Genomic DNA, 269,417 nt, shown 5'->3' with positions numbered 1-269,417 from the left:
TTTAACTGCAAAGCAGATAATGCTATTAGAAATTGAAATAAAGTAGAAAAACTTACTTTTTGGCATACAAATTACTTTTTTTCTTATTAAATTGTCCGTGTTTGACAAAATGTGCTGATTTTTCACATGTGATAGAAGAACTGAATTGGGCATGTACAGGATGAATCACATCATCCTGTACATCATCCTGTACCGGCCCACCGGGCTTGTCATTTTTCGTTTTTATGGGCCGATGGGGTTTTATTTCTTTCTTTTTTTTTACGATATAAATGAATTGTGGTGGATTGGCCAGTTGGTCATGATCAACTCTGGGCTTGACCAGTTACAGCAAAGGAGGTTGAACTTTACAGTTGAGGTGAAAAGGAACGCGATTTCATAACTATTTCAGCTAGAAAGTTGCTAATTCAATCATGAAACTGATCAATGATCAGCTGATCGGCTTTTCTCTCTGCGCCAGAAAGAGGGAACCAGCAGATGTCGCGCTAAACAACAGCAGCACGTTTAAGCTTGATCAGCTGTCGGTAGAATTTATTTAATGTTCATTTCTAGTATCAGCTGATGTTTGTTGGAGCCACAGCTGTAAAGCTGCTGGTCATGATATCGGTTTGGATATGTGGTAAGGGGGAAACATGAAGATGAAACCAGGAGATGTCCTTACTGAATCATCAGAGCTGAACAGGTGATGGAGAAACAGGTTTACATTTTAGGTGACATGAATGAGTTGAAGGGAAGTTGAAGGGAAGAAATGAACCGTTTCTGAGAGCCAAATAACACCAGGATCCATACTTTTCTTTCTTATTCTCATTTAAAATGTCTAGCTTTTAAGAAATATTTATCTGAATCTTACAACCAAAGTTTTCATCTTATGTAAAATGTATAGAAATACATTATTGTATTCAGTAAATATTAAGTCTAGTAAATATTCCAAACATTTTACATTTGACCTGCAGAATTTGGTACAGCGTCTACACTGCATAAAGTTTACAAAACGTCCAATTAAAAATAAAGACCTCATTTGAAGTCATTACTAGAAGGAGTATTGAAACTCTAAAAGCAGCATCAGACAGCAAATTCAACTAGAAAGTGCATTTCCTGGAGTAAACACACTGGGATTATTACAAGCTGCTGTTTGCTAGAAGCAGTAGTGGGTTTCCAGCCTTTAAGCATACTGAAGTAGAAGAACATGAAAGTTTTGCAGAATGAAAACAAATGCAACTGTTTATCAAGAACAGAAAAATTGACAAAATTTTAAATTTACGTTTTCTCCTAAAACATTATGAAATATTGTTGGGTCACTGAAGGTCTCTAATGCACTGGACACCTGACCTTGGTTTAAAATAGATAATGCATTCAAGAGTTATTGCAATTCGGATGAAATTGGCTCACCTGCAAAACTGTGTTATTCAGTTATATAAAAACAGTAACTTATATTGTTTATAAATGTAAGAATCGAGATAATCACACTTATCTAAATATGGTATATGTCAAGAATACATTGTATACACTGTAGAATAGGAAATAAAGTTTTGTGAATATTTTCATATTTAAAAGTGGACATGGACTATCATTGTCTGCAGAATTGAACAAATCCTTTGACCAAACAGTTAGTCTTCCTGGAGTTAGTCAGCTAATGTTAGCTGACTAACTCCAGGAAGACAGGGTGTCGTTGTGTTTTTTGGTTTGTCCATTTGTTTGTGTCTTTTTTCTCTTTAAATCAATGTGTTCCCACAATGTCTAATTTATGTCGTCACATAGAATAGAATAGAATAGAATAGAATTCAACTTTATTGTCATTGCACATGCACAGGTACAGGGCAACGAAATGCAGTTTGCATCCATCCAGAAGTGCTTTAGTGATATAGATATATTACAATATATATTAGCAATAATATAGATATGTGAGTATATTACAGAAATGGGTCTATTATGGTATGTTATAATGTACACGGTATGAAGTATGTTGTGAATATTCTATAACTATAAGTATGTACAGGCTGTAGTGAGTACAAGCTATGTACAGGATATGAACAGGATATAAATATGAAAAACTATACAGAATATGAAATAAATAACTTTACAGAATCTGGGATATACAGCTATACAGAAATGGGAACTATGCAAGTTGTAAACAGTTGTAGGATTAAAGATTATCGAATGTACAGAATGATTATTTACACAGAGCTATACAGTAGTGCAGTTAAGATAAGTGAGGGTGTAGATAGTTTCTACAGAGGCTATATAAAGTGCTAGTGGTTGTGAGTGGTGGTTCAGTCCATGTTATTATTGTGTTTGAGGGTACAGTTGTCCATTGTGGGTGTGTGTATGTTCAGTCCATGAGTTTAACGTGGGTCAGATGTCAGGAGGCAGAGTTCAGGAGTCTGACAGCTGTGGGGAAGAAGCTGTTCCGGTACCTGGTGGTCTTAGTCCGGAGGCTCCTGTGGCGCCTCCCAGAGGGCAGGAGGGTGAAGAGTCCATGTGATGGGTGACTGGGGTCTTTGATGATTTTCCCAGCCCTTTTCAGACACCGCTTCCTGTAGATGTCTTTTATGGCAGGAAGTGGTGCTCCGGCGATGCGCTGGGCAGTTTTCACGACCCTCTGCAACGCCTTCCGGTCCGAGGCAGAGCAGTTCCCGTACCAGACTGTTATACAGTTGGTCAGGATGCTCTCGATGGTGCAGCGATAGAAGTTCACCAGGATGTCTGAGGACAGGTGGTTCTTCCTCAGAGTCCTCAAGAAGAAGAGGCGCTGGTGAGCCTTCTTGACCAGCTTGGAGCAGTTGGTCGTCCAGGTGAGATCCTCGGAGATGTGGACTCCCAGGAACTTGAAGCTGCTCACACGCTCCACAGCCGTCCCCTTAATGTGGATGGGTGGATGTGGGTCAGCATTCCTCCTGTAGTCCACGATGAGCTCCTTGGTCTTCTCGGTGTTAAGCAGCAGGTTGTTTCTGTCGCACCACTCAGCCAGACGATCCACCTCCTCCCTGTAGGCGGCCTCATCGTTGTCACTGATGAGGCCAATCACCGTGGTGTCATCTGCAAACTTAATGATGGTGTTGGAACCATCAGCAGGTCTGCAGTCGTGGGTGAAGAGGGAGTAGAGGAAAGGGCTCATCACACAGCCTTGTGGTACACCGGTGTTCATTGTGATGGTAGATGAGCAGCGGTTATCCAGCCGGACATGTTGGGGGCGGTTGGTCAGGAAGTCCAGTAACCATTTGCAGATGAGGGAACTGATACCCAGGTCTGTCAGTTTCCTGATGAGTTGTGAGGGGTGGATTGTATTGAATGCTGAACTGAAGTCTATAAACAGCATTCTGGCGTAGGTGTTGTTGTTGTCCAGGTGTGAGAGGACAGAGTGCATTGCGATGGAGACTGCATCCTCTGTGCTCCTGTTCCGGCGGTATGCGAATTGGTGGGGGTCCAGGGTGGGGGGGAGACAGGATTTGAAGTGTGCTAGGACCAGTCGCTCTAAGCACTTAGTGATGATGGGGGTGAGTGCTACTGGGCGGTAATCATTGAGGCAAGATGGGTTGGAGTTTTTGGGTATCGGGACGATGGAGGTGGATTTGAAGCAGGCCGGTACCACAGCGTGGGCCAAGGACAGATTGAATATGTCTGTGAGCACTCCTGCAAGCTCCCCAGAACACGCTCTGAGAACACGCCCGGGGATGCCATCAGGGCCTGCAGCCTTGTGGACATTGATCCTGCTCAGCACCGCTCCTACATCGGTGGGGGAGAGAGTCATAGGTTGGTGGTCTGGCGTCATGTCTGCTTTGGTTGTGGTTGTGGGGTTCCCTCGCTCAAAACGAGCATAAAAGTTGTTGAGCTCGTTGAGGAAGGAGACATCAGAGGATGCGGGGGAGGGTTTGGTGGTCCTGTAGTCTGTGATGGTCTGGAGTCCTTGCCACATGCGTCGGGGGTTGGAGTTGGAGAAGTGTTCTTCTACCTTCTTTTTGTAATGGTGTTTGGCTTTTTTGATGCCCTTCTTTAGATTAGCCCTGGCTGTACTGTAGGCGTGTGCACATCATAGTTAATGCAAAATATACCAATAAACCAGTTCTTAAATAAAAACTAAAATAAGACTAGTGCTTTTTTGACAGGTGACTGGGTTCTGCACCATGTTATATTTATTTGTGTTTGTTTATTTGTTCTTTCTATTTTCTGTAGGTGAATCTGGCAACACTGAATATACAATAAATAATAGGGTAAACATTTAATTTAGCAAATATATGAAAGATCTGTAATAATCAGTGTATCAAGAAAAAAAATAAAGTACTAGTATTTGACGAGTACATAATAAAAGGCCTAACTATCACTGTCAGTGAAAACTACCTGGAACTCCAGTAGTGGTTGCTACTAGCAACAGGATTTTTCACTTATACTGATTTTCTGAATGAATGATTACTAGTAACATTACAGGTGCACCAACTTTAATTTTTCTTTGAGCCTTGAAAATGTGTCTTAGCCATTCTCAGTATATGTCACTGTGCGACCTGTTTTCGACCCTATTGCAGCAGCAGTGTTGTCATGTTGATGAACTATTTCAGCACATAGCAAACATGCTCAAGATGAATAATTTATCAGGATGTGAACATGATTACTGCCAATACTAAAGCACAGTTACAAATACGTACATTCAAAGAAAAACAAAGCAAAACAAAAAAAACAGTTTTTGAGCATCCCATCTTATTGGACTGTCATGGGAAACAATGGAACAATACAGATATTAAAAGACGTCTGTGTTCATTGACTAGCATCTGCTTTTGCTTCTTGTGTCATTATACCAACTGCCATTCTTAATAGTGACTTTTTACTTTTTCTTTACTCTTCTTGCAATTGGAATACTGAGCTGTCATATTTATAGGCTCTGCTGCAAGTCCCATAATTAAAAACATGCAGATAAAGAGAGTGAGAATAAACTGTCTCACTTCTCACAGTACAAATGCAAACTGTACCTAGAGAGCTAGTCTAGAGTAGAGCAGACAACCAATTATAAAGCTAGCCTCAATAAAGGCTGAAATGTTGAAACAAATGAAATAAGATAAGATAAGATAAGATAACCTTTATTAGTCCCACACGTGGGAAATTTGTTTTGTCACAGCAGGAAGTGGACAGTGCAAAAGTTATGACGCAAAAATTAGAATACAATAAGAATAAATACAGTACACAGCTGTACAGAATAGAATAAAATAATATACTATATACAGTAGAATAAAATAGAATAAAAATATACAATAAGATAAAAATAGAATACGAATGCTATATACAACTGAGTAAAAATACAACGATGCCAGAAAAGATTATTGCACTTAGTGTTATTGCACATGTGTGGATGTGTGTGTTTGTTCAGTTAAAGTCTTTGTTGTGGAGTCTGACAGCAGTGGGGAGGAAAGACCTGCGAAATCTCTCCGTCCCACACCGTGGGTGCCGCAGTCTCCCACTGAAGGAGCTGCTCAGTGCTGTCACAGTCTGCTGCATGGGGTGGGAGACGTTGTCCAAATAAATAGACATTAGATATGCTCAGAAAAAAAGTTATTTTGTTTTATTGCAAAGTATAATATTGCATTAAAACATGTCCTTGCTAAAATGTTAGAAATGCTGTTTAAACGATCTGAAAAGTACTGGACCAACATTATATGACTAATAGCAGCATGTGAATTTCCTTAAATATATAGTTTGTGTGTGTATTTCTGTTTTGTGGGGCTGTTTAAATGTTTTGCAGGCTCCTGAGTTCACAACGAGGGAAATCTCAGCGCTACAGTGTGAAGCTGAAAAACACATTTAGGTCCATAAGCTTATAGATAGCATTAAATAGCATTGCCTGTTTAGTGGTTCTATAGAGTTGTTGTCTGCACATTTGACCAACAAGCAAAAGATCCCTCGTTTGATGCTAGGAGATGACACAAATCACTTTGGACTTGTGTGAGGAAGGCTATGTGTATAAGAAAAATAGAAACCTGTCATATCAATCGTGCAGAGCTGAGATGAAGCATTTTAGGAATTATACATCTAATTTAATCTATCTAATTTTCATACATAGTCCGCCATTCTATGTTAGTTTGTCCAAAAGTAATTCGACAAATGAAAATAATTGAAAAAATATCAATTATTATTTTTTAATTTGGGGTGAAAATCCTTTGCAGTCAATGACTGTCTGAAGTCTATAATCCATGGATATCACCAAATGCTACATTTATTCCCTTAAGAAGCTCTATACGGCCTTTTCTGCAGCCACCTTCACTTGCTGCTTGTTTGTGGGTCTTTCTGCCTTCGGGTTTATATTTAATAACAAAAAAAGCATGCTCTATCAGGCTGCAATCAGGTGACTGACTTGGTGACTTTGCTAATGTGAAGCCCCGACCGATCAGTTTTTTGCTGCATTTGCCTGAATCTGAGAAGAGTATAGCCCTGTACACTTAAGCATTCATCCTACTACTTCTATCAGCAGTCACATCATCAATAAGCATTAGGGGTCTGACTTCACTGGCAGCCTTACATGCCCATGCAATAATATTACTTCCACCATATTTGACAAATGATGTGGTATGTTTTGGATCATGAGCTTTTTCTTTCCATCTCCATACTTTTCTCTTCCTATCATTTTGATAAAAGTTTCTCTTGGTTTCATCTGTGCAAAGATTTATTTCAGAACTGTACATGCTCTTTAAGATTGTGTTCTTGAATGTAACCAATGGTTTCCACCTTGTTAATACACCTCTCCTCTTCTGCAGGTTCTTGATTTGGACAGATATTTTCACAGCCAAGGAATGAATTCTGTGATTGTCCACTTTGTTGTCTTCAATGATCTTCCTGGCCTTTTGGTGTATCTGACTGGCTGGTGCAATACTTCTTTTTAACAATGCGCCAGATTGTTGATTTTGCTGCTTCTAAAGGTTTTTTCTCTTTAATAGGTTTGTTATGTTCTTTCAGTCTAATGATGGCCCCTGCCACTTCATCACCAGCAGCATCAACTGCTGCAAGTTCAGCAGTTGGAATCAACTCCAGATCTTTTATCTGCTTAATATGTCAAAGAATAATGAGGGAACTAGACTCACCAGGCCGTTTAACTGCTTGTCCAATTACTTTTGAGTCTGTAAAAATTGGTGCCTGTGCATAAGAATGTCTATAATTCCCAAAATTGTTAATGTTGTTTATTGAACCCCTTAAATTAAAGCTGAAAGTCTGCACTTCAATGACATATTGATCGTTTTAATTAAAATCTACTGTGGTAGTGTACAGAGGCAAAAATTGTGTCATTTTAAAAAATTATTTAAGGACCTAATTGCACTTTATTTCTCATGTATTTTGGAGCTGAAATAACAATAATAACAGCCACACAGGATCGTTTTAGACAAAAGCATGCTTGGCAGCATTTTAAGACAAATACTTTTTTCTTTTTCTTTTTTCTTTTTAGAATGAAACTGCTTCCATGCACAACGCAAGTTCTTAAAGGAATTAGTGGAAGTCCTTGACAGGCTGATATTGCACCTTGATTTTTACACATCCACCACCTTTGGGATGAAGTGAACTGTAGACTGGTACCAAATATCACCAACCTCACTCATGCTCTTATGGATTAAATATGAACAAATCCTCACAGCCTGAGTTTAAAATCTTGTGGAAAGCCTTCTCAGAGAGAATGTGAGGCTGTTTTGAGAGCATGTTAATTGTTTCTAGAATGAAAAGCAGTCACATACATATATACAGCATATACAAACACAGGTGTGTGTGGGGGTGCATATGCATTTGTCTGTGTGTGTGATGTTCTTGGGTTAATTTGTTTTTCCATTTGTGTCTCAGGAAATGTAATTGCTGCTTGGATTATGCTCAAAGCAATGTTTTACCACTGAAAGAATTGCTATGCTGTCGCACAAAGCACAGGACTTTCACAGCATATACAAGGTCTGAGTTATAAAAACAACTTCTTTTTTCTGTCCACTGTTTTTTTTTTCAATGTTTAGTCAAGACTGAAACCACATTGACTTGCATAAGAAAATAAATAAATTATTTAACTTCATTTAGCAGATTCACTCAGTGTAAGTATTTTGCACCTTGGCAGATGCATTCGTTGATTGCAGTGGTATTATATTCATTTTTTACATATGTATAATTATATACATATGTAAAAAAAAAATACACTGACTAGCATGGTGTTTTTTTAAATTGTACAATATTTTGTAATTTATTTTAAAATAACATCACTATTAGAATTTTAAAAACACTTTGCGTTTGTAAATGTAGTTTAAGGTAAAGGCCATGTCTTGTTCTAGGTTATTCCATTGTAAGAGAGCTTGTACACTCTTGAGATTCCTTCCCAGGGGTTTCAGCCCCGCCCCCCACCCCCACCCCTCATGCCTTGCCTTAGGTGACCTCAACAGTTGACATGATGGTAAGGTGGGGCAATGTCATCACCAGGGACAAGGTGTGAGCAGTATATACTGCTCAACAGGACGCATGTACTGTAGCTTATTAGTCTCAGTCTTTTCTAAGATAAGATAAGATAAAACTTTATTAATCCCTCGGGTGGGTTCCTCTGGGAAATTCAGTTTCCAAAAAAAGCACAGCACCGACAGAAGTTACAGAGTTACAGAATATTATATATATATATATACACATATATAAATACAAAGACATATATAGATAAAATATACAAAGGGGATAAATAGAATAAATAGGAATAAAATAAAAATAAAAATACAAGTGAATTGCACATTTCAAGTATGAAGTCTATTGCACCGTTGACTATGATATATGATTCTATGATATATTTCCAGCATAATGACTTAAGTAATCTATTTGACTTAAGTTGATTTACCTATAATTTATAAAGCTGACAAGTGGTTCTAATGGATGAAATCTTTCAGAGTCCATTTAATTAATATTTGATTCCAGTGCATTTTATTCATTTAAGTGACAAATGTAATGATGTATCGCTATTTGAAGTCGATGCAAAAATATATATTTGGATAGTACATATTTTATTTATTTAGTATTTTTTATTCATCAAAATGCCATAGTTACTTGAATATCTCAATATCTTAGAATGAAAAGCTGGATAACCATGTATCACCCTCCACCTCTACTGGCTAATATGAGTAAAAGGTGGTCCTACAATTACATTTATAATCCTGTCTGTGTGTAATGATACTGCTTATCATTACTGCTTATCAAAAGTTTGGTTATCAAGGGGAATTCATAGACAGTGAGCAGCATTTCTCTGGCTGAAAATAATTTGTTGATGTCAGACGACCAGTTCTCAAGGTAAAAGAGAGTTCAGCCTGGCACTAGCAAAGTAAACCTCAGATTATAATAAAATAACACTGAAGGATATCACTCGCCAAAACCTGTCTTCTCACACAAATCTTAGTACATTAACAAATTAAATGTTCCAGGAAGGAACCAACATTATAGTTCAAACATTATGCCCTAACAATTTTAAACTGGTGAATTAAAAACAAAGAAACGTTTCTGTGCGGTTGCTAAAAAGGAGAAAATAAGCAAACGCCTTTTTTTAACCAAGATTTTATCACATTTCTGGTCAAACATCTTGGATTTTAGAATACAAGTCTATCAAAAAGGAATGGTGGTGTGCAAAGCAGACCTGAGAAGAAGACCTACAGATGTACACAAATATGATGTCAAGTGAGTAACACTGTTAACCCATTTGAGCTGGATGAGTAAACAGGCACAAGTATTTGTTAATGCTTTCCAATTATTTTGTAATTATTTTTACAGCTTGTTGTGCTGCCCCGTGTGGCTAAATAATCATTTTGTGCAAGTTTAAGAATGTATTCATTTTAAGTTTCCAATGCAAGAACATTTTTCTCATTTATTTAGTTGCATTCTATTACTGTGTTTCAAGTTTCCCTGTTCCGATCAGCTTTTTTGTAATCAACATTTTACATCCTCACCGTGTACTGTATGAAACTAAAACACTTTATACTGTAACACACTTTGTCTTCTGCCTGAAGCATTAAAGACAACTCCATTAGAGACCTATTTGGATGCAATTCTTTGCATTGCTTGTGTTGAATTTAAAACTCAACTATAATACTCGTATGAAAAAACTCATGAATAAATGGAGGATCACATTTAATTTGGTGTTTTACAAAAGTGCCAACACTGTCATTGCAAACTACTGGAGCAAAAAGAATTGGTTGTGCAGAGTTGTTCGGGCTGAGAGTGCAAACATGGTATAAGAGTCTGGTGGGCATTCATAATTTCCAAAGTTTAAACTGTCTCCTGTAGGGCCAGAGGCTGAGTCTTATCGGGGATGACACGACTTTTACTCTCTGGATCCCCCGACTGCTCACTGTTATTAACTCTAATGCTTAACATTTTTTTTACTCACTATTGAGAGGAAAACCCACCAGTTATGCTGCATAGTGGTTACAAAGCATGGATATTTGCAACAAGGGTATATGTTCATACCCATTACACGATCACTCGTCATCACAGCAGATCTGATGGAAGTGCTGTGATAGAAGTGAGCATTGTGAGGGGGCAACTTATGGCTGCAGTGTTTCACGCTGCTTTCTCCCTCCCTTGTGGGACAGAAGCTTAAAGCTTGAATCAAAGGATCTTCCCCCTGCGTCCCGGCTCTTCTGTGCTGCTCTCCCTCTCTGTTGGGTGGCTTTCACCACAATGAGATGGAAATGTGACACAGTTAGGTGGGACTCCTGCCTGGGCCTGTACTGAGGAGTAGAGGTGTGTGTGACATATTTCCAGCGACTCCTAGCTGCTCCCAGAACAGCTGCTGAGGACTGTTATGACAGCTTTCCACTGAGAGCACAGGAATCCATCTTCTCTCCACGACACTTCTATTCCAGTTCAGTCACTCTCATTTTTCCTTTTTCCACAGTTTTTGCAATGCTGTCATTCAAGCAACCTAGATTAGGTTTGGGGTGAGCTGAAAAAGTGGCGGAAAACATTACTTTTCTTTTCTTTCCTGTTTTTTTCTTTTTTTTGAATAACACTTGGCAGGTGTAATTACTCAGTTCTGCAAAACGCATTTCCTGAATGCTCACGCTACCTAATGACAGATATTAGAAAAGCATCCTTTGATCTTGTATTGTCTCTAACCATCCTTTCATGAGACTTTTGACAGCGTTATCAAATCAGAGATAATGCCTTTGGACAAATCAGGGATCAGATGGAGACATAAAAGGCAAAACAAAACTCTGTTTCCTTGTTTCTTTTTAGTTCGTGCCATCGTACAGTATTTAATTTAATATACTGGGTTAAAAATACATATTTTGTACTTTCTATGAACTCTAGAAAGGTAGAGAGGCATGCAGATGAGTTCCAAATGGTTCACCTACGCTGAATAATTTCAAAACAGGCACCTGTTTATCCTGGCTTTGCTCTGCAATACCAGCAGGAAACCAGAAGGAGACACGTTTTCTGAACAGCAGCTTATGCATAAAGCTCTGCTGCCAGACACAAAATGTAAAAGTAAAAATTAAAATCCTCAAAAAAAGTCTAGAAAACAAAGAGAATAGGATTTTGCCTGTGTTGCCTGTGAGTCATTCAGAGGCGGCAAAGCAAATTTTTAGTTCTTTTAATAATCTCTCTGAAACAGATGCCATTCATGTTCCGCGGATATTGTCTAGCTGTGGGTTAAAGGCTGTAATATTCATGGGATGTTGCTTATATATGAGTGCAGATGAGCGAAGAAGTAGGCAGCAAAGCAGTGAACCGCAGGGCAGTGAGGCAGGCTCACAGCCAGAGAGTGAACAGAGTGAAGATTTGTTTTCAATCAGGGGAAGAAACTTGACTCAAAAGTTTGACATGGCAACCAGTGGCATACACACACAAACCATATTAATGTACTGCAGTTTTATATGAGTCCATTTTAGAACCATAGCAATGAGGAGCAACGTCGGAGGGGTAATGAAAAAAAAAGTTGTGACCATTATAAGTAAGTCAAAAGCAATTACACTAATCATGCAAAAGGTTTCCACTTGCCTAATATTGTGTTGGCTCCCCTTTGCTGCCAAAGCAGCCCTGACCACTCGAGACATGGACTCCACCAGACCTCTGATGGTGTGCTGTGGTATCTGGCACCAAAATGTTGGTAAAAGAGCCTTTAAGTGCTATAAGTTGTGAGGTGTGGCCTCCAAGGATCAGACTAGTTTGTCCAGCACATCCCACAGATGCACCACTGGATTGAAATCTGGAGAAATTTCAGGATGGAGAACACCGGAAACTTGCTGTACCCCTCAAACCATTCCTGAAACTTTTTTGCTTTGTGCAGGATACAGTTATCCCATTGAAAAAGGGCATGGGGATATCTTTCAATGAACATGGTCTGGTTCACCATCACTCCTTCCTTGGACCGTGTTTGATAGATACTGACCACTGCAAACTGGGAATACCCCACAAGAACAGTTTTGGAGATGCTCTAGCTTCTAGCCATCATAATTTTCCCTCGTCAGACTCCCTTAAATTCTTGCCCTTGCCCATTTTTCCTGCTTATATCTCGACAACTTTGAAAACTAGATGTTCACTTGCTCCCTAATAAATCCCACCCACTAATAAATGCCTCGATGAAAAGATAATTAGTATTATTTACAGTGCATTTTGGTCCCATCCTGCAACAGATTGGACAAAAAAAGCAATATTGTGTTTTAAAAGTCAACTTAAAACTATCAACAGTAAATAAGAGCAAGGTTGAGCAATAAAACAACTGCACAGCTTCCTAGGAGCGTGTTATTGTTTAATACTGGAATGTTAATATATTTAGCCTGCTAATATCTAGATATTTCTCTTGCTAACAAATTTTATGGCGCTCCTCAGAACCTCTTCCCAACCTTTTCTTGTTCCTTATATAAATTAGACAGCACCCAATTCAATTTTATTGCTTGGCGGAAACGAATTCCCCATAACTCTGCAAATAAAACAGAACAAGTCTTGTTCAGTCGTCTTGTATTATTAAATATACAGTAATATAAAAAAACGTTTTTACTGTTAGAGCTGGAGTGAGAAGACTTTTGTTTTATCCTCAGGGGATAGTGAACAACAATAAAATAGAAATAATGTTAATGTGTTATAATGCTCTAAAACCTTCTTGTAAAAGCTTTACATAAATGCATTATGCTAAAGTTTCATTTGTCTACTTGTCGATTTGGTTACTTGTTGTTACCGTAATGGATTGTATAAGGGGGGAGAAACTTCAGTGAAGGCGCATATGTGTCCCAGGTTTACGTGCTACACTGCTAGTTACGTTTATTGAATGTAATCTATAAATCCTGCTTAAATACAGATGGCAAGAGCTGTGACTGCTGATTGTAGCACATATTTTCATGTGACACATAGTAGCATGCATATAAATGATTGTAGCTTGTGCAGTGGAAAGAATCCGGTGAGTATGCATGGAAATGTGGCTTGTGGTGAATTTTGCTGGACAGAAAGCACTCTCTCGCTGCTGGATAAAGAAAGATAAAGGTTACACTGGAGAGCAATTTGTGCTGTGCAGAGAACCAAATTAAAATGTGGTTTTGGGTGACCTTGCGGTCAGGTGAGCATGAGGCAATACTTAGGCAGCTGATTCTAAATACTGCTCGAGCAGGGGCAGATCAGACTCTGTCTAAAGCCTTTCTAAGCTCCAAACTCTCAAATCACCACTTCTCAACCAGCAGACCACAGTGCGTGGCCTCTCTGGCTCTTTTTGGCTTATGTGTATGTATTTCTGCCACTTTGTTCTGAGCTTTTATGCCTCACACCATTAGCAAGCCACCTCATTCTCCCCCTTTCTTTCTCACCCTCTCCCACTGTTTCCTGCACACGCCAGCAGGATTTAGATACCCTATGTATTATGGATGGGAAAAATAAACAGAATGCGCCAGCCATTTATATGACACACTTGTGAGATCACAGGACAGGAGCGATTAGAGTGGTCAAATAAAGCTTCAGTGGGGGATGGAAGAAAGAGGGAAAAAATACTGAGATAGAGCCTGTCTTTTAAATCTTCTTCATTTTTTCTGACGCTTCCCTCCGCATGTCGTCTAGTAACCAATTACATTAAGCCACCACTCCCATTCGTACTGGAGGTCTATTAAAGTGGGCCTTAATGTAATAGAGGACTTATGTATGTGTTGTTGAGATAATTATTCCTCTCATTGAGGGCGATTGCACCTTCATCAAGCACAGCCAGGCTCGAAGGACCTCCCTATGCACAAGTATATTAAAACAGCAGCACATATGACGCTGTCATGCTCTACACCATTATGCTTAAGAGAATAATCCTATCCAGAATTAGAAGGGGTAACTTTACTATTGAGTGGTCTCCAATCTAATGAGTCTGCTAGTCTGTAATATTTAAAAATCATTTAGGCTGTCGATTATGTTGGCTTGGCTTCTCTCCTTGAGGCAGTGTAAGACAGGTGTAAAAATAATGTAGACGCGCATACTCCATCAGCAGAAATGACTCTAATTAGAGCTGCAAGCAGAGATGATAAAGCTCTTGCACATGGCATAGCACAATGTGATATAAAAGGGTTTAAATCAGGACATTTAAATATTACACCAGAACCTGTTTAAGACTTGTATACACTTAAAAACAACTTAAATTGGGCCCTTTTTAAATTTTTTTTTTTACATTTTGTTGGTTATATCACTTGCAGAGAACAAAACGCAAACTTTTTGTTGTCCATAGTACATTCACATTACAACAATGTTTACAATGCTAAACAATAACATTTTGCTTAGGTGCAATTCAGGATTTTAGCATCGATCTGCATGCTGGCGATTGGGGGTGTTATGGAAATCTTTTTTTTTTCTGTGCTCAAAGTTTCCGGTTTGGTTATGTTGGATAAATCACATTTGTAGATTCTAGTTGCCTCACTCTCTCTTTTTCTGTTGGGCAATGAGAGACATTTGGAAACAAGCTGTTACATATTCTGTGCACAGATTATGATTTCAATTTTTTTTTTCACATTTTTCATTTTATTAAAATGAAGCTACAAAAAATAATAGACACTCTTAAACTCAATGGATTTAGGCATGTAGACCTGCTGAAGTTCAAACCGAGTATCAGAATGTAGAAGAAAGGTGACTTGGAACATGAAACGATTGTTGATTCCAGTTGAGCCGATGGGAGGATTTCAACAACTGATAATTTACTGGGACTTTCCCACACAACCATCTCTAGTTAGTTATATCCAGTAGGCAGCCACTCCTGTCAGCTATAAACAGGAAATGGAGGTTACATTGGAAAAACATTTTTCTGGTCTGATGAATCCCAATTTCTGCTGCAACATTCAAATGGTAGGGTATGGTAGGGATATTTTCCTTAGGAGCCCTCAGTAGCACCTGAACATCATTTAAGCACTACAGCCTACATGAGTATTGTTGCTGACCATGTTCATCCTTGTATGACCACACCCATCTCCTGATAGCCATTTCCAGCAGGATAAAGTGCCATGTATTTCGGTAGTTTGTTTATTTAGGACAGTGCATGTTAATGAACATAAATGTAAAAAAATTTTTACATGAATGTAAACATACCAGATTATAGCCAAGGGCTAATTTCCATCTGTTGTTGAACATGGCAGTGACTTCCCTTTACTCAAAGCCTCCACAGTCACCAGATCTCAATCCAACACAACACTTTTGGGATTTGATGGAACAGGAGATTCACATCATGGATGTGCAGTGGACAAATCTCTAACAACTTACTGAAGCTATCATGGGAATACAGACCAAAAGCTCTGAACACTGTTTCCAGTAACATGTTAAATTTATGCCATGAAGAATTAAGGCAGTTTTAAAAGCAAAAGGGCGTCCAACTGGGTGAGGTGTAACAAAAAAAAAGTTTCTGGTGAGTAAATATTGAAATATTGTTCGCAATCTCACTACATATTGAATATTTAGTGAGATTCTGGATAAGACACTGGTCATAAATACTGTGAAAGCAGAGCATTTATGACCAGTGTCATTATTACAATTTGTTTAGCTTCCAATTCTCTGGATTTTTTTATCAGTATTGTTTTTAGCAAACAAAACACTTGTTGTATTGTATCATGTTCTATGAAGAAATGTAGCTTATGCTGGACTTTCTCTTTCCTTATGTTTATGGATTACGAGAGCTCGAGTTGTCTCATTACATGAATGCACGTAAACATGAAGCTGAACAAGGCTGTAGTTGCAGGAAAATATGTCATAGCTTTATATCCAGCATATAGTTGGCTTGTAGTAAAAAAACACAGATCATGGAAATTTGGGAAGAAAAAAAAAAGTTTGTCAGATTTGTACTTTTTCACCCTGTTGCTAAAGCTTAGTTGGAAAGTTTGCCAGGTCAGCCTACTGCTGCCTAAGGTAATCTATTATGAACAGCAGATGCAATATAATTATAGAAGTCTCAGCACTTCATTTGTTAGCCTTGATACTGTACACAGTTCAGCCAGCAATATTTTTTTTTAAATAATTTGTAGTGACACACCATCAAAAACAGCAAAGAGACTGACAAATTAAACAGAGCACCTCTACAAGAGGCACACAAAAACACCTTTCATATCATGTTCAAAAGTTCATAATATCAAAGGGCATTGGCTGATGATAAGATACCCAGGAAATGTGAAGGCCTGCAGAGAAAATTACACCTATCCCAACAGCAATATCTTGGCCAAAATGAAAGTGATAAGTGTGTAACCTAGGTGGAAATAAAGCTATGAATATATCAGTGTGTTGGGGTGCAATTTTTCTGATTGTCCAAGTGAATCTAAAGCTTGTGCTTCCACCATTATTGATATATATAGAAAAAGACACGTATGACCTCGATTTGCTAGATATGGGTACAGTGTGATGGATCAGACAAGACAAAACAACAATCAGTAAGATGCCACTGCTGCTGCTGCAAAGTCTATACTCTTTGTGAAAGTCTGCAGCTCCTCTGTATCTCAGTAGACACTTCATCTGGTATCACAGACTCTGTTGTCACTTTACTGGTTTGCCGAAAAGGAAATTCGACTGCTGTTCCATCCTAGAGTATCAGACAGGAATCACACTGTGTTTAAAAAAATACAAAATGTTCTAGTTTGTGCGTTTGAGTGTGTGTGCCCTTCATACAGTAAATATGAACAAAACCTGGAAATAGCCAGGTAATTTGCCATCATCATGTTGAAAATTTAAAACACTTCTTCCACAACCCCACTGCTTTCACCAGTTTAATTTCACATCACACTCGTGAAGGGACCAAAAGAAGTACAAGTGGACAAATTGCCTATTTTCTTCTGTATCTCACCTACTTATGCCCTCCAATTATACGAAGGATCAAGATTATCCTGCACACAAATGTTCATTTTGACTGAGACACGGAACCATTTTTATAAGTACCAAGTGCAGTGTTTCCTGTCAGCGGTATGACAAATAGCACTCAGGGGTCTTCAGATGCACCAACTTTCCAAAGTTGGATAAAGATGAATTCAAGTTCTCATTTATGCATAATTCATTATCATTATTCTTTCTATCCTGTCAGTCGGCAATGTGTTTGAGTTCAAGGGCAAAGATGAAATGATAGTACAAAGGGGTTGGATAACTCAGTGGTAAAATGGCATTATATCTCTTCCTTAATGTTTAATCAACGCTGTCACTGAGCCCACACAAGGCTCAGTCAGACTACTCAATTTCAATGACTCTGCCGTGTGTGTGTGTTTGTGTCAGCGCACAGAATTGTGTATGTGACCAGCTTAGAAGCTAACATTCTTTCTGAAATGTCCTAGAAACTTTTCCTGCCATCACTGTGTTTCCAGTGCAGAATGAGAGCTGAAAATCACCAATTAAAATGTCAATGCTAAAACCAGCAGTCAGGACAATGACAGACTTTCATCACACTGATGCAGTGTGCTCCACATACATATTTCATAATTGCTTTACCAGTTAAATTAATGAATTTCCTCCTTTCATCTAAAGCAACTTCGACCAAACCTGGTCATCACATTAATGTGACTGTGAAACTGGACCAGTGAAAACTTTCATTATTACAATTGGCTGAAAACACTGCATCCTTCTATTAAGAACTGCTTGCCACTTTCAGAGGCTTTTAATTGTGTGCAGCAGAGGCTAACAAAATCTTGTGAAATAAGAAGATGAACAAGATCTCAGAGCTTTTCAAGCAAAACCTTTTAAAAATGTTGTTTACACCCATTTATCATAGTAAACACCACAGCTCACTGACAGCTTTGTTTTTATCCTTCTTCTAGTTTTGGCTTAAACTTCAATAATTTTCAAAAATAACAAGCCTGCAACAGGAAATTCACTCTTTATTTTGAAACTGGAACAGAAATGGTTAACTATGCTCTGGAAAAAAGTCAGGACGTTGATTTTTTTTTTTCACAGATGTAGATGGAACAATAATAACGATGACGTGATTAGATTTAGATTTTAGATTATTGCGGTACAATACTCCATACACCAGGAGTTGACAGCAAATTTGATGCCATCGCATTTGATTTTGCGCTATTTTGCATTAGTAGTTAAGTTGCAACTGTTGGCAACAGTGCAGGGTATAAAGAGTAGCTGCATAGTGGTAGAGATTGGGTTGGAAGGGATTTTTTTTCCACTGCTTCTTAGTCACATTGCATGGATGCTTCCATCCAGAATCCCTGGGATCAAGACTGAATGAGAGTTGCAATGGTTGGTTGGTTGGTTTGCAGAGCACTGAACAAAAGGCGTTCATAAGGTGGTTGAGAAAACTGACACCGCGCCTCATCTGGAAGACTTCAGTCTTGTTCATGTCATCCTTCAGCATGATCGAGAACTCAGAACAATGCAAAAACATAGTAATAAAAATTGCAATATGTACTCACATTTGTGTTTGTGGTGGGATGTTACAACTGAGGAGGAACATGAAGGGAGTGACGTAAGCTAACTACGCTCTGAGATGAAGACAGATGTGAGAAGACAGTCGGGACAGACGAGGAGAGGAAGGAGAGAGGTTAGATTTAAAGGGAAGGACTGCTCAGTGATGTTTGATAAACTTCAAATTTAAAGTTTACATGTGATGTTAGAATTTTAATTATATATTGGACAGATTATGTGTTTTGATAAATTCTGTATTCTGTAATTCCTGATCACAGTCTGAACACAAAGGAAATCTACTGAAGCTCACATTAGAAATTACTGCTTGAGTTGTTAGTATTTTCCCAATACTGAGCCACAACAGCAGATCTTATATTCTTTCACTGCTTGTATCCTATATAACATATTCAAACTAAGTACATTCCTTGGAGTTAGAATTTAGATTCGAATAATATTTGTATTCATATGTACTAAAATGCTATTATTATGATAATATAGCAGAAGATTCAGTTATTTTTGCACAAAAAGTATTAGTAGAATTGGCCTCCAAGGAGCTACTTTTATTTTCTTACTCTGAGTACATTTCAGAGCCTGTACTTTTTCACTTTTACTTGAGTGAAAAAGCTGCTTCAGCACTTCAGCTTTTAGCGGAGTATTTTTTTTTTTAAACCCAGGTATCTGTACTTCTACTTAATACAGAAAGTCTGCACTGGTACTTTTACCACCTCTGATCACCCACATAGTGTAAATCTTCTATATGCATAGTTTCTTTACTCAGAAAGGACTTGTTCAGGGGATTCCACTTCTATAACTGGCTGCCCCTCCACATAGGCCAACCCAGGCAATAGTCATTGGTAATGACTGCACCAGTCAAGACTGCTAGTCCCTTGGACCTGGACCTTTAAGCAAGACACAAAAAAATGATGTATGAATCAAACCCGGTTACCAAAGGCCACAATTTATTCAATTTATTTGTTGTGTACTGCTGGAGAAGCTTTTTTATTGGTTTAAAACTACATTTGGGGTGGTGACCTAGCATTGAAATCACAATGGAACCACAGAAAATGCAAAACTTGTCACATGACAATGCATCCACCATTATCAAAGTGTTTCATCCTTTATGTTTGAACTTATTGTCTTATACGTGATAGTTTTTACCAACCAAAGATGTTCTGGATTTTGGCTCTTGAATTTTGTTTACTCTTGTATATGAAGACAATCAAGATGTAGTATGCTGTGAGCTCAATTCTTTCAATATAGAGGTTGTTGCTGTCTCCAAAATCAGACTGTGCCAGTGGTGATTTGGCCATCTCCTTACCCAATTTAGCTTTTATACTCAGATCAATAATAATAATAAAAAATAATAAGAAGAGGACTGGTAAACTGCAAATATCAGGATATTTTACATTAGAATCTAGTAGTGTGCAATATTGCAAATTTTAGTATCGATCCTGGAATGTAAATGTGCCTGTTTATAAAGCACTATAAAACACAATTAAAGTTCAGGATGGGCCACCTGCGGAACTTAGAGGATAGAAACAAAGTATCCATCCTGTCACAATAGTATCAATCCAATAACAATACCAGCATTGGTATCGATACTATCAATTACTGGATCGATCTGCCAGCCTCTAGTAGAATCCATCCCCACATCTTTCATTTAGTTTGGCAGCTTGTTAAGAAGTTTTGTAAGGCTAGTTGGTGAACTCATTGCTGGCAAATCCCATTCAGATACAATACCACTCTCTTCTCTCTGTGTTTACTTCAACTTGGAGAACTATTTTATTTTTTTTATAAAAAGTTGTTGAAATGGTAAAAGCTTGCTAGCGGAACATATCACATATGCAAATGCACCATCAGCTTCTTTCTTATAAATGATGAATGATCTTCACTTATTTAGTACTTTTTAAGTTCTTCACAGCTCTTTACAGTGTAACTCTCATTACACACTAACAGCAGCAGAGTGGCCATGCCTGTAGTTAGAAGTAACTTGAGGTTAAGTGCCTTGTCCTCACAACAAACCCACTCTACCACCTGAACCACATTACATAATAACTGTCTGCAAACCACTGTCTGTCGAATAGTTTGTATTCCAGCAGACGAAGGTCAAACAAAAGTGAATGGTTAGATTGGCAATAATTTTAAAAGCTTCCTCCATTTTCACCCACCGTCCCCTTAAAGGTCAACATTTTTTAAATGAGTGACACAGCAGAAACTTACCTTGCTTATCCAAATTTACCAATGTAGAACCTGATGCAAAATAATTTGCATTAGTTTAAATCTTCCCCATTGAGCACATCCAATGTCTGAGTGGACTTCATTAGAATTAACTGAAATTGTAGTTCCCTGTTTGATCATGCCCCAAGCCAATCACCTTAAAGCTAAAAAAAGACCTAACATCAGGAACATCAAGAACACATTGTCTCTCCCAAATTATTACAAATTGTTACATAATGATGCTTGGACTCCTTCCTGTCACATTTAAACTCACCTTTAGCTCATTTCTGACACGCAGGATAACAGATGAGAAAGAATAAAAACTGATACAAATCTGCATTTAGAGAGAGGTGTAACTCCTATTTGGGACCAATATTCTTACACTATATACATACATATGATATACCTGTGTACCACTGACAGAAGCGTAAACTTTCATCATATTCGACAAAATATTATTCCAATTCAAGAAAAACACCATTACGCCTGTCTTCAATCATATACACAGTCCAGAAACTGATAAACACTTTGAAATAAAAAGGGTTGGGCCAGCCTTGAAAAACACGAGTTATTTATTCTGCTTCCTTTGTGCTTTGGAGTCCTTTGCAGTGCTGTAGCAGCAAGGAAGACAGTCTAGCTTTGGTCAGAATAAAAGCTGTTATGGTAAACTGGTGAAATGTCAGCAATGCCAGCTCTTCTTGAAAGACAGAACTTCACAGCCACAACAAAAGGCTCCGCGGCGTTCGCTGACTGACTGTGTGCTATATACTGACTCTGCAGGTACTCTAGACCCATGTGACACCACACAAGCAACACCACTATACAACACCCTATAAATTTTACATTGAATTTACATTTCATGAGACACTGAAATTCATCTATCTGCATTATGCACAATAGCAATCTCGCCCAGTGTGCTACAAAATAAACAATAGAGTGTCTTTACATTGTTTGTTAAATTTACCTGTATTTGTGTTAACTCAGTAATAACATGATTTATTTTAGTTTGTGATTTCCATTTACTGTTTGATGTACACAGTAATATATCTAATATATAATTTTGGCTATGTACAGTGCATGATTAATAAGAGCACCAAATAATAATCTCATTTACTCAGCTAAAAATAATATTTAGATCTCTGGAGATCTGCCAGGGATGCAAAACTGCTGCTTCTGCTGTTTGATTATGTTGTGTTTTTACATTTTATTAGCTGTCCTAATCAATATTTTTATATTAACAAATTGTTCATTAAAAAATGAAATATCTAGCTTGAACTCTGTCTTTGGAGGTTCAGTAACAGTCTTTCGGTTCATCGCCACGCTCTCTCTCATCAAACCCATTCCTAGCTCAGCAGCTGCAGGTAGCTCTTTTCAGAAATAAACCCAGTGTGCGCTACTTGTACATCCCTGAACAGCAGAGAATGTTTGCTTCTCATTGGGGGAGCTTTTAGCAGCTAAAGAGGTGGATATTTCCCTGAGGAGTTGTTGGTGAGCAAACCAGAAGTATAAGCAGAATAAATATTGGGCTTAGAGCCATCAGGTGTCAACTGATCTGAACAAACTCAAATGTGCTGCTCAGCAATGGGGTCAGTTCAGCTATGAAATGGGTCCCATTCCAAAAAGAATTGTAATGTCACGTTTGTCGAAGAGAAAATGATATTTTCACTGTTTGTGACACACATATTTGATTACTTATAACAGTTAAATACTTGATTTCTCAAAACTGAACCCTTGTTGAATTTGTGGTATCACTAAAAACATTTTAAAAGGTCTGCAAACACAAGTGTAAACGAGTAAGACAAGCTAAAAAAAAATCACATTCTTTCTTTTCACAGTTGACTAATTCTTTTCATTTTCAACCTGAGAAAACAAAGTTTATTGAAAATATAATATTTTCAGTCAGCCAGTATCATTACGTTGTTGGGGCAGATTCAATTTTCTTTATCTTTGATGTTGAAGTCGATTTATACTTCGCATCGTCTTGTAATCATGAGCACGTCAGTGTATCTCTCAAGTGAATAAAGCCAGTACTGGCCCAAAGCTTATTTGAATGCGTGGTGTCCCTCTGTTGCAGACTTTTAAGATTTCCAAATAGGAAGTCATTACCTTTGACGAGAAAATATCACTATCATTTTCTTTTCAAAGCAGTCCCCTGAATGCAAAACAAACAAGCCACAGCGTCACGATACACACGGCGTCATGGGAAGAGAAGATTATGTTCTCTTGACAAGTCTTATTTAGACGTGTGCACTAGAACACATTAGGCTCTTTATTTACTCCCTCTCAAGACATTACAAACACTTTGTGGCCCAGAGTGCCTGCTGGATCTATGCAGTGTTGATGCACGGTTTGAAATTCTGTGCTGGAAGTGTGTCCAATTTTCATTTCAAATTACATAATTGGCGATTTGAGGATACACGTGTAAACAACATTATCTTTGGGTTTTTTTAAGTGCATGTGACCATTAATTCCACATCACAGCCTCTTAAAATGATCAAAAAAAATATCACTGATTATAAGATGTTAGATTTGCCAGATTAATCGTGCATGAAAATCTCCCACGCTCTTCAAAAGGGTGGGAGGAAGGAGAGACGGGAGGGGTTTAAACCAGGCAGATCCCATACTGCTTCTGTTTAATGTCATGTAAAGTACATCCATCTGAGTGGAAGCAAATAATCTACTACTACAAGAAGCGCCTCTGGCAGCAGACCACTCTCCTGGTAACAGATAGCACTGGAGTGTTCAATCAGCAGTCAGGAGTGTAGCAGGAGTAAAATCCTTTCCTGTGGTGTCTAATAGCATAAGTCCTACCAACACCAACATGGGAGGGAGTCGGGGGCAAAGGTGATTCCGCCTCCCGTGTTATCAGAACCGCAGTGACAGATCTCCAGCAGATGCGTGCCCGGAATATAAAAATAGACTGGATTTAATGATTGTGGCACACTTCCAAAATTGTGTCTCTCTCTGTGTCTATGAACTGTGAAAGTTATCAGACTGAGCGAGAGGTGTTCTCTCCTGCACCCCAAGTCAATTTATGTCTCAAGTCAGGGCCTTTACAGATCAAGCTGTTTGATCCGGCTCGGCTGGCTCTGGCGTCTGCTCCTGAGCAGCTCTGGCCTATTGACCAAGACAGCTGTATCGCCCCCACCGGCCCGCTTTAACCTCCTAAGACCCGAACTCTTCCACGGCATGTATTTTTAATTTCTCTTTGATATTTGGTCACATTGGGGCCCGATGAATGTAAAAACAAAGGATTGCCAGATTTTTCTTTAATCTTATTTTTGTTTTTAAGAAAAATATGAGGATATTGGTTTAAAATCTTGATAGCACAGTAGCAGTATAATGTCCTCGTAAATGGATATCAGGCCCTTGTAGAGCAAAATTGAGTATTTTGGTCTAAATAACCCAAAATGTGATGCCCACATATGTGGACGCCAGGTCCCAGGAGGTTAAAATTTCCAGTTTGGGAAAAAGCTTCATCTCTGGAAATAAGAACATGTCAACAGTGATTCATGTCAAAAAAGCAATTGTCCCCGTGTACCTGATGAGCTTGTGTGTTTGTGAGACTGCAAGTTGAAACTGAAAGTTTTTTCTATGTGTGTGACTTAAATTCTGCCTCATGTTGTTACCGAAACACTGATATATACTAAGTTTTGTATTGTTTTTGTATTGTTGTGTTTACCAAAGCTTTAGCTCACTTAAATATCCAAGAAACTATATTGTCTCTAATGATATAAATATAAATATAATCACATGTTACCTCAGGTTAACTTAACTTACCAGCAAGGGAAAAAAAAGTCAACTCAATTAGTTTCAGTTTGTATTTATACAGCACCAAATCACAACAACAGTCTCCTCAAGATGCTTTATGTTGTAAGGTAAAGACGATATGATGATAAAGGAGTAAAATCCCAACAATGATACAACCCCCTATGAGCAAGCACTTGGCAACAGTGGGAAGGAAAAACTCCCTTTTAACAGGAAGGAATCTCCAGTAAAACCATGCTCAGTTCAGGACAGACATCTACTACACCTGATTTGGGGTGAGGGGAGGGAGACAGGACAATAGACAACCTGTGGAAGATATAAAGTGCAATGCAATGATTTTTGAGGATGTACGTCAAGCTGTTGTTAATCTGTACAAATACTTCTTAGAGTCATTTTAAACTTGATTATGCTGATGGAATAACAAAAACTTATAGTGTACTAGTTGCAAAGTGAAATTATAATTATCAAAATTGCAGGGAATGTAACAAAAACAGAGGACAGCTTAGATGCTTATATGGGAATGACATGAGTTTTATTGCTGCTGCTTTATAGATGGCCAAATTTAGATGCTAAAGAAACTGAATTTTTAGAAATTGTGCTTTTTTCAAATTGATGTATTGTAGCAGAAAGCCAATAATATGCTGACAGCAGACTAGAAGTCTTTGAAAGTTTGAGAATGGATAACAAGAGATTTCAGCGTAATTTGTTTGGATCGATATGAATGACAGAATTCAAACAGTCAAACAAGGAATCTGAGATGAGAAACATGCCTTTATCTATTTGATATAATTGCCTTCCAAGATTAAAAGTAGTGTACTTTGTCTTGTATTTTCATCTATTTGTTCATTCCCTTGCCTTCCCCAGCTGCACTTAGGCCTACAAACTGTACTCCCTCATTTTTTGTACAGAAGCCAAGATTGCTGATCCCACTGCAGTTTTTTTAGGCAGACCTTTTGGCTTTGTGACAGAAGGGAAAGCACTGGTGGAATTAACAACGGCTCAGATAAATTAGGCTATGACGGTAAACCAGCCTCCACAATAGCAGGACCTCCCCTAAGCCATCATTAATACACATGTCAAAATCTGGCGTGAAACAAGTCTGAAGTAGCGGCTCAGGAGCAGCCTTTGAAGAAGCAAAGCATTCTGGTTATTGTAGGATTTCTCTCCTTCTGCTGATAGTGACCACCCCAATTCTTTTTGGCCCTGTTCTTGCCTTTTTTTTCCAGTTACTTTTTTAAAAACTTTCTATACTCACAGTCTAGTTTTATGACATACACAAACAGTGACATTACTCTGTAAGGAAGAAACACCTTCCACAGAAACCTTCAGTGCGGCTCAGATTAGATGGGAATTTGGATTGAAGATAATGAGTTACGCCAATCATGATTCTCTGTGATGGACAAAACAACAACAACAAAATAACAGTTATAATATGATTGCTGTAGTTGTTATTATAGCATAATTATGGCAATTACATGTCATCTGCCTTGCATTACTTCAATTTAGCACTACGATGAATCTGCGTTGTTTTTAGCTTGCTAATTGCTTTTGTAACAATATATCGTTCCCGTGCGTGGGTACAGCAGTCACAATGTCAAGACAACAAGTGGTAACAAATTCAAGTAACTCGGTCTTTCAAAAGTGAAAGTAGTACTTCGAACACGGACATCAAGTGAAATGAGTTTCAGAAGGTTGAATCTGTTTTGCTGCTGCAGACAGAAGATGAGAGAAAATTTGTTTTTGTATGCATTTTCGTGCTTTAGTGATGCATCGCAGGAGGCCTTGGCATAGATTGAACTTAACATGAATTCCTGATGATCAAAGGGATGAAAGCTAAAGTGAAAGCTCCTGTGCTTTAATACACCGTTTGAACATTCACAACATTTCCAGTAAATTAGCATATTGTTTGGTCATTTGAATAATCAGACAATGACCTGGTAAATAGATCTTTTGTTATGCTGTTACTTCAGTGCTTGGAACTAATGTGGAAACTTTTAGTGTCACTACTGTTTTGGGTGAGGACACTACACGGTTGTCTTATGGATACTTTTGAAAGTCACTTTCTTGAATACCTAGTCCACATTTAGATCAAATAGAGAGAAAAAAATTTTAATGAGTCTCTAAATGTAACTAATGATGAAGGTCTCCTAACATCTGCATGGGTTTATTAATGTACTGACCCAGATTACTCAACAAAATAGACTTTGTATCAAATCTTAACTGTACAGGTGTAAGTTTGTCATTTTTGAGCACAGCATAAATACGGCATTGGCATTTTTTTTCTTTAAATGGTCATATCTATAATAATAATATTAACAATAATATGCAGTTTCTCTGCTCTTCTCTTTGTATGATGCCAGTGGAGGGTTTGGCACACAGCGCCTACCTGCTCTTCAAACCTCTTAGCTACAAGGGGGAGCCAGTGAGAATATTGATGAAGAAGAAGTTGGCTTTAACCTCCTAAGATCCGAACTCTTCCACGGCATGCATTTTCATTTCTTATTGATATTTGGTCACATTGGGGCCCGATGAATGTAAAAGCAAAGAATTACCCGATTTTTTTTAACCTTTTTTTGTTTTTAAGAAAAATATGAGGATATTGGTTTAAAATTTTGATAAAACAGTAGCAGTATAATGTCCTCGTAAGTGGATATCAGGCCCTTGTAGAGCAAAATTGAGTATTTTGGTCTAAATAACCCAAAATGTGATGTCCACATATGTGGACGCCAGGTCCTAGGAGATTAAGGGAGAATAGGCTTAGTATAATTGTGAAATAATCACGCAAACCTACTCTAATTAATTATAAGATTGAATAAATTGTGAAGCTGGAAATAAGCAGAATAGGTAACCTCTAAAGCTGCAGTAAACTGGTAGCTGGCTAATGGTTCAATCACTCTAGAGTAAAAACAGGATGGCAAACTCCTTCATGGAAGAATGGAAAAATGGTGCTTGCCCAGTTATTACATTGTACTTTATTTATTTATTTATCTTAACTTTCAGTGGTTCCGCCGACCCCTTTTCATAGCGATTGCACAGATTTCTTTGAGGGAGGCAACCTGTCTCAAAACAACTGTGGTCCACCTTGGATCACTCTTAGACAAACTGGCAAAGGTTTTCAAAAAACATTTTTATATAAATGCAAAGAGATTGCCAACAAATTGCGATCCCTATTCTCGCTTTGCAATAGGGAACTTGACTCAACAGACTGTTGCTATATATAAGTTTCTGGAGTGGCTTTATACAGTTAAAATGATGTCCTGCAGCAATTACATCTCTACTTTTGGAGAAATTTGAAATTTCTGTTTCAAATTTATGGGATTCTGAATGTTATTGGGTAACGTGGGTCTCTGTGTATGTAGATGGAAGCAGATTTGTGATTTTGACTGATTTGTCATAGTTAATCACCATAATATCACATATTATCAGGTTACTTTTTGCCCAATCCACGGTCATTGTCGCACATTTCTATTGCACTGTTGCGTCTGCACTGTCTTGTGTCTGTATCGTTCTGTTCTGTCTGGTGTTGCACTGCCTTTGTTTTGGTATTTTTTTGCAATTTTTGCACCCTTTTTAAGTAGTGCTGTGTTGATTGTCTGTTATATGTATGTATGTATGTATGTATGTATGTATGTATGTATGTAGCACCATGGTCACACACTGTGTACTGTACCACTGCATGTGCTTGAAATGACAATAAAGCCACTTGACTTGGTTGACTTGACTTGATAATTTTAACATAAAATGGCCTCATTCGATCATAAAGTGATAGTAAACTGATATCAGACTGACTCCACATTGTTGCTATTATATTCCCATTTTAAGCACCAAAGTTGCTTTGAAGACAGTAATGCGGGTGGTTGCAGACCTGATCACTGTTTTCAAAGCAACAATTTCAAAGGCAGTGAGAGTTCATAGTAACCAGTCACAATATTTTTTGGCTGTGTCACAGTCTCGAGCCACTGTTTTCCCTAGTGTGACTGCAGATTGATAGGATTCACTGCTTCTGAAGTGAGTCATTGAACTGAACCATTTTAACTGGAACATTTTTGATAGAGTAACCTGACAAATTATATGGGTCTCTGTGCTGTTAAACTTACTATTACATCATCTAAAAAGTGCTCCCGTGTCGGCAAATGAAATTCTAGTATATTATTTGTATCTTACTTATCACTAATTAGCAGGTATCTGTGTCCATGGAAGCAGCTCGATACCCGTGGTTGCTGGCATTAGCTGATAACTTAACACTTCACCCTCACGTCTAAATAACGTGCGCTGTGGTTGTAGAAAAAAGACAACACAAGCCTTCAAATGAGAGGCTGCACAAACACCCGAAGAGGTGAAGTGGAAAAGTAAGATTTTAGTTGAACAGCACAAATATAAATTAACCATGCATCCCAGGTAATGAAGCCGTCATTATTCATAATATCTCCGGGTATATAGAGGTAGGAGACTATGTTAAATAATTCTTTAGGAAAAAAAACTTTTCCAAGTATCTCACCTCTCCATATTTAACACAGTTAGATCATGCTGGAGGAAAGCCTACAGTAGGCTACGTTTGGAGTATATATGACGAGAATGAAATTGTATAAGAAATAGAGGCAATACTCATCTGCCTAGTGATTGCAGGGCAGACTGACATTTTGATTTCTTTCCTGCAAGTTTGATGTTAATGATTTTGCTTTGGATGGGGGACCTTCATAGTGTCTGAGCCATATGAGTGCAATTTCCATCCTGGGGATGAAAGCACATCGATTGCCCTCTGATGGTTTTTATGGGGGGCTGCTTTCATCCAGACTGAGACATTATTGAACTGCGCTCACCATTAATGCAGGGCTGATTCTGTGTAACTATATCAACAGGAGTCCGGCAAACATTCATTATGCTATACTTGTATGATGTAGCTACTATACTCCTGCACAAGTGTTTTTGAGCCCCTATGCAAATATCAAAGTGAAGTGGGATAATTTCATTTTCCCACAATGGAACACAGACCTCATATGATCCAGTGAATAAAGACTACAGGAAGTCGGGCAGCCACCCACCCATGATAGGCATAAAAATGAGCTTTTTATTCTCTGTAATTGATTAATATTGCAATTAGACTTTGCAGCCAGCAAACCCTTCTGCATTCACATTAGGGAATTTTATCCCTGCTGGTGTGCAATAGGGAGGATGCTGCTGGAAGCCTTTCTGCCTTTATGAATCCCTCTCTCAGTGTCTGCTTGGATTAAGGAATCATCCACAGCTGCTTCTACTGCACTGATGGGGTTTATGCTCGGGTTAAACGCTGAAATGTGCTCAAGTGATTCACTTATAGTCCAAACCTTACTGAACTGACCCACAAAGACACAGAGGAATGCAGCTGTCTAAATGAATACGTCTAGACAAAAGCTACTTGTGAATATATCACACACATGCCATAAATCTGCCTCTGTTTGGTTAGTATTGCTACAGCGGCTCCCAAATAGATTCAGGGGTTATTTTCATTTAAGATTATGTTTAGATGAAGCACAAAGGCACATTTTTCCCTTATTTTAGATCTACTATCTATATCAGTTATAGTTCAAGGTACCTCATTAAAAGCATCAAATCACTATTCTAAAACAGTAAAATACAACTAGCTAGCTAGAATTATGGATTCAGTGTACTAGTTACTGTTTGACCATCGCCTTCATTAATTTGTGTTTATATGAGATAACATGAGGTGGTATAAAATATATAAATTTTTTAATTTAACTCTTAAGTGTGTAATGTGTGTTTGTTGCTTTGAAATCACAATCTAGCCATTTTTAACCACCTTGCTACTATTATAAACAGTTTTACTAAAGTTTGCACCCTCAAGATGAAAAATCCCAATGTTCCTACTATCTAAACCAGTGAAAGGTGATATTAAGTACCCAACACCAGACTGCACTGTCTGCATATTTACTTGCAGGGAAGGTATTGACCTCTGCTCTTTTTACTTAATTTACTGACAAATTATGGAGCATAGAGGCCTCACCTTTGCACTCTAAATTAGCACAGCAGGAGGTGAGCTAAAGGGCATAACTGTGCTATAAACATAAAACCATATGCATGTCAAAGAGGTCCAATTAGGTCCTTCCTCAGTGTGTGGCTGTATGCAAAATGGGCCCAGCTGTTGCAGAAAGTATACAACTCTTTCCTAAATAATGACCAGGAATCAGATGTCAACACTGCCACAAAAACAATGCAGCACATTATCCCCAGTGCTGTTTCCTCTTGTTGATCTGAGACCTGCTTATCCCCTCGCTCCTTCACCTAATGGTCTTGAGTTAAGGAAGCAAAACTCATTGTTGGTCCAACCTGCACAAGTAACACAAAAGCCATGTTACACACACCCACCCACAGGACACTTGCATCTCATCCAATTTGCAGTTTTGTTATTTAGCCTGCTCACTCCTCTCTTTTTCTTTCTCTTTTTCTTCCTCAACTAAGACTCACAATCCCTTCAGATCTCAAGAGGCTTAATCAGTGTCTGTGTCAGACTACTTCACGGCAGCCTTTGGCCGCAACGGATATTATCCATCTTTCCCTTCTAACAAATCTGTCAGTCCACTCAACGGGAAATGAAACTTCTCCTTTCTACAGGCATGCAAACTGTTTGTCTGAGGCAACGCCCAAAAAAAGAAAAAAAGATTTAAAAGGAGCAAAACATGAATTCAACATGAAATACTCAACGGTGAGAGCTCAGAGGTGATGTGACAGTGCCAAAGCTTTCACAAGAAGGAATATCAGGAATAAAATATTGGTTTCAAATTCACAATATATGCAAAGGGGTAACCAACCAGGGGAAAGCTTGCTTTGATTTGACTCAATTTGCATAAACCCTCCCAACTATGCTTTTAATAAGTGATCTTCACCCAGGGAGTTGCCGGTGCATAACAGATTAGCATATTCCAGACAACATAACCACCGGTTGGTTTAGGGGAAAAAAGAAGAAGAAAGAAAACAAAAAAGAGAAAGAGAGAAGGAAAAGGAAAAGGAAAAAACTGGTACGAGGGCAAATCGGAGGAATAGCAAGAGGGAATGAGGGGGGGCAATGTACCAAACAGACTTGTTTGCTTTGGATTTCATTTTCAGTAATACAGCAATAAACAGCTACTGCTAGAGAAATAACCACCTCTTATGACTCCCCTGCTAATTTGCTAATGGCTGGGTTGATTCATAGTGCCCCCTAGTGGTTCAAAAGAAGTTGGCTTCTGTTATGCTGAGGGAGATGGTTGATTAGGAAACTAAATGTATGCAACAGTAGAGATTAATAGTTGCTGAGGGGAGAAATTGACTGGGGAGGAGGAGGAATATTAGAAAACATACAGCCAAAATTCAACCTGATATTAAAATAAGACTTTATTCCTTTTAGGAGCAAATATCTATAGATTTTAAAATATGTTTTAAATGCTGCAATATTTGAATAATACACTGAAACGGTCTGTTGCATATATGATGAATGAGGGACGTTTCTGAAGAGGACCTCTGAGGGAACAGACTGCTACGTGATCATTTCTTTACACACTAGAGGGGGCTAGATCATTGGGAGCAAGTCGCATTAAATATGAGCTGATTGTGATTACAGAAAGTGTTGTGGTTATGTTTTTCAGCCACATTTTTACACAGCCTCTCGTTCTGTGACCTGCAGAGAGACAAATTTGCAATTATTCCTGGTCATACAGAATAGATCAACAGCTACATCAGTGTGAACTGAATATGATAAAAATGGGGTCAAGTTAATCCTCCTCCCATCATATTACCCTTGAGAATGGGCTGACATTGACTGTTGGCTGAAATAATGACAAAATAAAAGATGTAGCGCAGTGGGTCCACACTTCAGTGGCTGGGATAAGCTGGAAAGCCAGTTAATTTGCTGCAACTTTAATTTGCATGTATTTGAAAAGACAGAAACTAATTGGTATTAGATAGTTGTGTGTTGATAGAGGAGGACTGTCAGAATATTGGCAGGAATGGGAACACAGGGTCCATTGTTTAATTGCCTTCCAGAGGGAACAAAATCTCATTAAGTGACACAACAAAAATTGAGTTAATGATAAATTCCAGTCTAAAAAGACAACAGCGGGACATCATTTTCTGATTTTGAATACATATTTTATAAGAGATCCAAAGGAAAAACAGTTCCAGCATGAGATGCTGATATCATTCCTGTTGTGATGAGTTTACTAAGCTCGCATGATTGTGTTGCAGTTTCTTTCACAGATGTGTTTCGTTCAAGACGCTTGTCATGCACACACCAATCATGAATTACTTCGTATCAAAACAGAATATTTAATGCATGCAGAATACCCACCATAGTTCTTGTATAAAGACACGGGAACCAATGCATTTATGTTGAAGCCATAGCTGGACGGTGAAATGCATCTCTGCAGTGTGAAATGCACTTTGTGCTGCTTCCCAATTTTCCAGTGACAGAATTGACAAAGCTAAGCAACAGGGAGTAAGATGGGTGAGAATTTGTTTTGCAATATTTTACAATTACCAATTTGCTGAACTTGATATATCCCAAAACTAACCCTTTTAAGCAAGCTTTGAGAAAGAGAGATACAGATAGGTATACCTGATCAAATGTTCGTTGGTGCAAATATCATGCATGTCATAGCAGCAATACAGTGCATTTAGCCATGTAGACAAGGTCAAAAGAATCTACTGAAGTTCAAACTGACCATCAGATTGGGAAAGAAAGGTGATTTAAGTGACGCTTAGCATGGTATGTTTGTTGGGATAAGACAGGCTGAGCTGAGTACTTAAGAAACTACAACTGATCTACAGGGATTTTCTATGGTTTACAGACAAATCCAAAATAGAGAAAATATCCATGGAGTGGTAGTTTTCTGGGTGCTGAATGTTGTTGCTGCCCATCTTTTGATGGGCAAACTGCTTCAATCAGGGGAACACACCATGTCTCAGAGTTCAAATTATATCACTGTACTCAAATGGCCTCCAGAGTCACTGGATCTCAATTCAATAGAGAATATAATAGAACGAGAGATTCACATCATTAATGAGCAGCCAACAAATCTGCAGCAACTGTGTGATGCTATCATGTCAGTATGGACTGAAATCTCTGAGGAATGTTTCCAAAACCTGGTTGAATCTATACCACAAAGATTTAAAGCAGTTTTGAAGGCAAAGCAGTTCAACTTGATACTAAGAAGGCGTACGTAATGAAGTGACCAGTGTATGAGCACTGATACGCCAAAGCTAGCTCGAGTTATTTGGTAGTCGTCAGTGGAGAAGAATTGAATCAGTTTTGACAAGCACAACAGGCTCGCACAAGCATCAAGCAACAAGTATTTGTGAAGTCTTTGCAACCCGCAACATGTAAAACAACTGCTATATTTGTATATTTACTTGTTTCGCAATGTTTTGAAATGTACGAGCCTAAAAGAAATAGATAAATGAAATAAAACTGCAGTGGAAGATTTTGCCACTCGAGGTTTCCATGTACTGCATGTATGTGATGGTCAGCAGTTTATTCAGATCTTTCAAGGATACTGACCAGTTTCCTTGACAACAGAGTGCAACATCTCAGCCATTTTCTTGTCTGTGTCCTTGGTGATCAAGCCTAACACTAATTAGGATGATTTATGGGTTAAAAAAAACATTGGATCCATTTTCCTGAAAGACAGAGGCAATACCTCGCTTCCTTTTTTTCCACTGACCTTCACCGTGCCTGCTTTGGGGCTGTATTCTGGATACTGTCAGTTGTTTTAAACAGATGCCTGTTGTTGATTTTGATTTATTTACCCCTCCTCCATCCTCATACTCTTGAAGAGTCTACAGGCCCTGTGCTGGGGGGAGGCTGGATGTGTATGCAAGGCTTTGCATGTGTGGAGATGATGTCAGCTTTATACAGTATGAGTAAAGACAGATGTGTTGAAGACAGACTGTGTCATGAGTACAGGCACAGTCAAGGGAAACGTGCTGTGCTGCACAAAAGACTGCTTGCTTTACATCTACACACTAAGCATTGTGCAAATGATGGTTTTGGCTCAAAATCTGAAGGATTTTATACATTTCATGTCATAGCGGCATCATTAAATGAAAAAAAAATTGCAGTGTCCTGATTTCACTCTCAGAAAATGATACTTGTTTGCAGCTTTAGTTCATAAGCTAAGAAGAACTAAAAGAAAATATACCACACTCTTGCTCAATTCAATAAACTCGCCTCATTTTGCCTCTCTACGTCCATTTTTGCTCTGCTATGTTTGCCAGTGTCAGCAAAATGTCAGATATTGCTATGAGAGTGTCTTTCTTTATATTTCTTCATAATGTAAAATCAAAACAAAGTAAATATGGCAGCAGAAACAATTCAGAAACAAGGGAGTGTTCATTTTCAGTGCTTTACACTCCCATGGTGTGGGTGATGAGATTTGACAACAGAAACAGCCCCACATGTGCCCACAAGAGTGTAAAGAACATGATATCAAGTTTTTCCAGTTACATCCCGCCCCCTCAAGGCTTGCGAGAAGAGCCTGGGAAAATGTCATTTCGTCATCTTAAGTGAATGTACACTCACCAACCATTTCATCAGTTATATGTTGCTAGCACTGGGTTTGACCTACTTTTGCTTTCAGAAGTGCCTTAATTGTTTTTGATAATGATTCAACAAGGTGCTGGAAACATTGCTCAGAGATTTTGGTCCATATTGCCATGAAGCGCAACACAGTTGCATTGCACAACCATAATGGAAATCTCCTGGTCCATTACATCCCATAATGTTCTACTGGATTTAGATCTGGAGTGCCAAATGAGTAAAATGAATCTATTGCCATGTCCTGATGCATGCTCAGTCATCCAGATGAACAAAAACAAGTTTTGGGGAATCCATTGTCATGTCCAGGAAACCAGTTTGAGCTGATTTGAGTTTTAAAATGTGGTCATAATAATGAACATGGTCTGCAACAATACTCAGGAAGGCTGGAAGAAAGGCATTTACACAATCCTCAGTTGATAATAAGGGGACCAAAAACACCAAGGAAATATCCCCCACACCCACTGCACCAGTACCAGCCTAAATCATTGATGAAAGGTAGGATGGATCTGTGCGTTCATGTTCGTGTGCTAAATTCTGACCCCACCATCCAAATGTTGGAGCAGAAATCAAGACTCAGCAGACCAGGCAACATTATTCCAATCTTCAGTTGCCCAGTTTTGGTGATCCCGTGCAAACACTAGCCTCAGTTTTCTGTTTTTAGCTGACACTTAGTCTTAAGTTACTGTAGCCCACCTGCTTTTAGATTTAACGTGTTGTGCGTTCATGGATACTGCTCCTGTTGAGACCCACAACAGTAAAAAGTGAATACATTTTTAAAATTTCTAATGTAGATTCCCAAGTTCTCAAAGTCACTAAATCAGGTTGAAAGTCTGTGAAATGTGTTTAAAATGTTGCACCAGATGCATTTCCATATGAGTCCATGCTCAGCGAAAGCGTGCAAAGCAGACACCATGTGGGATCCTGATGGAGAAAGCAGGGCTCAGGTGCAAAACTATAAGTCATTTATGAAAGGAGCAAAGGGTAGCCATCCACAATAAGCTTGTGTTTGAATATATCTCTCAGTGTAATTATATATTTACTGAAAGGCTGGAACAAGCTGATGCTGTCAGCCAAGCAAGTAAAAAAAGATGATTTTAATAAACTCCAGAAAAAAAAAGTTAAGGGTTAATCCCCCTCAGCAAAAAATTACATAATATCTCTGTGATCCACATAAGCATTATAAATATGTGTTGCTTCCTACTACATGTAATATATATATAGCATGTTATTTATTATGAGTCAAGTGGAAGTTTGCCTCTCTGAGAGATCTAAGATACAGCAATACTGTGTGGGGTTAAAAATATGCAGCTACTCTTAAAACTACAAGAAGTCTTATTGTAAACAGGCTCGGGCTCTGATTTGCCTTTGGTATCTGCTGGAGATTCCTTTGATATTTTTATGATTCCTCTGAGTACAGATAATGTTATTGTGGCTTCTCATGACAGTTAGATGCTCCATAATATAGAAGAGTCTTATTAGTTGAAGCCTAACAACCCACATCAACCCAATCTCCTAAAGAGATGGGCACTGATAAGCAAAGTCCGCCCTGATAGCAAGATCCTAAAGGCTGGCTGAACAACAACTCAATGAGAGGAAGTTTTGACAAATATAGGCGCGGTCACAAGAGACTTCATATGAGGTTAATGTTTTGAAGTACTGTCATTTTTGGATAAAGACCAGATGGGAATAAACACACACACATACTGGCAGGCTGAATTTGCAACAAACTTTCAAATAACTGCAAGTACATATGCTTTAAAAAAAAAGAAAGAAAGAAAAAAGAGCTGGCATATGTTCATGAACAGGCAGGCACATACACGTTGCACATACTCGTGAAAGCCATCACGGTGAATGACAGCTTATACATTGGGTGCCGTTGAATGGAGGCCACAAAGTGACAGTGCGTAACTCCCATTGCTCAGCCAAGTATAAAGAGATTTGATGGAGCATCTGTTTGGAGAGTGCTGAAACAACAGGCGGAACAAGAGTGGAAAGCTGGACCAGACAGTCTGCACATTGTCACGCGGCTTCAAATTATAACCCATAATAGACACAACAATGGAAAATCACGTTTACATAAACAGAAGACTTACAAAATTAAAATCAACACATCATGCAATATGAATGGGCTTCCTTAATACATCTTATATTATTAACTAACGTTGAAAAGATCTGCAACAGCTGTTACAGATGTGAAGGTCGGGTTGTGTGTGTGTGCGAGAGTGTGTGGGGAAGGGAGGGGAAGAAGGTAAAGAAATGAAAGGTAATTTGTATCAGGAGGAGCAGAACTGTCATTCAGTTGTAACGTGGCCTTCACCTTGTTGTCAGCTTAATATGATTGTGTGTCACCGCAAATGACAGAGCATCTGTTTGTGGCACACAAGAATCAATACTCGGGAGCGAAGTGTCATTTATCTTGTTACGCACTGACTTTGAAAATAAAAAGCCCCATTTCATCCTGAATGTGAAGAAAAGGGTAATTACACAAAGGAGCACTCATAATTATTAGCTCAATCTTAAATTATTCTTAAAGATATTCACCTCCATGAAGAAACACCATTTTTTTAAAGTTGGAGGAAAAGCATTAATTATCTAGAATGTGTTTTAATTCTAAGCATATGTTTTTATATGGTAGTTTTCAAAAAGCTGTTATTGATCTCTAATGTGTTTTTAATTAAGCTGCTAAATAGAAAATAAACACAGTAAAACAGCAAAAAGTGAAATCATTTATTTTAAAATATCGAGAAGTAGAAGCATAACCACTGCTTGAGCCAAGAAGCTTGTGAGGTGCACAGAAACATCATCAAAAACTCAAACTTCACATGTCAAGAAGGACAAAAGGAGCTCCACAAAAAGTGAAGAATTTTGAGTTGAGAAATAAATTGCTTTTGACACGTTCTTCTTTTTCTTACACCCAAAATTTTTATTTGCAATGATTCAGGACACTTAACATTTCTACAAAGCACTTTCTATTACAGCTCAATGTAGTAACAGTGGGCCATCAAGGTAGTAACGTGGAAATGGCACTATTACTATTACTTAATTACACAAGTAAATGTCAAGTAATATTGATTTAGTTATCTTGAATCACCAGTGCTTAATGTGTAATATTGCACTGAAATGTATGTATTTCAGTAGCAACTGGGGGTAAAAAATGTGGAAACAAACATATCCCTTCAAGGCAAAATCAACTAATGAAGTAATATATTGTCAACAATATGATAATCAGCAATATAATGATGGTAGCTCTGCATGTAGGTAAAAATGTCAATATTACAGTTAATTCAGTGGCTTTTTACCCAGAACACTATGGTAGTCAGTGGCTGCAAAATGCAAACCTGTGTATTTCTAATTCTTTCTTACCTGGAAATATTTGATATTTTCTGTGTAATAACCAGCAATGAAGGCTACAAAATGTAAAACTCCCTATTCCTATTAATTTTATGTTAATATTAAATTAACTTATTACCCTAATATCACCACATTATTATTATTGAGCTGTAAAAGAAAATGTTACAGATTCCTAAATGTATAACAAAAGTGAAAGACTGATGTTAAAGAAGAAAATCAACCTTGTGACCTTTTCCAAAGCTCTGTGGGTATGTGAAAATGTTACTTCTCTAATGAGAGGAAAGAGGGTAGCTTCTGGACATCTGCCAATACATTTTCATTGTATAACGTATGCTAATCCTAGTTGTCTTGGTATGTATGCCAATAAGTTCCAGAAAGTGGGTGGAAAGAAGTTTAAACTTTGTATACTAGTTGCTTTATAAACCTGTCTGAAAGATGACATGGTTGTGCTCCTTGCTCCATTAGCCTCTCCGTCATTGCTCTCCCTCCTCGCTCTGTCTTGCAGTGATTTATGTAGGAGTGGAAAGACTGCAGTGTTGCAATTTGTGTCCTCTCTGTATGTCACCTGAGCGGTCCAACTATTTAAACGGTCTGTAAAATAAGACATCAGTGCAGCAATGAAACCTGTGCAGCATATTTTAAGATTGCTGCACCTACTCACATATGAATATTGATTTTATTCATATGAGGAATAAAACGTTCAAATCTTGATGATCCCCAAAAATTCCTGCCAAACAGAAAAGACATTCAATTTTAGTTTAAGTTGTTGCACAATGTGTTGCGCAACATTCAAGTGCTGCACATTGCAGAGTACTTGAAGATGATGGCATACAAATTCCTAAAGTTTTGTTTCTGCAATACTTATCTAACCCTCGATTAGATTTTTATTTTATTTGATCAATTTTTTTGCTAGGAGATTATTTTACGATGTCGTAGCCAATATTCAGGACAAAAGAAAATCACGCTCAGCATCTCGGTGTGAAACGCTCCTCTGCTCCACACTGAACATTAAAACAAGGGAGAAGCAAACCAGCATAGACTCTCAGGCTGGAGCTGAAATGAAACAGGTGCACATAAATTAGTTAAATAACAATTTACCTTATTCGTTTTTGGAGAAAATTGGAGAGAACTTTGCAATCTGCCATTTAGCCTTTAATTGTAGTTTCACTCTCTTCATCTATTTATAAATGTGGGGATGGAAGTAACATGCACATCACAAAAACATTACATTTTTATTACAGATATTTTACATACAGTCTTCACTTACTGCGCCTGCAGTCATAACTTCCAGTTAATTGTAACTCTACATGATTTGAAAAGTGTACCAAATTCACTGGTTGCGTCTGCATAAAATGAAAATTATGCTGATTGTGTCTTTATTCTGTCTACATCATGCTGTTGAAATACAGATACAAGTGCTTTCCACTTCGTGTGTGTGTATACTTGGGAAGACTAATAATTCAAATCATCTCTAATAATTTTTTATATGCTGATGATTTGTTGGTATTTATTAAAGTATAAACTGCTGACGCAAGTCTAGTGAGTCTGCGATGAGAAGTCTGAGGCTATGGTTTATTTCTCCACTGCAATTTAAGGCCCTTAAATAAAAGTGCAATTTTTATATAACACCAACGTCAGTTCAACTGCTTTTTATAAAGGTGTACTTGCTGCCACAAACCAGACACACTTTGAAGTTGTTTTCAGAATCAGAATCAGAATCAGAAAGGGTTTTATTGCCAAATGTTGAGCAGGTTTACAACATTAGGAAATTGCTGCGGTGCTTCAGTGCAAACATACTGTCATAAATTTCCTTTAAGGTATCACAACTGCTTTACTGTTTCAAAAAACAGTGAATAAATCTCTACACCAAGTTTGAGTGTTTGTCTGGCTAACTCAGCAAGCATTCATTTAAACTTGGTGGGTATAACACTGAGCAGTGTAAACCTTCATTTCTGGCTGATCTGATTTTAAAAACGATCCAGTCTGGTCATTACTTGCCTCCGTCTGCAAGGCACGTACATATGACAGGATCACTAAACATTATGAGATCCTGAGCCTGATGAAACAGGCTTTTCAGGTCTCCACAAGACGTTCAGCTTGTCACACCCTTCATTTCTCTCTCTGTTCCCATCTTGCTTGCAGCTTCTCTCGCTGTGTCTCTGTAACACACTCTGTGCCTTTCTCTCATTCATACACATATTTTTTGTGTCTTGGAGAAAGTTCGATTGCAGGAGTGGAGACAGGTGCCTCGAAACCTGAGCAGAGCTTCACCAGCTGTAACCACTTCTCCAATCAAACCTCCATCATGTTCTCAGCTGTGTTCTCGCCAGAGCGTAGACTTTTCTCATGCACAGCTTTAGTATAAGCAGATTCTCGCAACTCTTCCCTCAGTATACTGCTCAGTTTAATTCATGTTTTCTGTGTCCTCACTTCTCACAGATGAGTCAGCTCATTTGCAGACCTCCTGCCCCATCCGCCCCCTTTTGACTTCCTGGATTTCTTTCTCCCTGGCTCCCCTCGGTATTTCCCCCTGCCAGGTTCATCCCAGCATCGGGTCCACAGCAACCACCAGCTTTTTTCCACCCCAGCCTGAGTTTTTCTGTTAGTTGTTTTATTTTTTTTTAACTGTATGTAAAACTGTTCCTGCCTCTGCTTCTGTGCCAGCCTTTAGTTTTTACTTCCCTAGCTTTGGACACATTTGGCACTCCATAGTCGCCTTCTATGATGGTTTCAAGTATAAAGCAAATCAGATATTCTAACGACCAGCTTCCCAGAAGGAATTTGCGTAAATGTAGTGAGCTACATCATTATGAATTTATGGTGTAGTCTAACACCACCCTTGGGATTGTTTTGCACTCAGTAAATCAGTGTACAATGGCTAATTTACTGAGAGTATTCATCATCTCCAGAGGATTGATCCTAATATTATAACAGTGTTTCTTCTGAACCCATCACAAAATCCATCACACACAACAAGTAATAAAATCTAATGGGACAATTTCCATGAAATTTACAGAGTAAATTAGTGCCAAACTCGAATGATGAAACTTATTCTATTTGTTGACTCCATGTCTCTGAAAGGCTGTCTTTTCATGAGTGGAATGAACAAACCTGAGTTCTGTTTTAGTTTATTATTCTACAGAAAATTCCACAGTGAATTTCAGCTGTAAGTTGTCCAAGACTTGCACATATGCTTGTGCTTCAATAAAACAAGCCCAGAGCAGCAGTATAAAATCAATATCTTACACCTCATAAGCAAAGAGAGACAGACAGTATTTGTGTTGGGCCTTGTTTTGTCATTACATCATTATGAATTCATGTAAAGTGCTTTAATTATGCACAAGGCCAAAGCTTGAAGGACCACCTTAAATATTTATCGATTATAAATGCCGTAATTCATTATAAACCTTCTTTGTTCATGACTGGTTTACACTTTTACTTCAGTTAACATTCCAACATGTTTGCAGTCACCCTCTGCTCCAGTAATACTTTACAGGCTCTATATTAGTAAAGTTTAAACAGTTTATAATACAGTGCTAACAACTGTAAAACAACTGTAAACATCTGCACTGCACTACAGGGGTTTCAAGTGAAAAATGTGCTCTTTACAATATAGGTTTTGCCGTCATGTGAATTTGGCTTTCCCACAGGTTATATGACACTTTATTGTTATTACATAACCAAGCAATAATAGCAAGTAACTGAAGAAATGGTCCGTGAGAGTTTGCGCTACACTGAATTCCTCTGACTTGCTTCGTTACATTAAATGAAGCACAAAGTGAGCATATAGGAACATCTGTAGACTGGATGGTTCTTATTCTAACCACAGCTACAGCAGTGATCCCAGGATGTGGAAAAAAAATAGGTCTAATTAATTAATGATCTGACGCTGAGCTCCTCTATTATCTGTTACTGCAGAATTAGTTTCCATTTTAAAATGCATATTTTCTAGGTCAGTATATATTGTTTTGAGCAAAGCCATTTTTTCTTGCATTCTTTCTGATTTGTATGAAAAACTGTACTGAGCTGCATAATGGAAATATGATGAAAATCAGACCAGCCATAGTTTGAGCCATAGTGATCCTGGTTCTGTAATTATGAGGATTTTTTTTCTCTCCCTGAGGCTTGGATTTTATCCTCACTGGAGGAAGATCAATTGTAATCATTTGAACTCTCCATAGCAATGAAAGTGATGGAAAGCCTGCTTTCAGATGCTGTTTTCACAAGCTCCAATAAATGCTCCATGACGATCATATCTGGTTATTGATAATCACATGATAGCAAACATTCACGATCAGCAAAAAAAAAAGCAGAAAAATAACTCTGCAGCCTTATTTTCACAATATCTATCTATCTATCTATCTATCTATCTATCTATCTATCTATCTATCTATCTATCTATCTATCTATCTATCTATCTATCTATCTATCTATCTATCTATCTATCTATCTATCTATCTATCTATCTATCTGTGTATCTGTGTATCTGTGTATATGTGTGTGTATATATAAAACAAACACCCAGCACGCCCCTGCGGGCGGTTTATCCTTCAAGCTCGGGTCCTCTACCAGAGGCCTGGGAGCTTGAGGGTCCTGCGCAGTATCTTAGCTGTTCCCAGGACTGCGCTCTTCTGGACAGAGATCTCCGATGTTATTCCCGGGATCTGCTGGAGCCGCTCGCCTAGCTTGGGAGTCACCGCACCTAGTGCTCCGATTACCACGGGGACCACCGTTACCTTCACCCTCCACATCCTCTCGAGCTCTTCTCTGAGCCCTTGGTATTTCTCCAGCTTCTCGTGTTCCTTCTTCCTGATATTGCTGTCATTCGGAACCGCTACATCGATCACTACGGCCGTCTTCTTCTGTTTGTCTACCACCACTATGTCCGGTTGGTTAGCCACCACCATTTTGTCCGTCTGTATCTGGAAGTCCCACAGGATTTTAGCTCGGTCATTCTCCACCACCCTTGGGGGCATCTCCCATTTTGACCTCGGGACTTCCAGGTTATACTCGGCACAGATGTTCCTGTACACTATGCCGGCCACTTGGTTATGGCGTTCCATGTATGCCTTGCCTGCTAGCATCTTGCACCCTGCTGTTATGTGCTGGATTGTCTCTGGGGCATCTTTACACAGCCTGCACCTGGGGTCTTGCCTGGTGTGATAGACCCCAGCCTCTATGGATCTTGTGCTCAGAGCTTGTTCTTGTGCTGCCATGATTAGTGCCTCTGTGCTGTCTTTCAGTCCAGCTTTGTCCAGCCACTGGTAGGATTTCTGGATATCAGCCACCTCCTCTATCTGCCGGTGGTACATACCGTGCAGGGGCCTGTCCTTCCATGATGGTTCCTCGTCTCCCTCCTCTTTCTTGGGTTTCTGCTGCCTGAGGTATTCACTGAGCACTCGGTCAGTTGGGGCCATCTTCCCAATGTATTCTTGGATGTTATATATATATATATATAGGTCATGGGTCATGAACAGAAGGAGGCCTCTGCCAAAACAGAATCCTTTTTTGTTTTTTTTTTATCACCCTCTTACGACCATTGCATATAAACATGATTTTGATCTGATTAAATTATCCAGATGCTTTCTGTTGCCTTACTTCTGTTCCAGCTGCAAATGTCCCCAGCTATAATATATATTACAAAAACCAATCCCAAAAAGGAGGAGATAGAGACTCCTCCTTGTGGCTCAACTTCGCCTTCTTCCAAGTTGCATGAAGAATAACAGGGGTGTAACGAGGTCGCTTGAGCAAAACATGTAGTATAAATTTCAGCTTTATTATTTGACTGGCACATTTCAGGCTATGTCCTTTGATGACCCTGATGAAGGCCGCAGGCCAAAACACATTGGTCAAAGTAATAAAGCTGTTCATCATACTACAAGTGTTGCTGGAGCGCCAACCTTGCTTTTGACTCAGGCCAAGAATTCCCTCATAAGTGTTTAGAAAAAATGTTGAACTACTGATTAATTTAGAATGTGTAAATAGCCTATCTGACATTTATAAATGGATGATTAATTATTAAGTGATGTTTCAGAGAGCAGGAGCGTGTATTTTGGAGAAACAGAAAAATACATTTTTGGAGAAAAAAATGTACTCTCACACAATAACATGTCCTGTTATACTTAAGACATTAAAGAATAAAAAACAGACTGATTTAATTATCTTTCATTAAATGTGAAGATGGCAGGAAAATTGTGGGACTGTTAGGATTTTTTTATATAACCATTCATCCATTAAACAACCATTAAACACTTCCTCACTTCTCTGGAATAAAAACCTCATAAGTACCATTTTTAATTATCAGTATGATTTTAATATTAATCAACACAAAACCTGCTCATTGCAGACTCATCTGTGCATTCACATGTGGTATTTGCATTTGTTTCCACATTCAGTGAAATGGCAGCTCAGGTACCTTTATAATGTTACCTGTATGATCTCCCCAGCCCCTCTTTTCATCTCTGTTTTAATCTCAGTTAGAATCAGGGGATTCTAATTTGTTTTTGGTATTATTAGATTCTTTTCTTACATTGTCGGTACTTCCCTCAGTATATTGGTGCTTGCAAATCACAGGCACCAGCATATACGCTTGTAATGTGCTATATTGCCCTTTTCTTGTCTTATTTTTAACTAGAACTCACACTTTGATCACACATTCTTACAGCACTTTACCTGCCACACATACATGGCCAAGTTAGACTCACCCATTAAAATGACATGCATATTTTTGGACTGTGGAAGGAAGTAGTTGGAGAAACCTCACTCCAGGTACTCCACACAGAAAGATCCCAGGAACCTTCTTGCTGTGAGTAAACAGTGCTAACCACTTGATCGCCATGTCGCCCTATTTCAGATCAAAAGCAGACAAAAGCAGTATAATTTCTTATATATTTTGTGTGTTTGCAATCACTTCAGAAAAAGTGTCAAATTTCAGGTTAAAAGAATTACATTTGTGGTATTTTTCTGTGGTCAAATGTCAAAATGGATCAAATTCGACCTGGTATATCAAGTATCAGTTTGTGAGAGCTAAAACTGTGGAAAGCGATGTTGTTTTCTTAGTGTATTAATGCAATAATTACAGTGAAAAACACCACAAAACAAAAAAGGTAAGTTATGTTCTGTAGTTCTACAGGTATAGTATACCAGGTGTGTGCTGCTTTTCGAAAAAAGAGTGAAAAAAAACCACTGTTTTTAGGAGAGGCTCTGAATGCGCTTTGATGAATTTAATGCACAAAGACAGTCTGTTTAAAACTGAATGAAGATCATTGTCGCAAACTGGCTCAAAGGACCACAAAAGAGATTTACTTAAATAAAAGAGTATTTATTAACATTAATCATCCGAGACATGAACACCAAAGTGGGTTCGTGGAAGAGAGACAGTGAACAGTTCATCTGAGTTTTTATATCCTGGGAGCCCAGGTGGCTGTTATAGACCCTCCCATCTTAGCTTATTATTAGTAAGAGTAGGCCAATATTTACATGAGACCGGTTGAGTCATGGCACAAGATTTTAAACAATAGCAGACTAGTCTATAATTTTTGGTAACTGAGGTCTAAAGGAAACCAAATACATACAAACATGTTTTGAGTTATTTCACACTTTTTTGTTTACTACATAATTCCATGTGTGTTCATTCATAGTTCTGATGCCTTCAGTGAGAATCTACAATGTAAATGGTCATGATAATACAGAAAAACCATTAAATGAGAAGGTGCCACGAAACTGTTGACTACATTGACTATATAACCCACTTTTATATGGAAAATTGCTGTTTTTTGTTGTCAATAATATCTACTTTTTTAAGACAGATGGGTTTCTGGAACAATCCAGGACATGCATCTGCAATTACTGTTTTTCCTCTTTTGTCAACACGGTCTTGTCAGAATATGTCAGCAGGTGTTTAGCATTATGTGCTTTTAAAAATATGGTAATGTGGTCTGAATAAAAGAACAGTTCCTCAGCTCTGCCTTAAAAGTAGCCATCGCTCAAGTATTATAAATCAACTTATTTTTAAAGCTAGAATGAGCAGAAATTTGTTCAGCATTGGAGAAAAATTTCATAGAACCTTTCAGCATGTTGTAATTCAATTGGTTTGAAATTAAACTAGATTTCTGCACTTCATCTGGGCTTTGTTTTCAGGCTTTAGAAAATCTAGTCCGTGACGGGGGACTTTGGCTGATCACAAAGAGATTCTTTTCAAAGAAACAGTTCCTATTAACTTGTCTCCAAAATTCATATGCATATGCACATCTCTTCGGATGATGGAAAGACTGATTCAGTGGTGAAATATTCTTCAGAAAGAGTTCCTATTCCAGCATTGCCAACTGCAAAGTTATCAGAAAGAAAATCTAAATGAGAGGCTGACAACAAATGTAATAAATTATGTGCTGTAGAGCGTTTCAGAGATTGTGCAATCATCATTGCTCTGCTGTTCCAGTATGTACCTGTGGCCCTCTTTACTTCTGTGCTGTGGCTGCTCAGCTTGGTAAGTGAGGATCTGCTGTTAGTGACGTTAAGGTTGTGGAGACTATTTTGCAGAGCTGTGTTTTGCAATATTGCTCCACCTTGCAGTGTCTGTGAAGAACATTCATCTTAAAGCCAGATAAAAGTTTAATTTTGCAGCTATAAGTGAATGTCTTGACATTTAAATAGCCATGATTTAATGTCTGGATTTTGTTGTGCATTTCTTTATATGGGTGGCTGTAGCTCAGGTGGTAGAGCAGGTCATCTACTCATCGGAAGGTTGGTGGTTCGATTCTCGGCTTCCCCTAGTCTGCATGCCAAATATCCTTGGGCAAGATACTAACCCGGGCAAGATAATGCTCTCCGATGCATTCATCGGAGTATGAATGTGTGTGAATGTCAGTTGTGCTTGTGTGAATGGGTGTGAATGGGTGAATACACAAGTTGTGTAAAGCGCTTTGAGTGCTCAGAAGAGTGGAAAAGCGCTATATAAGAACTAGTCCATTTACCATATATATCTAAATATGTTGTTGTTGCTCTTCGTTAGGTAGTATGCATCTGTGGTCAGAAGTAAATACACTCATGGGCATGAATGCCATAGTAATTTGGGGCTTTTAATAATTTCTTTAACATCTTCTTTCTTCATAGTGGAATGATTGTACAGCATACATCTTTTTGGTATGTGAACAAATCTGAATATGTTATGGATTTTCTCAGATCCACACAGGGTCAAAATTATACACACAGGCTAAAATATATACATGTACACTAACTTAAATCTTTTAGGAAGTGGTGCTGAAGGTTCTACAGTGTCTTTTTACTGGGCAAGACCAAGGCCTATTAACTTTTCGTGACTGCTCATTATTGACTACAACTGTTACTTCTCTGTTTGCCGGCATAAAAAATGATTTGTTTGACAGGACTCTTTGGACTGACTACCACTCAGAACAACGGGAAAGTCCAAGGGACTCAGTGAAGAGCCGAGAAGAATTGTAGTTAGTGTTTATACAAATTTTGACAATCTCTTTGAACTATTTCTAAACCTACAGATTCCAAGTTCAACAGTTCAAACAGTTTGCCATGTCACCACTTTGCTAAGGTCCAGAAGAAGACCCAAACTGTCACCTTCAAATGAGAGGAAATTAATAAAGATGTTCTGGAGCAACCCAGAAACCGCTAAGGCTCCAGCCTGCCTTGTAGTGGAAACTGTTAGCACACCAGCATCAATTTCCACAGTGAACCAAGTTTATATGCAGTGAGAGGGCACAGACCAAATAGAAAGACCCTGTTCCAAAACTGACACCTTCAAGCTCAGCTGTCCACATAGACAAGTCAAATGCCTTTTTGGAGGAACTTTTTATGGTCAGGCGAAAAAAAGATTGAAGAAATTGGTTAGGATCTTCAGGAACTACACAGAAAGCAGTATGACAAGAGTTATGTGTGAAGGAGTGAAACTGAAGCTTTCAAACCTAAGAACACTGTACCAACTGTCAAGCATGGTGGTGGTAGCATCGTGCTCCAGGACAGTTTTGCTGCCAGGTACATGGCATACTGGACAGTGGATTGAATAATCAAGAACAAGTACTGTGCATAAAGCTGAATCTGAACTGGGAAACCAATTTAAATTTAAATCAACCAGTTCTGCCCAAAAAATTGTCATTAGCTCGTTGATGGCTACCAAAAGCATCTGATCAAGGTGCAACTTGTTAAAGAACATTCAAGTAAATATTAGTGGGGTATGTGTTTGAGCTTGTATTTATGGTTTTGACTCTGTGTGGAAAATCCTGCCAAAAATTTAAACTCCACCCAATTCTTGTTTTCTTAAAGTCATTAAAAGTGTGCTGTATAATCATTCTACTCTGGAAAAAGAACAGTTCAAAGAAATCATTAAAAGCCCCAAATTGCTCTAACAGTTGTGCCCATGATAAGTACATGTACACCTCTAACTGCAACTGTAGGTTAGATGAGATCTGCTGCAGTTGTCTTGGTGTATAACACCACAGGGAAAATCCAGAGGTTTTGCAAAGAAGTCCATCCCTCGGCTTGTCAGGGCTATTTTGGCAGCACAGTGTTAGGCAGGTGGTTCTAATGTTGTGGCTGACTGATGGAGAATAAAACTTTTTTGACGCAGCTCCCTTCTAAACCTTGTCAAATACTTACATGGCTGACTTGCATCCATTTATTCTGCCTGACATTGTTTGTAGTTTTATTTATTGAGCTTAGAGGAATTGAGGCTTTTTGGATTTGGGTTTGTTTGTTACTTCAGGGTTAGCTTAGGTGAAGTCTGTACACAGTTGGGACACACAGTTGTGCAGGTGTTGTGAAAATAACATTTTTCTTCCACAATGAAGAGGCTCATTTGGTTAGTTTTACTGTTACACGCACAGAGCAGCTTTCATTTGGTATCAGCTTATCAATGTGTATCAAGTGAATCCATATTGTCTTTTCATGGGGCAACCGTGGCTCAAGAGTTGGCAGTTCGTCTTATAATCGGAAGGTTGCCGGTTCGAGCCCCAGCTCTGACAGTCTCGGTTGTTGTGTCCTTGGGCAAGACACTTCACCCGTTGCCTACTGGTGGTGTTCAGAGGGCCTGGTGGCGCTAGTGTCCGGCAGCCTCGCCTCTGTCAGTGTGCTCCAGGGCAGCTGTGGCTACAATGTAGCTTGCCATCACCAGTGTGTGAATGGGTGGATGACTGAATGTAGTGTAAAGCGCTTTGGGGTCCTTAGGGACTAAGTAAAGTGCTATACAAATAAAGGCCATTTGCCAAAAAACTGTATGTACACAGTAAAAGTGACAAGATCTTACTTACTTCATCTATGATTTCGGTAAAAGCTTTACTTACGAGTCCATGGTCTTAGCTGCTTGTGGCTTATTTTGAAAATTTTCCCAGTGGAGACATCAGGAAGGATAAAGCAGGGTATGCTTTAGGATGGGCCAACTTACCTACTGTGTACAGCGTCCCTTGGTTTCTGAGTCAGATCCATCCTTCGCTTTTCACATCCGGTTTCAAAATACCAACACCAACACCATAGCAACTGCTGAAATGCTCTGCTTAAGACTTCAAAATGGGACTTCACTGAGAAAATATCCCTCTTGGTGTATGAGGTCAGCAGCAGGGCCTTTCTCTCATTAGAAATGGGATATTCACACATGCAGTACTTGTTCAGTGTTCAGTGTAGATTTTACGAAGAGTATAGTTCAAAGTCAACCACAGAAAACAGCATTAACTGTCATTATCCAATCACCTGTCAGAATCCAAGTGAAGCTATGACTAATACTGTGCAGTTTACTCCCTGCCAATTCTCAAACTGCAAGGAGAGAGGAAAAAATCTGATTTAAATTATTCCCTGAATACCTAATTATTTTCTGCAGCACCCTGGTGACATTGTCTGGTGTGACTGGGGGTCCCTTTAACGACAAAGCACATTCACTGAGAACAGCTGAAGGGATAATGACTGGACCTGCAGCGCAATTGTTTGACTACAAATACATATTATGGTGCACGAGCTGGTTTGAGAAATGCGTTGGCCATTTTGTTCTGCTTTGTGGCTGTAAATGACAGCTCCATTAGTAACCTCAGCAGTCTCAGATAAAAATGACATGTAACTAAATCACTATTTGATGGTTATTCAAATGTCACCGGAGTTTTGCGTGAGATGTGTGTGAATGCAGGAATACAATGAGGAGTGTGGAGGAGAATGAGGAGGGTGAGGAGTGTTTAGTCAAGTCAAAATAAAAGCAGTTCTCAGGTCAGAGCTCAGGTCATGGTCTAGTTAATATTTTCCATAATCAATATAACAATGGATAGTATTATTGTGAAATGTGCAAGGTTGAGCCACTGATTTTTTTGGAGCAGACAGAGAAACTGCCAATATTTAGAACAGCTAAGAAGCTCTAGCTGTTTTTGTTTTCTTTTTCTTTTTGTTAGTTTGTTTTTTGTGGTGAAAACAAGAGCTTTAAAGTGATTTTAAAAAAAAACAAAAAACAATATTTTCCACTTTCCATGTATGATATGTTTTCTTTTTAGATACAGTACTGTTCAAAAGTCCCATTTTTTTTTACATTTTGCATGGAAAATGGTACATAAGTGCAACAAATTATGGAAGCATGTGCAAATATATCTGCAAATACAGTAGAAACAGAGTTTGTACAACTCTAAAAACCCTCGAAGGTCAATCTTTATTCTTCAACACAGCCTGAATTCTCTTAGGCAAGCTTTCTTGTATTTTCTTCAACAAACTTTCAAAAGGACATTCCAAGCTCTTCTTTAGATGTTGGATCCCTTTTGTTCTGTTCTCTGTCAAGATGATCCCACACTGCTTGAATAATGTTGGGGTACAGGCAATCCATGACTGATAGTGTTCCATTGTGTGTTTGTTAGCTCCAGGTATGTTTTTACATTGGCAGCATGTTTGGGATCATTGTCAATCTGAAAAATGAAGACATTGCCAATCAGATGATTTCCAGATGGAATTGCATGGTGGATTAAAATCTGACAGTAATTTACCGTGTTCATAATTTTTCTCCATTTTGACTACTGGCTGAAATGCAGCCATGACAGCGCCTCTATCATGTTTTACAGATGGTAGACACTCACAGTCATACCTCTCTCCTGGCCTCCTCTGTGCATACTGAAGATGATTTGAACCAAAAAAAATTCCAATTTGGATTCATCACCTCCTCAAGACTGGCTGCCACTGATTTCCAGTCCAGTTCTTGTGTGATACTTCAGCCATTTCTTATTTCCTTAAGAATGGTATTTCACAGCCACCCTTCTACTGAGCCCATTGTCTTTTTGTGAACAGTAGACAGAGCAACTGAAGGTCTAGATGCATCTCTCAGGTCACGTGTGAGAGCTTTCCTAGATTTTTTCTCCTGATACTGCTCATTCACTATTATGTATGTAGACACAACACAGGCTCATCCTTTGAATTTGATGAAATTAGGTGAAAATGGTCATGAAAAAAGGAAAAAGAAAGTCTCGCTCCCTGGAAGCAAAATATGAAGAAATGAGGGTTGGCTCAAGACCTTTGCACTGTACTGTATAGCGTTTGAATGATGTGCTTTTACGTCGCTTTAACTCGCAGTTTATGCAACATCCTAAATTTTTGTACAGGTTTGTACATATGGTAATCCGACTGAGTGCTTCTACTCTCCAAACTTGCTGTTGCTGCTCATTTCCACATTCGTAATGTGAAGAGCTGTCACTGTGGACTGCTGTATTTGCTCACTCGAGGCAGCCCAATTTTACCGGTGTGTCTAGAGGAACCCTTACGCAGTCATGTCAAGATTATTGCTTGAGATCATGTTCGTGACCAGGCACCTTCCTGACTCAATAACACACTCATGAAGCTTAAAACACCTCATTTGACAACCTAGCAGGTGTTTTATGTCAAGTTTGTTCCCGGTGACTGCAGCTGCTCCTTTCTTTAAAAGAAATAATAACTTGTGCAGACAGAGAGCAAATGACTCCTGCTAAATGTTTTATGACACCACAGATGATCTCTAGAGTTGAGTACAATTAAAAATTTCATCCAACTACTGACTTTTTTCAGCTGTTTTTTCCAAATGACCTATTGTTACTTCTGTTGCATTGGCTGAACTCAAGCCACTGAGTTAAAAATTGTCTTCCTGAAAAAGAGAAAAAAAAACTGAGAGAAGAAACAATAACACCCTGTCCGTTTGATTTAAGTGTATAATGCAGGCTTACATGAGCAAATATTGATGTGGAAATTCTGTATTTATATGTTGCCATGCAGAGCACCACACGTGAGAGCAGTTCCCTTATAATCAGTAGGAGTAATACAGTCACATGGTATTTATTTCCAAATATAATATATTTAATAATCTCATCTGACCAGTTATGCAAAGCATTAAGAATAATAATATTATTTAACATCTGAACCAGTAAATCCAGCAAAATTCACTCTAATTGATTTGAGGCAACTCCTTGCATCTATCCTCATCCTGCCTATTAGTGACATGGAAAGAATTTAACCCAGGACTTGCGCTCTTTTCAAGCTCTTAAGACTACCATGACCTGCAGGACCGAGAACCTACACAGACATTTGACCCAGAAGTTTGATTAAAGATGTGCTATTGGACACTTATTTTATTATCCATAGACTGGTCACATGTAAACAGCAATTACACTTTGAAAGCCTATGATTCTGTGTAAAATGGGCTAAAGATGCTCTTGTGCTGCTGTTTAGAGTAGCTTTTAGATGATTAGTGTGGATTGTTATGCACACTTCTCAGTGATCTCATATATTGAGACGCTTGCTTCTCAGTGAGTTGATCCGTAGTCTCACAGGTCATAATCTCATAGATAATCCTTCAGTTACTCCGTCTTTGGATGACTTAACACCACTGAATGCCAGGCTAAAAAAACCCATTTAAAATAAAGAACACATAATGCTGTGATATAATGATAACAAACACAAAAGTGTGTTGGAAAAGTAAAAAGGACCACATGATATAATAAATATCACTGAAACACAGTTGAGTAATGCCGTAAAGTGAGGCAATGAACTATGGAAGAGAAACTAGGATCTTTTGTGTACCTATTTTCTTTGCAGAACAGCTGAATCTCTGTTTATCTGCACATTTTGGCAGCGCCTGTAGGTACACTGACAACTTCTTACAAACTGTGATTGTAATTCTAATAAATCTTTCTGCAGAACTTCTTTGCCAACAGAGAAAGGGATTCTGGTGCAATTAAATGAATGCTGTGATTGCCTTCTAGCTACACTTTAGTTTTAAAAAAGTCAGCTGGTATCTTTCCTATGTCAGTGTCACTTTGCAATGTTATGTGACAACCTATATTTCACCTCTAATACGTGCCTGCCGGGTGGGGTTCCTTTTCTCCCGACACCCCCCTGTTGAGGATCATATGATGCTCTTGTGTTGCTTTGTAATGTTTTGCATATGGCTCCCGGGCGAGGATCCAAACTCTGAGTTGAATGGTGTTTTTGTTCAACATGGATCATCCCAGAAGAGAGCAAGAGTGCAAGATGTCCGTGGAGGCCCAACGCCAGCACACCCCACCAGGCAGCTGCTGCCTGCCAGGCGCCCATCTACAAATAATCTACTGTGGGAGGAGGTGTCAGTCTGTTCTGTCAGGGTATACAGTGTGTATCCAATTCTGAGTGAATGGTTCAAAGCTATTGCACAAAGAACTAGGTAATAATAAAAATCTCAATAGTGTTTGTATTTAAGCAAACTGAGCCAGTTCTGAAATGTAAGCCACATTCTGTGACTTCCATGTAGGGATTACTGAACCTAGCAGGGACTTGCTCCGGGGTCCAAGAAAGAGAAGCAAAACAGTGTTCTTTTTTTTCTTTTGAAAATGACTACAAAGAGACATAGAGCAAACCACAGCATTTACACAACTACAAATGTAACAAACAGCTATAAATAAACACACAACTACTAGAATGGGTGCAAAGTAATTGCAAAAAAGAGACATGAAACCACAAAGAGACACAAGATAACTAAGAAAATGGATGCAATGTGCATTTCTGCAGATGTGAAATGTTGTAACACAACCACAAAGAGATGCAAAAGGGCTACAAGAGTTGAGGTACAAAGAACCATATTTTGGAGATATACAAAATTACACTTAAAACATCTAGAATAACTAATAAAAGACGCGAAACAACTACAAAAATATGCAAAATGTCTGCAAAAATAATGAACACTGATGCAAAAAAACAACAACCCTGCACATTGTGACTGCAAAGAAATACAAAACAACTACACCATGATCCAAAACAACTACAAAGAGTTGCAAGAAGAAATGACTGCAAGGGATGCAAGCGTCTACAAAATAGTTAGAAAAATGAATACAAAGAGCCAAAAAAAAAAAACTATTGCAGAATGACTTTAAAATCATGCATGATGGCTTATTAAAGATGCAAAACAACTACCAAATTATAAAAGTGGACAACAGAATTACAAAGACTTGGAGAAGAAAAGAATACAATAGAAGAGAAAGGCAACTTTACTGACATTTGGGAATGTAGCGTAAAGTGCTTTGGCGTCCATAGGGACTAAGTAAAGCGCTATACAAATATAGGCCATACAACAGTTAGTGCACATCAAAATAAAATTTCAGAGCATCTAAATCTAAAGGTGTGAATATATATGTATTTTTAAAACTAGAATATAGACACATAAGAATATAAGGGCAATATGTCTCTATACACTATTATTAGAAAGGAAAAGTGTACTAGAGGCATAAACAGGTGCAAAACTATTACAAAGAGATGCAAAGACTACAAATAGAAATACCCAACAACAACAAATATAGGTATGTAAAACAAAGGTGTATTCTAGCCATGCAAAGCTGCAACAAAGACATCTGCAAAAATATCATAGCTATATGTCAGTCTGTTTATTTATATAAGGTTGTGCCATTGCATTTATATGAGATGACTCACACATCACGGCACCGTAACAGGTTAGGTATGGGGTGCTACTTAGAGCTTACACAAATAACACACATTTCGGGGTTTTTTGTATTTTCTAAGTGATCTTTTGCAATTGCTAGGTATTTTGGCAACTTTCCATGGTGCATGATTAGCAGCATGCAGTTTTGAACTATTACCGTAGGACACAAACCATCACGTTTTATCATTTCACAGTGAACTGCACTTCTTCTTGTATTACAGAACAGCCAGTCAGTTTTTTTGACAGCCCAGTGATCAGGTGGCATGTCATACACCATTAAGCATGACTGCGATCGCTACGGGGTCCATGCTATAAATTCCTAAGTGTTCTGTTCACACATTTTGTTTTGATACTTTTAGTTTATCTCTGCTTTCTTTGACAAATAAAATTGTTTTGACCACTTTTCATAGAAAATGACGATGTAAAATGCTGCATGAAAAACCCCAAGTCATATGGCTTTACCCCCGTTGGAAATTGCTTACAGTCAAGTAAACCGCAATCAGTTTGTATAAACAACACAAGAATATAGCCCATGCTACTGAGCCAATACAGTGTCTCACAGGCCTGGCTGCTGATACAAGTTATATAAATGCTAAAGCGACAATAAGGCAGATCCTGAGAGGTGCCCGCTGGGAAACATGGCCAGCATGCCAACTCTGAATGTCTAGAGCCAGACACTTTGGAGATGTGTGTGCAACAAGCTCTTCCTTTACTTTAATTTGAAAAAGGTCAGTTATATTAACATTTTCAATGTGAGATCACCCCCTTTGATTTAACAGGTAGAAAGTCCAGTCATGATCTGGAAATTTGAAAATGTTGCACTGAATGAAAGTTGTTCTGAGATCTGCTTGCATGCATAAAAAAAACTTTTCCAGCTCAAAGATCAATCAAAGCTCTCAAATAAACCTAATATACTACATGGCCTCCCTGTTTCACAGCACCAGTATCGCATTGAGCCTCAAGCCAGGAGTGTCTTGCTCTGGTCATCATGGCAACTCCTCTGCCAAGACCCATCAGAAAGTGTCTTTATTTATCCTCATACACACTGCCAAGTAAATCTTGAAATGCTGCTCTGAGTACAGATGTTGGCATTAGAGGAACATAAACTCCTTAACCTGTTGTTGGAAGGAACTTCTTCCAGCTGTGTGACATATCTTTATGGCTGATCAAGTGGATTAATCCTCCAGAGGGATGCTTGAGGTCACAACTGGATTTTTATGCCAAAACAACTACAAAAATCAGACACTGTCAGAAAATATTCTTCCTTGGATTTTTTATTTTACCATCTATTGAATTCAGTGAGTTTCTCCATGGGAATGTAAATTGCCTACTTGGGGGGGGGGGGGGGGGGGAGGAAGATGAAAGGATAGTAGGGACAGCACACATGGTGGGCAACAAGTGGGGTGGAAAACCGAGCGCCACGTGCTTGATATACTGTGGTGCACCAGCAGTAGCCACTACACGAACTGTGGAACACGAGGACACAACATGGTTATGAAAATGATTAGAAATTTTACAGTTTAATAAAAAGTATTAAAAAACAAAAACAAAACAAGCTCTTTGTTGGATGAGTGATTCCTCGCAGTCGTACAATGTGAACAGAACACTGTACTGGAGATAACTGTGCTTTAAGTGTCTATATAATCTGGGAATATAATAACTATTTCTTGCTAGTTAACGCTCTTGAAGTCTGCTCTGGTGACTACAGCGTCAATAGTCCTGTGAAGCTCCACCTACACTACCACCTTTTATGTTAATTTCCGCGCGGACTGAAGTGAGCCACTGCGTGCTGGATCTGTTAGTTGCTGTGAGCTGCTGCTTGATGTCGATGAATCTTTGGATAGACACAACCTAACGCTGAATCACTGTCGGGACTCTTTTTCCCCCCCCTGTGCGTGTGTGAACAGTGTGGTGTCCATATAATGTCGCTGCTGAGGACGCGAGGCTGAATGTGAATACTGTGGATCCAGGTCGCAGTTAGAGGGAGAGGTGAACGCACCTTGCATCCAGCCATGGGAGGTCAGATCACCAGGAATACCTTTTACGGTAAGGGCATCTGGCGTCACCGGACAGGAGAGCGTGTGCCGATTGTTTATTATGCGCCACAACTGTAATATTATAAGAGGAGACGATATAAACGAGTTGTAGGCTTGGCTTGTGCAGCTTCAAGCCAGTGTGCATGAAAACTGTAGGCGTCCTGGGAGCCTAAAATAAAGGAGAAGTGAAATTACAGCCGCTTTGGCCAAGTTTAAGCACCATTTGTAAGTCACGACTGGTTTAGGATTAAAGACACTGGTGTTTTTTAAGTGTGAAAATCCTCTGCGACATATTAACCGACTTCCAGCAAAAGAAACCAAACAGGACAAACTGAACTGAGCTGGTTAGAGGATTAAATAGCCTTCAACTTTTTTTTTTTTACCCACCTGCTTGTTATTTTTATTTATTTATTTATCTCTGCCTTTAGTTGATGCCTAACACTTTTAGAGTCTCCTGCCTCTTTTTAATGAACCTGCGTGTCTGAAATTATAATAGTGAGCAGGTACAGGGTATCTTGTTTCCTCTGCTTTTTGCTTGTATTCTGTTTCACTTTTTAGGTGTACGTTCAGTGGTAAAAGTCATATAGAACCCCGTTTAGTTTTGAATGATTATTGGGAGTCTGACACTGATATAAGTACACACAACATGCATTTAGTAAAATTTCTTAAACCTGTTATTAAACTATGCTGAGCACTAAATGAATTTAAGATGACTGTGGTCTTTTGTTTTTTTTAAGCGTTTAACTCGTTAGTGCTGTTTTATTAAGATTAAGCATTTAAATTTAAAGTTGGCACAGTAAAAGTTCATGTATCAGGCATTAGGGTAGAGCTGAAGCAATACTTTGAATCGATTATTCAGTCTCCAGAAACATAATGCTTTTGGATATGTGATTGTTTCAGTTAATTCCCAAGTAAACCAAGTAGAAAGTTCTCTGGCTCTGGCCTCTCACATGTGATGGTTTGCAGATTTTCTGTGGCTTACTCATTTTAAATTTAATAACCTTGAGTATGAACTGATGGTTGACGGGCAGGGAATTTTGATGAGTTTACGCTCTTTTCTGTCATTTTATGGAAGAACATGAAGTGACTAATAAAGAAATATAACCATCAGGTAAATTGAATTATAAGAATCCCATTAATAGCGTCTTGTTGGGGGCCTAACTGATGCAGTTCTAGTGTTACACTATGTCTTTTGTGGGATGTAGTGTTTTGATTAGCTTTCAGTTGCTTTACATCAGCAAAGATTTGCCAGATGATTGAATGCTCTGTGGTTTTTGGTTCCTAGTTATTGTAAACAGTCCACATACAGTAAATGCCACAAGTCTGTGTGGCCTTATTTGATAGAAACCTGGCATTCTCTTGTATTTCTGATCATTTGTGACCATTATATTTCAGTGAACTCAAGTCAGATTAACTAAATTGGATAGAAATAATTTTATACCAGCACAAATGATCTTCCACTGTCTCTGGCTATAAATGTTTTAGGACAGCAACAGTTTTTGGGTTCATTTTTCTGTTCAGGTGGTACAATGAAGGTGATAACTTATATAGAGTTTACAGTCTTCCTTTTCACTTTTTATTCAGGTCTCCAACGCTGTCTATCAGCACCAACCTGCCCATCCTATTTTTCTAACTTTTACGTTCCATATCCATATTATAATATTTTTGGTTTCATCTCTCTTCCATATTGGTATTATCTTGCTTTAGTTTACAATTGCAGTTTGGTACTTTTTGATATACCAAGTGCTTTCTAGCACACCCAGATGAACCAGTTCATGTGATCCCTTTTCCAGTTTCAGTTGTAGGGTCCACTGGTGTGACACAATACAGGTGCAGACAGGGGCACAGCTAGAAGTTCTTGGCTGTCAGCCATGTGTTCAATCGGGGCCCTAAAAATGTAAACCTTAATAATCCCTGTCGCATTGCAGGGCCCACCTCCATCTTAAGGGCTCATGAATCATTCAACCTTCACTCCTCCCCGTTTGGTAAACCTTCATGACGACTCTGGCATGCATTGTTCTTACTTAAAAATTCTTTAGTTCGATGTTTTCAAATAGGAACACTGCATTTTTGGACGGTTTTGGACTGTTGCTGAGAAAATAAAAACAAGACATTTCAAGGTATCACCTTGAGCTGTGAAATTGTTTGACATGTTTTCATAATTTTCTAGAGCAAACAACTAATCCAGCCCAAAGTTTACATCATGTTACAGTCCAGTATACATCTTTAACACTGTGCATGTATACCTGTTAGCTCATGACAAATAAAATAGGCTTTCCTTTAGGTTTTTTAAATAAAGCAGTTTAAAAACAATGAATTGATCTAACATTGGAAACAAAACCCACTTAAACAGATTCAAGTGATGGTCCTGTCAAACCTGAAGTAGGCGCAGCCCTTTTACAGAGGCCTCATACAAAGCATCTTCTCTGGTAAGACGTTTAAAAACTTTTAAATCACAAATGTTTATCTCTTATTGAAACAACGCCAGCTATGACATATGTGGAAAAAGCTAAATGTGCCCTGGAGCTCTTTAGAATGCATTTGAGGGGCCACCATGCCTTGATACTAACGTCACACCACATTAGGGCCTCTGCTGAGGCGTCTTAGTAAGACCAAGCCTCAGGATAAAACACAGAGGAGCGTAGGAGGCCAGGTGACACTGGCCAGGGCCACTCATTGTCTCTGCACTGTTTGTCTTTTCCAATTAATGACAGCAGAGGCAGTCACATTGTGTGCGGTGGTGCATTAAGTAACATTATCCTTAAGTTGCTCATCTGACGTTTGTCATGGCACCTCTCTTTTATCGTGGCAGGGCTCTGGTCGGTGGTTACCCTGACGTCACCGTCGGGTTGCATGACTTTTTAAACACACTTCAGCAACCATTGTATCATCAGCACTTTTGGCTCTAATCAGTTGTCATCTACAGTAATTCAAATGTGGTATTTTTATTTATCCTTTTATTTACTTTTTTGACTTTCATAGTTTATATAGTCCTTTGAAAGTTGTAAACCCCTGACAGGATGTCTGGGTTGTGGAAATAAACCTTCAGCTGATTAAAAAAAAAAAAGAAAGTCTGTAGAATTCAATTTCACAGCAGCAGAAATGGTAGTAATATAGCAAAAATGAAAGAATATATTGGATTCTCTGGTTAGATGGTGGAGGATAAGAGACGCCACGGTCTGCAGGGCCAGTGAGGTGAGGTGTTGCTTCTGTTTTCAACCCTAACAGGAAATATTCTATTCTATTCTCAAGCCTGGTCTTTGATGGAGTACAATGCAGTGCTGTTTTGTTTTCCCCAAGACATCACGTCTGACACGACGTCATGGATGCAATATGGTTGAAGGGTTTGTTATGACTTCATTTAAGACCACTGTTGTGCACAGAGCACAATTAAGCATTGTTCAGCATTGACAAGAGCATGCAAAAAGCTTACTAAATACACTGTGCTGAGTACAGAACACTTGGCAGAGGCTCTCTGATTGTGATTTGAAGGGCAGGACTGGACAGAAATATGTGACAACGATTCCCATTTGACAGCATTTGTAATTATTTTTCAGGGTTGACTATGACAAGTTTTTTAGATTTTATTTTATTTTTTTAATATGAATCATGTCTTCATCTACTGCTCAAATCTCTGTCTCTGCCCTAAAATTAGAACGCTGTGATGTTCTATTAAACCTGGCCTCAGAAGTCACATGGCGACTCGTCTCCAATCCTGGCAGTCCTAACTGATTTGTCTCTGTGGTGCATTATATACCTCTTGACCTTCCAAGGTCAATTAAAGGAGAGCAAAAATAGCTGTCTTTCAGCAGTGGCTCACATTCTCCTCTTGCAGACAAACACAAGCTGCTCATACACAGTCTTCCAAGTTTAGGTGCGAAAATGCAACCAGTTCCCGAGGATGAAGAAGCGTTAATGAGGCTTAAATTATTTATTTTGTTCACACTTCGTGCTCGATGGTATTTTAAAACCCTGAAATGCTGCTGTAGACGAGGTCGGCGTTTTATGGAATAAAATCTGTATCAAACCGTGTCGTGAGATAAAAGTTATTTGTGTTATCAGTAGAATAAAAAGTTGGGTTTTGAGTGAGCCAAAGTTTGTGAGAAAACACCTCCTCCATTAAAACCACAGTGACCTTGGTGTGGTCCTTTTGAAGAGGAATGTAGGAAATGAGAATGGGGAGAGTGGATCCAAATGAGAGGGAGTCCGTGTGAATCATGATTATGAAGGCTTTGAGATTGGACGTTTGGGGGGAAAAAAAAAAAAGCTGGTTCTCTTTTATGAGTTACTGTAAGTGGGACAAGTTGTTCACATTTTCACATGGGAAAAAATCTAGAAACCCGGGTGCATGGTGTGACTCACTGTGTACCTGTGGAGTTTTTTTTTTTTTACCACTTCCTCTGACTTACAAATCACAATAAATGCCTCACATTTTGCACCACTGATTTTGTAGCGTCGCGTGTACGTGACTTTCAGACATAAAGACTTATGATAAGATTGATATATGCTCATTAAACCACGAGCCGTAACTGGAAATAACATGTTAACAGCCATTCCTCACTATTATTAGTGTAGCTTTGAATATACTGTATTGGCCAGCTGAACATACACGCATCAAGAACTCCCGTAAGATCCCAAAGGTCATTTTCTCCTTGGCTAATTGTGGTCTTATTTGTGTGTAAGTTGATCTTTTTTTTTTCTTTGTCCTCCGCCTCCTTCTGCTTCCTTTACCGCTTTCTGCTGATTATCAAACAAAAAGTTTTCCACAGAAAAAAAAAGAAAACCAAATGCAGCACAAATCAGATGATTATCTTGAAAGATGTAGAATAACAAAAGTGAGATTTCGGTGTTACCGGAAATGACCATTTACTGAAATGAGAGTGTTTTGCACAGACTTCTCGCAGCTGCATTGTTCTCCTAAATTACGGTGCCAGGAGAGCAGGTCTGTCTTTGTGCTGTTGGGTTTGTGTTTTTTTTTTTTGTTGTTGTTGTTGTTTTGTTTTGTTTTTTAAATCCAAGGACATTTAGCTTCTAATTTACAATACAGGTGCTATTACTGTGCTACCGTGAGAAGATGGAAACAGACTTATGCTTTAAATTGCTTAAATAAATGTAATTGCTTCTGTTTGTCTATCTGTCTGTCTCTTTGTTAGCAGTCTAGCATCCAAAGTTTTTAAGATTTCATTTTCAAATTTTTCGTGACGGTAGTTACCAACAAGAACTCAAGCTGATTTAGTTTTTGCGAAAATTGGGTCAAGGTCACACCAAATGTGAAAATCAGTCCAAACGTTATGTTACCCATGATTTCTTTTTATGGATCATCTTTAAACTCTACAACAATATACTAGGCCTTGGAGTACCAAAATTGGATAAGCATTTGACTTGACCGTCATTGTTGCAAGTTGACCTTGCAAAATATCATATATCATATATATGGGCATGGAAAAAGGGCATGGAGAGAGCTATACAACACGCTTTTTATTTTCTCAATACAACACTATACAACTATAGCCCTTGCCCTTTGGGGAAAGTTGGGTTCTCTGAGTGCTTTTGTTACCAAATTGGATAATTCAGGAGAATGAACCAGCCAGTGTGGTCCTGCAGTGGTACAGACAGCCTGATTCAATACTGCAGTCAAATGTAATCTAATATTTGGGTATTTTACTGTAAATTGCACCCCAAGAAAATTAACTCCCCCTCAACCCTTGACCAAAATAACCAACTCTTACGCTTCTCATTCTTCACATAGATTCCCTAAATGGACCGTTTCCAGCAGGACCTCACCGATATCACCACAAGCCCAAGCGCTGCCTTCCCATCCAGCCATGTGGAAATTTGTCCTCCTTCCCTCTGCTCTTCCACCCAAGCACCAAGGGCTCGCAGATCGTCATGGACATGTCTCAGAGAACTGTCAAGAGACAGGCCAGCTTCTGCAATGCCATCACCTTCAGCAACAGACCTATCGCTGTATATGAGCAGGTTCGACTGAAGGTAAACGATGCACTATTCGAATGTCATTTGTATTCACAGGGATAATTACTATTGGAGCCCCGGTATGCTACACACAGAAAATGACTGGGTTAAAAATTGACCTATTGCACAATGAGTCCAAAGTCCGACACCAGAACTAGAGCACAACTGGTTGTCATTTTCATAATTTCCTGTAACAAAAAAGTTACTTTACAAAACCATAGATTAGCACATCTTGTACTTTCTGATATTATTACAGTCAATTACTGAGAAGATCCAAATTGTGAGTGTGATGAAAAGTAGTCCTCTTTTATCTCTGTCCCTCTAATTCTGTTAGCATGTTTTCATTTTCTTCTCCCTGCCTGTCTGCCTCCCTTTCTTCATCCCAGCTCTTCACTCTCCTGTTTTCATTTTCTCTCTTTCCTCTCTGTGCTCTTGTGTGGGCCAAAGCGGCAGCAGCTTAGAACAAGTTTCCACTTCACCTATCAGGCCATCTATGTCTCGAATGTGAGAGAGTAGGGCAAGCACTGCCATGTGAGGAACACTGTTATCTGGCACAGTAAATGCAAAGTAAATAGTGCTTCGAAATAAGACAAAAATCGTTTGCAGGTGATAAACATACCGAGGTAACCAATCTTGAAAGTGATAAGTTGTTTTTTTAGCCCTGCTAGTGGTTTGGCACTATGATGGGAATGTTGTGCTGTCTGTTTGTTCAGACTGAAATATCTCAACTATTGGATAAATTGGCATGAAACTTACAGACATAGAAGCCCATCCGTCCATCTATTTTCTTAAGCACTCATCCAGCCAAACCAAATTAAATTCCTCAAGATAAGTAAAAATAACCTCAGTAACTCTATGTAAATGATTGATGTAGCCACATTTCAAAGCCTCGATGTTAGCTTTGCTTAGACAGGCTTCGCCATGCAGCGGGCCATATTATTTCGCAGATAGTTTCTTTCAAAATGCTCCAAGAGGCACAAACAGCACAAACATGGTTGAGAGGTCCACTTCAGTGAATTGAATTAGTGCAGGAGAGTTCAAGCAGACAACCATCGGCTACAGCTCCCTCTATGTCAGCATTGTGGACCACATGTGAGCGATAACGTTAATAAGGTTTATTTGCCCGCACAGGGAAATTCTTTTGCAATCACATTTCCATACACCAACATGGAGCAAACACATCTTTTTCAATACGTAGGGACACTTTCATTGCACCTTGAGGTTGTTTTGGCTAAACCACCTGGGCAGGCCATGTGTTGCCCATGTTTAGAAATTTGATGGCTTGAGGAATAGACAAGACATGGATGTTGCTTCTTGTTGTTCTGAAAAGTGAAGCCAAGGTGGAAGTGCCTCTGGTAGTACAAATTATTCCTGTAGTAAACAGCCTCCACTTTCCGGATGATTGTATTGGAACAAGTGCTAGTTTCAGAACAAACAGAATAAAACCTGAAGTAAATTTTGTAAATTATGAGTACACTCATGGGCCAATGACTTGCCAGTCACATGTGAGTATTGAGTAGCATGGTATCACTCACTTTCTCTGTAATGTCTTCCACGTGCTGCTGAGGCTTCACCATGAGACTTCACTAAACAATGGGTGATGTCACCATTGTTATATCCATCTTTCAAACACATTAACAGCCATAGTGGTTAATTTAAGCCTTACCAGTTTTAATTGGTATACTGGCTTGCAATTGGGACAGTGGTGTAATCATCAGCTGTTGGCATGCTAGAAGATAAGCTGTTGGACATGATTATCATCAGTTAGACATTTTTACCATGGTGACATTCTTAAACTCAAAGCGACACTGCACAACAAGTGCATATGTGTCTGTAGACTCTAGATATTTTTGGACAATATTTTAATCTTAATGCTCTTATAGTATATGCCTTTAATGCCCAGTACATGTTTCTGCCATTCTAATGGTTCCCATAGGCCATTTGTCATGGTGCTAACATGCTCCGATCTATCAGGCAAAACATTTTGGATTGTATCCATTTTCATAAAGAAGTCACATTTCACAATAATCTAGGACTAGCTGCTCTTGGCACTGACAAAACACAGTCATACCACTTTAAAGGTAATTGCAGCTATAATTATGACTGGGTGGAGGTAAAAAATTACCCAAATGCAAGCTTTGAATGTCATGAATTAATCACAGTGCAGTGCAGGTAGTATCACTGCAACTCAGCAGAAACTATGCCGGCCCAAATTTGGCTTTATTCTTTTTAGCTCATATTGTATCTTGCATATTTATCTTAATTAAATTATCTTCATTGATTTAAAATATGTTCTCTCCAGATCACTAAAAAGCAGTGCTGCTGGAGTGGTGCTCTACGTCTTGGTTTTACATCCAAAGACCCATCAAGGATCAATCCAGACACCCTGCCCAAGTATGCCTGCCCTGACCTGGTCTCCCAAAGTGGCTTCTGGGCAAAAGCACTTCCAGAGGAGCTCTCCAATGAGGGAAACGTCATCTCGTTTTGGGTAGATAAGAAGGGCCGGGTGTTCTATCGAATCAACGACTCCAGCCCCATACTGTTCTTCAGTGGGGTACATGTCTCAGAACCCCTCTGGGCTCTCATAGACGTCTATGGCCTCACTAGGGGGGTCCAACTGCTAGGTGAGTCATGCATTCAGAGGCAGGTCTACGTTTTATTATCTCAAATATTTTATTTACTCCCAAAAACCTTTAAAACTACTCATATTCCTGCCAGTTCTAAGTTTGATTTGTGCTCTATTTACAGCTGTTGTAATGATCTTGCATTAGCTCATGAGACCAATTAAGGAGGCTAAGCTGAAATGGTAAACATTATACTGTTAAACATCAGCTAGAAGTTATCTCACAGCACCTCTCTGCCTGGGTAGACACTTACAGAGTTGATAGCATTGCTGCAGACTCTGTGTTCTTGGTGTAATGCTTTGCCACTGGAAAAACACTCTGCATCTGCTGCTTTTTCATCAAGTGATTAAAAGGTGATGTTACATACAGCTGCACTGCTTTTCCCACACCGGCCAAATGGCTCAGTGGAAAAAGATGGTGGGAGATTAGGCAGATTGTATAGTTAGCATGGCCGTTAGTATCAAAGAAATTTCCCTGAAGGGAGAATTTCAAAATGTCTGAAATCTTTTCTTACAATTCTGCCGTGCTGCTTAAAGGGTCATTACATCAAAGAAATGTGAAGCAAACCGGTCCGTCCCAATTATTAACAGCAGTGTTTCATCAATCTAAACCATCTCAAGTGTGTTTGGATTGGTGATTGTGTTGTATTTATGAAACACATCATAACCAAGCCAGCTTTTGAAAACATTGCAAATGGACAAATTGGAATACTTGTGGTATCCTCAGTACTTATTTATAACCATTTCCAAGAACCGCACTGCCTCTCCCTCTAAACAAAAGAGGCTGTCAGCACCAGTAATAAAAATAGAAGAGGCTCCCATATTGTGTAGATAGTGCCATTTAACCTTATTTCTTGTGGTGTGGTTGACAGCGAGAAGCGTGCTATCTCGTGATGGGCTGTTTGGTATCCAGCGCCAGAGTGTAGCTATCTGGGGTTCACTGGCCTCATGGTGCTGACCAGCACATTGCTCTTGTTCTTTCACAAGAGCAATGTGGTGTGGTGTTCATCCCAACAGGATAGACGACAGTAGGGATGATGTCAGGTAATGAGATGTTTGGGGTGTTTTTCCAAGACAATCAAATCAGTGGAATGTCTCACTCTGTGGATCCAAGTCTGAGTTTGACTTCGTTTGACATGCAGACAACTTGCCTTCAACCCAAACTCGGATTCATATGTTTAAATGAAAGTCCCATTGGTATAATAAGAGAATTTTTCCGTTTTACAATTACAATTAAATCTGGGGTTTTCTGGAATGTGAGATCATACTTTACGCAATCTATGCCTGTGTATAATGTGAATGAGGCCAGCAGCCATAAATCCCACAGTTTCTACTCTAGTTTTTCCATATTGATCACTTTTATCCTCACATTGATGGCTTAAACCGAAAAGCCTCAGCCCTCAGTCAGCTAAAGGATCACTTGGCTATCAGCTTTCCTCTATAGCCTGAGAACGTCACTGCTCAAGAGCATGGTATATCTCAAAAGGCCAGTATTGTCTCAGGGGTTGGCTGCAGTTCAGCAAACACTTAGCCTGAAATATGGGCAGACACATCAAAGTCTGGTGTTGCAAACTGGCATGCAATTTCCTTTAACAGAAGGCTGCTTTTTGATTCTTAATGATGCTTAAAAGCTGAGCCAAATTTCACCTGTTGTGGGCTTACACAATCTGCCCAGGTGGGAATTATAGATCGCCAGCAGTTTTTTATTTTATTTTATTTTTTTTAACAGAAGACAAATTGTACGAGGAGCTGTGAATAGACTCCACGGAGTGTGGAGAAAGGCTTGGTTGGGTGACCTTGATTTGGCTTTTGAGATAAATGTGCAGGACAGTTTAAAAAGAAAAAAAGGCAGAATAAGATGCGATCAATTGTTTACTCATGATGATGATGATGATGATGATAATAATAATAATAATAATAATAATAATAATGTGCATCACTGATTAGATAATGTGCTTCAGGAGTGTTAAAGGGCTTCACCACTAAGTTTACATAGGACTACTTTAGTACAGAGGGAGTACTCCACTCCACTCAAATTTAGGACCGTTGCAAAATCGTTTCTACTCAGCCAAACAACTCACTCCAAGACATTTCAGTCAGAGGTTTCGCTGCAGGTGCCTGATGTGGCCTCAAGATGCTAATCTCCAGCACTGATGACGGCTGTTATGTTCACTTCTTCCCGAACATGAGATTTAATTTACATTATAAGCTGAGAGTCTTCATATCCAACCAATTCCTGATTCAAGTGACATCTTTGGAAGCAATTTATCAGATTTCATGCACCTCCCTCAGAGCCGCAGATGATTTCATCAAGATTTTCTCCCAAATGCATTTCCTAAGCACTGTAAACAGACTTTTATGTTTAAAAACCGAAGGCCGCATCAGAGACCGGAGCTTGATTCATTTGGAAAAATGTCAGCTTTTGGTATTTAGTTGGTATTTATTTACATTAATAGATATATGAGATTCAGCATATCAGAAGTCTGTTTTAGTCCATTTTTAAACATGTCTTCTTTGTTTCACTTTCAGCTTAAGAAAATCTATGGTATGATAACAGATTTCACTTCTCGTAACATTTTATGTCTATTCCTGTAAGCCGAACCAGTCTTGTCTTATTACCTCATTCCTCAGCTGACACGGTAGACACTGCCCTCCATTCACTTTGAGACACACATAGTGAGCTCGCTGTGATCTGATTTCATCCTTTATGTAAAAAGAATCCATGTCTTTAATATTTAATGGATTAATCATAATAATGTTCCTGCACACATCAGCATCACAACTGTTACTTCTGCAAAGTGCCACCTGAGTATTACTACCCTGTTAAAAGGTGATGGTTTGATTGTCTTTTCCTGCACAAATATTTTCTGTGATCCCTTCCAGGGTGAATATTTCTTAAAAATCTGAATTTATTCTGAACGCATGATGAAGTTTTATAATTATCCGAGTCATTTTTCAATAGATGTTTTTCATTCAGTGGCTGCAACCTCCCCTGAGGAGACGCAGTCAAAACTTTGTTGTTTTCTTTAGCCAGTGGCTTATCCGCATCAAACGCATGCTCTGCATCGTTCTCATACCTTTGTGTCCATTTGATCTTTTACAACCAAAACATGCTATATTAAGGGATTCAACCAAGCTGCTATCCGTCATCACCATTTCACTTGCGCTGCCTCTTAATGCGGTCTGCTGTCAAACAGCTTAACTGCTCTCAGGTCTTATTCTGATGTTCAAGGATCTTTTCCAGTGCAGTGTTGTTTCCACTCTTATCATGGGAGTGCAGTTCAGTAGCTAGCCACCCATGCAAGAAGCCAAAGGTGATCCTGAGATCAGTGAGACTGCTTGAAAGCTGAGATGGCGTTACGTAAGAGAGGAACCTAAATTAATCTGCTGAAATCAAACTGAGCCTCGGGGGTTGTCCAGACCAACAATGCTGCCCATGCAATTTAAGAAAGATCTGTTACATCACCACACTTGTCCTACTCACACAGCTATCAATAAAGACTAAAGTGCATTGCTTGGGCTTTGTACAGAACGGACTGTGCTGTTGAGGATGCACGACACTACCACTTTAGCCCTTAGTAAGATTGACAAAAGATTTCCTCAAGTGTATAATATGTCCCTAGCAGTATAACTGGTTTTAAAGCTCAGTTTTCTCAGCTGTGTTTTCATAAAAAGGTCTCTGTTTACTATGTTTCCCCTAGCAGTATAACCAAAAGCCTGGCTTTACGTAAACCTTTTTAATACCCCCCCCCCACTAATATGAAATCAAAAAGTGTTAGTTTCCTTTTCTTACTTGCTAACTTATAGGCAACTTGTCAAGCTACAGAAACCAGGTCATAAATATCTGAAAAGAAACACACAGGGAAATGGTACACCGTTTTGTGGTAAAAAAAAATGTAATGGGGGATCCGAATGCTCCCTTTGCACCTATATAGCTGCAGTCTTAGCAGAATCTGTTTGTTTATGGGACGTATCCCAAGAGACCACACAGCATCCTCGGTTTTGTACAGGTATGATGGATTTTTTCCAAGTTAGATAAGCCGACAGAGTCAAAGGCATCTTTTGATAGATGCAAGATGCTTTACTGGGGGTTTGTTTACTAGAGGTAGATGAGTCACTTAATCACTGACAGAATGGTAGTGATCCGTGAGGCCGGCATCAGCTAACATCATCTGCAACCTGTCCTCTAGTCATTAGAGAAGAATCCAAAATGACTGCCAGACTGTCAAGAGGCTGCGTACCTCTCAGGTGATTAAGAGGGAACTGTTGACATCAATCATTTCCATACACGGCATTGCGACACATTAGACTGTAGAGCTTCATGGTGGGGAAAACTCCTGCTATTTGCTTTTCATGCTTACTAGCGTCTTCAGGGACATCCCTAACATTTACACCTGATGAAACACAGGAACGGTTCCTTTTTTTTAAAATGCATGCTGCATAGAATATCCGTAGTAGTTGCAAGTATCCATGCATGGCTTTGGCAGCTTCACTTAACAGTGGAGAGAATGTTTTTTAAAGTTGTCCACAATAAGGATAAATCTGTATTGCTTTAGTCATTTCTTGTGTTTTCACCTGGTAGATCATTAGACTGTGCATTATACAGAGATCTGAACTATTTTATTGTGGACTGGGAATTGTGATCACTTAAAATTAGCACAAGTCACTCTCCTACTCCATAATAAAAAGATACCCAGTTTGCACTCTTTTTCCTGCCAGTCCAGATTAGTTTGGAGTGCAAATCTGACAACAACTGCAATCTTCATTTACCTTATGGCTGCTGCTACTGAAATGTTGGTTATCTTTATTATGATTCATCTTTCGACTATTTTAATTCCTAATTGTTTCAGTCTATAAAATGAGAAATTAGACATCACTATCCTTTAAATCAGCGCCATCAAACCAGCTATTTGCCAAAAGAGCTAATATTAATAAACATAAAGAACACAAAAAAGTTAGCATTGGCTGTATGTTTAAACAATTTTTAAGCTAGTTATTTTATTATAAAGTGACTCGGAGCTGACAAGCATGCACCTCCCTGTAATCATATAATTTATCCCTACTCGAGAAATATTGAAGATTAACACTGACGGGCCTCAAGTCCAAAGCAATAAACTCCACAGCTCTCATCATCATATTTTTCCATTTTAATGATGGAAGAGGTTTCACATCCAGCTTGTCTGGGTGCAGCTGCTGCTGTTGGCTGCCGCTGGAGCTGGTGAAGCTGTGGCTGAATTGGACCACACATACTGAAATATGCCAAGTCAAATATGGAAACATCAAGCACTAAACAGTTGTCAGAACAGTCTAACTTAGACAAGTTGGCTTACAGGGTTTAGATGATAGATGACTGCTAAATTCTTAGTCACACACACCTAAAGAATGGAGGGTGACCCTACCATAGTCCATGGAAAAATGTGTATTCCTCAAATCATTGGCAAGTGGTTGCCTCTTGTCACGCAGGCCTAGAGACCAGTTAGCAACCCCCTAGCACACTGGTCACTAAGGAACAATGTGTATTCTCCAACTGGTTAACAAGCGGTTGCTGGATGTTGCTGACATTTGCTAGCTGAAAGTGGTTCCAAAAAGTGTGGCATTAAAAACCCTGTTGCAATTGTTTTTGTTTCCTAGCAGAATGCCACAGTTGCCTTTAGTTTGCATGGAAGATGCCAGCTTATCTGCACCTTAGTAGAAAATGTATCATGTTGCTGAATCCTACACTTTTCCAAACGAGCAACTTTTACTGTAGTTACTTTAGTTGGCAAGTGTTTGCAGACAAGTTTCATGCAAACTGCAAGCGACCAGTTTGCTAGTGACAAAAGCGATCACCAGGATGTCTTAGTGCAGCACCATCTTTGCCACCAAATTTAACTAGTGACAGCCAGCAGGCTGGAACAACGACTCTTCAGTCTGAGAATACACATTTTTGTTGCAAGAGAGTCACAGACTAGTCTCTACATCTGTGTAATTGAGGCCTAAGCTTAAAGTTTACAACAGCGTCACTGTGCGTTAGTTTGGAGAAGATAAACATTCAGTAAATGTAAACATTAAGGACATTAAACATAGTAGTGTCTGTTATTTTTGGCAGTGCTGTGAAAACATGGAGTGTTATCAAAACATCTCCATGTTTTCCACGGATCAACCCTGGAAGGCTATCGAGGTAGCTCTTATTATTATTATTAAAACGGTGGACCGATTACTGAGAATTTGATTATATGAAACAATATCGACAAAATAATTGAGCAATTGCCTGTGAGACTGCAACCCAGATTCTTTAAATGATCACTTTATCAAATTTTCCCCAAGGGCCGCAGAGACTCTTAGTCCCATTTCAAATTTGTCGCTGAACAGATTTACAGTATTTCATCATGTGTCCATAGCAATTCTTTACTCTTGTTATTGTGTTACTTTCATGTTACTCAAATAAAAGCGAAACAGTTTGCAGTTGCCTTTGACTCATACCTGTTTTATCAAGAGAGATAAACTGCACACGATGAAAAGCTCGGTGCTGCACAAACATGTTTGACGAAACCTGATTGTGCTGTACTTTCCTTTCTTTGTGTCTATTTTTGTCTGTGCTCGCTCCGTATGCCACATACTTATGTTCACTTGCTACAGATCTCACCTATTGTTTCTCTTGTCAACACAGATTATGTGGCCTTTCACAAGGTTTGATTTGTGGATTAATATGTTATAAATATAGAGGCAGATCTGATAAGTGCAGTCGGAAACAAGTGCACGCAGGATTGGGTCAGTGGGGCTGATTTAAAAAAAGATTCAGTATCATAAAATGATGCCCAAAGTGGTTTCTGTAATAGCATACAAGTAAAACTTTTAATTCAGTTTTTATACTGTATCCAGTCATGATGTGGTCCTACCTTTTTCAAAGGGGCTTCATAAGGGAGCAGAACTAAACTCTTTGTTAATTTTGATTGATGAAGACACGCGATAGGCCTCAGGGTTCTTATTACCCTGAAGTACTGCAAATGGATGTTGTGCTAATACATTGGGTTTCTGGTCTGCTGCTTACAGCCAAATCCTCCAAAAACAATAAACTTGAAATTCAGCATGATAATAACAATATGCAAAGTCATCTGTCAAAAGTCAGTTTGCAGCCAAAGGCAAAAGGCAGACAGTGAGAGAGGAAAGCAAAAAGAAATGCTAAATGTCTCCATATTATAAACATTCGGTAAGTTCCTTGAGGTGAATTCTTTTGGCAGAATTAGACTGAAATCATGAATCATACTTCAGCTTGTCGCGCTTTTCTTTCTGTTTTCTTCAGCAGTTGCTGTCTGTGTGATGAAAACCTGAACAAATCGAACGAAAAGTGATCCTTTTTTTTCAAGGGACTGGACATTTAAACCTGATTACAGTCGCATTATGATTTCGCAAGGCTGTGGACGCCGTCCCAAGTTTTCCTGTTATGGAAATTGCTGAAGCTTAAAACTTACGTTCCGGTCAAGAGGACATTTAGGCCCATGTTAATACCTTTTTGGGTAAAACGATGCAAGGCTAGAGAGGCCTGTGCAAGATCTGAGGTAACCTTACTCATTCCTAACTAGGTACATTGTCTTTGCTTCTATGTCATAACCAGTTTGATACTGAGGTTGCTAGCTCTCGGGCAAGTGATAAATCTATCCATAATCCACCCGTCCTTTAAGTTTAAAAAGAAAAAAAAAGAATAAATAAATCAAAATTTGTGGTCGTAAAGGTCATAAAAATAGCAGAAATTGCTATATTTAAATTATTTTTCTGTACTGCTGTATTTGAAATACAAATTATTAAACTGCTAAACATAACAGTCTCAGAGTATAGTTGTAGTGTAACTTGATAGTACAGATCTTTGTACTTGAGTCACCCTTTTATTTCATAGCAGCCAAACAATTCCCATTTGCATGCATGTTTGCAGCCAACCTTGCAAAACTATTTATTAACTTAAAAAGCATTTTTGAGATACAGTGTGGAGATACAACGTCAGTTTGGAGAAAACAAGACTCTTGGACACAGTCGTGTCAAAAGGACAACCTTTACTCCTTCTATCTAAATTAAGAGGTCAAGTAGCAGCCAGTTCAAATGATTGATTTTGATTCACTGAATGCAAGTGTGACAAACTCCGTAAAAGCAAAACGTTTTGACAGGTTGCCGGTCTGGAGCATTCAAGTGTGTGTTCACTCTTTAGAGGATTGTTGCAGTGTGTTAAAGTCAAAGCAAATTCACCAAAGGTCAGCATGTGCAATGCTCTGAGGAATTCTAAAACCTTCAGCTCAGACTCTACAGGCCTCAGTTAGCATGTTAAATATTAAAGTTCATGCAAGTACAACCAGAAAAAGACTAATATATGAATAAGTATGGCTGAGACAGGAGGAAGCCTCTTCTCTTTAAAAAAACAACAACATGACCTCATCTAGATGCTGTAGTTAGATGAAATGCTGTAGTGGGACCTTAAGAGCGCTGTGTATAAAGTAATGGCCGCAAATCCAGTAAACTGAAGCAACATTGCGAAGAAGAGTTGGCCATAATTCCTCTATAATGATGTGACCGAATGATAGTCCTTAAGGAAACCGTTGCTTCAGTTTATTGCAGCTAAATGTTGTTCTATGGCTTATTGAGTCATGAGGTGTATGTACTTGTGAAAACTTTCTCTTTCATATGACTGCATGTTTTGGATGCTATGTAAATAAAGAGTTTATAGTACAGTGGCTTCAATCAGCACAAGGAAAGACCTGATAAATGACTAGCAAACAGAATCTGCAAATTCAAAGGAAGAATTGCCTTACTGTTCGTTTATTTTAGCATGCTGACTGAAAAAAAAAAAAAAAAAATCAAAAGCTACCACTGAAAGCGTTTCAACAGTTGCTGGTATTTGGTATAATTATAGTGAAGTGATTGGGTGCTTGCCAAGGGGCCTTGAAGAGCCTTTCAGCTTCTATAGCTGCATTCAGGAGTCAGAACAGAGACGAGCTGGTTTCACCGTCCCCAAGACACACAGTGCATGAGTGTTACGCAACATTATGGCCCATTAGCGCTTCCCATTTCTCATGACAGTTTTTGGTCGCTTATATTTCCACTATTTTAAAGCCACTGTTAAGTGATTGCATAAATGTGTCCATTCATCTCCAAGTAATTATTTTGTTAATGCTGCACACACACCCAGGAATGGCATGTTCAGCTTTTTGTTTTGTATTTTAATCACACATCCTCTCCTACAGGCCGGTGAGGTGTGAGTGGAGGACACAAGTGTACAGCTCCCTATAGCACTGTATTCTCTAAGTCACTTTTGAGTGTTTTTACTTGGATTATAACTAAGTAAATTAAATCTGCCAGACAGTCAGCTACAATTAAATAAGGGGCTTGATATAAACTAAAGGGCTGTATTTTGACCTAACATCTGCCAGAGTGTACACACTGGGATTAGAGTCCACTTATTTATGAGAGCTCTGTTTCTGGTGATCTCAGGGCTTGGAATTCACTTGATTTGTTGAACCAAAATAAATGCCGCTGGCCAGGCTATTATGCTTCAGCTGTGATTTAATCGGTGCAGATGGAATCGAACAGATTTTCAGGAAATCAAAATAGAAATCGTAATGGAGCCTGTCAGTTTTGGATCCAGGAAGCTGGACTGTACCGGGGGAAGCCTTTGGAGAGGAGGCTAATCACTTTCAGATGACCCGGTGAAGACGTGAAAGCGTGCTCTCTTTCCTGTGTGTCGATGTGTGCACAGATGTTCGCTTGATATTACTTTCACCAAAAACAATGAGATGAATCAATAATTGGAGAAATGTGTTTCAGATTGAGACACCTCATCAAGCAGTGGACGGTTGTCCAATGTGGAATTACCTAAGATGAGTAAGGCTGTGTAGAAGCACTGCATTACAGGCAGTTTCAGAAGGCTGACCCTAGAGGAAACTGTGCCCTTGAAGTGCTCAGCAGCGTCTTCATCTGCTGCCATTTCTCCCATCAGTGTGTGCCCTTTACTTTTCACTATCACAATCATAAATTCTAAAAACCAATTGCTTAACTTGGTCTCTCAACATATGTGGCTTTTGTTGCACATGGGGTCCTATCATGTATCACTGTTATAGCTTTTAGACCCTCTTGCTTCACGTACACTTTCCTTAGTGAGCTCAGTCTGGGGTTTTTGTTTTTTTTTTCTTTCTTTGATAAGCGGAAGCCCATCCCTTTCCTTTTTGGGACAGGCGCATAACCCTCGCCAAACACCTCTCTTATGACGGATGACTTCACTCAGTCATTGCAGACAGAGCCCTGGATAGCTCTGCAATGCATGCATACTTACGGCAAATCCCCAAACGCACACACATATATGCACACGCACACAGTCGGTGCTGCTGACCTTGTATAGAGGTTGCAGCTTCATAAAAAGACCAAAATACCTCTTAATCTTGTTCTACCAGCGCAAGGAAGAGGAAGAAATCTCCCTCGTCTATATAGTGCCACGCCACTGTCTGACTGAGAGGTGTCCATGACTAAAAGAGGCACAGCATTCCCCAAAAAAAAGAATGTACATAAAAACAGCTCTATTGCAATATGTGCATTTCTTGTGAGTTACACAAGATGCAGTTAGCTCTTAATATAAAGCATACTGTTTGTTTAGACTGTGTGTGAACTGTCTGCAGTTTGTTTGTTGTTAAACTGGCTTGTGTTTACAGTAAAACAGGATTTCGGTTTCGGTTACAGCCTCCCATTGCACATGAAATATCGTCTCCAGAAACAGGTTTTTCCAGGCAGTGTGAAGACATTTATGCCTGTGAATGTTGGGACTTGTTTGAATGTGTAACAACGCAAGAGGCAGAGGGATGTTTATCTATCTGTCGACTACTTTTTTTTTCTTTTTTTTTCCTACAGGTGTATATTTTGGCATGGATGTGTTCTTGCTTTCTCAAAGCCAAGAAATGTCCCCATAATGTGTAGCAGGAGTTGAGCTACACTGATTACTGATGTTTTCTCACAGCTACAATGATGGTATAAAGAGCCAGAGTCAAAGCGGTCAGCCGCTGACCCTGTAGTATCAGTCTGGTATGTGTTCCTCTTTTCAAATAGTGTTTTTTTCCTTCTCCTGGGACCAAGAAGCTGGAGCTGTTAAAAGGCCTCTTAATGCTACTGGGCCAATTGCAGCCATGCACTTAATCATTTCAGTATTGTTTTTTGTCCCAGATCCAAGAAGAAAAAATCCGAATTCAGACTATTCAAAAGCTTTAAGGACATGAACTTCGAAGTAGAACATAATTACCATTATGTTTAGGACATGTTATTAAAGAAACCACTGGAACACTGCCAGCTGTTACGACTCAAAAAATTGTTACTCTAAGCTGCAATGAATTTCTGTTGGTACCGTGCTTAATTTTCTCACATAATTCAGAAGACTGTGTGCGACATTTTAATGAGAGTGCAGATTGTAAGGAAGAGTTGGTTCTTCATCAACCAAAGGGCTTACAGTTACAAAAAGGTGTGTGTGCGGAAACTCACTGGTTTATGAATTTGCTTTGTTAGAACAGTTTTCATTTGTATCCAATACTTTTAGCTAACACCTTTAACCTATGGTCCTTGCTAGTACTGAGTTGAAACCCTTTTGCTGCCCTAAATGTTTGTGACGTAGATTTACAAAGTGCCGGAAACAGTTTTTTCAGAGATTTTGCTCTATGCTGACATGATAGCATCACACAGTTGCTGCACATCCGTGGTCTGAATCGCCGCAATCGCAAAGCTGCTTTATTTGGTGGCTTGGAGACTATGGAGGCCATTTGAGTTGAGTGAACTCATGTCATGTTCAAGAAATCAGTTTGAGATCATTTAAGCTTTGTTATCCTTCGTTATCCTGCTGGAAGCAGACTTCAGAAAATGGGTACACTCAGGCCATAAAGGGATGGAGGTGGTCAGCACTAATACTTGAAATGATGCTCATTTGGTACTAAGGGATCCAAAGCATGCCAAGAATCACCCACACATTCAAGGAAGGATAGTCCATGCCAAATTCTTACCCTCAGAGCAGAAACTGAGACACATCAGTCCAGGCAACATTTTCTCAATCTTCCTAGCAGCTTCAAGCATTCTGGCCATTCTCTTCTGACCTCTGGCATCAACAAGGCATTTTCTCCATCAGGACTGAGCTCACTGGGTATTTTCTCTTTTTTGGAACAGTCTCTGCAAGCCCTGGAGATGGTTTTATGAGAAGATCCCAGTAGATCTACAGTTTCTGAAATACTCAGACCAGCTCGTCTGGCACCAACAACCATGCTACATTCACAGACAGTTAAATCACCTTGCTTCCCCATTTTGATACTTGGTAAAAAGACATTGTTTTGCACATTTTATCAGACAGAAGATAAATGTGGTGTATTAGGTGTTTCAAGCTTCACCATGTATTACCCAAAGATTTTCATAGTTTGTCAAAAGTTTCATGAGTAAAAATCCTTCCCAGACTCTTTTCAGGCTAAACCCAGGAAGAGCTCATACATATTTAGTTGCCTCACGTCTTTGTCTTTCTTTGTTTGGTCTTCTTTTATCTTTTGTATATCTTTGAATGTTACTATTCCCCTCATAGCTTGGCTTGAGTGCTGCGCCAATCTCAGAAACCAAAACTGTGAACCACAGGAAGCTTTAATAGCAAGAATAGAAATTATCTCCTGTAAGTCGGCTAACTTTGCCTTGAAGATGATAAGGCGGCTAATAATAAGACTCTCGTGCCTGATCGTGCACGCTCTTGGCTGAGGTAGTAATGAATGTCAAGCACTTTATCAGAGGCTAGCCGGAGATGTGCCATCTTTGTTTGATAAAGGAGAGATGTTGAGGTCTGCCCTTTCATTCAAGTGCCTACCCTATTTTTTTTTTTTTTTTTTTTTTTTTTTTTGTCAGGTCGTCCCTTGCTGCGCTCTCCTTCTTCATCCACTTCTCAAAGGGAAAGCCCAAAGCAGATCGAGGCTGGGAGCCGTCATGTCACTCATCTCTCAGCCTGCCCTCTGCTTGCTCTCCTCAGATGTCCAATCAGCCTAATTTTAGCTTGTTTTAGATGGCCGTGTTAAATATGTCTCTGTGTCCCCAAGCGTGCCATGATGCAGATGATCTGTGTGCATGGAAAGCACACTCACGCTGTGTTTTCTTTTTTTTTTAAATGATGCTCCTGTGTGGTTTCTATTTAACAGTGAGCAGATTTAGCACAGGAAGGCCTATTTGTGAGGTGGGGTGGAGAGCATGGAGAGACATGTAATGCCGTTTTTAGGAGTCCCTTTACCTTTCAACGATTGGAAAAAAAGCTGATTTTAGCATCCAGACACATAGCTGAAAATGTCACCAGTAGACAGAGGTATATTAAGTTGCTGGTGCTGAGGCAGTTTGTTTTGTAAACACTTGTGGTAGCTATTTGGATGTATACATATGGTTTTACTCTCTGACAAAGACTATATATAAACTGGCTTCAGTAAATTTTTGGAAATATAATCTTTGCATTTAAAGGCTCGGAGGACTGGAGCTGTGGTAAGTCTCACTTGCACACTTGGAGTTATGGTAGAAAAAAAAATAGTGCACCCTTTATCAGTTCTAGGCTTTAACATATCAGGACATAGTTTAAGAAAATCATCTTTCTTTAGCAGCTATTAAAATTATTTAAATCTAGCCTTAGGTGTAAAATGACACCCAGCAGTTTCCACTGTTCCATCATTTATTTAACAAAAACTAAACCCAAATGCAGAAGCAGAGTGTGAAATATTAAATACACCCCGTGATTCAGTAGCTTGTACAACTTTTAGCAGTAACAGCTTAAAGTAATTGTTTTCTGAATGACCTTATTAGTCTCTCACATCATTGCGGAGAAATTTTGGCCCGGTCTTCTTTACGTTGCTTCAGTTCATTGAGGTTTGCAGGTATTTGTTTTATGCGCAGTTCTCTTAAGGTCCACCTACAGTTTCATTCTGGTTGAATTCAAGACTTTGACTGGGAAATCGCTTTTCTTTTTCAACCATTCTGTTGCAGATTTGCTGCTGTCCTTGAGATCATTGTTCTGTTGCATGGCCTAATTTGACAAGCTTTAGCTGTTGGACAGGTCATGAACTTCAACATGTAACTTGCTAACTAAGGCCTTTAGGGTCTAAGACGTAGCTTTTAGGTTTGTTGCACTGTACAATCTGACCTTTAGCAGAATTAGCTGGGATGTCCTAGAACGATTGATGGGTAGCAGTAATTGACTTTCTAAGATAAGTTTTCATCCTTGGCATTGTGTTAACATATACCTGAATATACTAGAGCAGCCAACTGCTAAATCTTCTGCTTTTATAGAGGTGCTCACACTTGCTGATGATCAGTTAATCAAGTGCATTTAATGAGCAGCACCTGGCTCCTACTTACCCTCCTAATTCCTACTTGAAGCAGTGAAAATGTCCGTAGTTTTTCACACGCTGTGTCTGCATGTTGGCTCAGTGTCTGTTGAATAAGTAATGGCACAAATCTCATGTCATGTGGTTCAGCAGAGGTTGCATTTACTTAATTTTAAGACGTGCGAGAGACCAGTGTATTTTCATCATGTTGTGATACATAAAACCTCAAAACTGAAAGAGGGTGTACTTTCTTTTTACCATGACTGTAAGAAACAAGCAAAAGAAACCACAGGACCCTGAGCTAGAGACAGCGAGACAGGGCCTCAAACACAGGACCTCTTTTTCCTTCAGTGTTACATAAAGCTGTTATGTCCTACTGTGATGGAGCCACTGGGCCTGCAGCTATAGCTTTCCCCCACTTAAAGTGCTGATATGTTTCGGGAACATATAAACATTGAAAAATTTTGTTCATACTTTTGAAGCCTTAGTGCAGAGAGAGCTTTAGAATGAATATGTTATAAAACAGAGAAGCCGGAAGCCACCATTTGTTTAGAGTGGCAGGTGTGATGAATAAACAGTGTATAGACTGAGGATATAAAACAAAATAGTGTTATACAAGGAAATATGCAGATTACTAAGTGGCTACATTAATTTCATTTAGTCCTCCTGACTCTGTTTTCTACTTGCAAAGACTGTAAATTGATTCATTTTTTGCAGCTGTAAAGCCAGAGTGCTAATAAAAATTATTAGAGAACAAATAAAGGCAGTGTGCATGAATTTAGATTTGAATGTGCTCTGTAAAAAAAAAAAAAAAAACCCCACCACAAACAAGTGATTACATAACATCGCTGTGTGTGTGTGTTCTTTTTTTCTTCTTCTTTTTTCCACAGACAGCGAGATGGTCCCACTGGATTGCCTGCGTCCTCGTTCTCTCGCTTCCGCCCACCAGACCGCCATTCAGCGAAGCAGTGGTGACCCTCGCCTCTCCGTCAGCCTGTGTGACCTGAGCCTGCAGCAGCAAGAGATGCATCTGGAGGAAGATGATGAGGATGAGGAGCAGCTACATCCCCTGAGCTCCTCCTCCTCCTGCCATGTGCCCCAAAACTCACAGAACTCACAGCAGTGCTCGCTTCTGCCCAGCCATTTGGACAATGATCTGCACTTTCACTCTGTGCACGGCATCCACGTAACCGTGCTGGATAAGCACACGGTGGCTCGGCTGGATCACCGCGGTGATGAAAGGACATTGGTGTTCACCAGCCGACCAATGCGCTGCTCAGAGACTGTATTTGTGAAGGTGAAAGCAGGTGTCTCGCGGCCCGGGTCGCTTTCTTATGGCGTGACATCCTGTGACCCCGCCACCCTGAGGCCCATTGATATGCCGTCTAACCCAGAGTCCCTGGTTGACCGCAAGGAATTCTGGGCTGTGCGTCGCGTAGCGATGCCACTCCACAGCGGCGATATCTTGGGCTTTGTGGTGAACGCAGAGGGGGAGGTTATGATGAGCCATAATGGCGTCAGTGCAGGGATGCAGCTGTGCGTCGATAACTCCAGGCCTCTCTGGATGTTCTTCGGTCTGCACGGCACCATCACACAACTCAGGATTTTAGGTAGATTCAGTTGATCTTTTCATGTTTTTATCTTTTCATTGTGTGTGTGTGTGTGTGTGTGTGTGTGTGTGTGTGTGTGTGTGTGTGAGAGAGAGATACCTAAAAATCTATTTTTATGTTCTTAAATCAAATTTGGATTAGAACAAATTCAGGAAAAACCTAAGCTATCACAAGAATGGACTCCATCACTGTTATTGCTCCCTCAGAAAACACTAAGATTTTTTTACCTAAGAGCTGCTTGCATTGAAGCCATGTTTAACTGTCGAGCCACAGCCCTTTTAGAAAATGAGTTTTTGGTAATTAGATTTCAGTCTTTTATTAGATTTCAGTTTTTCAAGATTTTTGTTCCTTTTTCCTCCTTCTGAATAATTAAATCTTCGTTCAAGGAAATCAGATGTGCTCACAGATCTTTGCAGGGTGTCAGTTGTAACTTTCCGTTCTTAACTGAGTGCGTGATCGTGGAATGACCTTTGGAAGCTGAATTCCCACTCAGTCAAGTCATGAAATAGTTTCTCCCTCCTCTGTTGTCTGGGGCTGCTCTCTGCCTTTTTATCAACTCATATATCGCTTTTGGAATTTACATCCAACCCCCACGATTTGCCCGTGAATGTTAACTTTGTACCGTCGGATGAACAGACCTCGTATCAGCTGGGTTTGATTCCAGCAGATTTCACACAGTGGTAACGTGACGTTACCTCAAGGTACTCTGAACTAAAAGTGTGGGTGTGCGTACACAGTTCAGGACTCAGAATGAAAAAAAGTAGGAACAGATAATTGCGCTCTCCAAAATAATTTCTTGGTTGGAAATGAAATGATATGGGTTATATGTAAATGCTGTAGTGATTATGACTGAGTAAAAACAGATTTCTTTTCAGGGAGCTTTGAGGAAATTGATTTGCCTTCAGGCTCTGTCCAAGAGCTACAGATCACTTGATTGTTCAACTCTTCAGAACATGTAATCAGTCTACTCTGTACATATTTGAATCTCTTTGGGAGAGTTTCAAAACAGGGTTTACTGTAGGTGGAAAATTGAAGGCCCTCGTGTCAGTAAAAGGTTATTTTTCTAGGTCATTTGACATTCAGCATCTGCCCTCATTTTGTGCAGAACGAGGTTAAGATTGAAATATTTATTTTGATTTCCTCAGTGGTAAGTCTCCTGCACTTTAAGGATTTTTATAAGCTGGAGCTTGGACATAGTTTATTTGCCTGTATTGGTAAAATATCACAGCAGGCAGGAATCATGAGTGAGTGCTTGTGATCTGTTTATCTTCATCGCAGATTAAGTCTTGATAGAGAACAGTTTTCTTACAGCTCAGAATTACACGATAGACATCTTTTCATAGAAAATCTAACATTTGAGATGAAAAAGAGGGTCAAAATACTCTGGTTGGTTAGTTTTTTTTTTTTCTATAATAATTCATCTGTGGATTCTCTGCTCTCTCTCCTTTCATGTAGTCAGTCAGACCAGGAACTGAAGAGGTTATTTCTGTCTTGCGTGGGCTCCCAGCAGTCAGCATTATGTATCAGGAGGGTGCCTGTGATCGCTCCTCATGATGCCCTCCATATGCATTATTAAAATGTAATTGCATGGAGAATTGCAATGCTGGGTTTTCCACCCACAGCCAGTTCCTGTCACACTGGTCCTCGAGTCGTCTCTGTACTTCCTCTTTTCCTTCTGCCTTTTTCTTCCTCTTTCTCCCTCCCATCCTGATTCTTTGGGGGTATGAGCATTCTTCGAGTCATTACCCACTCCAGCTGTGGGGAGTGCATTTGTGACGTCTCTGCTCACCCACTCGCAGCATCCCGCACGCCATGAGTTGCCATGGAAACATCTAGCCAGTGAGGCAAGTGACAGTTTGTCGTGGCTGGGTGTTGTCAAGCCCGTGAAGCGGAACAGATGGGAGACTGTTGCTCTCACGGTGGTCATTTTGTCCATGTTATCTCAGAAACAGTGATTTGATCTTTTCATGGGTCGGTCTAAGGGTCTACTCGTGTAATTACATGCTAATTTCAGTTGTAAATGTGATTAATACATATATGAGCTGTAATTTATTAATATTTTCAAGAAAGATTCGGCAGAGAATTATCACCTAACTCTGACCACAGAGCTTCCAGCTTCTTTCAGTTCATTTTTGTGGTTGTGCTCCCCACAGCAAGTAACCTCTTCTTAAATTAGGGTTTAAATGAACCATTTGTTATAAAGTTGTGATCTATAGTAATAGCATTAGTATTAAAAAATGTATTTTTTAATACTAATGCTACTTATTTTTTAGCACTCTGTTTTAGATGGCAGTTACTCAGAATTAGCTGCTGAACTGGCATATTTTAAAATTTGTGCCTTACATATTTATGTTAATTTTGATCAATCACAATATCAAAAAATGTAGTTGATGCAAGAAAACTCTGCAGGTATTCTTGCAGACAGCTCCAAAATCCTTCACCAGTAGGACAGGACAGCTTGTATCATGCCACTTGGTGTTGCTTGTGGAGCTTAATGCGTTGGCTATGAATAGACTGTACAGTCACCGGCCACTTTGTTAAGTACACCTGTTCAGCTGCTTGTGTATCAGCCAATCGCACATCAGCAACCAAACACATTCAGACATATAGACATGGTCGAGATAACCTGCTGAAATTCAAACTGAGCGTCAGAATTGAGAGAAAAGGTGATTTAAGTGACTTAATGTTATATAGATGTTTGCCCCAGATGGACTCTAGTGTTCACAAAAAAACTGTCCAGTCAGGAGCACTGTCTCTGGGCAAAACACACCAGAAGTTCACCAACACATTAACTCAGAGCTGCCACATAAGCGCTTAATGGAGTGCCGTTTAAATGCTACTGTATGCATACATCCTCTCACTTTAAAATATATAACTTTATGAATAAATAAACAGATGACTCTGAGAAGAGTGTGTCTCAGCAAAGTGCTGCGATCATCAGTCCCAGCGCTGACCTTAAATGCAAGTAAATTAGGGAACGTTTAAGCACGCATAACCAGAAGCAGTGTGTTCATGCAGGCTTTGCTCCATCTACTGATTTTTTTTCTTCTTTCTTTCACACAAACACACTGGTGGTTGCATGATTAAAAAGCTACTATGACTTGTTTACATAAGCTGAAACTGAACTGCAAGCGGTTCAAGTGGTCCAAGGAAAAGGCATCAGAGTTCAGTGCAGCAAATCGGGTCACGTAGCTACAGTTATGCAACAAACTGTATACATTTTACAAACCCTATTAACGTTTTCTTGGTTAGAAAAAAAAATCTCACAAAACACAGAGACGCTAACGTGATAGAACAGCTGCAGAAGTGAGAGAAACCAAAGCAAGTGAAGGACTGCATTGAGACACGCTTAAAGGAAGCAAACGGTTCATCAGTGTTATGATGGAGAAGTAGATGCAAGTGCATTATTCATATAATCCTGTAGATACATGTTGCTATTAGCTGTTTACTGCTAGTTCGTCACTTCTGCAGCTGTTGCTTCACGTTATTGTCGCCCCAAAAGAATTCCTATTTTGTTTTGTGAGTTATGTTCCACTTCTATTGTTTTGGGGGGGGGGGTTTGTGTGTGCTTTTGCAGCATTTTTCTATTTGCTGTCAAAACAGAATATCAAAATCTAGCAATCTTTCAGATGGCCAGCAGAAGGTCGCTTCTTTGGTTCCCAAATGAAATCTGATAGTACGAGAAAATGACCCTACTACTAATTTCATGATCTCATCAAATACTTTTCCAGTGAGTCTGTGGTCTCAATCACTAGATTCAGGTCTTCTTTAATACTACATGATGTTCATTTTCTAAATTATGGTCCCATTTAGAGTAAAATAGAAGACAAAGCAGGGTATGTTTTATGATTTGGCTGCCTTTCCTCCTCCACCTCCTTATGTCTTGCTTGTTTGTTTTCTTTTAAATGCTGGTATGACATCCATCGTTAATATAAAACCCATGGCTGCATTGCAGTAACTAGAGCTGACTCATAATTGATTGGATTTTGGGGTATGGTGGTAAAAAAGAATAATATTTAGTCAACCTTTAGCAAAATTTATGGGGACAAAAACACAGTTAAAAAATGAGTTTCCCTCACACCTGACACCAGGAAAACACGTTTAGCATGGCAGTGAGTTCACTGTACTAGCACATAAGCTAGTTGCTAAAAGAAAATATGCAGTACTGGATGAATGGAGGAGTTAAGTGGGGGGTAAAACAGGGCTAAAAGGAGAGCGAATATCAAACTTGGGTTTGGTGGAGGAATGCTAATGTTCATCCATAATTGCTTGATGTGTAAATAAACAAGTGTTGAAAGCCACTATACACATGCTCAACCACAAATACGTCTCCTGCACTGCCAGCACAACCAAAGACACACATACTCACGATCTCACAGCCAGCCATGAATGCATAATACAAGAGAAGACAGAAGGGTACATGAATAGACAAGAAGGTTATCCATTTGGCCTTATTGGAGTTCACCAACACATTAACTCAGAGCTGCCACATAAGCGCTTAATGGAGTACCGTTTAAATGCTACTGTATGCATACGTCCTCTCACTTTAAAATATATAATAACTTTAGGAATAAATAAACAGATGACTCTGAGAAGAGTGTGTCTCAGCAAAGTGCTGCGATCATCAGTCCCAGCGCTGACCTTAAATGCAAGCATCATGGAAATGGAAAAGGCATCAGAGTTCAGGGCAGCGAATAGGGGCACGTAGCTACAGTTACGCAACAAACTGTATACATTTTACAAACCCTATTAACGTTTTCCCTTCCTTTTTTTGTGAATTTACAGCGTTTTGCTTTTTTCCTGCATTTTCCCACCATCTGTGGTTCTTCGTTTTTTTTCTTGTTCTCCACTCCACATTGTATTGTAAGAAAATTTGGATAAGCAAATAGTGGAACTGAATGAAAACCACTGACATTAGATAATTTGACACATGGAAGCATGGTGGCGCCAAGTAAGTGACCAAACCAACTGTGTAGCAGTATTTCAATGTAAAACAACAATGCTACATCACTGCCAGGCAGACTTGATCAGATTTTGTCTTTCTATGAAATCGGGGTTGGTACGCTCTTCTGTGAGGAGAGATGAAGTGCCAGTATGACGCCAGAGCCTGTAGTTATCGGGTGCGGATGGGGACACATCACATGGGACGCACAAGAGAGCGTCTGTAGAGAGGGGTTTTTTTTGTACCCTACCCGGAGGTATTGTGGGCTCGTGAAGGAAGAAGGAAAAGTAGGGTGAGGGGAGATTACATCAATTCATAGGCTCCTGACTCACTCACACGCCTACACACACACTGTACACTCATAAGTCATCTTGGTGATAGAGAATATTTGACGTACGTGTAAGGGAGAGAATGACAGGCTGAGATAGCGACAGAGATGTAACAAGACATCAAACCTCCTACATTAGCTAATTATCAGCCCTGACTCTCAAAGATGCGGACGATTGAAAAGTGAAATGTTTAATCTTTGCATGTGAAACTTTGGCACTTTTGAATACTTCTATAAAGGTATCGTTTCCTCTCTATCCCCAGGCTCATCTCAGCACCCAGACCTGCGAGGCCCATCGGTGCCCAGCTCTCCATCATTTACACCAAACACACCCACAATGCTTTGCAGTGGCAACTCTGAGTCCAACCTCAACACTCCTTTGAATATCAACCTCAATTCAAGTCTCAACTCCAACTACCACACGCTTTTTTCCTCCTCAACAGGTTTGTCCAAGCGTTTTGGGTTTTTTTCTTTCCTTTCTTTGCGTATCTTTTCGGAGAAGTTTCGTGACATCTTTACAAGCCATGTCATGGTCTCCGATTCAAGTATTTCCACATGCCTTGTTTTTTCCAGATTTTCCATTGTGTTTATAAAAAGAAAATGTTTATGAAATTTACATTTATTAAAATGCAGAGGTGCAACAGAGCAGTGAAACAGCCAGCAGCACGCAAACGCTGACTGAACAGCACCAAGACGTCAAGTCGCGATGAGCACGTCAGTGCATGAAGCAAATATTTACCTTGGTGATGTGAAGCAGCGATCCTTGACATCACTACCGTCCCAAGCTGCCGGCAGTATGACAGCAAAACAGGAGTGATGATTGGAGTGCGCACTCAGTTATTCTTGCACAAAGTTGTCCTGAAGCTTCATTAGCAGGAAAAATAGGGGAATAGTGCTGACAGGTAAAATAAAAGATGCGTTGGATGTAGGGTACGTCGGATTGAGCAGAGCTGAATCTGTCTGGGTGAACTACCTGGAAGGTTTCTTCCGTTTTTCTGCCTCACCTTCAGACTCTCATATCTCTAATGGCTTTCTTTTGTCACCCCAGGTACAACCCCAAGCTCTCCATTCTCTAACCATCCAGAGTCCCCCACCTTCCCATCCTGTTCCAGCTCATGGAGTGATGAATGCACCATCTGCTATGAGAATGCAGTGGACACGGTCCTCTACGCCTGTGGGCACATGTGTCTCTGCTACGCCTGCGGTCTCAAACTCAAGAAGATGGCGAACGCGTGCTGCCCCATTTGCAGGAGGACAATCAAAGATATCATCAAGACCTACCGGAGCACGTAGGCTCGATAGGCGATGTCAGGTTCAGCTCGGCACATTGTCAAAGCCATGTGAGACTTTGTAAAGACACGGCACAAGCCTTGATCGTTTGCGTGTGCAGTCTGGCTCAGGTACTTTAAACTCCACCATTAAAGCGTTTTAATTATATCATGTCTAATGCACATCCTTAGCAAGCTAACAGTTGGTCCACTGAGATTCATCAGAGATCAATCCAAACGTACAGTGTGATCAACGGAGACACATTTTTGTGTAGTAACAGCACAACAACAACACACCTTGACCTACTTCCACTGAAGAGAAGAAGTAATCTGAAGAGGCATCTGTCCTACTTTGCCACAGTAGCTCATCAGTCTGCTGGTGATAGCATCACTGCTGGCTAGTTTTATGAGAATTAAAATTGTCCAGAGGAGTGGAGAAATAAATCGGTGGTTTCACCAGCTGCTCCATTGCAGTTTTTCAGGCCGCCTTGGTTAAAGTGTTTTTTTGGGGGGTTTTTAAGTAGAAGCTCATGGCAAGATCAGATCGCGGTGAGGAATGAGTAGAAAGACAGAGAAAGAATGTGGCGAGTGTGGTGTGTTTGTGGTGAAAGTGCTTCTCTAGCAATAAAACACAAAGAAATGTCTGACCCTACAGGGTGAAGAAAAGCCGGAAAGGGAGCTCTGTTGGGTTATAAATGAAGTGTTCTGCTGAATATCTCAGCACCTGCTGTGCTTCTGTGAATGTCAGCCAAAGCAAGATTGCGCAAAGGGTAAAAAAAGTGTGAATGTTGTCACCGCAGAAGGTCACGCTGGCGGTGAATGAGCATGTAAATCAGTGAGGAGGAGGAGGAAGGAGGCGAGAGGATGTTGTACGTTTGGGATGGAGACAGGGAAGAAAGAAGCGTCTTTGCTGCATGTCAGGGTAAAGAAAATGTTCACGCAGACGTACCAGATACAACTTTAGAAAGCCTGTAAAATGAGGGACTTGCGTGGATTGCATGTCCTGCTTCTTGGCAGCCGTTCACACCATCTCTGGCTGGTTGCTAAAGCCTGCTGGATGCTATAATTGCACAAACGTCATCCAAATAAACAGTGGTGGGCAGGGAAGCATTTTAAAATGCTGAAAGAGCACATGAAGATGATGAATCAACCTCTTCATCCCTGAAAGAATCAGGGAATACGAAATCCCACATAAGTTACAGATGGCTCCTCTTACTTCAGGTTACGCCCCTCTCTTTCATGCATCGAATCTCAACGTGAATAATTGCTTTCAGTTATGACATATTTATGTGTCCTTGAGCGGATTGGAAATTTAAAACAAATCGCAAGTTTGTCATCAGCGGCAAGGATGTAGCTTGTTATTGTGGGACATTTGTGTAAAAAATGTCATTTGCATATCAGTTTCTGAGTGCTGCTCTCCATCGATAAAAGCAAACTCCAAGGACACTTTCACTTGACTAATCTCTTGCATTATGTACTGCTTTGAAATGTTAAGAAACACAAGATATGTTCAGGTGTTACTCTGGCCTCGCTGAAACATTGCTCATCTTTAAAGTAGTAAGTGCTGATTTCTTTTCGAGCTTGTCGTCTTGTGGGGGAAAATTGGCAGTTACTGTGTGGATCATTTGAAGGACAGCTAAGTTTTCTAGTGTGCCTTTTAATAAAGAGAAGCTTGGACAAAGTTAGGCTCCTCACTGTGAAAACCTAGAGGGATGCCAAGGTCCTTTTTTATCTTGGAGCCACAGGTGGAAGCACAAAAAGATTGGAAGCAAACGCATCAATGTGCTTAATATCAGCGTGTGCTTTTTATTCACTGCTACTAATGAAATGTTTGTGTCACTACAGTGTACAATACTGGAAATTAGTTGTGAGCGTTGAGAGATGCTCACAGTGTACATTTCTACCTGGGTTCGTTTTCCTTCCTGACCAAATATTACCTAGCAGAAATCCAGCATTGCTGAACATTTGAAATGGATGAAACGGTATTGATGAGTGTAATATTAACTGTACATTATGAGGTTTATTTATTTTTCAGTGCTACAATAAGAAATTATCACTGTTTCTTTCGTATGTGTGGGTGTAGTGTCCAAAAAGTAAGAACATTGTTTATTTTATGGTTCGCAGACAAAGACAAAAGGAAACTTTTATTTCCCTGAAAGGCCCCTGCGGATGTGTCAGCTGATTTTCACTGAAAGAAATAGTTTGACATTTTGGGAAATGCTTATAATAAACTTTATTTATAAAGCACACTTAAAAACCAAGGGTATGCCAAGGTGCTTAACAAGTAAAATAGAGTATAGGAGGAGGATAATAGAAATAGGACCAAAGCAAGTACTAAATATGCAAGCAGATAACTGTCACTAATACATAGGAAAGCAACAGGTACAGAGCAAACAAGAATTTAAATGAGCATAAAAGTGCATGATATAAAATCATAAAAGAAATATTAACTAGAGGGAAAGGCAAGATTGAATAAGTGGGTTTTTAATCGTGATTTGAACAGTGCAATGGAATCAGATGCGCGGAGGTCGAGAGGAAGGGTATTCCACAGTACCGGGGCAGCCAGAGCAAACGCACGGTCACCCCGGGACTTCAGTCGAGATCTGGGTTGGGTCAGAAGTAGTTGAGTGGCAGATCTGAGCAGATCTGAGTGTTCTAGCAGGAGTATGTGGTTTGAGAAGTTCACTAAGATAACTTGGCGCTAATTTATATACATTTTGCGGTGAAGATTCAGATGAGATGATCCGTTACGCTCTCCAGTGGTTGCATGGTACGTACATTAAGTCAAGCACTCTATTTAACTACATTTTTGTATTTCGCTTGAGCATTTCCAGGATTTCAGAGAGAAACATTCGACTTTTGGGAATGTCATCTCAGTCTGTTGCTCTTCATGGAGCTAGAAAATCAAATATTACTTTCTCTAAAAGTTAGAGAAACTGAGAACCAGATGATAATGCTACTTCACGACTGATGGATATTTAAAAAAGCAACTGTTTGCTTACAAGTTTGCCACACCACGTCAAACCGTGGCCTACCTGAACAAACACCCCGAAGGCTTCGCTGTTTGCCTGCCAACTCGTCCCTGCCAAATAATAGTGCAGCCAAATCTGTCACACATCCTCTGGAAAAGTGGTGAATGGTGTAATTTGTACACTTTGATTGCAGCCGTGTGATATTTTTGGAGGTACTTGTTGCAGCTCACCCGACTCTGTAGAAAGGCATTTCCAGACAGATAAGAGAGTGGTATCACTCTATTCATCAGTTTCCCAAAAGGCCAAATAAGAGAAAATCAAATGTAAAGTTGGAATTGTTTAGCTTTACCTTTTGGTAATTTATATTTCTCCTAATTGAGCGTATTTAAACCGTGTTGTGGCCTGTGAGTAGTTCTGTTGATTCCGAGAGCTTCTTTTTTTCCCCCCAAACGTGACCAAACTAATCCGAATGAGGCAGTACGTGAAGATGGGCATTGTGTATTTTTGGACAAGAAAATTGTCTCTTTATTTTGGTTTTCTGGGCTACTTTGTGGTTTCTGAATTCGCTAATTATGTTCTGTTTGTTAAATAAAATTTAAATCACTGGCTTTCCTCTTTGTCTGTTATTTCCCGATGACTGTATAACATGACCAAAAAAAAAAAAGAAAAGAAAAGAGCACACAGAGCAATTCTTTCGATACAATAAAGAGTGAAAACTGACCATTTCCATTTAACTGCCGGGGTGCTTTCTGTTTTATGCACAGCAGGAAAAAAGAAGTCAATCTTGCACAGACGGGGAATGAAAGTGCATTAGCGCCATTACCTTTTCCCAAAATATACATTATACAAATGTTTCATTTGTGGGAGATTTACCTCTTGTACATGAAAATTCAAATTAGGCAATAGCTCGAGAACTAAAAAGGCGCCCAACACAAACATTCTCTGCAGTAGTATACTTGACTAACATCCCACCATATACTATATGAATAACAAAGGCAATGGCTTTTAGTAAACGGCTATAACTCACAGGGAAACTGTTTAGAGTTGTGGTATGTAGACCTGGACAGAGTGAACATCATCTGTTATTTACTACCCTGCAGGCCTGGCTCTAATGCAGCAAGGTTTTAAGCTGCACTCCAATAGGCACAAATACAGCCTGCGACGTTCGGACATGAAACAGGCAGCAGTGTGTTCAGAGGTGAGAGGGAAATACACAACCAGGGACTGTGAAAGTGACATGAATACAGTACATCTCGCTGGTGTCTGTGTACACACAGACTTTCCACTCAGACCTCTCAGTGAACCTGGCTGTGGGCCTTGTGAAGGCTTAAGGGCTTGCCAGACGTGTTTGAGCTGTGTTATGGTATCTCTTCTAGACAGCTGTTTGGTCAAACGCGCAAACTATCAACTTGTATTAATGTATTAAATTTGTATTCCAAGAAGGCAAGGCACTATCAATTTTGAATTTTAACTACACATCAGACAGTCTGAGTTTGTGTTTGTTCCTCTGCTGTAGCCGAGGCACTAAGCAGCTTTTGGTATTCAGTGTGATGTAAAAGTCTTTTCCTCAGTCAGATTGGTGGCATCGAGGGACAGACTCTAAAAAGTGTTATTTAAAAACTGCAATTTTTTTGTTTTAAAGTCCCTGATATCAAATGAGTCCTTTCAGCCTTACAGTAATTATTGAGCTGATGAAGGCACAGGTGAAGGTCACAGTGATGCAGTGCTTTGTCTGCACCAAGATGCTGAGTACTGCTGCCATCCAGTGGCCAGAAACATGTCCAGCATCTTATGCACCGGGCAGAAAACACAGACAGTATGATTTAAAAAGCTTTCAGTGCATTTTGAAAAAAACAAATATTTCATTCAAAAACTCAGTCAATACATGGCAAGTCCATTTTTTATAAATAGTAATGGCAGTAGGTTGACAAGAATCTCATTTTATAGAATCAATTTTGACCATTGGCCATAAATATAGATTCTAGTACCATTCTTTAATCATTACATATATATAGTTAATCAAATATTTTCTTTCCAGGTGCTATAAATCACATTTTCCATATTTCATCATCATAAACTATCAGCTAGTTTTCAGATACTTGTGGTGACACAATGAGGGACACATCGCTTTTAAATTTGAAGTCCCCGATGGTGTAATGCATTCCCTTCTTCTCCCTGTCTTACCCATGTGATTCATCATTTGCATTCACAAGTAAATGGCCTGTGTTTGTATATTTACTAGTCCCTAAGGACCCCTAAGCGCTTTACACATCCAGTCATCCACCCACACATTCACACACTGGTGATGGCAAGCTACAGTGTAGCCACAGACACCCTGGGGCGCACTGACAGAGGCGAGGTTGCCGGACACTGGCGCCACCGGGCCCTCTGACCACCACCAGTAGGCAACAGTGAAGTGTCTTGCCCAAGGACACAACGATCGAGACTGTCCAAGCCGGGGCTCGAACCGGCAACCTTCCGATTACAAGGCGACCTCCCAACTCTTGAGCCACGATTGCATGCATGTAAATAAACATGCATGCAATTGTGCACATTTAACTTGTTATAAAGATGATGAATGGACATCCACAATTAGTTCCAAGCCAATGACTGCACGAGTCTCAACAGTGGGATGGACATATTCCACATTAAATTTCTGTGGGCGGTAAATCTTATTACAATTCTGGAATCAAATCCGATATATATGAAATATGCAGAGTCTGACACTGGAAAACCACTCCAGTGTTTTGATTTGGTGTTTCTCTGATTGCAGCTGAAGGCGATCATATTATACGTCTCCAGACTGGTAACTTTAACGTTTGCTTTGCGAGTTGATGCTAAATTAAGTCGCTCAGCAACCGCAGAATGAAAGCCAATGTCAAACGTGCAGGTTCTCCTAAAGCAGTGCTGCTGTCAATTAGAAATGAATGGAATCCTAAGCAGCCCAGGATGATCTAATTTATTTGAATGAAATCATCTGGCTGGTAAAACACTTGAGCTGTATTAGAGCTATAGATATATGCAGATGTGGAATGAAACTAGATATAAACACATCCAATACTGAGATCTTTTACAAAGTTAAAGGTGGAAAGAGAACTGAGGGGTATCCTATTGCCAGTGATTATGGCTGGTAATGAATTTCATCATACTTTCTGTCAACTGTTAACAGGATTATACAAAAAAAACTACCCACCAGAATTTCATGAAACTTGGTGGAGAGCTGTATTAAGAGAAAAAAACTTTTGTGAGTGGGTGCCGAATCAAAATGCTTTTGTGAAACAAGGTATTGGCCTTGGGAGAGGATGTCCTCTTAGTGTGCCCTTCTAGCTCTCAATCTGCTCAGATGATAATGATCACATTCACTCACAATAAAGAAGTGCCCCTAAACACACCTGGAACGCAGACAGGAATAATCTCATTTTGGTTTATCACTTTTACAACAATATCAGTTTTTTAAATGTGTGAAAGATGACTCGTTATTTTTTCTTCCTTGATAGGTCCTAAAAAAATGAGACAGAAAATATTAAAAATGAAGCATTTTAGCAGCATTTAAGGAGTATCAGAATTCTATATGTACATCCCATTTTACATAATTAATGCTGTTCAATAATGCAGTTTTGTGAAAAAGACCGTTTTCAAAGAACTTTAGAACAGTTTTTAGCAGCAATAACTTGAAAGGATCCTTTTTATGTATGAGTTTAGCAATCTTTCAAAGTGCTGATGAACAAATTTGGCCCACCCTTCTTTAGTTCTTTGAAACATTTATATATGTCCCAGCATATAATTTTATTTAAATTCTGGTCTGGACTTTGAAAGGTCCACTGCAACATCTTGATTCTTTTCTTTTCTTTCCATTCTACAACAGAATGGCTGAAAAAAGTAAACTGTCCTGTTTATGACTCAATTTTGGCCAAGCTTGGCATCACATTTGACTCTAGAATACTTTGGTATTCAGAGGAGTTCACAATAGACTCAGGGATCAGGTGCCTGGGTCCTATGGCAGCAAAATAAACCAACTCATTTCCCCTCCACCACCATAATTGGCAATTGGTATGAGGTGTTTGTGTTGATATGTTTAGTTTCATCCGTCCAAAGAAAATAGTTCCATGCTGCCATGTTCTTTTTATATGTATGTTGGGAACCATGGAAGTAGGAAAACAGCAAGTACAGGTAAAATTTTAAAATTAAATTAAATTTAAAAAAACAGATGAAAGAACAAATGAATGTTCAAAAGTGCATTTATTAAAGTAATTCTTTTGGCACTTTAGTTATCATCACTGATCAAACAGTTAACATCAAACAAAAGTGAGAAGGTGAGCGTCCCCCCAAAAAAGGAATACTGTCAAATTTACTGCCCAGCAGAAATTCAAAATGTTATTATAATTAATAGAGCAGTTCATTTTAGAAAGGTTTAAATGACTTTTGCCTTTGTAATAATAAAACATGTATTAACATAATTATTAAGTAATGAATTTACAACATTTTCACTGAGCTTTTGCCTCTGAAATTAAAAAAAAAAGTTAAGGGAGCTCTGCTGTAACTGTTTTGAACTTTAAGGGAGAGAAAATGCTTGCAAATTATTTCATGAGGACAAAATTACATAATTAAATGGATAAAATATTTCACATGAAGGTGACATACAGTATAAAGAGATATAAAAAAAACATGCAGCACCAAAATTTTACTAACACAAAGCAGCTTTGGCAACAACAGAGATTTTCTTTAGGAAATACTGTAAAAAATAACAATTAAAAAAAGGTTTAATTTCAACAGCTCAAGGCATCGTCAGTATAATGAATCATTTCAAACATGCAGTAAGCTTTAAGTTCTTAAAATGTGTTTAATAAAATTATGTTAAAAACTAACAGAAAGGGGTTCGAGGAGCAGACACAAAATGACGTCTTATTTCAAGTTAAAGGTAACCACTGGAGAATATCGTTAACTCACTCTTCCACTCTCTGGTGTTGTCTTTGGTTGTAGTTAAGTCCCGATATATTGTTCCTGATGCAAAGTCTTAGGCACTCTATCATGTAGATTCATATTACCAGATGCATTGTTTCATTACAAAGTTAAAATTTGATGGGGGTGCTCGCTTTGGCAAAGGTACCGGAATTCAATCCGGATTTAATGTCCGGGAGTTAGCTTTTTTTTTTTTTTTTTTTTTACAAAATAAGTCTGTTAGAGTAGTCTTTACACGCATGTCCAGAGTTCTGCCAGCTCCATACACGAGTGCTAGTGCTTTTTCTCGAGGTAATTTGAGGGCACCCATCCTTTCCTTGGTCTGCCATTGTCCAGAACTTTGCAGTACCACCACCCATTGGGGTTTTTTTCAAGAACCTCCAGACTCGTCCCCTCAGGAAATCCCATCGTCTCCTCATCACCGGGGTAGTCTGCTATGGAGATGTAAACCTCTCTGAGGTTGTTATGGATGATGTGGGGCTTGGGTTTCACTGTAGATACAGGAAGGGCATTCTTCTGAGAGCTGACACCAAGGGATTCAGAGCTGCCAGTACCAGATCTGTTCCTGCTTGGCAGTGCTATGTTATTTGGTGCCAAACTGCGTGGCACAGTGCCAAAGGAGGCATTGCGCCGCACTGTGGGGCTGGCGCGTGGGTGATCTGTTGAGTTGAGAGACTCATTTCTCCTGAGAGAGCCAACAGGGCTGGGACCGTCTCTGATGGGGGCTGAGATGAAGACAGATTGCGGTCTGACAACCTGCTGCTGCTTGATGCTGTTCTGCTTGAACGCGCCAAACAAACCCGTAGGTTTGGAGAGACCACCTGGAGGCTTGGAGGGGATGGGTGGAGTGACCTTCTTTAGGTTTTGGTTAATATTATTCAATGCGCGCACCCTTTGTTCATTCTTCTCCAGACTGTTGGACTTGCTAAGGCTTCCAGGTTTAGTCGGAGTGCCATCGGATTCGGATCCTGCCGTGTCATCCTGTGGCCTGACAGGTTCCAGGTAATAAGTTGGAGCCCAACCCTCTGCATCTCCCCAGCGAATATACCACCAGCCACTTTCCTGCTTCTCCAGCACCTCCACCTCCACTCCACCAGGAAAGCTAAGCTCAGACTCTTGGACTTTCTCGTACGGGTCTGTGGTGCGGTACAGGCTACAACCTTCCAGGTCAGAGTCTCCTCGGCTGCCTTTAGAATAGATGGAGGAGAGATCTGATGTGCTCTGAGATGAGAAGGAGTCCTCAGAGGAGATAACTGAAGCAGTCTCCAAGTCCTCACCTTTAGCTTTGGTACCATTCTTCAGCTGTCCCGTTGGCCGTAATTGCCTTCTTAATGTGCTGATGTCCATCTTCTCTGCACTGGAACTCTTTGCTAGCTGTGGTTTGGGCCTCACCACTGGCCTTAGCTTAGAGGAAGATTTGGTGGATGAGGATGGCTTGCTTTCCTCCTGGTCTTTCTTAGGTCTAGATAGATCTGGGGTGGACTCAGTGGAGGCAGATTTTGGACTGGATGCCTCATCAGTTTTGGTTGAAAATGAGCTCCCATTCAAGTCAATCTTGAGCTTATTACCTGCAGGTTTCCGTCCACCAGATGTTGGGTGTGCAGTCTTGTCAGTTTGTGACAAGACATTTGTCTTGGAGGAATTGGAGTCCCTGCTGCACTGCCTCTCTGGGGTCTCCCTGAATGGTTGAAAGCCATCATTCTCATAGATACATTCTTCCTCACCTTCGGCCTCTCCCTCTGCCTCGTGGCCATCTTCAAATGACTCACCCATCTTGAAGGAGGCACTGTGGAGTGATGAGGCTGGTGAAGGCTTTGAAGACATGTGAGAGCCCTTCTCTGAGGAAGTGTCCTCATTCTTTCCATCAACCAAGGAACTTTCTCCTCTCAGAAACTCAAACTCAGACTCCAGGTCCAGATCGCCAATGGCAGGGACATCATATTCTGGCTCTTCATAGACAGGCTTACCAGGAGACACAGGAGATTCTGGGGCCTCAGACCCAGGGCTGCTGGGGGGTGCAGTCTCCACCGAGTCCTGTTTCTTGACAGGTGGAGCTGGAGGTGGAATTTTTGGGCGGCACAAAGTGCTTGTTCTACGATTCAGGTTGGGTTTTTTACGTTTGTCAATGTAGGAGCAGGGAGCCCACCCCTCCTTTTCTCCTATCTGGACATACCACCAGCCACCAGAGTTTTTCTCAATGACCTAAAACACATTTCCAAAGAAAAAAAAAGTATATTTTTGTCTTTATTTGAAGCCATTTTACACATTTTAATTTCAGAGGTGTTATTGAGCTATTGAGCAAGAGATATGTGACTGATGTTTGTGGTAATCTTGTGCCTTAAAATAAAGAGCGCTTACCTCAGCTTTTTGTCCTCCGTTGAAACTGATGCCATCAGATATACAGGACTGGAAATCTGCAATGGTGTAATACTCTGCTTCAACTGTAGGGGGCTCTGGAGGAGAGGGCAACTGAAATCCCTACATGAATACAAAATGGGTTCTATTAGATTTATTGTCAGTGATTAAAAAATTTCATTTCTAGTTTATATTCAAACCCCTACATATAAGACGCTAATAGTAGTTTTTTTCTCCACTTAATTTAAATGTATAATAATAATAAATAATACAGTGTTTCCAGCAGTACACATTATCCTCGACAGCAGCAGTCCCCAACCCCCGGGCCACGGACTGGTACCGGTCCGTGAGTCGTTTGGTAACAGAGTTGAGGCTCGGGTGTCAAATTTATGGTTTTCAGGGCTTTATATCGGTATTTTTTTATTGTTTTTATCGTTAACACGGTTTTCCTGGGTCTTTTCCCGTGTGTTATGAATAAATCTCCTTTTTTTGGTACCGGGACTGTTTTATTTTGTTGTATGGCTGGTCCGTGGCGCATAAAAGGTCGGGGTCCGCTGCTCTACAGAGTGCTTACATATTGAATCAGTGTCACTTTCATAAGGGTTGGAGTTTTTTGTTTGTTTGTTTGTTTGTTTTTATCAGAATGGGTACTTTTATCTTTAAAAATTAAAATATGCTGGTAGATGAACAGGACATTAAATTAAACAATGTGAATACTTCTTCAATTACACATTGTTGTATGTTGGTAAATGTCTGTATGAAGGAAAAGTCACGAGTAACAAAGTCCCGTGCACACTCATTACCTAGAGATGAATGCAGTAACATTTTCCCTGTGATGTGTCTTTTTAAGTAAAGATTTACCGGTTTGTTCTTCAACAATGATCAAAATCATTCATAATTGCTTACAAGTTGTATACATTTATTATTAACACCATTTTTTCACGCTTTCTGACCTTTATCAACCAAAAATAATAATTACATGTATAGAGGGATAGATGGATGACTGAAATATCATCACTCTTACCAGGGTTGCATCTCTCCGAGGAGGAGGTTTTTGCCTGAGAATGGGAGAACCTGTGAGAAAATAACAGAAAAATCACACATGGTTTGGTTACATTTAATGAATTTGCTTTACGTCAGTATATCATAGATTCAAAAGATATCTGCCCACATTTGAAAATATTCAAGTCACTATGACAAAAAATGTCAGGGGCATGACTAACCAATTTCTACCCGATGTGGGGCAATTCTGGCTATAGCGGGTGAAGCAGGCTCTGCTTTGCTGTTTCCATCCTGTGGGGCATTAACAGGGCTGGCGTCAGCGCAGGGGATTGGCAAGCTTATCTCCCTCCTGGCGACCTGTGGACTCTCTGGGACACCTTCAGTCTGCACATCCTTCTCACTTAAAGCTTTCTTGTTAAGGAGGTTGCTGATCTCCATGATGTTTCCTATGATCTCCACTGGGCCTGTCACAGTCTTCTTACGGGGAGAGAAGTCATCCTTCATCTTTTTGAGGTAAGACGCTGGAGCCCAGCCCTCCTTATCTTGGTACCTGTGAAGTAAGTTGGAGGAGAAAATGATAAAATTGTGTAGAATGAAAAAAAAAATGTCAGAAGCAAGTAAGGAGAGCTGTACTGTACCTGATAAACCACCAGCCTTCCAGATTCTTCTGAATCACCTCCACAGTGACACCTTTCTCAAAAGCAATTTCATCTTTCCCTTGGCTCGAGTAGGGCTGCACTGTTATGTACTTCTCTTCTGCAAAAGAGAATGAGTTCAGATTTTGACAGCAACGAGATCTCCGAAAACAAAATATTTAATGGAAACAAAAAACAAGACAGAAAACTGTATAATCTATAAATCTTTTTATAGACTTGTATTTTTATGACTACACTTCAGTAATGAGATGACACATTAAATTATGAAGCAATATATAATGATAGATTACCCTGAGATACACCAGACCTGTGAGATGAAACAGACTGGATGTGCTTTCAGGCAGATGTGTGAGTATGGCTCAAATGGCACGTGAGATTTGTCTATAAATTTTTCTTTATCAACCTAAGAAATAACTAAAGGACATAATTAATTCATGTCGTTAACGTACACAGATGTGCTGCAGTGTTAGCAACTGTTTAGCAATGTCTCACACAGCAATAAAACCCATTGTAACTTGGAATGTTTGCATCATTATCACTGGTAATGGATTATGAGTTTCAGTCTGATTCCCAGCACAAATAAGGAGCAGTGGGGCACCCTGGTGGTGCAGGATAGGTTCGCATTGCTTAAAATAGCACTAAATATACACAGTGATTATGCACACGTGATAGCAGTGCTTTCATGTAAGTGAAGGAATATATCTCTGTAAGAAGAATAATGCCCAAGTTCAGATAAAACAAATCCTAATAGCAATGCAGAGAAACAGTTTGTGGAAAGAGAAAATGAGGCACACAGAAAGGCCAACTTAAAAAAAACGAAACAAAAAAACAACTGACCTGCTTGATTTAACCCCTCAGATTGCATGAAGCTCCTATTAGCTCCAGCTAAATCTAAGAATATAGTTTTTATTTATTTATTGCAAAGCCCTTGAAGAAATATTCTGCTTGCAGCCAGTGTTGGCAAAATAATATTCTAAAATGCTTTATTGGCATGTGAACGTATATTTTAGTCTTGGTTCTGTATGAAAATAAGTGAAAGCAGATACACTAAGCGGGGCCATCTCAGCACAGAAGCCTCCTCTTTCAAACCTTCTGTTTTAGAGGGACAGCCAATCAGAAGAAAGTTTTTGCCCAAAGTGAGACGAAATGTTTCAGGCAGTGAAAAAGTGCAGTATAAATCACATAAGCATAATTATGAACTGTGAATCATGCAGCTCCACTCAAATAGAGCCAAGAATAAAAACCTTGTGGTCATTTTCAGCTCCACTGACAGAACGTAATTAGTTCTATAACATGACAATGGGAAACTACAGCACATGGGTCAAACTAGTGTCTTAAGGACTAGTGTCCTTGTCCTTTCGACAGGGAGTATCTCCTAACTCAGCACATAACAGAAAGCAGAGGCACCACGCTGATTTATGCATTCCCATGAGGCCGAGGGCCAGAGCCAAGTCATCATTTCCTGTCATTATGGCAATTCCTGTCTAAACACAGGGAACACAAGGAGAAGAGGTGTGCTCATAAAAAAAGAGAGGAGCACATAAAAAAAGTGCTGTTCTGTATGCCGTCTTCTCAGCTGGTTCACAGGAATCAACACTGTGGTAACAAATTATTCTGTTTTCCTTTTCTCCACCCATTTCCAAGGTTGTGTAGGCAGCTTAAATGGCTGTGGGATAGTAAGTCCTTTCAAACTCGTTGGGTACAGGATATTTTCTGAATGCTTTATTTTCCTTTTCCCTGGTTCTTCCGGCCACTTTGTGTTGGGGCTGCTAAATCGTTTGCCTCTTACCAACTTCTTTCAAACAGTCTTCAACAATATCCAATGAAGGGAAATTCTGAATCAGATGTTATAGTAACCACAACATGCATCGGTGTTATAAAGTGTTCATGTGGAGTCAGCAAAAAAACAAAACAAAACGCAAAGCTGAATTTCAGTCATGGGGTGGAAACTACTCTCTCTCCACTCTAGAGAGCAGCATGCACTGCCAAGTGCAAAGTTTGGGCTGAACTCAATAGCCTATCCGTGCTCCTCTGTCAGCCATCCAAATGCATCTCTTGTGAAGAAAACCCCTGGCTGCGGTAAGAATGTGCAAGTTTGCTCGCAAACTAAGTGGAAGATTAATAAGACTCTTTGTTTATCAGTCAATACTGGTTGCTATCTGCAGCAAACCAGGAGAGAAATGTCTGTTTGTACCACACTTTGACAGAACACACACTTATTACAGATCTACATACACGCTTCATTTGCTCATAAAACGTAAAATATGGCTCTAAACTGCAGCATAAGGCATTCCTAAGTCTATTACGCAACTACTTTCAGATGAGTGGGTAGTTTTTTGTTTTTTTTTCCTCTGTGATTTGGAGACGATTGGCTTTGGCATGCGGAGTATAATTTTAATAAAAACGCTTACGCGGAGCAATTTTGTAGCATAATTTGAGCTTAGCATCAATAATTAGTGTATATAAAGTTGCTGATTTCACCTTTGCTTTCCAGGCCCGTTTCATATTAACGTCAGTTAGTGGTTAGTTGTGGATTGTGGCTCGTGATAACTGCATTTGCTGGAGGACAATGCAGAATGCAAGCCTGAACAAATATGTGCATGTGATAAAAGTTGAGTCATGTGATAAGAGACAATAAATGAGATGGGGTGAGGACAACAGTAACAAAAAGAGAAGGGAGGGAAGGAAGGAGGGAGGCGATGCAGCATGTTTCTCAGTTCACCTCGGCTCTGCTGCCTGCTGATGACACCCCCCAACGTCCATCTCCGGTCCAGCCTCTTCAGATGAGCCTTGTGTCGCTTAGTAACTGACACACACACACACACACACGGCGACCAGATGACAAGGAAGGATCAAACAAACACGGAGACATGAAGAGCAAGCACAAATGTTACACAAACACACAACACACAAATGACATGGATCCATTATTAGCTACATGGAGGACACTAAAACACGACCACAACGCAAAACATGGTGGACAGTTAGCATGAGTGGATGGAGGTTACAAAAGAAATGTTAAAAACCAAGACATCTCCTCTGTGGCTTGTAATTAGCATGTTGTTATCACAGAGCCCCCCCCCCCCCCCCCCCCCCCCCATTAGGTTTGAGCATGTGGGATGCATATTGCCTTAAAGGAGCTGGTTAGAGATGTGTACCTAGAAGGGTCCATATTTCCTTGTATTTTAAATATAAGATGGCTAAAATGGAAATGATTCCAACAGTTCAGACATTAAACAAGATCCTTTTTATATAGAAATTTTAAAGAGACAGTAAAAACATTTGGTTATAAAAGATTTCAAGTCTGAATCATACACACAAAGCAGCTAAACTTTACACAAAGACTCAGCATCTAACCAGTTAATACATTTTATTTTACTTCTTTAATGTTCACAAAAACCAAAGTACATCAGTTTGCCATTTTACTGGTGGCTATATGCCAGTCTATTTTCCCCACCAGTTTCCTCAGAGGAAAGAAATAATTCGGCACAAAACGTCTTCATAAAGTCACACATTATTGTTCCACACCTTACTGTTTGCACATGCTAAACAAAGCAAAAATAATGTGTTTAGTGATACTGGTAGGCAGATATATTGGACTAAGGTAAATAGCTGCACTCCCAGAAATACATGACTATCATTTGTGTCAGTGCTGGCAGTATCATTATTTTCCTCTTATTTTCTACTACCAAAACAAGGAGGATGAGGGTTTGTTTACGCTTCCATCAGTGGGTAAACTCAAATCAGAAGATGTCTGAGCTTTCAACAACTATCATTATCAGAATCAGAAAACCAATTTTTGAAAAATATGTTGTTGTTTTCTTGGGGAGGGGTCAAAGTGACTATGTGGTTGTGCACAATCGGCTGAAGACCGCAGAACTGATAAAGAGTTGTTTTAAGAGGTTCATGCCATTTCTAAGACTCATGAGACACATAAACATTAATTACACTGACAGACTGTCCTTCCTAAACCCCCTACTGGTTAACTCAGTAAAGAGATAACTCCAAAAAAGGAGATAGGAGTGCATGGTTTGCATATAGCTATGCGCCTGTGTGTTATCCATTTGTTGTATTCTGAGAGGAGAAAAGGGCATTTTAACTTATTTAACATAATGCAAAACATTAATACTGACTAGCCTTGTGTGTTCACTCTCTTCTTCCACCACTGAGTCATAAGATATACAACACCGCAGGGATTCTGAGTCCCATTGTTACACCAGTTGTGCAGCAGCAAAAAGATGTTTGGCCAGAGTGCTGGAAAATCTTGATGTTTGTTTGGAAGTGTAATATGCAACTTAATTATTTCCGTACCTTCAGTTTTTTGGGTTTTCTCTAACACAATGTTGCATATATCTTAACAAATATCCTGCAGTTGCTGCAATACCTGCCAAAATGATCAAAGTTTGCGCATCTGACACTAATTGAGCTCTTCTGGCCTATGATTAAAGTGCTCTCTCCACTAACGTTGAAAATGCTTGGGGAGTGAGACAGCATTAGTCGCTCGTAGATGGCTTGATAACTGTATCTGAAAGGGCCATCAAGGCAGTTGGATGCTGTCTGCAGCTTCACACGTCAGTTTCACATTTCTGGCAAACCAAACTCTTCATAGGTGTGTATGTTACGACTGTTTTGGATCCTTCTCTGGCTCCAGTAAGCTCACGAAACTTAACATCCATCATCTTCAATGGTAAGCGGATATGAAATAGCGTGAGTCATGTCAGAGCTTTCTTTCTTTAACGATAACCATGATTTAAAGAGCATGACTCCAGAAATATTCATTTTTATTCAATGAAAACACACGCCTCTTTCATGAGCTACACTACACGGCGGGCGTATCACTTAATACTGCACTGTATCTTTCTTGTACAGTGCAGCACTGCACAGCACATCCTTTGAAACATTGAGGTCTGGTCTCTCTTGGCCCTCCTCCTTGATGTTTACCCAGGTCTGAATCTACACTCTGTTCTGATGTGCTTATGATGGCAAGCAGACAGAGTAACATGCTCACCCGGCCCAGCCTCAGTTGTTAGCGTAGACCAGCAGCGGTGAGGTTTTTTATTTTTATTTTGTCACGGATCAAAGACTGAGGATTGAGGGCAAAAGTGGTTTCTGTGTGTGGGTACAGTGGAGTGGGTGAGGTTGTGTTTACATGTGCAAACGTGTGTGGGTGGGCAAAGACTGAAGCGTTTGCAGTTACTTACCTTCCCCAACTTTAGAGGCACCCAGCTCCAAGTCATCCCGTGTGCCACTGTGAGAGTTGAGATAGGTAGCAGGGACCCAGCCCTGCTCCTCTGCAGTGCTGACAAACCACCAACCTATGGAAACATACAGAGGTTGTAAATTGCATTTCAAACAATGAATTGGATAGCAAGAAATCAGCGTAGCCTAAAGTTAACTTTAAGGAATTCAACAGTTTTCAGAGGTCTGCAATTGCTCTTGAACTTTCCTCATGAAGTTGAGCCTTTGATAAGACTTGCACCAGAAAAAGTAGACAGAATAAGCCTCCAGAAAGAGAGATGAAAGAAGAAGACAGATGCCATTTGTACATTCCCGTTAATCACTTCCTCTTTGTTTTACTCATTAAACCTCAGCTGGATAAAATATCTCCAATCACAGCTACAAATGAACACGAATATGATGCATTTTATTGTGTTGCCAACAGAAATCTATCACTAAGGGCAGGACCAAGAACATCAGAGGACACACTGCTTGGCTGTGGCTCAACCCATGACGAGGTCTTGTTTGACCTACGTTCCATCGGGATCAGTCATGAAATCAGTGGGCAGGAAACTGCTGAAGTGATCCTACAAGCCAAGATATCCATTTGCAGGGTTGCAGCTGATTTGACTTCATTCTCCTGGGTATGACAGCATTGCTATTACATCTTTATGACAGATGCCTCAGTTGGAGAGAAGCAAGTAAAAAATAATGCTCATTTTAAAAATGGATCCTAAAACTAGCAGTGGCATGCTATAAACTCCAGGTTTGCATCATATCTCCTAGCCAAAGCTGTGTTTTGAAAGTCAGTGATTACAGTCAGGGTGGCGCAATGGGAGGATGTTAATGATCAGCACTTCCAACTCACCTCACCGAACCTGATGATAATCTTGGTCATTTCCTTGGTCATTTTTATTTAATAGTTATTCCTGTGACAATGTGGGCTTTCTTTGGCTACTTTCAACAATGTTCCACAGTTCAAAGACATGCATGCTAGATTAGCTGTAGGTGCGAATGTGTGTGGTTGTGTTAGTCCTGTGATTGGCTGGTAAGGGTTTACCCTGCCACTCATCTAATGTAAGTTGGGAAAGGGTCTATCCCCTAGACAGATAAGCAGTTCAGAAAACAGATGCATTACAGTCCGAGATGCTGTAATCATAGGATTTCTATCCATGCAAGGTGTGTAGGATACATACATATATACTAGGGATGCAACAATACTCGTATCGATATTGAACCGTTCGATACAGTGCTTTCGGTTCGGTACGCATATGTATTGAACAATACAATTTTTTTATTTTATTTTATCAACTTTTCTTCTGATGATGCTGAGCTCAGTGGATCTGCATTCGACTACTCCGTCTAGGCTGTACTGTCGAGCGCAGATCCACTGAGCGCAGCGCAAGCTAGCAAGACAGAAGCTAAGCTCATTGCAACTTGGCAACTGCTTCAACGCTACCCAAAATTGAACCTCCCCCACCCTCATTCAGATCTGGCATTTGGAACTATCTTGGTTTTCATGTGAAGTATGACCCTGAAGGTAAGCGCGTCATGGAAAAAAGTATAACAGTATGTCGGATGTGCCATGCAATGCTCAATTGGTGGGAACTAGTGCGTTAGCGCAGTTAGCTTGTTAACATGTTGACGCCGTCCAGCCCCACGCACGGGGCGATCCATGGTAACTCGTTAACAGAGATTTGCCGTGTTATGATGTTAAAGTCATTTTTACGAGATTAACGCTGACAGCACTAGTGGGAACACAATGAATATGACTGCACATTTACCCCGACATCATCCTAGTGCAAAGACAAGTGGAAGCAGACAAAAACAACAAGCACGCATGCTACAAACTTTACCCGAGTCATTTAGACAGCCGTTAGCACATGATTCTCCTTATGGGGATCTGCTATGTTTCACATGCTGCTGAGAATATAGCCCAGAAGAAGCGTATAGTATAGCTTTTATTTTGGAAAGAGCCATTTCTCTGTAATAAACTCTCTGATCGAGAAAGATTTATTTATTTATTTTTTATTATTTTGTTGTTTCAGCAACATTAAATTTAAAAACTGTACTTTTGAGTTAAAATATATATTTATAATTTTAATAAATGACAAATTAAAAAGGTATGAACATTTTTTTGTATCGAAAAAATATCGAACCGTGACACCAAAGTATCGAACCGAACCGTGAATTTTGTATCCCTGTGTCATCCAAAGAGAAAACCTTGCATATCCAAAGCCAAAAGAGTTCAAAGTTGGTCCGGCTTGATTTTCTTTTCTTTCTTCTTTTTTCTCTGTGCCTGTTTCGACCTGAAATTTCTCCCTTTTAAACTGAGGTTTTTTTGCCTGCAATTGTCGCAGAGATTGCTGGACTGTTGGGTTTATCTCAAGAATGTTGCAGGATTCTTAGATGGCTGTTGTTGGGAAATGGTGTCATGTAAAATTACATTCAGACAGAGCTGACCATACTGGTCTCCAATTGCTTGAGCAAATCCAGTCCCAATCTTTGGGGACTGCGTATTTGATGTCACTTCAAGTGTTTGAATCCATCATTGTCCTTTTTGATGCAGGGCTCTTTTAAGGTGCTGCACCAGTGTTTCTTAGGTGGGTTATTTGTTCCACCTATTATTCTGCCTTTGTAAATTATTCCACACCAGATTGACTGAAGTTAAGTTTGGTGTTGCTGCAATCACAGAAGAGACCTGTGAAGCACTCAAGAACTCCTCAAGAATGCAAAACACATTTTATTATGCTAGAAACTAAAATGAATGCCATGGCAAGTAATTGTGTTTTTTAAGGCTCAATTTCTGTTACACTGTACAGCTATATCAAGTTTTATGCTTTTAAGAAAAAAGTAAACGTGATTTTTATTTATCATCTCCCCTCATACACTAAAGAGATCATTTGAAGTCTTTGCTAAACCAAACGTTTCCTCTCTGCATATTAAAACATTAAAAATACATATGTATATTTATATATTAGGACTGTGTCTCGCTTCTCAATGAGAGACTTGATTGACAAGGATGGAAAAAAAACTGTCACACACACTTTGTTGTGGTAACAGGAACCCAATATGGCTGACAGCTGTCTGGACAACCCATAAAGACAATGGCAGTGTTCCATTTCACAGCTGGTTCAAACCTCTCCTATACATTTTTTTTTATACAGATGGATCCATGCTTTCATGTTGTTTACATCAAATTCTGACCGTACAATCCAACTGGACTCATCACTCATGGCCCAGGCAATGTTGTTTCAGTCTTCTATTATTCAATTTTGGTGAGTCCATAGTGAGGCTGAAGTGAGTGGCAGCGGTGTGGTCATCTGCTGCTGTTGTAGTCGATCTGCTTCAAGATTCAACATGCTGGGCATCAGAGAAGCTCTTCTGCATAGCTTGGTTCTACCAAGTGATTATTTGAGTCACTGTTGTCTTCCTATCAGCTCAAAGCAATTTGGCCATTCTCCTCTGACTTCTGATTTTAGGTAAGATGTTTTTGACCAGATAACTGCTGCTCACTGGATATATTCTCTTTAAATCCTATAAATAGTTGTGTGGGAAGATCCCAGTAGATCTGTAGTTTATGAAATACTCAGAACAGCCCATCTGGCACATTCAAAACCACTTATATCACCTTTCTTCTCCATTCTGATGCACAGTTTGAACTTAATCTTAATCATGTCTACATACCAAAGTGCACTAAGCTTCTGCCATTTGACTGAATAGGTGAACAGGTGTACATAATGAAGTAGCAGTGAGTCACGCTGATACTAATACTTTTGTTTGTTTTGTTGTTTGTTCTTAATTCTATGTCATGAAAACTTAAAGAAAGTGTTTCACTCTTCATCCAATGCCATTTAAACATTGATATGACACATAAATAAATAAATATGGGCCTCTGACATTGATCACCTATGTTGGTGCATCCCTAGTTGTTATGATTACATAATCAATATCTGCTTGATGCTGGCAACTGCAAACTCTGATGACTTACATAAAGTGAATCGGATTGACTCCCTAGCCATATGACTTCGTCCACTAAATTAAACTGGAATTTAGAAAAACAACAGATGTCCTGTTGACAGACTAATACTTCCACTGGCTTTCTCTGCGGAAGCAATAACCGAGAAAATCTTTCCAAGCCTCTTGGTCACTTACACGTGCAATCTCTGTGATTCATATCAAGGGTGATTTATTTAATTGCTTAACTTGCCTAGCTATACAACAAAAACATGATGGGCTATGGGCCTGTTCTGCATAAAGTAAGGGTGGGTCTAGATAGGCGGATATTGGTTGGCTCTGAACACTGAGCTGGCCTGTGCTCAGGGATGTAACAATCCATGTAATGTGCTCACCAAAGCTTTGGCTTGAGCAAAAACCCCATGTCAATAAATCAGGCTGAGAAAGCAAACCACAAAAAAGCACAAAGTGGCATCTACAACATTGAGATGGACTTAATATGTTGATCCTATTTTGTGGAGTTGAAAGCTTGTTAGAAGATCACAAATTTCTACCGTATTTTAAACATAACTGCGGATTTCACTGTAATTAGTGTCAAAATAATGACAGGAAAATGTTGCAATACTTCATTAAGTCACTGAAAGCATTTAAATAAGTCTGATGTGCCGAGTTTAATGAACAGGGAAGGGCAAGATCAATTACATGAATTGCACATTAAACTAAATCAACCATTATACAGAAAGGTCAGCTTGGCAGGAGAAAAATCTCTATAATCTACTCAAAGGACGAAAAAAATCTTTACATTTGCAAACTGCCATGTTCACACGTACTTTGCAGCTGGGGAGAAATATCAGGTTCACTTTAGGGAAGTGACAACTGACAGCAACAAAAGCACCCACAAGGATAAAGTGTGTGAATGTACTTTAAATGTGACCGTTGGGCTGCAAGTCTGAATCTAAATATGGTGCAAAGACACGGCGTCAGTTTAAACGACCTGAGTGAATACACATTGTTACTGATGGCTTGGGTGGCTTTGTCTGTATTTTTCAACCATCCCTTTACATGGCAGGTGCTTAGGCTGAGTTCACTGAACCTCAAAGGCAGCAATAAAAGTAACCTTAAAATGAAAACACACATTACGTAAGTGCTGATTTCCTGGCCTTGGCAGGTTTATATCAGAGAGCTTGCAATTATACGAAATGTGGGGAAAGAAAAAACTGCTCCACATCTTTCATCGCATGCACTCATTCACTGCTCCGTAGCATTTGTGTATAGGCAACACAAAATTACACAAATACAGCTGTCAGGAACCATGTGGTGAAAAAACTCTATTAGATTTAAAAATGAAACCCACCTATAATTGATACATGTGTGTCATCTTATGATAATTCCTCTGGACTATTTTTTTCCATAGGGCTGGGAGGTGAATTTGATTCTAAGATTTTGGATAATATCAACATCATACTTGACAGGGTTATCATTTGTACACTCTTCCCAGTGACATAAACCTTTTACTGAGGTCATTACAAAAGAAGCAGCTGTTTTGTGAGTCTCCCGCTGCCAAGACAGCAATCTTGCAGAATTACATGGTGACTAAGATTTTGATGAAATCATACTGGTAAGTTTACGTGGTTTTCTGAATATGTTGACCTTCATTTTACCCCTGTATGACCTAGAACCCTCGGGAATTAAATTCTCAGACTACAGTGATTTTAATTACAGACGGTGAAGTTGAACAATGAGAAAGTTAAGGATAAGACTCAGTTGTTTAAAAGTGAAATTGCAGATAACAGAAATAAGATTCATAACAGAGTAACACGCAGTGTCTTCTTCACTTCTAATTATCTGTACAGATGTGGAAGAAATACATGAAAGAAGCATACCTCTTGTGTCTGGAAACTTCTATGTGAGGGTTTGGGCAGGTACACTTGCATGTGCATGTGCATGTGTCAGATTCTGATCCACCCACTGTCTAGGCTGCCACGGCACAGAGCTCAGACTTACATTGCAAAGCAACACCTTTGTTTTCATCTGTGCATCTTGTGTATCATTATCTCTTGGGTTTTTTTTGATCTGTCTGCATAACAACCTGCTTTCCTCCATGTCTCTATGCCTTGCTATAAAAAGCTAAAAACCCTGGAAAGCTACTGCAAAGTTTCAACCACAAACAAGAAAAACAAATATGTCCAAATGCTGACTTGCAATACACTTTGCTAAACATTATTCAATAATACGATTATAGCAATTTAGTCAACATCCAGAGTAAATCAAAAAGGTTTTAAAGCGTTTGAGCAGATTTGAGTTCTGTAACCCCCCACCACCATTTTAGGGTCAGCGTTTGCATAAGACAATAGCTAAAACCACAAGACTCTAGTGGGAATCTCATATAACACCATCGCACCATAGGATCGTGACCACAGACATCAACCTCAAATGTCACAGCCTCGGAAAGATGGAAACTGAATGGTTTGTCTTAACTACAGTGTTGTATTTTACTACAAGGACCAAGAAAAACTGAATGTTACGGAGAGAACAAGTTGTAATAACGTTTTTTTCCCGCAGCAGCCTGCTGAGGTATAAATAAGACTGCTCATATCAAGTTAAATGTCTGCTTGGTGCCAATAATGGCCTTGTTTGAACAAAAACAATGATCTAATTTAGACAGTCTAAAATACCCAAATTCTGTCTTTCACATATAAAGCTAAAGACAGCAGTTGGTTTGTGCTGGTTGACAAATCCTGACAAGCTGCACCGAAACCTACCTACAGTTAGCTTAATATTTTTTTTGGACAAAGAGAGTTTTTGTAGTTTTGCCTTTTTTCACTATCATACTAGGACCGCTGTCCCCCCAAGCAGGCAAGCCCTACTCCATTGCTATTTCATAACAAATGAGTCCCAAAGAGATGTGTGTGCAAGTGAGGGAGACCATCATTAGGCTAAAAAAAAGTCTACAAGAAAAATGGCAAAAATGTAGTGGTGGTTAAATCAACAATCTGATACATTCCTTAAAAAACTCAGCAACACTGGCCAACAAAGTGCATGATCACATTTTCATGGTTAATAAAAGCAATGTCACAACATCAAACCAAGTCAAGAATACTCAATCAAGAGACATTTCATGAATGTAACTGCAAAGTGTTTACAACAAGGTGCAAACCACAGTTACCCTCAAGAACAAGTCGGCCAGATCAGACATCGCCAGAAAACATCTCTGGACTGATGGAACCATGATTAACGTAATAGAATGATTGGAAGAGAAATGTAAGCTGAAAGCTTGAAACAGCTCACGATCCAAAGCATGACGCATCCCCTATTAAACATGGTGGAGGCAAGGTTACGGCATGGGCACTTTGCAGCCCCCAGTGGAACCGCGTCACTATTATTGACTGAAGATCTGATATACTACAGTGGCTACACATGCTACTCAAATGGTTAATGACCCAAAACTATACTGCAAAAGCAACCAAAGAGTTTCACAAGGCAAAGAAACTTGATATTTTTCAATGTCCGTCAGTCATCTGATCTCAACCCAGCACGGCAGTTACTGAAGACAAAACTGAAAGACCCCAAAACAACTAGCAACTAAAAGCGGTAGCAGTAAAGACCTAGCAAAAAATCTTTTTATTTCCTGGAATCTGCATTTCTATGCATTTGTTACTTTTTTATGTTTACATTTTAGTTTTGGTAAGGATTGAACACAGTAGGACTAACGTTAAATATACAGGTGCTGGTAGTTGGACTTTTTCTTACAGCTGGACAAAACCAGCTATCTGTTTTTCCATTTCCAGTCACTGTGCTAACATAAGCTAACCTGGTACTCATTGTAGATTAATACTGAACAGACATGGATGAGAGTGGTATCAACTTCCTCATCGCCAACAATAACTAAATAAACAATTTTTAAAGGGGGCACATTCTTTTAACTTTAAACAATATATTAAAAAATGTAAGATAAAGATGATGTCTCATTAATTTAGGTTAGATTATTTTATGTAAATACAGAAATTCAAGATGAAAATAGCTACAGAGAGACACATTTCTATATTATTTATGTAAACAGATGCTCCTTCCAGGCTGTCTTCATAGTCTCACTTAACCTACAGTATATATTATACCCCTTCAAGAGCAGATGCACAATGTAGACATACAATAAGCACAGACAGTATTTCTAAGCTCTTTCTCTCTCATACAGTATCTACCATCTGGAAACTCTATCAGTTTTAAGAGCCATGCTTCATTTTTACTGTAATCAACAACAGATTCGCAGCTGCAACAAAGTAACTAGATTTATGGAACTCTGCTCTTTTCCTAAGGTACAGGAAAAACCCATAAAACAACGCTACAATCTATGAATGCGATCAATCAAGTTTGATTCCTTAGCATTGGCATGTTTAATACAGTGTGACTGACACACTTGTTAATGACCAGATATCCGCAAAAATGTATAATTAACTTAAGCAGGCTCGACTTGATTAAAGTTGAAATCCACACTGTTTTGTGCAGTGGAATAACTCCTCACAAAAGAGTTCGACCACATCTTCCATGAACATGTGAAACACAGACTCAGCAGCATGAGTCGTTTTTTTTTTTTCATGGCCCGAAATGATGAGGAATGCAGGAGCTCAGCAGTCCTGCAGATACTCGACACCACTGTTGAGTAAAGCAGGAGAAAACCCCATTCATTTCCAGCTTCTGTATTTATTAACAGTAGATCATGTATCAAAGCACAAGGGAAAGGCATCCAGCCCAATACACACACTTCCAGTTTTCATAAAACACTGGATTTCAATTACCTCGGTGGCTCTGGTACAAGGAGGGGTGAGGGGCAAGAAATGGCACAAAACGACTTTTAAGAGCTAATGCTGACCTAAGGAACAACCTTCACTCCCTCCCAGTCTCTGAAAGGATCCCCTCATGGTCTGAACGAAGCTGTAACCCACAGCTTGTGTGCTCTCTATTCTCCACCGAGTTGGGAGACACAGCAGTCCTTGAGTGCCTGAACCCACCCCTTAAAATGCTGGTTTAACTCAATGGTCAATTCTTAAGTGAGAGGGAGACATACCTTTTTTGGCTCCAGACATAGATTTCTGTACACTATTATTAGAGCCATTACTGTAACTTAAATACCATCACCATGCCTGTTTTTTATCCCCATATGCCTCTGTGACAAGATGCAAGGAAATAATGCTATCTGAAAATATAGGCTAAGGTTAATTTCTAAAGATGGTCATTTTTACTTCCTACACTGGGCTGAAAGAATGTGAAGGATGAGGATTGCTCTGAGTGCATAATGTGTCTTCCATCTGCTGCTGCAACTTCGGCTTAAAAAAGACATTTAACAGTTGGCGAGTTTTCTGTATAATGTCTTTGGTGGTTCATTGACATGAATTATAGTGTTTTTCCTCTCTTGCACAAGGAAACATGTTCCTGCTGAAACTGCACATACCAAATTGGGAAACTTGGAGTTTGAGGATTAGCAGCAGGTCAACACTGACCTTCCAAGAAAGTTGGGATAGGGGAAATAAACGTCTGAAGATATTGTGTAATACTAAACTAAACTGGTGTTAGCTTTCACATCTAATTCAGTTAAGTGGAAAAATCATGAATTGGTGTATTACTCTATGTTAAATTACAACAAATTAACAGATTTAATCACAGGCATAAAATGTCATTTAAAGCAGTTAAGGAGATAAGGCTGAAAACTAGTTCTGAGGGTTTTAGGCGACAGCAGACTGACATAGTTGTGGAAACAAATGCTGCTCACCAGATTTCTTTTTTTTTCCTTTTGGTGTTTTTTTATGGAAGAACTTGCTTATTTAAGCAAACAGGAAACACAAAACACATTTGCTATTTATAGTATTAAAACTGGAAAACTCCAAAGACAGAGAGAAAGCACAGGAGATAGTTTTCAGTGAAAGAATTTACAGCATTACGAAACAAAGAAAAGTGGCCCTGAACTGTAGACTAGATGATGTCCTATATTAACTAATAATGACTTTCAGAACTGATCAGCTCAGTGACAAATGCTAAGAGAATTAGTTAAACAAAAAGTGATGAAAAGAAAAAAGTCTAAATGTGGAGATTACAGTTGTTTTTCTGAAGACAAATGGCCATGGTTGCTATACTTTGGGTTAGTAAAATCATACTTCAGAATCTGTTTTAGTAACGAGGAAGGATATGATTTCTCTTTTAGCACATAAACACAGTGTAGTGAAATTGTATAGTGACATTGTAAAGATGGTACAGAAAGCTGCATCTGGTCAGACAGAAAAACACACAAACTTGGAAAAGTGAATTTGTAGAAAATGAAATGGCTGGTAATGGACAGATGTAAGGTGAATTATTAATGTGAACCTGGAGGGTTAGCCTTGTATAATTTTGCAGATTGCTCTCTGTTTCTTGAGTCAACTCCAGATAAAGGAGATTTAGCTGATCTGAACACTGAGTCCCTGCTGAGGTTTACCCTGAGATCAGCTTACTTCCAGCCTAAAGACAGGAAGGACAGACAGTATTGTATTAATACGTTTTTTCCATGTGAAGGTTGAGCAGACATCCTGCCCATCTATCATGCCACGCTGAGGGCCAGACCCGTTTAATCTGTGTGTTCAGCCTTTGTGGGCTTTCAGTGAAGCCATCAAACATCACCTGCAGGAATACCCCTGTCACTTTCCAGTCTCTCTGTGAAGCTTTGTCAAACTTTGAATCATTCTTGCCAACAAGTGACTTTCGGAAAAAAATGTCTTGTCTTGTAAGTGAAAGTTAAGGTTTTGTCTGAAATTCCTCTAACCCCGCCCTGCCTATATAAGCCCGGTGAAGCAGCAGAGACACAAAACATACTGTACATAGGTGGTGCCAGGGGGTCTTTGGGGAGATGGAGGGATGCTGTAAGTCGATCTTTTCACAGCAGACAGACATTCCTGGAGTTCATGTGGCAAACCGTAATTCACAAATGCTAATCTACCCTTAGAAGAGAGACGTTAAAAGCTGATGGTATCCACATAGAGAAATTGTCAACACAGAACTGAGGGCAACACGCTTAGCACAATAATTATGATATTTCCAGAAGCGTCTGCAAATTATTTTTCCTTTCCTACGTCGCCCTTTAAAAGGCAAAGTTTAAACCGCTGAATACAGAGCAACTGAACTGACCAACAAGCCTGCTAGCTTAGCTTTGGTTAACATCTCTCCAATATAGTGTAAACTGAGGAGGCATCCTGGAGGATCCATTAAGCCATTATAATGAACCAACCTCTCTGAACCACTAACTTTGGCAGGAAATTGCTTTTTCCATTTTCTCTCCGAGTTTCTCCCTGCACTATTCTCTTCTCCTGAGCCAGCATCTCCCCCTGGCAAACTCTCATAAAAAAGACAAATAAAATAGCTGCACAAAGAGTGAGGACAAAAAATGATTAAACTTTAACAATCATTTTCTAAGAAAGCTTTTGTTTTCCTGCATCTGTGTTAGTAAATAGTATTATTCAAGAGAACTGAATCAGTGGGCCACCTTGCTGATTTACCACACACTGCACCCACTTCAAACACCCCAAAAAACAGCCGACAGTATAAACTACTGTACCAACTGAAACAACGACCACAACACAAACTATATCATCAAGCCAGGGCGACGGAAAATACTTGCTTGGCTTGGGATAGCAGGTTGGAAAAGTGGAGAAAGCGGAGCTCACTTATAGGGCTGACCTAGATTCAGTGCCCCGTCAGAGGCATACATTATCTAATCCAAGGTAAGGGAAAGTCGATAACTGCACTGGGCAGGAGTCACAGCCAATGTCTATGGTGCAGTAGCTTTAACAGCAGGACTTTGGTTGACGTTACTGGGTGAATGGCAGAAACAATACAAAGCTGCACTTTTCCATTTCTAGATCTGGCTCTATTATAAGCTCATGCTGTTGCACCTTTAGATGCTGATATAAAATTAGATGGCAAAGTTTTCTACTCACTGCATCCAAGACTCTACAGGGGGACTCATGCGGCTTTAAATCTGCCCAGATTGAAAATCCATACAGCCCTTTTATCATAACAAATACACCAGACACTTTTAGTACCTCTAACTCAGCAAATTCACTACATAGAGCTGTAATACACAGATCAATCTGTCAGAAGCTATTAAAGGGTTTGTACTTATACTGCAAGGGAATGGATGCTAAATCAAATGAACTCTGAAATCTTCTTAGCACACACCTGGTCTTGTTAGTGCTGGCAGAGGGACACAGAGTGATGTCACCCAGCCAAATGGAGCAGAGTTAGCCAGCTTCCACTGGAAAGGTGTTGATATTTCAGCCTAAACGCTAGCAGTGCTGCTGGAAACAGTCTCCACAGCAAATTGTAAGGAACGCGGGTTATACTTCTGTGATCTCTGTGGAAGTGTCAGTGTATAATAAAACTGTCAAATAGCCTTCAGATGTGTTTTCAAAAGCCTGCCGTCTACTATTTTGTTTTCTAGAAACTCATAAGAAATCCATCTAACCAGAGATGAATGAATGAGCTGAAGTGAAAGTGGCAGCAAAATATAGCCTGCTTCAGAGATGAGAGGCAAGCAAAGCAATAATAACATGAAACAAAGTTAGAGCAATAACACGGAAACCTGGAAATCATAAATCTGCAATGAGATGTGCATGAGTTTCACATGGATCAACAGTGCACAGTGGTCAGCTGAAAGACAAAAGTGAAGGGGCCCATAATAAAAACAGGACCATGCACTTGAAATTCATGGAGAAAAGCACTCGTATAAGGCCCCCAATAAAAGGACTTCAAGGTGGTGGAATATCCGCCTCACAGTGGCTCCCCATTGGGTTGAAATCCTACCGGAGCAGAGAATGAAAACAAATACATGAACCCAAAGGCAGGACACATGACACTTCAAAGTGATCCTACTCTGTGGACCTTTTTCCTTAAGGCCACTGTGGCAATCACACCCACAGTGGAACCTAAATCCAGTTGCCTTCCCTTCACTATTTCCTCCTCCATCTCTCTTTTGCCATCCTCCCGCTGAAGAACACATGAGTCTGATTACTGTTTTACTGTCTCAGCACACCATTAAAGCTGGACGTCAGACCCTGTTACCAGGTTTATTTCTCTCCAGTCCCTCCTCTGCTTCATGTGGCAAATTCAGACACGTGCTTAGACCTGGCATCGTTGATATTTGAGCATATTTAGGACACATGTTTAAATTTGTGATATTATTTGTAATCCATTTCATATGTATAAATTATATACTTCATTAGGTCCTACTGTCTTCTTCAACCTACGATAAAACAGTCCTGGGAGTACTACAGAATAATCACTGACTAACGTGAGACTGTGCTTTATGTTGGCATTAAAGATTCAGTATTGTCAAACTAAATTACATATACCCTAAATTTGTAATCTTGGCCCTGTCTGCTAGCTCTTCCAAGAGGTTAAACAGCTGACTAAGGACTCTCTGCAGCTGGCATTTGTAAATCCAGCATGTCTTGCTGGCTTTCCATTAAAGTGAGGTGGAATAATTAATATGAGTCTGGAAGACATTCCTCTTGCTAGAGGCAACATTCTGGCCCTCAGCCTAAACCAACAGTGGGAAAAAACAGGGCTGACTGCAGGCCAAAGCGAGCCTCCAGATGGGGGCTGAGCAACAGCTAGCAGGCTTCGGACAAAGAAGGTGAAAGAGTCGAGATACAGAAAAGGGCAGAGTGTTCGAGGAACTATATGACTGAATACTGAATGTTTGTGTTTTACATACACATAGCATGCGTGCTGTTTTTTCTTGCTCAATACTGTTGTGCATCTGTTTTGATTACTCACCACTCTCACTCTTTTCAATGACATCGACCACCTCGCCTGCTTGAAGACTGATTTCTGCAGGCTCTTGTTTTTCGTAATTGGCCACCACCACATACTGTTCCAGAAGCATGGGGTCCGAAGCATCCAGACCTGGGGTTGATGGAAAAAAACATGCTGTCAGCCAGCTGCCAGCCATAGGTCCACGAGAACGACTGTTGGGCACTCGTTGTGCCATAGGCCACTTTGTTTGTAGAGCTTAGCCAATCACAATATTCACGAGGTTCAGTGCATCTTCCCCAAAGTCTAGCCATAGAGCTGCATGTCCCTCCAGCCCAACATCAGGGGCAAAGGAGACAGTCTAGAAAAAAAGAACCTCCCACCAAGAAGTAAAGGATCAGACATTCAAGTGCAGAAAATCCATTCTGTTTTACTAAAGGGACTTTATCCGTTTTCTCCAACAAAGCTGACTCCCAGTCAGTAGATACACATAGACACATGAACACAGTGGAAAGGCTCGCAGCAACGGGAAAGCAAAAGGAGGTGTAGAAGTGACAGAAAAGTGAGCTAAAGCCAGCTGAGGACAGGACAGTAGAGTGGGAGAAAGAAATGGTTTCCCTTGGAAAATAAACCATCTGCTAAAAAGCCTCCTTCTCTTCAGTTGGGGCTGGAACTGGGGGAAGAGTAGGGGGGTTGTGTACGCCAATCATAAGAGTCGGCATAAGGGGCCTTAAATAGAACCAGATGAAGGGGCTGGAGCTGTGCTCAGAGGGATGGCCCTCTGTCTCCTTGAAACACTAGAGCTCTGACTACAGCGTGCAACCCAGCCAATGGAAATCTTCCTCTGTGTACTTAACTGAGTTAACCATATAAGCGCCAGCAGTGACTTAGATTTGTTGATTTGGTTTGCACTCGTTTCCTAACTGGGTCAACATCTCACCAGATTTTGGTTCATTAACTAACACCAGCACAGCTTTCTCAAGTAGCAAACATGTGTTTTCATTCGTGAAGGTATTTAAAGAAGGCATCGTACATAACCGACAACCCGCAACATTTTTTGGTTCCCGCTTTACATAACTGAGTCCGGCTGAAGCCTTAATCGGGAACAATCTCTGAAACAAGCATCCCTGAATGGACTAAAGCAGGTCTAACAAGTGTCAGCTGGAATCTAGTCACAAGCCAGCGACACTGAGCTCAAACATTAACAAGACCTTCTGTTGATCACCGAGTTCAAAGCTGTGTGGACACAGGAGGAGCTTCTGTGTGCACACTAGATTATATCTGTTTACTCTATTACTGCAGTTGCAACAGATGTTTACTTTAATGGTGGTTTAATATCAGCAAAATACCAACAAACTTCCTGGAGATCCTCATCTCTTCGTGGGCACACTGGTCCAACTTCTAACTAACTGCCATCAGTAGGGTTAGTTTAACAGAAACAGCCAAGCACATACAAATAAAAGCCTTTTTATGGGGTAATCACAGTTCCTGGAAAGAGCAACTCGGTTTGTATCCTGATGATGGAAAATAAGAAAAGTTCAGTGTGATAAATGGAAGATTTGAGCCTTAGATAAGGAATGATTGAGAAGGTTCGGATTAAGCTGCCATTTCTCTAAAGAGCTCACCTGGCTACAGTCCCGCAGACTAGAGATTAACATTTCTCTAAATCTGGATAACATTCAATTCAGGGACTGCACTTGAAATGTCAAGGAGCTAATAACTCACATAGATGAACTCAGCACCATTAGCATCTCACATGATGAAACTGCCAAAGAGTCTGACACTGGATTACTGTGGTCGGGCTGCGGTTTATGAAGCTTCACGTTATTTATGCAAGATGTTTTGTCAGACCACAAAATTGGGTGCAGAAACAATGGAAGGAATATTATATAAATATTGCCTTTTTAGTCTTCACTGTATAATATGACAGTAGTTACTTTGGTACAGCAGGCAGAGTTATTTATTTTGACACTATTAATAGAAAAGTGTTGTTAAATGGTTTGTTTTAACTCACAGGTCAATTAACTCTCTATGAGGATATGTGAGCAATTACTGCGTACTGGGTAAGTGAGTAATTTCAAGTCTATAATTTCGCCTGTATTTATGGAATATCTCCAACTATATATGTTTTCTATCATGTTTCATATCTGTCAAATATCACAAATTTTGTAGACTGGAGAAAATGTTAAAACATGAGGACAATTTAAATGTTTCCAGGCATCATCCCTGTGCTCGGTCTGTCCAGATTTTAAAATGTATTAGCATGCATAACTTTTACCAAGTGTAATTTAAAATAGCTTTAATAAACAGCAATGCCATAGACTCATTCTGTTGATTTAGCTACTGCTGGTTGTGAAATAAAACACTGACCTCTGTGGAACCCGCCTCCAAATATCTTCAAACTTGGACATTGTTTTATCAAAGAAAAAGAAAACAGAGGGCTCATTTGTCAACAATGCATTTTCAAGACAGATGAAAATAATACTCAGGTCATGAGCTCATAAAACTCTGTGTCAAAAGACGTAAATGTAACCTTCTTTAGCACACAATTAGCAGCTGCTGCGAGAAAACCGTAAATCTGTGACCTGAGTGACTAAAGACTCTGTCAGTAAAGTCAACAGGCCTGAAAAACAAAAGCTAATATTTCATCCTCTTTCAGGAAATGAAATGTTTTGCAACAGCAGGAAGACAGAGCAAGAAGAACATGTGTGTGGGGAAAAAAAAGCAGACTTGAACAGGATAAGCCTAATTTCGAAACAGTGTACGAAATGTGAATCATACAAACTGTGTACAAAACAGTGTTTCAGACAACACAGTGAAACATAGTGATCATAACAACTAAAATATATACATAGTATATGCAAAAGAAAGGCAGCTGCAGAGTGTATGAACACTACTCACAACAAACACTGCTGAAAAAGAAAATATATTTAAATGTTTTAATCAATAGCTAAAAGTAATCCTGCCCCTGTAGTATCTGTAATATCCTGAGAGCTCACCTGATCAGGTTTATATCTTTGTGAATGTGTATGTATAAGTGGAGGAAAGCAGAAAGAACAAACTTGTTCCTCTAAACAAAAAGCATAACCAACCCCAGAACCAACATACACTGCAGCATGGCTAACTATTTTTCATTAGGCTGAACTATTTTGCACAATAAATAGGCTACATTTAAAAAGTATCATTTCACTGTATTTATTTTAGTCTTTTAAAATGTGTGTCTACGTGCAGAAACATTATCTAACACGTTATGCATGTTATGCCATATTAACTTGTTAATGATTGTCACATTACTGTTAAGTTGCCCAGAATGTGCTTTATTTTCTGTTGTGTTAAATTAGAAGTGACACTGTGAGTGAACTTAATTGATTGGTTAGTGCGTCAGAAGAGCTACAAGTGTGAAAACTGTCTTGTTACCATAGACAGTACAAAACATGGACGTAGCATCCAGATCAGAAAAATGAAGCTAGCATGAAGTTTGTTAAATCCACCTTCTATCTGAAAGCCACCAGATGGCGATAGTTGTAGTTGAAAAAAAGGATTTCTGGTATTATATAAGTTTATGAAAAAAACAGTTGGCTCGACCTCTGTACACGTTTTATTTTTATGGGCGAGCCATCATTTACAAAATAACTCTATTTTGTAAACTTGGTTCATATAGTGTTTTAAAACTGAGGATTGTGTCTGGTACAGTGTGCACACTGTGCGATTTCCCTGTCAGACCTACTGCTGCTCGTCACAACCGGAAACGTCAATCTTGAGGCATCTTTTATGCTGTAAATGCTTTTTACATTAGGTCAAGTTTGACATAAAATCGTTCTTTTACTGAATATTTTTAAGTTACATCAGTTTAATTCCAAGGAAAGGGAGGCAAATGAATGCCAATTTATATAAACTAAGAGGAATTAAACTGGAAATGTATTTAATTTTTATTGACATTTATTTGTTTAAATAAAGTAAGCTAACTCCCAGTCCTATAGTTTTAGTTTAGTTAACTCATTCAGGTGTTACAGTTGGGAGGTGTGTGTATATGTATTTTCTTGTGTACCCTGCATGACCAGTGACGACCAAAAGCATTTATGAGCTTTGAAAAGTATTTCTTCTCGGCTTCCATCAGATATTAACCACTCGGTGTTTATCTCTCCTCTCTCCTATTTATACACGTGCTTCCTGCTCCCACCCTTCCACTCCCAAATGTCCCAACTCCATTCAACCCCCAACTCCACCCCCATTCTTCCGTCATCAGCTCCATCCAGGAATGATGACAGTTTGGAACTTTGCAATAATTCATCACCAACAGGAGGAAGCCAGAGAGTCTAGTCTACTCATTCTTTTTTTCCCTAAAAAACGGTTTTCAGGCTTTTCAAGCTTTTTGCTTGGTAACATGGTTGGCACAGGTCGTTATATTTTAGTGCCACATTTCTAACCCTGGGGTATCTTTGTAAGAGCAGAACCGTGTTGAGAAGATTTGGCAAAGTGCAGTGCCTTTGTTTGGCTCATCAGCAGCAGATGTGCAGCTGGATTAGAAAGGGACACAGAACTGCTGTTCAATGTAGTACAGATGTACTCATGTCATTGAATCAGTATGTGGCCCTAAGGGAAAAGAGGCAGACCACAAATAAATAGTACAGAAACATTCACCCAAATCATCTCAGTTAGACAGCCTTCACATTTCAGTTAGAAACTGCTGAATAGCTTCATCATCCTCACTTTTGCCTGCTGATTCTCGCAGTAAAGCGTAGCTCTGCAGTATAAAACTATTGGAGTTCCAAATATCTCATGATCCACTTGGAAAACACTGAAAGTCACGGTATGTTTATATTTGCTACACGGGTTTCTGCTTTTGAAAAAAATTGAATGAAAACTACAGAGCTGATGATCTGGAGGAATCAAACATATTTTTTGGGGGGGGGTTACTTCACTCTGTGTTGATGCCTTTTTTGGCACAAAGCTACATTTCTTGAAAAACAAGTGCACAAAAACAAGTGCTGATCATTGGAAAATATGAAATCACTGCCAGGCTGTGTATCATGTGAGCCGCATCTTTGTCCACATACGCATGATAACAACAGAACAGGGACCCACTCATAAAAACACTGCTCTACAGCACTACTAGAGGCAGTGTAAAACAACCCACAGTGCACCTTTAACTTCACTGGATGTTGCTGATATGAAAAAAAAGAGACTGGAATCAGATTCAAACCGCTAATTTAATGAGCGAGACTCCTCCACTTCATCAGGTTTTCCAGTAGAAAATCTGACGCCTGCACCACCGAACAAACAGAACGTAAGGAAAAAGAAACATAATGGATCCTCGGTTTTACTTACACAAAATCCTAATAAAAAATATGCATTTGCAATTTTTTTCCTCAACAGTATAGTCTTTGAAGAACTGTCACTAGTCATCTCTTATCAGAAACCGTGCATCCTGTACTGTATCTGTTCTGTGCTGCAGGGGCCAGAGTTCAGGAGAAACGGAAAAAAAATTCTACACCAAACCTAGAAATCTGTGCATGAAATGAGCTGTTATATGACAACAACTAATAAAAAAAAACATCTGTTTGATCGACATTTGATTTAAACCTTAACACATTTCATGTACTGCTTGACTCATAATTATGTACGACTGAACAAAAATGCCCAGTATTCAATAGCTTGTCATTGACAGGGAAGCTTGCTGAAGCAGCGTACGGCTGTTAAAGTGGTTTGGAAGTCCTCATTTGCCTTAATGATTTCCTATGCCAGTTTAAAAATCACATCCATCTGCAAACACAAACAAACACACGGCCCTCTTGACCCACCCACCATCTGACTTGTTACCAGATTCCTTCCAACACGCGCACGCGTACACCCATGCATACTACATGTAGTATGTAAACTCCCTCACAGACACAACCTCATCCACACATATGCACCCCCGTAGGTCCTGAGAGACCTGCAGCTCAAATAAAGACAGCAAGTCTGCACACATAAACACACTCACTGGGCCTTTGCGCAGCACTGACATGGTTTCCACTTGCCACGTAAACCTCCTCTCCTCTCCAGCTGCTTTTCACATGCACTACACCCTCGAGCGCGCCATTTCTTTCTTTCCTACTCAATTTCTATCTGTCTTCTGGTCAGCCAGCTCTCTTTCTGAACGCACATAAATACTAAATCTTTTAAGCTCCTGAACTTCGGCATCCTATGAGCACAGTAAGCAGCAGTTGATCCTGTTTCCTTTAGAGGTTCGCTTCTGACAGTGTGTCTCTTCACCTAACAGTGATTCATGCTGACCAGCTGAGTATCGGCAGTCAGCCCTGACAAATCCATTATATGCTAAAAAAAAATGGCATGGCTTTCTTTGAATCTCGTGTAGATTGTTGCAAGGCTATGATGCAGAATCAATCACTGCTTCGATCTTGCAGGGCTCCAGAAGCGTGAGTCATAAACAAGAAATGAGATGTGGGTCTGAATTTTACTGAAAACACATGACAGATGAGATCCCCAGTTTATATAACACAATTTCCTTTCACTACACTTCTTTTCACTACCCCCCATCTAGTATCAGCTCTACCAAAAAACACAAAAAGAGAAGAAGAACATTTTTTTAAATCCCAACACAGCAAATGATGACAGAACTGTCACGAAGCCAAAGATGATAACAAAACAAAAGTGAATGATCATCTGTGAGTGTGCTGTTCCTGTTTTCTTCTCTTCCCAGGTAAACAGCGTTCCAAATCAAACCTCTAATCGCTCAAAGTTTTGTGGTGAGGGGTTACATTCTCTGTTTTAGGCAGGGGATCAGTAAACTCTTAAGGGAAACCTGCAACGTGTAATTATGGAATACATAAGCTGCAGCTACAGCAGAAATTCACCACAGACTCACTGCACTTATCTGCTGTCCTGCTTTGAAAGAGAAATATCCATCTTTAACCACTAATGTCCAGCATGGGGACTATACTGGGGGGCTTCAAGATCAAGTATGGGGAGCTTAAAACAGTATGAATAACAAACCAGCATACGTACCAGATATAAAGTGTATTATTGTGCTTTGATTAATAAGACTTGAACCCAAAAAAATGTTTAAAATAAGAACAAATACATGCATATAATAAAGTCTGCAAAACAGATCAATTTTAGATCTAACTAAATTATTCAAAATAAAAAGGACAGCTACTACATGATAAAACTTTCCAGGCAACTGATATGAATATAACTGGAAGCCAATCTAATATCTTGCACAGACTGAATGCAGGCAACACGCACAGACACACACAGCTGAAATACGACAATTTTTTCCATTCCAGTATGTAGCTGGAATTCACTGTTACATAAAGCCTCAATACCGTGGAACGCATAATGAAATTAGGCTGGGGTCTTATTTCGTTTGGTGACAATTCCAGTGCAGCTTTTCCTCAGAGTGGATCACCCACAGAAAATTAACTTCCTAGGAGCTTTTATAGCCCAGCTATGCCGTATGTAACTGCGGCAGACTGCAGGAAGGGATTGCCAAAGCAACTTTACATCTGATTGCAGGACGAACGTGTAATTTGTAACGCGTGCGGGTATTCTGAGACTTCGAGCACGCAAGTGGATGCATGCACAAGAACTGGACAGCTGTTCACTAAAACTCCTCTCATGCTTTTCCTGCCACCTCCTACGCTCGTATCCCCATGCTCAGCTGAGTCACTCAGCACTCTAACACACAAAATATTAATGCAACGGCCTATTCTGGCAATGCAAATGCAGAGGCACAGACAGGTGGTCTCGCCCACATTACACTGTTTTCCTGACCATTTAATAATACCACAGGATTGTTTATGGCACCAGAGTCACACTCATGGCGGACAGTTTGGAAAAAAGAAAACAACACATAATTCACAGCAGCACAACCAGAAATGTACATGTTATTTATTTAATAGTTTTATTTCTAAACTGCCCCAAACAGTTATCTTCATAACCAGCTAATCTGCAACTTATTTTCTTGATTAATTGAGAGATTCAGATTGTTTAGTCTCCAGAGAGGCCTAAAACCAAATATAATCAATTTACTGTCACATGGGGCAATGAAAGGAAGCAAATTCTACAATTAAAGAAGCAGAAAAAAACATTTAGCATTGCTATCGAAGCTGAAAATATTAATATCATATATTTACTGATATATTAAAATCTTTATCGTCTTACTGAGGTCATCTATCTTCTTAAGCCCCCACAAGAGATATCAATTTTTTTCCATTATCAACAAACACTGATCTCATTTTCAGTTCTGCCTAAGACTCCTTAAGACTTTGACAGGTAGAATTGCAGGAGTTGCCTTTTCTTTTAAATTTAAAGCGGTACAACTTTTTTAAAACCCATGAAAATTAACATAAGGATATTTTCTTACCCGATTTACGTTTGCCAGAGCCTCCACAGTCTCTGCAAAAGAAACAACAGCAGAGCAACATGGTCAGAATGAGTGTGTAAGCAAGAAAGGCCGGAGCATTTATATGACTGGTTACAGCTGAATCTTTGCCCGGGACCATCCAAGTACAGTTGGCACACAAGTATCAGCCAAACCCTCGCTGAGAATGCATGAAGAACTTGACCCACTACCAGTGGGAGGGAGACAGGGTGGGATACGTATGAGTGAGTCGCACAATAAGTGTGTCAAGGACAGCAACAAAGGAACCCATCGGCCCTTTTAGCCAATGTGTGTATATTTCTGTTAAAAAGCCAGATATGTTGTACATGAGGGGAATGCAGCTGCCTCTATTTAACAGAACAGCGTTTATTGACTTTACAACAGTATCATATCCCTCTTTAAGTCCCATTCATCTTAAGATGTGAAAGCATCTTTCTGTTCCGAACTATGAACTGCAGAAAAAAACACTGAAAGGAAGCGAGCTAGTGTCAATGAACCTGCTCTGTGCTTTGACACTCATGAAGGTCACAGAGCAGCGACTATCCCTTCACTGCACCCACGCTTACTGCGCTGCTCTAAAAGCTGAGCTTAATCATCAGAGATGGGATATTTATGTTTACTTTGTCAAAATACTATATGCACTTTTCCCACTCAGTGTACTGCAACTTGTGAAAACACATGCAAAGTCTACCAAATAGAGTACCAAGCTGCAGGTAACAGCAATAGAAAATTTATGTGTTTAATTTACTCAAGTAAAGCGTTTTTTTCTCTCTTTTTTTAAATGCAGTGCATGCGCTGTTGAATTCGTTAAAATGCTTTCCTGAACTGTTTGTGGTTTCTTTATTTGTACACGTTCTCTCAAAAAAATGAGCGTTGATTTGTGACGGCCACCTCGTATTACAGCAGAACAGGTCATTAGCCTAATTTCCAATTGTCACCGTTGTTCTATTCAGCCTCTTTCACACTGACGGAAATTTGTCATTTAGAGACAGGCAATAAATAAATGATGAATAGTTTTTAATTAATTCATTATAGGTTTCTTGATTCAATTGGAGCACTCACGCTTCATTAATTGCATGCAGGCACACAAGTGATGGTACTTCACATAATTACTCCATTCAGTTTGATGGGAATTTGTTTATAAAGTGGAAATGCATAAACATTTCAGGCCAGACCATTTTAGGAAGTTCGGGCTAAGTGTTATGCCCTGGTTTAGTTAACTTGCAGAGAGAAAACACCGAGGAGAAGTTGAGTTTTGACACAGATGGAAGCAGACACCTGGCTCTATGGAGGGCCAGCAGCAGGACTGGAGCCACAGCCAGTTATGGATATGAGCACATGTTTGGATAAAACCTGTCCAACGTTTGCCAGGTTACAGTCTGTTCATCAATACTCAGTGTTTGATTGAACCAAGTTACCAAAAAAACCCTGCAATTTTCAAAGTAGATTATTTGACACTGCTGTACAAATAAGCTATTTCGCATTTGTTTTACATCTATATAATGAAATAATGTAAAATATATATATATATATTCGTGATAAAATAATATCGGCACAATTTCTCTTTTTCCCCGATGAATGAGCAAAGTAAACACAGATAATTTATGAGACAATTATAATAATGAATTGCTTATACATTAGATTGATTAAAAGATTAAATAATAGACTGACTAAACTGACACTGAAACAAAAAGGCCATGAACTGAATTTCGACGGCGTAAGAAAAATCATTAATCGTTCATCAGCAATATAAATGTCATATCTTTCGATAAGATTGATGAACAGAACAAAAAACAAAGTTAAACTTTTGTGCCAAGCCACATAAACAAAGCTGTGGATTAATTAAAAATGCATAGTCCAACTAACAATGGGAAACTTTAAAACCCCAACTTTATAAGGAAAACACATCTAGGGTCAGAGGTCAGAGGAGAATGGGCAGGCTGCTTTGAGCTCATAGGAAGACAACAGTCACTCAAGTAATCACTCGTCGCCACCAGTCTATGCAGAAGAGCATCTGTAAATGCAAAACCTTGAAGAAGAACAGGGGCAGAAAACTACACAGTGTGCAACTACTGTCTGCTAAGAACTCTAGACGGAGGCTACAATTCTCACAAAAATTGTACAATAGAAATGAGAAACATGTCGCCTGGTCTGATGAGTCTCAATTTCTGCTGCAACATTCAGATAGTAGGGTCAGAATTTAATGTAAATAGCATGTAAAAAGCATGTATCAGCGATTCACACTGTTCATAGTGATGTAGGTCCATTTTCTTTGCACACTTTGGGTGCCTTAGTTGCAGTTGAGAATCCTTTAAATGCTCTATCTCAGCATGCTGACCACGTTCATCTATACAATCTACCGATCTTCTGATGGCTGCTTCAAGCAGAATAACACAAAGCTCAAATGATCCCAAACTGACTCTTGAACCTGACAATGAGTTCACTGCACTCAAACTCCAGATCTCAATCCAGCAGAACACCTTTGGGATGTGGTGGAATAGGAGGCTCACAACTTGGATGTGTAGCCAACAAATCTGCAGCAACTGTGTGATGCTATCATTTCAAGGATGGCCAAAATCTAAGGAATATTTCCATCGCCTTGTTGATCCTGTGCCACAAAGAACTGAGGCAATTCTGAAGGCAAAAAGGGCTCCAACCCAGTACTAGGGAGATGTGGAAAGTGTGTGTTATTCCATTGGTTTCAGATTTTCCTATGTGTAAAATTGTTATAGATGTTAAATATTTCTTAATTATTTTAAAGATGTCTTCATTTGTTTTTATTTTGCCAAAATCTGCTTGGGCAGAGATGAAACTGAAGTAAGGCGGGGAAGAAAAGTGGAGATAAAGGAGACTCTTGACATGCCCTGCTTGCTTGTGACCTGTAGCACAGAGGTGGAGTAATATCTCTCCCAAGAGGAGACTGAGCACACAGTCCTGGCTTTGTGTACTTTCCTCTTATCACCAGTAAAATCTAATAGGTGAGAGGAAGGCAAGGGGAACGAAAATATGTCCAAACACTATTAAAAGTTTAAGACTGTGCTTGTGTATTTAGAGGTAAATTTCAACCTCTAAATACACAAGAAGCTGAAAAATAGTCTTTTCAAGCCATAAAGCTTTAGTTTCATCATTCAGACCAGGACGCACATACAGTGCAGGACACACGCACTAGCACTGAACACATCATTAAAAATTTAAACCCGTGAGAATCCATCTGAAGCTTGAGTTGGGAGTGACCATCTGTTTGCACATAACTGCAAACTCTTTGTAGGTGGGCCTATTACAAAAAAGGAATGTGTAAGATATTAGTGCTCGCATTTTTCATCCAAGCCAGAGGACTGAGGTATCTGCCTTTCTTCAGCACACAGACACTTCTGCACGACCTCGGATTAACCTCTGCAGGAGTAACCTCGAGCTCGAGTCAATGGGTCGACATCATTGAGCAGCAATCCATTACGATAGGGTTGTGATTTGCACATAATCTCTTACTACACCGTTTCTGTGCATATCCTGTAACAAAAAAAAAAAAAGGTGGTGAGGTTGACTCAAATCCTCACAAAGGCACACACACTGCTGCAGTCAACCTCATGCGTACTGGCCCCAATCTCCAGCAAAGCTTGGCTATGATCACACACTGATGTCAGGTTAAAAGAATGTTAGTTTGACTGTGTATCAACCACTAATTACTCTCCTTGTGGTGAAACAATGATGTCGAATTAAGACTTAAGCTGTAAAGAACAACTGCGTTTCATAACTTTTTAAAATCCTTTGCCTTTTGTTGTATTAATCATGTTCTGTATATGCAATCCCAATGTGAGGGCTCACCCTCCAGTTAAGTACAAAAAGCAAGCTGTCATGTGTGTTTTGGCTGAGATTAAGGTTAGGGTTTGGCATGTAACAACTATAATTAAGGTAAAGGAGGTTAGTCAGGACATTTTCTTCCCAAATTGCTTGTGTTTACATCCACATACATATATCAGGAAGAAAGGGGCCACCGATTTTCTACAAAAACATTATATGTTTTGAACTGATGCTGCAAAAGTGATAAGAATTTAAACAAAATTCAACTATTTCACTGTTGAAAATGATTAACCTCCTTCATCTGTCATATGCATAGAAGTGACTAAATGAAGTTAAAGTTAAGATGGAGGACTGACCTTCAAAGTCACACCTTATGGAGGCAATTTTGTTTCTTGCATCGCTGTTAGATTTTCTTTTCCTTTGCCAACAGAGCTTTTGCTCTGAATCATTGTGGATCATTAGTGTCATCTTGATTTTAATGATTTTGTAACTTCTGATACTAATTTCTCTTGGATATGATCGAAATTTGCAAATGTTCCAAAATTCTCATACAAGTAATACTTGGATAATCTGACTGATCTGAGTCATAACATCTTAATCCGAATTTGTTTAGAGCTTATGCATAATATAAGCTAAAATATAGTGTGTATGTGTAACATCACTACTGCAGGCTGCTATTGTATTGCATCCCATACATTAACACTGTGATTGTGTCCTCTTGGTGACTTCTTATATTAGAATAGGACCACTTGGTTCAAAAAGAGAAATTTAAAATCAAATATCACTCTCTCTTTATTTTTTATTAACATTTGTTTTGTTAATATTTTAAATGTATGTGATTCTTTTATATAAATGAAAGAACAAATACAACAGAACAGGTGGTGTATCTCGTCTCCTTTTTGTTTTTTTCCCTCTTGATTGAATCAGGATAGTTTCCAAGCTCCTTGGTTAACAAAAAGAAAAAAGAAAAGAAAAATGAGATGGCGTGGTGTAAACTTAATTTGTCTGTATGAAAGGTAAAATGTTATTTTAAATTGACATTATGGGCATATGTGCCTGTTAACTAGATTTAATTATACTTCACAACACTCCCGTAGATGCTGGCCTCAGAGGTGGGAGTCCTGAAAACATTTCCCCTCGGAGGTTAATAAACTGGAACTTTCTGCAGTCACACTGCACATACAGCCCATGGATAGTTTTCACTAAACAACAATAATACAGAGGCTGGCGGAGAATGTATTATCTCCAGCAAAACACCTTAAAGCTAACTGATGTCAAAATGAGTTAAATTGCTGTGTTTCAAACAGCAGAGACATCCACTTTCAACTCTGCATCACTGTAAAACACTGAAGTGTTCAAAGACCGATGACTAAAACTTTGAATTTTAATTTTATATTTAGCCACTGGCATTCATTCTCAAAAAGGAACTCTAACTTCAAAAGGTCTTCCGCATGTTTCTTATCACAACCTAATTTGGACTCCAGGATGTAAGATGATTTGTAAGACTACTAAAAAAAACAACAACATGTTTTTATTATACAAATTTATAACATCTGTCTCTCCAAATTTGTCTCAAAGCTTCTCTGAAAGTTCCCCTTTCTTATGAAATATACAGTGGCTCTCGGCCATTAACCGTCTGGAAATATTTTAAAAGAGGATATCATAATTTGAACGAATTGGGCGAAAGCACTGTAAGAATCCCTTTTGTTTAACTGCATTTCAACCACTCACTGAAAAATCATTTTTAGTGATTTCCTAACAATAAGAAATATTCAGATGTCTAAGAAGTATCAACATATTAGTTAATCCTTTTCGATGGCATTGTTAAAAAACCGAAGGCATAAACACAGGTGAGTTTTTTTCTCATTAAATCTGCCTTTTTTTCTAACTTTCCATATAGCCAAACACAGCTTTATAGATAGATCGATAGAGCAATAGATAGAGATATGTAGTGTCTTTTAGTGTCTTTACTCAAAAGATTGCAAGGCTTACTTCACCAATATACTACACATTTAATTATCAATATAAATCTAATAACCCAATCGAAAACTGAACGCAGACTGAGGCATGCATTTATGATGGATGAGGCACCATCTTTCATTCACCCAAATGCTATAGAAACGTCTTGTAATTTTTAACCAATCATGTGGCTCCCTCTTGTGACAAGCAAAACAGTACCTGTGTTTTTTTCCTGTGCAGTGACCACTGTTGAACATTAGATGGCAGTAGCATCAACAGGCTTGGACATGAGCAACAGTGCATCTCTATCTAGGCTGTTTGCAGGGCATGTTTGAAGGTGTGGAAGGAAATGTCATGACAGGACCAATTTTCTAGGTTGATTGGACGCATTTTTAATTGCTTTCATGACCTCTTTCATCTGTTTCATCGTGTTTCAGTGAGTGTGAGTGAAGCTCTATTAAATCTACAGCAAGGTTTTTCGTTTCACAAATAAACACTTCTAAAACCATTATTTGTAATTAAATAAATTAGCCGAACAGGACAGCAGAATGGTTCTTTTACATTTTTAACATATTAAATATTTAGAAAAACTATTTGTTTCACAGCTGGGTGTTAAATATCATAATTTTAGAGCATAAAAAGAACATGTTTTCTGTGAATTGCCCAGACCACCCCAGGAGTAAAAAAACAACTTGGGCAGCGGGTATTATACTTTAAGATATTAATTTAAGCTACGCTGGACTGTCTCTGAGATTAAGGGAGCCTCTCACTTTGAAGTGAGATTAACATGCAGGGGTATTAGAGGTTAGAGGTGATGGGCCCACATTGCTGATAAAAATATAATATCCCAGACATATGACTGAACATAAATCTAACGGAAAGAACAAAATGTAGACAATGAGTGATATTGCAGCCAGGCCGGATTTACTCCCACTCTGACTTTGAACTGAGTATGATAAATGGCTCGCCTGAGAGCCTTATCTGCCCTGAGACGTGAACTCCGACATGCTGTCGTTACACTGCTAATCCTTCCCCATTTGTTCTGGCATCAGGTGTCACCTCCAAGAAATCATTATTAATAAAAAGCAGGGCTTCTTGGAGCCAGATCAATCAATCATCCCTGACAAAGCAAAGCCTCTGGATCAGGATGGGTCAGCACGAATTAAAGGCAGCTGCTGAGCCACACACATTCAGTTTGCTTCCATATCCAATGTTCACATCCCACCAGAGGGCAATGTTTGGCATCTAACAGTTCATGCATACAATGCCAATGCTCAATAACAGCTTGTGATTTCTAGCACATAGTTATAGTTACTCACTCTGTGGGAGGGTTGAGGTCTTCTGACTTAGTCTCAAAGAACTGAAGGACCTCCTCACTTTGGGAAATGTGGGTGGGAAGTTTCATCAGAGCCTAGGAGAGAGAAGGGTGGGAGAAAGCTACTGATTCCAATAAAAACAATAAAAGGTCACACTAATGTGTGTCAGTTTGGACTGAGTAACTGGTTTATAACACTTAGTCACTACCCAGTCACATGAGAAAACCAGGCAGAGATGTGGAGGGTGTGCAGGGGAAGGAAGAAGGCTCTGAGCACAGAGAGAGAGGGTTAAAACAACGAGAAAAACACAGACCTCAGTTTGATTGAAATTAAAAAGACACCCTCATGTAATCTGTATTTTCAAGAAAGCTTTGTGCTTTCATTCATTCATTTCAGGTCCAATAAATGAGAAACTGCTGCCACACTTGGCAACACACCTGCCCCACATTCCCATCTGTGGGCTAATAAGCATAAGAGGATCAGGTAGCTATCTGCACTCATTGCTACAATTAAAGTCTGCTGATTCATTCTTAGTCTCTCTTTTGTTTTTACCCCTGCGTGCCCCCATTTCCCTCGTTTCCTTTATATGCTGCCTATTTACATTGGTGACAGGAAATGACAAGCACAGAGAGCAGTTGCTTTCCTGTTGAGGCTGGTGGAGGGGAGATAAATGTTGAGGCCTTGAAAAAAACTGTGGTAAATGTTCAGAGGGTAGAGCACTGACAGAGATAAAGCACTCTTCCAAACAACATATAAATTAAAAATGAGTAGTCTCTTCAATAAGAGATGCATTGTGCTGCACACAAGTTGAGAAAAATCCAGCTCTGGAAACAGTGAGGCATGCAGCTTTTGTCTTACTTTGCAGTAATTATCCAGGTGCTTCAGCCTTCTGACGGCTACATCTCTTATGTGACTGCGGCGAAATAAGACTTTACCTGAGGAAAAGCAGAGCACTGTCAGGTGTATATAACAAAAAACACAAAAATATTATGATTAAATGCTTAACAATCGTGCTATAATTTAGGCTTAGACATTTATAAAATCCCAGCATGATCCCTTTCCAGCTCAGCTGGTACTGACACTGAGATATAAAATTCCAACCAACATATGGAGAACTTCTCTGGAGCTGATTGCTCTCAACTAGTGGGACTAATGTGAGGCAATTGAATCCACTTTTTCGCTTTTTCCCATTTCCTAATTTCTAACTCTTATGAGACTGAGATTGCTAAGAGCATGAAGCCTACTAAATAGAAAAATAATGCAAACCATTTGGGGGTTTAAAGGAATACAGTTCACACCATGGTGGGCTTACAGCTTGTCTAACAAAGGATCTCTTCACTGCTCTCCTCTGCTCTGGCCCACAATGAGTTTATCAGATTAGACAAATCCCTTTCTGCTAGCCTCCTACTGAGATGGCCGACCACAAAATGATTTGGCCCGGATGGAGAATGGAAGCCAATAAAACAAAGCAATGTGGTAGGCGATGCTATGGAGTGTGTAGGAGGAACAACAAAATGTCTAATAAGACAACACTGACAGTGCCGAGTGTGTGCATACTGAGTTTAATCACCTGGCAAAAAAGGAATTATTCTCTTTTTGGGGTCTTTTTGGCCTCCATCAATTGGAAATTTGTCAAGGATTCGCATCTGCAAAAAAGAAAAAAAATTAAGAAATAAAAATGAAAATGTAACACGAACATTAATTGTGGAGCAAAACTTTTTTAAAATCCCCCTTTCGAATACAATAAAGACATGAAAGGCAAGCAATTATAATCATGCAAATGCTTGATGGCAAAAAAAAAAATCAAACAAACTGTCAATTATCTATCGCGAGTTTAAAGTGGAGTAATCTGTGATGAGATACAGGAAAAGGGGGTCTGAAAATTCTCCAGCAACAACTGACCATTTTGTAACAGTACATGAGTTCAACACAGAGTATAATTATATATCATCTGAAAAACCATTTAAAGTGCAAACCATTTCACTTTGATAGCTGGGGCAGCAGGCAAGGTTACATCACCCTCTTATTTGAAAAAACCCTCACAAGGAAGCCACTTAAGCAGCTTAAAAAGCCATCAGGGTGCATAACAGGCACTTTGATGTTGACACTTGATACATACAGTGGGGCAAAAAAGTATTTAGTCAGCCACCGATTGTGCAAGTTCCCCCACTTAAAATGATGACAGAGGTCAGTAATTTGCACCAGAGGTACACTTCAACTGTGAGAGACAGAATGTGAAAAAAAAATCCATGAATTCACATGGTAGGATTTGTAAAGAATTTATACGTAAATCAGGGTGGAAAATAAGTATTTGGTCACCTCAAACAAGGAAAATCTCTGGCTCTCACAGACCTGTAACGTCTTCTGTAAGAAGCTTTTCTGTCCCCCACTCGTTACCTGTATGAATGGCACCTGTTTGAACTCATCATCTGTATAAAAGACACCTGTCCACAGCCTCAAACAGTCAGACTCCAAACTCCGCCATGGCCAAGACCAAAGAGCTTTCGAAGGACACCAGGAAAAGTATTGTAGACCTGCACCAGACTGGGAAGAGTGAATCTACAATAGGCAAGCAGCTTGGTGTGAAAAAATCAACTGTGGGAGCAATCATCAGAAAATGGAAGACATACAAGACCACTGATAATCTCCCTCGATCTGGGGCTCCACGCAAGATCTCATCCCGTGGGGTCAAAATGATCATGAGAACGGTGAGCAAAGATCCCAGAACCACACGGGGGGACCTGGTGAATGACCTGCAGAGAGCTGGGACCAAAGTAACAAAGGTCACCATCAGTAACACACTACAACGGCAGGGAATCAAATCCCGCAGTGCCAGACGTGTTCCGCTGCTGAAGCCAGTGCATGTCCAGGCCCGTCTGAAGTTTGCCAGAGAGCACATGGATGATACAGCAGAGGATTGGGAGAATGTCATGTGGTCAGATGAAACCAAAGTAGAACCTTTTGGTATAAACTCAACTCGTCGTGTTTGGAGGAAGAAGAATACTGAGTTGCATCCCAAGAACACCATACCTACTGTGAAGCATGGGGGTGGAAACATCATGCTATGGGGCTGTTTTTCTGCCAAGGGGACAGGATGACTGATCCGTGTTAAGGACAGAATGAATGGGGCCATGTATCGTGAGATTTTGAGCCAAAACCTCCTTCCATCAGTGAGAACTTTGAAGATGAAACGAGGCTGGGTCTTCCAACATGACAATGATCCAAAACACACCGCCCGGGCAACAAAGGAGTGGCTCCGTAAGAAGCATTTGAAAGTCCTGGAGTGGCCTAGCCAGTCTCCAGACCTCAACCCCATAGAAAATCTGTGGCGGGAGTTGAAAGTCCGTGTTGCTCGGCGACAGCCCCAAAACATCACTGCTCTCGAGAAGATCTGCATGGAGGAATGGGCCAAAATACCAGCTACTGTGTGTGCAAACCTGGTAAAGACCTATAGTAAACGTTTGACCTCTGTTATTGCCAACAAAGGTTATGTTACAAAGTATTGAGTTGTATTTTTGTTATTGACCAAATACTTATTTTCCACCCTGATTTACGAATAAATTCTTTACAAATCCTACCATGTGGATTCATGGATTTTTTTTTCACATTCTGTCTCTCACAGTTGAAGTGTACCTCTGGTGCAAATTACTGACCTCTGTCATCATTTTAAGTGGGGGAACTTGCACAATCGGTGGCTGACTAAATACTTTTTTGCCCCACTGTATGTCTATTTACAGCATCAATCTCTCAAGAGATTAAGCAGGGAGCGAAACAGAGCTAAACAATGAAAAACAACTGTTTTACAGTGAAGATTTCCTTCTGAGGGTAGCTGTCCCTAACAGTTTCAACATGATTCTCCTTGGATACGCATATTTTGTATTTGGTGAAGTTTTGATGAGTGCTAAAAAACAAACAAACATGCATTGCATGTGTGTTACATACTACAAACAAGAGTAGGTATGTATTTTGCCGCAGAAGGACATGGTTTTTGTTATTTTGCCTGTTTACACTACCACAGTGAATTTTAAATTAACCAGTAAGTATGTGATTGAAGTGTAGGCATTTGGCTTTAATTCAAAGGGTTTCAATAAGAAGTTTACATTAAATATTTAAAAAACTGCAACGCTTTTTAAACCCAGTCCCAAATCTCCAGAGGCACAAAAAGGAATGTTTTTAAAACCTGGATGAAAATCTCCTGCCTGAAGTCTACCCCAGTCTACCCCAGTAAATGTGGGTTCTTCTTTATACTCTGCCAGGCTTTTTCTCCAGCCACCTGGAGTTCCTGTTTGTGGATATTTCCCTTTGGTTTTGCATTTACTGAAAAACATGTTCATCTGGGTTGAGATCGTATTACTGGCTGAATCTGGCCACTTTTGGGCTGCTTTTGCTTTTGCACCATATGGCTGAAACTGAGCACAGAGTATATCCCTGTACACTTCAGAATTCACCCTGCTGCTTCTATTGGCAGTCACATCATCAGTGAACGTAGTGGGAACCATATATGGCAATGTCTTATTTCTCCACCATTTTTGACAGATGATATCGTGAGCTGTTTCTTTCCTTCTCCATACTTTTGTCTTGCCATCATTTACTTTGGTACAAGTTAACCTTGGTTTCATGGGTCTAAAGCAGTGCAGGCTCTTTTATGTTTATTTTCTGGCAACGTCTAATCTGGCTCTCTTGTTCTTGAGCGTAACCAGTTGTTTACACCTTATTGTAAACATTCGTGAAGGCGTCTCTTGATTGCAGACTTTGCAGACAATGATACACCTACCATCTTGATTTCTTGACTTGGTTACATGTTCTAAAGTTGTTTTTCTAAACCATGGAAATAATTCTGTCAACATGCACTTTAGCTGTCCTCTATGGTCTTTCAGGCCTTTTGGTGCTGCTGAGTTGGCAGCTTTATTCATTCTTTAAATAATGCACCAGACTGTTGACTTGGCCACTCAAAGTTTTTGCCATCTTTCTGAAAGGTTTATTTTTGTTTTTCAGCCAAACGATGGGCTCCTTCACTTGCACCGACCTCATATTTTAAATTACAGTGGAAAGCCATAAATACAAAGCCCATAAATTCCTTTGCCTCCAAATAACAATGGAACAGGCCTCACTTGGCCAGGAAACTACTGGTCAGTCAACTGTCCAATTGCGTTTGAGCCTCTGGGTATAAAATGGGTGTACTAACCTTAACAGTTCTAAACAGTTAATGCAAAATGCATGTAAAAACCCTTGAATAAAAGAAAGCTGACTGTCTGAACTTTCATCGCATGCTGACTGCCTGATTTAAAAAATCCATTGTGATGTGGTACTTTCAAAAGGAAAATATATCTTTGTCAAACAAATGATAGACCTTAACTGTAGTATCGTCTTTGTATTCACACGAGAGCATCTTACAGTAACAGGTTTAAGATGTAGATGTAACCACGCCTTAATTTTTCCTCCCTTGCCTTGTTCCAGATGTGCTTTACCAGCAAATTCTGTGAGTATCAAGCTGAAGCACACTCAACTGGGAGGAGAAGGAAAGGTCTCAGTTTAAACTGAGCCAAAAAGAAACCAGGTGGACAAACAGAATCAGGCTTGGAGGTTAAAGTTGGATCCAGTCTGTCTGGGTCTGTGGGAGTTGTTTGTAGGACTTGTGCAGCAAGAGGTGGTTTGGTTTGATGTTGTGGTTCTTTCGTTTCCACTTTAATCTGCTGGCTTTGCTGAATCTAAAAATTTCTCCCAGGGTATAGCATGTTCCCCCCTCTCCCCCAAACTACAGACTGCTAACAAGAAATGTTTTCCTTTGAAATGGACAGTCATCATTATTGTGTTTTAAGGGCAAAGCAAAGTGCAGAGTATAAAGAATCGTCCTGGTTAACCACACCTGCACATAGCCATGGTAAAATTCCTAATCTTACGGTGATTACAGTCTAATGCCGAGAAGGCACGACATCAAATATGTATGTAAACCAGACTGTGTAGTTTAGGATGCTATGGCAATAACATAACTTTACAGGCTAGGCTGTAATTCCTCCAAATCCCAGTAGTTATAACAACCATATTGTTTATTTGATACACAAAGCTACACGCTCATCATGTTATCAGGCTTACAGCTGGATGTAGCTGTGTACTCCCTCTAATACAGGAGTGTTCACTCAACACTTGTAAGAAACTGCCTCAGCTTTTCATTTGGGAGTGAGGATGACATCACTACTGGAGATCTACGTGGCTACACTCACAGCTCCATGGGACAGTTTGGAACAAAAATCTGATTGAAAACACTCCTCATATTTTGTTTACCTTTAATTCAGAGGCTTTGGGGAGCAGAGATGGTGTAATTAATCTATATTTCTATCCCACGCTCTGCCCAGGAAACTGCAGTGTATTTAAGTTGTAGCGTTAACACTGGGGAATGTCTATCAGGCAACAGGTGCTATGATGTAATGACATGTCCTGTCTCTTTCCACACTGTTTGGTAATCAGTGTTGTGAATAAATACCAGAGGAAGGAACTGCAATAAAAAGTCAATCATCAAACATATCTTTATTTTGTCACAATGATGTGAATTATGGTGACTGGAAAAAAACAGAAATAGCTTCTGTAAACTGTAATGATAATCTCTTGAGCCATTTAAAAATAACTGAGCTCACAGGAGAAAGGAAGAAGAAACCGACACAGACACTGAGCTGTAACAGAAGACAAAGAAACTGTTCTGAGATAGGAATGTCTGAGTGGGAAAACAATCAGATTTCATTGCTGGGGTGTGTTTTGACATCTTCTTTGCAGTTGTCTACTGCAGCGAGATCGTGGTGCAACACCCTTTTGGATAGAGTAATAATAACAATTTACTACAGTCATATTAAATATTTCAAAGAAATCTAGAAATTCCTATGAAACACCCCATGATTAAGCAGCAATGACTTAAAGAAATCATTTTCTATGTGACAGTCTCTCACAAGATTCTGGAGGAATGGCCCACACTTCTTTACAACGTTGCTTCAGTTCATGCATAGTTCTCTTAAGGTCCTGCCACAACATTTTAAGGTTGAGGTCTGGACTTTTTCTGAACCACTGCAACACCTTGATTCTTTTCTTTTCCAACCATTCTCTTGCTGCTTGGCATCATTGTGCTATTGTGGGACCCAGTTTCAATAAAGCTTTGGCTATTGGACAGATCGTCTCACATTGTGGCTTCAAAACAAGCCCAAATAATCACCCTTCCCTCACCATGCTTGACAGTCATTTAAGGTGCTGATATGCTTTGTTTTGTTATCACGATCTCATCTGTCCACAGGACAGTGTTCAACAAGACTTACTGTTTGTTCGGATGCACATTTCCAAGACAAAACCAAAGCGCTCACATTCTTTAAAGCAAAAGAGTCTTTCTCCTGACAGTTCTTTGGAACAAGCCAAACTTGTTCATATGCATTCCTGTTTTAACTGCACTGTTGTAAACTTTAACATTTAAAATGCACTTGATGCCTATAGAGTCTCAGATGTACTTTATTTACCTCGGTGAATAGCTCTTTGATGGGCTGTTGTTATGACTGACTACACAGCAAGCTTTGATATTTGTTAGATAATTTCTTTAAAAATGCACCATAAACACCATAAAACAGTCCGATGGTTCTATTCAGTGACTGTAGCTGTCTGAAGGCTTCACTTCTGGTGAACTAAAGCCTTCAGACAGCTACAGGCTACCGTTGCTATTGCTGGCACTCAAAGCAACCACACCTTTAGTAGTTTTGTATTTAATGATAGGCCATAATACAATAAAAACAACTTTGTTCAAATGGTTGTCATGAATGGCAGATTACTAAAGGAATGAGGAAGAAACCAAAACTTTTTCGGCAATGTACATTACCGAGTCTTTGGAAACCGACTGCCTTTTGGCATGAGCCTATTTTTTATTGTTTGAGAATGTTTAGTTTCTTTTAGGAAATTAGTAAGGGTATTACAATAAAAACACATAACTTTTTTTAAGCAGTTAACTGATAGTGTGTCATAGTATTGTAGAAATCCAGAGTCTGAATAAGCATGTCTTTCAAAACCTCATCAGGCAAATTTTATTTACTTTAGTTATTTTCCAAAGTTCACAAAAAATTGTTTCAGTTAAGTTTAAGAAAAAAGTCTCGTTTTTATTTTGAGTTAACTGAAATGTTTTTTTTTTACATGTATTTTTAGTTTTGTAGTATAGTTTTGGTTAAACTATAAAAATGTTGTTCCACACCATCCGATTTTTCATCTGCAAGCTTGTAGTCATTTCATGTTGCTTCTTCTGGAGCAGGACTCGATGTTGCAGCAAGTTTACCCCATGATCAGCCGGTGCAATGCTCAGAGAAACTGCAAACCCAAGAGCTACAGTGGGGCAAAAAAGTATTTAGTCAGCCACCGATTGTGCAAGTTCCCCCACTTAAAATGATGACAGAGGTCAGTAATTTGCACCAGAGGTACACTTCAACTGTGAGAGACAGAATGTGAAAAAAAAATCCATGAATTCACATGGTAGGATTTGTAAAGAATTTATTCGTAAATTAGGGTGGAAAATAAGTATTTGGTCACCTCAAACAAGGAAAATCTCTGGCTCTCACAGACCTGTAACGTCTTCTGTAAGAAGCTTTTCTGTCCCCCACTCGTTACCTGTATGAATGGCACCTGTTTGAACTCATCATCTGTATAAAAGACACCTGTCCACAGCCTCAAACAGTCAGACTCCAAACTCCGCCATGGCCAAGACCAAAGAGCTTTCGAAGGACACCAGGAAAAGTATTGTAGACCTGCACCAGACTGGGAAGAGTGAATCTACAATAGGCAAGCAGCTTGGTGTGAAAAAATCAACTGTGGGAGCAATCATCAGAAAATGGAAGACATACAAGACCACTGATAATCTCCCTCGATCTGGGGCTCCACGCAAGATCTCATCCCGTGGGGTCAAAATGATCATGAGAACGGTGAGCAAAGATCCCAGAACCACACGGGGGGACCTGGTGAATGACCTGCAGAGAGCTGGGACCAAAGTAACAAAGGTCACCATCAGTAACACACTACAACGGCAGGGAATCAAATCCCGCAGTGCCAGACGTGTTCCGCTGCTGAAGCCAGTGCATGTCCAGGCCCGTCTGAAGTTTGCCAGAGAGCACATGGATGATACAGCAGAGGATTGGGAGAATGTCATGTGGTCAGATGAAACCAAAGTAGAACCTTTTGGTATAAACTCAACTCGTCGTGTTTGGAGGAAGAAGAATACTGAGTTGCATCCCAAGAACACCATACCTACTGTGAAGCATGGGGGTGGAAACATCATGCTATGGGGCTGTTTTTCTGCCAAGGGGACAGGTCGACTGATCCGTGTTAAGGACAGAATGAATGGGGCCATGTATCGTGAGATTTTGAGCCAAAACCTCCTTCCATCAGTGAGAACTTTGAAGATGAAACGAGGCTGGGTCTTCCAACATGACAATGATCCAAAACACACCGCCCGGGCAACAAAGGAGTGGCTCCGTAAGAAGCATTTGAAAGTCCTGGAGTGGCCTAGCCAGTCTCCAGACCTCAACCCCATAGAAAATCTGTGGCGGGAGTTGAAAGTCCGTGTTGCTCGGCGACAGCCCCAAAACATCACTGCTCTCGAGAAGATCTGCATGGAGGAATGGGCCAAAATACCAGCTACTGTGTGTGCAAACCTGGTAAAGACCTATAGTAAACGTTTGACCTCTGTTATTGCCAACAAAGGTTATGTTACAAAGTATTGAGTTGTATTTTTGTTATTGACCAAATACTTATTTTCCACCCTGATTTACGAATAAATTCTTTACAAATCCTACCATGTGGGTTCATGGATTTTTTTTTCACATTCTGTCTCTCACAGTTGAAGTGTACCTCTGGTGCAAGTTACTGACCTCTGTCATCATTTTAGGTGGGGGAACTTGCACAATCGGTGGCTGACTAAATACTTTTTTGCCCCACTGTATCTTATTTGCAATTTGCTATTAATTAGAAGGTCTATATCTGTGTGACTTATAAATCCAGTTTATAAATGCATGTCATTAATCAGGCTTGCTAATATAGCTCTAAAATACCAAATGGTGCATCCTTAATAATGCTTTATACCATATTATGGTGCCTTTGCCAATTCCACATCTTACTTTTGGTTCTCATTAACGTAGTTAATCTGGGTAATGTAGTTTGATCACATTTAGTTTATTTGTGTCTTAGGTGTCTCCTTGTCTTTTCCTACCAGGTGTTTCTCAGTTCTTGTCACTTCCTGCTTTTAGTATTACAACAAACAGGATAGGACTACATTAACAGCTGCTACACTTCCAGGTCTAATTTCAAGGAGAAATCTTCGTTATGTAGCTTAAAGAGAGAGAGAGAGGGGGGGGTGTTAAAACCAAGGTAAAAAAGATCTAACTCTTGTCATTATGCTACACTATTACAATGCTAAATTGTTGCTGCATCATTTTAAATAACCTTTAAATAAAGGCCGTTCTGAATGTGTGATACCAATGTTGGAGAAAAATAACCCTTCAAAGCTTTTAAAGTCCTGATTCATGTCAGGAATGTAGGACAGAGAAATTATAATGTAGACAGGGTAGAGCTCACTGCTGGCCTAGTCACTCAATCCCAAAATAATGACAACTAAGGGATTTTGGAGAGGTTTCTGTCCAAAAGGAAACCAGGCCAGCTTGCACACGCCACAATCCCCCCTGTGGAATGCTGTGACCCATGCGACCTATACGCTGTGGTTTAAGGGTGTGTGTGGAGGGGGAGACCACACTCGCTTGACACACTGACCAAATCTGCTCACGTCAAACATGTGCAGGTCAATAACATTTCCCTTTGACAACAGAAACAGTGCTTGATGAAATTCAGGCTCAGCAATCTTCTAGCGTAGAAACAAATGTCTCTAAACCAAGAAATCAATGTGCTTAACTCTGCACATGCATTACAAAGAGTGCACTTCACTTTACGTCAGCAGAAAAGACAAAGGGGGGAGGAATCAGATAAAAAAGGTGACGGGATCCTGGTAATTTATGATAACTGCTTCCCAAAGGAGCAGTTATGAACTATCTTAAGTGTGCTGGAGAGGTTTGAAACTTCAGCAGTGAGTGCATTTTTGGATGTCAAATTGGCAGTAAAAGAAAATACTTCATCTTTAAAAAGACAATCAGCCAAACAGCTTGTTGATGACAATGATTTGTATATAGCCAGCTTTAAATTACTAAAACGATTTTAGACACGGTATGAAAAATTGATTTAAAAGGCGTTTCTTGTTCTGTGACCTTATTTAGCTTTTCAACTTGAATTCATGGTTATCTGATGAGATCATGGTCACATTTGGCCCCCCTCTTTTCAGCTTCTTGCGAACACAAAACACGCAATTGTGCTACGAAAAGAGAGCAACTGTGAAGAGTTTGGAAAAGACTGTAGGTGTCAGTTGGCAGACACACAAACAAGCTCAAACTCATTTGAGAATTGAGTATTTGAAAATTCAGATGACAACGAAACCTTTATTGTTGCAAATTATTGCTTCTGAGGCATCCAATAGCTGTCTTATCTTATTATCTTATATCTTTAAAGTCAGGGTGACAAAATTGCTCTTTACCACAACCCCCAACCTACAGAAGCCTCCCTTTTGAATCGAATGCATTTTGGGACTGGCCTTACTGCATTACTTAAGCTGCATAGTCCTTTAGTATTCTTACTGACTTCAATTCTAAAAATGTATTAAGCAATCCATACTATATGCAACATATATACAGACAAATGCCCTAAACCTAACCATTCTGTATTGACAGCTGCAGACTGTTGTTCTTCATGATTACCACAACCAGACAAACATACCCTGGCAGCAGAGATCCATGCACAAGACTAATGTTTACAAAGACAGGCGAGGAGGTCTGTTTCAGTCAAACAGACCAGGGCAGACTTTTCCTGGCTATTAGCAAGAGACAAGAGAACAAAGGGTTTCCTACAGCCAGCCCACCAGAGCCAATGTGCTTTACTGCACTTTGAGAGGGCCATTGGAGAAGGTCCACAGACGGCCTTTTACAAGAAAAGGACTTAATGCACTCATTTAGGGTTTAACTCTAACTTTCTTTCTAAGAAACAAACTATAGTATACAAAAAGGCAGATACAACACCCATTTCCAAAACAAAACGTTGATGCTGTGTAGAATCTAAATGAAAACAGAGTGCAATGATTTCACAAAACTCATAAACCCTTATTTTATTTACAACAGGGCATAGAAAACATATAAACATTTTAAACTAAGACATTTTACAATTTCATTAAAAGAATGTTTTGGGGGTGCATTAATGCCTAAGAAAATGGGACCTTGCATAATTGGAAAGACACACCGGTTCTCAGTCCCCAAACATTTACAGACTTTGAGAAAAATACCAGTTTATAAGATTTGTAAATCACTGGATTTTTTTTTTTTTAATTTACATTTTACACAGCCTCCCAACATTTTTGGAATTGGGTTTGTATTTTACTGCTACAGGATCCTGTAGAAGAGCCTCAGAAGTTTGCCCCATACTGCATTCTGCATTCTGAGGTCATGTTTTTTCCTGCATCTGGTGACTGGATTTCCCCTATTTTCCTATTTCCATGCAGTCGCCTTAAATAAGACCTTCACTAAACAGGAGCTGAACAGAAAGACATTGACTGAAAGGTCAAACTGGCCTTGCGGAGTTTAATGTTGCAATACAACAACACATAAGACATATTAGAACCATTCTTAATACAAAACATTGAGCTTTTGGGCAACTGCCTGTGCAACTATGAATTAAATCTGTAAAATTATTTTGTAGTCGTTGCAGTGTAACGTACCTGTAGGTCAAAGAATTTGCTGTACCTTCTGTAGATGACATGGGAAGTGGAGTCTGAGTAAGTAACATTGATAAGGTACACCTGCAGAGAAAAGAACAAACAAAAGAAGCCCATTAGGAACAATATCACTTTGTCAGAGACATCATGGCACCGCTTTACCCCTTTCTGACTTTACTTCAAAGGATCATCAAAGGTCAAATAAATTCATTATGTTTCTCTTTGTCAGTCACACATTGGAAAGCCATCAGGGGGTCAATGAGGGGGCCAATAGATTTGAAGCATTGTGTCTCATTAAAAACATGCATATTGAATTACTCTTGTGTATTTAAGTGCAGCCGATTGATTGCAGCTGATTCAAATATTTCACAAGTACAAATATTGAATGCGGCGGTTTAATAAACGCTGTAAGCCTGTTATTTTCTTTGCTGTACATGAATATGAGACTCTCATTAGTTTTCATTTTTGAGTTTTACATTACCAGTGTCTCATGAGTCCACCGTTTGAAGGGGAAAAGTTGCTTCCGTTGTGTCAAGTTCTGCCAGTTCTACCACCACAAAAGATAACAAGGAAAGGAAGTGCTGACTCATGCTAAAGCGCAAACAGGAGTATCCTTTCCTTGGCACAAATCGGTCACTTACAAAATACTCCCAAAATAAATTTTTTATTTACCTCAACAATAAATAGCCCCAAAAACAACTGCGCTCACCCTGAGGTTCGGAAACAGATGGCTACACCTAATACATTTTCATCTAAACCCATGGCGCAGAGTGTTTATAAAAGCATCATTTACACATATGGTGGCAAGCTGCAAGGACATCAGTTACTAGTTTGAAATGAAGTCTTCTGCTTATTACAAAAGAGTTTTCCAGCAGCTCGCTAATTAGACACAGACAGCCCAAACTCTCTCATATTAGGCAAAAGCACGGTTCACTTCAGAAGCGGAGGGGTTGCAGAATATTATCAGAATATTAATTTGCCATCTGGAGAAGCTGGGACGGAATTAAACCACTAACCTTGCAATTAACAGATGAGTAGCCACAGCTGCCAAGCTAATATTTGATGTCACTTTTGGTAATTTACGGTGATCTCTACACAGTAGTGATATAATGTGTGACACTTTAAATGTCATGTTTCAGTTGTATTTATATTTATATTTATGTTTATTGTTATGTTATGTTATTCTGATTTTTAAAAAATAATAATAATAACAATAATAATATTTTTCTTCTGTTTCATGTATAATTGCTTACACACATGATTTCAGGAGAAATGTATAGCACCTGTGTAGTTTAGGAAAGAGAGCTTACACAAGAAACCACACATGACACTCACTAACTGAATGCACCATGCTATTTACTGAGGTATTCACACTTTGGCACAATCAAATGGCACACAGACTTGACTCTAGCTAGTTTTGTAATTTTCCATCAGTTTTCAATTGTTTCCAGAGTGGGTTTGTTCATTTCAGCTTAGCTTTGTTTTAATCAGTTTCAGTGTTTTAGCCTTTTTAATCATTATAATAGGGTGTTCTTTGTCAGGAGCTGACAAAGTAATTTGTAATACCAAATTACAACACAATCACATTTTGTAAAGGCTGTTGACTCACAGTCATGCAGACCTCCCAAGCCTTACTAAACAGATGCATCAAAGCCTCCTCAGGCTTGGTTAACTAATTTGACCAAAGACTAAAACTAAAGACATTTCATGTTTCTTCTTTTTCAACATGGAGGTTGAGTTAACTAGAAAAAACACTGCTTAAACCAGACCACATGCATTGGATATTTGCATTCTTCTTTCCGTGTTTAGCTGAGCTCAGAGCAATTGTGTAATTCTGTTGTTCACACACATTCACGAAGCTGTGAGAGTTTAAATACCTCGATTGGTAGTCACAGCTGATAAGCATGCACTTACTGTAAATGTGTAAGTATCTAGTTACCAGGAGTGTTAATATAGTAAACAGAGGATTTGACATCTCCTCTACCATAAGCACCCTTTGGAAGTATATGTAAACAAAGCTTAGTTGCTATGTACTCTTTGGCACCACTGCTACAACTGCCTGGAAGGAAGTCACACTTGGACAGTTGAGACAAAAGACAAAGGGCTGCTTCTTTCCTCTCTCAATACCGGATAAGCATTCCAGTTGCTTAGCTCATATATAATGAGATTCCCTCTGGGGGACTTCCCAGTCAAACCTCACCTCCGGCTTTAATCCCAAGAGAAAAGGTCTGTGCCCTGTCTTTAGCTGCCTTGGGGACCCTCCCTCAGCAGGAGATGGATGATTCAATTGATCCCAACTCTCAGGTTAATTAATCCAATTGGACCTGATGGGCTAATTGATTTTTTTTGCTGTCCCACTGAGACATGGTTCAACTGTTATGGCTCAACAGTTTGAGTGAGATAACATTAAGGCCAGAAAGTCCACAGCTTAAAAGCAGCTCTTAGAGGCTATAATAAAGAATCCTAACAGGCACAGAAGGAGTTTAACATCCTGACACATCCTGACAGAATTACATTAGCATGTAGGCATACTAATATTTTTTAAAGGAGCACTTGTATGCAGTTAGTTTTAATGTCAAGTATTTAACTATAAATAAAAGCACAGGAAAAAATGCACATTTTGAGTTTGTGAATGAAAAATCAAGGTCTAGGATTCATCGCTTTTCACAGCCATACTGTCAATACCTAAAATTTCTGGTAATTCAATGCAATTGTATTTATATAGCACAAAATCATACCAAAGGTGATGTGAGGTAAAGACCCTGCAGTAATACAAGGAAAATCTGCAAATTATCCATTTCCAAAAAACATTGTTCTTAACATTATTAAGCATTATACACTTTTAATTACACCCATATTAATTTTTGCCAAATATGGTCAGTGGACTGGTACTTATATAGTGGCTTTCTACTCAATTTTGGCAAGAGTCACACAATCACACACACATACATTCACACACCTGTGAAGTACTTTAACTAATATTCAAACAGACATTCACACAGTGGACATTCACGGAGTAGTATTTGGGGTTCGGTGTTATTTGTGTGAACTTGGTATTTAAAATATATATAAACAAAGATGTCCTGTAAAGATCACCTTTCAGTGACAAAACAAACATGCTGCACTTGCTGATGATAAGACTGTAATTACATTGTCATCCTAAAATGCAAACATAAAGATGAGTAAGACCTGTCCAGGGTGTACCCCGCCTCTCGCCCTATGACAGCTGGGATAGGCTCCAGCACCCCCCGCGACCCTGAAAAGGATAAGTGGAAGCGAATGGATGGATGGAAAGATGAGTAAGCACTTGGCAACTGTTAAAAAGAGACATGGCAGGCTCGGGGAGGGGCCAATTTTGGGCAAAGGTTTCTTCCTGTTAAAATGAATTCATTCAAATAATCATAATAACTCATAATAATAATAATAATAATAATAATAATAATTTCACACAACACTTTTATGTACGCCTAGCTGCTTTGCGTAACATATCCATACCACAGACTTTCACACACAGACACTGAGTGAAAGTATCAGGAGCTACTTCGGGTTTAGTATGTTTCCCAGGGATACTTGAACATGCATACTTGGAGGAGCCAGGGATCCTTTCCAATTGGTAGGTGACCCACGCTACTACTCAAGTCCAAACCAACAGCACCTGGTATTCTCAGGGAGTCTCCCATCGAAATCCTAACTAGGCCCAAACTTTCTTTTCTCCTGAGATCGGATGAGATCAGGTGTACTCAGAAAGGTATGGCTCTAAGCCATGTCTTAATGACTTTATCATATGAAGAGATATTTTGGACAGTTGAGACATTTCTTGCCTGATTATACTTCTATTCTCAGAGTTTCTCTCTTATCATGTTATGCTATCAAGAATATAAGCATGCGAGCATGTTCAACATGGACGGTCAACATATTATACCTATCACGAGAGGCCAGGCTCCAAGCAGACTAGTATAACACGAATGACAACTCAGCTGTCACAGACGGTCTCAAACCATCCATGTTAACAATAAGATGTAATGTGGGCTTAAGATTGTGACCTTGTAATTTACGTAACCTTTTTTCTGAGAAAGTGAAACTCATAGACTATTTCTACTACTAGTGAATCAAGAATATTCGTGTATTCAAGTGATGTAATTTTAAACTATGCTTCGGTTCTGCCAAAGATTTCTTCCTGTTAAAGGGGATTTTAAACAAGGGTTTTAAGGGATTTTTTTAACTGATCCACCCATAATACCAGTTCCAGTGTTATCAAAAATCGAATTTCCCAGAGGAACCCACCCGAGGGATTAATAAAGTTCTATCTTATCTTATCTTATCTTAAAAAGGAAAGGTTTAAGCCTGGTCTTAATAGTAGAGAGAGTATCTGTCTCCTGAATCTAAACTGGGGAGCTGGTTCCACATAAGAAAAGCCTGGAACCTAAAAGCTCTCCCTCCCAGTCTACTTTTAAATAATGTTGTCAGGAGAAGGATTTTACATTTGATTCTGCATTTAATGGGGAGCCAATAAAGAGAAGCTAATATGGGAGAAATATGGTCTCTTGTTCTAGTCCCTTTCAGTACTCACACCTCAGCACTCTGGATCAGCTGAAGGCTTTTTAGGAAGCTTTTAAAACAGCCTGTAACGAATTACAATAGTACAGCATAGAAGTAATACACGCTTTAACTACTAACTACTAATCCCAAACTACCAGGAACTGCAGTAATAAAATGGAAATTCAAATTTTAATTTGATGGGCCAACCCCACATTTTTCCCTTGTCACCACTTGTTGATAAGAGACCACAGCCAGTTTGACTGGGGTTTTTGCATAGCTTAGTCGCTAGAGCGTTAAGTCTCAGCGATGACGAGCAACACAACCTGAGAAGTTAAACAAGTTTGTGTGCCACAGTGACTCGTATTTCACACAGCTAACTCAGCTATCAGAGGAGACTTGGCCCTCACTTCGGTCAGACAAAATGATCAGGTAATCATTGACTTTTCTGTCATATGCCGTTTGTATAAAGACAATAATGTGCTTTAACCTCCTAGGACCTGGCGTTCACATATGTGGACATCACATTTTGGGTTATTTAGACCAAAATACTGAATTTTGCTTTGCTTTAGGAGGTTAATTTTGTTACAACTTGTATTGGTTTAGACAAGATAAGCTGAGATGATGTTTGAATGAGAACTTTTCTGTCATTCTAAGAAGTCCTGAAAAAGATTCTTAGCTTTCAAATACACTATCACTGAGAGACTCTATTCCTTTACAAGTTAACTATAAGAGGAAATAAAGATAAGTTATAAGTCAAACAATTCTAGCATTAAAGCTAGAATGATATAATACTAACGCTGTGTGTGTGTGTGTGTGTGTGTGTGTGTGTGTGTGTGTGTGTGTGTGTGTGTGTGTGTGTGTGTGTGTGTGTGTGTGTTGGGGGGGGGGGGTTAGGGTTCTGTAGCATTATGATTTATTATTCATTGAATTTGCATTTTATCACAGTTAATAGTTCGCTAGAAAACTTACTGTTTAGGAAATAACAGTGAAGAAAACAGGATGATCTGCTTCTTCTAGCGTTTCAGTGAAATGGAAGATTGTTTCTAGTGACAATATCCATTTCAGTCTTTGTCACACCTGTTCAAGGTGAAGAGTTCAGGTTATGTTCAAAATGCTGACTTTAAGTAATTTGATTATATGGACATTTTGCATGCAATTTTGTTACATAAGTATAATGTCAAAAGTAAATTTATTAGAATATGATCAAATTAAATGTACTTGATTGGTATATATTCAGTTTATTCCGAACTAATTTTAATGATATATTATTTTAGTAAAAACACCTTTGATTTGATACATTTCAGTTGATGAAAGTTTTGTTGAGGGCAAAGAATCATGTTTTTGATTGTGAATTTTCTGTAGCTAGTTTTATTATGCTTGTTTCCTTTGTCTACACTGAAGTCAGCAGCAGAATTAGCACATTGTTTTTATTAACTGATTTGGTCAGCTTTTAGGACTTTTAAGCACTTTTACTTTTTAATATACTTCTGTCATTTATGGTGTAACCTAAGAATGGTTACATTTAGTTAGACACAGTTTTAAATGTTTTATTATATAATTACAGAATATCCGGAGCTTTTTGAAAAATGTCAAATAAAATAAAAAATGTTTAATCCGATATAAACCATGACTCCAAAATCTGAATTCCTCCAAAGAAGTTTCAATAAGAGATCAATCCTAAAATGTAACACAACAAAATGTACTGTTCCTATATCAGTTATATTAAGCTATTATTTTTTATTAACCTCCTTATCAAAGAGGACTGCAGGTAGTTGGGGAAATCAAAGATTGAGTCACTCTGATTGACTCCAAGCCCTCTAGGACGAATTTTTGTCATTTTTGCAAATAACAGCTGTGTAATTTAAAGGCAGAAATATTATCAACAAGCTGCAATCAATCCAAGTCAGTCTGTGCCAGTGAGTGCAACTCCTCTGCAATACATCTCTTTGTAATAGTGGACTCGAGTCAGCTGGGCAGTAGCTGGTTAATTCTGGCTATACTCCTGTATAAAAGCAAGGTTGCCTGGTAGTTTGATAGTATGTCATCACTGGTAACATCAGTGATGTGCTTTTCAGAGGCCTACCTTCAAAGCGTCAAATCACAACAAAAGTTCCCTCAAGGTGCTTTACATTGTAAGGTAAAGACCTTACAATGTTACACAGAAAACAGAAAACCTCAAAATGAATATGACTCCCTACCAGTAGAGATTAATAATAACACATAATTAAATGCAGAGAGGTGTAAAAACACATAGTGAGTGAAAAAGGTGACTGAAGAAGAAACATTTAATGCTTCATGGGATGTTCATCTCCCAGCAGCCTAGACCTAGTGCAGCGTAACTAAGGGAGGATTCAGGATCACCTGATCCAATCCTACCTATATGCTTCATCAAAAAGGAAAGTTTTAAGCCTAAACTTAAAAGCAGAGAGGGTGTCTGTCTTCCAAATCCAAACTAGAAACTGGTTCCACAGAACCAGCCTGAGAGCAAAAAGCCCTAATGGGGTGATACGGTACTATAAGGTCATTAAATTAAGATGGGCCCTGATTATTCAAGAGCTTGTATGTGAGGAGTTGGATTTTCAATTCATTTCTGGTTCAACAGGGAGCCAAGTCAGAGAGACCACACTTCATTTTTAGTTAGTCATGCATTAGACACGGCCTATAGAAACTATGCTATGTATGTACGATATGATATGTTTGTAGTACCTGAATGTCTTAAGGCGTTATTTATTGATACATGCCTGATTGAAATTTCTGTTGAGTGACTATTTTTTTTTTTTCACTGTTTCCAGGGCCGGCCACATCGAAATTGTTATGCTCTTAGGATCACTTCTCTCTATTGTTTTTTTTCTTCAATATTATAGCGACACTGAAATGTTCCGCTCACCAAAACTTGTAAAAATGTATAACAATTCCTATAAATACTCATTCCCAAAATGTGAACAAAACATGGCTGCTGCCAGAATCTCAGGCTTCGATGGTTTCCCTGATATACTTAAAGACTTTCTTTACTATCGTCACTGTCGCTATTTTCCCATGATTCTGGACCTTCCTGACAAATGCGGAGGCATCGAAGAACCTGAAGACATCTTCCTTCTGCTTGTAATTAAAAGCTCCCCCATGCATTATGAACGACGTGAAGTGCTGCGAAAAACCTGGGCTCAAGAGAGGTCATACAAAGGTTTGCGGATTCGAAGGATTTTCATCCTTGGAACAATGGGTAATGACTTTGAGAAAGAGCGATTGAACAAACTCCTCAAAACAGAGCACCAGGAACACAATGACATCCTCCAATGGGACTTTCAAGATACATTTTTTAATCTCACTTTAAAGCAGGTTCTATTCCTCAAATGGATGAAAAGGAACTGTCAACAAGTTAATTTTTTGCTAAATGGTGATGATGACGTTTTTGCCAATACGGACAATATTGTGGACTACCTCCATGGTCGCCGTGAAAATAATGGAAGCCAGCATCTGTTTACTGGTTTTCTGATAAAGAATGGATTTCCTGTAAGATGGGACAGGAGCAAGTATTTTGTTCCATCTCAAGTATATGAAAAAAAGGTTTACCCCAACTATTGTGGTGGTGGGGGCTTTCTTTTGTCCAGCTTTACAGCTTTAATGATACATAGCTATTCCAATGCCATTCCACTTTTTCCTATTGATGACGTTTACATGGGAATGTGCCTGGAAAAAGCAAAACTGGCACCAGCACCTCATATCGGTATAAAGACATTCGGATGGTACATTCCCTCCAAAAAAATTGATCAATATGATCCTTGCTATTTTAAAGATTACCTCTTGGTACACCAATTCTTTCCTAATAATATGTACCTTATGTGGCATCAAATAAATGACCCTAATCTGAAATGTGGTGTCACAAATTCGACTAGGACGATCCAAACTTAAACTTACGGTTAGTGATATTGCATTTTATGACTTTAAGTCACAGCAATCATTGAATTATGTAAAAGTTTTAAACTGATATATCACATTTGCCCATATAGACAGTCAGCCAGACAGCCACTGTTACATGAGTGACATAATCACAAACAGTACATAAAAGATTCAGTACTGATTTTATTTCTGATTTGTTTTTTTGTTTTTTTTTTAACATGTGCGTTGTAAATAAATGTGAATTGAGTTGAGGTAAGTCTTCAGATTGGGAGGTAATCTCCAGCTTTTGAATATAGTCTAAGGGTCGAAAGTGTTTGTCATGTTTTCATATGTTGCAGGTAATCCACAAACACAGTTATGTTCACTGCGAGTAGGCCAAATTCAAGAAAGTGGGTTGGTGCTCGGGGGCACTAGTATTTGAAGTATTCATCTGAAGTATTAATTAATTACTTTTCCTGCTTTAACTGTGACTAGGGATGCACTATTATTTAACCAGTAATGACATTTGAGGTCAGAGTGAAAAAAATGCATTTATTGAAGGCAACTTGTGATTTTTATCTGTTTGTAACGTTAATGCAGTGTAGAATTGAAATACTTTTTAGTTATTTGTTTGTAGTTGTTTTGTTTAAAGTAGGGGTTTGTTTGTTTCAATGGGGCAAAATGTTTGTTAATGAATAACAAACACGAAATAAAAAGGAGACTACTTGTCAACCAAAACGTTATTGTAAAGAGTGATCTGTTCATCCATTAATATGATATATTTAAGTGAATTTGGGTAGTTGTTGTGTAGATATGTATGCTAAGTTTGGTGTTGTGTTAGTTCAAATCCATATTAACCCATTCTAGCCTCAACAAGAAGTAAGGCTCAAAACTTAAATTACAGGTTTGACATCTACAGCATACACATTTGCTTTGTAAATGAGCTCTCCTTTGAGGAAAAAAACATATCAGTTACCAATGGTCCCAGCTTAACAGAGTTTGAATAAAGTTAATCCCTGGGTTAGCTCGTTCTCATCTAACATTCAAACATGAAAACATCACTTTTTCTGCACTTTAGATTGTTAGGTGAACAATGAAAAGCAAAAAATCACTTGGGAAACAGGGCACCACAGTTAGTCTGCATGCCATATACACAATTAAAAGATTAAATATATATGTGTGTAAAAATATAGCTGCAAATCCCTGACTACTACTTTTGCTACGTCTATTTAGACGATGGCGCTGCTTAGGGTGCAGCCCAAGTCTTAGGATCCTCATCCAGCTGGCTGTCACGTATATGTGATTTCAGTTTGTTTGTGTTTTTAAGCCTCAGTGCATGCTGTCGGCTCTGTCAGACGTCAGACACAGTGACACTGTATTTTACAGGCAAAAATAAAATACTGGTGTTTTTCAGGCACGACAGTACAGCACTAAGCAAAAGCTTGCAAGAAGACTATTACTTTAAACATTTTTTAAAACACAATTACTTTAGTTTATTAAAATACCCAAATAAATCAAAGCATCTGATATTTTTTAAATGACCTGATATTAAATCACTGTTGTCAAGTATATACAAAATCAAATGTAATAGGTTGTATCTACATTTCAATCAAAGCCATGTGGTGACAAAAAATACAACGCCTCAGATCACCACAGTCATAAAGAGACATCTTCTGGGTACCATGAATGTCTCTATTTAAAAAATTAAATTAAATTTAAAAAAAAAAAAAAAAAAAAAGCACCAGGTCCGTTCAACAGCTGTTTGGTGAAAGTAATGGACCCTCAGAGCAACACTGGCGTCCACAGAGCTGCATAGCATGGGTTAAATTTCCACAGAGACAATACACAATAACTGCACTGGTGATCTACTTGAACAAGAACAGAACAGAGAGAGAGTATACAACTTACATAGTGCTTCGAAGGATTCCTTCTTTTCTGCACGTCCACAACATTTACGTCAAGGAAGGTGCGGAACTGCATCTTGACAAGCGAACAAGATTTGCACCAAACACAATACTACAGTTTGCACCAACGATGTTCACCCATGAAAACTTGGTTGCTTGTAGTAGAAGCGCAAGAAGAAGAAGAAAGAGTTGAGAGGAATGAAAAGAAATAACTTTCCTCTTTCAGGCTTTGGGTGCATCCATGAAATTACAGTGTCAGACGGCCTCGGAGCATCTGGACTCCTTGTGAAACATGACAACGCAATAAAACTGGCGTCTAATCAGACTTCTCCTCCTTCGGGAGGGGCTGCGCCGCTGCTGTTGCCAAAAAACGGGGGGCAGTCTGAGCAGTACAGCGATTTAATATGTAGGCTATGGGGCGGTCCTGCTTCAGCTGGCTGGACACACCACACGGGACCAAGGAGGTCACACTGTTTTCAAACAGGTTCTTGGATTTGTTGGTCATCCCTAAAGTGACTGATAGTTTGGGTGAAATGTGAATAGTGAAAAGACACATTTCCTCTCCATAAATGGGCGATGGGCTGAACTGCTGTATAAGATGAAACATCTGTAGTTTTCTTTAATGATTTTGAAACGCTTTTTTGCAACAATAAACGTCCCCGACATGTGCTGTCTCTTAACTTCAAGAAAACAGTCCGTGTGTCTGAGCAGGCACGGACATTGACCGTGTTCGCTACTTGCAAACAAACAGGCAATTTGTCTAGTTGGCTGACGCGTATATACTTGTCTAATTTGGCTATCGCTTCCAAGTTATACATTAGATTTCCGACAGCACCTAAAGCAGCCAGCATACCGTTGCTCCCTCCTTGTGGAGACACGAGGTAAAGCGCGAGGAGGAGGTAAAGAGAACAATTCATTATTATTCCCACATTGTGGCGCTGCAGAACATAAGTGGTCTGTTTGCGTTGTCCTCCTGTCTAGATAAATTTCCTTCCTGTTTGTGCCCTATCCTATAATAAATCTTTCCTTATAATTTATGACAGGTATACTGTTTATAACATCTAGTAACATAGTAACATACAAAAAAAACACAGACATAGATATTTTTGCACCACTTTTTGAAACTGAGTCATGCTGGAACATTTCTCAGTCTGCTCCACAGCTTCATTCCACATACAGTAATTCAAAACCTTTTTTGTGTCGTCCTAATATGCTGCTTTAAAAACAACAACAACAACAACAATAATAATAATAATAAACTGTTTTAAAACTACTTATTTTTACTTTGCACATTTCTGAAGTGACCATATTTAGTAACGCCTTTACATTCCCTCTAGAACAAAAAGGTTTTGTGTCATATGCGAATATTGCTAATGTTGACATATCAGATGTGTGTAACGTAATTTCTATAAATAATGACATTTGTATTCTTAATAGGCTCCCAACATAGACTGAAGTATATTATTTGAATGTTTTGCTCACTGTAGGCAAGTGAAATATTATAATTTTTTGGCTGTTATCAAATTCAGATTAGAGATGAATACTCTGCTATATATTTTAGGCTGTACCACAGCATTATTTCTAATGTAAGTATCAACCAGTTAAAATGCTTTTTTCGGGTTAACTGGTAACTCTATAAAAGTAGTCCACTTTTAATTTTACTGTAGTTTTTACTGTTTAGCTGTTAAAACCAGTGAGAAGTAAAAAAGTGAAAGACAATTTTATTTTACAGTGAAATCCAAAGATGAGTTGTGATGCACTGAGTTTTGTTGCTAAATGTGAAAACTAATGACTAATAAACTAATTAAACTAATATTACCAGGTATTCACAAAATGAAAAATAATAGAATTAGAATAGAATAGAATTCAACTTTATTGTCATTGCTCATGCACAGGTACAGGGCAACGAAATGCAGTTTGCATCCATCCAGAAGTGCTTTAGTGATATAGATATATTACAATATATACTAGCAATAATATAGATATGTAAGTATATTACAGAAATGGGTCTATTATGGTATGTTATAATGTACACGGTATGAAGTATGTTGTGAATAGTATGTACAGGCTGTAGTGAGTACAACTATGTACAAGATATGAACAGGATATAAATATGAAAAACTATACAGAATATGAAATAAATAACTTTACAGAAATCTGAGATATACAGTTATACAGAAATGGGAACTATGCAAGTTGTAAACAGTTGTAGGGTTAAAAAATAAATAAATAAATAAATATTTTTAAAGAAAAAAAGGGGGGGGGGGGGGGGGAAGAATTCTACCATTTTCTCCTCTTTATGCCAACAGGAGGACCACAACTGGCATGCGTGGTAGAGGCGAGGGGGCTGAGCCCGGCTGAGCGGAGCACGTCCTGCTGGGGAGGAAATAGCCGCTACCCAGCTGCGTCAAGCTAACTAGAAATAGACCTGCTGACAGCGGAAATCTATTTTTATCCTCCGACGTAAAAGCGTCCACTCTGTTGTTTTGCTCAAGTCGGACAATAAAACCAGTCTGTTTCTCGTACTCCAAAGTGAACCAGTGAAGCGGACCGGTTCGGTAAAATCACGTTGATACTGCGTTTACGCCACCTATCGTACATTGAAACGCCTAACCATCGAGGTTTAAATTCGGTCTTGTCACGCAGTACCGTCACACAATGTATTACTATAAAATGTGATTATAATCCTATATATTCTATCGTAATATACTTATATTTGATCTAACGTGAATAATGTATGTAAATTATAATTGGTTGTTTATTTAGATGCGGAATATATAGTGTACAAAGCCACAGCAAAAATACATCTTAGCTCAGAAAGGCAGATGTAATATGACATCCATGACCACCTAACTCCAAACGCTATAGACCCTTGTATAGTTATGACGTAGGCAGTCGAAGGTCTATTATAGATTTTCTTTTTGTCTTATAAGTTTAATATGTGAGGGGTTTTTAAAACCCTTTATTGTATTAGTCAACTAAGCTTTTCACCTGGCAGCCATTTTGGTCATTCCTACGGGAAGTTATTCTGGCAGTTATTTTGAAGCATCATCTAAATCAAATGGTATTTTTATTTTAGTAGTCAGTGGGACAGAAAAACTTTTAATGTGTAGTAGTTTTTTTTATGTCATTTAAAAGCTATGCTAACTGTATCACAAAACAAGTTTAGAAGTTTGTGGTTTTTTAACTTTTTTCTTTTCTGACATCAATAATTAAAACAAAATATCGCTACCATTTTTTTTTTGACGAAATTGAAAAAATAAAGCGAAATAATGTAAATAAAAAGGTCTGCGTAACAGTTGCGTTTTATTTTGAAAGACTTTAGCGGAAATATCGAGAGCTGCGATAGCAGCTTGATGCTAGTCCACTAACTTGTGTGTGGTCAGTCAACCTAAGCATGAGGTCCGTTGACTGCGTTTTCGTGTTGGTAACGTTATACGATTAAAGAAAATATTCTGTCGAAAGTGATGATATGGTAAATATTTTTTCCGCTTCGTTTAATTTTGTTCGCTCAAAACGGAAACACGAGCCTCTGCGGAACAGCTAACTCTTCTCTGTATCCCTCATCTCCTCCGACAGCGTCCTGTGAAGGCTGCTAGCTATGATGTGACTGTGATATCCGCCGTCGAGGGAAGTTATAATTGACATTATCATAGCTGAATGGCTAAAGCACCGGTCTGTCTGGCTTAATTTAACGCTTGAATGCTCTCATTTCGATAGCCTTTTGAGCTCCGCGTCGGAGGGAACCGCTATATTTTCTTGGCGGAAATAACCGAAGAGAGCGTACTCGCGGTGCTGTAGTTCACACCTAAAAAAGATGTCCTTCTTCAATTTTCGCAAGATCTTCAAACTAGGGCCGGATAAGAAAAAGAAGCAGTATGAGCATGTACACAGAGACGTCAATCCTGAGGAGATATGGGAAATTATTGGGGAACTGGGAGATGGAGCCTTTGGGAAAGTGTACAAGGTAAGTTGACGTGTTACGTTACATCCGCCTTTGGTTTCCTGCATTTCTTTATAGACTAGCTTCAGTTGTTTCTTCGCATGTTGCTGTCTCGAGGTCATAAGCTGTAAAGCTGACAGCGATGATTACAGCTCCTGTTTGGGTAACATATTCCAACCTCGGCCACCTAACCCTCAGCAAATAACATATTTGTTTCATATAAATCATGCAGGAATTGACTAACTGCTAATATCCTGTAAAGAAATGTGACCAGCAGCTGGGATCTTAAACTCAATTAGTTTTTGGATATTTTCTATTTAGCAGGCTTAGCACAGGCTTTGCGTCACTGCCGGAGTATAAACATGACTTTACCAGTGAGTTGCACTTGGGGTTGTTTAAAAACTGATAAAGGTGTGGTCCACATACAGAATCAATATGGCCTCACATGTGACATGTTGGATTATTTGGGCCTGTGACATGTCAGGACAACCACAATAAATAGTTTAAACTAATAAAATGACAGAGCAGGTGCACCCAGACTTTTAAAAAAAACACACACTTTATGCTAATTACTGTGACAGGTGCACAGCTGGGTTTAAATTAGGGCAGTGGTTTGTCACATCTGGTTTGTCTTCACTAACCCATATATATAGGAACTGTTACAACAATTTGATGACATAGAAGAGTACCTGTTTATTATTTTGTTTAGGTTTGTTTTCCTGCTGAGAAAGTCAGGTATGCCTTCCAATGTTGTAGTTTGTTGGTGTATAGTTATGCTACATGGAAAAATATTCAATGCTGTGTCCTCCAGCTGTAATCTCTGCTACTTTACTTACCTTTCCAGGTTATCTCTGCAGGAGTTTGCTCTAGGCTGAGAACACACTTTAGAAAAAGTTAGTGTTTGTGTACTTGTAGCACAAGTAGATTAACTTGGTTAACTTGTATTTTTTTAAACATAGTTTCTTTTAAATATTTTTCAATGTATATAACTGTTTTAGTAGATTAGTGAAAAATAGTTTCCACAACCTTCCGTGCCTTCATGCCTCTTTTTGTTTTGGCACTAATCCCTGTTAAAGAGCTTTCTTTCTCTCTCTCTCTCTCATTGTGAGCTACTTAATGCTGTTCCTTCCTGGTGCTCTTGTGTTCAAATAATGCAGCAAATGGCCCATAAATCTTAATTTGTCTTCACTTATTTCCTAGTCTTGTTAGCTGATTGGCTACACGAGATGAGAGCCAAGAAATACTTGAGTGCCTTCTCACACCAAAGTATACAAAATATACACCTGACTCCCAGTTATCACTTGTGTGAGCTCAGGTGAAGATATCTTTAATCAGGCCACATTAGTATGAAAGCGCACTGTGCTTTCATTTGCTACTTCACAGGCTTCTGGCAGCTAACTCCTTTGGGTGGGGTCGCAGAGTTTGCAAGCAACATGTGAATCAGCTGTTCAAGTGAGGTCAACCGGAAGAGAGAGAATTCTTAACTAGTAGATGAATGTATTACATGTTAAGTGTTTCATAGACACTTTTAGTACTGCAAACAAACTGCTTATATAATTCTTTCCATGCAATGAGTCATTTTTTAAAAATCTGATCTACCTATTCAAAGATAGACCTCTACAGGTGGTGCGATATGGGAGTTTTCATTTATCAGCTATTTATTCACATTAAAGGTTGGGTTTTTTCTGGCTCAGAATGGGCCTTCAGGGTGTTACTATACACGTAAGCATGATGGTCTGCAAACAAAAAGTCTATGTTACCTTATTTAACAGAGGTACATACATTTTTATTGTTACTGTTTTTGGCTGTTTTACAAACATAAATATATTTAAGCTTGAGTAAATTAAACTCCAGAGTTCAGATGAATTTTTTCTGACAGACGGAGATGTATTTATTTATTTAATAAAGTAAAAACTCTGCGTTCATGGATGTACATTTGAATAACCAGTGCTGAACTGTCAATGATTATTATTTACAAAGAACCACAAAGTTCGCTCTCCCTCCCTCTTAAACATGATTATAGCACTTCTGCGCTCTCATTTAATTCCTCAAAACAGATCAACATTAAGCATTTAGCACATTAAAACGTCATGTTCATGATGAGCAAAGGTCACAGGCTCTTCTTTAATGAGTCAAGTGACAGACAAATTATGGTGTCTCTCTTCACTGTAAAGCTAATATTGAATCTGCATGTAAGCGATGGCCTGTGCCTGACAGGCATCAGCCACTACAAAGGGAAAAAGAGGCAGGCAGTGTGTCAGGTCAGAAGAGTGTAAATATAGGGTCTGACACACTCTGCTGCAGTTGGTCTTTACACTCCCTCCCTTTTCTTTTTCCCTAACTCCCTGAGATTGTGTCTGTATCCATAAACATTAGGCCCTAGGCTGGCCTTAAAATAACTTCCCAGTGCTTTATTTCACAGGTTCAGTGATCATTTTTATTGGTCTCCTCGGTGCAGCTCTATCAGGAATGAGAATTTAGGGTTTGAGTTGTGCAATAAATGGCACAAACCTGTTAAATCATATACATATTTGGTATAATAATCACTGCAATGAGTGTGACAGAGTGAGATGAAAGAAAGAAAAGAGGGGAGGAAAAGGAGTGGAGGAAGTGAGCAAGCGTTGCAAGATCGGCCTGTGTTAGAGTAGCTCAGAATGACAGGATGTGTTGTAATTTTTTTTCTTTTTTTTATCAATGTTTGACAAAGAGTTGTCTTAAATCTCTGAAATGAGTTTCTTGAGATACAATCTTCTGTAAGCTGCGTAATTTATATTGCTCCAAATGACTTTTTTCTTAATGTTGATATTCTTCCATAATTCCTGTTGTGTACAAGTTACAAGTTGTTGCTCTGTAAAATTATGCTGAGCAACATTTGGCTTATAATTAGCATGATCCTTTCCCATTTTATACACTGTGTGCTGTAAGGATATACTCTACAATTTATCATTTTGTCAATGTTGCTTGCAGGCACAGAACAAGCAGAATGGGACCCTGGCTGCTGCTAAGGTTATCGACACAAAGACTGAGGATGAACTGGAGGATTACATGGTTGAGATTGACATTCTGGCCTCCTGCAACCATCATCACATTGTCAAACTGCTGGACGCTTTCTACTTTGAAAGCAAACTTTGGGTAAGTTCGTCAGTTTCGTGCTGGGAAGCAGTGAAGCATGGAGAGACAGAAATTCATTATAAGGCACCATTCGTTATGCTGTTTCTCACAGGACTTTCAGATCATTTGACTGATGGCTCATGACACTAAACTTTTCTTATTTCTTCAAGAGTTAGAATGGGTCATATGACAAGCAACAGAGGCTAATACACGACTAGGACTGCATGCTTCACTGGAGAGTACCTGACTGCTTAGAAGTAATAGGCCACATATAGTTGTTTTTTCTTTATTTATTTTTAGCTGGTTAGCTAGAAATCGACCTGATTTGTTACTGTGTTCAAAATTCTGCAAGTGAAGTCTTTGTATAAGGAAGTAAAGAAGTAATAGGCCACTACTGAGAAATGCATTATCATACTTTATACATCTTCCTATTTATAATGAGGGATTTATGTATTTAGTGGAATACTCCTCAATTTGGCCTTATTCCTATCTCCCTCAAATCATAACCAGTGTGCACAGTGTATTTTATAATGAGAAAGAACGTATAAATCTCTGAACACAGCCCCTCATCCTCATCCTGGTGTTTTACTGTGAGCACAGAGGTGCAGCTTTAATACATGGTCAGTAGATCTCATTGTGTGCAGTAAGAGGCCCCAGAGCAATTAGGTCCTAGCAGGGGGTGTCATGTGACTGTCCCTTGTGGACTGGCCACAACCATTGGAAGATAATGGAGCAGTTTTGGTGGCTGGAGAAAGTGCTTTTGAATAATTCAGAGCCGCATGCAGGTTGTCCCTCTGGCCTTTGAGTTCAAATAGCATGATGAATGTGTAACTGCCTACATTTAGCTTGTGCCGGGTGTTGAGTTAATGTATAATATGTTCATTAATTTTCTACAAAGGAAATCTGTTGCTAGAAAACAGATGTTTACTTTGACTTGTGTCTACAATCAGTGTACGTTTAGTTTAATACTCACCTGTAAACTACAAAAGAGATGGCATGAGAAAGTGTACTGCCAAATGGGAAGAACCACTTTGTTTCTTCCTTTTGTTTGAATCACTGAATAGAGGGTGGTGCTCTGTTTGTAGCTTCGATTGATTTTTGTATCATCTGATACCATGAGCTGCCAAGCAACATGCAGGCTAAGCCAATAATGATGAAGTACTGGTCGGGTACATTACATCAGCTCTTACAACTGAGGTCAGAACCTGTGCAGTTTTACATCCTAGCATAGGGGATTAGCATTAGTTTTATTTCGTTACCTCTCTGGAACCCAAAGAATCACTGCACTTTATGAAAATTATTGCATATTTGATGAGGTTACTGATATTTCATCTTAAAATATCAGCTTGAAACTTGTAATTGAGTAGTTAACTGGCACCTTTTTATGTTGATATTTGTTGTTAAAATATCCCCTATAAAATTACACAGTTTTATATTTAAAAGCATCTCCCCTCTTTGTTTTTTCTTCCCTTGGGGAAATTTCTTCCAAGCTAGAAACGTCCAATTAAAGGACACTTGCACCCAACGTTTTAGTGTATTCCCAAGCTTTTAACATGCGCATATGTGCATACTGTTTTGAAACAAACAAAGATGGCAATAATGGATGTCTTCCTCTTACTGTTGACAGAAGCACAGTACTGTGAAGAAATGCTTTAGGCTTAAAGGGAAACATTTTTCAATATTGTTGTTTCTATAAAGTATAAGTGTATAAATTAGTACATATTTAGACTAATGACAAACCCTCATTTACATATTAAAACCTATAAACCTTTATTTATAAACATATAAGCAAATGTTAAACATTTTAGAAATATTGTATTAAAAAATAATATTCATAATGCAAGTTAAGTATTTTAAATAACATGTCTTCTTAACTGGCATAGTATGGAGAGACTCATGTTCACTTCCTTTAAGTATTGCCCCTTGTACATAAAAATGTGCAAAGGGATTTTCTTCAGTATTAATGCAGCGGTTTAGTTTAAAGCGTGCGTGCTCATCCTAAACAAACATGTTCAAACTCTTCTGAAGTGTTTACCAAAATGAGGAAATCGTTTGTCACTAGGATCTGTGATGAAGCATACATAGTATGTGTAAAATATTTACATGCATTTTGCACTAAACATTTTTCTATACTTTTAAGAAACAATTTGTATTTTGTAGAAATTCCTATAATAGACTCATTCATCACAACCTCCTCTGTATAGTGGAAAAGGATCCCAGTCACTATCAAGTTCAAAGCTTGAACTTCTACAGATATTTCAGTTCAAGAAGGACTAAAAGACAGATGGATGTAGAATGGAAACCAAAAGACGTATAGCTCAGTATGGCTGATTGGCGTCTTGATCTCTACAGTATAATCAATCTTTTCAATAAACATCATGTTCCAGCTTTTGAAAGTCGCAAATTCCTTATTTAATCAAGTCGTGTGCTGCAAGGGTAGGTTAAACTGGGACTTTATTGTATTATATAAGTGTATTACTTAATGTTCTTTTGTTCTACCATTACAGATTCTGATAGAGTTCTGTGCAGGCGGTGCTGTCGATGCCATCATGCTGGGTAAGTCCCTCATTCACTAAAGCAAAAAAAAGAGTAACACTATGAAATTCTGCAGCTTTTCCTTTTCTCCATCCTCTAGTGCCAACTCTTTTATTCCATCCAGAAGCCTGTACCGAAGGATTTTTTTTTCCCCCCTCTACTAAGTTGGCAAAGCAATTCCAACTGTAATTATTGTAGCTCAGGTTTCAAGAAGCAGTTAAAGTACTTCTTGTTCATGCACTTCCTCTGTCTTGTTTTGAAGCCTAAAGAAACACAAAACCACTCATTTTAAAATGCAAATTGCATTGCAAAGAAGATGATAATGAATTCACTTCACTATTCAATGTTGATTCATTATGACTCGCCTAGATTTGTCTAGTCATATGTGCTTGCTGATGTAAAGGTGGAGATGACCCATTTTGTGTTTGTATTTGTGTATAACAAAGCCTACAGCAAAATATTCACTGGGAAAAATTGGGACTTTGGAATTTTCTCTGTGCATGTTTGTCCTTAGAGTTGGAGAGACCCCTGACTGAGCCCCAGATTCGTGTGGTGTGTAAGCAGACTTTGGAGGCCTTGGCTTACCTTCATGAGAGCAAGATCATCCACAGAGACTTGAAAGCTGGGAATATTCTCCTGTCCCTGGATGGAGATGTAAAACTGGGTAATTGTGTTTTTGTTTTTTTGTTTTTTTAACCATTTCTAACCATTTACTAACAAAAGGAGATATGAGAGGTTATTCCATTAAAAAAATACTAAAATCAACTAAATGTTCTCGCAGAATCAGGTTTTTGTTTTGTATTTTTTACAAAAAGCATGTTTAATAAAGTACATAGGTTTGGTTTGAATCTTTAAGTTCTGAAACCACATAACCTCTTAAGTACACGACTTACTTACTTGGGATGAATTAGTAACAAAACGGGGGGGGGGGGGGGTGTCTACTAAACTCACTTTAGTATTATATTCATTCTTTGATTTGTCCTTGGCTCTGTATTAAAACAGCCGTTGTAGATCTCTTTGTAGCTTGACTTTGGGGTTGGTGGTGACAGTGCAGCACTGTGGTTTGTTTACACATAAAAATGTAGTGAGTCATCATTTGGCATCGGGTTCAAAAACTTGGAGAACAAAGTGATGTGCTTGCTGTGTGTTTTTTTTTGTTTTTTGTTTTTTTTTAATATAATATTCTACCTATGTATGTGTTTTGGTGATGCATAATGTTTCAGAAGTAAGAGTATTCATGTTCATGTTGTTGCTGCAGCATCCATAGCTCCTGGCTGCCTGATGATTCATGTTCTGTAGGCAGAGGGTCATGACGGAGCCTGGCAAACAATAATTATCAAGCCAGTCACCAGGGACTTAATGATAGATCTCTTTTTCCCTCTAATGTGTGCATACTGTAAGTGTTGCAAGAAAAGAGAGCAGGCTGAAATAACTGCACAGGTAACACAACAATGATGGACCCTAAGAGCATTATGAAAGGGAATGTGAGGCTTTTCTGCTCACTTTGGGGATAAATATTATAAGTGTAAAGCACTCTCTACTGTGTTTTGTTTTGGTAGAAAATGCTATTTTATATTTTATATTCTAGTCTCACAGGGTGCCATTTTACAGTTTAGCTTAATTCATTGATGAAAAGAATCATGATTTATTTCTACTTTCAGCTGACTTTGGTGTGTCTGCTAAAAATACCAAGACATTACAGAGAAGAGATTCTTTCATCGGCACTCCATATTGGTGAGTCACACTGCCTGCTTACAAGAGGGCATTCACCTCTTAGTATTTGATAATTGTCTCAGACTGTACCACAGCTAAGATGACAGTGGGTTTTTTTGTTGTTGTTGTTGTTGTTGTTGTTGTTGTTTTAAATCATCAAAAAATGTGGGATAACAACTCATTTGAAAAAAATCTATGTATTAAACAAACTTCCTATTTTATATTCCTTTCCTCCTGGAAAATAAGAGCATTGACCCTTAAGCATTAGAAGATATGCTGAATGACCTCATTTACCTGCATTCCAAAATGTGGGTTATTGATTGGTGGCTCTTACTGACTGATTGAATTTCGCAGGATGGCTCCAGAGGTGGTAATGTGCGAAACTTCCAAAGACCGTCCATACGACTACAAGGCCGACATCTGGTCCCTTGGCGTAACGCTCATAGAACTGGCACAGATTGAACCGCCCAACCATGAGATGAATCCCATGAGAGTGCTACTGAAAATAGCCAAGTCCGAGCCGCCCACACTCATGAATCCCTCTCGCTGGTGAGATACTGTGCTGGTGATAACTGGGAAGGTGGTGCTGGATTGTTTCCGAATGGGAGATGAGGAAATGTTGAGGGTTTGCATGTGTGAAAGCATGATAAAATATTAATGTTAAAAGGATAACTACTACTGAATTACTACATTATATAAAGAAAAAAACGGGGTACTTACTCTGTTCTGGGACCAACAAATTCAGTCTTCTTTACCATTTAAAGGTCACCAGAATTCAGCGACTTTCTGCGCAAAGCACTTGACAAGAATGTGGACAATAGGTGGAGTACAGTACAGCTTCTGCAGGTGAGCTGCAGTTGCAAACTACTATAAAACTAAGTGATGCATAAATGTCCGTCAGATGTTAATGTGTCACACTTTAAATGATTTTGCAGGATAAAATTTTTTATCTAATGTTGATATCTTTTGTCTATATATGTAGCATCCTTTTGTCACCAGTGTAACTGACAGCAGACCTCTCAGAGAACTCATAGCTGAAGCCAAAGCCGAAGTCACAGAAGAGCTTGAGGACAGCAAAGAGGAGGAGGAAGAGGACGAACCTGATACACCTCTGGTATGTAGTTTTTTGGGGATATGTGTATAACAAGCATTATAGTATTTTACTTTTTTTATCATTTAGATGAACACTTGATGTTGATAGCTTCATTAAACTCATTGCGGTAAGCTTTATTATTGCTCACTGTGGACATATTGCAATTTCTGTTGGTTTAGGCTGGTCCCGGGCACAAGCGAGCACCTTCTGATGTCAGTGTGGCCAGCTCAGAAGATGACAAAGTTCCATCAACTCCCTCCACTCTTGAGGCTGTTAAAGAAAAGATGGAAGTTGAGCCTGCTGAGGACCAGACTAGTGATAAGTTATCTGATGAAGGACTTGGAACAAGTGAGGTAGACAAGACTGAGGAGGAGAAATTAAATGAGGTGTCTGATGCCAGTAATGAAGACCTGGCATCTGGACTAGTAGAGCCCAGCAAAGATGTCATCTCACATGACTCCACAGAGCCTAAACCAGAAGAGAGTCAAGGTGAAGAGACGTCTGCTGAGCAAGTAGTTTCACAGCCAGAAGAACCTGTAAATACAACAGACAACCAAGAACTTGTCACAGAAACAGAGGAGGAACAGAAGGAGACAGAAGAAAGGATAATGGGTGATGAAACTACCCAGGTAATGGAGGAAGAAAAAGAGCCAGAGCAGGGGAAGCAAGAGAAAGAAAAAGAAGCTGGTAAAGAAGAATCCAGAGAATCACAAGCAGAACCTGAAGATGCAGAAAAAACAGAATCCATTCCAAGAGATGAGCCAGAGGTAGAAAAAGAAAGCAAAGAATCCGAGGAGGAAACGACTGAACCCAAACTAACAGGGAACACAATGGAAGCCATGGCTAATGGCACAGATGAAAATGTAAACATTGAGAATATGGAATCAGATGGAAGACACACGTTTATAAATGAAGACACAAAATTAAGTGTGGATGAGTCATCTGCTGAGCCTATAGAAACAAAACCAGAAGAGAAGCCTATGGATGAGGCCCATGAGGAGTCACAGCAGCCTGAACAAGAGAGCCAGATCACAGAGGAAGCTGAGCTAAAGGAACAAGTACCAACTGAGTCTACAAATGGCATCTGTGATGAAGTTAAAGACACCCCTGAGGATTCAGTGGTCCCACCTAAAGATTCCTGTGTGAACGAAGAAGAAGAGAAAGCAACCCACGCAGATGAGAGCACTTCCCAAGATGCTGTCTCTGTCCAAGAGAGCGAAACGGATTCAGAAGCCAAGATGGAGCAAGGAAGCCCTGCTGTGATCAGGCCAGATGTGGAGAAGGATTCTGACTCTGGGAGCAGCTCTGCTGCTGATAGCAACAGCCTCGACCTCAATCTGTCTATCTCCAGCTTCCTGTCTAAGAGCAAAGAAGGGGGCTCTGTGTCCTTGCAGGTAATACAGTCTGTGCCACTATTACACCATCAGTTATTACATTATCAACACTACCCTGATTACTCGATCCTCTAAAGCAACCCTGCTTTTTGGTAGGAGTCAAAACGACAGAAGAAGACTCTTAAAAAGACACGCAAGTTCATGGTGGATGGTGTGGAGGTTAGTGTGACAACGTCTAAGATAGTGACTGATAACGACACCAGGAATGAGGAGATGAGGTTCCTGAGGTACGTCTGTATCTAATCTGCTTGACATACAGTTGTTCTAAATGTGTGACATGACCCATTTAACTCGCCTGCCTTAAATAGTGCTCACTCTTTTTACAACTCCCACAGCTTTTTACAAATGCCAGATGGGTTATCTCCCGTGATGAATGCCGCATTATATTACTGTCATTTCTCATGTTGCCTTGTAAAGACATGAGGCATGTTGCTGTTACTGTGTGTACAAGTGCTGTCTGACTACTGCACGACCCTCCTGTTAGTAATATATGACACAAATGTGAATCAAACATTTTAAAAAGATTCATCAAAGCACGAAAAGCCATAGAGTATGAATGAGTCACTAAAGTTGAAATAAACATTTAGATATATTTTTTTAAAAAGTCACTGATGTGCAACCATAAAATTCCATCCATGTTTTTGTGAAAAAAGTATTAGATTTTTTTTAATAAGTAAATATCATGCCCTTATATTGATATGTTCACTGCAGGCGGCAGGAGTTGAGAGAGCTTCGCCTCCTCCAGAAAGAGGAGCAAAGGGCCCAGCTGCAGCTGAGCGACAAGCTGCAGCAGCAGCGAGAGCAGATCTACAGGCGTTTTGAACAGGAAACTACTGTGAGTCACTCTGGTTGTACTGCACTAGTGTGATGGGCTTTTTTTCTTTCTTCTTTTTTTGGCATTTGGCTAGCTCCTTGAAAAACAAGCACCTTAATGTCAAATCTGGGCTAAATTTAATGCAAGTGTTTACATCAAATGTGCTGCCAGATTTTCCTTAACTGCTTAATTTTCACAATATTGGAAACTTTAATTTGCATTAAAAGCAAAATGAAAAAACGTACAAAAAAAACAAAGAGATTATGTAAAATCTAATATAAATAAATATTGTTTTGGAATAGTCAGGGTGACCCTAGTGCGTATCAATTCTGCAGGCTAAAAAGCGTCAATACGACCAAGAAGTGGAGAACCTTGAGAAGAAGCAGAAACAGACCATTGAGCGACTGGAACAGGATCACACCAGCCGGCTCCGAGACGAAGCCAAACGGATCAAAGCAGATCAAGACAAGGAGCTCTCAAAGTTCCAAAACATGCTGAAGAACCGCAAGAAAGAGGTATGACCCTGCATGTGTGTTTCTCTGTGGAAGTGGGCTGAGTAGTACTTAAATTTGGGAGCTTGTGATCCAGAGCAGCTGCATGTGATGTGTACTGCACAAGCCGTTTAATGGTGCATGTGTTTACAACTTAGCCGGTGGCTAACCTGGCTGTCTCATACTAATCCTATGGGAGTGGTGCGCCCTGCTGTATGTGTGCAAATGTTACCCAGACAGGCTGTGCTATCCTTCTCCTAGATGCTGCTCATTCATGTTGTTGTATCCATTATTCATCTGCCCAGAGGCTTCTGGTTGCAGCTTAAGAAATACTTTGCTCCTGGGGTGTGTTTGTTATTTTTAGAAAACTGTTTACAAAAAGTCAGGATAGTATCTTGACACGTTGATGTCTTAAGCTTTTGCTTGATGGTGCAGATGTTCTCATGCTTGGTCTTTATAAGTCTTTCCTGGCTCTTTCTGTGCTCTTTAGTAGCCTTTAAATGCTTCTCTGGGTGTGCCTTTTTATGTTCTTAAGGGCAGTAGTGCTTATTGCCATCTGTTGTGTACGATGATGCCTTGGTGGTTGCCATGCTCCTCCCAGTTTGATGCTTAGGCTACTTACTTGTTATTGCCATTCTACTTAATGCTGTTTTACAGGTTGGCTTGCGTTTGCTTTCTTGGTGTTTAGATGTAAAAATCCAAGAATTAGGCTATGGATAAGATGTGTTTTTTGCATTTTGTCATGTTGTAATCTTTATTGAAATGTACTGTTACTGTGTATTTAACTAACCATGTTTCTTGTATGAGTGTGTGAGGTTGCTTTGGTCATGGGATGGCCAGATTTGAAAGGTTTTTCCAAGTGGTGTTGGGCTTATTTGGGTCAAATAATAAATGCCTTTGGTCTGACTAACTGACATGGAATTGTCTTCAATAGTGCTGCAGTATTCTTTTGGAAATCTTAAGGTCAAGATGGATAAATAATCAACAGATTCATTATTAACAAAATTATAAGTCCTCTATAAATGGCAAATTGGAAGAAAACCATGTTGAACCTGCTTTATTACACTGTTAAATCTAGTTTGTAATTACAAAACAATTCCAACTCAGTTATTCTATTTTTTTCTTTTTCTTTTTTTCCCCCCACGAATCATCATGTTCATGGCTGCGAGACTTAATCGAATGCAAAGTAATGTAGGGCGAGCTGTTTTTGAGGCTAACATCTTCTGCCGTGCACAAGTCAAATTCTTTCTTTTAACATGACTCTAACTCATGGGGGTCAAGTCGACAGTTCAAAGAAACGTTAAATGCAGGAGGTGGAAATTAAGCATGTTGACTTTAAATCAGTTGGTGGCTGGATCCAGTATCTCTCCTCTCAGACTGGGCAGTGCATGACTCTTACTGTTGTTGGCCAGCTTTGTTAGATTTTCTGACTATAGAGATCAAACCGATTCTGCACATACACACTTTAGGCCATACAGGAAGTTGGACATTCACCCAAACACAAGAAAAAAGAGCTCATGAAACGCTTAAAGGAGGACCTCACACTCCTCAACACTGCAGAGGTAAAGCATCACCTTCTGTGTCTGGAGTATTATCTGTGTATGTAATTGCTCCCTATCTGCTATCTATCTACTACCTACTGAGCTGTATTGACTTTTGAATATATTCTCCTTCTTTATAAAAAAAATTTTCTAAGATTTTAATAATACCATGTACACGCTACAGTTAAATGGTTAGCTCTCACTGAATTTTGGCAAAACCAAATTTGTGCTTCAGGTAGAAGCTTTAAAAAAATAGCAATTCCCTTTATGTTACACATATATATGAAGATTTGTTCAGGAGAAATAAATTATAACATACAGTCACCAGTGAAGTTACATACAAGGTTTCTGACAAATTTTTTGCTTTCATGATTTCTATCCTATGATAAAGATTTAATTTTCCTACTTTGTCACACATAGCAGTGGAAGTGTTCTATTGGACTATATTAAAAAGATTTTTACAATATTCAGCCTTTTATTAAATAAAGGTAGGAGGAACAAAAAATTAAATTGCCTCAAAGGAAGCAACATCCACCTTTTACTGTTTTCCTCAGTAATGAAAAATATAATTGAACTTTGAGATTTCCAGCTGTCACCAAAAAATGAATATTAGAATCTTTATGGAAGTAAAATTTGTGGTGTGGCCACTGAACACATGTCAGTGTTAAAAATCAAATCGGGTTCTGAATATTTTTTATTTTTCCTCAGAAAATTAATCGACAAAACAAAAGAAACACAAATTTAATGTTTTAGATTTGCTTCAAATCTGAATACTTGTTTACCTCCATCTTCACTGATATGGAAAAATCATTTATTTTAACTGATGACTGCTCAAAACAAAAAATAATCATTATTAGATGCACTGTAAGGTTTTCTCCTTCGAAAAGTGTCCAAAATGTAATAACCATAACATGTAGTCTGCTACTCAATACTGCACATCCCACACCCGTCCATCAAGTACAAAACATCCCACATTGCAATTCTTCATCTTTGTTCCTGACACTACATATGTGGAATTTAATTATGTAATGCTACACTTGTCAGTGGTGATCATACAGTCTGTGGTGGTGATGATGATTCAGAAGTGTCAGATCTCATTTTACCAGCTACCTCAGGCACCATTCAGGCTCTCTTAACAAAGGAGCGACTGCAGACATAGCTTTTGTCTCCACAGTAAAGATCGTTACTGAAAGACCTTTTCAAAACTTGGTTTTCCTGTGCTCAGTCTGAGACACACAAACAAATGTCTTCTTTTCTTTGAAAGGTAAACCTTAATTTATTTTGTTTTAAATATTCTGTAAGTAGCATTGAAAGTAACAAAACTGCTTTTTTTACCAGCTGGATTTAACAAAAATGCTAAAATTCTGAGCCGCTTTGAAGCATGGCAAGACAAAGAGTTTTGACAACTAATTGATTGACTTCCTAACATTCATCCAGACCTCGCCACGAGCCTTAAACTCACCAACAATCCCAAAGTGGAAAACCCATTTTTAATGTAGGAAGGATCTGTGTGAGTGCTGAGTGAGTGTTGACGTGAGAGATCCTCAGGCTGCTGTGTGCTGTCTGTCCCTGATCAGGGCAAGTGCGCTGTGTGCTCTCCTCCACAGGCAGTGGCCCAGGTTATGATACAGTCTTTTCAGTTGTCCTCATGCGCACTCTTCAACGCTCAGATGCAGGATGTAAGTGCCCCCCCATCCCGCCCCGTATCTCTCCATCTCTGGCCCATACTTAGATGTGTGTGAAGTTACATGACAGGATAGTTTGTGATGGTTCAACACATGTAAGCATGGGCAACGTTGGGATTTTTTTCTTTTTTTTCCTTTTTGAGTGTTGTCATCACTGTGTTTGTGCAGTGGTTCTTTCTTCCTCTCTTGCTCAGTATTTTTCCTCCACCAGTTCACAAATGTTATACATCAAGTCTGTGTATTTTATATGGTATTTATCTTGTATTACACCGTTTGCTTAAGACTAGATTAAATCTGGGTTGCACCGCTGTGTGGCAGCTCTTGATGAATTCTGTCTGGATCCATGTTTGTCTTTGTCAGCCAATATAGACAGCCTGCCTTTCAGGGCAGATGAGTCACTCATTGTGTATAAGTGGATTATGAGATCACACTTGAACCATCTTAATTTGGATTCAACTGTATAATAACAGCGTTACCTTAGTTTTCTTATAATCAAGTGAGTTATATGATCAGTTTTACCTAATAATAGTTTTATAATCGCAATACAACTTACAGTTAACACTAGCTAGATAAAGTTAAATAAAATAAATAGAAGATTTGGCTTCTTATGCAATTAGTCATGCGTAATGTAGGCTGGTTTCTGGACGATGTGAATGTCACTGTAGATGTTGTCTTGCATAAAACTTTGCCACAGTATCTCTACTAAACTGTTAACTTTTCTCTCTTTCTTCACTTCCATTGTGGATCGTTGCCATCCATGAACTCTGAGTGTCTCTTTTGCTGAGTCCAGTTGATGATGTGACATCTTAGTGCTCTGTGTTGTACTGAATTTTGAAGTGAATGGCTAGATTACATTATTTTGCTTCAGGCAGATTCGATCATTAAGATGCAGTCTAACTGTGACACTGCTGTGCTTCCCCTCTCTACTTTTTGCTGTCTCTGAGTGATCTCCATGTCTTCCCCAGGCAGTTTCTCACTGCTCTTCTCTCCTCAGGAGCAAGAGTTCCTACAGAAGCAGCAGCAAGACTTGGATGGAGCTCTAAAGAAAATCATCCAGCAGCATAAAGTGGAGATTGCCACGATTGAGAGAGACTGCCTTAACCACAAACAGCAGTTTATGAGAGGTAGAAGACTCGACTCTGTTACTGCTCTGTTTTGGAGTTAATCTTTTTTAAGGGTAATTGTGTAATGTATGCCATAGGAATTAATTATTGAGCTACACAAATGATCACAGGGTATTTTAGGTTTACAGGGTCCTCGTGTTTACCAGTTGACTTGTAATTGTGTTGTAAATCTGGTGATCACTGATTCGAATTACGCTGCAGTGTTATATTCACACGAACACTGAGAACATAGTCAGAGATACCACATTTTGTGCCACTCTGTCTTAAGACTGCTGCTGTTTTAAACATGACAAAAAGGCAAACAACTTACCTCACGTATCCTGTGCAAGATTCAAGTGTCTCAAACCTCATTTTCATGCCAGACACAGACATGAAAGAAACCACAGCCTGAGATGTACTTTTATTTTTGAGTCAGCGTGTAGAGGAAGTTGATGTCAGCGATGCCTCCTTTGCTTGCCAAGTGTGTAAATTCTGACTGTGACATCCAGACGACTGAGACACTGTGTTTAAGGGGATGTGCTGCTGCCTATCCAATTTTGCCTTTTTGTTTGGTTTTCAGACCCCTGTTGGTAACCAGCAAACATGCATGCACATGTTTTTTTTTAGCCTTGTTTGTGCTCACATGTGTTTTGTAGCTCGAGAGGCAGCCATGTGGGAGCTGGAGGAGCGCCATCTGCAGGAAAAGCACCAACTGCTGAAGCAGCAGCTGAAAGACCAGTACTTCATGCAGAGACACCAGCTGTTGAAAAGGCATGAAAAGGTACAAGCACAGAGTGGAACTGTAAATGTAACTGTAAAATTTAAATAACCCCACTAAAACAAAACTGTGGGCATTCGTGTGTTTTATAGGAGATGGAGCAAATGCAGGGCTACAACCAGCGTCTGATAGAGGAGCTGAAGAACAAACAGACTCAAGAGAGGGTGCGTCTGCCCAAGATCCAACGGAGCGAGGCCAAGACCCGCATGGCTATGTTCAAGAAGAGTCTCCGCATCACCGCCACAGCATCCATCACCGCAGAGCAGGAGAGAGAGCGGATAAAACAGGTAGAGGCGCTGCGAGCTCGGGCTAGTGATGTTTGACCATTTTTAAAAGAAGTGACTGGACATCAGTTTTTGTTGGGGGTTTTTTCCTCCTCTTTCTCTCAGCAGTAATGTTTCACACTGGCTTAGACTCACACCTGGGCGCTGACCAATACAAACACAGTACCCTTTATTATTCCAGCCTGTTTGGATCTCAGACCAGAAACTTTCCAACTCACCATTTCACAATCCATACTGACGCCATCATTCTCAAGTTGCACTTTCAGTTTAGTTTTGTGGATGAAAGCTCAGTGAACGATCTTGGAGGAAATCTTAAATTTTAGTTTGTGCAAATAGTTTATTCGCTGACATTCTGAATGTTAATACGCAACATGCTTGTGTTGTTTTGTAGTCACGGTCAGTTTATTTGAAATAGACACTATGACCAAAGGCATAGAGAAAAAAAATGCATCATTTTTAGCAGTTCCTATGCCTTGTGTGAAAACCGCAAATCATGCTCACATCTGTCTGTTGTGTTTTTGTCTCCATGGTCCAGTTTGCTTTGCAGGAAGAAAAGAGACAAAAGGGCGAGAGACTGCACCAACACCAGAAACATGAGAACCAGATGAGAGATTTGCAGCTACAGTGTGACTCAAACATCAGGGAGCTGCAGCAGCTGCAGGTGGGGCTCAACGCGCTCACATTCACACTCTATCTTTTTATGTTTATCGTATATGTTTTAAACTACATTTCTATGGAGCTCCAGAGTATTGAGCAAAACACACATAACCACGTCATCCATCCATCCATCCTTCCATCCATCTTCTTAACAACTCATCTACCTTTAGGTTACAGGAAGCTTATTCCAGCTGTGATAGGGTGAAAGACTGGGTACTTCCTGTGTAGGCTGCAGTATAACCATATCAAGAATATATACAGTTTAAAAAATAATCATTTGTGACATTCAAATTCAACAGGATTCAGTAGTTTTTCTACATATTTCTTTTAATGCTAATGAAAAGTAAACATTAACAAGGCTACATTTGTAGCAGAGGCTATTTAAAACATGCAATCATAATTGTACTTGGTACTATTGTTTGAAATATTCTCACTAAATTCCATTAATATTTATGGCTTCCTTGTATATCTATCCTCTGTTTTTATTGCTTCGGTTAATCCATGCTCATGTTGCAAATGTTTATGTGCAGCCTGTAGAAAGAGTTTCTGGAGGCCGGCGGTATCGATTTCTATTAGGTGTTGCCGGTCACTTCACACTCTTACTATTGATCTTATTCTGATCACAGAGCTGAATTAAATGCTTTCTGGCAACAGTTAAATAATTAATATACTAATTATGACAAAAATGTCATTCTGGAAAAAAAAAAAGTTGAATCTAATTCATTTTTATCCAAAAGGTTAAAGGTCAGTTTCACTTTGAAACTGCAAATGCGCTGCAAAAACACTTAATTCAGCACCATAACTCTAGAGCAGGTAGATACTAATCTTTCTGCTATAGCAGATTGATTCTAATCTACTAAATACTTTCAGTCTTAACTACATTTGTTATGAGTCTGAACTCGAATGGAATCTGCAGCCTGTTTGCTATGAAGTAAAACTGCAGTGCAGTAGTTCTAGTTTAACATGATTATTAATTTATAAGGTTTTTTTTATCATTTATTTAATACTGCATATTTAATGTGCATTTTAAGTTTTTAATCTTTAATCCTTTAAGTTTTTGCTCTGCTGACTGAAAGTGACTGCAACAGATTCATAAATGAACAGTGACTTATGAAGATTATCAGAAAATAAGTAGAGGACAAATTAAAGATGTCAGACAGCATCTATTTTTAAAGGAATAAAAAGCAAGATATGTCGCAGTGTAGGGACGTATACAGGATTCATTAATCATGACAGCACCGTGTTAACACACATTTTCTTTCAGAATGAGAAATGCCACCTTCTGATTGAACATGAGACCCAAAAGCTGAAGGAGCTGGATGAGGAACACAGCCAAGAGATCAAGGAGTGGAGAGAGAAGCTAAGACCAAGGAAGAAGGTATGCTCATTATCCATGTTTGTGACTTTATTTCTTCCATTTTCTTTCTAGTGACGCCATGTTCAGGATCCACCTGTGCAGGCTGTCTCAACAGAATTTTTCATATTATCTTCAAACTGGTTGACTCTGTTTGTATGTGCTGCCCCCTGCAGGCGTTAGAGGAGGAGTTCACACGGAAGCTCCAGGAGCAGGAGGTCTTCTTCAAGATGAGTGGTGAATCTGAATGCCTTAATCCAACCACTCAGAGTCGAGTATCCAAATTTTATCCCATCCCAAACCTGAATAACTCTGGCTTGTAGCCTAATGTTCGTCCGTGCTGCAAAGCAGACTGCTGTCAAACTCTGCTCTCAAACTCGACTCCTCCAGAGTTTAAAAAGGAGTGGAGTTTGAAGGACGAGCCGAGGCGTCATTTCTCTGACCGCTAACTGAAAAACGTGAACACGTTTCACTACTTAAGTTCCACCATTCGCGAGCATGACGTGCCTACACACCGTTCCATTACTTAATTGGGTTTCCTCAGCTTGCTGGGAAGACTCAAAATGAATGATATGCACTTGTTTTGAGCATGTTCAGATTTTTAAAAGTCTGCGGTTGGTAGCTGAGGTCAGTCATGCTTTTCAGATTATTATCGTTAAGCTTAGCTCTGCTACAATATGAATAATCTCCAGTGCCTCGTGTTCTTTTTTTTCTCTGCGTTTAGGCCCTTCCCTGCATTTTCTGCAGCTTGCAGTAAATAAATTCCCACCTGAATGTTTTGCACTTAAAAAACTGGTTATCAATTCTGCTCATAATCACAAGATGTCATGAGATCAGTGTAATCGATTCACACAAGCTGGTTATCAAAGACTGCTCTGAGATTTAGTTTGGCTGCATGTAGTAGTAGACCTTGCTGAAGGGCGACGGAGTCAAAAGACAACCATGTATAGATGTAAGACTTTGTTATGTCTGTGTAGTCTTCTGTGCACAGTGTCTGATGTCTAACGGGAGTTAAAATGTTGGGATCGGGAGGCTGTGAGTTCAGATGAAAAATAATGTACTGTGTTGTAGGTGTGTACCTAGATATGAGGTTTAAATAAATACTGTGCTTGCCAGAAGCATTTCACCATCTTAAGAGATGAATGAACAAAAAATATATCTGTTGATTTAGCACATAATTTGATTTCAGTGCCGGTCAGCAAAACACAGAGGTGGCCTGTTGGGTTGGGGTTTTTTTGGGGTTTTTTGACGTTAACTAAATCAGTTCTCCCTTTGACTTTCAGCAGCAATCTCACAAACTAATGACGTCTTGTAAAGAATAATTACCGAAGGAATGTAAAGCTTTTGATTTGCACTGTATTGCCACATGAGCTAAAGAAAAAAATATGCAGTAGAAAATTTTGCCTCACCAAAGCCTAATCAAACTCCAAGCTGAATTGTTTCAACATATTGTTTTCCTTTTATTAAAATTACTTTTAGCTTCTTCTTTTTTTTTTCTTTTCCTTTTTTTCAAATATGCCCTTAGTATTTTACAGCCATGCCTAATCGAAGCCTGTATTCCTGGTATGCTGTAATCGCTCTTCATGGTGAACTTTTGCACTTGTTGAGAGCAGTCCTTTAACTGTACGAGTTTCAGTGTGTGAGGAGATGCCCTCTGCTGCGTTTTACGATAAAGTATTGATGGTTCACAACAAGAAATTACTGTAGTTTCATTTGCCACCATATAGCATCGATGCATGTTATAATTTCTGTATGCTTATATATAAACATTGATTTGATTTTTGTCATAAATGCTGGATTTTTATTGGAGTTTCTGGAGGCTGTCATGTGAATTACACCATTCGACCAATAGATTTCAAATATTTTTTTATTTTATGTTACAGCATTTTAATGTTTCATTCTATCACAATGAATATTCTTTAGTATATGCATTTTTTATGTCAGATGAAATGTATTTAATGTGTCTTTATATATGGACATTTTTTTTCTTGTAAATAAAATATTGACTGTTTATTCGGCAACTTGAGTTAATTTTATTTTTAGACAAATTTAGTAGTACAAATATCAAAACTCACAAGTCCAAAAATAGGTTTATTTTTCTATTGTTTTTCCTTCTTTTTTTTATATTGACAAAATGTCAATAGGTATAAATCATGTAAAAACATAATCTGGGAACATTTTATAACTTAATCTCTGCAACACTTAAAGGTATAAAGAAAAATATATCAAATTCAGTGCCCTTTCACACAAAAAATATACAATCCAATCCACTTCTTAGTGATCATCCAAGTCACTCTTTCAACCACGCCAACAATGTCTCTCTAACCCACAATTATCAGTTGTGCCTGCAGCAACATTAACTGTAACCCTCCCTCTGTCTGAGACTGTCAGGTTTACATAGTAATATATGTATGCATTTAAAGAGTAAGCTGTTGTAATTTGTATGCAACGAATGCTTATGGATACACTTATATAGCCCTCAATACAATATAATCCTCAAATGACAAAAATTTAAAAAAAAGAAAGAAAAAAAAAAAAAAAGGTACACCAGGCACTCAGTGTGGAAAAAGATGCAAAAAATATCAGCAACTGCTACTTGTTGCTTAAAAATATATTCTCGTAAACAAAGCTGCCCCAGGAAAAAGTCTGATTGCAAGCTTCTAATTAAACAGAGTAAACATTATACACCCACATAATTAAAACAAAATGAAGTATATGCCTGAAAAACCCTTAATGTCTACTGAAGCTGTTTTAAAGACACTGATGCATTTTTCTGGCTGCTTTTATTTTCTCAAACGGACTTTTCTACAGTTGGAAACAGCATTTTAGCTACTTAAATTGGTACAGTTAAAGACCTAAAAAAAAAACTGAGTGAAAATTAAATGAAATCTGTTATGATCCAGTAGTATGTTAGCCCTTTAACCGCTGCCAGCCTGACGGCGATGCTTCTGACGACGACCAACAAGTTTATTGCCTGCAGGGGATGAAAAAGAGTGTGTAGGAATGCACTGGTTCATATGTACGGTACTGTGCAAAACTGGCACCCCTCATTTCTTTATATTTTGCTAGGAAAATTGAAAATATGTGCAAACATGGAAATACAGTAAAAAAAAAAAAAGCATTTGGAAAATTCTAACATGTTTGGAAGTCAATATTTAGTACGACAACCTTTTACTCTTTAACACAGCCTAAACACTAGGGAAAGCTTTCTTGTTTTTTCTTTTAGTCTTCAGGAATAGTTCTCCAGGGTTCCCGAAGCACATTCAAAGACCTTTGGACGCTGGCTTCCTTTTGTTCCTGTCTGTCAGGATGATCCCACTACGCTCAAATAATGTTGAGGTCTAGACTCAGAGGAGATAGATCCATGATTCATTGTGTTCAGTTTTATTCTATTTCTATTCAGGTATGCTTTTACTGCAGTGACTGTGTGTTTAGGATCATTGTCATGATGAAAACTGTCCAGATGGTATTCCATAGCCTCAAAACCATTGTGTTTTCTAGATAGCTTATAGACACACTGTTGTACCTGTCACCTAAACTCCCCTGCACATATTGATAATAAGACCAGTCGCCACTGATTTTCAGTCCCGTTCTTGTGTCGTGTGGCACAAAGTTTCCCTTCAGATTCACTTTCAGATACTGTTCATCTTCTGTACATAGTTTTTAGACCTGCCACTTATCCAGTTTCCTCAAATTTTGTAAAGGTCACACTGCACACCAGGCTGAGATAGTCTGTATTTTTGGCTAAGATCTATTTGGGAATCACCTTGTTGGTTTAAAAACTAACTGCTGATAACTAAGAGCCTAAAAATATAAGTTGTCTGCTATGTGTAAACATGACAGTTGATAATTTTTTATGCCTGACTGATTCATAGGTCAGTGTTAAGTGGCTTATCACATAAAATAAATATTCCTCTAAAAATGGTCAGGAACAATGAGTGAACTGAAAAGAAGTGAAAAAGCAGCCAATGCTGAAAGAAAACCTTTGAAAAACCTACAGAAATCCTAGAGAACTGTTCCTCAACAAAAAATACAAGAAAGTCTGGCTCCTTAGAAGCAAAATGTCAAGAAATGAGCGTTGATTCAAGACTTTTGCACAGTATTGCATGTAATTGGTTGTTTTTCCTGTAGTTTGACATCATAATAGCTTACCTGCTTCCCTCTTCTGCACTCTGTGTGGAATTTGGACAGTATATGTCCCTGGTATTCCAGGTAAACCTGGAGGTCCAGGATCACCTGTAACCATACAAAACACTCTTGTTGTTTCTGCACTAAAATGTTACTCTACCTGTACGCACTGAATAAAATCTGTTTTGTGTACCTTTGTCTCCTTTGGGTCCTGGGTACCCTCTTTCCCCTTTTGGCCCAGGGCTTCCTGAAGGGCCGGGAATGGTGCCATAGACTGTGAAAGGACAGAAAACAGATTTGTTAGAGGTAAAACTGCACTGTCTAGCAACACTTCAGAAGTTGAGACAGTTCAAGTGGGTGGAAAATCATAAGTATATTTACCTCTGAAGAAGTCCATGAGATCAGCTGTGATATTGCCGTAAGCTGCAAAAACACGACTGTGACCAGGTGGTCCAGGTGGGCCAGGCGGGCCTGGCGGGCCTTGAATAGCTCGAACATTTGTGGTCAAAGAAGCCCCACCTGAATACCCTTGCAGCAGGCCCTGACCTGCAGAAAAGTAATTTAAAAAAAAGAAGGCACTGTAGTCATATAAGTTAATTTGCATATGTCTTTCATCGGCCTAAATGAGAAGTACTCAAATCCTCAAGGTCCCCGTACTGGGATTAGGCTCTGTGTATGTGTTATTAACATGCAACACGCTACCATTTTTCAATGGTTTGCCAAGCATAGAGCATTCACAGAAGAGGCTGCTCATAATGGATGCAGCACTGTTGTGCTTAATTTGGAGACAGAGACTTAATTCAAATTCTTCTAACTGAATCTGAATTCAGAGTTGTGATAATACCCTTCCTGATGCAACCCTGTGAGGGTTTTTTGTCTCCTCTCTGACTTGAACCAGGAATCTTACACTTGTTAGATGGATGCATTAACCAATGCACTATTGCTAATATCATAATATAATTGTTATGGTGCCATTTTTTTGCCAAAAAATGCAAAAAACCATACTGGCTAAAAAACAGGCCTTAAGAAACATTGAACGTCAGGTCTAGCATGTAGAATTCCCAGCAATATAGGAACTGTAATTCTAACAGCACATCTGCCACAAAGGTACAAAAACTGGTAGAGTAACTGGTAATCTACTTACTCTTGATGTAGTCTGTAACTTTTATGGCGACATTAGAGTAGTCCAGTGTCTCAGCAAGCTTGCTGACATCAATCTGTCTGATCTGTGGGTTGTTGTGAGAGTCACCCTGAGCGTAGGTCTGGCTCTGTGCGTAGGTCTGGAGGTAGCCTGGCTCTCCACGCTCTCCTTTCAGACCCCTTGGACCGGGAGGCCCTGGAGGTCCCGTGATGGTACGGCGAACACTGTCACCTGGAGAGAGAAAATGTGTCATATCTGCTCTCATCTGTGCTGCTGGGAATGTTTTTTCATATTTGTATCTGTGTGGGATGTCCAAAGCTTACTGGTTAGATACTGCTGAATTTCAGTGCGGATGCTCTCCCTGGGGAAGTTCCCACTGTAAGAAACTGATCCAGTGTAAGTGCCTGGTGGACCCTGTGGACCTGGAGGACCAGGAGGGCCAGGAAGACCTCTAAACCCAGAACCTGGCAGAGAATAGAGACCAAGATGAACAAAGCTGGCACAAACTGATTTTGGATTAAATAAGAAGATCCATCCATCCATCCATCCATTCACTTCCGCTTATCCTTTCCAGGGTCGCATGGGGCGCTGGAGCCTATCCAGCTGTCACAGGGCGAGAGGCGGGGTACACCCTGGACAGGTCGCCAGTCTGTCCAGGGTGTACACATAGAGACACAGACAACCATTCGCACTCACATTCACTCACAGATTGACCAATTAACCTATCCCCACTAACTGCATGTTTAAATAAGAAGATGAATAGAAAAAAGCAAAAACCGTCCAAATTAAATTTTACAAATTAAAAATTAATCTTGTATTAAACTCAAGATTAAAAGATATGATTGATATGAATTTCATAATAAGCCAGAACTGCATGTCTCATCCCACAAAAGACCGCTTCTTCTTCTTCTTCATTTGCATCTCTAAACCTGTCCTAATTTTTCAGTAATATATAATATGAATGTATTATAGAATTTGGATGTTCTAAATAATATGGTCAGCATACATAAAATAAACTGTGGTGAGCCAAATACTTGGTTTTAAATTATTTCTTTCTACTACTGTGCCAAGATGACATTACTCTGGCTTTATCTTGGCCTCAGATAAAGCGGTGGAGCACTGAATTCTGTTTGCGGAAGCCTGGTGAGGGGCAACCAATCGGGCGAAAATGGTCTTAAAGAGACAGGAGCTCAAACTTCTAATTTTTGTTCACAAATAACATTTCTTTGAGTACTAATTGAAATTTAATTCGAGGATGGATAACATTTCTGATACTTTTAAAATTATTTCCACTGGTGTAAAATTATTTAGTCGACCCTTAAACAGTTAGTATCCAAGTGATTTTTCATGGTTAGACATCGCTTCGTAAACACAAGACTATTGTCACTCTCTCTGTTAGACATACCCTGCAAGTAACGCTGGATTTCTTCCAAGCTGTAGCCACGACCTCCTGCCCCATACACAGTAGCAGTGGAGACTCCTGGCGGGCCCTGAGGGCCAGTAGGGCCGGGTAGCCCTGGAACACCCGGAGGACCAGGAGGGCCTTGTTGCACAGCAGATGCGATCCATGAACGGAAATCTGAATCTAAAAAAAGTTGAAGATATGAGGAAGAAGATGAGTGAGTAACTTTATAGAAACTTTGAATCCAGATCATTCTGTATGCAGGTTATTTTGGTTATCCAGATAAAACATGTTGGTGTCTGTTAATAAAAAGAGACAGACACTAATTAAATGCTCTTACTCTTTATTAGTGCAGAATAGTCAATAGTAGCGGTAGTGAAGCCAGACCCTGCTGGACCAGGAGGCCCTGCAACCCCAGGAGGACCACGTGGCCCAGGTGGACCTCTTGCAATCCCTCTCTCTATAAATAACATAAAACCCATTAGTTTAAGCCCAGTTGCTGTATCCATGTTTAGTGTTTTTAGGTAAGAATCTTTGCTAACCGTTCATGAAATTGAAGACATATGTAGCTATCTCCTCTACTCTATAACTGCCTGAAAGTCCTACTGATGTCCCTGGTGGTCCTGGTGGCCCTTGTGGCCCTGGTGGTCCTGTCAAATATCTCCTCACGTCATCTCCTGGACAGATCAGAGCAAAGACACAGTTTAGCTTGGTGCATCCAAGCTTAAAAAACAAAAAATGATGCATGATAGATGATGATGAAGAGACTGTAGAGGTGCTGTACTGAATGCAAGCTGGGTATGATACAGCTAAAATATATATTGTACTCACTCTGAAGCATAGCTATGAGACCGCTGACTGTCAGGGATCCAGAGGCAGGTCCAGGAGGACCAGGTGGTCCTGGAGGACCCTGAACACCCAAGCTGAACCCTGAGTCTGAACCTGAAATTACACAAAACATTTAGAGGTGGTTCTAGTTTACTGACTGTGTCTCTGAAATAAGTATTCATCTCTCTCACATAATTAAAAAATGCTTACGTCGTAGGTATGCAATGACACGAAGAGAGATGTCATCTATAGAGCCTGAGTAGGTTCCAGGGGGTCCTGGTGGTCCAGGTGGACCTGGAGGTCCAGGAATGGCAGATTGCCTGGCTCTACCTGAAATGGAACAAGTCAATACCATGTTCTGCCCTCTGAAAGTGATCTCCCTTTAGAAAGACTCTTACTTAAATAGTCACTGATGTACTGCCGCATCTCAGTAGAAGAAGCAAAGGAGCCCGGCAAGCCTGGAGGGCCAGCAGGACCTGGAGGACCAGGAGGACCTGACGTGACTGAGATTGAGCCTGGGGAAGAAAAAAAACCTGACAGTTAAAATCCTGTGGAGTACAAGTGGACTTTAAAGCCACTGTGAACTATTTCTGTTTTTAAGAAGAAGACACTCGTGACTTTGTCTATAATTGTAAACAGAAATGAGGACATGGTTCATGATTTTATCTACCTCTTGAAGCGCCTGGAATCCCAGGAGCTCCAGTGTCCCCTGGAAGATAAACAACAAATGTATTGTTGTTGCGTGACAAACTCACAGTTCATACAGCTAATATAACGCATCTCATCCACTGATTTAAGAGTGCTGTTAGCTTTACCTTTGAGTCCTTGAGGCCCTGGAGGCCCTGGTGGACCCGGTGGTCCTGGGAGCCCACGTCCTCCACCATATGTTGACACTGTAAGTCAGAATTGATACATAAACATCTGAAGTAACATGATACAGCATACTGTATTTTTTAATGTGCCAGCTCTCTAATTCAGACGTTGTGTTGTGTCAGCTTGTGCAATTGCCCCCTCTGAAGTTCATGTGTAAACATGGCTTAATTTAATTGTAATGTGATTATTTAGAAGTCCTGACCTCTCTCGTTGGTTCCTGGTGTTCCCGGGGTGCCGGGCACACCTGGCTGACCGGGTTCACCTGAGACACAAATGTCAATTATTTAAGAGTTATATAAGTTATATAAGCATATAAGCAGAGAGGCTTGGTATGAATGGATGCATGATTTTAAAAAAAGCCAAAATATAGACAAAAATTAAAGATAAAAATTATACCTTGGTATCCCCTGGGCCCTTGAAGACCTAAAACAAAGATAAAAAATTGTATGTTAAAGAGCTAATAGAGAGGCAGAGATCAGACCACTTCACAAAGACTAATCACCTGTTGATCCTTTAGCCCCGGGAGGCCCAGGAGGTCCTGGTGGTCCTGGATATAAGGCTGCTGTAAGAAGAACAGTGCTGAAGTCAGTGGCATTGCTCTGTTACTACTAATTAATAATAATAATAATAATAATAATAATAATAATAATAATAATAATAATAATAATGGATACTTTATTGATCCCCATGGGGAAATTACTTGTTTTTCTCTGCATTTGACCCATTCACTCAGTGAAGCAGTGGGCAGCTACATGTAAAACCCAAATCTAGATATAACAGAATTATGACTGTGGATCATACCACCAGCGCTGGATACAAAGCTGGAGTCCCCTTTGTCTCCTTTAGGTCCTGGTCTTCCATAACCTAGAAAGAACAAAATAAGAGTTTTTACATGAAGAATGGATCAGATTCACACGCAGTGACAACAGCGCTGAGACAGAAACTTGCCTGGCTGGCCTGGGGGCCCAGGTGGTCCTGGAGGTCCTTGTCTGGAATCTCCTAATAAAAAACATTTTCAAATGACTCAGTAGGTATTTTTCATTGTGTCAAACAAATCCCACACAACTTTTAAAGATGTTACCTGTTATTATGTCTATAATGTTATAGAACAACTGTATTGATTGACTAGTCTAGACTACAGTAAGTGTTCCTGGGGCTTTGGGCTCTTTAGACTTTATCCTCTCCTCTGTGCGCCTTAGAACAATGTGAAGATGTGCTGGAAACTTCTACTAAATATAAAATGTGTTATCTACCTGGACGTCCTGGAGGCCCAGGTGGACCCGGTGGGCCGGGTGGGCCAGACTGTGCCAAACCTCCATTTTCACGAAACAGCCCTGAAGCACAAACAAAAACAAGTTTATTAAAGAGAAGTGGCAAATACTGAATAATGGCTACTATCAAAGTAATGCTAACTCAAGTGGGGGACAGGTTAAAGTAAAAAATGTGATTCTGTAGTGGTAGTAAAACAGTTAAAAAAGTTAGCATTGGCCACCAAACTCTGATACAATATAGATAGATAGATAGATAGATAGATAGATAGATAGATAGATAGATAGATAGATAGATAGATAGATAGATAGATAGATAGATAGATAGATAGATAGATAGATAGATAGATAGATAGATAGATAGATAGATTCAAAAGTACTCACTGTCTGTTCTGCTTGAAGAAACCGTCTCACTCTTACTCAAGGATAGTTCTGATTCTCCCACGTCTCCCTTTTCTCCTCTGTCACCTTTAGGACCTGAAAAGGCAAACATTTAGGGTTTTAATCTGAATCTGAAAGGAAAATTCAAGTTGAGAACAAGAAAAACCACAATGACGTACCAGGTTGGCCAGGCAGACCAGCAGGGCCGATGGGACCTGAGGAGGTAAATTGAAGATAAAAAAAACAAAACATTAATGCTGGTACTATAATTCAGCGATGAAATGAATGTCCAACTATTTTTTTGGGCTATCAAGCGTCAGACCTGATAATCCTGGAGCCCCAGGGGGACCAGGAGGACCAGCAGGCCCAGGTGCTCCTGGGATGCCAACAGCAGTGGAGCCAGCTGCTAAATGTATGTGATTATCAGATGTCAAATTCTTGTCTTTATCAGGAGTCTGTTAAAATATACATTTCATGATGTTCTGTTACCTGCATTGATGATGCGTCCTGGTGCACCAGTGTCACCTTAAACAGACATGCAGATCTCACGTTAAGGTGTTAAAGTCATAATCAACAGCACAAAAAAAACTTGCAGGCAGACATACGCAGCTGTACCTTTGGTGCCGGGTTGTCCTGGATTTCCTGGTATCCCTAAAATACAATTTAAGTACATCATCAGTGTGGTCAGCATTCAAAAGTGTCACCCCCAGAGAATTAATAATATGCTACAACAGGAGAGGTATTAATGGCACAGTCATACCTGGTGGTCCTTGAAGTCCAGGTGTTCCTACAGAAGGAAAATATTATGAATATATTTCTGAATATATGTAGCAGATTTATTATCTGCTAATGTGTTAGAGCAGCAACCTTACCTGGAAGTCCATTATCCCCAGGAGGCCCAGCAGGACCTCTGAGTCCAGGAGGCCCAGCTGGTCCTTGGTCACCTGGGCCCAAGGAATAGCATTAGGATTTATTTATTTTGATGTATTTTTATTTTAATTATTCTATTTTACACTTGTGTGAAATAAATGTATTAATTCTACCTATATCTGTTCTATATTCTTATTTAAATAATATGTAAATTAGTGCAAATGCAGTGCTTATATGATGAGTTATTCACCTCTTGATCCCTTTGCGCCATCTTGTCCAGAAAATCCTGATGGGCAAAAAGCAGAAAATATTTTATATTTAATTTATCTAAAACATAAACGCATATGCTGCTGACTTAATAACAAGTCTTAGCTACAGACAGAGGAAGCCTTATGAGCAGACTCCTCTTTGACAGAGAATGTTGTTTCATGCTCCTGCAGGTTCTAAACAACCACATGAAACACCAGGAGGCAGTCGAGCACAGTACCACAGTCCGAGTGTCTGAGAATCTATTAGAATCTACTATCCGAGGTTAGACATCCTCTGACTCACCCACTGATCCTTTGGAGCCTTTTTCTCCAGCTGGCCCGGGCGGACCTGGTAAACCGGATTCACCTGAGAAGTCAGACAACTCGATCAGAAAATTAAGAGACTGAACGGAGTTTAAAACATGCTAATTTTGCATCTACAAATCCAGTTTCAATTACAAAGCTGTGCTGACCTTGTGCACCTCTGGGACCTTTGTCACCAGTGTCACCTGAAATAAACAATGAATTAAACTCTGATCAACAAGCCCAACACAGGGTCCTTTAAAATCCTGACAGGATGTACAACAAACCTTTAAGTCCCTGGAATCCAGCAAGCCCTCTATCACCTGCAGAGTAAGAAAAAGATGTTATAATATATCAAAAAATAAATAATTTAACTATGAATTTCACACTATTTAGCAGGTGAGTAGTGTGAAACCCACCTTTAGCCCCAGGAGGCCCTGATTCGCCACGGAAACCTTGAAGACCTGGTTGACCTATCACAAAGCAGTTCATGTTAAAGGCCAGGAATGAAGTTAAAACACTAATGATGCTATTTTCAGCTGGTGCTAAATACATTTTGTGGTAAATTCCGCTAAGCAAGTAGATGAATTCGATTTAATGCACTAACCTGGTGGCCCAGAAAGTCCAGACAGCCCCTGTGCACCTGAAAGAATAATTAGCAATTAATAATTATAACAGCATTTGGACAAAAATAAGAATTTAAAAACTGTTTTGATTCACATTGGCACTTTAGGAAAGCTTGAGCTTTCTTTCTTTCATTACACTGAGAAATCAAAATTGCTCTAAAGTGACACAGATGTAAAATAAACGAATAAGTAAATAAATAACTCTAGTGAAAAAAACAACAACTTTTTTCCAGTGTTTTCTAAACCAAAGCTTTCTAAGTGTTTTGGTAACGCTATTTGGAAAAACAGGAAAGACATATGAGTTTAATTATGCATGAAGTCACAAATAAAACATATTTCTGGAGAGTATGAATAAAAATAAAGCAATGATAGGCCATTCTTTGTTTTTTTTTTTTTTTTTTTGATAAGTAATGTCAGCTGAAAAATTGCATCTTGAGGCTGTATTCATAAACTGACTCTATACTGCCACCTGCTGCTGCAAACGGTACAGACACCACGAGGGATTAAATGCTTGTCATCTCATAAATGGCTCAATAAGGAGGCATTCATAGATGTTTTTGTTTGTTTGTTTACTTGAACTTGAAAGCTCCATCTTTACTGATCTCACCTTTTGGTCCAGGGGGGCCGATAGGTCCTACAGGCCCAGGAACCCCAGGATCTCCATGAGCACCTGCAGAAGCCAAACATAAAAGATCTTGTAGTGACAAACTGTTTGCGAGTCAAGCTGGACGAGGTCTTTGATTGCTCTGAGTATGAACCATACCTCTGTCGCCTTTAATTCCAAAGCCTGGAGGTCCTGGCTCACCTCTCGGGCCAACTGGGCCCTCACGACCTCTGAGACCCGGTGGCCCCTCAGCTCCATGTTCACCTGATCACACATAAAGCACAGAGATGATCAGTGGCTCTAACTCAGCTGAGCAGCTACATCATGAATTCAATTTTAACTTGAAATGTTTTGTGTACCTTGAGTTCCTTTTTGTCCTTTGGGACCTTCGGGGCCTGAATGTCCCATCGCACCTGGAGGACCTGAAGTCACAGTCACAGTGAGTAAAAATGGCGTCACAATACCACACAGTAATTCTAAGAAAAATATAAAATAATGTGATGACTAGCATCCGATACCAATGCTGATACTGACACTGACATTTGGAGGTATTTTAAATCCACTTTTCCAGTGTTTCGGCTGAAATGTTTTTGTTTCAGACACACGACACACAAACAGATCTCTGTAACACTTGTCGATCCATTTTCACCCTGCCCAAATCTACTCAGATCAGCTTGTGTTGTGTGCCAAACACGCTGACAACAGGAAAATTGTAACCCGCCCTCTGGTGGACAAACTATTGTATCTAACGTTAATGGTCCTAACATGGTTGAAGTGTGTTTTACAGTTTTTTACAGACGCTAGGACACATTTCCCAATACTTAGGTCACTTTTGCAAAACACTTCACACAATCCTCCTAACTGACCGTCAGCTTGGCAAAGCAGTTCATTTCACATTCAAAATGCACTACAACTACCAAAACACTTCATTCAGGTCTCAAATAAACTCATTCTTCCAGAACACTAGCAAAGGTTGACAGCCGGCAAACACACTTCGTCACCCACAAAACAATGACCTAAAAAACACTAACAACATGTAGCATTACACAGTGTTTTCTTGTGTAAAACAAGGACACATCTCTGTTTATAATTTCAATATATGTTACTGGAATGAATCAGACATCATGCAGAATTCGTTACAGTTTTTTACAGACGCTAGGACACATTTCTCAATACTTAGGTCACGTTTGCAAAACTCCTCACACAGTGAGCACAACAGAAGTCTATGTGGGCTAAACTGAGGACCAGTTATCATTGTTTTGGCACAAAATGCATTCAATGACTACATCTCTCAAATTTCATGAATTATCTTCTCACTCAGACACAACAACTGCCAAAAATCTTTGTACGGACAGGACATTTTGCATGTGCTTACATACTGTTTTCAAAACTGTTAAACTTATGGCCAAAACAATAACACAATGCAAAACTTAAAAAGACAGCAAAATCCAACAGCAATATTTTATTGAAACATATTTTAAATCTAAAAATGCAGTTTAACCAGCCACAGCTGATTCTCATTGTAGATGAACATCTACACAGGTGTTACTCCTTCAATTTTTCAACTCCTTCAATTCTGGCAGCCAGAAGATTCTTTCCTAGGTGTGTTGCCCTAGATGACATAAGATGTGATGTGGATGAGAACCTGTGGCCAAATGGAGGAGACCGAGTAGATTAGCATTACTATTGTATGTGTATCAGTGGATGGTGTGTATACAAATTCTTGTATTTTGGGATTACTTAGTGCAAAAAAATAAAAATACATAAACAAATATTAACGAATTCTGCATGATGTCTGATTCATTCCAGTAACATATATTGAAATTATAAACAGAGATGTGTCCTTGTTTTACACAAGAAAACACTGTGTAATGCTACATGTTGTTAGTGTTTTTTAGGTCATTGTTTTGTGGGTGACAAAGTGTGTTTGTCGGCTGTCAACCTTTGCTAGTGTTCTGGAAGAATGAATTTATTTGAGACCTGAATGAAGTGTTTTGGTAGTTGTAGTGCATTTTGAATGTGAAATGAACTGTTTTGCCAAGCTGACGGTCAGTTAGGAGGATTGTGTGAAGAGTTTTGCAAAAGTGACCTAAGTATTGAGAAATGTGTCCTAGCGTCTGTAAAAAACTGTAATATTTGTTTATGTATTTTTATTTTTTTGCACTAAGTAATCCCAAAATACAAGAATTTGTATACACACCATCCACTGATACACATACAATAGTAATGCTAATCTACTCCATTTCTGGCTGGGTCCATGTTTACATCACAAAAAAAACCTATTCAGCAGTTGTCTCCTTTTGTAATGAAATTGAAGGAGTAACATCTGTGTAGATGTTCATCTACAATGAGAATCAGCTGTGGCTGGTTAAACTGCATTTTTAGATTGGAAATATGTTTCAATAAAATATTGCTGTTGGATTTTGCTGTCTTTTCAAGTTTTGCATTGTATTATTGTTTTGGCCATAAGTTTAACAGTTTTGAAAACAGTATGTAAGCACATGCAAAATGTCCTGTACGTACAAAGATTTTTGGCAGTTGTTGTGTCTGAGTGAGAAGATAATTCATGAAATTTGAGAGATGTGGTCATTGAATGCATTTTGTGCCAAAACAATGATAACTGGTCCTCAGTTTAGCCCACATAGACTTCTGTTGTGCTCACTGTGTGAGGAGTTTTGCAAACGTGACCTAAGTATTGAGAAATGTGTCCTAGCGTCTGTAAAAAACTGTAACTGCTGTTATAAATGCTGATACTGATAGATCAGCACACAGATAATATCAGCCTGAAAACAAATTGGGTGGGCTGTAGTGATTAATAAATGAAAATGTAAGTCATCGTTACTCACCTGGGATGCCAGGGAAACCGGGATCTCCTATAAAAAATAAAACACAAGAGAAATAAGAGCAGAAAAATGGAGCAGGACTTCACCCGAAATACTCCAAAAAGAAAATATTTTGGTCAGTAAGAGATACTGCTGTTAAACCTTTAGTTCCAGGGTCGCATAAAAAGAGTAGGAAAATAAACATTCTTAAAATTTTAAATGACATGCAGCTGATTTTGATTACCTCAAGAACATTATAGTTTTAGATGTAATTATATAAACTTTTTTATATTTTACCTTTAGGCCCAGGCAATCCTCTCTCTCCCTGTACTGAGGACGCTAAAGTAGCTGAAAAAGGAAAACAATTACATGAATGTAGTGCATGATATGTAAATATGTATGTGTGCGTGTGTGTGTGTGTGTGTGTGTGTGTGTGTGTGTGTGTGTGTGTGGTACCTTTGAATGCCTGCGACTGCATTTCAGCCCTTAACATGTGCTGGATGGCCAGCTGAAGAGCAGCAGAATCTATGTGTCCTCCACTCACGCTGATCCTGAGGTCAGTGCCAGTACCGGCACCACTAGCAGAACCGGTAACCCCAACTCGTTGACCGGTACCAGCAGCATCAACTCTACCACTTTGACTTGTACCAGCACTCCCGACGCTGCTGCTTCCACTACTGCTGGAGCTCCCACTGGAACTGGTACCAGCTCCAACACCAGAAGTACCAGTAGACCCTCCAATGCCATTACCACCTGCGCTGACATCACTTGTGGAAATCTGAACTTGTGTCCTGGATCCTGAACTTCCACCTCCCCCACCCACGCCTATGGTGTTGTCAGTGCCCATACCTCCACCATCCACATAAGTGTTGATATCATTGGAAGACAGCCGACTGGTGTGGGCGCCAGCGACCGATGACGCAGCTTCCAGGGTCGCCACTCGACTCTTCAGCTTTCTCACATCCTCAGCTGAGAAAAAGACAGGCAGATGTTTCCACCGTAAGTAAAAAATTCTTATTTACAGCTTCTCAAATATAAAGTGTTATCTTTCTTTTTCTCTTCTGTAGACTAAACACTTAACATCAGATGACTCCGTGATGAAAGTACTATGATGTTTTAGCTGTGGTCTAAAAATCTAAACTGTAACATATTTACTTGCTCATATTTGTAGTAAATGTGAGCACAAGTATAGAACGGGATTCTTGCAGCTTCCCTTTGTGGGAGCCTCCAAGCCCGAGGAAAAAAAAATCCAGTGGATAAGAGCCCAAAACTGCAGTTCCCCTAGAGGCCACTTGAGGCTGCCTCCAAAAGCATGTAAGTGCTCTTTGACTTCCATGTTAAGATGCTGTTGAACTATACAACATTTAAAGTATGTTTACAGCCTGATAGAAGAAGCATTTTTGGTTACTGTTGGCGGTTTCCCGTTCCATACTACCTGTACTGGGGTCTTAGACAGTGTTTGTGGTGTTGGTGCTATTTGAAGTGTTTTAGTGGAGCTGTATGATCTACAACGTGGCTTTCTGGGTGGTACAGACCATCCCAGAAGTTTGTGCTTCAGTTATGATGACTTGTACAATTTAACAGATTATTTAGCCCTCCAACTTCATACCAGGATGAAGGAGGAAATGCAGATTTTAGAAAGAAATGAATGAACTGTAATATGGCACTTAAGCCTCAGTTTCTAAACTATATATGGAATACTGGAACAATTAAAAGCAATAAAAAGGCTATTATTTATCCAGACATACAGAGTCAAATTTTTATTTTTCCTTTGTTTTCAAGGGACATAAAAATGAAGTGTATATCCTCTCAAACTCTGCTGTTGCTTCACAGTCTAAGACTGAGAGTGAAGACTCGTAAATTCATTTGTGTTCCCCTCGGAACATATTTAACTTAACATATAACTAAGCTATAAGTTATAACATATGTATTGAACTGAATGATGAAAAACAGACGTTTATCAGTTCACAGACTCTGAGCAGGCTGTGGATGCTTCAGTGTAAGTTGCAAATGTATTTTCAGGTTCTTGACATCACATTTTTATCAGGGTAAATCCACAACAACAACTCTCGTGCTACAGGCAAAGCAAACTCGAGTCTCTGATGTCATCCAGCAACGATTTCCAGAGCTGGTCTGTAGACAATGAATGAATGCCAGACTTTATGGGGGTGGGACGGCACTAAGAGATCATATTTCCAGGGAGAGAATTACATTTATTGTTTCTCAGCTCAATAGTGGAGACTAGTCTATAAAGGCTGAAACACTTTTTATTGGTTAAAAAACAGTCACTCTCTGATCCTTCACAGCACAGCAGCTTTAGAAACTGGCCCTTCAGACTCCTGAGGTTTTATCTTATCTGTGGCCTTTGGGGTGGGGGACTCTCATAAGGCTGCACAGTTCAATCTTACCCAGAGCAATGAGGCCAAACAGGAGTCCCAGCAAGAGCAGGGAGAGAAGGAGAAGGCCCAGCAGCCACTTCCACCAGGAGCAACAGGAGTCCGAACAACAGCATAGTCCTCCGCCTCCGAAGATGCCGCTGTCCCTGTGAATCTCTGCAGAAAGAGTGACGAGTTCAATCCAACATTAAATTTTCAGTACACTGTCAATTAACTCCTCAATATTTATGTCGATGAAACTTACCTGCATAGGTGGCTTTGTCTTTCATTACAACTCCAGATGAACCATCTGTGCAAGAAATAAACCAACATCACCAATTTTTTGTTATTGTTGTTGTTTTCTTGTAAATCAGTCACATTGGAGATGCTTTTAAGATGCTCTCACAGTAAGAGTTGCCAGTCTCTGCCTTCAGTTGGGCCGTTTCACCGTAGCTCGAAATAAGCTTCTCCTTCTTTATCGAGTCTCCTGACAGTGACCCTGTGAAAACAGAAAAAGCACCCATTTTATGTATTTATTTATTTTTTCTTAAGGAACTAAACTGAAAACATACAATGACAAACTGTAACAGACAATCAGCTTCTAAAGGAGTTTAAATTATAACCAAAAAACGAATAAAAAACAGTGCAATTAAATACATGTCAGACCAATTCCCGATTAAAACTCTAAGGAAAGTTGAGGAACTTGTATGCCCAGTAGGTGGCGCTGAGTGTGAGGCTCACCTCCTCCTACATGAATGCTGCTGCTGGTAAACTGCTTGCCGGTGTCTTTTGCCAAAATGAGCATATCTGTCTCCCTTTTGGCTGGAACGTTTTCTTTTTCAGAAACCACGAACTTATAGTCTTTCTTATAGGCGTCATCAGTTTGGGATCTAGTGGCTGATAAAAGACAAACCACCAGGAATTAATCTTGTTCAGCCTTTGATTATTTTTATCAGATTCAGGGGGATTTAAACTGTTGCAGACTTACCCGTAGAGACTCCAGTGCTGATGCCGCTGCCACCGTTGGTCACGTTCTTCTGAACACCATATCCTGTAAATACAAACGCATAGATGAATATGTAAGAAAGACACAATTTTGAAATGAGGGGAAAAAAAGAGGATAGAAAAAAGGTTTTCTTACCTCCCAGGTTAGCATTTACGTTGGCTCCACTGGTGGTGAGCACACTGGCCGAAGTGGGTGCCAGGTTATTCTGAAAGCCGTAAACTAGAAAATATAGATGCAGAGATTTGATTAAGTAACTACCAATTATTTCACACTGGAGGAAAATCACAGTGGAGAAAGGAAGCATCCTTCATTTCCATTTATGGCCCCAGAGTAGTTTTACAACTTGACTATGCTAACCAGCCAGAATAGGGAAGAAAGACTTAACTGGAGTTTGTGCAATTTATTTTGTTTTTTCAGGGAAAAGAATTACACTGACTATGGAAAAGTATCAAAAACTCACAAAAACTCATGCATCAAATATGGAAAATACTTCCAAGGTTTTTCTGAGAATATATAATATTCAAATTCAACACTATGGACCATCAGGATGGGCATGATGACATCTGCTGATTTCTAATATAAGACTTATCATAGTGTACCTGTTTCCTTGTTCAGATGTTTGTTTATATGTAAGCATGTGTAGATATGGAGCATAATAAATGCATGTGTAGTGACAACATATCCATGTATATCCAGGAACATTTGGTCTCACCTGACAGGGATGATGGAGAGGTGGGGATGACTGGTACCAAGCCTGCAGCCATGTTGTTGGCGCTGACCTGCCCACTTTGGTATGTGTAGCTGCTGGTGTTGCCAGCAATGACTGTAGTGGAGGAGGATGGCAGAGTGGAGGTGGACCAGGAGAAAGTGGGGAACACCGTGGAGTCCAGAGTGTCATATTGACCTGATCTTACAGTGGTGTCATACTGCACTGATCTCACACCAGTATCATACTGTCCTGATCTCACACCAGTATCATACTGTCCTGATCTCACACCAGTATCATACTGTCCTGATTTCAGACTACCATCATACTGCACTGATCTCACACCAGTATCATACTGTCCTGATTTCAGACTACCATCATACTGTAATGACCTCACACCAGTATCATACTGTCCTGATTTCAGACTACCATCATACTGAATTGATTTGACGCCAGTATCATACTTGTCTGTGATATCATACTGGCTTGATTTATCAAGCTTTCCATTTGTCAGGCCGGTATCATACAGTCCTGATAAATCAATGGTGTTGAACCCAGGTGATCTCACACCAGAGCCAAAAGAACTTGAAACTGCAGGAGAGAAAAGACACAAAGACAAACATTTTAAATGTGTCTCTAGTTTTCACTTTTCTCCACTTTGTGTCTGTGATGTGCAGCTCAGGCGGCAGTGCGTTGTCCTGTAGTTTGGTCGGTAGCCCCCCACTGTCTGTGTTATACTGAACCATAATTGGCCTCTGATGCATCCATCAGAGTGTGAGTGTGCGTGTGACAGTTAAAAAGAGCTTAAAGACATAGTATGAATGTGTGTGAGAAAAGGTAAAACCAATATATAAGAGTCTATTAAACAGTTTAACCCCTTATAACCTGTTTCCACATTCAGACTAAATCTATATATTGGACACAACTTGACAACTAACTTTATTGCACATTAATATACATTTTTATTAATGTTATTTTTTCCCTCTTTATTCCATATTAAGATTTCCTGTGACACCTCTCTAATATATAATGACTTTTTAATAAACCCTGACTATTTTGACAAGATGTTCTTCTACGTGAATCTCCAACGCTAAAGGGTTTAGCACTGTAGTATACCTGACTGAGAGGCCACTGAGATGGTCTTGGTCTCCACGCTGGCCTTTTTAGGGACAGGCAGGGTGATGGAGGCACTGGAGGAGCGAGTCGGGCTGACGCTGCTAGAGCGTCCCTTCAGCAGCTTCTTCACGTCATCCAACTCTGTCCCTGCAGAACCACAAACGCACAAACAAATGCAACAATGCAGCACATCTCAGATACTGTTTCATCTTGAATTTGAACTAGAAACTCAACAGCAGAAACTGTTAGAAGTTTATGGCTAAAAGGAATCCTAAAAACAGAAGACTGTAATTTTGCAAGAGGCAAACACAAAAAACACTTTTTAAAGAAAATTTAACATTTTGTCTTAATATTTATTCTTCATTTAGTTTGGTTAGTTGGGGGTATGTGTCCTCTGAAAATATTAGTTAATCTCCGTTTGTCATAAAACAGGTATAATCAATCATATAAATATCTAACATGTACTCATGCAATAATCTCACAGTGTAAAAGTGGCCATGATTTATTGTTTTGAAAGTATTTTTATTTGTAATATTTCTGCGAGTGATAATAGCTGCAAAACCTACAAAAGAAGAGACTTACACTCCACTTCTGAGAGTTACGGTCTTGTTTTTGTTTTATTATATTTAGTAAAAGTGCTTTCTCCACCACTACACACGATGTACCGTGGCAGGCTGAGGGGGCCAAAGGTGGCACAGAGTGACTAACTCTTAAAAAATGTGGATTAAATAACAGCACTTATGGACTTCAATCAGCAGGGGGAGCGATGATCATCTGTTCAGCTCTAACTCTGCACCGTTTTGGTCTAAAATAGGACTTACTGCAAACAGTGAGTCATGTGTGCCGTTGCTACCACCAAAACTCTGCCCCATAACCTTTTCTCCACATGGCTACAGTGCAAACAAAGGCACAGTCCCCACTGTTTAAACCTCCCCTCGTCTCTTTTTGCTGATGTATATGTTCTGTTTTGGAGAACTAACTGCAACACGTGTTACAAATTAGAATTTTATAGACTCGCATGTGAGAAGTGGAACGTAATATAAATCTGATCCACATGATTCAAAAGAGACACCCCATAGTAAAAAGTCTTTCACTATGCAAGTGGTTCTTTGAATGAATGTACTCAGGAACAGGACAAAATGAGAAAAAGTTCTGAGAACTTGCATAACAGCAGCAAATGGATTGAGAGGTCTTACATCTGCAGGGAGTGGGGGAGGCACTTTGCAATCTGACTCTGATCTCGCTTTCTGGAAAAAAAATCACAACACACAATGGACAATGGAATCCTCATTTAATAAAATAAATAAATAAATAACAATTCAGAGTCAGATGGTGCAGAAATAATGAGGGGAGGAGCTATTATTAAATACCTCTGCTTTCGCTTCTCCCTCTTGTGGCACCAGAGCCTGAAAGAAAAACAGAGACACATGTTTAGGGTAAAACAGGAGAGATATTGTGCAATGAGAACATTGATAAGCCTTTTCACTTACAATAGTTTCCATAATCTTTGCGAGTAAATTCTGGAGAGGAATTAGCACTGGAACTCCCTAGAAGAAAGCACAATGGTTGAGCAGGAGTATAAACAGCACCCTTGAGTTGTGCCAGTTTCCTTCACTCTCTGATGCCAACTGTTTTATTAACAGGATCTCACCATCATAGCCCCCTGAGCGGCTGGATATGTGCTTCCTCTCCCGGAAAGCTGGCGACAGGCCTCCTGATGAGCCAGCAGTCTGCGTCCTCCTGGCACCGCCCGACGAGCTGGACCGGACCTTGGACGCGGAGCTCACGAGATAACTGCCTCCGCTGCCTCCACCTCCTCCTCCTCCTGTGGCAATTCCAAAGCTTTCTCCATCTATGTAGGTCCCACCTCCCTCACCCCCTCCTGAGGAGTCTCCGCCGAGGTAGATTCCCGAGGAGGAGCTGTAGCTCCCGGTGTTCACACCTACAGAAGCTGGAAGGATGATTTCCAAAATTATTTATGATTTCACAGAACTCTTCAGTCATGATTGGACTAATATGACCAGGAAGTAGTAACTAAGTCCCTTTTCTCAGCTGTAAATTTAAGATAGTGCCATTTTACATGAGTATTTACAGCTTCTGCTCCGCCACATCTCAGAAAAACTGAACATACTGGAAATACTACATAGCACACAGAAAATATATAGTGATGATCCATTTTAAAGTCCCACTTACTGGAAAATATTCCTGAGAAACCTCCACAGAAGATGCTACATAAGATAATCGTTTTTATTTAATAAAAACTGCTGTTTCTAAAAAGAAAAGTAAATGATTTCCTGTGGCAAGTGTACATTAGCAGCTAAAACAGATCCACTGAAACTCCTGAACGTGTTTACCTGCAGAATATGATTAATGTTATACAGATTCTGCAGATAACACTCGCATTGCCACACGTTCAGCTGACCAGTTGTGCAAAACTTGAAACACTTGAAACAGGCTCAGTTATTTAATTTGGTTTTTCTGTACAGTCCACAAACTGTACAGAAACTAAATTAGAGTACTGATAGTTACTTTACAACAAGAGGAACTCCTGTTTTAGTGTGTGAAAACATCCAGATCTGTCATTTTTACATTAAACCCTGGTTTAACTTATTCATTCAATTCAATAAAAAAGTTCCCCATAAATATTGCACAAAAATAGTCATTTCTAATTAAAAACCTGCTAAATAACTAAAAGAAGTAAAGTATTTCCCTATGCCATGCTGTGGAGCAGAAGTATATAGTAGCATGAAACCATAACATCTAAGTAAGTATCTTTACTGAGATTGGAGCTAAAAGTTAAATACAGTAACCGTTTCCCTCTGGCACCCGAAAAATAACGTTTCAGTAAACCAGCTCCACCTCAGCCTCCTTTAATAGTAATGCTCTCCGCTGTATCTTAGTGCATCAATAATGACGTCAGAGCTACTTTCAAGAAATAAAATATTCCTGCCTGGATGCAAAAAACTAGAATCTGTCTTTTGTAATTCGGGTTAAAAATGTGACATTCAGCATTTCAAAACAAAACTGCAGCTTCCTCATTTTAAGTGGAAAGTTGCTCTCACATGAAGAAAAGTAAGTTCCACTGCTGCTGTTCTGGGTTAAGACATTCTTCTCCAAGCCCAGCCCTCCAACACTGCTGGACATATTCCTGTGATTTGATCCGCTGGTTCCCTCTAGCAACGAAGACACACAGCAAAACACAAGAAGCAGTTACTCATCGGGAACTTCCTTTAGAACTATAATTACTCTTATTTCTTTTTTTGTTTTTAGTTTGCTGACAACAATTAAGGCAAACATGGCTAGACCAAAGAGACTCACTTGGTGGGAGAGATGTCAGTCTGGTTGTGGAGGTTATGGTTTCTGTGACAACTGATGAAAAGGAAACAATAATTACTACTGTGCACACAGTATTTGAGTCCATATAGGTATAACACTGAGAGTTATTACAGCAAACTACACTTTTTTTTGTTGTAAAAAAACTGAAAATGTACTTTTTTTGCCAGTATATTATCTGTTTTTTATGTAATAGACAGGATGACATAATGGAATAACAGAAAACAGATCACATAACAACAGAAAAATAACAGAAATGATCAGAATAAAAATAAATATGAAAAGAATAAACAAATAAACAGAAATAACATGTTATTGTGTGTAGACTCATCTTGACACTTATTGTTATTGTTATTGTTTTTATACTATAACTAAAGACTAGGGGTTAGGAGAGAGGATTACAAAACTGTTATAGCACATTAATAACAATTTTTGGAGAGCAAGGTTGGTCGATGTCCTCCTACAACTGCTTTTTAAATTTAATGAAATTTAATGAAATGAACAATTTCTAACCATAGTGAATTGATGTGATTGCTTACGAACATTAACAGGCATACAAATGAAAACTTCACTCTGACTATTAATGATTTTGACAACCATCTAAAAATGCAAAATGCTAGTCTTAATAGTGCCTCATAGTTTTTTAATAGAGTATTAACTGATCTATTAAACACTATTAAAGTTCTAGTTGCAACCTTGAAGCCTTTAATAACAGGTGACTTGCAATTACCTGGTTCTAAAACAACCAAGTGCCAGGTTAAGGTCATCGGGTTGGGTGGTTTCCCGTAAAATCAAATCAAACTCAAGTCTTGCGTTTAAATAAAGCTAAAGTATCAAATGAGGACATCTGACATGTCAAGTTTTTCAATGTTTTGATTCTTACTGACAAAAACGCCCCTACCAAAAATTTCACAAGCATCTTGAGGTCTTAATTTGCAGATTGCTGACCCTGTGATTGCTATCACAATGCACAACAGGAGAATAACAACTAAATCACCTCCAGGAACGAGCCGGACCCTACGCCCTGTGACCGCGTTTTCTTTATGAATTTTCAGTCCCAACTTGGATTCACACTTTCTGACAAGTTCTGACTGTAATCAAAGACTTTGTCCTCAGGTCAGCCTGAGCCTTCATGCTCATCATATATGTAGGCATGAATTACAAGAACATTAAATAAAGATTGCATAAATTATGGGTGCAGATAAATTTGATGTTAATAACACCCCTGTTCCAGCAGGAGGCAAGTTGTTCTCCTGCAGCAGCCTGTTGAGTTTTGCTGGCATCAGCTATAGATTATAAAAATTCCTTTAAGTTCATGCTGGCTTCTCGTTCGTGTCTTCCTCCTTTCATCTCCTCCTCTTCCCTCCTGCTTTCCTTCCCTTTTAGGGGTTTATGTCTGTTTTAGGCCTGTTATGCTCCTGCTGCCGATGCTCCTCGACTCTGGCAAAGCCTCGAACACATTCTAACCACTGGTTATGAAATGTGTTAAATAAATAAAGTTCAGCAGATTTGCTTTAAAAGTGATCAATAAAACAAGAGGACAGCGTGTCTGATTCTCTCGGCAATGGTCAAACTTATGATCCGGGCCTGCTTGACCTCTCCGCCCTGTGTCAGAAGCTGTTAGGCCGCGATGAGCTCTGCTTTAACATTTAGCTATGACTACTGAAGGGAAACCCAGAGGATGACTTACACTGTGATGAGCAATGGAAAGTGAGACCAGTGAAGGCATGCAGTGATGTTAGTGATAATAAGACCCCCCAGAGAGAGAGAGAGACAAAACCACCACCAAGGAAAGGAGGACGCTATTTAAAACCGTGTAGCAACAAAGTATTTTTGAGCCTCTACACCAATCTGTCTTTAAACCCTCAAATAAGAAATCACTTTATGAGGTCTGTGAAAATGGGACGCTGAGATTCTGAATGAAATCCAATTCAAATAGAACAAAAACTGTCTGTGGCAGTTAGTTTTTGTTTAATGTGTGTCTATTTTGGGTGAATCAAGCCTTTATTTTGGGATTTAATGGTGGCTTTGTCTATCTGTACTGCCATTCCAAAAACTTCGGAGGAAATCCAGAAATCTCACCCTTTTCTTCTGAGAAGTCCATCTGCCTTGTTAACTCGTCCATCCCATTTTAATCTGGTGAGATGATGATAAAATGTTGACCACAGTCATGTATATTCAGAGCCGTCTGCTTATTTCTTAACTGTGGTTAGATGGTATTTTAGCTAACATCTAATGAAAAAAAAGACAAAATTGTTCTCCCAGGAATGATCTGGGTTAAAGATCAGGCTGCTTGTTTACTGCATGTATTTGATACTTCATCCCAGCTGAAACACAAAATGTCATCACACCAGTCTTCCTGATTGTATTTTTTAAAACCACCATATGGTTTCCCCTTCCACTAACAGCAGACAGGCAGAACATATGCAACAAGAGCACACATTTACCTCTATGTGAACAGAGGACACCACAGAAAAGCATCATCTATAGCTTTCAGCAGACTTTCTATTTACTTTTGTTTCTTTGACGAGCAAACTCACAAAGGAACAAAGGAGTCTGGTGGATCACCGCTCAGCTCTGAAAGACCATCCTCTCACCACACCCTGCCAGCCAACTAAGGGCATTTAACTGCATGTGCTTCATCTACACTCAGGTTATTTAGAAACAGCAATGCAGAGAAACTTCATAAGATGCCCTTTTTGTTACTTTTCTCCTGTACCACGTGGTGCTGAAACCACAGCTTCTACCTGTGCCCAGTAACACATTTATGCTGTTTTTACTGCTGTGAGAAAAGTTAATAGTGAAGATATTTCTCCCAATAAATCCACTCCTTGTTATCCTTTTAGCTTGAAGCTTGTAAAAAAGAAAAAAAAAACAGTTACTTATCATAGGCTGTAACTGATCTGAGCAGCAAATATAGGCACATGTCAGTTAAAGCGTGATGCTCCAGAAAGGCCGGAGCCACTGGTATATTTAGACGGATCTAAATAGCACAGCAAAAGGAGAATGTGTAAAACTATCCTGAGATCACTATAACCGAAAAATGATCCCCAAAAAACCCCTCCAATGGATTGTACATACAAGCCAAGAAGTATGTGCGGAGAACTTTGAAGACTATAACAATTCCAACCTATAAACACCCCATATGACAGCCCATCAGCAAACTCCCAGAGCGCAGTTAGTGCAGAGATGCAGCAGCCAGGTGGGAAGAAACATCCGCAACATCCACAACTTTCCCCTTCTCCCCCCACCCCCTTTAAAGTCTCCAAGTTATTTCAGAGCACTGCATTGTAACAAAACAAAACAAAAAGAAATCCATACCTTCAGCCACTTCCAACAAGTACCGATCAAATACGGATTCCTCCCAGGATGGAGCGACTGATCCACCACCGGAGGAACAATGTGTTTATGTGAAGCTGACGCGTCGTGCGGGGATGTTCTTAAAGTCCTCGATCCTATTGTGTCTTTTCGCTCAACTTTCCCAGGCAAGTAAAAACAGAGATTTTGGCACCGGTCCCAGCCGCGCCCATCAGCTTGGCAGGCAGGTGTGGCAGACGGCACGAAAAGCTGAATTTGAAGAAGAAAAAGAAGAAGAAGAAGAAGAAGAAAAGAGCGCCCGAGGGAACCAATTAAGTTGGTTCAGGCACAGATACTCGACAGTGAAAAGGAAAAGTGATGAACTCCTCCTGCTGCTGCTACTGCTCAGCGCTTTAGCCTTACTTTTCGAAACTGGTAAAGTTTTGAGAGGAGGTGGGAAGGGGTTGATATGGGAGGTAGGATTTTTTTTCCCCCCCACCACCACCTTCTCTTTCCTGCTGTTGGATAGCAGTGCAGCCATTTCGGGGTCTGCTGATCTAGTGTGGGCTACAAATCAATCCTGCTGCATCTGGAACGCATCTGGTGCGCATTTTTTGGAACAAGAAACAGAGCATTTAATCTATATCCTATGGCTTCAGCAACTGTTATTACATAACCAAGCAGTATTTTTACAACGTTTTAAAATTAAAAGCACAAGGCTGGAGTCGGGTGACTTTAACTGACTGCAATGTTTGCGTAAAAGGCTCCTCAGCTTTTTTTTTAAATCCAGCTGTTTCAGCATCAGTTTGTGCCTTTCCTGTTTACTGCTCAGATTAGGAGTTCTGATAGTTTTCATGTGACACTGCTGATAGACTTCAGAAGAAATCAACAGCTTCCACCACGTGCAGTCACCAAATGAGAGGACACACGAGCTGTTTTTAACTGCATGATAATAATAAAAGTTCTCCATCCATTCATTTACATTTTGCAATTTTGCAGCTAAATTATAGATGTTTTATTTCTACACTGGCAGCCGCAAGCGCCAGTAGGTTCCCTCACCCACCACACCCTGTGCAGACATCCACCCACCCTGCATGACTCACAGCGAGTATGACTCTAATCTGCTCAAAGGATGGAAAAGAAATGGCCCCAAGGACAGTGTAACGGAGGAGGAGCTGCTGCTCCGCTCACATCTATGTGCAAGTTTGAATAATGCCAAATCTTAAGGGAAAGCAACAGATTCCAGGATGGTGGGGGGGAGCTGCAGCAGACTGGCCTGTGCAGCCTTTTTGTATGAAACACACTCCTGTTTGTGTTGAGGATAACAGCTGTTCCAGATAAGCTCTTATTATTCGTTCGAAGAGAGGGGGAAACAGCTTCAAAAGATTTGACAGGAAGTTCAACAATGCTTACACAGCAGAAAAATTAAAAGAAAAAATCTTGTTCAGGGTTTATTAGGATAACCGGGCATGTACACATAAATGATTAAATGTTCTTGACAGAAAAATAGTACAAATTAGGTTTTCTGAAGGAGTATTATTGGTTCTCTTTGTAAAGGAGTCAGCACTTACAGAGCTGAAAGATGGACTTTTTTTTTCTTGCTGGCATAATTTGTATTTAACTATAGAAGATGATTTAAGGGAAACCTCAACAGACTGGCTTGGCATTTTGAGGTGTTTGAAGAGATGAAGCTGAGGTTCAACTTTGCACAGACATCAGGCTTTGCTCTAAGTTGAGCTAGTAAACCTCTCCGGTATAATAAATAAATACCAAGAGGGAACTTCTGACGATACTTGGCTCAGAGAAAGTGCATGCAAATTTAAAAGAGAGAGACAGAGCATGTAATAGTTTATTTATAAACCTCCTGATTTTTATTGGTTTTCTTCTCACTTGTAAAACTCCTGAGCCGTAAACATTTTGATTCTGCGGACTTACAGAAAAATAACCGCCATTTATTTTTATAATTAATACTTCAAGCACCAAATATTCTACAGCTACAGCTAGTGCCATCTCTGATTATAGCCTGCACCGTTCTTTGGTTTTGGGAGAGTTTGCTGAACTAAATAAGTGATTTGATATTTTCTTGTAGGAAACTTTGTTTAGTTCTTTTCCAAGACCTAATAATTTAGCAGTTAAATGAGAATATAATCCGTAGATGACTTGAAAGTACTGCAGGATCCAGTCCTGCTGAACCGGATAAGTGGTTGAGAAAATGGATGGATGGATATTTGAACATTAAATGAAGGCTATAATCATATGCACCATTAGAAAAACAGAACAATAAACTCATTGTATAAAAGAAGCAACACAAAGAGCATGACCTTAACACAGGGAGACACACTTGGGACTATTTTGTTTTCCAAAATGAAAAGACTATTATTTCTGAAAAGGAATGTGGGTTTTGATCTATGTGGTCAACATAATTGCTTCAGTCTTTGACAGTGAAAGATGACACGTCGCTATTTCAAGGGGGATCATCAGGAAGGATTCGTAACAACCACAGTCATCCAACTCGTACAGCCATCACTGAGCTACTGCAGGTTAAAGGTCAAATTGACTTTGATTTTGAAACCACGTTATTTTTGCATCCTTTTTCACAAGCAGACACTTTACCGTCTCGCAGGAGAAAAGAACAAGTGTAAATCAAAGTTACTGATGGCTATGGTCCAGATAGGTCTTGGGTTTCAGGGCACTGATACCGTTCAGTTTGACAGTGAGAGTGTTGCAGACACTGTGACTCTGACTGGGACACTTAAACAGAAAGGAGCTGCCATTAATAACACCTGTCCTTTTCCTTCTTTGGATAAATATGGAAAGTGAGTGGAAAATGTGACACCAAATGTCAGGAGGCCTCAAGTTCGCTGCTAGCCAGGTGATTTTTATCACCTGTGTGTCCCCATATTGTGGCCCCTGTGTCAGACTGTAGTTTACTGGTCTTTATGTGCTGTTTATGTAAACCTTGGAGGGGAGATAAGGAAGTGTTTTACAGATGAGGCTCACTGGCAACGCATTAAAGGGAAACCAGCACACAGCGGATTGTGAAATCAAAATAACCCGCTAACCCAAAATACAAAACACCCTTTCAGCCAAAGTCAAGTGACAGTCTGTGCACAGCCCAGTAGCGTCTAATCCACTGGAAAAGGGGAAGCAAAAGGCTGACCATATCTTATAATTTAAGTAAGGGGGACAATAGCATGCAAAAACATGGCTAGAGTCTATATTTAAGAGTGCCCAGCCTGCACACCTGTATTTGATGAAAGACATGGCACCTGCGTTCGCTGTCTCACATTGGCTCTGTTGCTACCCATATTGCTGGGGACTGAGCACAGAGTTTTTGTCAAGTTTTCAAAAGTAAAAAAAAAAAACTGAAAACTGTCTCCTGACTCACACATAGTAATTAACTGCAGCTTTCAGCCCTGCAACATTCATCCATATAATATGACAAAAATCCCCAGATCCCTAAGGTGTGTAATATCAGACTGCCAAGTGCTGAAGTTCAAGTCCAGGCAGCCTCACGTTTTAATTCCCACTTTTTATCCTCAAGGCAGCAGAAAAAAAAGCAGGTGATCGCAAACATCTGAACGCCATCCCAAACAAACCATGAATGGATCGGTCTGGAGGAGTTAAAAATAAGCCCATTAAAGGAAATGAATCAACTGATGAGAAGAGCTGAATCACAATGTGACTCGACCCTAGCAACAAGGGTGGCAAGCAGCACTAAACCTGTCAACAGTCCACACAAATCAGTTTTACTTTGTGTTTCCTGTGGCACTTTATTTTGTAAAGCAGCATAGTTGAGTTTAATTTCACTGGAAGTCCTTACTTCTTGAATGTTACGCTTTATCCTTTAAAATCTAATGAGAAATATAATTTACTCTAATATTCTTCTTATAATTACCTGACTTTATTTAGTTTTACTGTAAGTAACCTGTATTTCCAGCAGGTTTTTTTCAAGTTCAAAAAAATTATTTTTAGGAACACTTAACTAATTTTGCATGTATAATTTTCTCAAAGCAGAAGAGCGAGTCAATATAATCATACGGATTTATTGTAAGTTTGAGAAATATCATGAAAACACCGGATTTAAGGCACAAAGAACATTTTGTGCCTTACATGTTATACTAACTACAGCTCCCAAGATGCGTTTCTGTAATACGTCATTACGTTCTATCCAATCACAGACTGCGAAGGTTTCGAGCCGCAAAATACGGAAAAAGTCTCGCGTCGGTCCTAGCTTTCTGATTCAGTCTGCGTTTAGTGAAAGTTGTTGGCTGCTCAGTGGTTATTGTAGCAGCATTTAACAACCCTTCATTTACTGTAAGTGCTGAAAGTAGTTTTGTTTTTTCAGCCGCGTCTGTTAAAATGTGATAAATGGATAAGTGCCTAGCTAACGATATCCACTTGGCTAACTTAAACTACCCTTCCAAACTATGAAGTTTACATGATTCAAAGCAAGTTTCAGCGATGGAGATCACACCTAAAGCAGCTAAATTACAGAGGGACTGTTGTTCACCATGTAGTTCAGTAGAGTCAAGCCCGTGTGACTACAAAGAGAAGGTAAGGTGTTAGAAGGGCTTAAGCACCATTTGTCTTACATAATATAACCTGGCATGATGGTTGACTTTATAGGAACTTTTGTAATTAACTATCAAAACTTGCCCATGCACTTTCCCTGTGAGTCATTTTCTTTCCTGTCACCCCCACAGCATCAACCGAAGCTGAGTGCCTCACTGAGGGAGAGGCTGAAGAGATCCAGGCGCTCCTTCATCTCTCCCCTCTCTGTGGCCAAACGCCTTTGTGTTGATGATGAGGAGAATGGCCAACAAGTTTCAGCAGATTGCCAGCAGCCCGTTAATAATCCTCCAGTGGTTTTAAGCAGTGTTGATGTAAACAGAAATGGGGAGAGAGAAGGGAGTAAAACGTTGTCTGGGCCTGCTCCCAAATCAACACAATATCCTTCAGGAGACTTTGCACAACGTCTCAGGAAGGAGGTGAAAGACAAAACAGAGACTCTACGTAGACTCAAGATGGTTAAAATGTACAGAAGCAAGGTATTGGCGACATTTAAATGGAACATAATGGGATATGTTTTTGGTTACTTAAACCAAAGCTGGCAATTTCTCACGACAGGTTCTCCCATCTTTCTCCCACAGAATGATTTGACTCATCTCCAAACATTGATTGATAAGTGGCGGCATTGTGCTCAAGCTGCGCTGTATGAACTGCAATCAGAAGTCCCTATTGATGGACGAAAAGCCAGCTTGTCTGAGCTGATTGACCTGTTCAATTTGGATGAGAGCATTCTGCACTTTGACCGCACAGAGGACGACTTCACTACCTAATAAAATGTTACAGGGGAACAATCACATTTCAGATGTCCTGTTTATTGTTTAATTTGTTGCTGCTACAGTTCAAGTTGTACACTTTATGTTCAATTTATCTGCTGAGAGAAGCTTAAATAAAACCGTAAAAATCTGTTGAAGAAGAAAGCTTTGCTCATTAGTGTTTCAGTTGATCAAGCGAAGGAAAGTTCTTCATGGTGAGACGCTCAACTTCTGCCCCAAGGAAAGCCAGGTTCTCTGCCTGAGCTCTGGCGAGTTCCTTCAACTTGCTCCTCTTAACGATTTCCTGGTAGCGCTCTTCTCGTGCAGCAGCCTCATTTTCTGCCATAGCTAAATACCAAACATGCTAGAAGATGAAGAAAACTCCCATTTGCATTGTGTTTAATTAGAGCTGAAATGGCTGTTTTCGTTACCTGCTGCTTTGCAGATGTGTCTCAACTCTGACACGGTGACCTGCATTTCAGGGAGCTGCTGTTCTAAATCGGCGCTCTTTTTAGCTTTTGCTGCTGCCCGCTTATTTAACTGTTCAATCTTTCTTAAGCGTTGCTGCACACTCTTCTTATGAGTCTGAAATTAAAAATAATTGCATTTGCATAATTGCATAAAATTGAAATAAAAATGCACATTTTATCTGAACAGTCAGCTGCACAAATTACACACATGTAGCTACTGTTTTATTACCATTTCCATCAAGGCAATACTTTTCTCCAAACTGGAAATCTGCTTGGATGTGTGACTTTCTTGATCTGACTTGCTGCGATGCTGAAAAGAAAAGAGTGTGCAGTGAAAGAACAGAAAATCAGCATCCAACAACAGTTGAAGTAAAACACCTTCATCATAAAACTTTGGATTTAGTTGGTTGGTTTCATGGGCTTGAACAATGGCAGGAAATGGCCACCAAAGATCTACCTGAAGTTTTTTTTTCCAACGGAAGCTGGCATTCAGGCCTGGAAACACATGCGATGCTCATTGACTTGTTAAAAATAAGATGACGGATGACTCATTTGATCTGTATTTTTTATTTCTCAACTGCAGCGCTCTAACTTGTGATATTACTCGTGTTCAATGCGAATTAGGTTGTAAACAAAGTAAAACGTATTTTAAAAAAAAAAGAACGGAAGGACAGGATAATCTTCCAACCAGTCTCCGCCTATTGAGTAAGAGTTTTAAGAGCTGAAAAAGGGAAAAAAACAGGGTGGGGAGCTGGCGTGAATAGGGTGTGTGTCTTCAATAAAAGATCATCCATCTGTGCTGGAGGATGGTAACAATTTGCTGCCCGCAAAACATGTGATGCTGCCAAATACCTGCCTTCATATCACCGCCTGAGGTTTGGCCAGAAATGCAAATGGGATTAATGTTTAACCTCAAACGCAGACATTTTGTTATTATTTTAAGCAGATGTTGAACGTTTTCACAAGTTGGAATTATACAGCGTAATGCCTATTCATTGTCTCAGTTTAGTTTAGAATAAAACATTTAAAAAGAGGCAGTGTTAGCATATTTTAGAATCTACATTACTGTCATTTTCTGCTGCTCCTCTGAGAGTCGTAGCATCTTGATATTCTTCTCCTTGTCGTAGAGGTCTTCTATTTGCTTCCTCATCACCTTGTTCTCCCATTCCAGCTGGATCATGCCCTTACGCACGTCTTTGCACGCCACCATGGATGTTATTTTCTGCTCTGCAAGTGTCTGAGCATAGCGATAATAATCAGTAGCAGGCAACGACACCATAACCACCTGAATTTGACCAATTTGGTTTGAATCAAATCAAATTCTTTGTGATGAGAGTAGGAAAAGGCTGACCCTGATGACATTTCTCAGGTTGTCCACGACGCTCCTGTGGTAAAGCATGAAGTCGGTGTCTGCGTTGTCAGCAGTTGGGTCTGTGGTAGTCACCTCCACCTGTCCCTGTTTAAGTATTATCTGGACCATGGTGTCCATCAGGAGATCAGTCCTCCTCCGGTGCAGACTACAGCAGAAGGGGGGGGGGGGGGGGGAGCACTCACGGGTCATTCTTCCATTAAAAAATAGATTTAATGTACTTACACTAGTCATTAAGTTTAAGGCTTGTTTTACAACTGCTTGGAATCAGAGTGAAAAATCTGATTTATACCTTTCAAGCGCTTTAGAAAGATTTTTAATTTCCTCTTGAGCAGCTTTATCCTCATTTCTCTTCTTCTGCAGGAACGCCTGCATCTCAGCGAGAGTCAAAGCTTTTGTTTTTACCTGAAAAAGACGTGTCCAGCAGTGAGTGCATGACTGCAAGCACAGAATGGAAATAGTTGTTTTTTACATCTATTCATAAGTTGAGCCGGAGTAAGATATTGTGCACATTTATGCATATCTTAATGGAACAGCAACTCTCCTCCATATTTAACCTCTCCTCGTCGTCATACCTTTTGCTCGCTCTCTACTTTAGCTCTGCGAACGTGACAGAATTTCTCCCAGGCTACTGTGCTCAAGCCCTCTGGTATGTTCGCTGGAGCGTCCAGTTCGTCCATGGCTCTGAGCATTTGGCTGAATGCATCAGGGGCCTGAGAACCACACAGACGATGCTCTTTAAACGGGTCAGAATTGTTGCTGTTGTCCATCTGGGCCCTCATCTTCTGAGCCCTGTGGGGTGAAAATTTGCCCACAAAAAACGATAAACAGTTTACAACTCAAATTATGTAATTTTCTTCATGCGTAGCCATCAATCAGGAAACAAACCTGGGTCTGCGTTTGAACATCTTATAGAGGCAATCGACCATATGGCTCGGAAGGTCTGAAAATGCCCTCCTGAAGTCTTTATCCAGCGACTTCAGAGACACAGACGTTAGGTTACTATATTGTGTTATGTTTGCCATCTCTCTCAGCCATGATTTTAGTACGGTATTTAATCAGCTGGCTTACTTTGTCTTCAAGGACAACATTGTCATACGTCTCCTGTAACAACTCTACTTCATCTTCCAGCTTCTTCAACCTCTCCTCAGTTTCATCCTGTCAGAGGAACCAATTTTAGAGGAGACAAGCATGTATGGAAATTAGCGATAAGCAGTCTTGAAGCCTACAAAATGAGTGTGCCACACAGGTTAGCTCTTAAAAAAACATGCCTGAACGAAGAGAAGGTTTTGTTCTACAGTTTTGGATGATTTTACTGCCATTTCTCACAAAGAACAGAGTGTGAAGCTGGCACTCATAAATTCCTACAGCATTACTGTGCACCAGTTTTCTGACCTTGTATGCCAACATTTTTTCAAGTTGGAGCTTGAGCTCCTGCTCTTGGCTTCTCATCTCTTCTTCTCTGAGGACTGACTCAACGAGATATGTGATCTTGAGCTCTTCCTGTAAGATACACCGAAACCAATTTTAAGCAGGATGTTATAAAATACATTGCAAGGGGCAAATGAGAAGAGACGGCTTACCTGGTATATAGCTACTGTGCAGTTCACTTTCTTCTCTAACAGCTTTGCCAGATTTTCATCAAACCTTTCGGTCGCTTCCTTGGTGGACTGGTGAAGCTTTTTTATTTCAATTTCCAGTAGCTGCAACAACACAGGCCACAGACTGTTACCATTCACATCAGGAGTGAATTATAATTCAGATCAGTGCAAAAAGAGCATCTTATGTAATACCTTTTTGTACTTCTCCTTCTCCTCGCTGAGCTCCTTGGCTTTCTTTTCATACTCTTTGAAAACTTTTTTCTCCTCCTCACTCCACTGAATGTCAGGTTTGGTCAAAACAAACTCAGGCAGAGGTATTTCCTGTGGAGTAAATTCAATAGAAACTATGTGCCCTTCTTGCTCATTTGTCTAATTTAACTGACGCTGCTTAGAAAAGAATTCAAGTTTTAAAAAAAAGAAAGAAATCCTGCGACATCATTAACACACACACACACACACACGTGGTTCATCTGGCTAGACTGTATGTAATATGAAACAAAGACATGAGATGTGGACCAGCTTTCTAATATGTTATATTATCTAATTACAGAATACATTATTATCTATAACTACCAGTAATTAAAAAACAGTATAGTTTTAAATAGCTAAGTACATCATGTTGTATTTATTTATATTATCTTCTCACTTAAAAGACTGTTTTGGTTTGGTTTTCTGTTTTTTAAATTGAATTACATTCTACAACAGCATTCAAATGTCTTATTCAACCATATACCCCCGAAACCCCGTCTTCCCACTTGAGAGCAGATCATCTAACAATTAAAAAGTCAGTGTTTCAATTCCTGGCTACTCTAGTCTGCATGTCAAAGCGGCAATAGTCAAGGTGCTGAAGCATGATTTTCAAAGGCACAGAATAAAGTGCTACATGAATGTGTGTGTGTTTATAACTATACTGTTTTTTTTTTCTCCTCTTAAGCCCGGTTGAATCGGGCTTAAGAGGAGAAGGGCACTTCATAGGTACCAGTTCATTTAACATAAAACTCTATTTTATATTTAATTGTATTCTGCATTTGGAGACAATCTCAAAATTAACAGATTGATCAAAGAAGTGAGTAGATAATATTTCATACTGTGTTCTGCTGTCTACTGGTCTACTTCAGCATTAATGTCTTAAAAAAATGTTTTGATGGTCACCATTTTCAAGATGTCCTCTTTTTTCACTTCAAGTACTCCATCCATCATGTCATCAAGAGCCCTTTCTCTAGAATCATCAGCCTGCAATTGAACAATAGAACAACAAAACCCATTAACATGGCAGAACTGAGCTATCCTCACCATCGAAGCAATCATCCTTTATGGAAGTATTTTAACATGTAAAAACCGAAAAACAAAAACATATTTTTTTTGTTTTGTGGCAGTATACTTGGGCAGCCAAACGACGTTCCTCCTCCAGCTTTCTCCTCTCCTCCTCTTCTTTCTGCTCCGCTGTGAGGTACCGTTCAGCTCTTATCTGGAGTTGGACAAAGTTGACATCTCATAAGACAAAAACCACACACCATTTCACACTTTGGTAAAAGAACAAACAAACAAACGAGCAGTTCAACTTGTACAGATGCTTTGTCCCCTGAACTTTCTCTGAACCCTCTGTGAACTGATTAGATGTTTCAAGAGGACAGTAACCTCAGAGACTTCCACTGCGAGCAGCCTCTCTGGCCACTCGCTGTTGGTCAGGCTGGGCTCCCACAGCTCCTCGTGCATGTCCAGCTGCAGCATGATTTCTCTGATGTGCTTGTTCCTGTCTCTCACACGTTTGAGCTCCTTCATCTTCTGCTTGTGTAATGCCTCAAAGTCAGCGTTGAAAGCCGTCTTGACGCGATAAATCACATCCTGCAATGTGCAGATTAGTGAAATTGGGCAAAGAAAACCTGCTATTAATGATCAGCATGACAATATGATGAAGTTGCTCTTTATTTCCATAATTATTATTTTTAAGAAAGTGTTTTAATTACAGTTCTGGATATTCCCTGAATATAAAGACATAATTATTGCACCTTTTTGAAACAGGTTCCCACCTGTAACAAAACAATCTGGTTGATCCTCTGCTCTATGGTTTTCAGGCTGAACTGATCGTAGACATAAGGATTTGAATATCCTAACTGAGCCGAGATACTCCCCGTCACAGTGGCAGTCTCAGCGTCCTGGACTTTCTTCTCCTCCTCTTCTTCTTGTGCACTGAGATCTTTCTTTAGGTTGCCTAGCTGAGGGTTAAAGGTGGACACAAGGGCTGAGATAAACAGTGAGGACTGAATCTGTGGCCATGTGATTATAAACTTCATCCACAGGACATTGCACTAAGATAAAACTATCGAAACAACTCACTTTTAGCCACACAGCTATAAATCTAAAAAAGTTTCAACAATGGTGGACTGGCATGTGTTCAAGCATTTCAAAATGCTACTGCAGTGAAAGGTCAGATGAAGGACTGAGATTCATGGCATCCAATCATTTTGTAGCTGTAAACTTGTTTTGACTTGAACGCTTCAGCCATAAAATGTATTTCCAGAGAGGAAAACCCAAAACACAGAGGAGGCTGCGTTGTCGCAGCTTCCACTCAGCGCTGCATTACTGCATTTCTGTGTCACATTTCAAAACAGCAACACGATTTAACTGGTTCAAATTCATCACATGTGCCTTTCTTTGCAGTGCTACTCAGAATCTAAACTGTTTGAGCTTCTGGATCTGTTTTTCTTACGCTGCAGGCAGCTTTTTCTAACTTCCTCATATTTTGAACCCTGCAAAGGTCCTCAAGTTCTTTTGCTGTTTGCTCTTTCAGAGGGTAGTTCAGCACTTCAAGGTCAGAGTGAAAGGCCTGCGGCAGACAAGAGAAAAAGAAACTGCGATGATTAAAAAATGTTAAAAGTCATCAGTGTGATGTTTCGCTGTTTTTTTCTGACCCTTCTCACCTTTATGGTTCTGCCGATGACCTTCATGGTATCCCAGCATTCTCTCTTTAGGACATCACGGAGGTAACATTTTTCTACAATGTCCCATTCAATTTCCGTCCTCACCTACAACAGGGAAACAAATTCACAATCACCCGAATTCAGAATTAAAGTGTCATCCCATTTATGTGTGTGTGTGTGTGTGTGTGTGTGTGTGTGTGTGTGTGTGTGTGTGTGTGTGTGTGTGTGTGTGTGTGTGTGTGTGTGTGTGTAGCAGTACCCTTGTGACCTCCTGCTCCACCATGGCCTCGAGTCTCCTCTCCTCCTCAACATCCAGGTTAAAGTGTTCAGGCTGGTTCTCACTGTCACGTATCATCTCCTGGATCTAACATCACAGGAAATACAGTGCAGGGATCCCACTCTTTGTGGAACTGTTATCATTTTTTCAAATATCATGTTATGCTTTATCTGCTGTATAGTATTTACCATAAAGTTTTTAGCTTTTAGATATGGAGTATTTTGGCTACATGAAATCTGTTTTTAGATCACTCTAATTACGTGTATGTAGGTTTTGTTCAGGTATTAAGTATAGTTGTAAGTACGGAGAATTCTCAGTGGATTGAAAAACGTTTATTGACACAGTAATTGTGTTAAATTCTTTCAGGTTTTATGCATGGGCATTATAATTTTCTCCTAATCTTTTTAATACCAGCATTTGTAATAAACTTCACTTACACTGTCGCGTAACTCTTTGATGGTTTCCATCAGGTTCTTCTTCATCTCAGAGTATTTCTCTTGATCTTCTTTTAGAAGCTGTTGACAACATGTAGACTGTCAGATTCACAAGAATCGAGAATCTCTCGTAAAAATTCAAATTAGAAATAGTAATTACTGACAAGAAAAGAAAACACTTCAGCCTGTAGCACAGAGTCAGTGCCAGGATCCCGATTGTGGACAAAGTAATTATAGAAGTTGATTTTAATCCTGACGCTTATATTTATTACAAGTGGGTGCATGCGCGTACCCACAAGCATGTGTAAATGAAAAAAACAATACTCAATCTATCATTAATATTCTTGCTGTGGATTGTGAAGACCAATATGTTCATCCTCTTAAACACAGAGATCCAAAGTGTAATCAAAGAAACAAATAAATCCTCTTATGGATGAGAGGGTGAGCTACACTGACTTATAACAACAGTGAGAAAACAGCACTGCCCTGTATATTCATCAACCCAATAGAAACTGCCTCTACATTGAAAGAGAATATAAAACAGACAGGCCACCTATTTTTTAACAGTTCTCAGGACAAATTTTATTTTGTCCCCGCTGAGACTCGTCTAATATTTTGAAACAAAGAAGCCGTGAAGGTTCAGTATGACCAAAATCCCAGAATCAAACTGAGTAAAACCTCATGATCGTATCAGAAAAATTCAGAGAAGTTTCTTCATCCTCTGCTGAACAACCTCTGAACTGTGATGTGCTCCCTCAGATTTATCAGGTCATGGTTCATGTGAAATGGGTTGTTGTGATTGGTCAGAATTTGCCTTTGATAACTTCATAAATATCACCTTTTACTTATATATAAAGGAAAACACATTTAGTTTTTATTTATTTAAATATTTCCTTTGTATTAACTGAAAATAAATACTAAGACACTTACTCATCTTATCACGGTGGGCCTGTTAGTGGAGTGGGTGGGTTCAGGCCCCTTAGGCCCACCCACAACGCCGTGGTAGATGTAGCATAAATCAGACTAGAAAGTGCCTCTTTCCGATGTGTGATAAGATAATCAGTGAGGTTTGCTAAACCTAAAATGTAAAAACCTGCCACACCTTCAACATCAATTTATTGTTAACAAAATTCTTTGTCAGGTGACAAAGTACCTAACATGCTCTTACACATGTTTATGTTCTTTACTGCGCTATACCTATAGCTAATTGGTTTTCTTACTCCATAAAAAAAATAAATCAAGCTGTTGCACAGAGTGACTGCATGCCAAAAACCACACAGCTGTTTTTCCAGCTAGATACCACACACTGGTGCAAAGGGGACTTTTGTAACCTTCCAATCTGCAAGCGCGTAGAAACCCCCCCCAGCAGAATAAGTATCTAAAAATAGTAGACAACATCCAGATGTCATTCCACCACCACAAATATCACAGCATATTAGTCACTGACCCCCTCTCGCCTGCTTTCCAGCCAGGTGGGCTGTGAAGGTGGAGCACGTAGGAGGTTGTTATCGTCCCTATCTCGCTCTGTCACATTGACAGATGGTCCACCACTGACCTATGACACATAAAAATAACTCAAAGATTTAGATAAGTAAACAGTAAATGGCACACAAGCAATAAATAGCAGTTTATATCTATTACAACTGATAAGATATACTTTATTTAGCATAAGAGCTGGAAAATTCCCATGTTACAACAGCCAAAACTTTAACTACAGCCTCTAACAAACCAGCTTAAAAAGCTGAATAGTTTAGTAATAAAGTACAATATGGCCAAAAAAAGATTTAAAAAAAATTAAAGACATATATGACAATTAAAAGAAATGAGCTAAAAACAAAAAACCTACATGAAAAATCCAGTAACAAACATATTTTAAAAACAAAATATAAGAAAATTAAAACAGTGTATTAAATGGAGTAACGAAAAAACATCAGGCCCTTTCTTAAGAAGAAAAAGTTAGGTTTAATTGGTGCTTAAAATAAGTTTGTCACGTGCATAACAAAACATTATAACTTAAATCTGTTTATGTTAAAGCTCTGTCGGGGAGGCGTTCCTTCAGATTTGGAGGCTGTAGTTTGGGAACTGAGTTGTGAGGCATTGAAAAACATTTACTTTTTTCCTACCACATTAAAATCATTAACAGCTGAAGTTAAGAAACAGCACTGAGCTACTAGAGGCCATGGAAGCAGGGAAGTCTGCACAAAGGAAACTTTTACAGCACTAGACTGCAGTTAGTTAATAGCTTTAGCCCATTGTCCTGAGCAAATAGAGCATGTTTTTACAGTAAAACAGAACGCAATGGATCAATTTAACCTTACTTACCTCTAGAGTTTCCGTGCCAACCGGAGACACTTGACCCCACACAGGAAAGTTAATCAGGATGGGATTTTCAGTATCAAAGATATTCTTCAAGAAATAAGCCGTAGACTTGCTGTACTGAGTAGCTTCATTCATCGTACTGACATCCCCACCTTTAACTCTGTGTGAACCCAAGCAGAAATACACAAAAATATGCAAAGGTATTTATCAGCTGTCATTTTAAGAGAAGACCGCAGTCAACGGTGAATTGATCATAATGAAGGCACAAGTAACAGCGCACACAAATCCATTTAAGAGTTTCTAGACAAAAGAATCTCTGAGAACAGACTACACAGCTTGGTTGCACAGATAATATTTGATCTTTTCATGGAATTTGTTGCTATTAATAAAAATATATGTTATCATCAAGCATGTCCTTTAACCCCCTCAGGTTTAATGGTGCAATGAATCTTTGTAGAGCCTAAGCATGTAACTTTAACCCTAGGCGATCGGACTGTGCAATTAAACTGTTCTATACAGTTTTGTCAATCAGGGAACAAAAATAATAATAATTTTACTTGAAGCACAAAAGAAAAACGTATTTTAAAAAAATCTGTTCTTTTCCTTCTCTAAAATACAGAGTTAGAATAGGGTTATCACCTCAGAGGTCTGTTTATGGCCCAGGCTGTATATTTATATGGATCATAATGAAAAGGTTTTCTAGTGTGGATCTGAATTTGAAACAATTAAACTTTTCATTGTTTCTCAAAGAAAGTATCCTACTGAAAATATGATGGATTGTTATGTGGCATCATCTGTGATCCCAGAAACATGCATGCACACCCGTTTTTAACATTACTGGCTTTGATTTTATTGTAAATTTCCAACTTCTAAATCAGTGATGAGAAGATGGAAATTTATGAGTAGGTCTGCTTGCAGCGAACCACGGCTAACAGACTTACAGTAGTGACATTTTTCCGCTACAACACCCTGAGGCAGATTCCAAAGTGACAATGAAAACAGCTCAACGTCAGAAAACATTTAAAACACAACAGAATCGAGAGGAAAGATGTTTTCTTAGCTTTTGCTTTAAACAAAAGCATTGATATATGTTTGCCAATAAAATGATACTGCCATGTTTTAATAAAGTCAATCCTTAATTCAGTCAGTCTTTTTTAGCAGTACTGAAACAAAGATAAAAGTCACACAAGGATTGCCTAAAATATGTAATTTTGTTTGTAAATTTTGTGTTTTTGACAAAAAACAATTGAAACTATAATTAATAACATGGGAACATTTTAGAGTATCTGTCACAGATAAATTAAACATTATATATATAGCTTGGTCAATTGGGGTTACATTTACAGATTATTCGCAATATTATTATTATATAAATAATATAGGCAGTGGGTTATACACACCATGATCTCGCAAATGGTGCATGCAAAACAAAATATTTCTGAAGCACTAAAACCTTTAAGATAAAAACGACTTGAAAACAGAAGCATGCAGGAACAATTGCTGTAGTCAGATGTGGAATGTGAGTGGGATGTTATTCTGAGGAAAGATTGTGCTGTGAATTTTATTAGATCTTTGTCTTCCTGCTGATATTCCCCTGGACACTAAGTTATATTTACTTACTTTTGTCCTTCATTGCCAGTTATAATAGAGAAAAAGCCCTGCCTTACGTAACCCTCATCAGCCTATTGGTGACTGTGAGCAACGGTTCCCTCTGCTGTTCACATCTGTGCATTATGTAAGCGTGACGTGCAACTTGTTTTACCTGATGTTAGTGCACACAAGAGAGCCATCTTTGAGGCCTACAGTGAGGAGTGTGCAACCGTCTGTGGAAAAGGACACGTTCCGGACTCCACCGAGACGGCACGAGTGACACTGCAGTTCAATGTACCGCTCCTAGAGGTGTGGCAGCGCCACAGGGAATGAAAAGCAGGATTCAAAAACATTCACAGTAAAAATGAAAAACAGGAAATTAAATGAGATCTAACCATGGACGCAGTTTGTCTAATCCGTAGTAAGCCATCTCGGGCCACAGAAGCCAACCATAAGCGGTGAGGGGAGAGAGCAAGAGAGGCAGGGCCCAGTGGATGACCCCTTACTTCCTGCACTGGTTTCAGCTCGACTCCCTGTTGATCAGAGAGATCCCCTTTGTCCTGAGAGAACAGATCAGAGAGTAGAATAATAAGATTCAAAATGCACACCTGAGACCATTACGTATGTAAAACTACAAAAACAAATTAGAGTGATGCTATGCTGTGACTTAGTTATACAGATGATTTGAGAAGAAAAAAGCCAAAAAAGACAGCAGCAAACCTCAGGAAGTACAAATCGCTGAAGTGTTTTACTCCTGTGGCAGTAAGCAAAGATCTCACTTAATCCCAGAACACAGCTTGTAAGTGGACGAGGCACGGTGAATGTGAACACTTTGAGGACGTGAGAAGACAGGCAACCATGTCGGTCTATACTATCTGGACCTGCAGAACAGCAGACACGTTGTAATATGCAATGAAAAACAGATAAATTGAGAATTACAAACTGCCAAGCCTGTTTTTTTTCTGGCGCTTTAATCTCAAAGATGGCCCCTTAAAGCAAACTAGCATCTCAGCGTTAGTATTAGAACTCTCAATTTGGTGTTTGCTTCTTCTTTGTGTCTTTGTGTGTGTTGCCCAACATAGTTTTCCAGTCTGCTGTATAAATAAAGGGTGTGATTTTGTAAACTGTTCACTCGCTGTATTCATTTTAACTGTGTCAGTAACAACATGTCTAAACATTTCTGTGTGATACATCACGTTAAGTACTATTAATCCATTATGGGAACGTGGTCTAGTGTCGGTTCCTTGTTTTGAACACTGCCAAGATATTTCCTTGGATAAATAAAACATAATGGATAAATAATGCATTTTTTCAGGCTTAAAACAATAAGAACAGAAGACAAGAAGAAGCCTATCATTCATCGTTTATTAAACCTGTGTAAAGTACTGTTTAAAATCTCAGGCTGTCTCCCAGTTCTTTATATTTTGCTCCTACAATGGGAGATAGGTGCAGTGAAACGTGCAAACATAAATGGAAATATAGTACATGAGACAAGAACAGTTTCCACAGTTCTATCAAATCTTTAAAGTCAATATTTGGTATGCCCAGCTTCATTCTTCAATATAGCATGAACTCTTTTAGGCAGCCTTCTTGTCATTTCATTAAGTAATCTTCAGGAGTAATTTTCCAGGTTTTTTGAAGGAAATTTAAAGCTCTTCTCTGGATGATGGCTGCTTTTTTTTGTTTTTGTTAAGAAGATTCCACGTGGTTTCCATAATGTTTAGGTGTGGGTTCTGGGGAGGATGATCTATGGCTCATAGTGTCCCAGTGTGTGTTTTTTTAGTCCTCCCACTTCTTTTGTCTTCATTTTTCAAGTTTCCTCAATTTTTTTTAAGGACACACTGTACACCATGTCAAGATATCCAAAGTTTTTAGCTAAAAGGAATCACCTTTGGGAATCATCTTGTTGAAGAAAAAATAAAATTGTATGCCTTTCAAAATGCATTTTTTGGGACTTTTTAAAATCTGACTAAAGAAATGGAAGCAAAATTCATGCCTTTGCAACGAGCTGCTAATAACAAAGTCCTAAAGATACAATTTAAAACTGATTCTTTCAGAATCAGAAAGACTTTATTTATCCCCAAGGGGCAATTAAGATACAACAGAGCAGCATGACGTTGAAGATAAGGGCAGGGCATAAACAAGCAATAAGAGTGAGAAGTTCCAAAGTTTTTTGTTATATGTCAACATAACACTCAAAAGACCTTCAGAAAGCCAGGAGAACTACTGCTAAAGACCACTTTAAGAAAAGACAAGAAAGCCTTGCTCCCTGGAAACAAATCATAAAGAATGGATAGGTGACTCAAGACTTTTCACAGTACTGTAAGTGGAATATAAAGGAAACCACGGGAACCAGGACATGATCCTTAAGTTTCGCTTGTACTTTATTTCCATTAATCACCTTCCAAACCTCTCCTCGCCCACAGGAGATGATTCAACTTTTGGTTTCAAAATGAATTTTTGCTTTTTGCAGATTCTCAAACCTCACTCCTCTCATGTATGCAGTGCCCCTCCTTGGCTAAATGTTTACATTTTTTTTAACTGCCTTAGTTTACTACCCTACCCCATGATTTAATGATTCATTTATTAGACTTGAGATTCTCACATTGCCTCTGAGACACTGCCAAAAAATCCTACTATTTTTCAAGAGGGATTCACGCTCTTAAAAAGGTACCACAGTAATTTATGTTCTACAGATTCTTTTTTTTTTAAAGAACAACTCTGTCCTATCATAAAACTGTTTTAAAATGATTTAAACATCTAGAGACTAAGTAGAGAATTCATCAACACTTTTAGTTTTGTACCTCCAAGGTTCTGGGTAGGCAGAGAGAGCAATGTAAGCAGGCTACTGTCCTTTTTTCTGTCCTCTTCACCAGCACACAGTGCAAGAACTTTCACCTCGTTCATGTCCCTGTTGCACTGAGCGGAAAGAGACAAAATGCATCCAGAAAGAACTGGAAAATAAACCCACACATTGCATTGGTTACAGTAGTAGGACCACACATTTCTGCAACGCTACAGTGTGTGACAGTTCTTATCTAGTTACACTGATGTGTGCTGTAATTTAATGTTGATTTATAATATTTTGAAAGGAGTAAGAATAAAAGCATTTACCTGTGTACCCTATGACTGAAAACATCTTGGACGGCCTAGCTTCTAAGACATAGATATGTGAATCTGAGCCACCGGTGAAAAGATAGTGCCCGTCATGATCAAAACTGTAAAAGTAAACACATTTTTATTTGCTTTTCTGAGCAGAAGGGGAGAAGAAGTCACCCTCTAATTCATGCTTCCATGTCACAAATATAATAATATATAATAATATAATATAATATAATTTTGTGTGCAGTTTTTAACTGAAATGCCCGTGAAAGCATCACAAAAATGGAAGATACTTACACTAAATGATCAACAGCACTGTGGTAAAGGAGAACCTCGTGCACCAGGCGAGGCCTCTGCTCCTGGTTTAGGTCAATAAAGAGCACTTTTCCTGTAGTTGTTCCTACAGCTGCATAGTGTGCAACAGGACAGCAGGCCAGACATGTCACCTAAAGACAAAGAGACTTGTGTTTTTTCTTAAAAATGTCAATTTTACACATTTTATATTAAAGTGCTCTGTCCTGTAAGTTCTCCTGGTGGCAATCTGACCTCCACTTGGAGTGAGAGAGAACTGATGCAGATGCCATCTGAGGACCACAGTTGCAATTCTCCAGACTCCTTCAAGGACTGCAACCAATGTAAACACAAACATCACTGCTCATTAAGAGACACAGGCCCAAATTACAAGACGCTGCAGTTCTTGAGCAACACAGATGCTTTACCACACAAATGTTCTTGTCATTGTGCAAGAGAGTTGCTGTCACAAAGTTGCCACTGAGAACATCGAAGATCTTCACAATCCTATCTGACTGGGCTGGGTTCAACACATATATCTGCCCCTGAAAAGCAGGAGGTGTCAGAGTTTGTTCTTTTCTGTCATGTAACATATTATTATTTGGATATTTTAGGCTATATCATGTTATGCTCCTGCGCACTTAAGTACTTACGGTATTAGAGGAAAAAAGTAATGTTTTATAGTCAGGAGAGTACATCACAGTTGTGACAGGTCTTTCTAACTTCCACGTTTGTGCAATGTTTATCTGACTCCCTTTGATTTGCAGGTGTACCACGCTCTCCTGCAACACAGAACAATATTAAATTGCCTGATGTTTGATGTGCTTGTATACATTAATACAGTAACCATTGAGTGGGCTTGTACCTTTCCTACAGCAATCAAACCATTGTTGTTAGGAGTTAAACGCTGAAAGCTGTTTCTTCTGAGTTCAGGGATAGATTCAGCACCTGAACAAAAATGAAGAACAAATAATATGTCCAATGTGTTTTCTAGTCTCTGAATTGGGTAAAAAATATGTTCCACATCCAAGTGTGGGTTTGTTTACTTGTAGGATTGAAAAGGACAGAGACAGAGTGGCTCTCTGGGTCAACAAGAAGCAGGAATCCTTCAGCACAGCCCACATAGAGCTTTGAAGTGGCTGTCCAGCAGATGGCAGAAGGAGTCAGCCTGGCTCTGGTGCTCTGGTGGAGTTTGGCCTGTGCAAACACATGTAGAGCTGGGTCATGGAAAACATAATTGTTTTATGGATAAATTAAAGATCTAAAAACTGCAGTTATATCACACAAACTAGAAAGTTACCATAATGTTGCTGACATTTTGAGAGGATGGTGCCTGGCTCTCACTAAAGGTCCCACCAGGTGCTGGAAGCTTAATTGTACTGCAATATGACAAATATGATATGCACATATATGTTATTATTTGACTCTTTACTTTCCCCACTTTCTTTCAACCTTCCATGCATTTGCAGCAAGGCTGAAAGAAACTTAAACACATGCATTTGCTGTATTGCGTTTACCTCGGTTGCAGGACATGAAGGCTGTCACTCTTTGCAATATTCCAGACAGTGAGTGAAGCAGTGCCCAAGGAACAAAGCTGAAGCCAATTCATGGGGTTGAATGCCAAGGAAACGACATCCTGTCCAGCTTGTGGTTGAGAACAAAGTAGCTCAGCATTTTCCCAGTTCCTGCATCAGAAGGTTATGATTACTATTACACTGCCGCTCAGCCCGAGTAACTGAAAACACATGGTACACAGTATAGGGCAGTGTTCTGCTTTGAGTGGCTTACCACACAGTAATGATGTGGTCAGGAAGAGAGGAGCAGGAGCCCAAATATGGACCACCGTGGCTTAATGCCAGAGATGTGTAGTCCAGTTGTGCTCCTCCTAAAGAAAGAGATGAATGAGCAAAAGTCCACATCTTTGGCAGGATTACAGTAAAAAATGTGGCAGTTTAACAAATTAAAGTACGTCTGCCTTACCCTTAAGTTCATTCTTCAACTGAAGCTCAGGGAAACTGTACACATATATCGACGGGGATAGCTTTTCATCGGAAAAAGCAAAAATCCCACTGTTTCCGTTGGCTGTCAATGCACCAATGCCTCTGCCAGGACTCGGAAACGCGTTTTGCGTCCTTGTCTCCAAATTCAGGAAACATATATGATTCCCACATGTGTAGCATACTGTTTTATTTTCAACAAACTCGGTATTTTTGTTTCCGAAACCTTGTATCCACCTGTAACAATCCAATATCAGTTAATTGTTAACAAATAACCAGTGTCGTAATTGCAGCGACAACATACCTGAGTTCTAAACTTCCAAACTCGTTCATTTTACGATTAAAAAGAAGAAGAAAAAAGCCAAACTACGCAATGTTTATAAGTACTTTCAACCGGGAGAGCGTTGTGTAACCATAGTAACCCGCCTTTCACACTATTGGCTGAGGCGCTGTTTGACACGCCCACCACGGAAATAGTGTATAAAATTAATAATCAGCCATACTGCTTGCTCTCTGACTTTCTTTCTCGGTCAAGTGTAGTCGGTCACCGTTTCGGCTCTTCGTCTACCACTTCAAGTGCAACATGTCCACTGAAAAATGTTTCGCTAATGGTAAGACCTACGCTGTTACTCGGCTAAAACTGGAGGCTTTCTATTGATGAATTTTCCTCTGCCCTGAACTGATTACAGGGGAGAATTTAGGAAGTAACGAGATACAACACTAAAGCTAAACGCAGATACACTGTAGTTGCAAATCAAATAGCCCATTTAATGGACTCATTTTTAGTATGTGTCATCAAACGCAGTAGCGGTTTTTGATATGGGCGACACGCGCGGTTGCCCGGGGCGGCATCGTGGCGGGGGGGGGGGGCATCACGGGCATCGGTAAAAAAATAAATAAAAATAAAAATTGCTCGTACTCATGCTGCCCCGACGTCATGCCAGTGCATACTGGAAATGGCATAGGCACCGATCGGTTTTCTATTGCTATTTGCTTGGAATAAGGGCGCCCTCCGTTTGCGAGGTGCTCCTGCTGCTTCCGGCACAGGGAGGAGAGGGCGGGGCGGCGGGGGAGTCACTGGCTGGCTGGAGCAGCATCTAATAAAGATTAGAAGAACAATACTGTGAATGCTTTTCAAGCATTCACACTAATAACCAACTCGCAAAATAAAAACAAAACACCAGACATTATGATACAGACTTATAATTTGCACCAATGTTTTTTTCGAAATTCTATATGCGAAAAGTGAGCGCGAGAGCCCTCGGTGCGCCTGCTTGCTGCTGAAGTCAAAGTAAAACTTTATTGTCATCTCCGCTACATACAGTCCAGTATATAGAGAGACGAGACGACGAGGCTCCAGAGCAGTGCAAGTAAACAAACAATATATATAAGAAGAGTAAGAAAATAAATATGCACTTTAGGACCAGGGGTAAAGGGATCAATAACAATTTAAAATTTATATTTTACAGTTTGATGATTTAAAGTCTCACACACACAACCCGTCGAAAGGGGAGCGGCCCTGCTGCTTCCAAATAGAGCACATTTCATTCATAATGATGTAAATCCAAGTCCATTATGTATTCATGATTTGAATCCTGGGTTGTGTGAAATCCCAGAAATACACCCTAGACAAAGTGAATCTGTGAACTAAGGTGTAGGTCTGTTAGGTTATGTTGTGGTGCTCCTCGATATGGGGGATTTGTGTTCATACTGGAGTGCAAAATTAAAACCAATGGAAGATGGACAAGAAAAGTTCAAAGCCATCAGGTGCTCAGTTTAGAAAAAATAGAAAAGAAGAGGAGGAGAAACGAGCAAAAGATGCAGGTAAGCAGACGTGTCATTGGATAATGGCAGGTCATCCTGAAACAATCAGAATCAGAATACTTTATTAATCCCTAAGGAAATTATGTGGGTTACAGTTGCTCCAAGAAGAAATGGTAAAAATAGCAACAGTAACAGACTAAACTCCAAACAATACATTATGTTACAGGTTTTAATATTAATTAGACATTGTCAATTGTTGATTTGTCCTGTTCTCATTGTATGATGAATTATGATGGCTGTTTGGTAGCTGTTTGCATACTATGCATACTCTCTCTCTTCATATGTGTGTGTGTGTGTGTGTTTCTCTGGTGAAATTCAGTATGGGTCCGACAACAGTTTTATGTCAATGGACAATCCTTAATGTGTGTGTGTGTGTGTGTGTGTGGGGGGGGGGTGGGGGCAGGAGGGGGGGGGCAGAGGGTGTGTTCGCCCAGGGCGCCAAACAGGCTAAGACCGCCACTGATCAAACGTGTTGTGAAATAAAGACTAAATTAAGAGCATACAGCTGCCAGTCTACAACTGCATCACATTTTCTGTCTCAGCTATGACGAAATGCTAAAACATAAATTTGCTGTGTCCTAGGTCTAACTCTAGTGACAAATAACTGTGCAGAAATAACAGAAAAATAGCCCAAACAAAAAAATGAAAGCAGTAATACTTGACAGTTTCTTCTCGGAGTGGTTAATGAAATCAAAAAATAACTTGATGAATGACCCTCAGAAGTCTTTCCACCTCAGTATTTTTTTATTCTAGTTTTTAAGCTTTTCTTGTTTCCCTCAGGTAGTGCCGCACCTGGTCCAGTGCCCAAAGGCCACATTAGACTGTACAGCATGAGGTTCTGCCCTTTTGCCCAGAGGACCAGATTAGTGTTGAATGCCAAAGGAATCACGTAAACATGCATTTTATTACAATTGATTTTACAAATCTCATCCCACTCACTGAACATAACGTAGGTACTTTTGTGTTTCAGATATGACACCGTCAACATCCACCTGAAAGACAAACCAGACTGGTTTCTTGAGAAGAATCCTCTTGGTCTTGTCCCAACGCTTGAGACACCTGCTGGTGAGGTGATATACGAGTCACCCATCACCTGTGAATACCTGGATGAAGTTTACCCTGAAAAGAAGCTGCTTCCCTCCTCTCCCTTTGCTAAGGCTCAGCAAAAGATGATGCTGGAGCACTTTTCCAAAGTATGTTGCATGAAAACTTTAATAAAAATGTTAAGGGTTTGGTTTTTGTTTTTCAACCATCACCAAATAATTGTAATGTCACTATTTTCTACAGGTGACACCATACTTCTACAAGATCCCAATGGGTAGAAGGAATGGAGAGGATGTCTCTGGACTGGAAGCTGAACTGAAAGAAAAATTAGCCAAATTAAGTAAGGTAGGTAATGTATTTGAATCCCGTAGTTTCTTTGTCCATTAACTCAAAATGTAATATTACAGCTTGTAAAGGCAAAAATGTTCAATCATAGGACCTTGCTAACAAGAAGACCAAGTTCTTTGGTGGTGATTCCATAACAATGATTGACTACATGATGTGGCCTTGGTTTGAGAGGCTGGAGACCTTTGAGTTGCAACAGTAAGTAGCAGTCTTTAAGTTTAAAGGGTGTTTAAAATGAATGTTTAACTCATACAATAATTTAAAGAAACTTGAGGTCATCTGAGTGGAACCTAACTATACAAAGGTTTAGACAAGAGAAAGAAGAGGGATTCCCACATTGATCAGTGCTATTTGTCATTGTTCCTTTTGTGAGACCAGAAGGGTATGCTATGAAGCAAGTGGTATACTTTCAGGCTTTCTTTGTGTTTGTTGGCTTGTCAAAACTTGAGAACCCAGTGAGACACTACACGCCTCACAGTGTTGGATTAAAGACAGATTTTCTGCATTGCGCTCAATGCACAAAGGGGGACACATGACATAATTTCGCTCTTTCGCCACACAATGTGGATCAATCGAATGCGGCCTCCTTTTAGTCATAGACATTATCAGAGGAACTGCTGATAGGGACCCATAAAGAATCACTATAAAATCCATATAATGGCAAAAGGAGCTCCAAGTAAAGCAATGCTGCAGGGAAGAGCAGATCTTAAGAACTCCTAAGTTATATTTATTTTGCCTCTTTAAAATTGAAAGTGCAAAGTGAATTTTACAGATGTTGATGGTGTTAAGCATAATTTGCAAACATTGATCAAATAAGGTAAAAGAAGAGTGGGCTCCTTGACAGGGAAAACTCTAAATTTGTGCTTAGCACACTTTACTGATGCATTAATCTCACTTGATGATAGTTACGAGTTGACGAGTGTGGTTACATTGAATGCTGCCTTGTTCACATAGCATGTTTGCAACAGCATTTGAGTCACTGAGTTTGAGTCCAACAGCTTCAGCCTGTGTTTTTTAAGTAAGAGTGGTGTTGGTTAAAATTAAATCTTAGTTCATCTTTATTAATGGAACCTGCTCTTATTGTATTATTGTAGGGTCTTTACTTTACAATATAAAGCGCCGTGATGCAATTGCTGTTGTGATTTGGTGCTATTTAAATCAAACTGAATATTTATATTACTGAAACAGAACGTCTCATTTGCCTAACGTTTTCATTTATCTGTGTATTCATGTTCTGTCATTCAGTTTTCTTTAAATTACTTTCTTTGTCTTCTAGCTGTCTGGATGGTACACCTGAGCTGAAGAAGTGGACAGAGCGCATGCGGGAGGATCCAGCTGTTAAAGCCACCATGTACAGCACAGACACCTACAAGGCCTTCTACAAGACCTATGTTGATGGGAAACCTGACTATGACTATGGCCTGTAGAAAATTAGCAGTGAGACCACTGAACAAAACTCTCAGCCGTCCTTTTATATGTCCGATGAGTCAGGTCTGTATCAAAATACTGATGTGGCACGTGTAAAGGGAAACATCTGAAGAAAAAATGTGAATAACTTTTTCAATTAAATATCCATGAAATGATCATCCTTGTTTGTTTGGGTTTTTGTTTGTTTGGGTTTTTGTTTTTTGTTTTTTTTTTTTTGGGGGGGGGGGGGTTTGTGCTTTAAAAAAACAAACAATTTCATGCTTTTCTCCAGGCCACAGAGTGTGGTCATTTAATAAACTGGAGCTCCACCAAAACAATACAAGAAAAATATCAGATAAAGTGTAGAGATCAGTCCCATCTGAAATGTGTGACCACGCTTCAGTAATTACTCTATGAACAGTGTAGTTTTGGTGATTAAAATCTGCCACCACTAGGTGGAGCACTTAGGTAGTCAGCCTGGTGTTATGTAACTGACATGGGTGTTGCTCAGGCTTTTAACAGTGCTGATTCATGTTGGTCTGTATTATTTTTGTTTATATATATTTGCAAGGAAAAAAAGACATTGTTTGAACTTTTAATTTCTCAAGAAAAATGCAATGAAAACTATGTATAGTGAAAACTGTGCTTATTTATGACCAGGATTCCTGGATTGCAATGGAGCTGCAGGTGCTGCGGGTCAACAAAGGAGGACAGAGTTAGTCAGTACATGTGTGCACAGGTGTGGCTGTTGTTGTTGAAGGTGCACACAAAGCTTTGCACTTAAAATCCAATGCGCTGTGTAGGAGTAACTATTCAAACATTACAGTTTGAATAACAGTCTATGAATTAATCATATTTCAAAAAGGGACGGCATTTAGTCGAAAACCACAAAAGGAACCAGCAGAAATGGTCCCTCTGGGCTGACACTCGGTCAGTAGTGGAGAGAGTAAAGGAAACAGACTCACATGAGATTTAAAATGGGAAACATCCGGTGAAACAAAAGGACAAAAGTCAGATTCAGATCCCGATGGTCAAAAACTTGCACCTGTATAATCAGCAAAGAGAGATTCCTGTTTTTGATGAAGATCCTCCGCAATTCTCCATTTATTAGAGCTTTTTTGCCCTGTGTCTGAAAGCTAAAGCAGTCTAACCAAAGGTTCCAGACAAAAATATACATTGGGTGAAATAATGATTTGATCCCCTGATAAATTTGTACGTTTGCTCATTTACAACAAAAAGAGCAGTCTCAAATTTTTATGGTAGTTTCATTTTATTGGTGAGAGACAGAATATCAACCAAAAATACAAAAACAAAAAAACAGACATTACATAAAAGTTATAAATTGATTTCCCTTTCACTGAGTGAAGATTACAGACAGATGTTTCTGCTGGGTCTTTCTTTGTGTGGTATTTTTCCAACTTATAAATTTCAACTTACAAATTCTGCAGGGAGTCAAATAACAATTTCCTCCACTGTGGTAAAAGATGTCAACCACCTGGAATCTTTGAAAAAGTATTTATATACAAATGAGCCCATCAGTTTTTGGATAATGACACTTTTTTGTAGTCCTGCCTCTTTACATAACAGTAGATTTTAAATTCTAAAAAGTCAAGATGTGATTGAAACGGAAGACTTTCAGCTTTAATTAAAGGGGTTTAACAAACATGTTGCTTTAACTAAAGAAATTACAGCCATTTCTATCTACACACGTGTTTGGGGTGGGGTTTTTTTGGGGGGGGGGGTTAAGATTTGCTGAGAGGCAGTTTTGTGGCAGGTGAAACCTGTAACCTCTTCAATACATGACAAAATAAACAGATCAAAAGATCTTGAGTTGATTCCAAATAGCTGTCTGAGAAAGCAAAAGATGCTGACATGTTAACCTGCAAGAGATCCATCATTTGTCATCACAGCCTTTATTCACTGCGACTCAGTGAAAGCCAGGATTTAGAAATGGCTTCCAGTATTGGCTTCTGAGAATAAAGAGAGCAACATTTCTGTGAAAACATGTCTAACAGCAACAATATCAGAAGGAGACAAAGGGGGCGGTAATCTCGCAGTCATAACTAGTCTTACTTTCTTCTGGGTTATGTAAAAACAAGACAAAAACGGGGAGTGGAGTATCTGCAAAGTCACTGTGAATATGCGTTACACAAACGTCTATCCTGGCGGTTTTAAAGGTAAACGTAGCCCAGCTAGTCAACTATTAACACAAGTCCAATTTATCATATAAATAGTGACTTTTATGTGCCTGAATCAGGCGGGTACCGCCTCTCACAGTGGATGCTCCGAAGATAGGAGACAGTTGATGCGGTTTGTCTTTACTGCAATTTAATAAGAGATACGATGAGAAATGCTTTTAAGAAAGTAGGCTACTGAGCAGCTTCACTTACCAATGTTTTTTTTTTATAAATCAAATGTGAAATAAATAAATAAAAATACTTTTTAAAGTCTTGTGTTCAAATAGATTACTCAAGGAATTCCTTCAAGATTGTTATCTTAGCGATCGTGGGGCGATCGTGGCTCAAGAGTTGGGAGTTCGCGATCGTGGGGCGATCGTGGCTCAAGAGTTGGGAGTTCGCCTTGTAATCGGAAGGTTGCCGGTTCGAGCCCCGGCTTGGACAGTCTCGGTCGTTGTGTCCTTGGGCAAGACACTTCACCCGTTGCCTACTAGTGGTGGTCAGAGGGCCCGGTGGCGCCAGTGTCCGGCAGCCTCGCCTCTCTCAGTGCGCCCCAGGGTGGCTGTGGCTACATTGTAGCTTGCCATCACCAGTGTGTGAATGTGTGTGTGAATGGGTGGATGACAGGTTGTGTAAAGCGCTTTGGGGTCCTTAGGGACTAGAAAAGCGCTATACAAATACAGACCATTTACACTTCATTTCCAAGTTCAGGAGGTTCACGAGACACGTTTTCCCCACATGTGTTACACAACATTGAGTTTTGCAAACATTTTGTACTGCAGGAAATGACCTAAAATGTATTTTTAAAAAAGGGGGTATAAAAATTACACCGACAAAAACCAACATAGTAATGATAATAAGCTACATTCGAGTGAAAGAATTAAGCATCTACACCCTTACCACCTCCACAAGAATTAAGATATATGTAGGTAAGTAGCAGCCAGTGCTGCTAATCAAAAGCAATCGATTCACTGATCATCAACAACTGTGACCACGAGGAATTGTTGCAGCAAATTCACCTCAAGATTAAACCGTACAAGGCTCAGGCAACTGTCAATAATTCAAGAGCAACATCTCAAAGTCTAAGTTAACACAAAATATAAAGTTCGTGACAGTACAGTTAGGAAAAAAAACGAATAAGCATTGTTTGTTAGAACTGGTTATGACTGGTTTCCAGGAAAACGCCTCTTATCTCCAAGAATAACATGGCAGACTGATTGGACACGCCCACAAGTGTATAAATGAAAAGTTGAGCAGCGCTGTTCACTGACACCACTCTGAGCTCGGTCCGTTTCAAGCCCTTTGATTCACACATTACTTCAAGTGCCAACATGTCCGCTGAAAAGTGTCTCGCTAAAGGTAAGACTCTAAAATATTACTCGAGGAACTGAAGGCTGCTTATAAAGCTCAAATGCAAAAAGCTGTTTCCTTCTGCTCGCATGATGAAGAGTTATTATACCGAGAGCAACATTTTTACAAAGTCATTCTTTAGACCTAAGTAACCTATTCCTTCCGATTTTAAAGCAGGTAACTGCAAATGGTCCTTATAATTATTGCTTCATTAACATCTAAATACTAAACTCTATGAACGTTAATAAACATTATGTGGCTTCTCTGAAAACAAACAGACGTCAGAAAAAAAATATTCGCACTAAAGTACAGGCATAAATAAAACTGCAACATTCACTGTATTCAAACAAAGATATTTGTGATGCTGGTTTAAGATTGGTTCCATAAAGTTTAGGATGTTAAGTAAAGTGTAAATAAGACAAACACAATCAAACCCTTGAATTGACAATACAACAACCTGATCCAAACTTGCAAGTATAAAATTACTTTAAATTCACTGTGCTTTACAGTAATAGCAGAGTATTTTCTGCCACGGTTGTTCTACTTGAAGGTTAATTGGTAAAAGTTTTTACACAATCCGCTACCGACCTGTGATTTATGTCAATTCTGCAAGTAATTTTAATGCATTGCTTTTCTGGTGGATTATTACAACCATATATGACTTTAATTTTCAATGTGAAGCACAATGCATACATTTAAATACTGCCACCTGCTCTCCTTGTTACTTTTTTTAATGGATGAATCTTTTTCGTGTCTCTCAGGTAGCGCTGCCCCTGGCCCAGTCCCTAAAGACTACATCAGGGTTTACAGCATGAGGTTCTGCCCTTTTGCCCAGAGGGCCAGACTTGTGCTCAAAGCCAAAGGAATCAAGTAAGGCTAATCTTTATTCTAGTTTACTGTACAGATGAAAAATCATGATAGTACTTCAATCTATCAGATGTCTGCTTCAACATGCCCACATAACTTTCTGTTTTTTGTTGTTGTTGTTTGTTTGTTTCAGGTACGAAACTATAAACATCCACCTGAAAGAAAAACCAGAGTGGTACCTTAAAAAGAATCCATTAGGTCTTGTCCCAACACTGGAGACACCTGCTGGTGAGGTGATATACGAGTCACCCATCACCTGTGAATACCTGGATGAAGTTTACCCTGAAAAGAAGCTGTTTCCTTCCTCTCCCTTTGCTAAGGCTCAGCAAAAAATGATGCTGGAGAACTTTTCCAAAGTAGGTCACACAAAGACTTGCATATAAATCTTGAGCTTTGGGGGGGTTTATCAACCATCACCAAATAATAATATTGACATCTCCATCTACGCTACGTCCAGATGAACAGCATCAACTTTTGGAGATTTACTTACCTGAATGATTGAGCATGCATCAAGGAATATTAAAATTGCTGTTTTCTACAGGTGATACCGTACTTCTACAAGATCCCAACAGGTAGAAAGAATGGAGAGGATGTCTCTGGACTGGAAGCTGATCTGAAAGAAAAGTTTGCCAAGTTAAATGAGGTAGGCCACACCTTTGAGTATTCAGTATTAGGATGATTATCTTTCATTACTGTGCCTGGTTATTTCAGAGTGTTAAATACAACTCTAATGAATATAACATTTCATTTTTAGTGTCTCGTTAACAAGAAGACCAAGTTCTTTGGTGGTGATTCTATAACAATGATCGACTACATGATGTGGCCGTGGTTTGAGAGGGCGGAGGCGTATCAGTTCAAACCGTAAGTTAGACTAAATAATAGCTTTTCCAAATGTTGCTGTTTCTTACAGACAAACAGTGAAAGTTTAACTCTTTTGTGTGGACCTTAACTCAACTAGAGATGTGCCAGTAACCAATCTAGATCAGGATTTAACTATTTTCACCTCAGAAAACTGGTGCTTGTGGCAAAAAATAACTGTGCAACGTTGGGATCACTGTACTTACTGACTTTAGCAGATGCTAATGCAAGACACAGCAATTCACAGAAGCAGCCTGAAGACTCTGTCTGCTGCTTTCTACATAATCTACATAAACGTTTGCTACATAAATTATATTTGGTTCTCAAGACTATGGAAATGTCGACTGATTTTCAAGGCAAAAAGGCAGAGCTGGTTCTACAGTAGTGGAAAACACGTGTTTTTACAGCCTCAGAAAGATTTTTCAGATTCCCAGTTTGGCTGTTTTTACTTAAATCAAAATAAAAAGTAATTTAAGGTCTAATGTATGAAGAAAATTCTAAGACTTTTAAGACTTCATTAACGTAAAGTAACAGTTTAACATCAAAATCATGTTTTTCCTCCCTTGTAACACTGACTATCTGTATACAGTATATCTATATTTATTACCTGTGTGCTGAAGTATTTACATCTCACTCCGTTACTGAAACTATTGCAAACAAATGGGTGTTCAAATTTACTTGTATTTAAATGGCTCTACCCTTTGTCTTATTAGGTTTTTGGATGGCACACCTGAGCTGAAGAAGTGGACAGAACTCATGTTGCAGGACTCGGCTGTCAAAGCCCTCATGTTCAGCCCAGACGCCCACAAGGCCTTCTTCAAGACCTTCCTTGATGGAAACCCAGACTTTGACTACGGCCTGTAGGAAGTTATTGATGAGAGTATCAAACAAAACCTTCAGCCTTCCTTTAATGTTACTGTGTTACTTTTATGTTATTGTGAAGAGCGATAGTGACTGAGTTTTCAATAAATTTGTTCATGAAATAACTGTCTTCATTCTGATTTTTCTAGTTGTGCTTTAAGACACATAAAAACAACACAGTTTCCCATTCATGGTCCCATTTAATAACCTAGATCTCCCTGTCCAAAACTTTGACATCAACACATTAAAAAACATCACAAGCAAAATGATGAAAGCAAGCTCAAACAAGCAGTCAAAGATACATACAGTAATACAATCTTTAATAGCTGCCATCAGATCTGCAACAGAAACAATGATACATAAAACACAGTTATACAAAGCAGACAGTGCACTGTCTTCTTAAAGATTCCTGTGTGGCTCCGTATAATATAAGAGGTTTTTATGTTAACATTTCCTGCTAAAATGTATCATCCTACATGCAGATTACTTGTTTATGCTTCTTTGAGGAGCTGAGGGACACCTGTGTCAAAGTGTCTCTATTACTGTCATGTCCACTGAGATGTTGAGGATTTTCCCTCAGTGCCTGATCAGCTGTATTCTCCAGAAAATGATAAAAGAAAGCAGCTACAAAAAAACAATTACAAGTTTACATATCAGCCACAGCTGAAATAACTATTGTACATGGGAGATCTATGGGAGATTACTGTACTCTACTTGATAACATTGTGACCACTAGGTGGAGCAGGGTTGCTACTAAGCAGACTGAGGCTGTGTCCCAATTCAGGGTCTGCACGCTTGAAGTACGCGCACTACGCGTACTACGTACGGTGCGTACTATAAGTACGAGAAGTGCGGAAGTGGGAGGCTCGTGAAATGGGACAGTATACGCTTCGTCGCGCTGTTCAGGTTGCCTAGCAACCATGATACTAACCGCGAGACACGTTACATACAGCATTGTTTGACAGAAATGAAGGAGAAAAATGTTTTGTTGGTCATTCATTTTTGTCATGACATCACTTTGATTAGTTGAGTATCTGAGGCTGAGACCACGGGACTGTAAAACATGATTGTTGGGCTTCATTTCTGTACTGAACAGTCATTTAAGATTAGTTAGTAAATGACAATTAGTTAATGTTGGTCATGAGACTAAAGTCATCTCACTGTGGTAATGTAAATATAATATGGCCAATATTATAGTATTGTCAAATTATTATGACTAATATATACACACACACACACACACACACACATATATATATATACACATATATATGTATACACACGTGTATATATACATATACACACGTGTGTATATACATATACACACATATATATAAAGGCATACTACCCTTTAGGGCTAAGCCCCGGGTGTATCAAATGTCTGCCTCCGCCTCTGCTTCATACTTGACTGTGCTGGTTATTGTTTATATTTTTGTGAGTTAAAAACAATCAAGAAGATCGCAGAAATGCAGCAATATTTGAAGGAAAAAATGTCCATCCCGGTTTTCCCTCCAAGGCACGAGCGATAAGCAGAGTTCTGTCCTTTCCTTCTAAGATTCCTAATTATTTAAAGTAACACTCAGGTATGCCATTCAGCTGGGTTAGTTACGACGTCGGGAGCAGCTTGGGAGAACAAGGAAACACAGACTGCTTCAGGTTGTCTTCCCAAATCGACTCAAAGGTTTATTTAGTACATAACAGCTTATATAGAGGAAAAAAAGGTTCGTGTGTCAGCAAGTTCTCAGTTCAAACCGGTACAGACCAAATAAGGAAACGTCTTCCTGCCTTGTGAGCAAAGAAGTATCCTGTGTGTAGTTCATCAGTTCAGCTACAATTTATGATCATCCCAGCAAAATACACTCCTAGACATAGAATACAGAGTTCTTTCATTAGTGAATTCTGAAACAAACCACCTGGCCTTTAACGAGCCTTTTTCTAAGAGATAAAGAAAAAGGGAGGATGGGAGTAAGGAAGTGGTCTCGTCTCTGTGGTGTTTTCGACCTTGGGGTACCAGCCTGTGAGTCTTACACATTAATTCTTGGGTCACAGAGAAAGAGAAAAACAACTATTAAATGGGCCTTATTGAGTAACAGTTTTCCTGTATAAAACAATATCCTGTAAATGCTAACCGTGGTATCAAAATATCACAACAGTTCTCTCCTTTTATCATGAAATGATAACATAGTATAAAGACAGAATGTAATAACATAATATAAAGACAAATCATAACTGTAACTGGTCCTTCGAGCAAGCTTAATATCAAAAATTCTGAGAGCGTATACATGGTATCACACAACAGACAATAATCATCAAAAACATGCTGCAACGGTTACAAAGGCTACAATTAGTTCCTTCCATCTTCCAAACGTGTCCTGTAGCCACTTATGTAGCCACTGACCGTGGCCTGTATTGGCAATTAGTTCTATCTGCAATGCTTCAAGTCTATTCATAGCTTGTGTGAATGAACCGTTAGGAGCGGTGTTATTGGGAATGAAAGTACAGCATACATCAACGGTTACTAGACCACAGGTACCGGTCCAATTAACAGGTAGGGCTAGTCTAAGAGTATTGTTGCACAACCAATAACCGTTAGAGATTGCTCTAGTTAGGCGCGTGACCATATGTGATTTAACTAACTCCCACCAGTCAGTATCATTTAAGACACCGTCTGGGGGAACAATGATCGAGTCTCTGCTCGAACTTGAACTGTGTGTGTGTTCCTCCAGATATGATACAACTTCAGCCACAGAGACAGCTAGCCATGTCTCATTACAGCGTGCACCTGGGGAGTCAGAGAAAAATGTATAATTATCCTTTGTATAATCTATGTGTGTGTCTGGGCCAGTTAACTTTAGTCTGCGCAGACATATCATACTAGTATTAAAATGGAGAGGGATCTGTCCTAAGGGCAGTGAGGGCTTTAACCTATTCTTGGGGCGTTTCATTGGGGCGCAGGTCCCTGCGGTGTCATTAGATAACTTCAATAATTCGCCTAATGGAGTCTCAGGGTTAGTTGGTGTGTGTGTGTGTGTGTCTAAGTAAGCAGTCGAGAGTCAGAGTCAACTGTAAAGTGTCTTTAAGGAGAGCATTATCTCCGCCGATTTCCTCTAGTCCCTCAGTGAGGGGGAAACCGGATATGGGGTATCCTACTATTACCTGTTCTGGATTAGCCTTTGAACAGACATAACAGTTACTGTTTCCTAAGTCACGAGCGGCTGTTCTGGCATTTTCATACCAGGCGTTAGCTCCTGCTCTAGAGGGCGCATAAGATGGTTTATTAGTCGCGTCTATGTTGTCATTTACTGATTTTAGGGAACGTGAGGAGTGCATTAAGTAGGTGTCTTGCAAAATGGAGCATGAGGTATCGTCAGCAAAATATGACCTGCAGAAATATGAACATGGTTGCAGTTTACAATACAAAATAGCAAAGAAAAATCCTAAGGTTAATGCGATAGATATGATAAATAACCTAAATATATAAGAAAAACAGTTCTTCAGTCGTCTCCTGGCCTGGTCCCAGGTTCGAGAGACACAGAATAAGCGTCATATGATGACAATGGGCATTTCATTTTCTCCATGATCAGGATGGAATGAGTCTAGCTTTATCAGGTTAGACATCATGTGGTACTTTTGGCTTTCTGTTCCTGCTGGATGTTTGAGTACCTTGTTGTTGTTCTTTCAGGCGTTGTGTGTTAATCAGTGATTGTGTGTGTGTGTATGTACATTGGATCCTGGCGCTGGCTCGCCTGAGATGTCATCTACCCGTGTGTTTATTTGCTCTGGTTCCGGGCGTTGGCCCGCCGGAGATGTCATCTGCTTGATCCGACGCCTGAGATGGTCCGATTGGGCTGGTCTTAACCCTGCTGGCATGAATCCACTGAGGTTGTCCGTCTGTGAGGATGCTGGTTCTTCGTCACTGCCAGTACAGTCTGGGGCTGGAACACGCGCGGCCTCCCAGAGTGTCCTTGGTTTTAGTGACTTCTCCAACACGCATCTCCTTGTCTCCACTGGTGGAACTGTGGAGGGGAAAGGCTGAGAGAGACAAACTTTCTGATAGTTATTATTCAGTGTTTCTACCAGGTTGTGAACATCAGTGGACAATGCAATATACATCACCTTCTACTAGCGGTGCCCCTCTGGAAGCTGACCATGGTGTTGGAAATAATCTTATTTCAAATGGAGATAATTTGGTTACTGCAGATGGAGTCATTCTAATCTCACAGAGGACTTGAGGAAGTAATTTGACCCAGGTCATTAAAGTTTTAGCACACTTTTGAATTACTTCTAATGTGAATGAAGATCCTCTATCACTGTTAATCTGGTGAGGTATTCCGAATCTGGGTATTATTTCATTGCTCAACTTTTGATAGACTACTTCTGCAGTTTCTTTTGAGGTTGGATAAGCTTCTACTCATTTACTAAATTGATCCACTATTACCAGTAAGTACTTGATGCTTCCTTGCGCTGGCATATGTGTAAAATCAATTTGTAATGTATGAAATGGAAAATCTGGTTGTGGTAAATGCTGATGTTTTGCTTTTGATTTTCCTACATTAGTTCGTGCACATGTTAGACAGGTTGCTAATATGCTTTTACTGCATGTGATGTTTTCTCAATTACAAATCTTGATTTTATTGCCCCTATTACCCCTCTTTGTCCGACATGACTCACACAGTGAAAATGTCGGGCAAGGACTGGCATCAGGGAATATGGGAGGGCAATCAAACCCTTAAGATTTTGTATAAGCCATCTCTGTCATCTAAGGTACAGTCATTATTCTCCCAATAGGTGTAATCACATGCAGAGGCTTGCTCTTGTATGAATTTTAAATCAACATTTGTGTCTAAATAGTCTGGGGGTTTAACAAGTGGCAGCTGTAGGGGCACAGATAATACTTCCTGCGGAGGTGGGAGCTGTGATGCAGCTGCAGCCTTGGCTGTCACGTCTGCTAAGGCATTACCTGTTGCTTCGTCTGTGTCAGCTGTACTGTGTCCTTTCGTTTTTTACAACTGCAACGGCCGATGGTAGCTGTATAGCCTGAAAAAGTCTTTGAACAAAATCAGAATTTAGCAATTTATCTTCCATCAGCAGATCTAAATCCTCTTTGTCTCCACAATGTGCCAAAGTCATGCACAACGCCAAATGCATAGCGGCTGTCTGCGTAAATTGTCACATGCTTATCCAAATGTAGCTCACAGGCGCGTATTAAAGCCATGAGCTCTGCTTTTTGTGCTGAGTGAAATGGTAATGAGTGAGCCTCTAGTATGATGTCAGGCACTGTTACCACTGAATAGCCACAAAGAAATGAGTTGTCATTCGGCCTTGAACAGGACCCGTCCACATAAACCGTGGCTGAGTCTGGGATAGGTGTTTGCTCTAAATCTGAACGTGGTGCTGTGGATTCCTGTATACGTGTCATGCAGTCATGATCGTCAAGCCTGTCTGAGCCATCCTGTCGGTCAGAAGAACACAGCATAGGATCAATAAATGTGCTGGCGAATTGGGTGTGCTGCTCGCTTTTATGGTGAGATTTGCATATGTTGTGTAGTTATGTTTGCTAGAATGGTCGTGACCTGGTGATTGGTGTGTAGAATAGTGTCATGTGAGAGTGTGAGCTTCTCGCAGTCCCTTATCATGATAGAGCAAGCTGCTACTGCCCTCAGGCAGGCCGGCATTCCCTGAACAATTCAGGCAGCACCTTTGAGTGGCGGAGGTCAGCACTCCCTTTAATGCATTGAAAGAGGCAGTCATTTCTGTGGACCACAGTATTCGAGGAGGCTTGTCTTTTTTACAACAGTCACGCAGAATGTGGTCATGAAAAGAACAGTCTGGTATCCACTGTCTGCAATAGTTCACCATGCCTAGGAAGGACAACATTTCCTTCTGTGTAGTGGGTCGAGGGACAGAGGTCACAGCTTTGACCCTGTCTGCAGTCATGGAACGTTTTCCGTGAGACAGTGTGAATCCCAAATATTGAACAGAAGTCTGACAGTACTGCATTTTCTTTGCAGATGCTTTGTGGCCAGTCTTTTGGAGGTGCTGGAGAAGCATGTGTGTAGCAGTTTGACATAGTTTTTCACTTTCAGCACAGAGGAGGAGGTCATCCACATGTGGATCAGGGTGCAGCCCTGGACGAGTGAAGCACCATTGAGAAAGCAGCAGAGCTGTCTATCATGCCTTGGGGCAAACGAGTCCAAGTGTACTGCTTATTTCTATGTGTGAATGCAAATAACGGCTGTGTGTCTTCATGCACAGGTACTGAGAAAAAGGAGCGGAGCATAAATCCACCACGGTAAAATGTGTATGCAATGCATGTCAATATGCTGTGAACATCTGAAACGAGAGGTGGCAGAGGAATGTTGACTGCATTAATTTGCCTTAAGTCTTGTATGAAACGCCATACGCCAGGTTTGTTAGGCTTTGGCACAGGATTGACAGGAGTGTGGGCTTTATTACTCCTGTAGTCAATAAATCTCCTATCATGACATCTAGAGCTGCGGCTTTTTCGGCAGAAATGGGATGTTGCTTGACATATACTGGCTTGTTGTGTTTTAATAGGTGTACGTGATAAAGTGTACAGTCAATAAATCCTATATCATTCTCACTTTTAGACCACAATGTCATATTCTGGTATTCAGCTGGCAATGTAACTGCAGAAATAGTACAGTGGATAGGGTAGGTTAGATCTATGTGACGACATGGTGTAGTTATGTCATAACCTATGTCTGAGTTATGTGACAAAATCACTGTTTGACCTTAGAGAAACAAAAGTGTGGCTCCCAGTCATGGGATTACCTGGTAGTGGCGTCTGTACACGTTTTTTTGGCACAGTGTGTGACATAGAGTACCGGACAAAAAGGATGTTGAGTTCATTCTCTGCTGAGGGTCCAGCTGACACAGAGGATGTTCCTTCTCCATCATGTCGGTACATAGGGCAGAGAAAACATAAGCTGTTATCAGTGTCAGCAAACATTTCACCCTTTGTGTTAAATTAAATACACAAATTCATCTTTGCTCCGGGTGTCTGCGGCTGCTGGAAAACTGAGCTAAATTTGCACCTGTGGGGCCATTATTGCATGCTTCCCTTTGTTGCCAGTTACCTTGTCTGGAAGAGCTCCGCTGACGCCTAGTGGCAGGAACTTGTACTGCGTTCTGTGGTCGAGGCGCGTGTGCCCTGTTGGTGGCTGCAAAGCGACATTCTCTGGACCAGTGTCCTACCATTCCACAGCAAAAACACACATCTCTACTTTTATCCTTCCGTCCTCTGAAACTTCCTTGCTGTGCTGGAGCGGGTAATCCTGCATACATTAGTTTCTCACTTTCCTCTGAGCCTTCTACATCAAAATTCAACTTTATCTTAACACTTTTAGCTTTCGTGGTAGTATCTGCACTGGCCTTCAGTTTTACTGACCTGTTTTCTGGCGATAATCGTTCGGGATAGGGCTCCGGAAATAAATTAGAATGCATTGAACTTACAGTCCGTAAGTTGTAAACAAAGTCAGTCACATAAGCACTTCCGCATGTTCTGGATACGTGATCATGGACGTCTTCACCGATTCGCGGACGTAGGTTACACGTAACCGGAAATGGGAGTTGTACTGAGCCGTTATTTGAGACTTTATTTTGTATTTTATTAATTTTTGGTTTTACAGGTACTTTAGATTTTTTATCGGACCTGTCTGTGGTCTTTGAATAATTCTGACCCATGTTCAGTGATTTCCAGAGGGGTTTACACGCTAGGAGGATTTAGGTTAGTATTTTCGCTGCGGCACAGCTGAGGTCACTTTAAATTTATTGCTAGCAATTTTTGTTTGGGTGAGCAACTCTCACTTAACGAGCAACTTCTCGCTTAAACAACAGGCAACTCCCTGTGTCTTTCTGCTTTTAATTTACTGCTTTTAACCCTTGAGACCCGTGTTTTTGTTTTTTGTTTTTTGTTTTTTTTTTCAAAAGAAAAATTAAACAATTAATTATTATTATTATTATTATTATTTTTTTTACGTATAAATGTGTTGTGTCTTTCCACTTGATTATAACTGATTTATTTATAACATTTTATATAAAAGAAAAACGAGAAGCACATTAATTCATAGTAATTTAACATAAAATTGTTTGATAGTGTTAATTTGGAAAGCCACAACTCTAGCGGGTCCACCAACACCACACAAGGGTTAATTTACTTTATTCGGGGACTGAGGAAGTCGTCAGTGTATCTCTCTGGATCACTAAGTGAAACTTCGTCAGCATATCCCGTTTTTTTTATGGATCGATCACTGAGAGAGGTATAATACGGTCTTTATATAAATATGAAAGACGCATATTTACCTTCTGTCAGTCAATCCCACTTCTGACGCCAAATTGAAGGAAAAAATGTCCATCCCGGTTTTCCCTCCAAGGCACGAGCGATAAGCAGAGTTCTGTCCTTTCCTTCTAAGATTCCTAATTATTTAAAGTAACACTCAGGTATGCCATTCAGCTGGGTTAGTTACGACGTCGGGAGCAGCTTGGGAGAACAAGGAAACACAGACTGCTTCAGGTTGTCTTCCCAAATCGACTCAAAGGTTTATTTAGTACATAACAGCTTATATAGAGGAAAAAAAGGTTCGTGTGTCAGCAAGTTCTCAGTTCAAACCGGTACAGACCAAATAAGGAAACGTCTTCCTGCCTTGTGAGCAAAGAAGTATCCTGTGTGTAGTTCATCAGTTCAGCTACAATTTATGATCATCCCAGCAAAATACACTCCTAGACATAGAATACAGAGTTCTTTCATTAGTGAATTCTGAAACAAACCACCTGGCCTTTAACGAGCCTTTTTCTAAGAGATAAAGAAAAAGGGAGGATGGGAGTAAGGAAGTGGTCTCGTCTCTGTGGTGTTTTCGACCTTGGGGTACCAGCCTGTGAGTCTTACACATTAATTCTTGGGTCACAGAGAAAGAGAAAAACAACTATTAAATGGGCCTTATTGAGTAACAGTTTTCCTGTATAAAACAATATCCTGTAAATGCTAACCGTGGTATCAAAATATCACAACAATATTATTTACAAATGATTTAAGGAAAGCAGCCACAGTAAAACACTGCAAGTCTAGATATCAGCCACAGCTGAAATACCTGTGAAATTAACACGATGTATAACAAAACAAAAATATGCGTAGAGCATCTAAACCCAATAGAACAAAATCCTGAAGTTTCAAGATGGTTATTATAACACAGGAAGTCATAATAAAAAGGCATATGATATATGAAGGTAAAAGTAACAGCAGTCGTTAACAGAATATATTGTATATTCAAACTTTGAACCATAACATTTTTTAGTGCAAATCAGAGGCGGAGGAACAGACAATTTTCTAAAAGTTTGATCATTTGAGATGGAGTGACCCAGGTCTCGAAAATGAAGAATATGCACATATTTAACTACATCATTTTTAGAACTATAATTAGAGTATCACCTGCAAACTCTCATATTTTGTTCTATTTCAGATTTGCTTAAATCCAGTATGAAAACTGAATGAAATCTGGATTTTTTTTTTTCATTTTTGTAACTAAGGCAGTATTCTTGCACGTCACTAACAGTATCAACGCTCTTTCACTCCAAGCTGTTTCCTATTATTCTCTCTTAGCAGCATAAAAATAGGCGATGTTCTCTGCAACTCTGTACAAAGCTTCCTGTTCTGCACAGTTTCAGTCTGGCTAAGCAATCTAATGACCTATGACACAGTTTATAACTTAAAAGGTGGCCTCTAATATACTGGCCTGTTATTAAATGCATAAAACAAAATACACTGCAAATAAGCACTAGAAAATATATTTTCCTATTAGTATTCTACATGTTTCCTTCTGAATAAAGTTATATTCAACTATACCTTTGAAAAAACATCAGTAGTTGTCTTTTACGGTTCAAAGTTGTGGTCACATATGAGACTTAGGAGGGTTTTTTTTGTCTTCATATTTTAATTTAATTTTAATATTCTTTTAATACATTTGTCCCAAATGACAGATTCTGGTTCATTTTGATAATGAAAATTCAGTTTTATTTGTATTTTATTTAATTGTATATTGCCAAATCACAACAAGAGTTGCCTCATGGCATAACAATATTTAAAGACGGTATCCCAAAGTATTTCTACTGTAGAAAAGAAACATGAGAAGTTTCAGGCTTTTATCTTTAGTAGTCTTTAAGTTATTTATGTTTAAACACTGCCTCAGTTTCAATGTGCAAAGCAAAAGGCCTGAAAATGGGTCAACTGACCATTTTCCAAAAAGATATATCTTAAAGTATTTCAGATATGAAGATATAAAGCAAATTTTATACTATAAAAATTTTATGCAAATTAGAGATGGCCAAGCAGAAAGCTTAGGCTGATTTGAGAGGCAATGACCCTCATGAGAAAATAAGCAAAGAAAAAATCTGGAGTTGATTCAAACAGGCGGCGAAAGGAAGGAAAAGATGGTGACATATTAACCTGCAGGGGATCCATCATTCATCATGACAACTTTCTTTGCTGTTCCTCAGTAAAAGCCAGACTTCACAAAGGGTTTACAGTTCTGGCTTCTGAAAAATAAAGGGAGCAAAATGTCTGTAAAGTCATGATTTACAGTGAAGATGTCAGAAGGAAACAAAGGGCAAAGTATTTGCAATGTCATTATGAGTATTCATTACATAATCACTTCTGACAGTGTTGAAGGTAAAAGAGAAGCAGCTTATTCACTGTTAACTATTGATCATAAAAACAATTATCTTTATGTGACTGATCTAGGAGGGCGCACCCTCTCACAGGGTGAGTGTGATTTCTCTTTACTGCAAGCTGAAAATGGTGATTGAGGGGGTGATGATTAAGGCTTGTTTTGTTTTGCAGAGGAGCATGAACACCTCTGCATAGCAAAGTATTCTAGAGTCAAATTTGAGGACATCTGTTTGACAGCTAACATTTGGTCCAAAGTGCAACAGGACAATAATCCTAAGTACAGCAGTAAATCTACAACAGAATGGCTGTAAAATAAAAGACTCAAGGTGCTTCAAGGGCTGAGGTCCAGACACCAAACTGCCTGAAGTGCTGTACTCCTTCAGAGAGCTGTACATAAACAAATGCCCCAGTTAACGGAAACAAAGCTGGAGAGACGAGTGGGAGAAAATTCCTCTACATGTGAGACACTAATAAAGTCATCAGAAAACCATTGCTTTACATTACTGCTGCCAAAGTTGGTTCTGCAAGCTGCTGAATCATGGGGTGTGCTTCATTTTCACTAAAGTGCACAAAGTCCGTGTTGTGGGAACTTTATTTGTCATATGACTGTCTGTATGAGCAACATAGTTTAAACTTCCACGGCGGCTCCTTTGAAGAGAAGAAAAGAAACACGTCTTTACCAGCCTTCTGAGACAACGGTGGGCGTGTCGACTCAGTTTGACACGCCCACCGCGGAACTAGAGCGTAAAATATAAACTTTAGCTCCGTCCTTTACAGTCTGTTTCAAATCATTCGTTATTTCAAGCGCCAGCATGTCTGCTGAAAAGTGTCTCGCTAAAGGTAAGAAATAAAGTATTACTCTGTTAACTGAAGGCTGCTTATCGATGTGAAATGCAATAGTTTTCTCCCTCCGATTCGATCTGTGGTAAGGATTTAGCTTCGTTTTTTACAAAATCATGCTTTAGTCCTATGAAACCTCTTCGTGCCGATTTGAGAGCAGCGCCAAACGGTCCAGGTGATTATTGATTTATAAACGTTTATAAACGAAACTCTTTATGCCTGAACCAATTTGTCTGAACAAACAGCGACTCACTGTGGCGTCTCTGAAAACAAGCAGACGTCAGGAAAAAAAAAAAAAAAAAATCCAGTTGAAGTACAAGCACAAATGTATAAATGTGCATAATCCACAGTCAGCTGCCCTGTAATCAAATAGAAATGCTAAATTCACTGTAAGTTTGAAAATAAAGGTCAGTTAATGCTGTTTCCAAAAAGCTTGGGATGTTGTGTAAAAATACTACGAAGACAAAATGCTGATGTGGAAGCACAACATAACCCAAACTGTCAGCTATAAAATTACTCTGAAAATTATACTACTGTACAAAATAGATTTTTTCTTTTTTTTTTTTACTTTAGTAAGTTAAACAGGAGAAAAGTCTTTACGTAATCCCTCTTCAGGTTTCCCTACTGACCAGTCTTTTAATGGAAGAAACATTTTTGTATCCCTCAGGTAGCGCTGCCCCTGGCCCAGTCCCTGAAGACTACATCAGGGTTTACAGCATGAGGTTCTGCCCTTTTGCCCAAAGGACCAGACTGGTGCTCAAAGCCAAAGGAATCAAGTAAGACTACTCTTTATTCTAGTTTGCTGTAGAAATGAAAAATCATCACAGTCATTCAACCTGTGCTTAAACATGCACACATAACCTGCTTTTTTGTTTTCAGATACGAAACCATAAATGTCCACCTGAAAGAAAAACCCGATTGGTATCTTAAGAAGAATCCTCTTGGTCTTGTCCCAACGCTTGAGACACCTGCTGGTGAGGTGATATACGAGTCACCCATCACCTGTGAATACCTGGATGAAGTTTACCCTGAAAAGAAGCTGCTTCCCTCCTCTCCCTTTGCTAAGGCTCAACAAAAGATGATGCTGGAGCACTTTTCCAAAGTAGGTCACACAAAGACTTGCATATAAACCTTAACGTTTTGTTTTTTGTTAACCACCACCAAATAATAATATTAATGTCACTGTTTCCTACAGGTGATACCGTACTTCTACAAGATCCCAATGGATAAAAAGAAGGGAGAGGATGTCTCCGGACTGGAAGCTGAACTGAAAGAAAAGTTTGCAAAGTTAAACGAGGTAGGCCACACCTTTGAGGCCTCTGGTTCCTTTATCCATTAACCCAACATATGAGGTGATACACTGTGTGTGAATGAGTGTGTGCCTGTGAATCACAGTCATTGATCAAAGGTTGTTTTTATTAAAACGAATAAGTTTATCTTTCCTGTCAGTGCCTGGTTATTCCAGTTAATTACAACTCTAATAAATGTAACATTCAATTTCTAGGACCTCGTTAACAAGAAGACCAAGTTCTTTGGTGGCGATTCTATAACAATGATCGACTACATGATGTGGCCGTGGTTTGAGAGGGTAGAAGCGTATCAGGTCAAACAGTAAGTAATAATCTTTACAGATATTTAGCCTATAGAAAATTGTAAACATTAAAAAATAAAAATAAAAATAAAAAAAGGTCAACTGTGGGGAGCCTAAGTATATTATTTACTAGAAATGTTACAAAAGTTAGAAATGAACAATCAAGAGAAGCATCCTTTTCTAAAACCGACATGTTTTACACTTTAGTTAGTGGAGTCTGTTCTTCCTGTGCCACTAGTTGCACTATTGTGGTCAACAGAGATACATTTTACCTTAATCTTTTTACTCCAGCTTTTCCAAATGTTGCCGTTTTTGTTTTTTGTAGAGATGGCACGATACCACTTTTTTTAATGTCTGATACTGATATCATAAATTTGGATATCTGCCGATACCGATATGAATCCGATATAGTGTGTTTTTTTAATCAATAAAAATGTTTTTTAATATCTTGCTGCTTTTTGTATAAGTTCATATTCAAGTTACAAAAAAAACAAACACTAAAGCTATTCTGTTATACCTGTATGCAAAAAATATACTGCACCCAAAATATTTCATAGTTCAGCAATACTGATCAATCTAATAAACTTAAACCTACTCCATCCTCCCTATTCTGGTATTTTAAAGAGTAAGCAACCTAACTAATAGGGTTGCAAATTCCCAGCAAAAAAAAAAAAAATAGGGAACCACCCCCCGCCCCATGATGCTTAATTGACATAATCAACTTTAATTTGATGCAATGTGGGGAAAAATGCACAGAACTCAATTATTTTTCAAGAATAATTAAATAGATTCAGCATCTTTCTTCAACAGAATTGCAGACTGCACAGATGGTACCTTCCCAAAGGAAAAAGTACTATAGCTTACTAGGGTATATTAGACTTAATAGTTACTATATACAGTAATGGACTACTATACATTTTTCATCAGATTAAAAATTTGGGTGTAAAATTCGGATAATTATTTATTAAAAGCTAGACATTTTAAATGAGAATAAGAAAGAAAAGTATGTCTTTGTGCCCCCTTTTCCCTGTTCATGCCCTATCGGCCCCCCTGGCTAAACTTTGCTAGATCCGCCCCTGCACGGTTACCAGCTACGTAGAAAAAGATCCTGGTGTAGAAAGTAATATTAAATAAATTCTAACAACAGCTTAAGCTTCAACGTGCTGCTGTTGTTCAGTATCGGACCGATACGTAATATCGGATCGGTCCATCTCTAGTTTTTTTGTTTTTTTTTAAAAGACAAAGGTGTAACTCTGCCAAATGGGCATTGCTTGCTGTGTTTTATTGCCACAGCAAGCACTGTGTCCATAGTTAGCAACACTGCTCATGTATTCCTCATGTCTCTTTGAAACCAAAAAGAGGTCATTCACCAGCTGTGCAACTAGTTTTAAAGCCTGAGCCGACTCAAAAATTAAAAAAAGAAATGGAAATGTGTTGAGGATATTGTGCACTCTCAGTCAAATGTCCGATTTTGTGGCGAGTTCACTGATCCACTTCTGCACCTGGAAAAAATGCCTCTCGTTTGTCTCTTTAACGGAGTAACAAAGTGACTTTAGCGGAATATTTATTACCGTGTGCCGAAGCTAATGGATTTACTTTTCACTCAGTTGCTGAAACTATTACAAAAATTGAGTGTTCAAATTTACTTGTATTTAAATGGCTCTACCCTTTGTCTTATTAGGTTTTTGGATGGCACACCTGAGCTGAAGAAGTGGACAGAACTCATGTTGCAGGACTCGGCTGTCAAAGCCCTCATGTTCAGCCCAGACGCCCACAAGGCCTTCTTCAAGACCTTCCTTGATGGAAACCCAGACTTTGACTATGGCCTGTAGGAAGTTATTAGTTAGAGTACTGAACAAAACCTTCAGCCATCATTTAATGTTACTGCATTAGTGACTATGACTGATTTTTCAATAAAAAAATAAAAATACTGTCAATGAAATGACAGCAAATTTGATTTTTCTATTTGTGCTTTAAGACACATAAAAACAATACATTGTTTCCCTTTTATGGTCTCATTTAATAACCTAGAGACACACACAGTAAAAATATAACAAGCAAAATTCAGAAAATAAGCTCTAACAAGCAATAAAAGATACATAAAGAATAACAATCCTTAATAGCTGCCATCGGATCTGCAACAGTAACAATGATACATAAAACACAGTTATACAAAGCAGACAGTGCACTGTTTTGTTAAAGATTCCTGTGTGGCTCCGTATAATATGAGAGGTATTTATGTTAAGATCTCCTGCTAAAATGTAGCATCCAGGAGCCGAGGAATACCAGTGTCACAGTTAGTATATATTGCTGGCATCTCCACTAAGATGTTGAGGTTTTTCCCTCAGCGTCTGATAGCGGTAAGCTGTATTCTCAAGAAAATGTTAAAAAAAAGCAGCTGCAATAAAACCAAGTCTACATATCAGCCTTCTATTTGTGACTACTTTACTTTGGTTGATACAATCTGCAACCACTAGGTGGAGCAGTGATGCTGCTGTTTTTAATGGTACTGAGTCGTGTTGGCACGTGTTTCTTCACGACTGTGCTGTTTTTATTTCAATCTAAACATTTATTACAATAAGATTGTAAATAATATTTCTGGGTTTCTCCACTAAATTTTCCAGTTCCTCCTTTAGCATCGGTGTTAGCAGTAGACCATATTTTATTTAAAAAGGTTTTGTAAGTAGCAGCTACGGCAAAACCACTACAAATTTAGTTACCAGCAAGAGCTGAATCAGCTGATGGGCGTGCACCTTTTGTTAGTAACATTACTTATAGTATCACTGAACGATATGTCTGATATATGTGTCTAAAATAGTTCAGTTGCTGAGTGCCTATAAACTTTCATCCAGGCTGTGATGTAAACCTCCGTTTGATAAGTACGGTGTATACTCCTGTATGAGCACAGGTGCATTTCTCAGCATCTCCTGAAAATGCCTGACTGTTGCTGCATAAAGCTCCCTCTGCAGCACCAGTGTCCTGAACAGGTTGATGGGCTCTGCTCTGCGAATCATCTCAGGAACCTGGACCTCCTCTGGCACTTTAGTGTTGCCAAACATGACATGGTTAAGTCTTTTCTCCTGCAGGCTCCTCTGCACAAAGCTGAGCAAGTCCTGGACCCTGTGCTGCATACTCTCAATGCTCCACGTGATGGTCTTTTTACTCAGCAACAAGTGCAACAGAGCAGTCTTTAAGTGATAGTTTGTAAGGGCACTTTTTCCAGTTAGCCCTGATTGCTTTTTGTGTAAGAAAGTAACAATCTGGAGGCAGTGTAAATGACAGGAATGTTTTGGTAGGCGTTTAGAAAAATGTTTCAGCAAATTCCTCTCGTAGACAGCAACAGATAGGGGCCAGTATGGGTCTGGGAAGCTGTCAACATCCGATGGAAAGTGCGAGACAAAATAAGCATCTGTATCCTCAAGCTGGACCACCGGAATGATGTTCATTACGATGATTTTTCCTGACGGGAATCGGATCTTCAGCGCACCGGCAGCATCCAGGCTGCGAAAGGTAACATCAAAGTCATATTTGTGAGAGATGCGTCCCCACGCTTTGGTTACAGAGATCTGAAACCACTTCATGACTTGGTCTTTCGCCAAGCAGTTTGTGTCTCTGGAGCACAGCAGTTCATCAGGACTGAGACTGACTTTGGGTGTGTCATTTCTGCCATGCAGCAGACAAAGCATGTCCTCTCCGAGGTTAGCAGAGCCACAGAGACAGCCCCCACTATTCTCCCCAGGTGTGGTCACCTTTATCTTCCCACTGCCCTGCATATCAGGAGGTATGTCACTGGAGGAGCTGCACCACAGGTGGTACTGAAAGGAGTGCGGATCTGGAGGTGAGAAAGGCACGATGAGGTCACATGTGAGCGGTTTGCAAAACTTCCAGGACTCAAACATGCTTCCAATGCCAACAAAGTCCCCGACTTCCATGTCTGTGTCCCTGTTGCACACGCTCCTGAGTGACTCGAGCAAGTCATCTGCAAAACCCTCGACAAACTCCCTCACCCTCCAGTTTTCATGTGCTGAAGTGTAGGTGCATTTATCACAGAAGTTACTCAGGATGTCCTTATCCAGTACCATCATCCTGGGGTTGATGGAACCACTCTCTGAAAAAACCTCTTCCTCCTCAACTTGCCGGACTTCTCCATCAGCCAGATCCACCCTGCACATCTCGATGGTGAAGAATATTATAAAAGACACCGTGCTCCAGAAGTACCAACTATAACCTTCCTGCAAGCTGGTCTCTTCCTGCTTTGAGTCCATCTGTGAAAGCTCTTTCTCCAACTTGGCCTTCTCCATTTCCAGTCTTGCCTCATGCTCCCGCATTCGAGCGATCAGCTCCTCATCCTGATCCGGGAGTGTGGTGTTTTCATGCGGAAAGAGCGAGGGATGGTTTAATATGGCAGCAGCCACCACCACGCACAGCCGTGCAATGGCCCCCTGCATCTTCAGCTCGTTTCTAATGTGCACATTCAAGCAGATCCTGAAATAGAAACATAAATACAGTCAGAGCAGATACAAATGGTTTAGGGCAGCGGTCCCCAACCTCCGGGCCTCGGACCGATACCGATACCATTAATCGTTTGGTACCGGCCGCGAGAGTTGAGGCTCAGGTGTGAAATGTATGGCTTTCAGGGTTTTTATCGGTTTTCAGCGTTATTTTGTTATCGTTTTTATCGTTAACTCGGTTTTCCTGGGTCTTTTCACGTGTGTTATGAATAAATCTTCTTTTTTTCGGTACCGGTACTAGTTTTATTTTGTTGTATTAAAGGCCGGTTCGTGAAAATACTGTCAGGCATAAACCGGTCCATGGCGCAAAAAAGGTTGGGGACCACTGGTTTAGGGCAGTGGTCCCCAACCCCCGGGCCACGGACTGATACCGGTCCATGAATCGTTTGGTACCAGGCTGCGAGAGTTGAGTCTCGAGTGTGAAATTTGTGGTTTTCAGGTTTTCATCGTCATTTTGTTATTGTTTTTATCATTAACCCGGTTTCACTGGGTCTTTTCCCGTGTATTACGAATAAATGTTCTTTTTTTGGTAGCTGTGCAGGTTTTATTTTGTTGTATTTATCCGTGACACCTTAAAGGCCGGACCGTGGCACAAAAAAGGTTGGGGACCACTGGTGTAGGGGTGATGTATAAAATCATGACATATTTGTATACAAAATCCAGTTATTTTTGATCAAGCTCTCCACCCACCAAGGGAAGCACAGACTGTACCTCTAAATATAGAAGAAGTGCGCTGAGTGACGCACTTGTCCAGTATCAGGCTTTGCAACACAGGAGGAAGGAAGACCGAGCCCATGAGAATAACTTTGCCCTCCTCCGATAAACATATTTAGTTACCACACATTGTGCCTGTTGACATTTATATCCTTTTATCGAAGATATAGCAAAACAATACTGCTTTCTTAAAAGAAAGAAAATCCAAGTTTGTACACTGTGCAATTCAGCATCAGTGTAAAACAATACAGAAAACAGTTTCCATTGACTTCATATCTACTTTCCTAGATTTCAACAAATAACCAACATGCAATATACAAGGAGAAAGAGGATATTACATAAATGTCTTTCTTAAGCTTCAAGTTTGCCCCTGTGTGATGCTTATACTCACTATTTAGTATTGTGTTACAGATGTTTAAAGGGTAGGAGATTAAGAAGCATCCGTGCTCGGCTGGCCGGACTGAAAAACGGAAACTGTCAACTCTGACATGAATAAAATCTTGTCATAAAAGGTGCCAAAAATGAGGTTTCCTCTAGCACACAAGTGAAACAAGAACAGGGAAGTATGCATCGTGATCTCACCGTAACATCATGAGATGATGAACTGTTCTCTGCAAGACTCAAGATTTTAAAAAGACAGCGGTAATGAAGTATGTGAGGCCAAAGAGCCGGGGGAAACTTCCCATGACTTATTCACTGGGAAGATTTTCAAGACTTGCATTAATGAGACCACCCAAACAAACACTGCGACAGCCAAGAGCCTCGAGACGTAGCTCTTCTCAATCATTTTGGAGTAGCGATTGCTACATAACAGAAACATAACTGGAGACTGACTCTTTTCAAGTATTTGCAACTGAGGGTTTACAGAAAGTCAGAGAAGAACAGACTGTCAGAGGTGGATCAAGTACCCATACTCTTCAATGAAACACCATCATGTGAAAATATCAAAGCAGTGTTAAGTGTGTTTTTTTAATCACACACTTAACACTTAGGAAGGGTAAAAGAAAGGTTTTAATTCCCTTTATTTCAGATTTCTAGTTCAAGTTCAAGTTGGTAAAAATGGCAAAGGGGCAGATTTCATAAACGATTAGATTTCACAAAGTACCTGCACTTAATATATAATTGCACTGATGATCAGTGCAGCTTCATAAAAATATTTCTCTGCCACGCATGCATTTAAGAAGAAATTCTACAGACATAGCTGAAGTTAGGCACCTTTATTAGTCATCCTGGCAACAGGAAGCTTGTCCCAGTTTATGTTTATGCTTAATTTATTTAAAAGGTCATGAGCAGTTATTTCCATCATGTAAAATCATGTGAAAGACAAATTCGTCATAGGACTCTATGCACTCCTATAAAAACTAAGTACACCCTATGACTCAGTAGCTTGTAGAACCATCTTTAGCAGCACGTGATGTAATGACACTTGTGGGCATTTGTTTATGCATAGCTCTCTAAAGTTCCCACCATGGTGTTTTGATCAGGTTAAGGTTTTCTTTTTCAGCAATTCTGTTACAGATTTGCTCCTGTACTTGGGATCATTGTCCTATTGCACCTCCAAGTTTGGCTCGAGCTTGAGCTGTCAGACCGATGGCCTCAAATTTAATTTTAATACTTTGGTATACAGACGAGTTCTGTGGCTGCCAAACAACCCAAATCATCACCACTTCACCACCGTGCTTGAAAGATTAGTATAAGGTTTTTGTGTTGATATGCTGTGTTTGGTTTTCTCACACTGTGGTGCTATACATTATATCCAAACAGCTCCACTTTGGTCTCATCTGTCCAAAGGATATTGTTCAAATGTAACTTTGCAAAGCCATACCGCCATATTCTTTTAAGAGAGACAAGGTTTTCTCCTGGAAACCCAGCTATAATTTTTCCGTTTTTATTTTAAACATTTAACATGCTAACTGAGGCCTCAATTTGCTGGGACGTCCACTGCTGGGCAGATTGTGACATTTTGTTAACACACTCCAGACCAGCAAACTGCCAAACCTGTGCTTTTATAGAGGTGGTGACACTTGACAGACTATCCACTAATAATGCCTATTTGAATAGCAGTACCTGGCTGCTACTTACCCTCCTAATTCCTGTGGAGGAGTAAGGGTGTAGTTTTTCAAAGGCATGACTTTATGCAAGGTTTAACCACGCAGGCTTCATTTTTTTTATCTGCAGTCTGTGGCAACTTAGAGGTTTTTATAAACAGCAGATGAAATGCCAAAGCATCTAAATATAGATACGAAACAGAAGCGTATAAATGATGAAGCAAAGACATAACCGTATATACATATGATTTGTTTTGTTTTTTGCAAATATTCTGATTTAGGAGCAACATGAAATATCCTGCGTTCAAACGAAACCTACTTTAAAATGATTCATACGCACAGGAATGAATGAAAGATGTTTCCACCACTGTTGCTGCACCACCCTACATCCAATTATCTCCTGGTGTTTTTGGGGGGAAAATACTAAACAGCGACTCTCCCACGCTGACGTAGCTGCGTGCTGACACAGTGACGTGGTTAATAGCCCTACGAGCGGTCACCTCCTCTGTTGTCTTAGCAACAAAATAGAGAGGGACTAAAAAAGGGAAACAGACTAAAAAAATATTATTCCACACTCATCACTCACTTCACAGGCCGGTCGCTTACCACACGCTGCTCCGTTTCATCCTGCGTGGAGCTTCATAAAGCAACAAAGAGCAGCTTAAACGTGCCTCGCGTAATCTGGTAAAATAACTGCACGCTTAGCAGCCTGGAGCTCCTGTCGTCCCATCAAGTTTGGAGACGTGCGCGTAAAAGACGAATGCTATTGTAAAAAGTTAGCAGACCTACCCGTGTGGTGTTTCTGGGTGAGTTCATGGTGATAAAGTTCATCGTTCGGGTCATCCGGTGAGAGCAGCCTCATGCGAGTGGCGCGGGGACCGTTTCTCAGCTTCCTTCTGACATTTCCTCACTGCGCGCTCCACCCATGCATAGACAGAGGGACCGCCCTGCTTCCTCTCATCACCCAGAACAGCAGGGACTTTTATGAAATGTGAGGAGCATAAATTACGTGCAACAATTCTTAATGTCATCCAGAATTTTAAATACATCTTAAATAAATTTTATATTTATATAAAATATTGCAATTTAAATCAACTTCACAACATTTAATCGTAGCCATGTTACATTGCAAGATACTGCTATATTGTGAAATTCAGCTCTAGTGTAAAGGAATCTGATTATTTTTTCCTATTTAGTGATTCTTCTGCTTTTGCTACAAAGTGTTATACAGTTGCAAATACTAAGTCCGTTATATTTAGTCTTAAAATGTGAAAGCGTGTGTGTGCAGTCATTGAGCACACTAAAAAGATCTATATATTTATTTAATGGGCAATATAAAAAATAATAAATGAACTGCGCTTCATGTTCGTGGATAAAAATCTCAGTCTACCTTGGAAACGGCACAAAAATACACAGTAATAAGCCTATTAGTAGTAATCCTGTGGTACAGACGTGACCACCCCGAATCTGATAGGCAGTTGTTCACCGAAGCTGTGAAGTTCCAGTTCCAGTGAATGCAACAGCTTTTTCCAAATGCAAGTGAAAGCAGCATTGCATTACGTAACAGCAGCGAGTTCCTGGATTGGGCCACTAGTGGAAGTTGTGACGTGCCTCTGTGTAAATGTATACTTAGTAGCATCAAATGACATTTATAGTTACGATGTTTCTACATCGAGCTCATAATGGAAACAGACAAAAACTATTATCACACACAGGCGCACAAGATCAATTATTAAATTTTAAAGCAGATTTACTTTAAGTACTGATTAGATACCAAAATTGTCTCTCTCAGTTCTGTTTTTTTATTATTTAAGTTTTCTCCCAGTAAAACCATTATTCCTTACAATTAGCATAGATTAAAGCTGTATATGACCTTATTTTTCTTAAAGGAAAGTGCACCGAGCTTGTTGAAAGTTGTGGTCAGATGTCTACCTACATCATGGGATGAATGTTATAGTGGGGAGGGAAAACTCTTTTAACAGGAGGAAATCTCCAGCAGATCGAGTCTCATGGAGGGGAAGCCATCTGCCACTCACTGATTGGGGGTGAGGTGCAGTTATTTGGAAATGGCTCCATGAGATCTTCCCCACTTGTGTAAATCTTCAGTTCTCCTTCTTAGATCTCCTCAGAGTTCCTTAGCCTTCACCATTGCTCTTAGTATTGCTCTGTTGAATGAGCGCGGTCAAAGTCTGGAAGCTGTTTGACATGAAAAAGCAGGACATGCTTTGTTTGTCATGTAATGATTCATCATCATGCAATCTTTTCAGAAAACTCTCAGCGCAGTTACATTTTGCTTCGTCAGCGACAGCAAACTCGTAGAGAAACACAGAGAGGCAAGTTCTCCTGGTTCTGGGGGACTGACTAAGAGATCATAGAGTTAATTTTTGTCCCAGTTTTATTTTCTCTTCATGTTTACCTCAGCTGCTGAGTGCCTTACATTTGTCAAGCTTTTCTCTGATGCAAAGTGGTCCTATGTGTTAAGATCCAACAGAGAAGTTACTGCAACTGGTTCTGACAGAAAGGCGTCAGAATACACAGCACATCACAGCTTGTTGCATATGGTGCTGCATAGCCTTCAGTGCTGCACTGAGGAACTCTTCATAGGTCTTGTGCCCTCTGGTGGTAGTTCTCCAGATTGCAACATAACCCACTGGACAGATGACGCCAATAACAACACCAACCACAACAATTTTTTTGCAATAACTGAAATACAAAGATACAACCATTCCATTTTATTATAAACAAAATACTGCAGTATATACATTTTTTCCAGTAAATACCCGTGATAGGATGCTACCTGTGCAACATGTCCAGTTGTGAAATTTCCTTACTTCTAAATATTCCACAGTCAGCTGTTGGTGGTATTTTTACTCAGTTTTTGTATTAGTTATAGTCTCTATTAATTATTATTTGTCACAGCTGGGAGTAATCAGGCTGGATGAGACAAGGGAAGCACTGACATGAGACATGGACCTTCAAAGTAAAACAGGAAACACACTGACTGAACTCTAGACATGTAAACTTAACAGCAACTGTGGAGACAGAACATAGGGACCAGAAACATGGTACAGAAAGGCACAGTAGACACAACATGGAACACAGTGAAGCCGTATTACAAAACCTAAGAACTAAACCTATGATAACCATAACTGAAACCTAGGGAAATAACAAACATAGTACAACAAAGGACTCAAAACATAAACCATAATATAAAAACACAAGAACTCAAAAAGCTGGGTCAGAAAGACCCAGAACCGTGACATCATTGTATGAAGGGTAAGATTTAGGAAAATCAGTACAGGTATTACAGTGTTTTGAAAACAGTTGACTCCCTGTCTTGTTAACATCCCAACAAAGTCTCATAAGGATAAAAGTTTGGATTTTTTTTTTCCAATAAAACTAAAAAACATGTTAGTTAGTTTTCCATGTTCACAAAATTATGTTTAGTACATTTTTCAAAAGCCTAGTTTTTATTTTTAGTTAACTTTTTTTTCATTTCCAGTTTTAGATTTTAGTTTGTTTTTGGTAAACAGCAATAGCCTTGGTCGAGAAGTCACTGGAGAGATTATATATCTCATGTGGGAACACCCCAGTTCTTCTCAGGCAGGAAAGATTGGAAGTGCTGCACACCTGGAATTCCCTTCTTAGCCTGTTTACACCACAACCACACTGTTTATATTAACAGAAATTACTGGATGGATGGGTTTAATAATGTTAAAAAGCACGGAAGTGGTGATAGTTTTTAATATATTTCCTTTAAACAAAGATCTTGTTGTGCAAAACCGAGCCAAAGGGCCAATGAAAGAGGACATTTTTATTAGTTGTTTTTTTGTCAGGTGTTTTCTCTTTTGACGTTTGAAAAATGTTTATTAGCATTAGATAACAGCTATGTAATAGACCTAAAAATAAGCCATGAAAAGCAAGGAAGGAACCAAAACCAAAACTAAGCTTTTACAAACTCCAGGTTCATCAAATATTATCGCATAATATAGAAGCTGTAGCAAGACATTCATCTGTCCCTTATGACACGTGGATTTTTTAAAATGAGCATTATTATTATGATCATGAAATTAAAAACACTGAAAAATAAAAACAATCAAATTTAGATATATTGCAACTCGAAATCAGCTTTCACAACCTGAATTGAAAATCAAGAGGTAACTTTGCAAGATTGTTTCTTTAGAATTCAAAGTTCTTCAAGTTCATTGTGTATACATGTCAGCAGTTATTTGCAGGATTGTTTGATGGTGAACTATGTTTTAACAATATGTCTCTGATCTGTGTCGCTTTTTTCTTTTGTTTCATATCCACAAGGTTTTCGATAAGTTTCTTTGAAGCCTGTTTGCCTTCCTTCTCCACCCACTTAAACAGCAGCTGCAGCGTTCGCTCCTCAGCATCATTTCGATACTCCATTTCATAAGATTCAGTAGTAACCACACTTATCCCAGTGTGGAGAGCTAGGGTTCTTGCATTTTTCCATCCAAGCTCCCTTGCAATATCAGGCAGGTGAGGAACAATGTCAACATCTGAAAATAATGTAAAAAGAAAAAATATTAAAAGATGGGTATTAAGACCACAACGCACAATATTATAATTTACTGAGCAGGCAATATGCAATGTTTTTTGATTAATGGATGAAAATGGTAAAGTCATGATCAGAAAGAAAAGAGGGTAATACACTTTTGTTCTAAAGAAATTAAAAGTTTAGAGAAAATTAACCACATGAAAAAATGCAAATGCACAATAACTTGTTCTAAAATCTGATTCTGACTGGTTAGTTCAAAAGACAGAGAATAATTAAAGCTCTTATATTGGCTTGAATAAAGTCATGTTTGTTACCTGAAAGACGACGGATGAGCTTCTGTGAAGCAGAAACAAAATAAAAGTTTTAATTCTTTTCAGTTTTGTTTGCGATGAAGTAACAAACTGCTCATGTCCATGTGTGTGTGTGTGTGTGTGTGTGTGTGAGAGTGTGTGCAGAAAGGCAATTGGATGAACCAGAGATCAAAGAGTAAATATCACGTCACAGGTGTCCAAAGAAAATAACTTACCTCTTTGCTTTTTTCATCCTCTTTCTTTTGTTTTCTCTCTAATGAAACACGAATAGAAATTACACAGAAAAATTAATCAAGATACGACTAAATATTGAACTGAATATAAATAAAGCCTTCAGTGCTGAGCAAGGAAACACACAATGTCGTCTGGTGGTACTTTACTCATATATTAGCAGAAATACTCACTCGCTATCCAGATTATTCCTACAACGGCTCCAGGAAAAACAAGGAATAGAATAATAATTCCAGCAATAGCTGAAATGAGAAGATATGACCATTAATATTTTGCAATGCAAAATGTGTCCAATATGATTTATTAAAATCCAATAATACTTAAGAACACCTTACCTCCACCATTTCCATTGCAGACTGCATCACTGTTGGCTGTACAGGCTTCTTTAACACCACCAATTCCACATCTTGAACCAAAACAACAAACAACCACGAATGAATCAAAAATAACTACAAAGGGAGCGGAAAGCCTTAAAGGACAAGTCAATAGACAACAGATTCTTTAAAGGAGCTACACACACATGTCACAAACTCTTTATTAGAAACATGTTTGCAATCTAATGAAAACCATTACAATAGCTCTGCCATCACTTCTGCTTTTACAAAATGAATGAGTTTCAGCAAATCATGCTGGAAATGTTCCAATTATTTAAGTGTATTACTAAGATGGCGGTGTATTGAGCTACATTACATTAATAGGTGTTCCTATTATTTTGTACAATGTATTAATATGAACACTGTACTCAGGTCTAGTACATTAGCGCTAGGGAATATGCACAGATTTACATGCTGAATGTGATTTCAAAGTCAAATCAAACTTACTTTTTACATGGATGGCAGATTGTGCAACTTTCACTGCTGCAGAAGTGATCTTCCTTGCATCGACACTTGGTGTCCCTACCAGCAGTGCACTCTTCTTCTACTTCTAAATTAGCTGAAAAGTTGAGAAAAGTCACACAAGTTATTATTGAGGCTATAAAGTCTTTAAAAAAAAAAGAAACTTGCATTGTTTTAATTGTGAAATAGACCAAGGATGGTTTTCCTTCACTTTTTCGTATAAAAAGATGGGATGTGAACTTTCATATATAAATTGAAATAATGCTTGGATAATTCTGGTACTGCATTTTAATTATCTGCTAACCTTATATATTTAAAAATAAAATATTAAAATATGACATCTAAGAAACTGCTAATCAATATAGCACATGTATAATCCAGTAGATAATGGTTAATGATAGCTGATTTGATTTCAGGGTCCTCATACTGGACTTAAGCATCGTTAGAGCTGTGACCAGTCAAACATTCTGCAGCAAAACTTTTCTCTAATATTTTGTCTTTAGTTTAGCTGTGAATAAAAGGAACAGCCATGTCCTATCATAATTGTACCATTTGCCTGTGCGCAGGAGGTGCAGCGGTGACAGGTCTCCCGGTCACTAGGCTCACTGTTGTATGTGTCCCTCTCGCAGATTTCACATTTTCCATTCATTTTATTGCCATTAGTGCAATGCTCTATTACTCGCTGTCCTACAGAGTGGAGAGAGATGATGCAGAAGAAAGTCTGTTAATGGTATTACACTGTTTACATGAATAGAATATAATAACCAGGGGTGCAATTAAGTGGTCCGCAGGTGCACATTCGTTGCAACTTCTTATCTGTGTTAACTTGTTGTTTTCTGTTATATCGCGAGAGTATTGTTGCTGTATCTATAGTACCAATTACATAATTAATTGGTACTATAGATACAGCAACAATTAAAAAGTGAAGTTTTAACTTTTTTCCCCCTTTAAAGCTTCATAGACCTTTCTAATGGGTCCTATCCTAAGAGTTGACTGCTCCACAGCACCACCAGAGATAAGCAAGGGGGTCATAAGTTAATGGGAGAAAAAAAAAGAAGACAGGTTAGTGATGTTTTGCTGTTGTTATTTTTATTTTAATCTTTAATTAAGGCTTATTTTCCCAGTTATTTGGCTGTTCTGGCTCAACAGGTTGTGCTATCTCACTCTGTTACAGAAATTCTGGGAGAAGTTCAGTCATAAGATTGATGACTCATAGGTGTCAGAATAACTGGAAATATGAACGGAAATTTTCTAGCAAACATAATCTGGAAAGCCCTCGTAAAGCATACGACTTGCAGAGTTGCTGGTCTGCAGGCTGGCAAAAGTAAATGTTTTGATCAGGCATGTCCAGCAAGTCCAGGTCATTCTCCTTTGCAGGCCCCTCACTCCTACCTTAAATATATTATTTATGGCCACAAACAGAATTAATATAGTGTAATTTCTCTTTTCACAACATGGTGGCAGCACTGCGCTGTGCAACCAATGAATGTATAAAAGTTTTGTACACTCACAAAATGAACCTGAGACACTGATACTCAGCAGCTTCATTGAAGTTTCAGGTATTCCAGACAGCTTGATCTTTCTTATGTTCTCGCAACATGTGAATGATCAATTGCTTTATTTTGTTAACCTGATCACTGTGATGATTAACAATATATATATATATATATATATATATATATATTTTTTTTTTTTTTTTTTTTTTTTTTTTTTTAAATAATATTTTTTATGCTTCACAAAAAGGCAAGAAGAATTGTTGGCCCCTGGGTGATTGTCAATTTATGACACTCTCGAAAAAAGTTTGGACATCCCGGGTTTTGATTAAATGGAGAACAAAAACCCTACAGATTACAAAGACTACAAATTACAAACTACATTGCTTGAGTTCTTTAAGTTCACATAACCACTGACACTTACCAACAGGGCAGTTACAACAGCTCCAGTTTGTAAAGTTGTAGGTGCCATCCAAACATTCCGGCTCTCTTCTGATGCGGGATGCCCCATTAACTGACCTGTGGCGCTGGGACGAGGCAAAGCAAACGCATCTGTATAAAAAAAACAAAAACCCAGAAGCTCAAAACGAAAGTGAACGTGCGGCAGCTTGGTTTCCTTTTAGAATAATAAGTTCGTTTAGGTTAAATAGCAGTTTATAGGTGGTGTTAAGACGCCAAACAGACGAATTCATTGCTTTATTAAAGATTACATTTACCGCACACTTCTGAACTCAGGTGTTACGGTAAGTTGTATCACCCTTCGTTCCCAACCGCCCCTGTAGTTACCACCTCACACCGAGCCGAGCAGTTAGTAAAGCTAGTAGAGACAGATAATAGAGGACTGTCTAGTCTACATCTGATTACTTACAGTGACACAGCGAGCCAAACACAGGAACTAAACCACAGTGAAAACTTCGTCGCCATCGCGCAGTGAGTCCAGAGCCTGAAATGTGTAGAGGCGCGCTTGCAACACGACGGGGCGGGGTTTCCTGTTTGTTTCTGTTGCGCTTTGTCTAATCCCCACGGAAAGTCCCAGAAACCACCGCTTAGTCAAGCAGTCAGCAATGACAGAAAATCACATATATCTCTAGAACTATGTTGCAAAAGCAAACACAATTATAACCAAAAACAAAATTACGTTAATAGTACAACAGGAAAGTTACACATACCAGATCATCATC

At 39.4% G+C, this 269,417-nt stretch overlaps 12 protein-coding genes and 1 long non-coding RNA gene across 19 annotated transcripts; 7 read left to right on the top strand and 6 right to left on the bottom strand.

Moving 5' to 3' along the window:
• The first annotated feature begins 57,412 nt into the window (after window positions 1-57,412).
• On the top strand, window positions 57,413-92,291 carry LOC308387859 (E3 ubiquitin-protein ligase NEURL1-like). Its single transcript, XM_080868189.1, has 6 exons — window positions 57,413-57,662; window positions 63,402-63,643; window positions 65,928-66,249; window positions 81,463-82,182; window positions 87,716-87,895; window positions 88,501-92,291. The coding sequence occupies exons 1-6, from the start codon at window positions 57,629-57,631 to the stop codon at window positions 88,743-88,745; spliced, it is 1,743 nt and encodes a 580-aa protein (XP_080724315.1). The 5' UTR covers window positions 57,413-57,628; the 3' UTR covers window positions 88,746-92,291.
• Window positions 92,292-96,831: 4,540 nt separating this feature from the next.
• On the bottom strand, window positions 96,832-158,575 carry LOC308388896 (SH3 and PX domain-containing protein 2A-like). Of its 2 annotated transcripts, XM_080869867.1 has the most exons (14): window positions 158,206-158,575; window positions 147,886-147,966; window positions 136,642-136,717; window positions 135,930-136,006; window positions 135,075-135,166; window positions 127,981-128,012; window positions 119,637-119,765; window positions 105,866-105,979; window positions 103,387-103,470; window positions 100,647-100,764; window positions 100,230-100,558; window positions 100,031-100,080; window positions 99,010-99,129; window positions 96,832-98,853 (listed from the first exon to the last, which is right to left on the bottom strand). In XM_080869867.1, the coding sequence occupies exons 1-14, from the start codon at window positions 158,275-158,277 to the stop codon at window positions 96,925-96,927; spliced, it is 3,303 nt and encodes a 1,100-aa protein (XP_080725993.1). In that variant the 5' UTR covers window positions 158,278-158,575; the 3' UTR covers window positions 96,832-96,924. The 2 variants fall into 2 exon arrangements, with proteins under 2 accessions (XP_080725993.1, XP_080725994.1); XM_080869868.1 differs by lacking the exon at window positions 103,387-103,470.
• Window positions 152,713-157,029, top strand: LOC308388599 (N-acetyllactosaminide beta-1,3-N-acetylglucosaminyltransferase 3-like). Its single transcript, XM_080869417.1, has 2 exons — window positions 152,713-152,850; window positions 155,214-157,029. Exons 1-2 carry the CDS (start codon window positions 152,843-152,845, stop codon window positions 156,328-156,330), a joined length of 1,125 nt encoding a protein of 374 aa, XP_080725543.1. The 5' UTR covers window positions 152,713-152,842; the 3' UTR covers window positions 156,331-157,029.
• Window positions 158,576-161,537: 2,962 nt separating the features above from the next.
• slka (STE20-like kinase a) lies at window positions 161,538-182,229 on the top strand. 4 transcript variants are annotated; one of them, XM_080869250.1, is made up of 20 exons: window positions 161,538-161,676; window positions 161,781-162,168; window positions 165,112-165,276; window positions 167,763-167,811; window positions 168,305-168,454; window positions 169,452-169,524; window positions 169,858-170,052; window positions 170,268-170,349; window positions 170,486-170,617; window positions 170,776-171,990; window positions 172,087-172,217; window positions 172,702-172,825; window positions 173,140-173,319; window positions 174,765-174,857; window positions 177,516-177,645; window positions 178,281-178,405; window positions 178,495-178,689; window positions 179,222-179,347; window positions 180,608-180,721; window positions 180,874-182,229. In XM_080869250.1, exons 2-20 carry the CDS (start codon window positions 162,019-162,021, stop codon window positions 181,018-181,020), a joined length of 3,576 nt encoding a protein of 1,191 aa, XP_080725376.1. In that variant the 5' UTR covers window positions 161,538-161,676; window positions 161,781-162,018; the 3' UTR covers window positions 181,021-182,229. The 4 variants fall into 4 exon arrangements, with proteins under 4 accessions (XP_080725376.1, XP_080725375.1, XP_080725377.1 ...); XM_080869249.1 differs by having other exon boundaries at window positions 161,554-162,168; XM_080869251.1 differs by lacking the exon at window positions 174,765-174,857 and having other exon boundaries at window positions 161,554-162,168.
• On the bottom strand, window positions 182,076-208,357 carry col17a1b (collagen, type XVII, alpha 1b). Its single transcript, XM_080869254.1, has 55 exons — window positions 208,049-208,357; window positions 206,810-206,863; window positions 204,713-204,763; window positions 204,457-204,567; window positions 203,046-203,345; window positions 202,885-202,941; window positions 202,765-202,800; window positions 202,591-202,641; window positions 201,395-201,541; window positions 200,285-200,869; window positions 199,708-199,791; window positions 199,555-199,617; window positions 199,308-199,463; window positions 198,973-199,065; window positions 198,832-198,876; window positions 198,600-198,743; window positions 196,648-197,160; window positions 196,489-196,539; window positions 196,216-196,242; window positions 193,729-193,791; window positions 193,529-193,633; window positions 193,373-193,435; window positions 192,747-192,782; window positions 192,559-192,612; window positions 192,427-192,462; window positions 192,310-192,345; window positions 192,141-192,203; window positions 191,839-191,874; window positions 191,591-191,662; window positions 191,479-191,505; window positions 191,334-191,369; window positions 191,208-191,243; window positions 191,041-191,124; window positions 190,898-190,933; window positions 190,722-190,814; window positions 190,323-190,403; window positions 190,018-190,068; window positions 189,871-189,933; window positions 189,572-189,631; window positions 189,466-189,492; window positions 189,272-189,331; window positions 189,012-189,089; window positions 188,867-188,905; window positions 188,595-188,711; window positions 188,407-188,526; window positions 188,200-188,310; window positions 187,911-188,045; window positions 187,709-187,828; window positions 187,372-187,551; window positions 186,290-186,430; window positions 185,970-186,197; window positions 185,207-185,371; window positions 185,019-185,099; window positions 184,850-184,933; window positions 182,076-183,671 (listed from the first exon to the last, which is right to left on the bottom strand). Exons 2-55 carry the CDS (start codon window positions 206,850-206,852, stop codon window positions 183,616-183,618), a joined length of 5,430 nt encoding a protein of 1,809 aa, XP_080725380.1. The 5' UTR covers window positions 206,853-206,863; window positions 208,049-208,357; the 3' UTR covers window positions 182,076-183,615.
• A 3,838-nt stretch (window positions 208,358-212,195) lies between these two features.
• On the top strand, window positions 212,196-213,385 carry sfr1 (SWI5-dependent homologous recombination repair protein 1). The gene is made up of 3 exons (XM_080868731.1): window positions 212,196-212,581; window positions 212,731-213,075; window positions 213,178-213,385. Exons 1-3 carry the CDS (start codon window positions 212,489-212,491, stop codon window positions 213,364-213,366), a joined length of 627 nt encoding a protein of 208 aa, XP_080724857.1. The 5' UTR covers window positions 212,196-212,488; the 3' UTR covers window positions 213,367-213,385.
• A 128-nt stretch (window positions 213,386-213,513) lies between these two features.
• Window positions 213,514-230,781, bottom strand: cfap43 (cilia and flagella associated protein 43). Of its 3 annotated transcripts, none has more exons than XM_080868723.1 (38): window positions 230,639-230,780; window positions 229,703-229,956; window positions 229,511-229,607; window positions 229,240-229,407; window positions 229,023-229,101; window positions 228,769-228,919; window positions 228,588-228,670; window positions 228,376-228,504; window positions 228,151-228,267; window positions 227,978-228,055; window positions 227,729-227,877; window positions 227,444-227,547; window positions 227,134-227,283; window positions 225,050-225,210; window positions 224,725-224,889; window positions 224,502-224,632; window positions 222,743-222,899; window positions 221,868-221,975; window positions 220,424-220,501; window positions 219,969-220,073; window positions 219,710-219,814; window positions 219,499-219,615; window positions 218,819-219,004; window positions 218,427-218,633; window positions 218,170-218,256; window positions 217,941-218,021; window positions 216,981-217,109; window positions 216,771-216,890; window positions 216,583-216,690; window positions 216,259-216,345; window positions 216,076-216,164; window positions 215,763-215,979; window positions 215,480-215,592; window positions 215,170-215,335; window positions 214,885-215,055; window positions 214,048-214,128; window positions 213,780-213,933; window positions 213,514-213,696 (listed from the first exon to the last, which is right to left on the bottom strand). In XM_080868723.1, exons 1-38 carry the CDS (start codon window positions 230,680-230,682, stop codon window positions 213,524-213,526), a joined length of 4,899 nt encoding a protein of 1,632 aa, XP_080724849.1. In that variant the 5' UTR covers window positions 230,683-230,780; the 3' UTR covers window positions 213,514-213,523. The 3 variants fall into 3 exon arrangements, with proteins under 3 accessions (XP_080724849.1, XP_080724850.1, XP_080724851.1); XM_080868724.1 differs by lacking the exon at window positions 230,639-230,780 and adding an exon at window positions 230,024-230,171; XM_080868725.1 differs by having other exon boundaries at window positions 213,533-213,712; window positions 230,639-230,781.
• LOC308388176 (glutathione S-transferase omega-1-like) lies at window positions 230,177-234,518 on the top strand. The gene is made up of 6 exons (XM_080868727.1): window positions 230,177-230,330; window positions 232,324-232,432; window positions 232,514-232,736; window positions 232,831-232,932; window positions 233,024-233,130; window positions 234,209-234,518. Exons 1-6 carry the CDS (start codon window positions 230,303-230,305, stop codon window positions 234,357-234,359), a joined length of 720 nt encoding a protein of 239 aa, XP_080724853.1. The 5' UTR covers window positions 230,177-230,302; the 3' UTR covers window positions 234,360-234,518.
• A 3,228-nt stretch (window positions 234,519-237,746) lies between these two features.
• LOC308388177 (glutathione S-transferase omega-1-like) lies at window positions 237,747-240,577 on the top strand. The gene is made up of 6 exons (XM_080868728.1): window positions 237,747-237,875; window positions 238,628-238,736; window positions 238,867-239,089; window positions 239,275-239,376; window positions 239,488-239,594; window positions 240,305-240,577. The coding sequence occupies exons 1-6, from the start codon at window positions 237,848-237,850 to the stop codon at window positions 240,453-240,455; spliced, it is 720 nt and encodes a 239-aa protein (XP_080724854.1). The 5' UTR covers window positions 237,747-237,847; the 3' UTR covers window positions 240,456-240,577.
• Window positions 240,578-246,017: 5,440 nt separating this feature from the next.
• On the bottom strand, window positions 246,018-248,368 carry LOC308388895. Its single transcript, XR_013970192.1, has 2 exons — window positions 247,864-248,368; window positions 246,018-247,361 (listed from the first exon to the last, which is right to left on the bottom strand). It is a non-coding gene; the product is annotated as an uncharacterized lncRNA (long non-coding RNA).
• A 3,473-nt stretch (window positions 248,369-251,841) lies between these two features.
• Window positions 251,842-255,524, top strand: LOC308388838 (glutathione S-transferase omega-1-like). The gene is made up of 6 exons (XM_080869788.1): window positions 251,842-251,976; window positions 252,644-252,752; window positions 252,856-253,078; window positions 253,172-253,273; window positions 253,481-253,587; window positions 255,249-255,524. The coding sequence occupies exons 1-6, from the start codon at window positions 251,949-251,951 to the stop codon at window positions 255,397-255,399; spliced, it is 720 nt and encodes a 239-aa protein (XP_080725914.1). The 5' UTR covers window positions 251,842-251,948; the 3' UTR covers window positions 255,400-255,524.
• A 130-nt stretch (window positions 255,525-255,654) lies between these two features.
• itprip (inositol 1,4,5-trisphosphate receptor interacting protein) lies at window positions 255,655-261,758 on the bottom strand. Its single transcript, XM_080869787.1, has 2 exons — window positions 261,630-261,758; window positions 255,655-258,052 (listed from the first exon to the last, which is right to left on the bottom strand). The coding sequence occupies exon 2, from the start codon at window positions 258,013-258,015 to the stop codon at window positions 256,402-256,404; it is 1,614 nt and encodes a 537-aa protein (XP_080725913.1). The 5' UTR covers window positions 258,016-258,052; window positions 261,630-261,758; the 3' UTR covers window positions 255,655-256,401.
• Window positions 261,759-263,795: 2,037 nt separating this feature from the next.
• On the bottom strand, window positions 263,796-269,204 carry fas (Fas cell surface death receptor). Its single transcript, XM_080868726.1, has 9 exons — window positions 269,105-269,204; window positions 268,661-268,788; window positions 267,293-267,430; window positions 266,729-266,840; window positions 266,243-266,313; window positions 266,081-266,149; window positions 265,892-265,929; window positions 265,680-265,701; window positions 263,796-265,366 (listed from the first exon to the last, which is right to left on the bottom strand). Exons 1-9 carry the CDS (start codon window positions 269,158-269,160, stop codon window positions 265,059-265,061), a joined length of 942 nt encoding a protein of 313 aa, XP_080724852.1. The 5' UTR covers window positions 269,161-269,204; the 3' UTR covers window positions 263,796-265,058.
• Between the last annotated feature and the right edge of the window lie 213 nt (window positions 269,205-269,417).

The sequence above is a fragment of the Rhamphochromis sp. 'chilingali' genome (assembly GCF_963969265.1).
Source record: "Rhamphochromis sp. 'chilingali' genome assembly, chromosome: 20".
NCBI classification, from domain to species: domain Eukaryota; kingdom Metazoa; phylum Chordata; class Actinopteri; order Cichliformes; family Cichlidae; genus Rhamphochromis; species Rhamphochromis sp. 'chilingali'.
This window is presented reverse-complemented; position numbering and strand designations above follow the sequence as displayed.

What these genes read in the sequence shown, in the direction of transcription:
- LOC308387859 (XM_080868189.1), top strand. Translation starts at nt 57,629, where the DNA reads ATGGGAGGTCAGATCACCAGGAATACCTTTTACG. An exon ending in CACCAGGAATACCTTTTACG is followed by an intron (nt 57,663 to 63,401) that starts GTAAGGGCATCT and finishes TTCTTCACATAG; the next exon opens with ATTCCCTAAATGGACCGTTT. An exon ending in CACACAACTCAGGATTTTAG is followed by an intron (nt 82,183 to 87,715) that starts GTAGATTCAGTT and finishes CTCTATCCCCAG; the next exon opens with GCTCATCTCAGCACCCAGAC.
- LOC308388896 (XM_080869867.1), bottom strand. Translation starts at nt 158,277, where the DNA reads ATGCAGTTCCGCACCTTCCTTGACGTAAATGTTGTGGACGTGCAGAAA. An exon ending in GACCTCAACCCTCCCACAGA is followed by an intron (nt 128,013 to 135,074) that starts GTGAGTAACTAT and finishes TTTCTTTTGCAG; the next exon opens with AGACTGTGGAGGCTCTGGCA. An exon ending in ACGGAGGACAAAAAGCTGAG is followed by an intron (nt 98,854 to 99,009) that starts GTAAGCGCTCTT and finishes AATGTGTTTTAG; the next exon opens with GTCATTGAGAAAAACTCTGG.
- slka (XM_080869250.1), top strand. Translation starts at nt 162,019, where the DNA reads ATGTCCTTCTTCAATTTTCGCAAGATCTTCAAACTAGGGCCGGATAAG. An exon ending in TTCATCGGCACTCCATATTG is followed by an intron (nt 169,525 to 169,857) that starts GTGAGTCACACT and finishes TGAATTTCGCAG; the next exon opens with GATGGCTCCAGAGGTGGTAA. An exon ending in CACTCCTCAACACTGCAGAG is followed by an intron (nt 174,858 to 177,515) that starts GTAAAGCATCAC and finishes TTCTCTCCTCAG; the next exon opens with GAGCAAGAGTTCCTACAGAA.
- col17a1b (XM_080869254.1), bottom strand. Translation starts at nt 206,852, where the DNA reads ATGGACGAGTTAACAAGGCAGATGGACTTCTCAGAAGAAAAGG. An exon ending in CAGCACTGGAGTCTCTACGG is followed by an intron (nt 199,464 to 199,554) that starts GTAAGTCTGCAA and finishes GTCTTTTATCAG; the next exon opens with CCACTAGATCCCAAACTGAT. An exon ending in GTACATCAGTGACTATTTAA is followed by an intron (nt 188,527 to 188,594) that starts GTAAGAGTCTTT and finishes GTTCCATTTCAG; the next exon opens with GTAGAGCCAGGCAATCTGCC.
- sfr1 (XM_080868731.1), top strand. Translation starts at nt 212,489, where the DNA reads ATGGAGATCACACCTAAAGCAGCTAAATTACAGAGGGACTGTTGTTCA. An exon ending in CGTGTGACTACAAAGAGAAG is followed by an intron (nt 212,582 to 212,730) that starts GTAAGGTGTTAG and finishes TCACCCCCACAG; the next exon opens with CATCAACCGAAGCTGAGTGC. An exon ending in TTAAAATGTACAGAAGCAAG is followed by an intron (nt 213,076 to 213,177) that starts GTATTGGCGACA and finishes TTTCTCCCACAG; the next exon opens with AATGATTTGACTCATCTCCA.
- LOC308388176 (XM_080868727.1), top strand. Translation starts at nt 230,303, where the DNA reads ATGTCCACTGAAAAATGTTTCGCTAATG. An exon ending in TGAAAAATGTTTCGCTAATG is followed by an intron (nt 230,331 to 232,323) that starts GTAAGACCTACG and finishes TGTTTCCCTCAG; the next exon opens with GTAGTGCCGCACCTGGTCCA. An exon ending in TTGAATGCCAAAGGAATCAC is followed by an intron (nt 232,433 to 232,513) that starts GTAAACATGCAT and finishes TTTGTGTTTCAG; the next exon opens with ATATGACACCGTCAACATCC.
- cfap43 (XM_080868723.1), bottom strand. Translation starts at nt 230,682, where the DNA reads ATGCCATTTCCAGTATGCACTGGCATGACGTCGGGGCAGCATGA. An exon ending in AGTGCTGTTGATCATTTAGT is followed by an intron (nt 227,548 to 227,728) that starts GTAAGTATCTTC and finishes TTACTTTTACAG; the next exon opens with TTTTGATCATGACGGGCACT. An exon ending in AGCGATTTGTACTTCCTGAG is followed by an intron (nt 224,890 to 225,049) that starts GTTTGCTGCTGT and finishes CTGTTCTCTCAG; the next exon opens with GACAAAGGGGATCTCTCTGA.
- LOC308388177 (XM_080868728.1), top strand. Translation starts at nt 237,848, where the DNA reads ATGTCCGCTGAAAAGTGTCTCGCTAAAG. An exon ending in CTCAAAGCCAAAGGAATCAA is followed by an intron (nt 238,737 to 238,866) that starts GTAAGGCTAATC and finishes TGTTTGTTTCAG; the next exon opens with GTACGAAACTATAAACATCC. An exon ending in GAGGCGTATCAGTTCAAACC is followed by an intron (nt 239,595 to 240,304) that starts GTAAGTTAGACT and finishes TTGTCTTATTAG; the next exon opens with GTTTTTGGATGGCACACCTG.
- LOC308388838 (XM_080869788.1), top strand. Translation starts at nt 251,949, where the DNA reads ATGTCTGCTGAAAAGTGTCTCGCTAAAG. An exon ending in TGAAAAGTGTCTCGCTAAAG is followed by an intron (nt 251,977 to 252,643) that starts GTAAGAAATAAA and finishes TGTATCCCTCAG; the next exon opens with GTAGCGCTGCCCCTGGCCCA. An exon ending in AGTTTGCAAAGTTAAACGAG is followed by an intron (nt 253,274 to 253,480) that starts GTAGGCCACACC and finishes TTCAATTTCTAG; the next exon opens with GACCTCGTTAACAAGAAGAC.
- itprip (XM_080869787.1), bottom strand. Translation starts at nt 258,015, where the DNA reads ATGCAGGGGGCCATTGCACGGCTGTGCGTGGTGGTGGCTGCTGCCATA.
- fas (XM_080868726.1), bottom strand. Translation starts at nt 269,160, where the DNA reads ATGGCGACGAAGTTTTCACTGTGGTTTAGTTCCTGTGTTTGGCTCGCT. An exon ending in ATCTGCCATCCATGTAAAAA is followed by an intron (nt 266,314 to 266,728) that starts GTAAGTTTGATT and finishes TTTTGGTTCAAG; the next exon opens with ATGTGGAATTGGTGGTGTTA. An exon ending in CTGCAATGGAAATGGTGGAG is followed by an intron (nt 266,150 to 266,242) that starts GTAAGGTGTTCT and finishes TTCTCATTTCAG; the next exon opens with CTATTGCTGGAATTATTATT.